General features: G+C 41.1%; 2 protein-coding genes across 3 annotated transcripts; both read left to right on the plus strand.

Moving 5' to 3' along the window:
• Positions 1-10,066: 10,066 nt before the first annotated feature.
• Positions 10,067-40,086, plus strand: dr1 (down-regulator of transcription 1). The gene is made up of 3 exons (XM_078560799.1): positions 10,067-10,592; positions 27,032-27,195; positions 38,859-40,086. The coding sequence occupies exons 1-3, from the start codon at positions 10,373-10,375 to the stop codon at positions 39,006-39,008; spliced, it is 534 nt and encodes a 177-aa protein (XP_078416925.1). The 5' UTR covers positions 10,067-10,372; the 3' UTR covers positions 39,009-40,086.
• A 42,203-nt stretch (positions 40,087-82,289) lies between these two features.
• On the plus strand, positions 82,290-242,020 carry fnbp1l (formin binding protein 1-like). Of its 2 annotated transcripts, XM_078560801.1 has the most exons (15): positions 82,290-82,451; positions 168,151-168,266; positions 186,034-186,087; positions 199,819-199,966; positions 203,638-203,700; positions 206,026-206,130; positions 207,839-207,967; positions 209,033-209,179; positions 210,202-210,402; positions 225,130-225,239; positions 230,469-230,601; positions 232,218-232,336; positions 234,386-234,540; positions 240,889-241,047; positions 241,885-242,020. In XM_078560801.1, the coding sequence occupies exons 1-15, from the start codon at positions 82,428-82,430 to the stop codon at positions 241,890-241,892; spliced, it is 1,671 nt and encodes a 556-aa protein (XP_078416927.1). In that variant the 5' UTR covers positions 82,290-82,427; the 3' UTR covers positions 241,893-242,020. The 2 variants fall into 2 exon arrangements, with proteins under 2 accessions (XP_078416927.1, XP_078416926.1); XM_078560800.1 differs by lacking the exon at positions 241,885-242,020 and having other exon boundaries at positions 240,889-241,598.
• Positions 242,021-243,793: the final 1,773 nt, after the last annotated feature.

A 243,793-nucleotide genomic window follows, 5' to 3' on the forward strand; every position in this document is an offset into this window, starting at 1 on the left:
CAAAACAGCTCACAATAGAAGTCAGTGTCAACTAATGGTCTCCTTCTCTCCATGACTCATCATCTCCTCGAACCTCTTCCCTGTCCCCACTCACTTCCAATACCAAATGTTAAAATTTCATGGATCTCCTTGGATCTAAGACTGAGACCATCTGAGCAGATACCTCTGTCTCTCCCTCCCTTTCCTCTCTCTTTTGCTTCCAACTTCCTTCCAGATCCCAACTCATCCAGCTATATTCTGCTGTCACTGCAGTTTCTTCCACATCTCTCCCACCCAGCATGTTTTCTCCGAGTGGCTCTCAAGGCCCCTGTGTTAGGGAGGTGAATATCAGCAAATGATTCATATTTTTCTTCAACAGCCTTCATTGCTCCTCTGTTGGGGTAGAAAAATTCACAAGAAAAGTTGGGGGGGGAGAATGAAATCAATCAGTCGACACAAAATCTTGCTCTGATTTATCCCTGCAATCGAAATTTTCATCTTTTTCTCTTTATCTTTCCAATCTCTTCAACCTCTGTTGACTGGTTGGTGAGTGTAGATCAGACTGGTGCCAATAGCATGGGGCTTGATCCCTATGCCAGCTGGGGTGGATTTGGAACCTGCCTCCTTGCCTTACCTGTGGTGGAGATCGTGGCGCTGTGGGTCGGACCTGTCTTTGGGTCGGGAATTCAAGAAGGAGAGTACTTGCATTGGAGTCGGTTCAGAGAAGGTTCACTTGATTCCTGGGACGGAGGAGTTGTCTAATGAGGGCAGGTTTTTTTTTCATTCCTTCCCTGGATGCGGGTGTCGCTGGCTAGGCCAGCATTTATTGCCCATCCCTAATTGCCCTTGAGAAGGTGCAAGTGAGCCACCTTCTTGAACTGCTTAAGTCCATGTGGTGTAGGTACACCCACACTGATGTTAGAGAGGGAGTTCCAGGATTTTGACCCAGTGACAGTGAAGGAACGGCAATATAGCTCCAAGCCAGGATGGTGAGTGGCTTGGAGGGGAACTTGCAGGTGGTGGTTCCCACATATCTGCTGTCCTTGTTCTAGGTGGTAGAGGTCACGGGTTTGGAAAGTGCTGTCAAAGGAGGCTTGGTAAGTTGCTGCAGTGCAGTTTGTAGGTGCTACACACTGCTGCCACTGACTTTTGGTGGTGGAGGGAATGGAGTTGAAGGTGGTGGGTGAGTTGCCAATCAAGTGGGCTGTTTTGTCCTGGACGGTGTTAAACTTGTTGAGTGTTGTTGGAGCTGCACTCATCCAGGCAAGTGGAGAGTGTTCCATCACACTCCTGACTTGTGCCTTGTAAAAGGTGGACAGGATTTGGGGAGTCAGGAGATGAGTTACTCTCTGCAGAATTCCCAGCCTCTAACCTGCTCTTGTAGCCACAGTATTTATAATGGCTGGTCCAGTTCAGTTTCTGGTCAATGCTAACCCCCCAGGGTGTTGATTGTGGGGGATTCAGTGATGGTAATGCCATTGAATGTCAAGCGGAGATGGTTGGATTCTCTCTTGTTGGAGATAGTCATTGCCGGGCACTTGTGTGGCACGAATGTTACTTGCCACTTATCAGTTCAGGCCTGAATGTTGTCCAGGTCTTGTTGCATATAGGTAAGGACTGCTTCGTTATCTGAGGAGTCACGAATGGTGCTGAATGTTGTGCAATCAGCGGCGAACATCCCCACTCCTGACCTTATGATGGAGGGAAGCTCATTGATGAAGCAGCTGAAGATGGTTGGGCCGAGGACAGTACCAGAGGAACTCCGGTTGGGCTGGCCTATACCCATTGGCATATTAGTAATTAGGAAAGCTAATAGAATGTTATCATTCATTGCGAGGGGGGTTGAATACAAAAGTAGGAAGGTTATGCTTCAGTTATACTGGGCATTGGTCAGACCACATCTGGAGTACTGTATACAATATTGGTCTCCTTATTTAAGGAAGGATGTAAATGCGTTGGAAGCAGTTCAGAAAAGGCTTACTAGATTAATACCAGGAATGAGAGGGTTGTCTTATGAGGAAAGGTTGGACAGGCTAGGCTTGTATCTGCTGGAGTTTAGAGGAGGTGACTTGACTGAAACATATAAGACCCTGAGTGGTCTTCACAGGCTGGATGGGGACAAGGTGTTTCCTCTTGCAGGAGGATCTAGAACTAGGGGTCACCGTTTGAAAATAAGGGGTCGCTCATTTAAGTCAGAGATGAGGAGAATTTTTTTCTCTCAGAGGGTCATGAATCTTTGGAACTCCCTTCCTCAAAAGGCAGTGGAAGCAGAGTCTTTGAATATTTTTTAAGGCAGAGGTAAATAGATTCTTGATAAGCAAGGGGGTGAAAGGTTATTGGGGTTAATGGGAATGTGAAGGTGAGGTTACAATCAGATCAGCCATGATCTTGTTGAATGGCTGTGCAGGATCGAGGGGCCGAGTGGCCTACTCCTGCTCCTAATTTGTGTGTTCAGTGGAATGAGAGGTGATTTTATTGAAAAATATAAGATTTTGAGGGAGCTTGACAGGGTTGACGTTGAGAGGATGTTTTCCTGCCTGGGGGATTCTAGAATTAGGGAGCATAGTTACAGAATAAGGGTTCACTCATTTAAGTAGAGATGAGGAGGAACTTCTTCTCTCAGAGGGTTGGAAATCTTTGGAATTCTCCACCCCAGAGAGCTGTGGTGTCATTGAATACATTCAAGGCTGAGATAGACGGATTTTTGAACTATAAAATAGGAAAGTCAAGAGTTGTGGTGAACAGACAGGAAAATAGGGTTGAGGCCAAGGTCAGATCAGTCATGATCTTATTGAATGGCGAAGCAGGCCCAAGGAGCCAAATTACCGACTTCTGCTCCTACTTCTTATGTTCTTATATGAGCTTTTACACCACGTCTGTGGTCACTTAAACATCTGCGCAGTTGAATAACATGAAAGGGATAACAGTGCAAATGGACAAATTCTCCTCCACAAAGAACAAACCTACCTGTATAAACACACACCAGCTGTTCCATATTATATGAATTCATCTGTCACTCAAGCGAGATAGTATTAACATATGCTTCAGTTACTGTTACCATGACAATACTCTTCCAAACAAACTGTTAACCGCTGTTGAACATTCATATCACATGGTAAATAAAATACTGTAAATGCCGTACAGTGTGCTGTAGGGCTTCATACTGGGTTTCTCTGCTTTCCATTAACCACATACCAGACCTTACCAACATCTTATACCAGAAATTGGCTTTCACTGCAGGGAAAATTATTTTAATAAAGTAAGATCCAGTATCTTAAATGCCACTCACAGTTTATCCTTGTCACATTGAGGGAACTGGAAAATATTGCAGACTTTAAGAAATGCTGCATTTGAACAGCAAAAGCAATTTATTTACTTACAGTGCTGCCCATGCTAAAAAAGGAAGATTTCAGAGCAGTTTAGATGGGAGGGAGTGGCATGCAACGATCAGGAAGCAAAGGAGCTTAATGGGGAAATCAAAGACATATTGACGAGGTATGATTTTGGGTTGTTTTCGAAGGAAAGAAGAGAAATAGCAATCAGCAAGAAAGCAGAAGCATTGTGACACAAAGATCACCTTACACTGATAACACTGAAGGGATATAGAACAAACTATGCTGTTATGATTGTTTTTGACTTATGACTTTTTATGACTTTTATGACTGTTATGTTTTTGTTTTGGATTTCCAGCATCCGCAGTAGTTTTTTGTTTTTATCATGCTGTTATGATCCTTGGCCAGACCTGGGTTCGTGGGGGAGATCTGGTTAGGGACCAATAACGTTTTATTTAAAGTAGATAAAGTTCAAGGTTCAAGGTGCTTACTAACTGAAGAAAGCCACAAGATTTCATGGGTTTTGAACAAACAAAAATAAACTTTACTATACACGTTCTGAAAGATAAAACAGTTTACTATAACTATCTTATACTCTAACATTCAGGGTAAGATGTGGTACATGTGAATTAACAGGCAAACTGTGTTCAAACACTCTACACGACAGAATAATTACCAAATGCGTCCAAGCCCAATTCCATGCATTTCCTCAACAAGCCACCCAGATGTTTGTCACATTGTGAACCAACCAACCTCACTGAAATTTCATGTGGAATCATCCAGGAAGGGCGAGGTGGTTGGAGACAGAAAGGGGGTGGAGATGGGCAGTCAGCAATTGCAAGGGTGTCTGATTGAGGGTGTAGGGGTCAATGATATCTTGGGGGCTGGATTTTGGGAGGGGATGTGTTGTCTGACCATGGGCAGAATCGTCCCAGATATGCACTAAGCACAGTAGCGGGCGGGTAAAATGACGGCTTCTCATGCTGTATCGTCCCAAACCCGCCGCATTAATTATGCATTCCCAGGAAACACGCCGTTTCCATGGCGGGCGGGCTCTCATTCACCCGCCGCGCCATCACCTCGTAGCTTCGTCACGCCGGGTGCCATATTTAAGGTGCAACCGTGCGCAGACCTCTAAGTGCTTCCAGCCCACGGCTGCTGCATGGATGACATGACCTCGAAAGACAAAAAGACTGCAGCCTCCAGGTTTAATAACACATCACTCGAGCGCCTTTTGGGGATGCAGTGGAGGCTCGCCGTGATGTCCTCTACCCCTGCTCTGGCTGCAGAATGAGCAGCAGTATCACCAATCCAGCATGGGAGGCGTTGGCAGCGGTGGTCAGCGCCAATGCTCTGCAAAAGAGGACAGCCACCCAGTACTGCTACAGGATGAATGGTCTCATCTGTTCCACCGGGGTAACTCACTCTTCCCATCACTCTTAACTCACACACTCACAAACCCAACACACATCCACAGGGACCTCACTAACTGCCAGCTCAAGGGACATCACCATCCACTCTCTCACACACACCGGTCATTCAGAAAATCATCTCTTTTTTCAGAAATACTCAGTGCTGTTCACTGACCCTTGAACAGAACTGGTTGACCATCAAAACACTTCAAAAGGGTCCCACCCTTGTTCCTAAGCAGGAACAAATATAACAAGCATTGGAACATCCTGTACTTTAAATGCTTTTTTAAACCATTCATGGGATTTGGGCATCACTGGCTGGGCCAGCATTTATTGCCCATCCCTAATTGTCCTTGAGAAGGTGGTGATGAGCTACCTTCTTGAACCGCAGCAGTCCATGCGGTGCAGGTACACCCACAGTGCTGTTGGAGAAGGAGTTCCAGGATTTTGACCCAGCGACAGTGAAAGAACGGCAATATATTTCCAAGTCAGGATGGTGAGTGGCTTGGAGGGGAAATTCCAGGTGGTGGTGTTCCTATGTATCTGCTGCCCATGTCCTTCCAGATGGTAGCAGTCATGGGTTTGGAAGGTGCTGCCTAAGGAGCCTTGGTGTGTTTCTGCACTGCATCTTGTAGATGTCATTGTGCATCGGTGGTGGAGGGAGTGAATGTTTGTGGATGAGGTGCCAATCAAGCGGGCCGCTTTGTCCTGGATGGTGTCAAGCTTCTTGAGTGTTGTTGGAGCTGCACTCATCCAGGCAAGTGGGGAGTATTCCATCACACTCCTGACTAGTAAATAGTGGACAGGGAGGAGGTGAGTTACTCACCACAGGATTCCTAGCCTCTGACATGCTCTTGTAGCCATAGTGTTTATATGGCTGGTCCAGTTCAGTTTCTGGTCAAAGGTAACCCCCAGGATGTTGATAGTGGAAAATTCAGCGATAGTTATGCCATTGAAAGTCAAGGGTGATGGTTAGATTCTCTCTTGTTGGAGATGGTCATTGCCTGGCACTTGTGTGGTGTGAATGTTACTTGCCATTTGTCAGCCCAAGCCCGGATATTGTCCAGGTCTTGCTGCATTTGGACATGGACTGCTTCAATATTTGAGGAGTCACGAATGGTGCTGAACATTGTGCAATCATTAGCGAACTTCCCCACTTCTGACCTTATGATGGAAGGAAGGTCATTGATGAAGTAACTGAAGATGGTTGGGCCTAGGATCCTACCCTGAGGAACTCCTGCAGTGATGTCCTGGAACTGAGATGATTGACCTCCGGCAACCACAACCATCTCCCTTTGTGCTAGGTATGACTCCAACCAGTGCAGACTTTTCCCCCTGATTTCCATTGACTCCAATTTTGCTAGGGCTCCTTGATGCCACACTCGGTCAAAGGCTGCCTTGATGTCAAGGTCAGTTACAATCTCTACAGACTGCTAACTTACATAGCTCACAGAATGAATGGATTTCATAACAATGCAAATTCACTACAACATCATGGGTTCCAGGTTACTGTATTACCCAACTGCCTGTTTGATATTAAGTGCTGAATGAGTAGGAACTTCCTATAGCTCAAGTTCTGTAAACTGCAACTTGATTCCTCTCTCATCACTGCTTGCTTGCTGCTAGCTTGGACACAACCAGCCACCCTGCCTGCTCCCTTAGGCTGAGCCTCTGTGACACATCACCTCAGCTTTCTCAGTTGAACTAGCTACCCCATGTCCAGTCTGTCACCAGGACCATGATCTTCCACTTCCAGAACATTATTGGTGTATTACCTCACCGTATCTGCCACTGAGACCTTCATCCGTGGTTTCGTTGTTCTGGGATCTATTTTTCTGCTTGTAAGGTCTCCAGCCTCTCTCTTCACAAACTTCAGCTAATATAGAACTCTATAACATCCAAATCTTTCCTACACAACATTTTTGCATTCTCATCATTCCTGTCCTAACCCTGACTCACTGGCTTCCTGTGTGGCAGTGAATTGACTTCAAGCTCTTTGTGCTCATTTTCAAATCCCTCGACTGTTTGCTCCATACTATCTGAGGAGCCTTCTCCAATCCTATGTCCCAATCCATATTCTCTGGATTGAATGGAGATGCCTGTTTGTTCTGTAGCCTGCTCATTCATTGTAAAAGGATCCTTTAGCCACTTAGCTCCTGCACAGCCTCTGAAGATGTATCAAACATAATTGTACCTCATCTTCTTGGCTTTAAAGACACCCCATAAAAACCTACCAGCTTATCCATGCTTTTGATCTCCCTCTAAATGTCCTTTGCTTCTAGCTGCATATACCTCCCCATCTCTCTTTCTAAAGTGCTCTGAAGTGTTCTATTTTGGCGCTGCAGCGCTGTAAGAATGTAAATTGTTGTGGCTGTTTGGAACACAGTATTACTTAAAGGCTGCAACATATTCCAGTTCCGTCAAGTGTGACAAGATTAAAGTCAGTGAGTGGCATTGCGGATGCCTTATGAAATAATGTTCCTCGTGGGGTAAATCTATTTTGATGGAACAATATAGGACAAACAACAAAGGGAATAAGTAAACTCGGTGCAATATTTGTTTAAAAATGGTAACTGCATGTCCCCTCGTGAAACTGGTAAATGAAATATTTAAATATGTGGGAAGTCATTCCACAAATGCACTTTGTGGAATTACAATGGACTTTCAGTGCCACACACTGGTGACTGTGAATACAACATCTGACAACTGATATGTGCTTCTAACATGATGCATACACAAAAAGCAAGAATAAAAACTGGAAATCTGAAACGAGGTTGTGAATTCTCACCAAATTGGGCAGCATCGATGACCAGCTAATGTCTCAGATGTTATTCCTTCATCAGAAGTTTTCACTGCTGGCCATGATTTTAAAAAACACAGGATATTGGAAATTGGGAGTGAAAACACACACACGTGGAAAGAAATAAAATAAAATATTTAAATTGTAAACAAAGATGACTAGTTGGCTTCAAATAATTGGAGATATAATACAAGGACAACTTGGATTTGTTTGGCACCTTTAATGTCGGTTAGCTCAGTCAGCTAGATGGCTACTGTATGGCATAGAATGATGCCAATGGTATGGGTTCAATCCCTTTGCCTTGCCCCCATGCTTGATGTGGAGTGGTGCCCTCAAGCTGTATGACCATTTGTCTCTTTCTATCATGATAGATGCCAATGGCCCCTTGTGGACTATGGCTATAATTTTAATGTTGTAAAACATCCTAAGGCATGAGCCAAGAAAATTGAGAGGAATCAAAGAAATTAAAGACTTTTATGAGACATAGAGAACATGTGAGGCAGGTAGAAATGGAAGCACAGACATTTAGCATATCTGTACTGGCTTCAGTGGCTTATGAGCCTTGGGAAAAGATAAAAAAAAGCAAGTCAACACCAAGGGTGCCAATCTCCCCATCAATGGAGGATCTCCAAGCCAGCACACTCACCCCTCTACTTGTCAGAGGAGAAATTAGGAGCTTTCATTAAGATTTTAAATTACTAACGTCAATATGAAGCTCAGAGGACTGCAAGCTGCCTCATAGAAATATAAGGTGTTCCTCAAACTTGCATTGACTGTCACTGGAACAAGGTAGCAGACTAAAGATAGAGGAAACAGTGTAGGATCAGGACAAGGGATTGAAGCAGAAAATGAAAGCAGGAGTTCAGGGTCACACCCGCAGTCAGAACAGTCACCCAATCTTCCTTTGTTGGTCCAGTATACTGGAGACTGTACAGCACAATTAGTCAGAAGAACTATACTCCTCTTCAAGGAATGCCTACCTTGAAGAAGTATTGCTCTTCTCTCCGACAGGATTTCTGTATCTATATTTCACCTCTTTTCTATTTTTACTTAGTTCTGTTGAAGAGTCATACAGACTCGAAACGTTAACTGTGTTCCTCTCCGCAGATGCTGCCAGACCTGCTGAGTTTTTCCAGGTATTTTTATTTTTGTTTTATACATATGCACAGTTGCCTTTTGGCCGGAAACTGTGCTTCTACATTTTCTACTTTGTGTTTTAGTGTTCTATTAGCAACTGAGCCTTGATGTGACAACATTATTTTTCAAGTATGGGAAACTTTTTAGCTTGTCTAGTTAATACATTTTGTGCAAGCACAGCTTTGAGACCCATTCTTTGCTAAATTAATATTCTGTTCCAACCCAACAGTAACATGTGCATATGGCTCCAGTTCAATTGAATAATATTTACTGCCAATAAATTCCAAAAAATTATTAATTTTATGATTATGCTAACATCTAATGTTTTATATTCAGAGAGATGTAATTTTGCACTTTACTGAGAAGCAGTCCATGAGTTTTTGCAATGGTGACAGCATCTATCTCAATTCAGTCAGTGCATATGAATTCAGAAATTTTGAAACATCAGAAGTCTGGTTATCTGGCATGTTTAACCCACATGTCCTGTGGTACAGTGCCCAGCTTTGAACTCGGAACAAAGTTTGAGAATGGAGTGTTTCTGCAGAACACAGGAAAAATGTTTTAAACTTAACACAGCAATGTGATAATGGCCAAATATTGTGTCTTGATGATAAACACTGGACATGAAGGACACAAGGGAACATTCCCCTGCTCTGCTTCTGAATAGTTGGGCAGACGGAACCTCGGTTTAGCATTTAATCTGTAAAAAAACGGCACCTGCGGGAGTGCGGCACTCTCTCTCTCAGTGATGCACCGAATTGCCTGGGTTTGGTGGACTCTGAGCTGGGGGCCAGAACTCACAATCTTCGAACTCGGAGGCAAAAAGTGACACCTGAAAGGATGAAGCGGCTTTTATCCTGATCGGCGCGGTGGGCGATCCTTGTGGGGAGAGGAAGGTGGAAGTTTGGGAGGAACGATTCTGGCTGCTGCCGCTGGGGGGAAACATTGAGGCCGGGGGGTGGGGGGGGAAGAGGGGTTAGGGCCGGGGGGTGGGGGGGAGGAGGGTTAGGGCGGGGGGGGAGGAGGGTTAGGGGTGGGAGGGGCGGGGGTTAGGGGGGAGGGGTTAGGGGAGAGGAGGGGTTAGGGCCGGGGGAGGGGAGGGGAGGGGGAGGGGAGGGGTGGGGTTAGGGCCGGGGAGGGGAGGGGTTAGGGCCGTGGGAGGGGAGGGGAGGGGAGGGGAGGAGTTATGGGGAGGGGAGGAGTTAGGGGTGGGGAGGTGTTGGGGGAGGGGCGGGGTTAGGGCCCGGGAAGGGAGGGGAGGAGTTAGGGGGAGGGGAGGAGTTAGGGGAGGGGAGGTGTTGGGGGAGGGGCGGGGTTAGGGCCGTGTGGGGGCGGGGGTTAGGGCCGTGTGGGGGCGGGGAAGGAGGCGGGGAAACCGGAAGTGCGGTTCTATTAGGCTTCGCGGAGAGTTTCCGGTGGCTGATTGAAGATGGCGCCGCGGCCGGGAGAGGAGGAATGAGCGTGAGAGACACAAGGAGCTGCAATCGGTGACCAGAGCTGCCCGCCAGTGACTTGGATAGTCGGCGATTTAACGAGAGTCCCCCCAGGGCCGTGTTTGGTGGCAGAGGAGGAAAGAGAAAGGCCCCGAGGAGAAAGAGGGTTTAAACCATAAACTGTGGGCGGGCGGGAGGGGGAGGGGGGGTTGGGGGGGGTGGTCGTGGGGTTGGATTTTAATCCAAGGAAGGCATTTTTATTTAATATATACTCGAGTCATGGCTTCGGCGTCCGGCAACGACGACGATCTGACAATCCCCCGAGCGGCCATCAATAAGATGATCAAAGAGACGCTGCCTAACGTGCGGGTGGCCAACGAAGCCCGGGAGCTGGTGGTGAGCTGCTGCACCGAGTTCATTCACCTCATCTCCTCCGAGGCCAACGAGATCTGCAACAAGTCGGAGAAGAAGACCATCTCCCCGGAGCACGTTATCCAAGGTGAGGGCAAGGGCAGGGCTGAGGCTTGAGGGCCCGGCTTGGGTGGTCCTGGCGCCCCGAGGGCAAAAGTGGCGACAAGAGTCGGAAGGAAGTTCCTGCTGGACTGACTCGTGTGTCACGCAAAGGTTTCATTATGTTTTTGTTTTGTTTCGTTTTGGTGTCTCGGGTTGGGAACCGCCGCGTAAATCCACTTTCCAAATGGGGAGGGAAGTTACTTAATAAGCTAATTTCTCCACACCAGCCCATGAGTAAGCAACGTGCTAGAAATTGATACTGAAAGCAGTTTCCAGATCTTCCCACTCAGTTCGTGAATTGGACAACTTCAATAACTTTGTCACTAGCTGAACGGACGTTTCCAAGAAGGGCCTTTTTGTGATTGTGATGAACCTCATCCAAACAGTTTAATAATGACAAGACTTTGTTGCTTGTGAAAACAGGTTTAAAGCCCATGTATGGATATCAATGGTGAAGGAAAACTGAGCCATATCCACCCGAAAATGTTGAACTTGACTAGTTCAACTTAATTTGCTTGCACGTAAATTGCTTCATACTGGATTCAAGTGCTACTGAAAGTGCGAATATTAAAGCAAAAGGCATTCAATCTGATTTGCTTTTCATTTTTTAAAACTTGTGGCCACTCTAGTTCAAATATAGATTTGCTATTAGTAAATATTCTCTGCCATGTACCAAGAAATGTAAAGGTCTTAATAGCCCCATGCTCATTAACAGCACTAATGGGCAATTCTTTGTATGTGCTAGGCACATTGTGTTGCAGTAGAAGGGTTTGTAGAAATCTCAAGTTTATTTGGACAGATAGTATGAACTTGCCTTTTTGCGAAACTACTTCTGTGGCTCATTAGTATTCATGTGAATTATATTTTTGTATTAAAAGAAATATTGGTGTGAATGCCAATATTTCAAATTGGCCAGGTGCAGGAGAAGTTAGTTTGAAATGTTTACATACATTATATCGAAACTCAATTCATGGGATTAAAGTCAAACCAGAATTTGCCAGGTTATATTTTTCAACCTATGTGTATGACTTAACTAATAAACTGAAAGCTGCAGGAAAGTTTGTGTACATTTTGAGTCATCTTAAAATAGGATCTGCTGGCCTGAGTGGGATAATTACACAGTTAAGTGTTGTTTAACATGACTAATTAGCGGATAAATTAATTTTGTATGCAATGAAACATTCAAATCAGATATCTCCCTCATAAGCTGGTCTATTTCTTTCTGCACACCAACCATCAGTGTGGTGCATTTTCTGCCCTTTGGTTACCTTTAGCTTACTTGATGTGGTAGCTGACCAGGTACCATTGCCTCTACTGGACTACTTGTAAATTAAAGGAGTTTGTGAAAACCCCTGTTTATTGCAGTGGCAGGTGGACCCTATTTGAATCCTTTTTTAAAACAATTTTGGCTCGACTCGAAGGAAATTGCCCTGGGATTTCAACCCATCTTTAGGTGATTTGTACAAAATGAAAGAAATGAGAGTAAAAGAGAAGCCTAGCTAAACCAAGGAAGTTAGTTTATCACTCCAGTTAAAGGCAATTTTTGCTTTAAGCTATGCTTTCCTTGCATCTTCCAATTTTATTACTTGCCTTTTATACATTTCGACATAAGCAAGATGTGAGCTGTGCAGCTGGACAGGTGCCAGCAGTGTTGCTTAGTGACAGGAGGCATGAATTAGTTGTCAGCCATTTTCTCCCTTCACTGCTGCATTTAATAATCTGCCTCAGGCAATACTTACACATTGGTCAAGATTTTGATATGTACTTGAATGCTAGTTCATTGTTCTAGAACTGCCAGGCTCTTATCTGGCTACATAATGGAATATATTCATTTTTTGTTAAACCCCCCCCCCCCCCCCACAATGCGTCAGTCAGTAAATGTCGAAACATCTTTTTTAGCTCTAAAAAACCCCACTGATGATTGCTTCCTGCTGTCTTTAGTGCACCTTGTAAGCATTTAATCATAGAAGCCAGTTTAAGGTTCCCAGTGTGCATATGAGCACAGCGGAAGAGCAGATTACGTGTTTTTCACAGACTCTTTCTTTTTCAGCTGCTTTTAAGCTGAAAGTTGTTGAATATACCAAAGACCGTGGAAATCGTCCTGTAGAAAGACACGGTGTGAGCAAATGCAGCGTTCGTTTGCGATGAAAAGAGAAAGTTTGGGTAGGTTTTTAAGAAAAACTGCCAAATCATTTGGTTCTAGAAGGCAAGGTTTTAAAAATAATCAAATGTTTGACTGGGCGACTGAGGGCTTTGAATTTTTTTAAATCGCCATTGATTCATTGAGGGGAGATGTGGCATAGTGGTACTGTCACTGGACTAGTAATCCTGAGGCCCAGGTTCATGCTCTGGGGACGACATGGGCTCAAATCCCATCATGGCAGCTGGTGAAATTTAAATTGAATTAATTTTTTTTAAAAATCTGGATTTGAAAGCTTGTCTCAGTAATGGTGACCTTGAAACTATCATCAATTGTTGTAAAAACCCACCTGATTCACTAACACCTTCACTAATGCCTTAGGGAAGGAAATCTGCCATCCTTACCTAGCCTGATCCACATGTGACTCCAGTCACACAGCAATGTAGTTGACTCTTGCCTGCCTTCTGAAATGGCCCAACAAGCCATTCCGTTCAAGGGCTGTTGGGGATCGGCAACGTGCTGGCCCTGCCAGGAACACCTACACCCCATGAAACATATAAATTTTTTAAAAATCTTGAAATCGGAAATCATACCTTAGTAATAGCATTGATACCAAGATTAAATTCATTATTTCCTGAGTAGAAAATGAAAAATAAATATAATTTTCTAATCTTACTGCTGCACAGGAACAATGTTTGGCTTCAAAACAACAGCCTGTTACGCAGCAGTCTGAAGTCAACATTAATCTTCATTTGACTAAAATACCACTTATTGCTAAGCACTGTTCACATTGCTTATAAGTGTGAAATCCACATTTTAGTTAATTTGAAAAAATATGTTCAAGGCAGCTCAGCTGCATATACAGTGGCATATTCAACATCCAGTTTTGTAATGTGCATAGAGCATTACAAACCTCTGGACTTGCTTGTATAATTTTTAAATACTTGTCAGCAGTGAGCTTTTGGTAACAGGACAATGGTAAATGGCCATGGAGTAGAAATATGGTTGCCAGATCTGTGTAAGTAATCTTAGTAGTCCTAGACATTAACAACATGAATTGCTAAATTTGGCCTCGTCAGTCGTAGCTAAAACTTTGGCAAATGAATTGTTGAGACTGTGCACTGAGACTTGTTGGGGAGATAGAATACATTAATTCGGGCCTCGTTTATTTAATGCCCCAGGACCAGTGGAAACCATGCTCCATAAATAATATTTCAGCAGATAATTGTGGTAAATTTCCTCATCTATCTGCATTATTGAAGTTGAAAAATTAAAATGCAGGATCTTCCCAAGATTGTAGATGAAGCATTGATCATTTCATACTGAATCTCACATGCCTTTGTTCAATGGGTCTCTTCTCCAAGTGTGCAGCATTCAGATTCCTTGTGGGTGCATTTCAATTTGGTTAAGGTAGATTTTTGTTACCTGTATTATCTGACATTGCACTACTAATTGTAGGAGATGGTGATCCCCATTTTTTTGCAAATGGCGGGAATGGAACTGTCCACAAGAGAGAATAAGTCTGTTGTTAGTGTAGTTATTAGGTCTATTTCTACCTTAGTAACATTGCCCGAGGCCCCTGTCTCAGCTTGTCTGCTGAAACCCTCATTCAAACCTTTGTTACCCCTAAACTTGACTATTTGCACTCTTGACTAATCTCCCACATTTTACCCTCCATAAGCTTGGGGTCACCCAAAACACTGCTGCCCATGTCTTAGCTGAATGGAACTTGGTGAGAGTTATCAACATCTGTGTGGCTGACCTACATTGGATCCTGGTCAAGCATCGTCTTAATTTTACAATTCCCACCCTTGTTTTCAGTTCCCTCCGTTGCCTCATCCTTCCCTATCTCTGTAATCTTCTCCAGCCTCTCAATCCTCTGAGATATCTGCATGTCTAATTCAGGACTCTTGAGCATCCCTGATTTTAGTGACCCCACCATTGGTGGCCTCACCTATTTACCTAGGCCGGAAGTTCTGGAGCTCTCTCCCTACACTTCTCTGCCTCTGTGCCTTGCTTTGCTCCTTTAAGACACACTTAGAAATAATGGAGGTCCAGGTACACAGATCATTAAAATATCATGAACAGGTATAGATAATCAAAAAGGTTAATGGAATGCTGGCCTTTTTTAACTAGAGGAATAGAATACAAGGGGATGGAAATCATGCTTCAGCTATGCAAAATTCTGGTTAGACCATGCCAGAAGTACTGGAGTACATGATTTTATATAGGAAGGGGATTTGGACTAGTGCTGATATTGATTATTGGAGCCATAAGAAGTACAGAGAGCAGTTAGGATCTAGGGTTTCTAGCTAGAGAGTTAAAGCACTCAGTTTGTCCAGAGCATTGATCCCGTCACTGCTGGAGTATTGTCACAATATTGCAGGGTACACATACGGACATTGCATTCCATCTAGAGCAGGAGTTTTATTCTCAAAGTTTGATTGTTTATCAATTATTTCTCTTTCTGTCATGAGTGTCTTTATATATTTTTTGATTTTTTTTATTGTCATGTACAATTTGTTAGTCTCCCTGGCAATTATTGAGGCAAAGTAACAATTCTATATTTCTGCCATTTCGCTGTCACTGCCTTGTGCATCCCTTAGTAGCCATATTCCTATCCTGATTTTTCTTCTGTTATTCATGTGTACGTGGAATACTATTTCTTTCTATGTTTGTTGATGGCTTAATTTTGTATTCTAACTTTGCTTTCATTTGACTTTTTTCCTAACCCTTTTAAGTATATGTGCTTAGTATAGATATTTAGTTTGGTTTCAGTTTTATCTTTATCTCCAATCATCCGTAATGTTGCATTATTGGCTAGTTTCTTCTTGTTTTAACAAGGAATATATTTTTCCTGAACTATATTTGACAGCTATTTTAAATATTGCCCACTGCTGTTTTGGGTATTGTTTCTTTGGACATTGTAGGCCACCATGGGTGGCTGCTGGGAGCCTAAGCTCTGAGATTCCTTCCCTAAACCTCTCTAGCTGTCTTCTTTTAAGATACTTCTTAAAACTACCTCTTTGACCAAACTTTTGGTCAGCTGCCTCATCTCATGATATGTGGCTGAATATCAATGTTTGTTTGATAACAGTCTTGTGAAGCAACTTTGGTGGTTTTACTGCAACAACAATTTGTTTTTATACAGCACCTTTAATATAATAAAGGTCCCTAAGGCGCTTCACTAGAACGTTATAAAACATGGTGTGACACTGAGCCACATAAGAGATATTAGGTCAGGTGATTAAAAGCTTGGCGAAAGGAAAGTTTAAAGGAACGCCTTAAAGGAGGAAAGTGAGCTAGAGAGGTGTAGGGCAGGTATTTGAGCTTGGGTCTAGACAACTGAAGGCACAGCCACTGATAGGAGAGCAATTAAAGTCAGGGATGTTGAAGAGCCCAGAATTAGATGAGCGCAGGAATGAGTTGTAGAGCTGGAGGAGAGTATGGAGATAGGGAGGGACAAGGACATGGAGGGATTTGAAAGGTTGAGAATTTTAAAAATCAAAACGTTGCTTGTACCCGAGCCAGTATAGGTCAGTGAGCACAGAGGTGATAGGGGATTGGGACTTGCTGAGAGTTAAGACATGGGCAACAGAGTTTTGGATGACCTTAAATTTATGGAGGATGGAATGAGGCAGGAATGCAGTGGGTTAGTGAAGTCTAGAGGTAACAAAGGCGTGAATATGTTAAACATGTTTTTTAAATGCAGCTTGCTATATTTTCTGGGCACTTAGGCTGGCCAGATGGGCAGCAGTGACATTTTCTGACCTTGTACTTTCCTGTTTTTATGTGCATTAGGTGTCTGAAGTTTTTCTTATATAGTTGGAGATTTTCAAAACTAGGATCCATAGTTATGGATGTGGTCAAGAAGTAAGCAATCTTGTTTCTTAAAAATCATTGTTTGGGATTGTGAAATATTAACAGAAACCTATTTTCATGACTAATAGCTTAGTGTTAAACCCACATGGGACTTATGTTCTATATATCACGGGGTAGCTAGTCATCTCAACTCAAGTGATTGCATCAACTTTTTTAATGAGTTTCTATCATTAGGAGAGCCTGTTTTTGAAAGTGGGTGTTGTGCTTCCATTCATACACCCACATGCACAAACCCTCAGAAATTCATGATTTGTTTGGAAGTTTATTAATTACTATAGCCCCATCTTCTCATGACTTGAGAATGGCAAAGGAGTATAGAGTAATTGCCTCCACATCCAACTACTGTTGAAGTGAAGAGTTTGGCTGAAGTTGAGTTTAGACTTACCACCAGTTTGTTTGGCTATCCCGCATTTGGATTTTGCAATTCTTGTTATTTATGGGTGTTGCAAAATACTACAGTGGAATGATGATTTAACTGCAGTCGCTAAACAAGTTAGGACATGGTGTAGACCTTCGTGTCACCTATTTTTCAAGTTTTGTGTAGCTTTTCATTTATGGCACCATTTGTGAAGTCTAGCAAAGCATTGTCAGCTGCAGATATCACTACAAAATGTTATACGGCACAATAAAATCTCCCAAGAGTACTTTATATAATGAATTTAAACGGCAGAATGAGTTACAGTGAGCTTTCTTTCCAGCATTTGCTTGAGTTGCAATGCTGAAAAGGGGAAGTCTGGAAAAATTTAAAAATGCTTTTAAGGCAGTTATGTTAGAGATATGGAATCATTCGAAAATACTTCTAGGAATATCCTTGCCTAAATTAAGTTAGGAATAATAAATGCATGTAGATTTACGTTTGTCCTGACTTTTTGACAAACAGTTGTGTGGCTATTTTGATCTGGTTTTAGTTTTTGCGAACAGAATTAATGTTCTATGACGCTAACATTTAAAGCTGCAGTGAATGCTTTAGTGTTTCCTATCCTTGCTATCCCCCCTTTCTGTCTCTATTTCACTGGAAAGCCATTTAAATTCATTATGTAAAGTAGTCTTGGGAGATTTTGTTGTGTCGTATAACATTTTGTAGTGATATCTGCAGCTGAAACGAACATAATTAACTGGTTGCAATTCTGGCACTTTTATTACTCAGTAGTTAGAGCTGACTTCAGTTAGCTGACTTAAGACAGGTGTTTGCAGATTATAGATATTGATAATTAAATTTAAGTATAAACATGAATGAAACACAAGTAGAATTGGTTGTTTTAATCAAGTAAATTCTTGTCTATTTTTAAATGTACTTTACTCAGAATACTTAGAACCAATAATTTTTAGCAGGTGGTTTACTGTGTCCCACTTAGATATATATTTCTATGGCATGCATAGCCATCGTTTAAACTTGTCGGCAGCACTCATTTTATTAGCTATTTAACAAATCGTGGCTGAAACGTTTGTTAAATTAAAGATATTAAGTGTAATATTTTTATATCTGCATATATGGTTAGGGGCTAAACTACATTTGCAGCCTTAATTTTAAATTATTATTGATCTTTATTGGATCGGTCATCACTTGATTTATTTTTTGCGCTGTTTATACATTTAGTAAACTTCCTCATTTTAAACATTACTTCTGCAGTTACTTTTGCTTTGTTGAATTGCAGAAGTGATATTTATGCATGCTGTATTAGCACTGGGCAAAGTAGGTACAGCATGAAGTGCACAAAGCAGTAATTATAAAAGGCTTTGTTTTGTTTCAGGCTGAATTTTGTTTTTCTAAAGCTACAATAACCTGCTGTTAATAAACTAGTCCTCATTATATTCTTTATAATCTTTAGCTGAATAATGATTCTGTGATTCTATGAATAATGCTGACACAAATATGTATAACTGATTTGCACTTGGCCTGATGTTTTCTTAACACAAACCATGTGTTGCTATTTTGACCTGATTTTAGTTTTAGTGGGCAGAATTAATGCTCTTTGATCCTAACATTGAATATGCAATTCATACTTCAGTATTTCCTGTATTTATATTGTCTTCACTGAAACCCATTTAAATTTTTGATATTAATTTTCCTAAAGTAAAATCTTGCTGTTCTCATATTGATGTGTCATAACATTCTGTAGTCAAATTTGCAGCCAAATTTAACATTGGCCCAGAATTATCCGGGTTTATGAAAGCAAACTCTGTGTTCGCTTTCATTACCCTTCTAAATTTGGAGCTCAAGGGTTTAGTGTAAGTGCAGATTAACATGGGAATTCTGAAATTGCGGTCTGCCATTCACTGCTCCACTACAGTCTGCACTATGGACTCCACCCATTGCTGGCAAACAATGAAATCAATTGATTTAGTGAGAACTTCCCCCTTTCTGCTTTCAGATCATAAAATGTTAAGCCTTGTTTAATGAATTGTACTGGGTTTTTAATGGTGATCTCCGTTAAACAACTGAACAGTCCTTGAAAAATATGTGGCACGTTGTTAAATGTCTCAGCCTTAATTGCACTCATTTTTCAAATTTTTTAAATAAGATGTTGATTTTTAAAGTCTTTCATCTATCAGCTTCTACAATCGCCTCAGTCTTTTTATTTTGCTTTGTGTAAAAATTTTTAAAGTGATTTGATTATTTTGCTTGTAATTTCTTGCTTTGTTGTCCATCAGAGTTGTTTGTGATTGGCTACTAGGACAATTTGATGACATCACTGCAATTTTGACATTGGGAGTCCCCATTAAACGTGCTACACTCAGTTGCACACTGAGTGAAAGTTCTTTCCACAGACATCGCCAGATCTCCCAGTGAGGTTTTCTGTGATGTCAGCAGTGAGCGGCCTTGCTTCACCACTGACTGCAAACTCTGGGTCATTATAATCAACTATTTGTAATTCCAGCACTTGTATTGCACAGAAGTTAGAAAGCTAGCAGCTGGACAGCTTCAAACAAAATGTCTGGAAATTATGGATTGATTTTCCTTTGTGCTATCACAATCTAGTTACTTAATATAAGCCAAGGAGGAATGCGGTTCTCTCCCAATCATTCTGTGCCCAGTGAATCAGTCGATACAATCCTGGTCCTGGCCTTCAAATCTCTCTATGGCTCCAATCTATCCATTTGAGTGACCTTCTCTGGCTACTCACTTTTGCATGCCTAGCACCTTCTACCTCGCGATTGCTGCTTATTCTGTGCTCCAGTTCTACCATCAGCCTTGGTTCAGTGATAGTATTCTTGCCTTTGTGTCAGACAGTCATAAGTTCAAATCCTATTCCAGGAATGTAAGTGCGTAACCTAAGGCAGACATTTCAGTACAGTACTAATCTGGTCAGGTGGTAGACTCATTATTGGAGTATGTCCAAGCTGTAAGTCAGTTCATCGTCTTTTGTGGGTCATGTCATGAGTGAAGGATCTGATGTGAGATTGGCATGGATGTCCACCGAACTGGCACATCGCATTGTCATTGGTACTTGTGGGAACTTCTGCAGCTGCGTTGCCTCTGGGCATGTTGGATGTTGTATGTTTGGTATAGATGGCCCTCAAAGCATGCTGAACCAAATTTCAGTTCTCAGGGCTGGTCAACTGCAGTGTTTTCCCAAAACAGGTGGTCTGTAATTCAGAAGTTTGTAAGGTTATTTTTTTTAGGATTTCCTTATCATTTGTACTAATCACCTTTTATGTTGCTTGCCTTAAGACAGTTCCCCATAAAAGAACTGCTTGGGGATTCTGCAGTCCTACATGTGAGAGACATGGCCTGCCAATGGTGGAGCAGTTAAAATTAGGGGTGTGCAAGAGGCTAGAATTGGCAGAATGCTGAGATCAGGGCACATTATAGGGCTAGAGGTGATATGGAGGGCAAAGGCCATGGAGGGATTTGAAAACAAGGATGAGAATTTTAAAACTGATGTTGCCTAGACCAGGAGCCATTGGATGCCATCAAACATAAGGGTGATGAGTGAACAGCACTTGGTATGAATTAGAAAATGGGCAACAAGAGCTTTTGATGTTCAACTTGATGGAGTGTGGAAGATGGAAGTTTAACAATATAAACATTGGAATAGTCAAGTTTAGAGGTAACAAAGGCATGGATGAGGGTTTCAGCAGCACAAGGGCTTTGGTTAACAGCCACAGAGAGCGATTAGGGAGAGGGTTGGAGTCAGTGGCTAATAATCGGAGCTTGCAGCGGAGACCAAAGAAAATGGTGTAGATTTTACAGTTGCTGCTTATCCCAAAAACCTGCCCACAAAGATTTAGCAGGCTGTAGGGCATTGATTTCCTCTGTACCAATGTGACTTTGAATTTGGTGTTATCTGTGGCACCTAGCTGTTAGTAAATGTGTTAAAATAGTTTGCACTAATATTTGTGTAAACATTATAACAAATGAATGCTAACATTTTCCTGCAATGCAAATGGATGCTGTTTTGATGCTGACGTTCTCAACTACCTTTGTTGTTCAAAATTGTGACCCAACCTGTCTAATACTCCTCCCTCTGATCAGAAACATATTCAAGTTCTGTTCTTATATTGTCATAAATGCCCAAAATAGCATTTTCATTCTGAAATAGTATGTTTGTGAGCTGTTGGAAGTTGACACTGTCGCCATATCTTATTGAATCCTTTTTCAACTAAAACAAATCAAACATTTTTAAATTCCTGGGCTTGTATTGTTAACCCCTTTGGGTGTTCACAGAATCTTTACAGTGCAGAAGGAGGTCATTCGGCCCATCAAGTCTGCACTGGCTCTCTGAAAGAGCATTCCACCTAGTCCCACTCCCCTGCCTTATCTCCGTAACCTTGTGCATTACTTCTTTTCAGGTAGCAATCCAATTCCCTTTTGAATACCTGGATTGAACCTATCTTCACCACCCTTTCAGGAAGTTTGTTCCAGACTCCAACCACCCTCAGTGTGAAGAAATTTTTCCTTCCATCACATTTACTCCTTTTGCTAATTATTTTGAATCTGTGCCCTCTAGCTCGTGATGTTCTGTTGAGTGGGAACAGTTTCTCACTATTTACCCTGTCCATATCCCTCAGGATCTTGAATACCTCTATCAAGTCTCTTTTCAGCCTTCTTTTCCCCAAGGAAAAGAGTCCCAACCCCTCCAAGCTACCCTCAGAGCTACAGTTGTTTATCCCTGGAATCATTTTTGTGAATCTCCTCTGTACTCTCTCCAATGCCTTCACATCCTTCCTCAAGTATGGCGCCCAGAACTGTATGCAGTACACCAGATAAGGCTTAACTTATGCCTTTATACAAATTCAACATGACCTCCTTGCTCTTGTACTCCATGCCCTTATTAATAAAGCCTAAGATTCTATATGCTTTATTAACTGTTCTCTCAACATGCCCTGCCATCTTCAATGACCTGTGTACATGTACACTGAGGCCTCTGTTCCTGCACCTCCTTTAGAATCTCTCCCTTTATTTTATACTGCCTCACCATATTCTTCCTGGCAAAATGGATCGCCTCACCCTTCTCTGCATTGAACTTCATCTGCCGCTTGTCTGCCCAATCCATCAACATGTCTATGTCCTTTTGAAGTTCAAGACTATCCCAATTTTCAATCTTCATATCATCTGCAAATTTGAAGTCATGCCCTGCACACCACAGTCTAGGTCATTAATATAAAGCAGGAAGAACAAGGGTTCCAACATTGGCCCCTGGGGAACTCCAATCTGAAAAACAACCATTTATCACTGCTTTCTGTTCCCTGTCACTCAGCCAATTTTTTATCCAAGTGCCTACTTTCCCTTTTGTTCCATGACATAGAATTTTGCTCTCAAGTCTGTTGCAAGGCATTGTATCAAATGCCTTTTGAAGATCCATATACACTACATCAACAGTGTTTCCCTTACCAACCTTCTCTGTTACCTCCTCAAAAATCTCCAGCTAGTTAAACATGATTTTACCTTAATGAATCCATGCTAGCTTTCCTTAATTATCCTGCACTTGTCTGAGTGACTATCAATTTTATCCCGAACTATAGTTTCCAGAATAAATGCTAAATACTGTGGATGCTGGAAATCCGAAACAAAAACAAAATGCTGGCAAAACTCAGCAGGTCTAACAGCATCTGTGGAGAGAGGGGCAAAAAAAGAGTTAACATTTCGAGTCCGTATGACGGTTCTGAAGAAGAGTCATATGGACTCGAAATGTTAACTGTTATTTTTTTTCTCTCCACAGATGCTGTTAGACCTGCTGAGTTTGTCCAACGTTTTCTGTTTTTGTATAGTTTCCAGAAGTTTCCCTGCCACTGAGGTCAAACTGACTGGTCTGTAGTTGCACCCTTTTTTACTTTCCTGCTTATTCTGACTTGCTATTGCATACTCTAATTCTTCCAAACTCTACAAGTATTCTATCTACCTTGATGCCACTCTCTGATATATCCTCGTTATCAGTTGATAGTACTTTACTTCCCACTGCCAGTTTTTCTCCTCCCCTCAGGTTCCCATCCCCCTGCCAATCTAGTTTAAACCCTCTGCAACAGCACTAGCAAACTTCCCCACGAGGACATTAGTCCCAGTTCTGTTAAGGTGTAACCCATCCTTCTTGTACAGGTCCCACCTGCCCAGAACCGGTCTCAATGCCTCAGAAATCTAAAGCCCTCACTCCTCCTCCAATTCTCCAGCCACGTGTTGAACTGCTCAATCTTCTTATTCTTATGTTCACTAGCATGTGGCACTGGGAGTAATCCTGAGAATACTGCTCTTGAGGTCCTGCTTTTTAATTCTCTTCCTAACTGCATCAAATATACTTTCAGAACCTCATCCCTTTTCCTTCCTATGTCATTGGTCCCAATGCAGACCATGACCTCTGGCTGCTCACCCTCATCCAAAAGAATGTCCTGCAGCAGCTCTGTGACATCCTTGAAGCTCGCACCAGGTAGGCAACATCCCATCCTGGAGTCATGTCTACGGCCACAAACGCCTGTCTGCTCCCCTAACTATGGAATCCTTTACTATTGTAGCACTTCCACTCTTTCTCCTCCCCTCCTGTACAGCTGAGGCACCTGTGGTGCCATGAACTTGGCTCTTGCTACAGTCCTCTGAAGAACAATCTCGCTCTCCAGTATCCAAAATGGAAAAATGGTTAGAGAGCTACCTTCCTGTTTCTCTTAGATACCCTGGCAGTCACCCATTCCCTCCCTGCCTGTGCACTATTTACCTGCGGTGTGACCACCTCTCTAAATGTGCTATCCGCATAATCCTCAGCCTTGTGGATGCACCACGGTGACTCCGGCTACCGCTCAAGCTCCACAACTCGGAGCTCAAGTTTCTGCAGCAGATAACGCTTCCTGCAGGTGTAGTCATCAAAGGCACTTTGTGCTTGCACGACTTCCCATATCCCACAGGATGCACGCTCCACATAGCCGAGCTGCACTGACATTCCTTAAACTTTATAAAAAGCGCTTACTACAGTATTTATTAACTAACTTATTTTAAATACTTTCTTAATTAATTTAGAATAATTGCTATCTATACTACAATTTACTGTGCTTATTAAATGCTATTACCATCTACAAATACAGCTAATAGTTATCCATTTCTTAATTACACATGTATGTGTTTTAGAACTTGCGCTGTTTTCACACTCCCAACTGCTTCTCCACTCGCTCTGTTTTCAATCTCCTGACTGCCTTTCCTCTCATGCTACTTCAGTCTCCCGACCATCTCTCCCCTCGTGCAGTTCTCACACTTCCGACTGACTCTCCTCTCGTGCTGTTTCCTGACTGTGTTGAAATCATAGCCAATTTATTTTGAGGACAAGACTTTTTTTCCTCACTCCTATACCATAGACATCCCTACCAAATCTTAGCCCTTCAGGCACTGGTGCAGCTATCTTGTTGAGTATAATCATGCTACTGGGACAGGGAGTAATATAACCAAGAGCAGAGAATTTTAAATTTGACACTTGACAAAACATGAAAGTTGGCCCGGTTTTGCCTGATGCACCATATCTGCCTTTAAACTTCTGAGCCAGAATTGGCTGGAAAGCCAAACTTTAGGGCTGGTTTTTAAAGCAATTAAGGCCAATTTCTCACTTGCAGAAGTGACATCCAAGAAACAGGTAAGTGAAGTGTTTAAATAGAATTTTTTAGAAATTTTGTAATAGTAATTTTAATATTTTTAATGGGAAGAAGAGTAGATGATGTATGTATAAGACGATTTTCTATTTTTGTGTTTGAAGAGTGTTGGATTGCTAAAGTATAAAATTTACTGCCTGGTAAATCAGGCACTTGTTAGTATTTGTTTCAATCCTACTGTATGTGAGCTGAAAAGAGTTAAAATGGTTGCCACTAAGTGACTGGAGTTAAAGGTAGCAGCCAGAATTTGAAATAATGGTTTTGGGGAGGTGTGTCATTTTATCAATGTTTCCCGGAATTACAATTTTCTATCTTGGTCCGATCATTTCCACCACAGCACGCCCATAACTACCCTGTTTAAGTTTACTCCTGAACTGTGAAATTCTCGATTTAAATGATGTGAACATTTTTTATAACCAAAAGTTGTGAAATCCTCATGAAAATATCTGTTCCAGTGATTTTTATATACAAATTTCCTCATCTCAAGGCACTTTCTTGTGTTCAGGAATGGTAACCATTCAATCGTCATCTTCTTTCTTCTCTTCTAGAGCCTAAAGACGCATGAGGCAGATGAAGCACATGCAATGTCTGTTTCCATAGCTAGTTTTTCCTGGAACAGGTCGCTAGCCTGTCACCAGAGGCTGTAGCTTGAGGGGCACCACTCCACACCAAACATGGCTAATCAGGAGACTCTCCCACTTGCAGTCTGCCATATGTGTATTGGAAGGATTTGCATGTTATGAATGCACCTTCTGTGACCATCAAGTCCTGGGGTAGGACTCGAATCTGGAGCTTCTACCTTAGAGGCAGGGATGCTACCCACCGTGCCACAAGGCCTCCAACCACTCAGTACCTCATGCGTATATATGTTCTTCATGTGTGACTCCAGTCAGTGAGATGACAGGACGTCACACTTGAGCTCAGCCCTGCCCTAGACTGGCGCATGTATTTTCCATTAGGAGTCAGTGGAGAACAATTAGAAGCAGGAACCCATTACTGATCTTATTTGCTCTTTGCCCATCTCACTAATACCTATTCTAGTGTCCCAAATTCTGCCCAAATTGAGATCAGCTAACACAGCACAGATCAGGATTCAAACCAGGTCTTTATGGCTTGGTATTGTCTCAAAGGTCATAAAGTTCAAATCCTTGTTTCCATTAGTTTGTATATATCTCAAGTTGCTGATACTAATAGACTTTGAATAAATCCTAGGTCAGAATACTCAATGAGACATTAATACTCAATCCACTCAAAACTTCTGGGCTCACAAAATTCAAACAGATCAGAAAGATTAACACCAGTGGGACTGAGCTGACTGGGCTTCAGGGACTGGACTGCTGGGGCTGAAGCTGTATATGACCCATGAACAGCAACTTGGACATCCATGTACTAGACTATCAACTAAGTGTTGAGAGCAAGCTTTCACCAAAATTAGGTCCAACACCCTAAATACTACTTTCAGGTGAAACCGTGATTTACTACTTTCAATTTAGTATTTGCTGCTCACGATGCCGACTCCTCTACATTGGGAAGGTCAAACACAGATTGGATTACCTCTTTGTGGAACACCCCCGTTCAGTGCTCCAGCATAACTCCAAGCTTCAAGTTGCCTGTCATTTTAATTATCGGCCCTACTCTAACTCCACTGTCCTCTGCCTCCTACACTGTTCCAATGGAACTCACTGTATGTTCAAGGGAATCTTTTGATTAGGTACCTTACAGTCTACCAGACATAACATTGAGTTCAAGAATTTACCCCAACCACTGTACCCATTTCTTTAGATAGCAGCTGTTAGTAATAATTCTGTTGTTCCCCCTATACCTCCTCTAGACCCATCTTTTGTTTTTTTTAAATAAGGCTTTATTAACCAGGTCTGGCACTATCAGTGGAGAGAAGAACAGAGTTAATGTTTCACGTTGGTGAACTTCTGTCAGTTCACATCAATATTTCATAATTTAGGTTTGGGAATAACCTGAGCATTGTCAGACACCAAGAAAGCTATGAATGGAGGCAAAATTATCAAACTAGCATTTCCATATGAAATCTAAATTGTCAAACTAAAATTTGCAAATGTTAAGTACTAAGAAGCTGTTCAAGACAAGATAAAGACCATCAAACAATTGCCTGAAAAATGAGAATGCTGTAAATACAGGGTGGCCAACATACATAAGAAAGGAGCCAATTATGTGGGGTGTAGATCCTTCGTTAGTTTCAGTATATGTCCTGGTATTTCAGATTTCCATTCATTGACAGTTTTTTTCACTTTAATTGCAGCGAAAATATTTTGTATACTATGTGTAAGCATTAATATGCTAATCATTTTCTTTTTTATTTTTAGCCCTAGAGAGTCTTGGGTTTTGCTCTTACATTAGTGAAGTAAAGGAAGTCTTGCAAGAGTGCAAAACAGTAGCACTAAAGAGGAGAAAAGCAAGCTCACGTCTAGAAAACCTTGGCATACCAGAAGAAGAACTACTGCGCCAACAACAGGAGCTATTTGCAAAAGTAAGTAGCGGATTTGGGTGTAAGTCTCACGTGGCCATTTAAATAGCGGCTATCATTTATAAAAACTTTATTTCTAAAATGTAGCAACAATGAGTAGGTTCTGCAGTTTCCATCGTTGTATATTGTTGAGTTTACCTTTTGTGACGATAAATTTATAACAGAAGATCTACCATGAAGCATTATTCCTGTATTTGTATTTTATATACACTGTGTCTTGAGCCTCTGTTTTCAACTGTTGAGGGAGGTGTTCAGTGAAGTTCTTCTAGGGTAATTGCTTAGACTTCTGCTGCTTCTAATTTACACAAGTGAACAGGGTGTTGTAACCAGTTGAATGCTTGTCCAGTTTCCAGAATACTAAAGTAGGCAGAGTAGTTGGGATAAAAAGTGAAGTCAATGACTTGTATGGGGATTCAGATCAATTGCGCTATGTGACAGAAAAGTTAAATTTGACATTACTATGAAGTGTTACATATTGGGTGAAAAATGAGTGTGTCTTAAAGTCAGTTTTGCTTGAAGAAAAGTTGAATTATCCAGTTATTCAAATTATGTAAATAGAATGACCTTTCTGCATGATTTCAATTTGAATTAACTTCAAAGGAATAGATTGTAGATGTAGAATAAATTAAATAGAATTAGTACATGGAGATTCTTGGGACTTTGGGGCTAAAGTAGATTTATCTCCTTCATTCAGAAGCAAAATACTGCAGATGCTGGAAATTTGAAATAAAAACAAAATATTTCTGGAAATCCTCTGCAGATGTGGCAGCATCTGTGGCAAAAGAAATGGTTAACATTTCATGTCAGTGACCTGTCTAGATATTGTGATTGAGTGGCTAATTTTAAAAACATAAAGCAACAGTTTAAGCTCTGATTTTATAATGCAGTTGCCAGACTTCTCTGGAATACTTTAGGTTTTGTCTACACTACAGAAATAAAGTATATGTTCTTAAGAGAAAAGTAACAAAATAATTCCAAGTGTAAAGGTGATCATCTGTGATAGTAAATTAGAAAAGCTCTTCAACCTAGAGAGGAGGAGGAAATAACCTTGTGGGATGTGTAAAATGTTACCTGTTAAAGATAAATTAAACCCAGAATGTATCATTCGAATAGGACCGTAAGGCATCACTTTAAATTCATGAAAAGTAAATTTAGAAACAATATTAGAATTTATTTTACTCGAGAAGCAATAAATGTTTGAAATAAAATACATTAATGGAGTTTGCAAAGCACTTAGATGCTAGGCTAGGAGTGGTAGGGTTCTACTGGAACAAGCTTGATGGGTTGAAGTACCTTATTCTTCTACTTTACTGATTCTGTATTGTCATTTGTATGGCTGGGAGGATTGAACTTAGATTGCACCACCCCACCACTCCCCCACAGTGGGAAAACATCTTTTATATTTTGTGCCTTTCTCTGACAACATGGTGAGATTGGGAGAGAGCACTGTGGGGGTTACTTGTGTCACATACCTATCCATAATGCAGTGATTTTGTTATGATCAGTTCCATTTTTACACAGTTTGCATCCTAATACATTTAGTTGTAAACATTTCCATTCTGATATGTATGGCTATTGACGTGTATAGCTGTTTGTTTCATGGCACCTGTGTGAGATAGAGCTTCTTTTACTTAGATGTAGAATAACCAGGGAAAGCTGCTTTGTTTATCTTGGTCATACTACAGAATAAATGAGTATTGCTGGAGTTGTTCCAGCAATTCACGTATATTCAGGGCTCCAAATGTAATTCTTTCTTCTAACTGTCATAGAAATGAATCACCAGTACGTCTATTAATATTGTAGCTGTCAAAAGAGCAATTTCTACCTCACCCGAAATGTTATGAAAGCATTGAGACTGCTTGACTAGGATTCCAGTTCCAAGTTTTGCAGGCTGCTTCCCGGTGACGGTGACTGCAGAGGACACTCTTCCCAGACTGCTTCACAGTGACTGCAGAGGACACTCTCTTCCCAGACTGCTTCACAGCGACGGTGACTGTAGTTGACATACTTCCCAGACTGTTTCACGGTGATGGTGACTGTAGAGGATACTCTTCCCAGACTCAAGTGTTGTTGCAACTGTACAAGGCATTGGTGAGACCGCACCTGGAGTACTGTGCACAGTTTTGGTCCCCTTACTTGAGGAAAGATGTAGTTGCATTGGAGGTGGTTCAGAGGAGGTTCACTAGATTGATTCCAGAGATGCGGGGCTTGTCTTATTGGAGGGATTGAGCAGTTTAGGCCTATACTCGCTAGCGTTTAGAAGGATGAGAGGAGATCTAATTGAGGTAAAAAAGATGCTAAAGGGGATAAACAAAGTAGACATGGAGCAGATGTTTCACCTTGTGGGGCATTTGAGAACAAGAGGCCATAGTTTTAGGCTAAGGGGTGGTAGATTTAAATCAGAGACGAGGAGGAATATCTTTTCTCAAAGGATCGTGAATCTGTGGAATTTACTACCTCATAGTGCAGTGGATGCCGGGATGCAGAATAAATTTGAGGAGATAGACAGATTTTAAATTAGTAACGGGCTGAAAGGGTATGGGGAGAGGGCGGGAAATTGGAGTAGAGGCCAAAATGAGATCAGCCATGATCGTATTGAATGGCGGGGCAGGCTCAAGGGGCTGAATTGCCTGCTCCTGCTCCAAGCTCTTATGTTCTTAAATGTTATGAGGGTATCTGCCTCTACCACCCTTTCAGGCAGTGAGTTCCAGATTCCAACCACCCTCTGGGTGAAAAAATTCTTCCTCACATCCCCTCTAAACCTTCTTCCCCTCACCTTAAATCTATGCCCCCTGGTTATTGATCCCTCCACCAAGGGGAAAAGTTCCTTCCTGTCTACCCTATCTATGCCCCTCATAATTTTATACATCTCAATCATGTCCCCCCTCAATCTCCTCTGCTCCAGGGAAAATAACCCCAGTCTTTTCAATCTCTCCTCGTAACTAAAACTCTCCAGCCCGGGCAACATCCTCATAAATCTCCTCTGCACTCTCTCGTGCAATCACATCCTTCCTCTAATGCGGATTCCAGAACTGCATGCAATACCATAGCTGTGGCCTAACCAGTGTTTTATACAGTTCCAGCATAACCTCCCTGTTCTTGTATTCTATGCCTCGGCTAATAAAGGCAAGTATCCTGAATGCCTTCTTAACCACCTTATCTACCTGTCCCGCTACCTTAAGGGACCGGTGGACATGCACACCAAGGTCCCTTTGATCCTCGGTACTTCCCAGAGTCCTACCATTCATCGTGTATTCCCGTGCCTTGTTTGTCCTGCCCAAGTGCATCACCTTACACTTATCTGGATTAAATTCCATTTGCCACTGATCAGCCCATCTGACCAGCCATCTATATCCTCCTGTAATCTAAGGCTATCCTCCTCACTATTTACCACCCCACCAATTTTCTTGTCATCTGCGAACTTACTGATCAACCCTCCTACATTCAAGTCTAAATTGTTTATATATACCACAAACAACAAGGGAGGCAACACCGATTCCTGTGGATCCCCACTGGACACAGACATCCAGTCACAAAAACACCCCTCCACCATCACCCTCTGTTTCCTGTCACTCACCCAATTCTGGATCCAGTTTGCCAAATTGCCTTGGATCCCATGGGCTCTTACCTTCGTTATTACTCTCCCATGTGGGAGCTTATCAAAAGCCTTGCTGAAGTCCAAGCAGACCACGTCAAATGCATTGCCCTCATCTACACACCTGGTCACCTCTTCAAAAAATTTAATCAAATTGGTCAGACATGACCTCCCCTTAGTAAAACCATGCTGACTGTCCTTGATTAATCCCTGCCTCTCCAAGTGTAGATTAATTCTCTCCCTCAGAATTGCTTCCAATAGTTTCCCCACCACTGAGGTTAGATTGACTGCCCTAGTTTATCCTTTCCTTCCTTGAATAACGGTACCACATTGGCTGTCCTGCAGCCCTCTGGCACCTCTTCTGTGGCCAGAGAGGCATTGAAAGTTATTGCTAGTGCCCCTGCTATCCCCTCCCTTGCCTCACTCAACAGCCTGGGATACATTTCATCTGGGCCTGGAGATTTATCTACTTTTAAGCCTGCCAGACCACATAGAACCACCTCCTTTTCTATGCTAATTTCTTTAATTATATCACAGTCCTTCTGCCTGATTTCCATACCCACGTCGCCCCTCTCACTTGTGAACACCGACACAAAATATTCATTTAGAACCCTACCTGCGTCTTAATTACCACTATGGTCCTTAATGGGCCCTACTCTTTCCCTAGCTTTCCTCTTACTCTTAATGTACTTGTAAAATAACTTTGGATTTTCCTTTATTTTACCTGCCAATGCTTTTGCATGCCCCCTTTTTGCTCTCCTAATTTTCTTTTTAAGTTTCCCCCCTACACAGTCTGTACTCCTCTAGGGCTTCCGCTGTTTTTAGCCCTTGGTATCTGCCATAAGCCTGCCTTTTTCTCTTTATCCAATCCTGTATATCCCTCGACACCCAGGGTTCCCTGGATTTATTGGTCCCACCCTTTGTCTTTACTGGAATATGCTGGCCCTGTACTCTCCCTATTTCCTTCTTGAATGAGTCCCACTGCTCTGACGCAGATTTACCTAAAAGTAGCTGCTCCCAGTCCACTCTGGCCAAATCATATCTGATCTTATTAAAATCGGCCTTCTTTCAATTTAGAGCTCTGATTTCTGGCCCATCCTTGTCCTTTTCCATAACGACCTTGAATCTAAAGGAGTTATGATCACTATCTGCAAAATACTCCCCCACTGATACCTCCACCACTTGTCCGGCTTCATTCCTTAAAATTAAGTCCAGGACCGTCTTCTCTCTTGTCGGACCTTCTATGTACTGGCTTAGAAAGCTCTCCTGGATGCATTTTAAGAATTCTGCTCCCTCTAAACCTATCACAGTATGACTAACCCAGTTAATGTCGGGGAAGTTGAAATCCCCCACTATTACTACCCTATTAGCGGATTTTAGTAAAATAAAGCAGGATCTGGCCAAGGTAGACTGGGAACAGCTCCTTGTGGGGAAATCTACAGAGGAGCAGTGGGGGGTGTTCAAAAAGGAAATGGGGAGGGTACAGGCTCAACATGTTCCCTCTAGGGTGATAGGAAGGAGTAACAAGCCCAGAGAACCATGGATGACCAGGGATATTCAGGATACGATGAGAAAGAAAAGAGTGGCTTTTAGCAGGTACAAGGGGAGCAAATCAGCGGAGGCATTAGTGGAGTACAGAAAGTGCAGGGTGGAGCTTAAGAAAGCAATTTGGAGAGCAAAGAGGGAATATGAGAAAGCCCTAGCTTTTGGAAATTCCAAGATATTTTATAAGTATATCAGTGGGAAAAGAATAACCAGGGAAAGAGTAAGGCCCATTAGGGACCAAGGGGGCAATCTATGGGTGGAGCCAGAGGACATCAGTAGAGTGTTGAACGAATACTTCTCATCTGTCTTCACCCAAGGGAATGAGGATGAAGGTATCGAACTCGGGGAGAGAGACTGCGAGGTTCTTGAGCAAATTGATATAGGGAGTGACAAGGGGGAGTTGGCAGGCTTAAAAGTGGACAAATCTCCAGGTCTGGATGATTTGTGTCCCAGACTGCTGAGGGAAGCAAGGGAGGAGATCGCAGGGGCTCTGACCCAAATTTTTAATTCCTCTCTGGCCACGGGGGGGGGTGCCAGAGGACTGGAGAACAGCTAATGTGGTTCCGCTATTTAAGAAGGGTCGTAGAGATAAGCCAGGGAACTACAGGCCAGTGAGTCTCACGTCAGTGGTAGGGAAACTATTGGAGAAAATTCTGAAGGAGAGAATCTATCTCCACTTGGAGAGACAAGGTTTGATCAGGGATAGTCAGCATGGCTTTGTCAGAGGGAGGTCATGCCTAACAAATTTGATTGAATTTTTTGAGGAGGTGACCAGGTGTGTAGATGAGGGTAGTGCAGTTGATGTAGTTTATATAGATTTTAGCAAAGCCTTTGACAAGGCCCCACATGGGAGACTTATAAAGAAGGCAAATGCACATGGGATACAGGGCAATTTGACAAGGTGGATTCAAAATTGGCTTAGTGGCTTAGTTGTAGGATACAGAGGGTGATGACAGAAGGGTGCTTTAGTGTCTGGAAGCCAGTGTCCAGTGGCGTACCATAGGGATCTGCGCTGGGTCCCCTATTTTTCGACATTTATATAAACAACATAGATGACTATGTGGGGGGTAGGATTAGAAAGTTTGCGGATGACACAAGGATTGGCTGGGTGGTTAACTGTGAGGTTGAGTGTCTTGGGCTACAAGAAAATATAGACGGGATGGTCAAATGGGCAGATTAGTGGCAGATGGAATTTAACCCTGAAAAGTGAGAGGTGATATACTTTGGAAGGTGTAATTTGACAAGGAAGTATTCAATGAACGGCATGACACTAGGAAGTTCTGAGGAACAAACGGACCTTGGCGTGTGTCCATAGATTTCTGAAGGCGGAGGGGCAAGTTAGTGGGGTGGTGAAAAGGGCATATGGGACACTTGACTTTATCAATCGAGGCATAGATTACAAAAGTAGGGAGGTCATGTTGGCGTTGTATAGAACCTTGGTGAGGCCATAGCTGGAGTACTGTGTGCAGTTCTGGTCGCCACATTATAGGAAGGATGTGATTGCACTGGAGGGGGTGCAGAGGAGATTCACCAGGATGTTGCCTGGGATGAAACATTTAAGTTATGAAGAGAGGTTGGATAGACTTGGGTTGTTTTTGTTGGAGCAGAGAAGACTGAAGGGCGACCTGATCGAGGTGTACAAGATTGAGGGGCATGGATAGGGAGCAGCTGTTCCCCTTAGTTGAAGGGTCAGTCACGAGGGGACAAAAGTTCAAGGTGAGGGGCAGGAGGTTTCGGGGGGATGAGGGTGGTGATGGTCTGGAATGCACTGCCTGGGAGGGTGGTGGAGGTGGGTTGCCTCACATCCTTTTTAAAAAGTACCTGGATGAGCACGTCATAACATTCAAGGCTATGGGCCAAGTGCTGGTAAATGGATTAGGTAGATAGGTCAGGTGTTTCTCACGTGTCGGTGCAGACTTGATAGGCTGAAGGGCCTCTTTTGCACTGTGATTCTATTATCTTTACACTTCTCTGAAACTTGCCTACATATCTGCTCTTCTATTTGTCTCTGACTGTTTGGGGGCCTATAGTACACTCCCAGCAATGTGATTGCTCCTTTTTTGTTTTTAAGTTCTACCCATATGGCTTCATTTGAGGAGCCTTCTAAGATATCATCCCTCCTTACTGCTGTAATTGATTTCTTAATCAATATTGTAATACCCCACTCCTATTTTACCTCCTTCCCTGTCTCGCCTGAAGTCCCTATATCCTGGAATATTAAGCTGCCAATCCTGCCCCCCTCTCAACCATGTCTCTGTGACTGCAGTGACATCATACTTCCATGTGTTAATTTGTGCCCTCAACTCATCTGCCTTATTCGTCAGACTCCTTGCATTAAAATAAATACCATCCAACAGTGCCAAACTCCCTTGTGCCTTAACTGGCCTATAATTTCCATGCCTTCCAGACTCACTTGCTCTCTCGTCTAATTTTAGCTGTGCATCTCCCCCTGCTGAACCTCTTCTCAGGATCCCATCCCCCTGCCAAGTTAGTTTAAACCCTCCCCAACAGCACTAGCAAGCCTCTGCAAAGATGTTGATCCCATTCCGGTTCAGATGCAACTCGTCCACCTTGTACAGGTCCCACCGCCCCCAGAAACGGTCCCAATGTCGCAGAAATCTAAAGCCCTTCCTCCTGCACCACCTCTCCAGCCATGCATTCATCTGGACTAACCTCTATTTGTATACTCGACGCGTGGCACCAGAAGTAATCCAGAGATTACTACCTTTGAGGTCCTGTTTTTTATCTCTTTCCTAACTCCCTAAATTCTGCTTGCAGGACCTCATCCCTCTTTCTACCTATGCCGTTGGTACCAATATGTACCACGATCTCTGTCTGTTTGCCCCTCCCCCTTTAGAATGCCCTACAGCCATTGCATAGAAACTAGGAGCAGGAGTAGGCGATTCGGCCCTTCAAGCCTGCTCTGCCATTCATTACGATCATGGCTGATCATCCAAGTCAATAGCCTGCTTTCTCCCCATATCCTTTGATCCCTTTCGCCCTAAGAACTATATCTAGCTCCTTCTTGAAAACATACAATGTTTTGGCCTCAACTACTTTCTGTGGTAACGAATTCCACAGGCTTACCACTCTCTGGATGTAGAAGTTTCTCCTCATCTCAGTCCGAAATGATCTACCCCGTATCTTCAGACTGTGACCCCTGGTTCTGGACTCCCCCACCATCGGGAACATCCTTCCTGCATCTACCCTGTCTTGCCCTGTTAGAATTTTATAGGTTTTTATGAGATCCCACCTCATTCTTCTGAACTTCAGCGAATATAATCCGAACCGACTCGATCTCTCCTCATGTGTCAGTCCTGCCATCCCAAGAATCAGTCAGGTAGACCTTCGCTGCACTCCCTTTATAGCAAGTACATCCTTCCTCATTTAAGGAGGCCAAAACTGCACACAATATTCCAGCTGTGGTCTCACCAAGGCCCTGTACAATTGCAACAAGACATCCCTGTTCCTGTACTCTAATCCTCTGGCTATGAAGGCCAACATACCATTTGCCGCCTTTACCGCCTGCTGCACCTGCATGTTTACCTTCAGTGACTGGTGTACGAGGACACCCAGGTCTCGTTGCACCTTCCCCTCTCAATTTATAGTCATTCAGATAATCTCCCTTCCTGTTTTTGCCACCTAAGTGGATAACCTCACATTTATCCACATTATACTGCATCTGCTATGCATTTGCCCACTCACTCAGCTTGTCCAAATCACACTGAAGCATCTCTGCATCCTCCTCACAGCTCACTCTCCCACCCAGCTTTGTGTAATCTGCAAATTTGGAGATATTACATTTAGTTCCCTCATCTAAATCATTAATATATATTGTGAATAACTGGGGTCCCAGCATTCAGTGACATCCTTGACCCTGGCACCAGGGAGGCAACGGACCATCCTGGAGTCAAGTCTATGGCCGCAGAAACGCCTGTCTGTTCCCCTTACCATCGAGTCTCCTACCACTATTGCTCTCCCTCTCTTTTCCCCCCCCACCCCCTGCCCTGTGCAGCTGGCACACTCAGTGCCATGAGCATGGCTGCACTCCCCAGAGGAACTGTCACTTTCACCGTTTTCCAACACAGAGAAACGGTTCTCGAGCGAGATGCACTCTGGGGATTTCCTGACTGCCTGCCTGACACTTTTCTTCTGACTGGTCACCCATTCCCTCTCTGTCTGCACTTCCGTAAGCTGTGGGGTGACCACGTCTTAAAAACGTGCTATACATTAAACTTTCTGCCTCGCGGATGCACCTCAGTGCCTCCAGCTGCTGCTCAAGCTCCGAAACTCAGAGCTTGAGTAGCTGCAGCTGGTCGGTCAGAGCACAAGGAGCTTCTAGGACTTCCCACATTTTGCAGGTGGTACATAACACGGGACTGAGCAGCCCTGCCATGCCTCTAGTTGAAAAAAAACCCTTATTTTAAGTTAAATACAGTTTAAAAAAAAAAGTTAAATTATTTACGTACTTTAAATAAAAACTAGAACCCTTACCTTTCCTTAACTTAATCTTTTTTTAACCTGGAGAAAAAAAAACTGGAGAAAAACACTTACCCACTACTCACCAATCAGCTCTCATCTTTGTGCTGACATCACTTTTTGAAGCTTCCCTGCACTTGCGCTGGTTCTGATCTCTCCGCCACTCTCTCGTGCTGTCTTGTGATGTCACTCTTGTTATTTTCAACAAGAACTGACTGCAGGACCCTCTCCCCAGACTGCTTCACTGCGATGCTGACTGCAGGACAGTCCTGGTTTCAACTCAGCAAGTAGGATCTTTAGGACTGGTCACAGTCATTGCCCCATGGTCAGCTGAAATACTTGAATCTCTAGGACCTGGGTGGCTTAGAATCTTGTTCAGAAGTTGTTGGCAAGAATGAGGATACAACACCTTCTGAGATTCCTCAAAATGCTTTCCTTACAAATCTAATTTGATTTTTATGACACTATTACTTTCTTTTGGATGTGTCCTTTTATGTCATCCCACCGCCAGGATGCTAAAATGAGGTTGACCTAGGGGTGGTAGATCAAGTGTTTTTGGATAAGTGTTTAACATATAATTGTTCAAGTACTTGTACTTATGGTAATTAGATCTTGTGTCATTGTGAAAATCCTTAATACTGAGATTTGCAGCTTGTACTATCCTATGCAGTTTTGTCCACCTGTATTGGTCCTTTTTGATCAGGCCAGAATGATTAACAATTTCCTGCTTGAATTTTTCCAACCTTGCTATACTTCCCTTACCACTGAAATCCTTGTGTATAAGCCTATTAACTAAATGCTTCCCTTGTTTTCCAGTTATATCCTACATAAGCTGCGACTTGTCTCAAATTCTGCTGCCATTGTCTGATTCTGTTATGCTCTCATCATCTCTGTCTTTGCCAGTCTCCATTGCATCCCTAGTGTATCAAACTCAAAATCTTTGTCCTTGTCTCCCATCTATCCGTGGCCTTTCCTCTCCCTGTCAATGTAACCTCCCTCTTCTTAAGAAGAGTCATAAGGACTCGAAACGTTAACTGTGTTCCTCTCCGCAGATGCTGCCAGACCTGCTGAGTTTGTCCAGGTATTTTTATTTTTGTTCTCCCTCTGTTCTTGTTGCTACAATAGTGTGTCTTTCAATCTTTTGATTCGGACCACATTTGCATAACTACCCAACCCCCACCGTAACGACACATCTATTCCACTAAAAGTTGCAGAATCATGCGCTCTGGAGCATACCCCTTAACCTCTACATCTTGCTAGCTCAGAACTTAAATTCTTTGACCAGTCACCTTTTCGGACTGCTTTCCAGCATTATTTAATATCCTATCTTCACCTGTGAAGTGCTTTGCTAAGTTAACGTTGCAAATTCTGTTATATTCCATATTTGCCCAGGGCAAGAAGAAGAATGGTTTAAATAAAATGTTCCTAATCCATTAGGGTTACTTAAAGAGCTACCTGGGATTCTTATCCTACAAAACTGTTCTATCTACTTGAACAGCTATGTTAAATATTCTCCCTCACTCATTTTCCTGCAACCCCTCACCCCTTCAAATCTAAGTGGCCAACTCTGAAAGCATCAGCACTCCTCAAAAAGAACATTAGTTCTCTGGAGAAAGAGAGAATTCAGACTTTTAAGTGTCTGGGTCTAAGTGACCTAGACGGTATGAAAAGCAGGGCAGCTTTCTGGAAGTATAAAGCTGCAGTGTCAAATTTAGAGTCTGCAAACACTGCAATTTAAAGGAACCATTTCTTCAGATCGGTCTGCATTTGTGTTCAGTTTATTTGCAGATATTTGTGTACATTATTGCTTTGTTTACAAGCATGTTTTGTGATAAAACTGGTCTCCCCCTGCCTTGGTTTAAGATGTTCTCTTGCCACCCCAACAAGCCCTTGCTCACTTCATGCCACCATGTCCTGTAATTTGATCAGCTGCATCATTGAAAGTACGTTATGTTGTGCTTCTGTCATTCTCCCCTCCAAAAACATTTAGCAGGCCACCAGACCATGTTTCTGTGAAAAGAATTAACAGATTACCTTATTTTTACAGGCCAGACAACAGCAGGCAGAATTAGCCCAGCAGGAATGGTTACAGATGCAGCAAGCAGCCCAGCAAGCACAGTTAGCAGCGTCAGCCACAAGTAATCCAGTCAACAAAGCAGGATCATCGCAAGACGAAGATGAAGAGGATGACGTGTAAACTTCACCAGCGTATTAGTTGTACACAGATATCCTTTTACCACACATTAACAATGACTTGGCCTGGCTGCAATTTCCAGCTTCATTCACAACCTTGCAGGCTGGCTACTGGTGTCAAGAGGGTCATTGGTCAAGTCTCCGTTGTCATGAGTTTTCATGTGTACCAACAAATCACTTTTATTACACATAGAAGTGTACAGGATTGGAAGTTTTCAGAATAATATTTAATAGTTACACAACAGGTGATCGGAATCGGGGGCAACAAATCAGTGCAGTACTTTAAAGCTCCAGCACCTGTTTCTTGTATCTTTCTGAAATTCAGTATTGTTACTGCTCATGAATCTGAGGAGTAATGCTTCAGTTTGTGTAATCGGTTGCTTCCCTACTGTTTATTACTGAAAGCAAATTCATTAAGTGGCTTATTTAAGTTTGCAATTGAAATGTCTTTTAATGTAAGACTTGTAACCAGTGGTAAAACTGACTTTAACAAATCACATTTAACTGCCCGTAGTTCATTTTTTTAAAAAAAGATGTCTGGCTGGGTTCACAGAATTTTAAAGAGTAACCTTATTAACTTTGATAAAACCATTAGCAGATCTATAGGCTATTTAGTCTTAATTTTATGTGGCACATGTCCTTGCTTCATGGTTAGTTTTAACTCCTGGATGTAAAGTAAACTCTGTTTCCCAATGTCAGTATTAAAAACAAAACACACTTATGTCAGCAGTCATAGTACTGTACCAAAGAGTGAAGTCAACAGTGGGAAGATTGACACGCGAGATGGGGTACTTAGAGTCTATATTAACTGCTACTTAAATGTTTTAACTGTTTTTGGACTGTAATGTTTCATGTTCTTTCAGAAATACACATAATTGTTAACTATTTTGGGATTGATGAAAAATTTCACCTTAATCTATCTGTGGGAGATTTCCAATGCAGAGTGTATGTTTTTTTAAAAATTGCATTGCAAAGTTGTGCTAGTTAATACGTAACTCTTCCCTGGTGCTTATTGTTCTTACATTTTTCATGTGCTGTTTCTCTTAGCAATAAAAAGGTGTTTTTATTAAAAATGTTCAAAATGAACTTTTTATTTTGTTGTCCATCTCAAAACTACATTGCTGCTAAGCATAAGTTGACAATCAACCACTGCAACAAAAGTCTGATTTCCTTTTCGAAATGTTGACAAAAATTCTTTTTTTTTTTTACATTTTCCCTCAATTTTAACTGCTACACAATGTGTCATTGCCTATTTGAAATAGCATGCAAATGATTAGCTGCAAGACATTGAGATTGTGGACCAGGGTGGCATGACTCAATATTTACTTGTTTCTAGAAGTTGACTGGAGAAACAATAGGGTGCTATCAAACAGCAATTATGCTGCTAGAATGTCAGTTTCATTGAATTATACTTTGTTATGCAAGAAGTGCCATCATGTTACCGTAAGTCATACCGTTTTAAGTTTCATCAGATCCAAGACAGAATCTCGGCACTGTTGATTTGTTAAATAACTTTGGATGTTTATTAATATTTGGCCATTCTTTTTGCTTGACTCCTACCTGTATTAGAGATTTAAATTGTAATACTCTTGCCTGGAGAATATCCTTGGTATGAAAGTGTAATTGGAAACTTAAATCACCCAGTAGCTTTACATTGTCCTTTTTGATATTTTATGTATTTACAACTGAACTAAAAGTAATAGCATAAATACTGGTTTAATTGCCTTCAACAAAAGATGTCCCCTAACACACAATTCATTCTTCCAATTTGAATGATTGCATGAAGATAGATGGCCATTGGTTTACTGTGAAGTTTTAAATATTTTTTAAAAATAAAGGAATTTTTACCATTTTTGTAAGAGGATGAGATTTTTCTTAGCACTCTGAAGCTGCAGTTTTGTATAAAGTCATAACACACCTACTTTGGCTGTAATTGATTTTATTATTTGGCCACTGTACTGTCTACTCCTAGTAAACAGGGCCATTATGTAATATGCAATAAAGAGCGGGTAATGGTTTCCATGTGAAGCATGTAAAGTGGAAACCCAAACAGTTTGAAACCTGTATTCTAAAATAGGTTGCTAACATTAATTTTTGAACTGGCTATATTTTTCCTAGTCTGTGAATAGATGATGTAATCAATTCTCCACATGATCTTAATGTTCTTGAGATGTGCACTGAACCACCTGATTTCATGTACTTCATTAATTTAACTAATTTTGAAAGAGACTCCATTTTTGTGGAACATGTCCATTTGCCATTTTGGGATTTGCTCCTTTTCCCTATCTGATATTTTGGACCTAGGAATTATCAAATTCCCGGAGCCTTAAGGATGCATCCTTTTGTCGTTTCTTTGGGAGCACCCAAAAAGGCTGAGAAACACCTGAGAATAATTCTCATGTCATCTTGTGACCAAAACAGGCATTTCCCTAATATGGTGTTACCTTGGAACAAGTCCAATTGCAATGATATTGTAGAATTCTAGTGCCCTCTTCCCAAATCACAATGGTACTTACACCATTTGTAGCTCTCCTGTTGCATGTTTTGAGGCTATTTAATTTAGTCAAGACGTAGAACCATCCGTGTCTGCAGTGGTTTTACATGCTGATCCATGAGACAGTCACAAGTTATGGTAGTATTATGATGTGTAAATTATCATGGAATGCATCAAAAATGGAGTCTTGTAGGTTGTTCATAATTGCAGCAGCCATGAAAAGGAATATTGTTCATTGAATTGTTCAAATCAGACAGCTTTTCCTTTTCTCCAAAAAGCACCAATACTAAGGATCCGTTTTGCAACTAGACTTTATTATAAACCAGTCTTCCTGAAATTTGAAATAGCAATAACATAAAGTCAGGCAGTGTTAGCAGTCTTAAGAATTTACATAACCTATGTCCAATTCTATACTGGCAGCAGACCTATGCTGTGTATGGATTATACATCTTCACATGACGTCAAAAGGAAACTCAACACTTGAAGAAAAGAAATTAAACAAAATGGGGCAGGAAATAAATATGATTACAACAGATAACTTAAAATGTGGAGCCCCCATTGGCACAGGCATGATGGGCCAAATTATGCTTTGTGTTGAAATTTGTGTGATATTCTAAACTGCTTAAAGGCTTGCAAAGTGGATTACGAAGATTATGGACTCGAATGAGAGGCTTCATTGCTGAAGGTGATTAAAAATTGCCTAGCAACTTGTTTCTTGGCTTGTGGCTGAATGAAAAGCCATTTTATTGACGCCCAGCTCCAAATAAATTTCCTTTTTTAAGTGTAGGTTTCACATCCTCAGTACATCCCTAGATGTATCACAGCCAATAAATTACTTTTGAAGTGCAGTCACTGTTGTAAGATAGGCAGATGTGGTAACCAATTTTCAAATAGAAATGTTAAAGAAACACTATGCAGGGACATCTGTAACCAGATAATCCATGTTTCATGGTGGTGATTGAGGGAACAATATTGATATAACACCTGGAAAACTACCCCACCCCTCTTTGCGTGGTGCCACGTGTTAGGAAATAGTTTAAGTAAGTTATATGTGTATTTGGGTGTGTTAAGAATAATGATTTGTACTTCTGTATTTGTCTGTTAGGAAAAGAAGTTGAGTTTTAGTTTCACTTCAAAAGGTACCTGCATTTCTAATGAGTTTTATGACTCTTGAAGAGAAGTTGAAGCAAACACAAGAGTGGGAAAAAGTGTGCTGTTGCCTAAAACGGGCCCAGAGAGGAAGGCCCCATCCACCAACACACAGACAGGAAAAAATAGAAGTAATTTATGTTCAGTTGAAAGCAGCTGCCAGAGAGACCTGGGCAGCAGAGGGAAAGATAGCAAGTCCCAAACTGAAGTTGAAGCCAGGATTCCAGAGAGACTGGATATTGGGAGAGCGAACTACAGTGAGTAGATTTACCAAAAGGCATGAAAGACCCCAAGGCCAAGGCGTTTGACAGAAAGGAGAGGCCCCAAGAAGACCTTCAAGTCAAAGGATGAACAGAAAGGGAAAAGTTCTTGTTCAGTGCAAGTAACAGCAAAGACCAGAGCATAACGCTTCAAGCGTAAAGAAACGAAAGATGTGGGAAGCATATTTAAAATGATCTAGGCATGTGAGAAGCCAGAAAGTCCAAGAAGACAGCTAAAGATCTTTAACTCTGTTATGGGCATGTGAAGCAGTACTGTTGACAGCTGAGTCAGTGAGAGTGTGCATGGAAGAAAGCTTGAGTGCATGTGGTGATCCCGGGGAGAGGAACATTGGAAGGAGAGTTCAAAACCCTGGAGGTGGACCCTTGTGGAAGGTGTCTGAGAGAAAGGGTCAGTTTGGGAGAAGATTCCAAAGCGAGTTTGTGGAGATTGGAAACCCTTGTGTGAAAGACGGAGTTCAGTGAGACTGGTTGGCTCATGGACTGACAAGTGTCTGGATGGAGTGGAGAGATCCATAGCATCTGGTTAAGGTGGCATCTGTCATTTGGTTTCATAGTTTGGTGTGTCTGACCACAAGTCACCTATTGGTTTACATGGACTGGGTACGTACTGTGAACATTAGAGTATAAGATAGCTTTTGTAACTTGTGTTATCCTTACAAATCTGTATATATGTGAAAGTATAGTTGTGGGTGAAGGAGTACTGTCATATCACAGTGCAGAAGAGGCCCTTTGGCCCATCGAGTCTGCACTGACATGTGAGAAACACCTGACCTATCTACCTAATCCTATTTACCAGCACTTGGCCCATAGCCTTGAATGTTATGTCGTGCCAAGTGCTCATCCAGGTACTTTTTAAAGGACGTGAGGCAACCCGCCTCCACCACCCTCCCAGGCAGTGCATTCCAGACCATCACTACCCTCTGGGTAAAAAGATTTTTCCTCACATCCTCCCCTAACCCTAACCCTAACCTCCTGCCCTTCACCTTGAACTTATGTCCCCTCGTGACTGACCCTTCAACTAAGGGGAACAGCTGCTCCCTATCCACGCCCCTCAATCTTGTACACCTCGATCAGGTCACCCTTCAGTCTTCTCTGCTCCAACGAAAACAACCCAAGTCTATCCAACCTCTCTTCATAACTTAAATGTTTCATCCCGGGCAACATCCTGATGAATCTCCTCTGCACCCCCTCCAGTGCAATCACATCCTTCCTATAATGTGGCGACCAGAACTGCACACACTACTCCAGCTGTGTCCTCACCAAGGTTCTATACAACTCCAACATGACCTCCCTACTTTTGTAATCTATGCCTCGATTGATAAAGTCAAGTGTCCCATATGTCTTTTTCACCACCCCGCTAACATGCCCCTCTGCCTTCAGAGATCTATGGACACACACACCAAGGTCCCTTTGTTCCTCAGAACTTCCTAGTGCAATGCCGTTCATTGAATAATTGTCAAATTACTCCTTCCAAAGTGTATCACCTCATACTTTTCAGGGTTAAATTCCATCTGCCCATTTGACCATCCGTCTATATCTTCCTGTAGCCCAAGACACTCAACCTGTTAACCGCCCGGCCAATCTTTGTGTCATCCGCAAACTTACTAATCCTACCCTCCACATAGTCATCTATGTCGTTTGTATAAATGACAAATAATAGGGGACCCAGCACAGATCCCTGTGATACGCCACTGGACACTGGCTTCCAGTCACTAAAGCATCCTTCTGTCATCACCCTCTGCCTCCTACAACTAAGCTAATTTTGAATCCACCTTATCAAATTACCCTGTATCCCGTGTGCATTTGCCTTCTTTATAAGTCTCCCATGTGGAACCTTGTCAAAGGCTTTGCTGAAATCCATATAAACTACATTAACTGCACTACCCTCATCTGCACACTTGGCCACCTCCTCAAAAAATTCAATCAAATTTGTTAGGCATAACCTCCCTCTGACAAAGCCATGCTGACTATCCCTGAACAAACCTTGCCTCTCCAAGTGGAGATAGATACTCTCCTGCAGAACTTTCTCCAATAGCTTCCCTACCACTGACGTGAGGCTCACTGGCGTGTAGTTCCCTGGCTTATCTCTACAACCCTTCTTAAATAGTGGAACCACATTAGCTGTTCTCCAGTCCTCTGGCACCTCCCCCATCACCAGAGAGGAATTAAAAATTCAGGTCAGAACCCCTGCGATCTCCTCCCTTGCCTCCCTCAGCAGTCTTGAACACAAATCATCCGGATCTGGAGATTCGTCCACTTTTAAGCCTGCCAACACCTCCAATACCTTGTCACTCCCTATATCAATTCGCACTGTCTCTCCCCAAGTTCGATACCTTCATCCTCATTCTCTTGGATGAAGACGGACGTGAAGTATTCATTCAACGCTCTAGCAATGTCCTCTGGCTCCTCCCATAGATTACCCCCTTGGTCCCTTTGGTTCATCTTTTCTTGTTAAACGTTTTATTCTTTGTTAAAAGTTCATCAGCTGACTCCTGTGACTCTGTTCAGTAGCCACTCTCCACATATCTATACAAAAAATAAAAGTTAGGATCTATCGAGCCAGGTTCCACCCTGGGATCACAGTTGTCCAGTAGTAACATCAGCTGGGATCATAACAAAGTTGGGGCTCTTGTAGGATTTGAAATACAGACAGCGGATGATTGGTGTTGGAATAATAATTGGTCCAGGGATGTCGTTTATAAGGTGGGATCTCTTGAATTGGTGTCATGTGTGAATCCATTTTAACAAGTACTGCACTTAGGAATTGGAGTTGCTGTGAGGTATATTACACAGGTTGGAATTCAAAATGGCTTTGGAGGTTACTAAGACTGTTTTACAGATGACTGTAAATCATAACTGGTTTACAGAAATTAACCAAGAGTAAGATAATGGGATTTGTGGATAAACTGGAGTTAGGATTACCCAAAGGCGTGAGGAAAGCAGACCTAGTTGGGATAATGGCACAGCATTTGAAACTGGGGGGGGAGAAACAGAGAGACCACATTCTCCAGGGGGTGCATTAGGTGAATTGGCTAAGATTCAGGTGCAGATGAAAAAACCTTGAATTGGAGGCAAAGGAAAAAGAAAAGGAAAGAGAGAATTTAGGAAGGTGGAACTGGAATTTCAGGCAAGGGAAAAGGTTAAAGAAAGACGCAAAGGGCAGAGACAGAATGAGAAAAGGAATACCAGCTTAAAAGGCTGGATCTTAAAAAAGAGGCCTCAGATGCTGAGGAAGTTTCTGCTGGTGAAGCAACCACCTTGAACCCAAAACCCAGTGGGGAGATGTTTAAGTTTGTGCAAGCTCTATCAAAATGTGAGGAAAGGGATGTAAATGCATTCTTTATTTCGTTTGAAAAGGTGGCTAAGCAAATGAAGTGGTCAAACGAAACCTGGTCATTGCTCCTACAGAGTAGGTTGGTGGGTAGAGTTCAAGAGGTTTATGCGTCACTTTCAGAAGAGGTATCAGTGGATTATGATGCAGTAAAAAAGGTTATTAGTGCATGTAAGTTAGTCCCTGAGGCATTCCGGCAGAAATTTCAGAATATAAGGGAACAGCCTGGGTAGACTCATATTGAGTTTGAGGGTAAAGCAAAATAATTTTGACCATTGGATACGGGCATTAAAGGTAGAGACGACATTTGAAGCTCTTAGAGAAGTCGTTCTCTTGGAAGAATTTAAAGATCCACTTCCTCCAGTAGTTAGAACTCATGTTGAAGACCAGAGGGTTAAAACAACTAGATAGGCAGTGGAGATGGCAGATGATTATAAATTGGTCCATAATTCTAACCCCTTTTTCCATCATCCTCATTAACTTGAGAAGGGCAGATGATGGGAAGGTGAAAGGAAGGTAAGTAGCCAGAGAAGAGAAGTTGGGAGTTCCTAGGTGATTTCTCCTCAGACCAGAAAGGAAAGTGCTGAGGGTGGAAGTGAGATTGGAAGCCTAAATGTTTCCATTGTAACAAGGTGGGACATCTTCGGGCAGATTGCTGGAGATTAAATGGTAGACCTATTACAGTAATAGGAACGCCTGAGGAATCCTTAGGAAAGATTGCATCAGAAAAGGAAATGGTTGTTAAAATGGTAGCAGTGGTACAGGTGAAACGTGTTCCTTCACAACCAACAGGAAAGGGGGATATGGTTCAGGATAGTCCAGAGAATTCGTCTTTGATTTCTGGTGAAGGAAGTCAGGCTATTAGAAGTTCTGGATGTTTTGTCTCAAAGGGAGAAGTGTTCCCTTACCCCTCCAATAAAATAATTAAACAAATTAAAATTTTGAGAGATACTGGGGCAGATCAATCACTGATGGCGGTTGATACAATTTGTATTTTGGATAGTTTTATGAAGGGAAAAGTATTAATAAGAGGTATTAATGGAATTTATGAACCTGTCTCTGTGTGATGTCAACTTACAAAGTCACTTTGTAAATGGTATTGTTATGGTGGGAATTATTCCTAAATCACATTAAAGGGGTGGATTTTATTCTGGGTAATGATTTAGCTAGCGGAGACAGTAATGGGGCAATGACTGCATTGCAGCAGGCAGTTAATCATGCTGATCTTAGCCAACCTCAGGAAACTATTGTGACCAAAAATGAAATACTTATTGCTGATAACAAGCAATCGAAGGAAAACCTGATTAAAGTAGAAAACCAACCAGAGGAGTTTGCTAATGAAAAAAGAGAATTGGTGAGAACAATTTGAGAATCAGTCACAGAAAGTAGAACACTTGACTGAGGACTTAAAATGTCTAAATATTAAACTTGTAGAAGCAAATTTAACAAAGGTCAATCTTCGGTTAAAATTTGATAAACTTCAAGCCTCAGTAGTCTCTAAGAAATATCGTGGAAAATACCTTGAACAGGAAAGGGAATTGTTGGTAAATCCGAATAATTGGTTGAATGCAGAATTCAAAACCAAGACAATTGAACTGTTAGAACTTGATTGGGAAAAGAGCAATGAGATTCTCGAACTTCAATGCAAACTGGAGAAAATGAAGGGGAAAATGTGTGGTGTGGAATGTCACAGTTCCAAAGTTGTTACTGTGAGTAAAAAATTCTTGCCGCATTGTGGTCCAGTTGAGCAAAGAACTGATCCAAGTAACATTACTAATATATCAACCTCTGTAATGGACAATATGAAAACAACTAAAGTGCCTGCAGAATCAGAAATCAAGAATTGTGAACGAAAAGGATTGAAATCGCAAAAATGACCATTCCAGGTCAATGACCAGAGACACTGCTTTACAAGTGCTTGCTGGTGCTAATACACAAGATACAGCAGTGGGAATCCAGGCAAGTGGACAGTTTGCAAAAGACCATTCAAAACCTGCAAAAGAGTTGAAGGGTTAGAGTGAACTATGAAACTCCACAGGGAGAAAATAATTGACACTGTTCAAAAAGAAGTAGAAAAGACCTGTTCAAAATGGGATTTGGAGAAACAACAAAATCATAAAAAGTTTAAAGATCAAACCAAGTAGGAGTATGAAACTGTTTTGTGTGAACATAAAAAGCATTTCAACAACATCCTTGAAACGGTGCAAAGAGATTTTGATCAGAGAAGAAATTAGATGGTAATGCACAAAATGCCACTTTGACTTTGCTAAATTGAAATGAGAATTTACCACAGTTGAGTTTGGAAAATGGGCTTGAAGTGTGAATTACCCCTACAGCTAATATAAAGGATGATTGGGCTGTGGACTTAAATGAAACATTCTTTGCTGAGTTAAAGACTGGGAATAAGAGGAAAAAGGAACAGAAGGGTTGTGTTATGATAAAGCTATGATGTACAAATTATATTAATCTTATTACATTGATTGACTTTGTTTTGCTTAAATCTTTGTAATTGTATGATATAATGTGTAATTGTGAAACAAGATAGAAAATTTATTTGCATAGATTGTAATAAGCAATTGTTAGAGGGTTATGATAAGTTTGTGTGAGGCGGATGTAAGACCATTGTACTTTCACTGTTGTGACGTTTCATTTCTTTCAAAGGGAAAGGTGTTAGGAAATAGAGATAGTTTAAGTAATTTTAATGTGTATTTGGGTGTGTTAAGAGTAAGGTATATCTTTCTTGTTTAAGTTTGACTTGTAGTTTTGTATTTGACTGTCGAAAAAAGTAGAGTTTTAGTTTCACTTTAAAAGGTACCTGCATTTCTAATGAGTTTTATTACTTTCAAAGAGTAGTTAAAGCAAACACAAGTGGGAAAAACTGTGCTGTTGCCTAGCAACAGGGGTGCAGAGAGGGAGCCCCCTCCCCACCCCCCACACATGCACACGCATGCACAGTAAAACATAGAAAGAGCAGTTTGAGTTCAGTTGAAAGCAGCTGCCAGAGAGACCTGGACAGCAGAGGGAAAAATAGCAAGCCCCAAACTGAAGTTGAAGCCAGGATTCCAGACAGACTGGATATTGGGAAATGGAACTGCAGAGAGTAAATTTCCTAAAAGAACCAAGGCCAGGGAGTGAGACAGGAAAGAGGGGTCCCAAGAAGACTTTCTAGTCAAAGGAAGAACAGGAAGGGAAATGGTCCTGTTCTGTGCAAGTGACAGTAAGGAGCAGAGCGTAAACCTTCAAGCTTAAAGAGATGAAAGCTGCAGAAAGCAGATTTAAAACGATATAGGTGTGTGAGAAGCCAGAAGGTCCAAGGAGACAGCTAAAGGTCTTTAACTCCTTGCTATGGATATGTGAAGCAGTGGTGTACTTTTGACAGCTGAATCAGTGAGAGAGAACGTGGAAGAAAGCTTGAATGCACGTGGTGATCCAGGGGAGAGGAACATCGGAAGGAGAGTTCAAAATCCTGGAGGTCGTCCCTTGTGGAAGGCATCTGAGAGAAAGCGTTGGTTTGGGAGAAGATTCCAAAACAAGTTCTTGGGAAGTGGAGATTGGAAACCCTTGTGCATAAGACGGAATTCGGTGAGACTGGTCGGCTCACCGTGTGACAAGCGTCTGAGGGGAGTTGAGGGGAGACCCATAGCATTTGGTTGAGGTGGCGTCTGTCACTTGGTTTCAGAGTGTGGTGTGTCTGACCACAGGTCGCCTATTGTTTTACATGGGATGGGTACTTACTGGTGAACATTAGAGTATAAGATAGCTTTTGTAGCTGGTGTTATCCTTACAAATATGTATATATCTGTGAAAGTATAGTTGTGGGTGAAGGAGTATTGTAATATAGTTCATCTTTTCTTGTTTAATAAATGTTTTCTTCTTTTGTTAAAACGTTCATCAGCTGACTCCTGTGACTCTGTTCAGTAGCCACTCTCCACGTATCGAAACAAAAAATAAAAGTTCGGATCTATCGAGCTGGGTTCTACCCTGGGATCAGGCTTGTCTAGTAGTAACATCAGCTGAATGAATCATAAGGGATATTTGGAGTCCAATGGAGTTGAAAGACAGAGCTTTGGTTTAACACCTCATCTGAAAGTCAACACTGGCAAAAATGCAGCACTCCCTCTGAACTGCACTGAAGTGTCAGTCTGGGTTACGTGCCTAACTCGAGTGGGACTTTAACCCATGACCTTCTGACCAAGTGTTGAGCATGCTACTACTGAGCCATGGCTGAAATCTTAACCTTCAAAAGACTCACATGTGGAACATTACAAATTGCTTTGTGTGAATTCAAGTTAATTTTGACTAGGTGGCCCTCAATTTTTAGTTTGGTCATTTCCAACAAGAAGAGAGGTATGATTACTGCTTCCAATCCCTATTTGCTTCTGTGGTCTTTGGCAAAGCATTGATAACAGTAAAACGTTCTGAAGCTTTATTTCCCCACTTCAGTTATTACTAAACTGATCTATGATGTTTAGGTTCAAATCTCATTATAATATTTACTCACATGCAGTTCCAGTATTTATGGATCATCCTGCTGTTTAATACCAAGTTTCTAGTGTTGTTACTAAGCAACTTTTTTTTGGTAAATAATTACCAGACATGAGCACAAACATGAACTTTGTATATATCTTTCCATTATTTGGATATTTGCTTGAGGCTATGGTATACTACAATGTTGTAATAGAATCATAGAATTGTTATAGGATAGAAGGTGGCCACTTAGCTTGTCAAGCCTGTGCCGGCTCTCTGCAAGAGCAATTTAATGAGTCCCACTCCACCACCCTTCATAGTCCTGCAAAATTGTTCCCTTCAAGGGCTTATCCAACTCCCTTTGAAAGCCATCTGCCTTCACTACCCTTTCAGGCAGTGCATTCCAGATCCTAACCACTCGCTGCATAAAAAGTTCTTCCTCATGATGCCTTTGTTTTTTCTGTCAAGCGCTGTAAATCTGTGCCCCCTGGTTCTCAGCCTTTTGCTAATGGGAGCAGTTTCTCCCTATCTACTCTATCCAGACCCCTCGTGATTTTGAACACTTCGATCAATTTTACCCTCAACCTTCTCTATTCGAACAACCCCAGCTTAGAATCATAGAAAAGTTACAGTCCAGGAAGAGGCCATTCAGCCCATTGTCTCTGCACCAGCCAAAAAAAAGAGAAAAAAAATAAACTAGCCTCTCATTTTTAATCCACTTTCCAGCCCCCGGTCCATAGCCTTGCAGGTTACAGCACTTCAGATGCAGATCCAGGTACCTTTGAAATGAGTTGAGGGTTTCAGTCTCAACCACCAACTTAGACAGTGAATTCCAGATGCCCATCACACTCTGGGTGAAAAAGTTTTTCTTCATATCCCCTCAAATCCTTCTACCAATCACCTTAAATCTATGTCTCCTGGTAATTGGCTGCTCAGCTAAAGGAAACAGGTCTTTCCTGTCTACCCTATCTAGGCTGCTCATAATTTTGTACACCTCAATTAGATCACTCCTCAGCCTCCTCAGTTCTAAGGAAAACAACCCCAGCCTATCCAATCTTTCCTCGTATCTGAAATTTTCCCGCCCTGGCATCATTCTTGTAAATCTCCTCTGTACTGTCTCCAGGGCAATTATGTCCATCCTGTCACGTGGTGACCAGAACTGTACACAAAATTCCAGCTGTGGCCTAACCAGTGTTTTATACAGTTCCATCACTACATCCCAGCTTTTGTATTCAATACCTAGTCCAATAAAGGAAAGCATTCAATATGCTTTCTTTACCACCTTATCCACCTGTCCTGCCACCTGCAGGGGCCTGTGGATATGCACTCCAACGTCTCTTACTTCCTCAATCCCTCTAAATATCCTCCTACTTATTGAGTATTTCTTTGCTTTGTTTGCCCTCCGCAAATGCATTATCTCTCACTTTTCCGGATTGAATTCCAATCTATCCACGTAACTGGAGAGACACCCCTGGAACTATTTTCGTACACTCTCTCAAGCCTTCACATCGTTTCTAAAGCGTGGTGCCCAGAATTGGACAGTTGAGGCCAAGTAGTGGTTTATATAGTTTCATCATAGCTTCTTTGCATTTGTACTAAATATCTCTATTTATAAAGCCCAGGATCCTATATGGCTTTTTAACCACTTTCTCAACTTGCCTTGCCTCCTTCAACAATGTGTATAATACACATACTGTTCCTGCACCCACTTTAGAATTGCAACCTTTACTTTATATTGCCTCTCCTCATTCTTCCTATTAAACTTCTTTGCACCAAATTTCACCTGCCACATGGCCACTCATTGCACCAGCCTGACTCTATCCTCTTGAAGTCTATCATTGCCCTTTTCACTGTTGGCTTCTGATATTGTATTTTTAATTCTCTCCTTCAAAATTTGTTAAAAACTATTTAAAGTTACAATCCATTCCACTTTATGGTGTGTAGAAACTGCTTTTGTGTGAAATGGATATTAATGTTTATTTATAATTATAATCCAGGAGTTTGATTTACATGATGGATTACTCAAGATATTGGCTCAATATTTATTTATCAGATATTAAGTTTGATTAGTTTTGTTTTAAGTTTTCAACACCTATTTGTTAGACCTACTTAGTCTAAGGATCTTGGTTTGTGGCATGTTGGCTTTCTAAGGGACTGATGAAGGGGAGGCGATGGCGTAATGGTATTGTTGCTCGACTAGTAATCCAGAGACCCGGATTTGAATCCCACCATGGTGGAATTTGATTAAAAAGTCTGACCATGAAACGATTGTTGTAAAAACTCATCTGGTTCATTAATGCCCTTTAGGGAAGGAAATCTGCTGTCCTTACCTGGTCTGGCCTACATGTGACTCCAGACCCACAGCAATGTGGTTGACTCTTAAATGCCCTCTGAACAAGGACAATTAGGGATGGGAAATACGTGCTGGCCTAGCCAGCAACACCCACATCCCACAAATGAATTAAAAAAAGAGTTACTGATTGTTGAAATTCATTTGCATTGGTTGACAGAATGTAATTTGGAACATCATTAATATTACGATGAGGAAATTAGTTCTCTACACTCTTGACATGCTCTGTTGTGGACAGATGCAGCTATTTCTACAAGTGTGTAGGCGATCAGTTTTCAAGATTTTGCTAACTTTCCAAAAACCTTTGGAAGCAAAATTTGGATTCGTAGAGCCGCTGGAGATGGTACTACAGAAGCTAAAATCTCCTGAGTATGCGTGCTGTGCCACTAGCCACTTCCAGCGTGGCTCACGTGGCCCAACATATTGAGAAGGGCACTCACATGGACGTTCCCTGTGAGGGCTGGAAGCAGCTGAACTGGTGCTATCATGAAGTCACATGGCCCAATCGGTTGATGTGGCACTCATTTCCCAAACTTGGACCAAGCAGATCCATTCTACAAACTCGACTGTCACTCACCAAAGGTCAAGTGCTCAGCTGCAAGAGGAGCCCAGGGCCCCTCATTCTAGTTCTCCACCTTGCTCCCACTCTGACCTCTCTATCCTCAGCCTCCTGCAGTGTTTCAACGAAGCTCCAAGTAAGCTCAAGACACATCTCCTTGTCTTTCAATTAGGCATTTTACAGCCTTCTGGACTCAACAGTGGGTCCAACAATTACAGACCGTGACCTCAGCTCTGGTTTTGTTCCTTTTCTCTTTGCTTATTTTGGTTTCTCTCTTTCGTTTAATTTTTTGGCATTGTGATGACAGTTGTTAATCATTCTGCCATTCACAGCACCTCGAGACACATCTTTTGTTTCTTTATTTGCCCCATTACCACTCGCTTTGGCCTTACATCATCATCGCTTTTACCATTTAATTTCTCCTGCTTTCCACCCTATCATAGACCTTCCTTCTTGATCTTTACCCATTCTCCCCATCACTTCTTGTGACCCAGACGAGCCCATGTGCAGGAAGTGTCACCGGCTCCATAAGCTTGAGCTCCGTGTTTCAGAGCTTGAGCAGCGGCTGGAGTCACTGAGGTGCATCCGTGAGGCAGAGAACTACGTGGATAGCACATTTAGAGAGGTGGTCACACCACAAGTTAGGGGCAAGCAGGCAGATAGGGAATGGGTGACAGCCAGGCAGTCCAAGAGAAACAGGCTGGTAGTGCAGGAGTCCCCAGAGGTCCCACTCACTAACTGGTTTTCCATTCTGGATATCGGTGAGGGCGATAGATCCTTGGAGGAGTGAAGCAAGACCCAAGCCCGTGGCACCATGGGTGGCCCAGATGTACTAGGGAGAGGAAGAAGAGTGGAAGGGCAGTACTGATCGGGGATTCTTTAGTTAGGGGAGCAGACAGGCATTTCTGCGGCTGTCAACGTGACTCCAGGATGATTTATTGCCTCCCTGGTGCTAGGGTCAAGGCTGTCACAGAACGGCTGCAGGATATTCTTGAGGGGGAGGGCATACAGCCAGAGGTCGTGATCCACATTGGTACTAACAACATAGGTAGGAAGGGGGATGTGGTCCTGGAATCGGAATTTAGGGAGTTAGGTAGAAAATTGGCAAACAGGACCCCTAAAGTAGTAATCTCCAGATTACTGCCAGTGTCATGTGCAAGTGAGTACAGAAATAGGAAGGTAAGACAGATGCACATGTGGCTGGAAAGATGGTGCAGGAGGGAGGGCTTTAGCTTCCTGGGATACTGGGACTGGCTCTGGGGGAGATGGCACCTGTACAAGCCAGACAGGTTGCATCTGAACAGAGCCAGGACTGAGTTCCTTGCGGGTTGTTTTGCTAGTGCTATTGGGGAGGGTTTAAAGTAACTCAGCAGGGGTGTGGAAACCTGAAGAGAATTTTGGAAAGTAATACTAGGGTACACAGGATGCTGGGAGAGAAGCAGGTAGCACTAAAGTAGAGAATAGTAAGTTAATAGATGGAGTCGGAGCAAGTAATGAAGTCTAAATCAGGGTTACACTGCATGTATGTGAATGCATGGAGTATAGTTAATGACATTGGGGAGTGACAGGCACAGACTGCCTTGTGGAATTATGATGTTGTTGAGATAACTGGCTTAAGGAAGGTCAGATCTGTTCAATATTCCTGGTTACAAGGTGTTCAGAAAAGATAGGAAACGGAAAAAAGGAGGGGTGACGTTTTTGATTAAGGAGAGTATTGCGGTACTGGAGAAAGAGGATGTGTCAGAGGATTCAAGGACAGAATCAATTTGGCTAGAGCTAAGGAATAAGAAGGTTGCAATTACATTGCTCGGTGTGATATATAGACCACCAGCTAGTGGGAAGGGTATAGAGGAACAAATCTGCAAGGAAATTACAGAGAGGTGTAAACATCATTGAGTAGTTATAATGGGAGACTTTAATTGCCCGTATACAGACTGGGATAGTGGTAGTGTAAGGGGCAGTGAGGGACAAGCATTTAGGAGAATTTCCTACAGCAGTATGTGTCCAGTCCAACAAGAAAGGAGGCACTGCTAGACCTGGTTCTTGGGAATGAGGTGGGCCAAGTATATCAATGAAAGTGGGAAAACATTTAGGGGACAGTGATCATTGTATCATAAGGTTTAGGATGACGGTGGAAAATGATATTGGTCAATCCAGAGTAAGAATAATCCATTGGCAGAGAACGGACTTCAATGGGGCAAGAACAGAGCTGAGCTAGATAGACTGGAACCAAAGGTTAGTGGGAAAAACAGTAGCTGAACAATGGGCTACTTTCAAAGTGGAGATGGTTTGGGAACTATCAAGGTATGTTCCCTCAAAAGGGACGGGGAGAACAAACAAATCCAGAGCTCCCTGGATGACAAAGGAGATACAAATTAAGTTCAAGAAGAAAAAGTGTGCTTGCGACAGGTGTCAGGTAGCAAATACAATTGAGAACCAAGCTGAATACAGAAGGTTCAAAAGCGGTGTGAAAAAGCAAATACAAGAAACAAAGAGGAATTATGAAAAAAGACTGGTAGCTAACATAAAAGCAAGTCCCAAAGTATTCTATAAGCACGTCAATATTAAAAGGGTGGTAAAAGGAGGAGTAGGGCCGGTTAGGGACCAAAAAGGGGATTTACACATAGAGGCAAGAGGCATGGCTGAGGTGTTAAATGAATACTTTGCATCTGTCTTTACCGAGGAGGCAGATGCTGCCCAGGCCATGGTGTCAGAGGAGGAAACTCATGTGGGGTCTGGACAGAGTAGGTCGGGAGAAACTGTTCTCACTCGTAAATGGATCAAGAACCAGAGGACACAGTTTTAAAGTATTTTGCAAAAGAAACAAATGTGAGGTGAGAAAAATCTTTTTCACAAAGCAAGTAGTTAGGGTTTGAAATGCACTGCATGGATGTATGGTGGAGGCAGGTTCAATTGAGGCATTCAAGAGGGCATTGGTGATTATTTAAATAGAAACAATGTGCAGGGTTATGAGGAAATGGCAGGAGATTGGCACTAAGTTAAAATGCTCAGAGCACTGGTGCAGACACGATGGGCCGAATGGCCTCCTTCTACACAATAACAATTCTGTGATTCCCTTGCTTAAAATCTATTACATCTCTAACTTTCCCAGTTTTGATGGAAGGTCATCAAAGTGAAACGTGAATTCTGTTTTGCTCCCAATAAAAGTTGCCTGACCTGCTGAATATTTCCAGCACTTCTCGCTTTTATTTCTGATTTCCAGCATTATCAGTATTTTGTTTTTGTATTAGTGTTTAATTTACTGCTATTACTCTTCAGGAATTCCCACCTAGAGGAGGTTCTGTTCTTCTCTCCAATGGGATTTCTGTTTGTTTCTTCTACCTTATTAATTTTCATTGTTTTCTATTTCTCGTGTTTGATCAGGTATCCACCAAAACTTGGTTTTGCAGCCACAAAGTATCCCTCAGCAACTCAAGACCCTCCAGCTCAGACTTATTCCAACTGAAATTCTACCCTTTATGCTTCAGATCCACCCATGATTACAGTTGTCTCCACAATATTCAGTGTTCCTCAAACCAGTGTTCTTGCCACATCCTGAGATCTACACCCAATTCCACGTGTCGCCACATGCACACTCTCACCCTCTCTCCTGAGCAGCATTGGCTGACTCAAAGCTGTCTTGGTCTGCAGGTTCATTTTATCCTTTGCCTCATTTGGCACTTTAAAAAAAAAACATTTTTCCTCACAGGTGTGAAGGATCAAACTTCAACAACTTATGGGCACCAATCCCCTTCAGATCCTTCTTCGCCTTCACTTTCCTCTGACCTCATCTCTTCTTCCAATTTTACCCTTTGCTGTATATTCACAATACCCTCTGATCATCCCCTCACTGATCTGGAATGATCTGTCCTTAGCAAAGGCCTCAATTTCAACTCCTTATGCACCCACCTCAATGAATTTTGAGCTCAGCATGTTGAGCTCTTCTTCTGTTGACTTCGCCTCCTCACCTGTTTCTGCTCCCCACTCATCAGACCCTTTTACTTGTCTCCAGTGTTTTCCCTCTAGTTGGACCTCTCCTTCTGGCCTCTTCCTCTCCCTCTTAATCTTTTCATTGAGAACTGCCGATTTGATACCAGTCATTTCAATTTCTCTGCTCCCCTCACTAACTCTAACCTTCCTCCCTCTAAACTTGCTGAACTTGGATCTCTCAAGTCCAACCCTAACATTATTATCAAACCTGTTAACAAAGGTGATGCTGTTGTTGTCTGCTGTACTGACCTCCTCTACCTTGCAGAGGCCACTTCCTCCTACCTCTCACTAGGTCATGACCCTACTACTGGACATCAAGCCAGTACTTTCCAGGATTGACACAGGCCTCATCTTCTCTAGGGATCTTCTCTCCATGGCCTCTAAACTCATAGTCCCCCAGCCCCAAACATGTCACTTCTACCTCCTTCCCAAGATTCCCAAACAGAGCTGCCTTGGTAGACCCATCATTTCAGCCTCTTCCTGCCCCACAGAATATGATTTCTTCCTATCATGGCTCTATTCTCCTCCACTTGTCTAGTCTCTTTCCACCTACATCTGTGAGTCTTCTGATACTCTACATCACTTCAACAGTTTCCAGTTTCCTGACCCTAAACATCTTCACCATGGAGGCCTAATCTCTCTACACCTCCAACCCTACCTCTATGGTCTGTGAGTATCTGCTTCTTCCTTGAGTGGAGGCCCATACAATCCTTATCCACCACCACCCTCCTCCATTTGGCTGAACTTGTCCTCACATTGAACAATTCTCCCTTAACTCCATTCACTTCCTCCAAATAAAAGGTGTTGCTAAGGGAACCCACATGGGTCCTAGCTATGCCTAGCTTTTTTGTGGGATATGTGTAACATTCTTTGTTCCAGTCCTACTCAGGTCCCCTCCCTCGCCCCTTTTTCTGGTACATTGATGACTGTATTGATGCTGTTTCCTGCTCTTGCCCTGAAGTGGAAAATTTCATCAACTTTGTTTCCAATTTCCACCCTTCTCTCACCTTCACCTCGTCCATCTCCAACTCTTCTCTTACTTTCTTCAGCTTCCCTGTCTAGAGAAGGCTATCAACCAATATTCACTATAAGCCCATGGACTCTCAGTTATATTGATGACACTTCCTCATGCCCTGCTTCCTGAAAGGATTCCATTCCATTCTTCCAGTTTCTCTGTCGCAACTGTTCAGAGGATGCAACCTTCCATCCTAGCACTTCTGATATGTCTACCCTTTTCCTCAACCAAGGATTCCCTTCCACCAAGATTGACTTGGCCCACGACTGTGCCCATTCCATTTCACACATCTGCTCTCACCACCCTCCCAGAACTGCAATAAAGTTCCCCTTTTCACCCACCAGCCTCTCTACTCAATGGATCATCCTCCACATTTCTACCACCACCACCAAGCACATCTTCCCTTCCTCTCCCCTTTCAGCATTTCAAAGGGACCATTTCCTCTGCGACAATCTGGTCCACTCCTCAGTCAACACTCCCCACTACAAACAAATCCTCCCTTTCCTACAGCACCTTTCCCTGCAGCCGCAGGCAATGCAATAACTGCGCTTTTGCCCCATCCCTCCTCACCGTCCAAGGCCCCAAACACTCCTTTCATGTGAAACTGGTTTACTTGTACTTATTTCAATTTAGTATGCTGCTCATGATACAGTCTGTTCTACATTGGGGAGACCAAAGCAAAATGGGCTCCATTCAGTCTGCAAGTGTAACCACACAGATCCATTCAAAGAATTTGATTGTTGCTCACCAAAAATGAAGTGTTCAGTGGTGTGAGGGGCCCAGCACCTGTCATCTTAATTTTCCACTTTGCCCCTACTCTGATCTCTCTGCTCTCGGCCTCCTGCAGTGTTCCAATTTTGCTCAACATAAACTTGAGAAACAGCCCCTCATCTTTCAATTAGATACTTTATAGCCTTTCAGACTCAACATTAAGGTCAACAATTTCCAATCATAGCCTCTGTTTCCATTTTGCTTTCTTTTTATTTGATTGTTTTGATTTTACTCTCTTAACTTTCTTTTTCTTTTTGCTTTTGAATGGCAGCAATTCATGATTCTGCCATTCACTCCTCCTCTAGCACATCTTTTGTTTCATGTCCAGTTACCCCTCCCTTTGGCCTTACGCTGTCACCCCATTTGTTATTTAACCTCTCCTGCCTTCCACCCTATCGCAGGTCTTCCCTTATGGTTTTTTTTTGTCCACTCTCCCCGCTTTCACTTGCTTAATACCTATTACATCTCTAACTTTGCCCAGTTCCTGTATGTGCTCCATCGAGGTCCTCATCTGAGACCCCTGTAGCAGAACTTGTCTGTGATCTTGCACTCCGGTGAGCTGGCAAACCATCCTTTACGCCTCACTTGGCTGCAGCTCACTTGAACCTGATGACTCACAACATGCTGATCCCAACTCTGTGCAAGCCATAAGGGTGTCTGCAATGCCAGTACTTGAGCTGGTGGCTATAAATGTTAAATGGAGTGATGGGGCCTCTAAATCAGTGCTGTGCTGTTGCCCTCACTCCTCCTGGAGCTGCTGCGGCTGGCATATGGCAGTTCTTGGATGTCGGAACTCAGGAATAGGAACTCAGAAGAGGAAGGTTGGAGTGCGGAAGGGGGTTGGGATGGGAAGCGAGAGGTTTATGGTCACACATTCGGCAGCTTGCTCATCATGGCAGATAGCTGGATGATGGTGCGCTGGGAGTTGATAAGAGACATACTGACATCCTCAACATTCAGTCAGAAGCAGCCCCATGGTACGGGGAACCAGTTCCTCCATTTGACTTGGGAGGAGTGTCCTCATTCTTCACCGGTTATGTCCTGCTTCCTTTTATTCTCTGTCATCTTGTCCTGAAAGAAAGAAAGAAGAAGGTCAGTGATTGTGTAGCATTGTGTTTGAGTGATGTGCCTGCAATAGCTGAATAGCTGAAGGAATGTGGAGGCAGTGAGGGGTGTGTATGAGACTGGGAGCATTGGTAGGTGTATGAGGGTAAGGTGGACTATCTGGATATTAAGGCCTGTGTCCTGAGTGTCAGGGAGTGTTAATGGGTGATTGATGGGGGTGTGGTGCATCGAGCAGCATGACAGCTTGATTGAACGATGGGTAGGAGATGTCATTTGAAGATGTATTCACTGATATTCACCACATTACGCTTCTTGTGGCACTGCTGACAGATCCTGGGGACAGACACTGAGAATTGACTCTAGCCTCCTCCTTCTTATTTATTCTGAAGGTGGTCCTTGAGGGCCTTTTTCCCTCTATAGAATCATGGCATCTCTCCCACTGCCCACCTTCACCACTAAAGTCTCCAGCATCACATCTATGACCATGGAACACTCCCTCTGCCAGGTGTTCTACTTCCCTTGTTTACAATTACGGCAATAGTATTCAGTGGCCCCTGTAATTCAATTCAGCTTTCCTTTTGAGAGGGACCGACTGCCTTTAAGAACAGAAGGCTGGCTGTTCCATATGCTATAAGTCCATGCTGCGCGGTTCCCCGCAGAGGCAACCAGTAGCATAGAAGATGCTTGGCCCTATGTTACAATCAGATAAATGAGGTGGCAGTATCAATATTTGCACGTTGCCTGGCTCCACCTCAGCACAGACAGATGGATCGTGAATCACAACCCCCGCGTCCCAAAAATGACATGGACCAATCTCTAGCCCTTTATGCTTTATATTTATATTTTAAAGAGACAAATGCCTGGATTTTCTGTTTTAAGTTATTGAACAAAAACATAGTGCAAATCTGGGACAATTCCACCCTAAGCGCAGCAGCGGGCGAGTAAAACAGGCGGGCTCTCAGTCGCCCGCCATGCCATCACCTCGCCGCTTCATCACGCCAGGCGCCACATTTAAAATGCAGCCACGTGCACACCTCTCAGTGCTTCCAGCCCAGGACTGCCACACGGAAGACAAGATTGCCCCAAAAGGCAAGAAGACTGCCTCCCCCCAGCTTCAGTGACGTGCCCCTCAAGTGCCTTTTGAACGCCGTGGAGGCTTGCCGTGACGACCTCTACCCCTCTCCCCAACTCTGGCCGCAGGAAAGCTTCAGTGTAGAATTAACCTTTTGGTGAACAGTTGTGTTTATCGTCCAATGAACCAAATTCCTAATTAAGCCTCATTCAGTGACAAATAATTAGTTACAGTATTTAATGGTGTCAATCCTTTAACTGAGCTCAATGCTTTTATCTCACTTATTAGATTGCTGCAGTCATTGTTTTTGATTCTTAAAAGTACTGCCCCCTCCTTTTCAAAAGCAGTGTCACCATTTCCCCTTTTTACAAAAAACCCACATTCAATCCTTTTCTTCTTGCAAAAACTCATCTCTTTTCTGAAATCCCTTTCCTTTCTGTAGTTCTTAAATCTGTTATTGTATCCAAATTGCATACATCTAACTCTGTTTCCAATCAGTTTTCCAACCCTAAGCAACCTTAGCCAATGTCAAAAAACATTGGGTTCCAAAGAAGAGTCCTATTGGACTAGAAACGTTAACTCTGTTTCTCTCACCACAGATACTGCCAGACCTGCTGAGCTTTTTCAGCACTTTCTGTTTTTACTTCAGATCTCCAGTATTCGCAGTGTTTTGCTTTTATCAAAACAAGCATTCTTTTCAACTGACCAAGGTGTATTGTGGCTCCTCAATTTCTGTAACCTTTGGCATGGTTGTCCACAGTATCTTCCTCCAACGTGTCTCCTTCATTGTCCAGTTTACTAGAATACCTTTGCTTGGCTATACTCTTAACTATCTAATTATAGGCAGGGCATCATCAGCAGCAGTGGCTTCTATTCCAGATCCCACATTGTTACTCCTGGAATCACCCTTTAGAACCAGCCATAACCCCCTCCATTTTTTCTATGCTACCCCTAGGCACCATCACCTGTATACATATGGTTAGCTTCCTGGTGTACACTGATAACAGTGTCCTACCTCTCCTTGACCCTTTTCTTTCCTCTATGCTGCATGATATCAAACTTGAATGAGTCACAATTTGTTCTAGATAATTATAAGCCATTATCTTCAGCCTCTACCACAAATTTTCTGCCCTTGCCAATGATTCCATCCCCCACCATGGTCAATGTCAGATTGAATCAAACTGTTCGCAATCTTGCTAGCTCAAGCTGAGCTTTTGTTCTCCATCTTCTCTTCGTCACAGACTGCCTATTTCCAGCCCTGTAATATTGTCTGCCTCTATGGCTACCTTGATCTCTCCTCCCAATGAAGCACTTATCCATGTTTTTTTTTCACCTTCACACTTGTCTATCCTAATACTCTCCTTTTCACCTTCAAACTCATCTACCCTAATACTCTCCTGCTGGCTTCCTTCACCCCACCTCTGTCAACTTAAGTTCATACAATTATAAATTGCTGCACTGGGAGCTATACAGCTAGTCCCATTCCCTGGCCTTTTCCCTGTAGCGCTGCAAATATTTTCTCTTCAGATAATTATCCAATTCCCTTTTGAAAACCATGATTCAATCTGCCTCCAGCACACTCTCAGGTAGTGCATTCCAGATCGTAACCACTTGCTGGGTAAAAGTTTTTCTGCATTTCATCTCTGGTTCTTTTGCCAAACACTTTTAAGTCGGTGTCATCTGCTTCTTGACCCTTCCACCAACGGAAACACTTTCTATCTCCTCTGTCTAGATCCATCATGATTTTGTATAGCTCTATCAAATCTCTTCTAAACCTTCTCTTCTCTGACAAGAATAACCCCTGTTTCTCCAATCCATCCACGTAACTGAAGTTCCTCATCCGTGAAACTCTGCACTCTCTTCAATGCCTTCACATCCTTCCGAAAGTGAGGTACCCAGAACTGGATGCAATTCTCTAGTTAAGGCCAAATGAGTGTTTTATAAAGGTTCACCATATCTTAACCATTCCTGTCCTCACTGACCTGCATTGGCTCCTAGTCCTTCACTATTAAAAACCTTATCCTTACATACAGATCGTTTTGAGGCTTTGTCTGTCCCAATCTCTGTCACCTCCTCAAGCCCTACAACTCTCCAGGGATCCTTGTTTTCCCCTAGTTCTGGACTCTTGTGCATCCCGCATTTCCTTTGCACTGCCATTGCTGTCACGTTTTTAGGGCTGTAGGAGGTAATAGAGATAGGGAGAGGTGAAGCCATGAGGGAAGTTCAAGGCAAGGATGAAAATTGTAAATTTGAGGCTTTGCCAGAACAGGAGCCAATGTGGGCAGTGAGCTGGAATTGATGTGGGGTAGGAAATGGGCAGCAGAATTTTGAATGAGCTGAAGTTCCCGGGGCTGGATGAAAGGAGGCCAGCAGGATTGCATTAAAATAGATGAATCTGAGTTAGGATATGGGCAACAAAATTTTGGATGAGGCCAAGTTTACACAGGTAGGGAGATGGGAGGCTTGTCGGGAAGCTAGTGGATTATTTGACTCTGAAGGTGAACAAGAGCATGGGTAAAGGTTTCAGCAACATATGAACTGAGGCAGGAGTGAAAATGGCAACGTTACAGAGGTGGAAGTAGGGGGTCTTTGTGATGGAGCAGATGTGGGGTCAGAAACTCAGCTTGAGGTCAGGAAGGATACCGAGGTTTCGAACAGTCTGGTTCAGCCCAAAACAGTGGCCGGAAATGGGAATGGGATTGGTGGTGAGGGAACAATGTGTTTATGGTGTTGGAGGAGGATTGTGTAGTCAACTGTGCCAGTGCCTGCAGGAAGGTCGACAGGACAAACAGAAATGGTGCACCATAATCACAAAGGATGACATTTGCGACTTTTATTAGAGCCCTTTCAGTGCTGTAATTGGGTGGAAACCTAACTGGAAAGATTCAGACATGGACCTGTAGGAAAGGTGAGCACTAATTTGGGAAGAGATAACATGTTCAAGGGCTTTGGGGAGAGAAAAGGGAACTTGGAGATGGGGCTGTAGTCGCAAAGGCAGTTTAAGGGGATAAAAGAAGATTTAAACGGAAGGGGGGGGGACAGTAACCTGAAGAGCAGTAAGTTTACACTTACAGCTAGCATGGGGGCAAGGAAAGGATATTTTGGTGGTCAACAAATCCGTGGGTATATGGACAACGTGAGTTGGGGCGAAGGCATGAAAGGAGATAGGAGAATTCGCCAGGCATTGTTCGAAAAAAAAAAGGATGATTCATTATTCACTATGTGATGTGAGTAAAACGTTAATTACTGAACAAAACCTTTTGTTCAGTGACTTTGCTAACTGACTCTTCGGCTCTGCATAGGTTTACCCGCTGCTGGCCCCCTCCCTCCGCCGCCTCTCACTCACCCCCTCTCCAGAGACCTCGCCGCCCCTCTCCTGCACTCGGTGCTCCAGTCTCCAGCTATTGCGAGCAGTGGTCAATCAGGCTTGTGGAAACGGCATAGAAAGATCTTTTTATCTCTTTCCCCACTCATGAGTAGCGTTCCTTAGTGCCACAACACATTATTGTGTCACTTCATTTTTTTTCTCTGTTTTAAAATAATTGATTCTTTTCCGAATACTGGTTTAAGTATAATACATTTTTTATCAATATACAGGGAAATCCTATACTTGCTGTTATGCACAAATATTCAATGTGTTCCATATTCACAACTGTTTATTGTCTGTCTATTAATGCTGTCTTTGTTAATGAATTTCTAAAATTCAGTTAATCTTTTATTCACTGTTAATGCATTGGTTAAGGCCCCTTTTGTTATTTAATTTAAAATACTCGTTGTTATTGCTTCTTTTTGTGGCTGAGTTCCAAAACTCAACAGTTAATCTTTTAGTCACTGTAAATATTTTTTTTGTTACTGAGTCCCTTATGTTCACTGTTAATCTCTGATGCTCTATGTAAATCCTTTATCAAAACCCTTAGTTTAAAAGCCCTTCAACCAATGAACTATTACTGGGAGGCTCCTGAATTTTAGTTTTAATGCTGAAAATGTCTCATGCTTTTTGCACGAAACGTCAACCAGGGGTGGGATGAGGTTTCATGAAGGTTTTATTAATTAAAATTCATAAACATGTCCCAGCTCATGTGACACTGTCACATGATGGGACATGACTGAATAATTCTATTGTTTTTTTCAAACTTTAAATCTGAACTTAACCTCCCTGAGGCAGTTCTGTGCCTCAGGGAGATTTCTGCGTTATTGCATGTGCATGCGTGAAAGAGCGCAGGCCCCAATTCTCCCTCCTCCACCCGCCCGCACAGGTAGCCTTAATTGGCCCGTCCACGTAAAATGGCAGTGCATAGCTGATTGCGGGCGGCAATCGGCTCCGTGCCCACCCACGCCCATTCCCAACCGGCCCACCCAACAGGCAGAAGATTCTGCCCATAGATTTTAAAAGTCCCAGGCAAAGTAACAAGATACCCTGAACAGCCGAATTCAAAGTGAGTTTTTTAACTTCAGTTCTTGCAGCCAACCATTTGAGGCTTAGAGGCTAGAGGCTTTTCACACTTGTTAGATCTTAGAATGCCTTCCCTAACACACAGCCTTCTCTCCTTTATACATATTTTCCCCTTTGAATGCAAATTCCCATTGTTTCACTATGTCTTTGGACTTTACCTCTCTAATAATAAAATCGATCATAGTACCAATTTTACCAGTAATCTTTGGGAAAAATAAACACATTGGGGAGAATTTTCACGTTGGCGTGCGGGGGTGGGCCCCACATGCCGATGCAAAAAATTATGCGCGGTGACAGCAGGTGTGCGTCCTGACGTCTACGCACATCATTCCGATCTTTCGTTTGGCGGGTGCGTGCCAGAGGCAGCTGCGTGCCCACCAAACTGTCAAAGGCCTGTTAAGGCCATTAATAAACCAATTTAGGTAACTGACAGGGCTACCCATACAACCTTAAGGTTGGCAGGCAAACGAAGAGCCCAAGCGGCCTTCGTGTTTTTCAGGAAACCTCATCCACGGGCGGATGACACTGTTTGAATAATTTTAATCTTGCTTTTTTACAAACTTTCAATTTGAACTTTATCTCCCTGATGCAGCTCCGTGCCTCAGGGAGGTTTCTGCGCTCTTTCATGCGCATATGCGAAAGATCACAGGCCCCGACTCACCCTTCTCCCCCACCGCCTGCACAGGTAGCGCTGAGTGCTACCGGGCAGGCATCAGGCTGGGCGGGCCTTAATTGGCCCACCCATGTAAAATGGCGGTGTGGAGCCAATCGTGGGTGGCGATCGGCTCCGCACCCAGCCACGCCCACTCCCGACTGGCCCACCCGACAGACAGAAGATTCTGCCAATTGTTTCTTAACTTCTCCTGGCTAGGTAAAACATTTCACCCCCTCTTTTGAATTCAAGCAAGTCTAGTTTATTTAAAAACGCAAATGTTCCATTTACACCTCACATTCTGAAACTTTCCCCATGTTTACCGATTTAACATTTCAAACCTGGCTTATCTTCTGATACATCACATGATACTTCAGACCAGCTGCCTTTAATTCAATTAAGTCACACACACAGACCCCACTATTACTCTATTTTACAATAAATTCCAATAACAAATACAATATTACAAACTCACCTGATGTCTCAGGAAGCTCATCCACTGAGTAGCTGAGTCACATGAAGCAGGAAAGTCATGAGATTTGATTCACTGGCCTGTGCTGAGTTAACAAATTCTTCACCCCAGAATTATGAGAAAGAAAATTAGCTAGAGTCCCTACTTCTGATTGCTATCTAATGACCCCCGAAGAACGCATATCAGGACTTTGGGTGGGAATAGGATTGGTCAAAAAGCCTGCTGATGTTGACTATCAATGCTCATTTGTGAATCATGGACATTTGGTTAAATCCTGAAGAGTGACTAACATGTGGATACATGGTAATATTTTGACTTCAGGAGGAAAATGGAGAGTGGAGACAATTGGTGAGAGAAGAAAATAGTCTGTTGATCATCCTCATTATCTTTCCAATTTATAATATAATTTGTAACTTCTTGCTTGTTCTTAAGTCTATTCACTTTGGCCACATGTTTCTTCTTCTGAAGTTATCAGAAAGTCAACATTTCTTTAATCCATATTAGCTTGGATCAACTCCTTGTGCTTGAAGGAATCTTGAATGGCACAGTGGATTAGTGCAGTCGTTTCACCTTTTGGACCTTGGTTCAATTCTAGTGCTACTTCTACTGGTAGTGGTAGGAGTCCAATGTAAAATGAGTTTGAGCCAGTTCCTACTGTGCACCACGTAAAACAAAACCGCTTATTTTTCAGTACCATTTGGCACACAGAATTGGAAAGACACCACACTGGTGCATTAGGTATACTTTCAGGCCTAAGAACATAAGAAATAAGAGCAGGAGTAGGCCAGATGGTTCCTCAAGCTTGCTCCACCATTCAGTAAGATCACAGCTGGACTTTTACTTCAAATGCACTTTCCTGACCTAATCCAATATCCTTTGACTCCCTTAGTGCTCAAAAATCTATCAGTCTCTGTCCTGAATATACTGAACGACTGGACAACTATAGAGCTTCAAGACAAAGAATTCCAAAGATCCACAATTCTCTATGTAAAAACATTTCTCCTCGTCTCGGTCCAACCCCTTACCCTGGGACTATGACCCCCTGGTTATAGACACTTCAGCCAGGGGGAGCAATCTCTCAGCATCTATCCCGTCAAGCCCTCTACATTTCAATGAAATCACCTCTCATCCTTCTTAGCTCCAGAGAATGTAGCTCCATTCTGCTCAATCTCTCTTCATAGGTTAGGCCAGTAATTGAGAGAACCTTGGTTGCATCCACTAACACCCATCCCCACTGCAACACTGCGTAGGGAGCGCAAAACTGTTCACGGTGCTCCAGGAGTGGTCTCAACAAAGTCCTATATAATTACAGAAAGGCTTTCTTAATTTATACTGTAGCCCCTTTGTAAATAAAGGCTAAATTCCATTTATATTCCCAATTGCCTGCTGTACCTGCATGTCAACTTTCTGCGATTTGTGTACAAGGACACACAGAATCCTCTGAATTCTAACATTTACTAATCTCATTATTTAAAAATAAATCCATTCTTCCCACCAAATAATTTCATCGCATCCTATATCTATTCGTAATCTTTTCATCCTCTTCATGGTTTACTTTCCCACTTAGCTTTGTATCATCAGCTAACTTGGATATGTTACACTCCGTCCCTTCATCTAAGTTACTGATAATAGGCTGTAAATAGCCAGGGTCCAAGTACTGATCCTTGTGGCACACCACTAATTACATCCTGACATTCCTACTCACTGCTTTCCGTCCATTACCTAGCCCTCCATCCTTGCTAATACATTAACCCCAATTACAAGAGTCTCAATCATCTGTAACATCTTCTGTGACACCTTATTGAATGCCTTCTGACAATCCAAAGATACTATATGCATTGGTTCCCCTTGTCTACCCTGTTAGTTATACCCTCAGAAAAAATCTCTAATGGATTTGTCAAAAAGGATTTCTCTTTCACAAACCATGTCAACTCTGTCTAATCCAATTGTGATTTTCCAAATGCCTTTTTAGCAAACCCATAATGATAGATTCTAGCATTTTCCCTACTACTGATGTCAGGCCTATAATTTCTGTTTCTCATTCTGGTTTCTTTCTTGAATAGTGAGGTTACATTTGTTACCTTCCAATCCATTCGCATTGTCTAATTCTCAGAAATTCTGGAAGATCCAACCAATGCATCCCCTATCTCGGCATTTTAAAATCCAAGGCTGTAGGCCATTGGGTCCAGGGAATTTGTTTGGCTTTTGGCCCCATTCATTTCTCCAATATGCTTTCTTTAATTACTTTAAGTTCTTCAATTTCATTAGACAAACATTTTTTTTGTGTCTTCTACAATGAAAACAGACACAAAACATTTGTTCAACATTCCTGGCATTTCCTCATTCCTCATTAAAATTTCTGCTGTCTCTGCTTCTAAGGGACTTATGTTTACTTTTCCTCATCTCTTCCTTTTAACAAACTTGTAAATGCGCTTAAAACCTGTTCTTATATTTCTTGCTAATTTAGCTGTTTTCTCTTTCTTATACTTCCTTGCTCCCAAACCTTGGGTTTACTACCCTTTTCGGCAACAGTTTAAGCCTCTTCTTTTAATCTAATACTATTGTTAATTTATAATAAAAACAGAAAATGCTGGAAGAACTCAGCAGGTCTGGCAGCATCAGTGGAGAGAGAAACGGAGTTAATGTTAAGTAACGAAAAGTACTACTTTTCCAGTGGAGTTTTTATCCCTCAAGGTGATGCCCATTTGCTGAGAATTATGAATTATTTCTGTAAATATTTGCTATTGCCTACTGTCATATTTTTAAATCTAATTTCTCAATCTACCACAGCTAATTTGTTCCTCATTCCTCAATAATTGGCTTTGCTAAAATTTAAGACCCTAGCTTTGGGCTGAACCGCACCACTCTCAACCTTAGTATGAAAACTTGAGGTGAAGTGTACGGTTGGGACAGAGCAGAAAGACCATCATGTACCTATCATGTAATTGATAGGAAAAGAAAAGATTCTGTCACGGGATTCAAGATTTCTTTATTCAGTTTTTTTTTAGGTATTCTTGGATATATTTTACCTAGACCTGTGATCTCATGGGCAGAATTTTGCCCTTGTTGGGCGGGCTCGGTGGGGCTGGTCGGGAAGCCGGGGCCGGACCGCGATTTCACCCTGGTGGGCCAATTAAGGCCCACCAAGCTTGAAACATGTGCTGCAGTGTTCAGCGCTGCCTGTGCCGGGGTGGAGGTGGGGGGGGATTGCCGGGTGAGCGGGGAACTTTGCACATGTGTGCGTGTACGCGCTAGAAAAGCTCCCTGGGGCACGGAGCTGCCTCAGGGCGATGAAGAGTTCTGAAAAACAAGAAGAAAGAATTTTTAAATGTTAAAAAACCTGTCCCCTCGTGTGACTCTGTCACATAAGCAGGGACATGTTATGAATTAAATGTAAAATGTTTTATTTTACTTTTATTTGCTTTTGGAAACCTCAACCCGCCCGTGGATGAGGTTTTCTAAAATGTGCAAAGGCCGCTTGGCCTTTTTGCCTGCCCTGCCAACCGTAAGGTTGGACAGGCAGTGAAAAATTTAAGTTGATTAATACTTTAATGGCCTTAATAGGCCTTCTAATTGTCAGCGGGCGAGTTGCGGATTCCCGCGTGCACCCGATGACCGAACTATTGCGCGACTGCGTGTTGATGTCGGGATGCTCGCCCGATGTCATCGTGTGTCATTTCACACTGGAGTGGGTCGGGCACGCACCCGCCCGCCGTGGCGAAAATTCTGCTCCATGAATATTTAAAAACACCACCTGTTTATTGACAAATTCATTGTTGGCTTTTATTTTCTCTGAGCTTTGGTTCTCTCCACTATTCAGTCTTAATGGTGCCAGAAATCAGTGAACTGGCTGTTTGCAGCAAATGGCAACTGTCCACTTCAACAATTATCTATTCACTTTGTACATGAAATAGCAAAAATGGAGAGGCGCTCGGAACCTCAGATTAGAGAATTGTTCCTGGACATTCATACCCGCTAAAATCTATACTTGTTGTTGAAGATGGAGGACATTGCACAGGCTGGTTCAATTTTGAAACTGCTGTTGAATAAACTCAAATTTCAAAGCACTTGCGCCTCTCTAAAGCAATAATCTGTTGAAGGGTCATGAGGACTCGAAACGTCAAGTCCTTTCGTCTCCACCGATGCTGCCAGACCTGCTGAGTTTTTCCAGGTAATTCTGTTTTTGTTTTGGATTTCCAGCATCCGCAGTAGTTTTTTGTTTTAATCAGTATAAAAGTCACAGTTTTGTTATGCTCTAGAATACGTTAGACAATAATGTGCTTCTACTTTCCACTAGGTGGCCACCATGTTTTCTTATTGAAGATGTACTCCTTGTATAATGTATGAACAGAGCTTGTAACTAAATTGTTTCTGGTGTGAAACAGTGAAGGAATTAAGGGTAATTCATGCACTTTCACATTCGATATTTGATGCAGAAAATTCCAGTCTCTGTAGAAATAATATATCTGCAAAATATCAGTGCAAATGCAAATCACCTGCCAGAAAAAATCTTTCGTTTTAGTGTTCATGCAGCATTCAAAGTATAATTTATGTGTGAATGCCACAATCTCTGTCAAGTCTTGTTTATGTAAGCAGGAAAAAGTCAACATTACAAAAACGCTGCACTAAGCGAGCTTTTTTCTGACCTTCTCTACTGAAAGTGTTAATTCATCCTGGAGTATATTTCTAACAGCACTGGCCAGCTGCAAGTAACTCCCAAGTGGCTATCCTTGTGGAAGTCTGAACAGTCAGCGTCAAGAAACTATTCAACTGAAATGGGTCATCATGGCCAAGCTCAATCTGTTCAGGAGTAACTGGGTGGCAATCAATTGTGGGAACATAATTTTCTTTTTCTCTCTCTCCAAGTCCTAGCCTTGGGTATTGAGTCCAGTTGTAGAATCTGTGTCACTTCAACTCACCTTCTGTTTCCACTCTGACCCCCCTATCTTTGGTCTTCTATCCTGTTTCAATTAGGCTCCATACAGACGACAGGCTTATATCTAATTTGTCTCCTGTACGTCCTCTCTTCTACCACCCTCTGGTTTGAACTTTGACTTTAGGAACTTCAAGCCTTTGTTATCTCTTCTTACCTCTGTTACCTTTCAATCCACTCAGCTTCATTCTGGAGGGTGTATTTTGTGCATCTTTTCTGCGTCGTTTCACAATCTTACTTAGATATTTTAACAGCCTTTTAGTGGCATTTCACTGCTTCACTAGGGTGATTTTTGTATGTCGATTGTCTCCAGTCCCCATCATAAACTCCATTCCCTAGCTACTGACTCCATTCTCCCTGGTAATTGTCTGAGACTGAACCAGACTGTTCACAACTTTGGTGTCCTATTAGACCCTGAGGTGAGCTTGCAACCTCATATCCATTCCCATCACCAAGACCGCAGATTTCTACTTCCCTAATGTTACCTGACTTGAGTCTGTCTCAGCTCATCTGCTGCTGAAACCATCAGCTATGCCTTTGTTCCTTCTAGACTTGACTATTTCAACAGCCTCCTTGCCGGTCTCCCACCTTCCGCCCTACAAAAACTTGAGCTGATCCAAAATTTGCGCCAGGTTCCGTTAATCTATCATTCCTATGCTCACTGACCTTCAGTAGTTTCTAGTTCAGCGACGCTATTGATTTAAGATTCTCACCCTTGTTTTCAAATACTTCTATTGCCTTTCCCCTCCCGATCTCTAAGCTCCTTAACCCTACAACCCTCCGAGATCCCTGTGCTCCTTCAAATCTGGTCTCTTACACATCCCAGATTTTAATTGCTCCACCATTGTTGTGCCTTCAGTTGCCTAGGCCCTAAGATATGAAACTCCCTCCTGAAATTCTGCATCTCTCTACCTCATTTTCCTCCTTTAGACACTCCATAAAACCTACCTTTCTGACCAAGCGTTTGGTCAACTCTTCTAATATCTCCTTGTGTAGCACAGTGTCAAATTTTATTTGATAACACTCCTTTGAAGTGCTTTGGGACTTTGTACTATGTTAAAGGTGCTATATAAATGCAAGTTGTGATTGTTACCATCTGCCTGTTTTCAGCTTTTGCTGCTTTTCAAAAGAAAAGCTGTGGCAGCCAACAGCATCTTCAGGTTCCAGTTTAGATGTAGGGGTAAAACCTGAAATAATAATCTGACCTCCCTTTTAAGATGCTGACAGATTTGCTGTATGCTTTTAGCATATTAAAAAAAATGTAGATATCCAATATTTGCAGTTTCTCTTCACCATCCTCGCCCTTGTCCACTTTGAATTTAGTTACCTAAATCCAGCCTAGGGCCCACCTGGTTGATCCGTCTTAGTATCACACCAAATACTGAATTTACCTATATAGCCAACTTGGAAGCAAAAAGGTTAATGTCAATTTCAATTGAGAAAACTTTAATTTTAAATGGTCATGTTTCATTAGAAGTATCATTAATATGCTAATTCCACCATCTCATAATACAGTTAAATAACTGAGTGTTTCCAGAGTGTAATCTTGTGATATAAGGTCATAAGAAATAGGAGCAGGAGTAGGCCACTCAATAAGATCATGGCTGATCTGATTGAGGCCTTCACTCCACTCTGCAGTCCGCACCTCCATCAGCCTCATTTCCCTTGTCGATCAGAAATCTGTTTAAAAGCAAAATACTGTGGATGCTGGAAATCTAAAACAAAAACAGAAAATGCTGGAAAAACTCAGCAGGTCTGACAGCATCTGTGGAGAGAAAAACAGAGTTAACGTTTCGAGTCTGTATGACCTGAAGAAGGGTCATACAGACTCTCTGCCCTATATGGTTGTAGCAAGATTTCCCTACTTTTATGTTTCATCCCCCTTGCAATAAAGGCCAACATGCCATTTGCCTTCCTAATTACTTGCTCTACCTGAACGCTAACATTTTGTGATTCCAGATCTCTCTGTATTGCAGCATTCTTTTTTTTTATTCGTTCAGGGGATGTGGGCATCACTGGCTGGGCCAGCATTTATTGCCCAAAACCTAACTGCCCTTGAGAACTGAGTAGCTTGCTAGGCCATTTCAGAGGGCAGTTAACAGTCAACCACATTGCTGTGGCTCTGTAGTCACATGTAGGCCAGACCATGTAAGGACAGCAGATTTCCTTCCCTAAAGGACATTGGTGAGCCAGATGGGTTTTTATGACAACCAACAACAGTTTCATGGGCCAGGATCTTTAGGTTGGCGAGCAGGGGGGCAGGGCCCGCTCACTGACACGTAAAATGACGCGGGATGACGTCGGGTTGAACTCCTGACATCACCCCGCGTCATTTCAATTTTCAAGTGGGGGGTGGGGGGGGTGCGCAACCAAATCAGCTGTGCGCCCACCAACCTATCAACGGCCTATTGAGGCCACTTAAAAAGTAATTGAAATAATTAATGGACCTGCCCATCCAACTTTAAGGTTGGCGGGCAGACCAGTAGCCCTGGTGGGCTTCAGAGAAAGCATGAAACCTTATCCACGGGTGGGATGAGGTTTCGTGAGGGATTTTAAAAATTTAATAAAGGTTTGATTACAAATGATGGACATGTCCCAACACATGTGACACTGTCACAGGAGGGGACATGTCAGGGAAATATTATTTCTCTACATTTGCCATTTTTAAATTTGGCGCCGATCTCCCTGAGGCAGTGCTTATCCTCAGGGAGATGAGTGCACTCTCGGCTGAGGGAATCCTCCCCTCCCCGCCCGCACAGGGAGCGTTTCATGACGGATGTCACGCTGGACAGGCCTTAATTGGCCCGCCCACGTAAAATGGAGGTGCGGCCCCGCACCTGAACTCCACCCCCCCTGACAGGGGGAAAATTCTCCCCATGGTCATCATCAGACTTTTAACTCCAGACTTTTTATTGAATTCAAATTTCACCATCTGCCACGGTGGAATTTGAACCCAGATCCCCAGATAATTACCTTGGGTCTCTGGAGTACTAGTCCAGTGACAATACCACTATGCCCACCAGCTCCACCCGCATTCTGCAGTCTCTCTCCATTTAAATAATAGTCTGCTTTTCTATTCATGTGACACTTCACATATGACTAAATACTAAAACAAAACTATGCCTGAGTGTACAAAATATTTGATTTATCCTTTTAGGAGATTGCAAACCTGCAGAGTACTAAGAGTTATTGGGAAATTTTATGGCTTAAATTACAATGCCTCTGACCTGGCAGGTATATCGTTGAGAATTACGTAATTGTATTGAATTGAATTGAAGCCAATTGGATTTTTTAATTTATTTGTTCATGGAATGTGATTGTTGCTGGCTAAGTCAGCATTTATTGCCCATCCCTAATTGCCCTTGAGAAGGTGGTGGTGAGCTGCCTTCTTGAACCGTTGCAGTCCATGTATTTAAGGAGGACCCACAGTGGTGTTAGGAGGGGAGTTCCAGGATTTTGACACAGTGACTGTGAAGGAATGGCAATATAGTTCCAAGTCAGGAAGGTGTGTGACTGGAGGGGAACTTGCAGGTGGTGGTGTTCCCATGCATCTGCTGCCCTTGTCCTTCTAGGCGCTAGAGGCCTTGGTTTTGAAAGGTGCTTTCGAAGGAGCCTTGGTGAGTTGCTACAGTGCATCTTATAGATGGTACACACTGCTGCAACTGTGCATCGATGGTGGAGGGAGTGAATGTTTATTGTGGTGGGTGGGGTGTCAATCAAGTGGGATGCTTTGTCCTGGATGGTGTCAAGCTTCTTGAACAGGCTTGTCCAACCTTTTTGTGTGGAGAGCCACATTTCAATTTTTTTCTCACTAAAGGGGGCAATGAGCAAATTTCGGAAAGATAAGGTTTGGTACAACATTAAATATGAGTTACAAAAAAAAAGCTGAGGTATGAAAAGAAACAATTTGCTGAGCAAATAAAAGTCAAAGCAATAAATGGATATTTTTAAAAAATAAGTAATAAATAAAGATGACCATTAGAGTGTGAGAGGGTAAGTGTTTGTGTCCAGCTCACTCCTAGCCTCAGGGTGCTCACTAACTCACCCTCACCCATTGTGTGAGTGGGTGTGCATGTATGTGTGAGGCTGAGGTTGAATGAGAACCCTGAGACTGGGAGTGAGCCAGGCTCTCACACACTCACTCTCCTTTCTCTCACACATACTCAGCTCTCTCTCTCTCTCTTTCTCTCACACAAACACACTCTCCTCTTTTTCTCTCACACACACTGACTCTCTTCCTTTTCTCTCTCTCACACACACTCACTCTCCTCTGAGGGTCTCAGAGAGAGTCAGAAAGCTGCAAACTACAGTCCAGTTAGCATGACATCTATCATAGGGAAAATGTTAGAAGCTATTATTAAAGATATTATAGCAAAGCACTTGGAAAAATTCAGGCAGAGTCAACATGGTGTTGTGAAAGGGAAATCATGTTTAACCAATTTATTGGAGTTCTTTGAAGAAGTAACATGCTGTGGATAAAAGTGGATGTACTGTACTTGGATTTCCAGAAGGCATTTGATAAGGTGCCACATCAAAGGTTATTGTGAAAAATAAATGTTCATGGTGTAGGGGGTAACACATTGGCATGGATAGAAGATTGGCTAGCTAACAGGAAACAGAGGGTAGGCATAAATGGGTCTTTCTCTGGTTGGCAAGATGTAAGGAGCTGGTGCCTCAACCTTTGACAATTTATATAAATGACATGAATAAAGGGACTGAAGGTATGGTTGCTAAATTTGCTGATGACACAAAGATGGGTAGGAAAGTATGTTGTGAAGACAATATAAATAGGCTACAAAGGGATATAGATAGGTTAAGTGAATGGGAAAAGATCTGGCAAATGGATTATAATGTGGGAAAGTACAAAATTGTGCATTCTGGCAGGAAAAATAAAAAAGGAAGCATTTATCTAAATTGTGAGAGAGCTCTGAGATGCAGAGGGATCTAGGTGTCCTAGTGCATGAATTGCAAATGGTCAGTATTTATGTACAGCAAGTAATTAGGAAATCTAATAGAATGCTATTGTTTATTGCAAGGAGTATTGAATGCAAAAGTAGGGAGGTTATGCTTCAGTTATACAGGCATTGGTGAGACCACATCTGGAGAACTGTATACAGTATTGGTCTCTTTATTTAAGGAAGAATGAAAATGCATTGGAAGCAGTTCAGAGAAGGTTTACTAGACTAATATATGGAATGGGAGAGTTATCTCATGAGGAAAGGTTGGACAGGTTAAGCTTGTATCCACTGGAGTTTAGAAGAATCAGAGGTGACTTGATTGAAACATATAAGATCCTGAGCGGTCTTGACAGGGTGGATGTGGAGATGATGTTTCCTCTTGTGGGAGAACCTAGAACTAGGGGCCACTGTTTAGAACTAAAGGGTTGCCCATTTAAGACAGAGATGAGGAGAATTTTTTTCTCAGAGTGTCGTGAGACTTTGGAACTCTCTTCGTTAAAAGATGGTGGAAGCAGAGTCTTTGAATATTTTTAAGGCAGAGGTAAACATGCTCTTGATAAGCAAGGGGGTGAAAGGTTATCAGGGGTAGGTGGGAATGTGGAGTTGAGGTTACAATCAGATCAGGCATGATCTTATTGAATGGTGGAGTAGACTCGAAGGGCCGAGTGGCCTATTCCTGCTCCTAATTCAAAAGTTCTTATGTATTACTCTCTCACACATACAGACACAAACACACACATGCTCTGTCTCTCACACACACACTCACTCACTCGCCCACACACACACACACACACACACCTTCACTGACTCCGACAGCCCCTGTTTTGCTCTCTCTCCCCACCCCTCACTTCTCTATCCTCTGGGCCCCGCTCCAGTTCTGGGCCTGACTCTAGAACTAGGTCCTGGACCTGCTCCCTGGCTGGATACTGTGGCATGGCGGGCCTGGTTCTAGCCTGTGGGCCACCTGTTGGACAAGTTCTTAAGTGTTGTTGGAGGTGCACTCATATAGACAAGAGGAGACAATGGTGTAGTGATAATGTCACTGGACTAGTAATCCAGAGACCCAGGCTAATGCTCTGGGGACATAAATTCAAATCCCACCATGGCAGCTGAATGTCAGGAGGAGATGGTCAGATTCTCTCTTGTTGGAGATGATCATTGCCTGGCACTTGTGTGGTGCGAATATTACTCGCCACTTATCAGCCCAAGCCTGGATATTGTCCAGGTCTTGCTGCATATGGACACAGACTGCTTCAGTATCTGAAGAGTTGTGAATGGTGCTGGAACATTGTGCAATCATCTGCAAACATCCCCACCTCTGACCTTATGCTGGGGGGAGGGTCATTGATGAAGCAGCTGAAGATGGTTGGGTCGAGGACACTATCCTGAGGAACTCCTGCAGCGATATCCTGGGGCTGAGATGATTGACCTGCAACAACCACAACCATCTTCCTTTGTGCTGGGTATGATTCCAAACAGTGGAGAGTTTTCCCCCGATTCCCATTGACTTTAGTTTTGCTAGGGCTCCTTGATGCTACATTCGGTCAAATGTTGCCTTGATGTCAAAGACAGTCACTCTCACCTCACCTCTTGAATTCAATTCTTTTACCCATGTTTGAACCAATGCTATAATGAGGTCAGGAGCTGAGTGGCCCTGGTGGAACCCAAACTGAGCATCCACGAGCAGGTTATTACTGAGTGAGTGCTGCTTGATAGCACTGTCAACGATCCCTTCCGTCACTTTGCTGATGATTGAGAGTAGACTGATGAGATGGTAATTGGCGAGGTTGGATTTGTCCTGCTTTTTTTGTGGACAGGACATACCTGGGCAATTTGCCACATTGCCGGGTAGATGTCAGCGTTGCAGCTGTACTGGAACAGCTTGGCTAGGGGCTTGGCTAGTTCTGGAGCACATGTGTTCAGTACTATTGCTGGAATATTATCAGGGCCCATAGCCTTTGCAGTATCCAGTACCTTCGGCCATTTCTTGATATCACGTGGAGTGAATCAAATTGGCTGAAGACTTGGCATTTGTGAAGCTGGGGACAGATGCAGATGGGAATGATTATTTTCATGCAGGGTTCCTGTTAGCTACTCTGCAATGCTATTACCCATTTGAACACAGAAAAGGCTGGAGGACACTTTGAGATGAATCTTTTGCTCAAAGTTGTGGAGGAACCTAAGATCAAAACCAGTGCATCCCTTCCATCACATCCCTGTTCACAAGCCTACCCAGTTGAAAACCTGGCGGTAGACTGCTTGTCATTTGAGTATTGTCCAAGCTGCAAGTGACTTCATTGTCCTCTGTGGGCCCTCTCATGAATGAACAGTCTGATACAAAAGCAGCATAGATGACCACAGAACTGGGAGCTCATGTTGTTGTTGTTGGTGCTTGGGGGAATTTCTGCAGCTGTGCCACCTCTGCCCTTTCTCTGGGCATGGGTGAGCAGGTTGAGTTGAAAACCTAATGCCTAACCATAGGAGCATATGAGTCTTTCAGTTGTCTTCTGTGTATTTGGGCTATGGGGAAGAACATTGAACTATTCAGAAAATGCTGCTGAAGGAGCATATGATCAGCCTATCTGGGGTTCCTGCTAACTGAGATTCCTACATGAATAATAATGACTTGAATGAGGAATCAACCATATAAGATAGTGAAATGATAATCACATGAATAAAATAAAAAAGTGTAGAATAATGTGAATGTAAAACCTGGCAATATTATACTTCAGTAGTGTTTGTGAACAGCAATCAAAACATATATTGCAGAAGAAAAATTGCAAATAGTTCTGAATCTGGGACTTATGTTTTAAGCAGAACAAAAATAAAATACTGAGGATGCTGGACATCTGAAATAAGAACAAAAATGCTGGAAAAACTTAACAGCGTAGGTGGAGAGAAACAGTTAACGTTTCAGACCTGAATTGTTAACTCTGTTTGTCTCCATAGATGCTGGCTGACCTGCTGAATTTTTCCAGCATTTTTAATGATTTTAATCCAAAATTTGATTGTTATGTTCAATGTTGCAGCAGATATCTTTTTATCGTTGTAAATGAATCAAATTCAAAAACAGCTTTCAAAGTTTCATTTTCGAAGAATAGATGTACACGTTTCTCACCTTTCCTGTTTTCAGAAGTTGGGTATATTCTAAGTATATGCTTAGTCATCTTATTGTTTGTTAGGCTTATAAAACAAGATATAAACACAGAGTAGACATTTAAAAATATATTAAAAAGGGCCTGACAGATCCATAGTATACTTTCAACATTTTCTGTTTTTATTCTAAACAATGAATACTGCCATACCCATACAGGAAACGCTTGTAGCTGGTCAGTCACTAGTCTCATGTTGTTAGTAAAACTGGTCATTTGCAGCCAATTCCTGTAAGACAAGCTGAAAATGATGAAGCCTTCTAATAAAGTAATCTTATTCATTTGAAATGTTAAGAACAATGTTTTACCCTTTGCTGAATCTAGAAAATTTAGGTTTCCTCTATAATCTTCCAAATAGGATTACAATATTATATCAAGATCAGATTTTCATTTTGTAAAATACTGGTGTTGCTGAATGGGATAGTCGGAGATTTTTAAAAAAACAATTTCTACTTTTCTGACATATTTTCAAGTTATCTATGATGTTCCCCCATCATGGCTTGGTAGTGATTGGAAAATTGAAGAATTGGGATATTATTGTAAATGAGACATCTTGTTACCCTTGGAAATCATGATCAACCTGGTTTGGAAGTTATGAACATCTCACCATGTGTCAGCTCACTGCCCTGTTCATTCACTGTTCGGTTTTAAGTCGAGGGCGCTGGCTATTCTGTCGTCATTAAAATGTATGTAACTTTTAGGAAAGTCTTCCGACTAGGCACTTTACAGCCTTCTGGACTGAATATTGAGTTCAACAATTTTAGATCTTGAACTCTCTCCTCCATCCCCACCCCCTTTCCATTTCTTCCCCCTCCTTTTTGTTTTTTCCAATAATTTATATAGATTTTTCTTTTCCCACCTATTTCCATTATTTTTAAATGTATTTCCACCCATTGTTTATCTATACCTTTTATGCCCTTTTAGTATTATTTCACCCCACCCCCACTAGAGCTATCTGTACCTTGCTCTCTACTCTTAATTAGCACATTCCTTTAGATAATATCACCACCTTCAACACCTCTTTGTTCCTTTGTCTGTGACATCTTTTGGTTATCTCCTCCTATCACTAGCTGCTTGTCCCAACAACCCCCCCTCCCCCCCCTTAAACCAGCTTATATTTTACCCCTTTCCTATTTTTACTTAGTTCTGTTGAAGGGTCATGAGGACTGGAAAAGTCAACTGTGCTCTTCTTGGCTGATGCTGCCAGACCTGCTGAGTTTTTCCAGGTATTTCTGTTTCAGGAAAGTCTGTCTAATTGATGAAGAAATGGAGTGGAAAAATATTTGAATAAACTGTATAAATATTCATGGCATCGATTTCTGTGTGTATTTGAGTTGTATTGCATATAATCCCCAAGTGGGAATCGTACGGTATGGGAATGGTTTAACCTCTGCAATTGTCCCCTTTTTGTGTGGAGCAACTGCTATACATAATCATACATACGGCGCCAGGTTTTCCCTACTAACCTGTATTTATCTTTGTCTCATTCCACCCCCTTTGGTCTTGCACCATCAAGTCTTTAGTCATTTAATCTCTCCTATCTCGCACCCTATCACATTACCTTCCCTTATGTTCTTCTATTACCTCTCAAACGTTTCGCAGTTCTGTGGAAAGGCATTTCCCCTTTTGTTTCGCCACAGATGCTGTTTGACCTGCTGAGTATTTCCAGCATTTTCTGTTTGTATTTATCCTTCTCCAACTTGATTTAAAAGAATATCCTGTCCGGAAAAGTGACACGGCTTTTGCAAAGTATTTTATTGCATTATGCTGTGGTTTACTTTACAACATGGTATCTGGCATCAGACTCTGCGTCTGAACAAAGGCTCATTTTAACCCCTTACTCTCGGGCTGCTACAAAGGTGTATGTTTTATTTTTACATTCCATATAGCTAGGAAAATGCAAAGGATATATATATATTTTTTGTTGTTGCAATCACGCAGCTTTGTGCCGCCTGCCCGAATCATTGTGTGCAGAGTAAATGAAGGTAGGTAAACCCACCCTAGAGTGAGTCAGTACCTCCTCCTCCTCAATTGGATTAGGGGAATCGATCCTGGGAGAGTGCATCAACCTCCAATCTCCAGCCCAGGCGAATCCTCCACTATCCCGGCTTCCACCGCGAATGTAAATGAAGCATTCGCCCGGAGAGAAGGACAAGGAAGGAAGGAGGCGGCTTTAAAAATAACACACATACACACACAGAGTTCTTTTTTTTGTTGTTTGGAGGGCGGGGAGAAGGAATAAAGAAGTAGCCGGCAGCCATGCACTGGGGGACGGAGCTTTGGGTGAGTGAGAGTTGATTTTTTTTATTTTTCTCTCAGCTGACGGTTTGTGAGGCCGAGCGGGCTCGGTGTGGCCGGTTGGCAGGGCGATGGTCACCAGTTCCTCCCCCCCCACCACCCCCAACCACCTCTCTCTCCCCTCCCCCCTCTCCCCCCAACCCCCAACCACCTCTCTCCCCCCCTCCCCCCCAAAACCACCTCTCTCCCCCCCTCCCCCCCAAAACCACCTCTCTCCCCCCCTCCCCCCCAAAACCACCTCTCTCCCCCCCCTCTCTTCCCCCTCTCCCCCCCCCAAAACCACCCCTCTCCCCCCCCAAAACCACCTCTCTCCCCCCTCCAAAACCACCTCTCTCCCCCCCCCAAAACCACCTCTCTCCCCCCCCAAAACCACCTCTCTCCCCCCCCAAAACCACCTCTCTCCCCCCCCCCCAAAACCACCTCTCTCCCCCCCCCCAAAACCACCTCTCTCCCCCCCCTCTCTTCCCCCTCTCCCCCCCCAAAACCACCCCTCTCCCCCCCCAAAACCACCCCTCTCCCCCCAAAACCACCTCCCCCCCCCAAAACCACCTCTCTCCCCCCCCCCAAAACCACCTCTCTCCCCCCCCAAAAACCACCTCTCTCCCCCCCCCAAAACCACCTCTCCCCCCCCCCAAAACCACCTCTCTCCCCCCCTCAAAACCACCTCTCCCCCCCCCCCAAAACCACCTCTCTCCCCCCCCCAAAACCACCTCTCTCCCCCCCCCAAAACCACCTCTCTCCCCCCCCCCAAAACCAACCACCTCTCTCCTCTTCCCCCCCCCCCCTCAACCACCTGTCTCCTCCCTCCCACCCCCCCCAACTCTCTTCTCCCCCCCCCCCCCAAAAACCACTTCTCTCCCCTCTCTCCCCCCCCCCCCCCCCTCACACCTTCCCCTTCGCTTCAGGTCCGCCGCGTCGACGCCAAACGGCGGCTGGCAGCCCCCCCGGGGTGGTGGGGGGGAGACGGTAACGAGTTGAAGCCGAATTCTTTCTCTCTCTCTCTCTCTCTCTCTGTGCCCCCGGCTCGGTTCTGTTGGTTTTTTCAAACTGCTCCCGTTGGCAGGCGGCAGGAAGGGAAAGGGAAAGGTGTGTGAGTGAGAGAGAGAGAGAATTGGGAAACTGGCTGTGTGCGCGATTCAAATTTTTTTGGGTTATTTTTCTTTAAAGAAAATACAGCGCCTCTAAAACGTCGCTCACACCTGCGAGAAAAGTTGGGGCCGTTTTTCTCCCCCCCACCCCTGCCACAGGGAGGATTTTCTTTTTATGACTGCTTGTTTGTTTTGTTATTTGTGGTGGTTTTAAGGTGAGGCCAGTCTCTCCGGTCCCCTTTCATTGTGTTGGTGTTTGTTACAGGGAAGGACAAGCCCTTCTTTAGTACTGGAACAATGCAATCGGTGGCTGGGAGGTGGGAGCAGGGGAGAGAGAGACGGGCACACTGAGAATATTTCTCTCTCTCTCTCCCTTTTTCTTTGTTCATCTAATGTATTTGCGGGTTGACAGACAGGGATATCCAGACCAGACGATTGAGGATTTCTGTGTCTCTTTCTCCCCTCCCCCCCCCTCAGGGGAGTGTACGTGTTTGAGGGAAGACTTCATAACGTTAGCATAAAGTGTATATTCAGGGACCTTTACGTTATTGCTGCCCGACACGTTTTTTTAAACTGGATCCCCCTTGAGCTAAATTTGATTTGCTGCTCCCCAAACGGTCACTTGTTCGATCGTGCCCTGTAGGTGTTGTCATGTTTGTTTGTCCTGTGTAAACGAGAATGGGAGGACGACAGTCAATCACACAGTATTTTTATTTATCGCAGTTTTTTTCTCCTTTCTGAGCCGATTAACCAATGTAGTGTCTTAATTTTGCTGAAAACTTCAATTGTAGCTCTCAGCTCAGTTATTATGACCGATTGTAGATCTTTCCTTGGCTACTATGTCGGAATGGCATAAAAAAGCATAACATTCTGGAAAAACTCAGCAGGCCTGGCAGCATCTGTGGAGAGAGAAACAGAGTTAACTTTTCGAGTCCGTATGACTCTTCAGCTCAGACCTGCTGAGTTCCGGCATTTTTTTAAATTTCAGATTTCCAGCAAACGCAGTGTTTTGCTTTTATGTAGGAACGGTAGCCGTTTAACCACTTTGCATAAGTTCTAATACAGCAAGTCACCAGCTCTTTCTGATGTATGCTCAAAATATTTTGTTACCCTTGATTTGTAATCATTTTGTAATCTTCATTGTCTACTTTGTAGAGTGGATGTTGACATGTCCACTGATTTTAAAATGAGCCTGTCCCTCCACATTGTCAGGATATTTTACGCTTTGGAAGAGAATAAAACTTTCAGGATGTTGGGGCCAGATGTTATGATAAAATAAAAGTTTTTGAGGCATTGTGTGTCAGAATGGGGAAGAGGAATGAGTAAGAGAACTAAGAAACTTCAGCTAAAGAAGTGAAAATTTTGTTTGTTTTTCTAACATGTAGTACATTAATGTAGTACATTAAACCACTACACCAGAGAGAACATAAGTACTAAAGGAAATATGGTTGAACTTAGCTAAATTGACCCCCGGAAAGCAGACCCATAAATTAAAACAAACAATCCATGTCGATGTTGAAGATAAAAATAGAGCATAGACTGAATCGCTCAACCAGAGGACTTTAGAAAAGTTTTGAATAATTAAAAATACAGCATCAAGATATCTAGTCAAATCCTTTTTTCAGACAAACTTGAGAGTGTATGAGCAGAATTTCAATCCTACATATAAATATGAAATGGTGAATATTTTTAATTTTGCTAGTTTATATTCCAGAGTAAAACTACCTGCACTTAATGTCTTCTCAATACTCACCTTCAATTTTGATTCATTCAGATTACCTAATGGAAAAGACAAATTCCCTGCAAGATTATCATTAATCAATATTTATTAAGGAGGAAAATTAAATTCAAATCCAGAAATAAATGTGATGATTTAATTGAACTTTGTAGAAAATTGTGATTTAATCTGTGCAGTGGATGCTGCAATTTGAATGTACATCATTTTCATATCAACTTGATTCATTGATAGCTATTAGTCTGTTACAGAACTGCTACCACACTGGCATCTACCTGACAAGTGGAAAGTTGTCCAGGTATGACGTCCACAAAAAGCAGGTCAAATCCAATCTGGACAATTACTGCCCTATCATTCTGCTCTCAATCATCAGCAAAGTGATTGAAGGTGTCGTTGCCAGTGCTATTAGGTGGCACTTATCAGTGCTCAATTCGGATTCTGCCAGGACCACCCTATCCCAGACCTCCCTGTAGTCTTGGGCCAAACATGGACAAAACAGCTGAATTCTAGAGATGAACTCGCTACCAAAGAGCACTGTAGCTGTACCTACGTCACCTGGACTGCAGCGGTTCAAGAAGTTGGGTCACCACCAGCCTCTCGGGGGCGATTAGGGATGGGCAGTACTTGTTGGCCTCACCAGTGATGCCCACATTAAATAAATGAATTTAAAAAACTATAAATTATAGCAAATGCAATGGCTCAGCGGGTAAGATCAGTTCACATTTTGGCAAAACAGTCAACAGACCCAGTCAGACCATAACCTATGCTGTTAGCTGAGCTCACCTGGGTCAGTTGTGCAGGTATTCACAGTAGCAATGGGGAAAAATCAAATGGGGTGAGGGGTGCGGTGGTGCGGTTTCAGATTGTCATACGATGAATCTTGTTGGAAACAGCTGGTGTGTTTTAGATGAGGAAAGGGTCCAGCTTAGCTGTGAGGCCTCCTGTGTTTGGGTAGTTTGTTGCTCCTTGCTATCAGAAATTGCACAGCAAAAAGAACTTTTCAGTGCAAGAATGTTGGTGAGGCTTGTGGAATTGAAGCCCATGGGAAATGCTAGAGAGCAGGGGGAGGTGAGAACAGCTACATGAGCCTAAATACTTGCCACTAAATTAATAGCAAGATCTTTATGGAGAATATATGTGGGAGAAAAGCTTGAATTCCCAAATACATGGACCATGATTAATAAAGATGTGGGCAAACTACGTTGGGTTTTGAGTTGAACATTTACAGTTTCACGAATGAGGGAAAATGTTAACTTTTTACATTTTTTGGGGGGGGCTTCGTACTTACAGAATGTTCCATCCATCAAGTCCATGCCGGTATTTTTTCAACATGTCATCTTGTGATTGAGGGATGGCTGATTACTATAATAGCTTTTTTTATTCAACCAGTCGCTTGGTAGAAATTGAGTATTGCAGATAAGTGAAACATGTTACTGAAGCTTTTCATCTTGCACTCATCAGGGCAAATGCAGAATGCCAAACTTCAAATGATCAGAGCAGTTTATACTTGCAGGAAAAAAGGGTGCTGATTGGATGACAAGTTGACCCTGGCCAAGGCTATTGTTTTCTCCATAGAGAAAACAATAGCGAGCTATAGGCTCCCTTATCTCCTGGGAAATTCAAAATAGACACCAGACTTGAACATAGAAAATAGGAGCAGGAGTAGGTCATTTGGCTCTTCAGTCCCTGTAATGAATGTGTGTTGCTTCTAGCAAGTATAAATGAGCCATGTTACAAACTTGGATGATTATCTTAAATTAGTTTTGACAGTGTGTGAATAGTTTTGCTAACAACCAATTTATGATAGTCAGTCAACCTCTTAACATGGCTCATTTACGCTTGCTAGAAGTGACATATAATCATGCAAGGGGATCTGTGTTCTCCAAACAAAAGGACTATATTATGGCAGCGCCTTGGCCAATCATGGTCAACTTGTCAATTAATCAGCCCCCATTTTTCCTGTAGTAAATTTGATTGTTTGAAATTTGGCATTCTTGGTTTTTTATTCATTCATAGGAATTGCCCATGAGAAGGTGGTAGGTGCTTTTGTGAATCACTGCAGTCCATATGGTGTAGGTACAACCACAGTGCTGTTTATGAGGGAGTTCCAGGATTTTGACCCAGTGAAGGAATCCCTCTGGTATGATGTGCCTTGGGGAACTTGCAGGTGGTCCTATTCCTGTGCACATGCTACCCCTGTCCTAGGTAGTAGAGGTTATAGGTTGGGAAGGTGCAGACGACTAAAACCTTGGTGAGTTACTGAAGCTCTGGGACATCTGTTCAGAGCTGAAGAGGAGCTTGCATTGGGAGAGGGGAGGATCCAGTTGTTGTCCATTTGAGGTACCAACAACATAGGCAGGGACATGGAAAGAGGTTCTGCTTAGTCAGTATAGGGAGCTAGGTACCAAATTAAGAAGTTGGACCTCAAAGCTAATAATCTCTGGATTATTACCTGAGTCATGTGCAAACTGGCATAAGGTAAATAAGATTAGAGAGATGAATGCGTGGCTCAAAGACTGGTGGGGGAAGTCGGTTCCAGTTCGTGGGGCACTGGCACTAGTACTGGGGAAGGTGGAGTGGTGTACCTTTGGGACAGTCTATACCTGAACCATGCTGGGACGCGTGTTCTTGCAAATCGCACAACTAGGGAAAAGTGAATAATCTCTCACTTCCCTACATTACACTCCATCTACCACCTTGTTGCTCACTCACTTAACCTGTCTATATCTCTTTATAGTCTCTGTCCTTCTCACAGCTTACACCCCCACCTAACTTGTATTGTCAGCTGGGTGGTGGATTGAATATCTATCATATATTAAACTACAGGATTTGTTGAGTACAAATTGCTATAAGCAATGCAGAAATGTTAGCTGCTGAAGTTTTCAACGTTATAGGAATAATTTTGAAATCCCAGCAGGGGCATGCTCCCATAGGCAGAGTGGGTTTTGATGTATTTGGGTTACAGTGTTATAGACACATTTCTTGCGAACAAGGGTTGCATAGTTATTACCCCTGTTGACTCATTACTTGAAAGCATTTTAGGTTTGAAGAAACTGCTGTTATCCTGTGTTTCTGTTCTCTTCAGTTTTATTTATAAATATCGCAATTCTCAACCATGTGATTTTGGTAAACAAAGTTGATGCACTTTTTGAGCAACTTGCCACATTCACAGATTACTGATGGAAAGAGCTATCCTGAGAACCTGTCATCAGAACTAGTCGAGGGAAACTTAAAGCATATGGAAGAGTTTTTCTAAAACAGCTAATACTGGCGATACACTGATATTGACACTTTTGTTTTAATTATTCATGCAAATACTATCCATTGTGTTGCATTTTTCTCACAATACACTTTGCAATCCAACATTTTATTTCCCTTACTCAATCTAATTTTTTTTTAAAAAACCTGTTCGTTCTCTACATTTTCTAGTTCATAACTTTAGTGATTTAAGTGTACAAATTGTATACAACCATTTTGAAAGAACATGTGATTGGGAAAGATATAATAATAATATCAGCATAAGCTAGTTTGTTTCCAGAACTGTTGGAATCTTTGGTGTTTTCCCCTGCTTAACCTGAGGTTTTGGGGATCGCTAAGGTAAGTTGTATTTGCTTACCACTTCCCCAGGTGAGAGGATGGAACTTGGTGCTGACTGGGGATTGAACCTGGGACTTTCTCTGGTCTGTATTGCTTAGTTGCTCCCTGTTAGATTTACTGAACCATTGACAAGAGTTCAGTTTGTTGTAATTTGATGTTTAAATTCATTTAGAAAATAACTATCCACCATTTGAAATAGAGTTGAAGCTATGAAATGTTTCAGATACCGCAAGTACCTGAGCCGTGCTGGTGCTGACTAATCTGAGGTTACAACATCTGTGACCAGTGGGCCATTACCTTTGTAGGGTGCTATTATTTATATTGCAGCTAATGTTTAAAATGGAATTTGACATTTTGTTCCTTTTTCCAGAGATGTTAGAAATGGTTACTCAAATGCAGTTGCGTTTAAAATAAATTAAGCTGACAACGTTCAAGTTTTTAGTTAGCATTCCAAAAAAAAAGCAATGTGACTAGCATTTTCAAGTCTCCTACTGCTGAAAGATGTATAATTGTGACTTTTATGTTCAACAAAAATATACTTCTTTGACAAAAGCCATATTCAAAATCTAATCTCCATCATATCTTTTTAGATGTACAAGTGGTGATTTGTATTGTTTTAGAGTCATACTGGACCATAAAGATATGAGTGTTCCTGACTTGATTCCCAAGCTTTCTGCATTAGCTGATCTCCATTGGGACAGCTGTAAATTACTCCGGTTGGCTCCAATCCCATGGCCTGGGCATGGGGAAAAATTAGCTCGGCTTTCTGTTCTTTATCACTAGCTCATGACCACTAATGGAAAGTGCACATGTGTGGGTTTTGCTTTCAATTTATAATACAAGTATCCTGCCAGCACTTGGTGTTCAGTATTGTACATGAGAAATGGTCTCTTGGGTGAGGAATAGAAGTTCATCCTGGTAAGAGGCATTACGTTCAGGAGAGGGAGGAGACCATTATGAAGAGGCAATGTGCAAATATGTTGCCTTGACAATTATACATTTTTAAAACTGGTATGTACCAATAGTGGCTTTTCAATTGCAGTGCTTTTATTGTTTGGTGAATATGAGCTTGGCTTAATTGGCAGCATCCTTGTCTCTCTGGCTGTGGGTTCTGCGATTGCAGGATTTGTACCTGTGAAACCAGGCTGATGTTTTATAACAGTACTGAGCACGTGCTGCATTATCGGTGAGTTCTTTTTGAGGCATTTAAGGAAAGGCCCTGTCTGTCTGTTTCTGACATTAAGTTTTAAAGGTCCATTGGCAGCATTCAAAAAAGAGCTGGGAGTTCACCTTGTATCCTGAACAGCATGTCTCCCTCAACCAATAATAGACTTAATTGGTAATTTATCTAATTACTGTATGTATGTAAATTGCTGTGTTTACCTAAGTAATACAGATTCCTTTTCATTATAGTACTTTGGAACATTGGAGAGGCATGACAAGGTGTTATTTATGCAAGTTTTTTTTAGGCTGTGCTCATTTTACTAATACTTTCAAACTTTATATTAACATTTAAACATCACAATGATGTCCAATTTTCTAGCGTTTACTCATGTTGCTCTTGGATGTGCAAAGATTAGAATCTGAGTTCAGATTGTTTTAGAAATTACAGTTTCTGAAGTCAATCTGGTAATGGTAGATGTCTGGAGGTTCTCACCAATGGAGCTTTGCTGTGGCAGAGAACATGGAGTTGGACCAATTCTTCCTGTCTCAGCTTTGCAGGTCCAGACAAGTTACACTCAGATGAGGTTTCTCTGGCTACAGGTTTATGACCACATACAAGGTAGAGTGTGTCAGTTAGGGTAGCCTTTCTGCTCAACTTATTCCCCAACAAGAGTGAATTCACAAAGCAACCAGTTCAAAACTTAAAGCTTGTTTCTGCCATGTGATTTCCAGTAAATCACTTGCCTGTGTCTTTACTGTTCTCCCCCCGCCATCAATTAAAGTGTCAAAACAGTCCTCCCTCAAGTGCCATGTTGGTCAGGTGACTACTTGGAAAAGGCATGCTTGTTGACAGTTCCACGGTGAATCTATGACCCTTTTTTTAAAAAGAACACCAGGCCAGCATCCAAATGTCTAGATCATATAATGTCTTTCCATATTTTAAAAGAAAAACCCAATTCGTGAAGATATGGTTTTCCCAACATCACTATAAACCGGGTCCTCGGTGATTTTTTCTTTTCCACTGCATGTCCAAATCTCTCAACAACTGCTAGTTTGGCACTGTTTTTAAATCTTATTCAGGGAGGTAACAGGATTGCTTTTGTGTGAAATTAAATATCTTGCACTAAGTAAATGTATCTCCTAGTTTGATTTTCAATGACAGATGGGTAAGCACTTTTTACTAAAGGGTTCCCACAGGATTTTTTTTTAAGTGCGAGATGGCCACCTAGCATTGTGCACATGGTACACCCAAACCACTTTTCAGTGGAAGCAGGGTTGGCTGCCATTGCCTGATTTGTCAAGGCATTGCCCTGGGGAGTAAACCAGAGAAACAGGTGCAATGTGTGTACATGTTCTTTCTGCCTGCAAAAAACAGGGTATTGTGTATTAATATATATAGCTTCACGCAAGCGTAAGTGTGCTACCCTATGAGCCCAACTGATGACCTTAATTGGTTGTCAGCGTAATTCTTTGCACTTTCAGGATTATTTAGCAAATCTTGTCCGATCATGGAATCACATCTAATGTTGGATGCTTTTTTTTGAGTTTTGTTGGGCTGGCAGTATCTTGCCAGTTGCAAACAGCCAAAGGGACATGCTGTTTGATACGATCTGCCAGTCTTTGGATGTATGGCCTACATGCCTAGCATCACTCTGGCACTGAAATTCATATATCACAGTACTCATTTGTGTGATAGGCAGATGTCTTTTTGGCTTGACGGCAGCATCCTTTTTGGGGTGAACAACATTCATGCTGCTACTGCATGGTAGCAGTGTGAAACGGCTAGCTTTACTTGTTGCTCAAATTTTCTCTCTTCTCGAAGTATAAATTGGTGTTCCCTTTAGATTTGATATTCTTGCGAATGTCTTAGTGCAGACCAAAAAGCTTTGATGTGTCTTTTTCAGTGATACTCAAGTTCTGTATTACCAAACAACTAAAAGTACCTTTGTTTTAACTAAAACAAACTATAGACTTTAATGTAGTTTGTCTCTAATGCATGCTAAGTAATTGCAGGAAAGGCATGTTAAGTCTTGATGTATGGTTTTCCTCCATTTAGTTTGTAGAAATGCTGAAACTGTATAGTAATAGAACTTTAGAATCTCCTTGAGGAGTTATAAATTCAATAACAACCTGCATGTATGTCAGCAATCTGTTAGTTTAAATAAGTGGAAGCTACACTATCTGGACCTTAAGGGTAGAGCAACACCAGTATACCAGGAATGAGTAATTGAAGATTAATTGTATCAGTTCAGTTGTGGCTACCATTTGCCATCCAGCCACAGTCTTTATGCTATTTTAAGGATATTTCAAGTTGGTTTCCTGCATAGTAAAGTTTTGTTTTCACATCCAACAGTTTGATGTAGTGGCTCTTACATTTCCTTTTTCTGAAGCTTTTAAATCCTTTAGAAAAGGAAGGGAAGGTAAATATCCAAAATTGGCTTTAAAACCTCCACTGTGTTGAATGCAAGAAAAAGAGAGTTTGTATTCAGCATGATTGTTGACCAATCTTTCAGAAGTACTCATTACTGCATTGGTGCAACATTTCCATTTCTGGGATTGCCCGATGTGACCTCTGTAAATGTGCTGAATTTGACAATAGCCTTGTGTTATGGATGTGCCCACTGGGAATTAAATTGAGACTGCCATATGCTGGATTCAAAACAAAGCTGGAAGAGATGAAGGGATGGTGTTCCAGTTTACTGTACCATTGGCCCCTCAATGAAATTTTGATTCCTAAATTGAGTTTAAGTATTTAATAGTTGTAACAGATGATTTTACTGAAAGCTTTTAGAAGAAATACAAGTACATCTTTTGGAGATTACTTATTTGTTTTCCTGCTCTTAGCTGCAGTAAAACATTTTTAAAATAATGGCGCTCTTTTCCTCCAAACCCACCCCCCCACCCCCACCATGCAAGCAACTAAAAAAATATTAGTGTTGCAAAGTGCAACCAGAGAAATTGAAGTGCAAAACTTAGTCATGACCGATATTGAAACTCATCTTCATTTCAGTGAGTTTGCTAGTTGTGATTGGGTTGCTAGAGGGTGTATTCCAGATGCAATCTGAAAAAAAAACTGCATATGTATAGTTATATATTAGGTCCCAAGGACATGTCAGTGTTTCACTCCATGAATTTCTTTTTTTGGATAACCACTGTTATTTCTGGAAATGTGACACATTTACACAAGGCCACACAACTAACAAATTAGTTGGATTACCAGTCGATCTCCTTTTGTTAGCGTTGCTTGAGAAAGGAATATAGGCCAGGATCCTTGGAGAGCTTCCATGCCTTTCTTTGTAAAGCAACTTCGGATCCTTTATCCAGCTGAACAAGCAGAAGAAATGACACCAGCCAATATTATGTTGTTTGAACCCATAACCTTGTGATTCAGAGGTGAAAGTACTGCAGAGCCAAACTGACTAAAGAAATTACTTGCATGTCTCCAACCTGACTGCTTACTTCTGTGACATTGCCTATCTCTGACCATACCTGAGGCCAACTGCTGAAATCCTCATCAGGCATTTGTCACTCCTAGCCTCAACTATTCTATATCTTCTGTTGGTCTGCTGTCCTTCTCACTTTGTAAATTTCAGGTCATCCAAAAGTCTGCTGCCTGTATTCTCTCCTGAATCAAGTCCCACTTGACTGGCATCTCTATCCTGGCTGACTTGCATCAACTCCTGGATCCACAGTGCCTCAGATTTAATTTTGGATCTTTGCATTTAAATTCTTTCATGGATTCACCCCTTCCCATGCCTGTAATATCTGCCCCCATTACGGTCCCACCTTGACTCTGAACTCTGTTCTTCTAACCCTGACCTTCTGACCTCTTGTGTACCCTCTTCCTTTTACCCCAATATTGATAGATGTGCCATGCACTACCTAGCCGCTGTGCTCTGAAATTCCCTTTCCAAAGCTGTCTTAGCTGACCTCAGCCAAGGTAGCATAGGGATGTCACAGTTGGCTCTGTTGATCTTAGGTTAAGCTGGGGCTTCCATTCCTGATCACTGTATTTGCATCAGATGGTTGAGCACCAAAGCTTGTGCATAGGTACAAAAAGTTAATAAAAGCTCATGGAATGCTGTCTATTATCTCAATGAAATTGGAATACAAATAAAGAAATAATGCTTTCAATTGTACAGAAGCTTCATCGCATCCCAACTGAAGTACTATCTTCAGCATTGAGCAGGCAGGATATAATCAGGCCTTGGGAGGAGATAGTGTAGATTTACTTGAATACCGAGGGCTAAGTGTGTTCAATTGTGGAGATAGGCTGTATAAACTGGCAATTTAGAAATCTGAGAGGTAATATAACCAAGGTCTTTAAAACGATAGAGATTCAATAGATAGAGAAAATTTCTTGTACTGGGAATACCTGCAAAAAGGAGAGAAATGTTAAAACTGGAACTAGACCATTTTAGGAGTGGAATCAGGAAGTTCATACAAAGGAAATCTAATTTTTTCTGACAAAGTTATGAATGCTGTTAAATCAAATCAAACTCCACCTCTACATACATACTGCGATGTACCAAATCCAAATAAAGTTATTCATTTCACCAAAATAAAACTTTGAGTAGATGCACAAATTGCCAGGTCAAGTTACAGGGAGTTCAGTTCCTCCTTTGGCCTGAGAGGTTCAGATATGTTCATAAACAACTTGCCAAATTAATTCCAAAATATAATTGTCTGATTCAAACTGGATGTCCTCACACTTCCCATAATGAATTTCATTTGCCACAGTTTTGTGCACCTGTCTATGTTCTCTTCCTGCTCTCATCTACATAACTTACTGTACCCTCCAATTTATTATTTTTGCGAATTTGGATTAAGCAACTCCCTATTCCTTTTACATTTATAAAGCATCAATATATATGATGAAAAGCTATGGACAACAGTACAGACCCCTGGGGTAAACCACGTCATATCCCATCAATCTCTTTATCCCTACTCTGTCTCCTACCTCCCAACTGTTAAACTCCTGACGGCCAGTTAGTGAAGGAGGAGATCAGAAGTCAGTCTTTACTCAGTTTGGATTTATTCAGTGGAAGTGGAACATACAAGTGCATAGCTCCTAACCCTACTTACCACCCCAGTGTCAATAAGTTTCTCCATATATGTGCTCAAATAATGCCCTCCACCTGTTTATCCATATTTATACAATTAGCATTAACTAATTATCAACCCATTTCAGAAGGTTATCTTCAGTTCTGTGGCCTTATATATTTGCTGTGCACCGTCATCAGAATCGAGGATGATGTCCATCAGGCTTGGTGAGCCGCTGCCTGTGCGTGGAATCTTGGCTCGGGGCCTCCAGGTATCACAGCCCTGCCCCTGTCGCCAATCCTCCATTGCCACGGGGCTTTATGCCTGACGGAGGCTTGCACGTGGCATAGTTTAGAGTGGGTACTCGGGCGCAGCTGGGTTCCCCACGATCTTAGGGGTTGGTGGCTGGGTTCAGTGGCATGGCGGACCATGACGACTGAGGCCACTTCCCTGTTGCAGCCTTCTTCCGCCTTCACAGCTGTTGGGGCTGCAACCCTGCTGTGCTGTTGAGAACTCCTTGGATCATTCTTTGTCTGGACACCCCCACCCCACCTGACCATACCGCCATGGGAGACCCTACTAGGAGCATGAGCTCCAGACAGCATCACTCCTGGGTTCATTAGGACACGCAAGTCTCTCCACCACGGCACACTGCACATACAGCTAAAATAACTATGCAAATTGTTCTACTGGATGGAAAAAGTGTAATTTTGCTCATCGGTGTGTTAGATGATAGTGAGTTCCTAAATTGTTCTTTTAAAAGCACTTGAGAGAATATATTCAATTGAGAAAAACAATTTGGACGTATATTCTAGTTCTCCTGATGACAGCATGCATCCAATCTATTGTGTATTCCTAAGACACAGATGGGAAGGCCTCGGGTTTGATCTTTAGTGTATGCTGGTTCTGCCAATCTCATTGATTAGGTATGTAGGGGCATTACATTTATTCTCAAAGTCCCTGGGGCAGAGGAAGGAGGGGAAATAATCACCTAAGGTAAAAGCAAAATACTGTGGATGCTGGAAATCTAGAACAAAAACAAAAATACCTGGAAAAACTCAGCAGGTCTGACAGCATCTGCGGAGAGGGATACAGTTGACGTTTTGAGTCCGTTTAACCCTTCATCGGAATGAAGACATATAGAAATGAGATGAAACGGCAAAACGGAAATCCTGTCGGAGAGAAGATCAGTACTTCTTCAAGGTAGGCATCCCTTGAAGAGAAGTGGAAGTCAATTAAACACTAGGATAAAAGCAAAATACTGCGGATGCTGGAAATCTAGAAAAACAAAACCTTGAAGAAGTACTGCTCTTCTCTCCGCCTGTCTGTTTTGCCCTGTTTCATCTCATTTCTATATGTCTTAGTTCTGATGAAGGGTCATACGGACTCGAAACGTCAACTGTATCCCTCTCCACAGATGCTGTCAGACCTGAGTTTTTCCAGGTATTTTTGTTTTTAATTACCTAAGGTACCTGATCTTAATCACCGTCCTGTGTGAGCATCAGATGGGGTTGGAACTGGGAATGTCCGTAATGGCCCCCAAAATTGCATAGCTGGTTCGCACTTCTTGTTGAACTTGAGGAACTGTACATAAGTAAATTACTGCCTTTAGGAGAGAAAATACATATATGTAACTCCTAATTATTTTGTATGGTCATTTGAGGTGGTGCTTGCCACCCACAAATTCAGCTGAGCATGAGTGAGTGGCTGAATAACTCCTTGTTAGATTGGTCTTTAACTAAATTGCATTCTGCGATTATGTTAGCCTGTGTATGTTAGATCTATTTTTAAACCGATGCTACCTTTTTTTAAATTTGATGACAAACGACAGCACTTAACCAAATTTAAACTGAAGTGAACATCAAGCCCAATAAGTTTACGCATTTCAAATATTTTTTGCAGAAGTAAGAGACTGTTTTTATTTGTTCCTGAATCATTTTATTGTTCCACCCATCCCTACCCCTCAAATGAGCTAGTGAGTAAATGAACGACACGTGATGTTAGGTCTGTGCTGAGTTAGCTGCTTTTACCCAAAGTGTGTATGGGAAATACAGTAACTAACAGACTGCAGGCTAGGCAGGGAGAAAAACCAGTGTGATTGTGGCTTCTGATTGTGCTGATATTCAGCGATAGACATACCCACTACCCCTGTCATCTAAATACCATTCTTTGTGTTTGAACCAAAGTAGTGAGTAGTTATTTAATCACAAATGGCATCACAGCTCAAGCTGTTTCTACTCACCTTGGAGAACAGAAACCTTGGCTGGAGTTTTCTCTTTAACCGAAGTCAAGGGATGCTGAGCCCTGTTGTAGCACTTATACTTGGCCGAGCGTTGCTAACTTAGCAGGTCAGCAATAGAACCTGGGGATCTTCTTCACCAGTGCGACTATGCATACACCAGCTGGTGAATTTATTTCTTGAGTGATTGGTGTAAATCTGTTCTGTAGAGAGGTTCCGAAATACCGCTACTAATTTTTGTAGACCTGCCACATAACTTGACTAAATCTATGCAAAATCATTACAAGCCATAAAAAGGAACTCCTAAAGAATAAAGGCTAATTGCTACATGTGGCATAAGTAAGAGATAATTGGCTTCAATCAGTGTTTCGACCGGAAATAGGAATACACTTTCTTTAAAATGTTACTTATATTTTTAGGTTCAGTGGTGGTAAAGATATAGGTATTGAATGGTAAAATAATGCCAGAAGACTGATTTTGATTGTGGACGCTACAGAAATTTTAGTGTGTGCTTACAGAGCAGTGATTTATTAGATTAACTGTTCCACTGCAGCTCAGTATTTAAAGATGAGACAAAATGAAAATCACGTTCCAGCCCATGATTCTAATTATTTAGGAAACTCGCAGAAGAAGTATATGAAGTACAATGAACACAATATGACATTAGAATTTTTCCACAAAGAATGCAGGAAACTTTGCTTACCATGGATTTTATAAGTGTGCACTGTACCTTTGCTTCAAAGCAAAACATTTGGTGTTGATTGTGGGATCCAGCAGATCTTGTGCACATAGAAGAAGAAAACAAAACATACCTTGCCAGAAATATAAGCTATTCTTTAATTTTCAAGTGCTTGGCTCATGCTTGTATTTCCTCTTTTCAGCACAGCCATTGTACATAATGTAGGAAATTGCTGGATTAAACTGGTTATTACATTTTATCTGTCAACAACACCGCTCATTTTTCAACAATTAGGTGCTGTCTAGGTTATTTTCCCCAGTGACTAACAAGACAACTTGTTAATTTCAATGAGGTTAACAGTGATCACTGATCTTTCTATTAGAGGATTCTGTGTTACATGCCTTGAAATAGCCAGCATGGATTGATGTTGTATTATATTTCTTGAAATAAGTTCAGTTTTAATAAGTACATTAAAACACTAATCATATCTCTAACTGTACAAAAATGTTACAAAACTAAGGGTTGCACTCATCAATGTTTTCTGACAGAACAACCATGTAGTTAGCTTTGCCTTCTGTATTTTCACAGCAATCCAATGTGCAAATCATCAAAATCAATTTGGTTTTATTGTTCTCATTTCAAATACAAATAATTGTTATGAGTTTATATTTAATTGTATTCCTCAAGTTTTTCCAATTCATAAAATCATCATGATAAAATAAACACCTATACCTGGGTGTTTTATTGTTAATACAGTATAACTTCTCGTTTTACCTGGCACTTACTAATTCACTTAACCTTCTATTCTACTCTTATTTTGTTCTGCACCATGGACCTTGACACTTGGATAAACAGAGGGAAAATACATTGTTATGGGGAGAGAGTAGGGCAGTGAGTTTAAGGCCAGAGTTGGATTGCTCTAGCGAAGTTTCAGTGCAAACATGATGTGATAAATGATCTCCCGTGCTCTAAACTTCTATGGTTCTAAACAGAAGGAAATTTGTGTAGTGAATGCTACATTTGTTTTTAATTGAGTTATTTGAGTTGACCAGATCAGTTCTGCCTGCAATTCCTGTGTCATATGCCTTGGTGTTTTGATTTTGTCCAATCTTTAGTGTGTAGGTCAAGGGCAGTACTTTTTTATTTTGAAAATGTTATTACTCAAGAATTGTTTTGAAAAAAACTACTCGCTGAGATTTACTTAAATTTTAAAATGACCTATTTCATGTACTTTAACCTGCATGGTAAATCCAGCTGTAATTTTCCATGATGGTTATGAATATTTGTGGTATTTCTAATATTGCAACATACTTTGCAGATACTTAGAGAGACACGTTAGTGCCTGATGATGTCATATATTGGGTATTTGAGGCATGTTTGCTACTGCAAAAATATCTCCTTTCAAAAATTGGTGTACTGGCAGTTATGTAGAGGAAGCTATAAGTAGGTAAATGATTTTGCCTTGGGTCGACTGCTACCTGTGCTAGAATGCTATTGTGTATCATTATTTTTGATAAAGATTAAGTCTCTCTTCCTTTCTTTCATTTTGGCATTGCCCCTGACTCTAATTTTCTGTTTCCTCTCTTTTTTGTGTATCTCAGTTTGGGGAGATGGAAATGGCTACTCTGGGCAAGATCTAAAATTTGAAGTTTGGCATTGTACAGGACTAACAAAACTAACAACAGCCCACTGTTGAGGTAGGAGTGGCTGAAGGGAGCAGGATTAGAAATGGAGGACTCCCATACTTTGGGAAAACGTGGGTAGGTGGGGTGAACCTGGGAGAGAGCAGTAAAGCCCTGGGTCTTTGAGAGGACATGGTAGAGATCAGGAAGCCCTGTTTAGGAGCCTTGGAGAAAGAAGGTAGCCATTGTTCTATTGAAACGCTACTGAATCTTGTGGCTTTCTGCTAAGTTTAGCAATAATCAGTCGGAAGAGGATACTGGCAATCAGAGATCAGGTTTAGTGATCATGTGATTTCCATTGTCCAAATGGATCTTTGACTGAGGAAGGACGGAAAATGTGTAAATATATGGAGAGTACATGCACAGATGAAGGTGTATGTTTATATTAAAACATAAATACATTCATAAAATTGTGTGTATATTTTTGGATACCAGAATCTTTTGTAATCCATAGAACCGATTTGCATGTGCCAATATGTCATGTACTCACATATGGATTTACATTAGCCATTACCTAATCACTTATGCATAACACCAGCTTTCCAGAGTATTATGTAATTACATAATGGAGAGGATTATGTTTTGATAGTGGTCTGTAACAATCCATTGATCCTTTCAAATAAACCCTGTGCACTTCTATTAGGTTATGCCCATAATAAGTTGTATTTCAATGTTCTTTCTCTCCATCCCTCTCGTGGAAGTGCTCATTGCTGGGGTATGGCTCCAACAGCCTTCAGTATCTTACGGATGTGATCATTCCTTCTGTGAAAACTTCAATTGAGGGTATTTGTAAGGGATTTGAATCTGGACAGGCAGTACAGCCAAGATGGATTTTAACTCACCTGATATCCACGTGGATTAATTTTGCAGTCAGATTCATTGGGTAGAAATCAGCAGTGAGAGGCCTACAGAACTGAATGTTTTCTGTTTCTTAACTCAGTGTGGATTCAGGTTCAAGCCTGGGACCTTTTTTGGCCTGTATTACTCAATCCCACACAGCAGCCTGATTAACAAGTCATAAGAGTAGCCCTTGATTCTTTTTTTTATATTCCTTCATGGGATGTGGGCACTGCTGGCTAGGCCAGCATTCGTTGCCCATTCCTAATTGCCCATGAGAAGTTGGTGGTGGGGAATGGAATCAGTGGCAAGGGAATGGAGTTTAAGGTGAGGATGGACGACGCACTTGAGGCTTTGTTTTTCCCAGTATTTAATTCGAGGAAATTCTGGCTGATCCACTGCTGAAAGTTGGACAAGTTGAGTGATTTGTAAAAAAAGGCAGTTAGTGGAGGGGTGGTGAGAGAGAGCTGGGTGTTATCAATGTACATTTAGAAACTGATGTTTACAGAAAATGTTGCCAAAGGCGGCATGTCAATGAGAAATAGGAGGGACCAAGGATAGGTTCCAGAGTTCATCGTGCTGAGGTGGAAAGAGAAACCATTACAGGAGATTCTCTGGCTGCAGCCAGATTATTCTGATTCTACTCTGACCTGGCAACAGAGGAGACGTGTTGGAGGAGGATGGTGCGATCAACGGTATCAAAGGTTATCGTCTGGATGAAGAGGGATCGTGCACCACTGTCACAAGATGTCATCTGTGACTTTTGAGGGCTATTTCAGTGCTGATTGGGAGGTGGCAACAAGTTTGAAGAGATGGTGTTTGGAGATGGGGTAGCTGTTTGTAAAGGCAGAGGGATATGGATGAAGTTTTTGAAGGGTGGGGTGAAGGCGACAGATTTGAAAGTTAGATGGATATTGTCTGAGGAACATTAGCCCCTCGAGCTTATTCCACTGGTATTTAATGAGATCATATCTCATTTGTGACCTAACTCTAGACATGTGTCTTTGCTGCATATCCAAAAATCTATCAATCACAGATGTAAAATTAACAATTGATCTAGCAACAATTGCTACTTGCAGCTAAGAGTTCTAAACTTCTACCACCTTCTTGCGTGTAGAAGCGTTTCTTAATTACATTCCTGAAAGATTTGGCTCTAATTCTTAAATTATGCTCCCTAGCTGCAGATTCCCCAATTAGTGGAAATAGGGCAGATAGTTTCTCTCTATCTGTTCCCTTTTAATATCCTGAAACTTTGACCAAAGCACCCTGAACCACCTAGATTTCAGGGAATACAATGCTAGTTTGTGTAATCTCATAATTTAACCCTGAGAGTTGGTATTCTGGCAAAACTACGCTGCATTCCCTCCAGCTCCAGTGTAACCTTGCTCAGGCGTGGTGCCCAGCACTGCTCACAGTAGGCCAGGTATGATCTATCAGAGCTTTGTATAGCTTAAGTATGACCTCTACCCTCTTGTATTCTAATCTTCTAAATATAAAGAGCAGCATTCCATTAGCTGCTTTCATTTTTATTTGGTATCTATCTGTTCATAACATTTTAATGTTCTATGTACCTGGACCCCAACTGGTCTACTGCTTCTAACTTTCACTTTTTAGAAAGTATCCTGTTCTATCCTTTAGGTCTCAAGTAGGATGACCTCACATTTGACTACATTGAAATCCATTTGCCACAGTTTTGCTCATTCATTTAATTTAATCAATATTTCTTTATTTTGTTTCCATCTGTGCTGCTTATAATGGTGCCTATCTTTGTGTCATCATCAAATTTGGATATACAGGTTTGTATGCTATCATCTAAGTGCATAACAAATATGGTGAATAGTTGAGGCCCCAACACAGATTCTTGCAGGACGCATCCTGTCAATTACAGTACCTTCCTATTATCCCTATTCTTACCCTGCCACTCAGTTTATTTCCTAATCAGGCTCATCATTTGCCTTCAATTCTATGGACTTCAGTTTTAGCAAATGGCCACATGTGAGGAACTTTTATCAAATGTCTCCTGGAAGTTCACATAAATAACATCCACATACCTTCTCTTGTCCACTACTTCAGTTACCTCTTGATAGGTCAGACATGACCTATCCTTACAAATCCATGTTAGCACTCTCTGGGGTGTGGGACTAGCTAAATTGATCTTGCAGAACTTGTGCTCAATTGGCCAAATGGCGGCCTCCTGTACTGTGACCATTTTATGATTCTATGAACGGTTACTGTGTCACTGCCATGCCTGTAGAAAACTAAATGTGATAAACGTGGCCCATTGCAAACTAACATGGCCCTTGATTCATAGGTAGATTTGGTTCCTCACATTTAACAACTATTAATGATTTTAACACCTATTAGAGTTTTTTTAAGAATCATTCTTTTGAGGGTGCCAATTTGGGTACTAATTATGCAGAAGAACTGAAGTATACACCAACCTTTTTATAAGTTAGGGAATTGGTGTTTTAATTTTCATGACTGATGCTCTTAGATTGAAGCCAAGCACTTTTGAGATTTCATAGTTAATGAAAGTATAATGTTTCTCTGAAAGTCAATATTGCATTAGGCCTTTTAACCCCAGAATAATTAACACATAGTGTGTTTTCACATTGAAATATCTCATAACATCTTATTAAGTGAATTACCCTTTGAAGTGTGGTGACTGTAGTTTAGGCAAACAGTTGACCATAATCTCCCTGCATATGATATAGCCTACTGTTGAGCTAGTCATTCAATGTGTAAGTAAATCCTACTGTATCAACCTATAATAGTCTAACGGTCAGGACTTCTAACTGGAGCTTGTGACCCTGAGAGAACCCCAGGGGTCTTCAAGGCCATCATTATCTGTTGATGCCATGAGCAGTGTCTGGAGAATTTTATATTCTAGATTTTGTGTTGTGAAATCTGTTCATAGTTTTTCCTGGCACATACTTTGCTACTGTTTACTGATTAAAGGAGATTTTCTGCATTGTTACTTTAGGTAACTGAAGCTGTCTTTCATGGGTTCAGGAGGGAACATTGTAGGAGTGTATCATTATATGCAGGTTTTTCACTCGGGCAAGTTTCAACTGGTCTAAAGGACCATTATCTTTGCGAGAGAGTTTTATTCTCTGTATAACTGTGATGTGATGACGCACACCCCACTTTGAAACATGTCATTACTTTGTGGAAATGGTGCCATCCTGTTTTACTATTTTTTTCCAGTTGGGAGGGAAAAAAAAACCAACAACACTCATTTTTAAACGAAACACATGTTGAATCTATTCCTGACCAATGCGAAGAAAGTTTGAAGCTGAGTTCAGCCACCACACTAATCACCAGACCGAGTGATTAGGAAGGAATAAATAATTTCACCATTGATTGGTTTGGAAACAAAAGGGGTGGTAATTGGACTCCAACCTTTTGCCTTGGGGAGGAAAAAACAAACAAACACTTGATTATTATTTGTCAGCCCCTTCTTGCAGTGGGTTTTGTGGAAAGTGTGGCTCAGTTGAGGACATGATTGAGGTCGGCTCTGAGGCCGACATGATCAAGTAGCTTAATGATGCTCAACCCAGGCTCATATATGGAGAATGGGCACTTAGGAGAGGTGCCATGGATTGTCCAGCAAAGTGTCAAACCCTTTAAAGAAATGAGTGCAAAATTGGTCAAAAAATGGTGAGGAAAACAAATTACAATTTTAGATGTGATCATGAAATGCCACAAATCTCCATCCCATGGAAATTAGATTTAGGTCACTTGCTTATGTAGCTATCCATTAATTTGTTTTGAATGTGATTTCTGAAGTTATATAAAAAACTACTTTATAAAATGAGCCCATTTTACTTAGTGATTTGGTTTACCTATCTATCCTGACTGCTTTGAGGGTGGCAGTGAGCTCCATTGTTCAAAGTTCCTTTGATAACAGGAAGTCTGTGTGACATGAATATAAATTTCAGTATGTAGGTCGTTTGCATAAGAACTGTTGGTACACTGGGAAACAACCATAAAAATGTTTGTGTAATTGAGTCAGGCTTTATGCTAACTAAGCTCTTCATTAGTAAAGTGAAGTATTCTTTAACTTTCAATGGAAAAATTCCTATCATTTTATTAGAAATTAATTGTGGCTCATTTATTGTTTCCCACATGTTTTTGTGTAAAATGTTACATAACACCTCTGGAGAAGTTTTTATCTTGATTGATATGATTCAGAGGCCTACTATTTGTGACATTCTACTGAATTTTTGGTCACCTGTTCTCTAATGTGACTGTCAAATCTTATTTCCTGGCACGCTTGTGAAGCACCTTGGGACCTTTAATTACATTGAAGACACTTATATAAATTAAAGTTGCTAATTAATACCCTTCTTGACATAAGATCAGTATGAAAATAGGAGTAGAAAATACTCAAATATTTTAACAAATGAGCTCCTTTGTCTGCACAAGTGGTGAATCTAGTGTCAAGAGGTGAATTGAAATTGCCCTGTGTTCACTTGCACCCATAACTTTTTACTTGCCAATAGGTAGATTTAATGTGTATGTGAAAGGGCAAAATGGATGACTCAGGCTGCACAGTCAGATGTTGTGTATTTGATGCAGCATGTATCTCATGCCTTAGTACACCCAGAAACTGGAATGCCTTTGTTCTTGGAATAATAAACTGCTTTCACAAATGAGATGTTACCTAATTTCCCTCATGCTTGCTAGTCAGGTAAACATCACACCAGTACAGTATTAACTTAGTTCTTTTCACATTGTTGAATTAGATAGCTGTTCAAAGCTGTCTCTTCTGTTGACATGATCACTGTATTTTGTGCCAATGTTTAAAAATACTCCAGGCATTAAAATGCTGGTCCCGAAGAAGTCATATTTGACTCGAAATGTTAACTCTTCCTCCGTGGATACTGCCAAATCTGCTGAGTTTTTCCAGCTATTTTTGTTTTTATATTAAAATCCTGATATTGCCTGAGAGTCAGGAGCCAGAATGGCTCTTTGCTAATATACCTACGTGAACATAAAAATACATTTTGGTAGATAATTCAAAAATTGAGTTACAGCTGCTCTTGCATCAAATCAATTCTTAACTGTAGCCAATGGTGATAGCTCAGTGGCCACTTGCAATGGCTATACAACAGTACAGTAAGAAGGAATTCTAGACTTGCAATTCTGTTTTGTATTATAGCTTTGCATATGAAATACCAAGTGTTTTCTTTCATAAACCATGATAAATAGCATGGAGATGGCTTGTCAAAGCTGAGAAATTAGGGAACAACAAAAGGAATTTCATTTTGTTTTTAAAAAGGTGGCTCAGCAATTAATTCTTTTGGAAAATAAATTATTCTCCCCTCCTGCACTGAAGCCGATGTATCATTTGAATCTGTGGATGCTGGCAGAAGTCCAGCTGTTTAAAGAAAGTCTTCCTTAGTCTAAATGTTGGATGTTGGCATTCAATTTGACAGTGTTGGTGGAGCTGTGAAAATCATAGAATCTGACCCCACCCTTTCAAGGTGGCCTTCGGGATTGATAAATTAGAGAGAATGCTCTTTTATAAAGAATGTCCTCTGTTATGACTGTAGATGTAACGGCTTGGGATTGAAGAAGACCAAATTTTATTTGCATCCATTGTGAAGATGCTCAGACACAAAATCTAGTCCGTGTTCCTCAGCTGTGATGAATGAGCTGTCTAATGGTCTGGTGAATTAGTTTTGTCTGCCACAGAATGAGGTCAAAATTCATGAACTTGAATGCTAGTTGAAAAGATAAATCTTGACTTTCACAGAGCAGCTTTTTAAAGCATAGTTATTCAAATTATGCATGTAAAATTTGTGTACACAGCCCACAGCTGGACTGAATGAAAGAGAAAGGGAAGAGAATCCTCATCAATAACCAACTATGTGTACTTTGTTGGAAATTGCTTAGTAATGCTCACTTGAAAATGTGTATTCCTATTGAGAAATTTATGATATTCTTTGGTATATACTCAAAAGCCAATGATGTTTAGATCTAACATTCAGTATTGGAAATCTTACAGTTAAACCTCATGGTGAAAATAATCCTTGTGGCACACCTAAATGCTGTTGATAATTATAGCAGTGTCTGGGAGCTAGACAGAAACTGCATTGCAACAAGGATGGACATGTTATAACTGAGGCGTGGCATTTAAAGTGTCTTCTGGATTGTGAAATGAAGATATTATTTGCAGTGTTAATTGGCTGTTTTTAAATAGTAAAACAAAACACAAGAAGCAATAGCAGGGTAGTGCATTGGACTCCAACTTTAATGTTGCAAAATAGAGAGGGAACATGTGCAGATTTACTCCATCCAGATCCCTGGATGAAGATGTCAAACAGATGTGGTGATATACTTCCTTACAGGACTGTGGAGAATTGGGGGCCAAGTATGTGCCTCCTAGCAGGTGCCTAAAAAGTGACCCAGATGACCAAATTTTAAGGGATGTAAAAGCCATTTCCTCTCCTCCCTGCTGTAAGTTAAGACTCAAACTGCATTATGTTTTCACAAATTATTTTTCTCGCCCATTTCCCACAATTGAGTGTGCTTGCTAGAGGTTATTGGACAGTCAGAAGTAGAAACTTAGCCTGATTACTTTTTAACCTTTGTTTACTAACCCTACCATAGAATGCAATTAATTGACCTGTCAAGAGAGCCAATAATTTTTCTTTGAATAATATGTTGATGACTATCTTTGGTCTCTTTTCTTTCTCAATATCCACAACTTCCTGCATACCCCAACACCCTCTTAAGTTCCAAGTTCATTTCTGCTGGCATTCCACCTACCTATGCTGTGGATATTGCTTGCTGCTGCTTTTAATACTTTTGCCTCCTTCATGTCTCTCACTGTCTTCTACTCCTCTGGTACAATTCCTATCTCTACATTCTGAAATAGAGTAACAAGCTTGAGCACATGCACATTACTGGTCTGGTTGTTCACTGCCAGATCTGGCTGGACCACATGGTGCAATAATTTTCCTCCCCCTCCACAGCTAAACTCTTCTCCTCTTATTCTAGATTATTGTGGAGGTTAAAAGCAACACTGGACTACTATTCCTTGTTGATACTTACCATCTTTTCTCCCCCCACCAACTCCCCCATCCTTACTTTCAATTTAAATTGCAAGTAGCCCATGATTTTCATTTTGAAGATTGACCATTTGCTCAGCTGAATCATTCACCACCCCTTTCTCCCTAGCCTCTTTTATACCCAGTCCTAAATGTTAATCACTCACCCTTGCTTTTCCACACCTTCCTTTGATCAAGCTCATCATCATGAGACTCATTTCCTGAACCTTCAACTCCTCCTCAACCTAGTTCCTGACCCAGGCAACTACCTTTCCTTGATCATTATTGGCTTCTTTTTATCTGTTCATTTTTAAAGATGCCTGTCATTACTTGCCTCAAAACACCCTTGACCCTGCATTATCTCCAATTTCCACCTCCAAAATCACTTTTCCTCTTTAACATTCTTGAACATGTTGTTTAAACCCTGTTCTGTGTTTGCACTGCTCTGCTCAAGGTCCTTCAATCCAGTATTTATCCTGTTCACAGCACTTGGATAAAAATAATCAACACTATCTTTGTGGTCGTATCATGGTATCTTAACCCTGTTTGTGTTTCTCTTGACTGCAATTGACTGTTCCATCCTTTGTGTATTGTGGTCCAGCTTTATGACACCGACCTTATTTGCTTCCATTGCTACTTGTCACAATGCAGTTGGAGATTTCTGCTGTCACTGAAAACCTGTTCCACAGCTTAGTAATCTTCAGTTTCAACTATTCCAATATTTTCCTCATTAGCCTCACATAAAACTACAATGAAGCCAAATTCTGCTGCCCGTTTATCCTATTCTACAATAAACCTTGTTCCCCCGGCCTCTTAAACTTCCATTGCTATGCCTCCATGAATGCAATTCAAAACCTTCTTTCTGCCCTCCAAGTTACCTCTTGCAACTTTCTCTAATCTTGTGTGCCAGCTTTACCTCTGACTCCCTTAACATCTCTCCACCCCATCTTTGGCTACAGAGTCCTCAGCTATCTTGGCCTCACACCGGCATATTCTCTAAAACTGCTGCACCTTTTCACCCTCTCCCCCTCCTTCAGTATCTTTCTGATCATATCTTTGTTCTACTTATTGCTGACCAGTTTTCAGCTCTGCTTTGAAAGTATTCGGGATATTTTGCTGTGTTAAAAGTAACAAATGGTTTTTGTAAGATATACATGTGCAAAGAAGTGGAATTGTTTCCCCTCTTGAGTACTTGGTGTCTGCATCAAGCACCTTCAGGCTAGAGCTAGCAGGTAGAGTATAATTCCTGGAACATTAACCTGAGCTGCAGAAGACATTACTTTAGCAACATGTTTGCATTCCCCATGCCATCCACTCTTGTGGCATCTTTTGAATAAAATCCTGAATTAGTAGTAGTTTTGTCTTAAGGATGCAAACTCATTAATAATTGGTGAGGGGGTGCTGGAAATTTTGTTCAGTAAAATCCTTGCAGATAATGACTCGGAGATTTTTGTCCTATCAGTACTGATTTTTTCCACATTTGTTCAACATCATGCAGAAGTAGAACTTTCCTCATAACATAAGGAGAAAGCATAATTGATTTGCATTTGGTGTTTTCTCCATCCCATGTGAAGAGGTCTGATAACAGCTTGAGACCTTTTCTCCTTATTTACACATAGGAAATTATTCCTACTCCGGTTGTGATTTCATTTTCAAAGTTGTAGTGTAAAAATAACATTTTATATTTCACCAAAATTTCAGATTAGTGTAGTTACTGTAACCTTCATGCCAAGTCTATATCTACTACTCGTTAAAGTTCTGTTAAAGCTTTGCAAAATGTCTTGGTAAATTTAGGCATTAGTCTAGATCTATCCAGAATGTTGCAGATTCTTTCCAATTGTTGACACACATGATTTCCACCACCAAAGAGATGTGGCTGCAGACGGACGTAGCTTTGTGTATAACACATATAAGGAACAGGAGTAGACCATTCGGCCCCTTGAGCCTGCTTCGCCATTCAATAAGATCATTGCTGATTGTCTTGTGTTTTGATTTCTACATTCCCATCTATCCCCGATAACCTTTGATTCCCTTGCCTAACAAAAATCTACCTACCTCTGCCTTTAAAAAAAAGTTCAATGATCCCGCCTCCACCACCTTCTGAGGCACAGATTTCTCCTCATCTCTGTCCCAAAAGGGCAACCCCTAATTTTAAAACAGTGCCCCCAAGTTCTGAACTCACCCACAAAAGGAAACATCCTTTCGATGGTCAGCTTGTCAAGGCTGTTCAGGATCTTGTATATTTCAATCAAACCACCCCTCGCTCTACTAAACTCCAGTGGAAACAAGCCCAGTCTGTTCAACCTTTCCTCATAAGACAACCCACTCATTCCAGATATCAATCTAGTAAATCCCCTATGAACCACCTCCAATGCATTTACATCCATTCCTTAAATAAGGAGACCAAAACTGCGCACACTACTCGAGGTACGGCCTCACCAATACCCTATATAACTGAAGCATAACATCCTTCCTTTCAAGTTCAATCCCCCTCGTAATAAAGGATGGCATTCCATTAACCTTCTTAATTACTTGCTGTACCTGCATACTAACTTTTTTGTGACTCATGTACTAGAACGCTTAGATCCCTCTGCATCTCAGAATTATGCAGCCGTTCTCCATTTAAGTAATACTCTGCATTTTTGTTTTTCCTGCCAAAGTGAACAACTTCACATTTTCACACATTTCCTCCAAGGAGAGGTGATGGCTTAGTGGTATTGTTGTTGGACTTGTAACACAGAGACACAGGGTAATGCTCTGAGGACCTGGGTTCACATCCTGCAACGGCAGATGGTGGAATTTAACTTCAGATTTTTATTGAAGTCAAAAGTCTAATGGTGACTATGAAACCATTGTCGATCGTTGTAAAAACCCATCTGGTTCACTAATGTCCTTTAGGGAAGGAAACCTGCTGTCCTTACCTGGTCTGGCCTACATGTGACTCCAGACCTACTGCAATGTAGTTGGCTCCTAAATGTCCTCTGAACAAGGGCAATTAAGGTAGGCAATAAAGGCTAGCCCAGTCAGCGACGTCCACATCCCATGAATGTGGGCCATCAATTCATTTACTTTGTTATGAAAGCTACGTGCATTCAGATAGAGAGCCTTCAGTTTTGTCTTTGTGTTACCTTTGTAACATCTAGTCTTGACTGATGTATTCTTAGGTCTTTTTCTCTGTCCCTTCCTGCCATTCTCTGACCCTCATTTCTCATTACTAGTTTGCTCTCCTGTCTTGACTCTGCACCTTCAATTGCTACTTCTACCCAAGCTTGATCCCTCACCCCTCTTGTTTAGTTTAAAGCCCCCTCTACTTCCCTAGTTATGTGATTTGTGAAGACGCTAGCCCAGCATGGTTCAGGTGTAAACCATCCCAACAGTACAGCCCCCACTTTCCCCGGCACTGATGCCAGTGCCCCACAAACTGGAACCCACTTCTCCCACACCAGTCTTTGAGCCATGCATTATTCTCAGTAATCTTATTTGCTCTGTGCCAATTTGCATGTAGCTCTGGTAATAATCCAGAGATTATTACCTTTGAGGTTCTTAATTTAGTACCTAGCTCTTTATACTGACTTTGCAGAACCTCTTTCCTAGTTCTACCTATGTCATTGGTAGCTACATGGACAACGACAGCTGGATCCTTCCCCCTCCCACTGCAAGTTCCCCTCCAGCCCTGAGCAGATGCACTGAGCCCTGGCACCGGGCAGGCAATATAGCCGTCTGGACTCTCGTACTTTGCTGCAGAGAATAGTGTCAATTCCACTCCCTATACTATCCCTTACTACCACCTACATTCCTTTTTGCTCCCCTCGCTTGAACGGCTTCCTGTACCACAGTGCAGTGGCCAGTCAGCTCATCCACCTTGCACACCTCACTTTCATCCACATAGGTTGTGAGCACCTCCAACCTGTTTGACAATTGCAAAGTCTGAGGCTCTTCCACTACTGTGCTCAGCCCCATTACCTGCCTCACTGACAGCGACATCCTTCTGCCCTTCACTGTTGACCAAAACCGATGACTCTCTAAGAGGTGTGACTGTCAAATGAACACCATGTATTCTGCATAGGTGTAAAACTAAGATTAGGGAATATCTAAAATGGCTGCAAGACTCCCATGTGTTTGTCTTCCAGAAGGTGTCATTTTCCCTTGATTTTATAGCAATATTAATATAAGTAAACTAGAAATTCTTAATTTGGAATATGTGAACAACTTCCTAGAAAGTGTAATACGAAGATGCTGGAAATCTGAACTAGAAACAGAAAATACTAGAAGCACTCAACAGGGGATCAGGCAGCACCGATGGTTCCACAGACGCTGCCTGCTGAGCATTTCCAACAGCTTCTGTTTATGTTCTTCTTTGAAGCACTGATAGAGGCTATTTAACCCCTATTACTTTGTCAATTCTCATTGCTCTTTTTTAAAAATCTTTAATTTATATTTTGCTCCTGGCCAGTAGAAACATTTTGCTTTAGTGAAAAGACTCCCAGTTTTTCTAGTTTATTGCCTCTCATTGTTGATGCATAAAATGATATAGACTTGCCTATAGAGGGCATAATATCAAAATGTGCAAACAAGACAAAATGTGCGAGCATATTGAGATTGAAAAATAGAACTGTTGATAAATTGGGCAGATGAGTGTTCATGAAATTTTTAAGTTACAAAAGCAACATGATCCTCAAATTGGGCATAGAAATACACAAGTTACAATATGGGCACAAGCAAATAGTTCTAACCACATGTACACTCTGTTTCACCCATCCATTTATCTACATATCTAATCTTGAATGATGTACGTTTTACATACCCTGGAGGTGAACTTCACAGCCTTGCAACTCTATCTGAAGAAAGTTCTCCAGCCTCTTCTAATTCTCTAGCATTAGATCTATGGGTTGCCTGTTCTTGCCCCCTCAACTATTGAAAACTGTAACTGAGAACTATCCCTCCCATCCTTTTTATAACCCAATAGAAAGTTTTTAAATTGCCTGTAATTTGTGGCTTTCTAATGGGGAAAGAAACCTATTCTTAAAATCTTTTTAACCATAATTGCATTGTGCCCTCTCCAAAGCCTCAGTAGCCTTATGTAGAGTCCAGTACTCCACATATTACTCTAACTGAACATCCCTGAAGGGCACTGGTATTTACATCCCTCGATCTGGAAACCATCCATCAAGCACAACTGAGTTATGTCCTTTAGCCAACTTATTATGCTGCCGCATTCATTTTAATACTGCATGCCTTAATTTTATCAACAAGCCTCCTACATCTTTGTGAAAATTTACAACATTTGAAAAACCCATTTCCTTTATTAATGTACTCCCATTATTTCCCCAAAGTTAGTTCTGACTTCCCTTCTATAAGCTCATGTTGGTTGTTCTTAATTAACCCAAATCAAAGCCGTTTTCAAATTAACTGTTCAGGTGGATCATTCAACCTGTAAATAGCTTGATGCAGTCTACATCTGCTTGCAATTCACCACAGTGTGTGTATTTGAAAGGCTAATGTTTAAGCACCTGACTTAAGTGAGAGTAAAGCAGGAAACAGAGGTGTCAGCTGTGGCTCAGTCCATAGCACCCTCGCCTTTGAATCAGAAGGTTGTGGGTTCATGTCCCACTCCCGGAAACCAAGAACTGTGATTGTACTCAAAAGAGTTGCAATCTGTGACTGTTGATAACTCGAAAGAATTTTTTAAAGCAGGAAACATTAGGAGCCGGGTTGGTCTTTGAAACTAAGCACTGTTGGTGAAGAGATTCAGTTCAGAACTGAGTATAGTGTTAAATAATTAAATCTTTTTTTGACTGTTGTATAAAATTATTTTAGCTACATGTGTTCCACTTGTTTTATTTCTGACTAGACATTTGAGCCCATCTTGTGTAGCGTGTGTATAGCAGTCTGGAAAAAAATAAGAGCAGTAGGCAGCCATTTGGCAAAGTTGTTTGAGAGAGAATGTTTAAGGCACCAGGACCACATCCTGCTCTATTTAAATAGTGGCTGGGATCTTCTTGACAAACTGAACAAGCAGCAGGATTTTTGCTAAACATCTCGGCTGAAAGTCAGCACCTCCACCAATACCACACTTCCTCAATGGTGAAATGCCAGGATAGATTTTGGTTAAGTGCTGAAGTGGGGCTGGAATCTGTGATGCTTTGATGCACGAGATCAGAGTTCTACAACCGAACCAAACTATTTCTTGGCTGGACAAACCTTTTGGAAATTTGAGCAATTTGGTACTGAGCCCCTATCTTATTCTCCTTTTGTTGTTTTTAACCCTTTCATAATTTTTTTCTAGCATGCTCAGTAATCCTTAGCGCTACTGTGCCTACTGCTCAGGGCAAGAGACTGAGATTCAATGTGACCTTGTATATTTGGATAAGGAAGAACACAAAACAAACATGGCAAAGCTGCGAAGGGGACAGGGTCACTGTTGCTTTCTGCTATATGATTGGAAATTTCTGATTGTACTTAGAGCTGACTAACATTTCAGATATGGAAATTATACCTAGGTTAGTTAATCTAACTTGGTGTATTTTTTAAAATTAAATTCCAGAAAATTTGTCCACATTGCATCTTTTGGATCTGATATGTGATTTTAAAAACTCATTAAGCCTGTGTTATTAAGTTCTGTTTGCACCAATGCATCAATATGTTTTGTACTGTGGATTCCTGTACAGTGAAGCCCATTTAATGAGGTTTTTGTTCAATGTATGCTTTTTCAGAATCCAGATTCTTTTGTCATTAGCTCAATGTTAAGTATTTTGGTTAACTGGACACTGGTTTGAAGTACATCCTGTTTAAGGGCACAGACATCCACTTCATAATTGTCCCATGCAGGCAACTGTTTTGCACCTTTTAGCATAAAAACAAATTGATTGCTGCAGACATACCTTCTTGTTTGGTTAATACACTGAAGCGTACAATAAGATTTATCAGTTGCTGCGCTTCAAGACAATTGCTGGAGGAATGGGCACTCATTCTAATGTATTGAAAGCCTGCTTTAAATGCAGACCATGTAAAACTCGAGTGTGCAAATCAACAAAAAGATTAATGACTCTTTAAACTCTTTGTTAAAATTATTCTTCAAACTGTGTAACTTTATATTTGAGATGCATTTCCTTGTACATGTTTAATGGCTCAAGTTGTTCAAGTAAATGATCTATTCTACATGATTAATACTGCTTTTCTTTCATTTTCTGCAGAATCTGATGTTTTAATCATGCCTTCTGTATCCAGATCACAAGACATGCTCTGGACACTATCATATTTACTCATTTGTACTTGAACATTTCCTAATAAAACACCACATTATCCTATGCCACAATGCATGTGCCTCATCAGTAAATGTAGAATGAAGGAACATTAATTTTACATTCAAAACTGAGAGCAAAAAACCTCAAGTAATTTGCTCAGACTGAGGCACGCTGCCTTAGAGTAATTTTCATAAGAACAAAAGGTCGAAGTGGGTAATAACCCTTGTGTCTGTCAAGCCAGCTGAAAATCTGAGTGTCTAATATGGGTGCTGCAATTTTCCTTGAAATTTATTGAAGTAAATTCACTTACTGAATACTCAGACTGATGGGTACTTCTGAGATATTGATTACATGTCATAGAATAATAGAATACCATATCACAACTGCCATGAAGAGCAACTTGCTCTTCTGTCTGTTGCCTTGTAATGTTATGCTAAGCTTGGTATCCCTCTGCAGCAAGTCATGTTTCTATTGTGTGAACGTATCTGAACAATCCAGTTTCAGATTTTAGTTCTAGGGGATATGTGCCAATTTTCACAACAGCTATATTTGTCATGGCATGCTAAGACTATATGTAATATGAACTTATTGGATTCCTCCCCCTGCCCCACCCCTAAATAAAATTAATGATTTTTTTTTGTTCTGTGATTACTGGCACAGTCACACCCATGATTCTGTAGAGCACATGGTGTTCATTAGGAAATGCTCAACTAAAAACGCCTAAGCATAATACTGCAATGGGCAAATAGACTGACAAAATGCATATAATAAACAACACCTTGTCATTTGCAAATCAAGGGATTTAGGACAGGTCGTTATGGGGAAGAATTGCTAATAAATACCCATTTTCTTTAATGTCTGCATGTTAAGTCATTTCCTTTATGACTTATAAAATGATGCCTTGCCTATACCTGACTGTTGAGAAGCAGTTTATCTGTATTCTTTCAAGTCTTTCTTAGAAAAGCACTGTGGATTATTTATTTACTTTAAAATTTCTATGCGACAATCTCTGACAGTTCTTTCATGGTAAAAGAATCTCAGGAGCCATTGAACTTCTTTGCTTATTGTCAGTGCCCTTTATTAAGAATACAGAAGAGTGCTTATTTTCTTCGATAATGATACAAGCCCAATTTGTGTTTGTCTACTGGATATATTTCAAATATGTGAGAACAGCTTTGATATTGTGGAGTTTGCATAGTAACTTTTTGTTGCTATTGAATTTTGTGGGTGTTAAAAATGGTGGCCGATTTCTATTGGACTTAACAGTAATGAAAGTAGAACACTATTCAATTTTGATTAAATCTTTTGGAGCCAGCCCTGGGCATAGCAGTGTTTCTCCTAGTGTGTGTGTTATGGTTACTGAACAAAACAGGAGGTCGTTTACATGACTTCAAAGTATTTGGTTAAGATGCAAGAGTTTTCATTTAAAAAAAAAGAACTTTTATCTAGCCTTGACATTTTCTATTGATTCCATCTTGATCAGAAGTTGTTGAGCATTTGATTTAGTGACACACTCGGTAAATGTGAGAGGCTGCAGAACATGAGGTATAAGTGAGTAATACTAATTCAAGTACTAGGTACAGTTTTAGTCCCCTTGCTTAAGGAAAATTATCATTGCTTTCGATGGAGTACACTAGAACAAAGGTTTACTAGACTGATCTCTGATATGAAGGGATTGTCCTATGAGGAGTGAGTGAGTAAATTAGGCCCATGTTCCCTGGAGTTTAGAAGAATGAGAAATGATCTCATTGAAACTTATAAAATTCTGAATGGGCTTGACAAGGTAGATATTGGGAGGATTTTTCCCCCTGGATGGAGAATTTAGAATGAGAGGTCTAAGTCTCAGAATAAGAGGTTGGCTATTTAGGACCAAGTTGAGAAATTTCTTCACTGAGGGTTCCAGATGCTCAATTTACGAAATATATACATGCCAGAGGTGGTAGATTTTTGGGTATGAAGAAAATCGAGGGGATTATGGGGATAGTGCGGGTAGGTTCTTAAGGTGGAAGAACACCATGATCTTATTGGATGTTGGAGCAGACTTGAAGGTCTGTATGGCCACCTCCTGCTCTTATGACCTAAGATAGCAAAGGCTCAAGAATAATCTCCTCTCGTTTTAATCAAAGCTATGTAAATCTGTATGGTGACTACCTTCTATGCAATAAGATCAACTTCTAAACAACTGTTAGACCTAGGGTTATGCTTTATGGTATGCAATACATCACTTGGGTTCAACAGTTTTTTTTCCTAGTTACAATCTTATTTAAAAAAACCAAGAACAATACTAAATTAAGTGGCTCCTGTTGAAAGCCCTTGAAAGAAAGAAGTGGAAGCTGCACATATATTCTACTAATGGCCTTCTTTTGATTGGTGAAGTTTGGATTGTGAACACCTAAGTCCTCACCTGCCCAGCGGGGTTAATTAGAAAAAATGGAGTTGTTCCTAGCTTAAACCTGTATGAGTTTTAGACTCTGCTTCTAGTCCAGTATCCCTGGTTCACCATTGACCATAAATTTTAATTGGATGAGCCACATCAACCCCGTCTTTACAAAAAGATGGCAGAAGTTGAATAATGTGTGATGAATGATTCACCATCTGATCCTCACAGTTTGTTATTATTTAGGTTAACTCAGGAATATGATGGAGTACTCGCCACTTATCTGGAAAGATGCAGCAGAAGCAACTAAAACCCAATACTTTCCAAGGGAGAGCAATCTACTTGTCAGTGCCCTGGATGTTTCGCTCACTATCCACCTTTGCCATCATTGGTGTACTATATAGAGGATGCACTGCAGCAGCTCATCAGTCTTGCTTCATGAACACCTTCTTGCCTCTCAACATCTACAACTGAGAAGATGGGGCCAGCAGTGTTGTGGAAACAACATTTAACCAACTTCCACTCCAAGTTGTACTCTACCCTGTCATGAATATCTATTGTCATTCCTTCATGATTGCTGGGTTGATATTTGGAATTCCCTAACACCAGTATTAATGCACCATCAACAGACTACAGTGCATTGGAGTGGTTTACTTGAAATGCAAACACAAGATCTGTTTGGAACTGTTTACAATATTGCTATCTTAGAAGAATGTAGGACCTGCTGGAGAAAAAAAAATCCATTGAGTTTGCCATCTACCATTGTAGTTGGCTTGATCCAATGTTAACAGAATTGTTCCTAATCATTGTGATACATTTTTCACAGTCAGTCTAGAAAAAACCCAACTGAGAATCAAGGAAAACCCCAATGGTGGAGGGAGTAGGAACACTTGGCCCAACACTTATCTGTGCTCCGCTTACATTTGTACTGTATCCCAAAATATTTTCTGAAAGAAATTTATCTAATTTGCTTTTGAATGACTTAGTAGCAGAGGAAATTTTCTTTGCACCTCTTTATTATAGTTTGTTAGAAAATCCTAGAAATACTCAGCAGGTCTGGCAGAAATGTGGAAAGAGAAACAGAGTTAATGACTGGAATTTTACGGTCGCCCCCAGTGGCGGGATTTTCCGGTCCTGCTGAAGTCAATGGACTGTTGAATGGCTTGCTGCATTTTATGGGCTGTAAAATTCCACCCAATGTTTCAGACTGATGATCTTCCTTCAGTCATTCTCAATATTAGGCTTCAGCGGGGTGTGGCACTATTCCAGGCTGATGTGAAATTGCATTTTAAAATTCTAGAATAGACTTATTGGGTATATGGTATAGGATCTTTTTAATAATGGGGAAAAAGTGGATGCTCCTGCTGCATTTAAAAAAAAATAGAAGAGGAGCTCTGTGCATGCATTATGATGGGTCCTATGATCTACTCCTACCTCTTGTGTTCTTGCTCTTGATTTATTACTTAAGGTCAGGACTGATGGCTGCACATTTTATTATTCAAGTGCTGACCTGAGTGCAGAATCTATGGTATAACTTGTATCAAAATTCCTTTATATTGTACATGCTTATGTTAAATTTAGTTTATTGGGATGGAAATTTAAACCTAGAATTAAGTTTCACATTTAGTGAAATTTCAGTAATTGCCGTAGTACTTGCAATATCATATTGCCCTAGATATCAGTAACAAAATATGGCATGTTGCCAGAGCTTTGTCACCACAACTGTTTGTGTGCTTTCTTGTTCTGATCTGCTTTGCTCAGAATAGAGAAATTGTATTGTGAACAATTTAAAAAAAAAAAAAAATTTGCGCAAGTATATTCAAAATACAGTGTCTAGTTCATATATTTGAGAGCATTTTGGAAGAATAGAAGAATAGCCATTATTCCATGTTGTGGTGACAAAGAATGCTCTTGCGTATGGTATAATTCTGTATAAGGAATTATTTACTCTAAAAAGATGGGAAGAATTTCAACCTTATTCTTGAACAGAATTCTCATTTTTAATATACATTACCTAATGGTGTAGAAAATGTTTCATGAAAGAATTTTTGAAATGCCAAATATAAAAGATAATGGCATTCACATTTTTTTGTTTAGTTGATGGATTATTCTTAGGATATATTTATTTTCACTAAATTTGTTTTACAAAACAACAGCAGATTCTTGTATTGGGCTTTTGCAAGTATGAGGCAATGTTTTATCTGTATACATTGCATTGGATAAAAGTAATACAATGAATGGAACAGTAACACAATAATAGGTGCTTGTTTTCCAACCAAGGCTGTGGGTGTAACTTCCACCTGGAGCACAAATCTAATTGGGTGGCATTTTAAATTGGGGTGAGACTGGCAGCTCTCCTTGCTTTGAGCCATCAGAACCTAATTTACAGTAAAAATTTCTTTGTACCAATAATTGAAAAAATCATTTCTACACCAATGAGAGAACTTCATGTACTCTGAGTCAAATCGTTTACCTTTCTCCCTCGAAATAAAACTTGAATAATAAAAATAAAATTGCATGGCAAAGTTATTTTGGTATGATGTAATTGTCATGAATTCCTGTTTCCCATCAGTATGACCCTGTGTTCTGATGGTAAACCTAAAGTGCGTGACAAGATTTGATTACCAATGTTAAACATATGCATGATAAAAGCTCTTCTGAAGAAGAGTCATCTGGACTCAACGTTAACTCTGTCTTTCTCTCTACAGATGCTGTCAGACCTGCTGAGTTTTTCCAGCAGTTTTTGTTAAACATATGCATATGCTTTAAAATGTACTTTCACTCCAGCCTGGTGCAATAAATTGCATCTGCCACATTGATGTTGCATTCTGTTTTTGTGAACAGACAGTGCCTATGTAATGTAGATAAATTGAACTTTTAAATTATAAATATATTTATATAGCACTGATTAAGAACCTTAATACTTGTTACAAAGCATTTTGTAGGTAAAGTGATAAAACAGGATGTGAATCATGAGTGGTTTATGATCATCGTGAATTCCTAAATGTGATTAATGGTGTTAAATGCCCTTTATTCTTTTTTTATTTGTTCATGGGATGTTGGCATCGCTGGCTAGGCCAGCATTTATTGCCCATCCTTAATTGCCCTTGAGAAAGTGGTGGCGTGATGCTTTCTTGAACTGCTGCAGTCCATGTGGTGTAGGTACACACACAGTGCTGTTAGGGAGGGAGTTCCAGGATTTTGACCCAGTGATAGTGAAGGAACAGTGATATATTTCCAAGCCAGGATGATGTGTGGCTTGGAGGGAAACATGCAGATGGCGCTGTTCCCATGCATCACCTGTTCTTGTTCTTCCAAGCGGTAGAGGTCTTGGGTTTGGAAGGTTTTGTTGAAGGAGCCTTGGTGAGTTGCTGCAGTGCATTTTGTAGATGGTACACACTGTCACTGTGCATTGGTGGTGGAGAGAGTGAAAGTTGAAGGTGGTGAATGGGGTGCTAGCCAAGCAGGCTGCTTTGTCCTGGATGATGTCCAGCTTCATGAGTGCTGTTGGAGCTGCACTCATTCAGGCAATTGGAGAGTATTCCATCACACTCTGACTTGTGCCTTTGTAGATGGCAGACAGGCTTTGGTGAATCTGGAGGTGAGTTACTTGCTGCACAATTCCCAGCATCTGACCTGCTCTTGTAGCCACGGTATTTATATGGCTGATCCAGTTCAGTTTCTGGTCAGTGGTAACTCCCAGGATGTTGATAGTGAGGTTTCAATGATTGTAATGTCATTGAACAACAAGGGGCGATGGTTTGATTCTCTCTCATTGGAGATGGTCATCGCCTGACACTTATGTGGTGTGAATGTAACTTGCCACTTATCAACCCTAGGCTGAATTTTTTCTAGGTCTTTCTGCACGTGGACATGGACTGCTTCAGTATCTGAAGAGTTGCGAATGGTGCTAAGCACTGTGCAATCATTCGTGAACATCCCGCTTCTGACCTTAGGATGGAGGGAAAGTCATTGGTGAAGCAGCTGAACGTGTTTGGGCTAAGGACACTACCCTGAGGAACTCATGCAGTGATGTCCCGAGACTGAGATCATTGACCTCCATCAACCACAACCGTCTTCCGTTGTGCTGGGCATGACTCCAACCTGTGGAGAGCTTTCCTCTTGATTCCCATTGACTCCAGTTTTGCAAGTGCTCCTTGATGCCACACCCAGTCAAATACTGCCTTGATGTCGAGGGCGGGCAGTCTCACCTCACCTCTGGAGTTCAGCTCTTTGACCATGTTTGTACCAAGGCTGTAATGAGGTCATGAGTTAAGTGGCGCTGGCGGAACACAAACTGAGCATCGGTGAGCAGGTTATTGCCGAGTAAGTGCAGCTTGATAGCAATGTTGACGACACTTTCCATCATTTTGCTGAGGATCGAGAATAGACTAATGGGGTGGGTAATTGGCAGGGTGGAATCAGTGCTTTCTTTTCTAGGCAGGGCATGCTTGGACAATTTTCCACCTTGTCAGGTAAATGCCAGTGTTGTAGCGGTACTAGAACAGCCTGGCTACGGGTGCAGCTAGTTCTGAAGCACAAGTCTTCAATACTATTGCTGGAATGTTGTCAGGCCCTGTAGACTTTGCAGTATCCAGTGCCTTCAACTGTTTTCTGATACCATGTGGAGTAAGTCTCATTGGCTGAAGACTGGCATCTGTGATGCTGGGGACCCCGGGAGGATGCCGAGATGGATCATCCACTCGGCACTTCTAGCTGAAGGTGGCTGCAAAAGCTTCAGCCTTATCTTTTGCACGGATGTGCTGGGCTCCCCCATCATTGAGAGTGGGGATATTCGTGGAGCCTCCTCCAATGAGTTGTTTAATTGTCCACCACCATTCACGACTGTGGCAGGACTGCAGAGCTCCGATCTGATCTGTCGGTTGTGGGGTTGATTAGCTTTGCCTATATCGCATGCGGCTTCTACTGTTTGGCGTGCAAGTAGTCCTACTTTGTGGCTTCACCAGGTTGACACCTCATTTTTTGGTATGCCTGGTGCTGTTCCTGGCATGCCCTCCTGCAGTCTTCATTGAACCAGGGTTGAACTCCTGGCTTGACGGTGATGGTAGAGTGTGGGATTTGCTGGGCTATGAGGTTACAGATTGAGGTAGAATACAATTCTGCTGTTGCTGATGGACTATAGTGCCTCATAGGGGCCCAGTCTTGAGTTGCTAAATCTGTTTGAAACCTATCCCGTTTAGCACGGTGGTAGTGCCACACAACACGATGGAGGGTATCCTCAATATGGAGATGGATCTTCGTCTGCACAAGGACTCTGTGTTGGCTACTCCTAGCAATACTGTCATGGACAGATGCATCTGTGACAGGTAGATTGGTAAGGATGAGGTCAAGTAGTTTTTTCCCTCTTTTTGGTTCCCCCACCACCTGCCGAAGACCTAGTCTAGTAGCTATGTCCTTTTAGGCTGCAGCCAGCTTGGTCAGTAGTGGTGCTACTGAACCACTTTTGGTAATGGCATTGAAGTTCCCCCTACCCCCACCATCCCAGAGTACATTCTGTGCCCTTGCCACTCTTGGTGCTTCCTCCAAGTGGTGTTCAACATGGAGTATTGATGACATGGAGAGCTGAGAGGGCACATTAGGTGGTAACCGGCAGAAGGTTTCCTTGCCCATGTTTGACCTGATGCCTAGGTCAGTGCTGGTGGTCTGTCTGGTTTCATTAGTTTTGGACTTGGTAGCAGTTTGGTACAGCTGAGTGGCTTGCTGGGCCATTTCAGAGGGCATTTAAGATGCACCCATATTGCTGTGTCGCCTAGAGTCACATGTAGGCCAGACCAAGTAAGGAAGGCAGATTTCTTCCCTAAAGGACATTAGTGAACCTGATGGGGTTTTACGACAATTGACAGTTTCATGGTTGACATTCGACTAGCCTTTAATTCTGCATCTATTAATTGAATTTAAATTCCGCCAGTGGTGGGATTTGAACCTATGACCCCAGAGCATTAGCCTGAGCCCCTGGATTACTAGTCCAGTGGCATTACCAGCATGCCACTACCTCCCCAAATTATTTGTAATGTTCTATGACAGTGGGTATCATCAGAATTTAGGGTGCTTCACACATTAGACTGTGCTTATAACATGTCACAGACATTTCATGACAATTTCTGTGATCCCAATAACTAGCCTAGTCAAAAGTTGTGAAAAATTTGTCCTTGCTATAGTTTTCCAGTGAATTCTTCTGCTATGTCACCTGATGCAGAAAACTAATTAGAGCTGGACATTCACAGAATTCTGTTCACATGCAATCTAACACTTTTGTTCTTATGGCAACTTATTATTCATAGTGAATTTCTAATGATTTGTTGTCCTTCCAGTACAGCAGGATAGTGTTTAATTTTGTGCATACTGATATTATATTGGGCCAATGTTTTTCAAATTAAAATTAGAAATAGTTCACATCACCTTTATTGCCAAGACTTTGCTTTTGCTTTGATTTAGAATGCCCTTGTTGACTTTGAATTTGCATGGTGGGGTTTTTAAACTTTGGCACTGCAGAATTGAGATTAACAACAATTGATTTTAATTTCCTGGACCTCAATAATATTTACAGATTCTATTATTAAAATAAACTTGTTTGTGATGTGATGCACTAGTGAGCAAGATATTTGACATGATGTAAATATCTTCAGTTAGTTATACAAAATGTTTAATTGTACAGATTTAAACAGATTAAATAGTGTGCCCAGTGAGCCTGGCATGTGCAAGATTATGCTTCTGCAAAAGGCTGTCTCTATGAGCCAGTACAAGAATCTCTCTGTATTCCCTGCCTAGACTTGTGCATGAAGAATGGGCAGTTGGATAAGATAGCAGGAATGTGAGTACCTGTAGAACTAGTCCAAAATAAATTGCTCCCAGAGTGGATACGATGAGCTGGGAGAAATCCTTTATTGTAATGACAATGTTTTGAAATATGCAGCACTTATTTTTTTGGTCGGTAAGAGTATAATTAAAGCAAAATTACAAAGCTGTCTGCCAATATGTTTCTAAGATTTCTAGTTAGTTGTCTTTGTAGATGTTGAATACTTCGAAGTCCAAAACTATGTAATTCAATTTGTCAGCATAACAGCGGAAATACGTTGCCTCAGCTTATAGCTCAGACTAGTGCATGCTTCAGACGAGTAGCATAATGCAGATAGTATTTACTTTCCTTTCTGTGTGTATAGATCAGAACCTTTGTGGATATAGATATGGAAATAGATTAGTTACAGTCCTGAAGCTGCCATTCTTATAAAGATTTTTCATCATACTCATTCTTCAATACTCAGGAAGGCTATAAGTATTAACTGCCTCTTCTGGAGTGTAAGTACAAACAGTTGGTTAAAGGAAGAGTATTTCCCTATCATTAAGAATCTAAAATTCGTGTTTAAATCTCTCCATGGCCTTGGCTCTCACCTAACTCCATAACCTCCTACAATCACTTCCCCCTCAATCATTGTTCCTGTGACTCCTGTCTCTGCATAAATCCTTTGTTCCATCAGTGACTTGTGTTTTCAGCTGCTTAAACCCCATACTTCAGAATTCTGTTTCAAAATCTGTGCACCTTTCCATCTCCTGCACCCCCCCCTCTCTTCCCCCTGCCTTAAAGTACACAGAAGCAACTTTTCAAGTGTGACATGATGGAAACCAAGCAGCATCAGGTCAGTTGATCATCCTTTTCTTGGAGTTCAATAGAAGTGGAATATTGGGATCTATTTTGGGGTGGGGGTGGCTTGGGCGATCCGATCCTGCTAGTTTTTAATCACTGTCAAAGTTGGAAGTTAACCCCCAACGAAGGGCAGGCAATAAATGATGCTGTATCAGAATCATCCATGCGCTGAGAACAAAAACAAAGTTGACATATTCATGGAGTAGCAGAGTAATAGCTGTGATTACAGTGATACGGTGCTACTTTGTCCACTGCCTTTGGTGAAATTGCTTTACTTGGAGGAAAAGCTGAAGGAAGATATCACCTGAGTATTTTCATTCCTTCCAGGCCGCCCCCTCCATACGTACATTTAGCACCAACAGAATTTCTGTTTTTGTATACATATATAGAATTGGGTAACATTGGAAGCTACCAAGAACATATTGGATGTGTGCCATATGTAAGATTTATGAATTAAAAACAAAATTTTTGAGGAATGCAGCCATTCAGTCACTAGGCTATCTCCAAATATTGTTTTTGCATTTTTATTTTTTAAAGATCTGATTAATTTCTTGTGTGATGCAGGATACGCATATGCCTTTTTCAGAAATAAAGTTTACAATCTGTTTACCCCAGTACTCAAATCATGAATCATTCCAGCCATAGCAATTTCATCATGATGTCAGCAAATTGATCCCAGGCCTCAGTAAATGAATACCAGGCTTGCACTGCTTCCCAACACTTTCGACCTATGCAGATCCAATTCCCCAGTAAATAGTAAGATGGGACAAGTATATTGTTTGACCTGGCAAATTGCTTTAAGGGTCTGCTTTGCCTCCCATGTCTGAATGTGTGCATCTTGTTCAAACTTTGTCCACGTATGCATAAATAAAACTAGCTAGCCTCCCTCCCTCCATAACTAAATGTAACCCCACCACACTGCAGCGGTTCAAGTTGGCAGCCCACCACTACCATCTCAAGGGTATTTAGGGATGGGCAATGTGCTATCCTTGCCAGTGTTGCCCACATCCCATGAATAAAAAAAGTCAGTCCAGTCCAAACTGAACAAACTGAGGGCACTTCACATGGTACTATGGTAACTCTGTACTCATTTTTGTTTCTGGTTTGGGGGAGTAAGGGGTGAAGAGCTAAAACAAATTAATCATATGAATAAATACCGTCATGTGTTGTATAACTGGAGTTCCCAGTTTACATCAAGCCTGAGGTACAAGCTGTTAAGCTATTCAGTGTTGTTTGTACATACTGCAATTTCCTGATACCATTGATAAATTTGTTTCCCATTCCACCTTCTGTGATTTTTCTGCTCTCTGTTGTGTTAAGTTGAGACAAGGGATGTCCCTGGAGCTCTTTTGGCTGAGGTCATGTCTTCACTTATTTATGAGTAGCAAGATAATAAATTCAAAATTAAACTGCTTTAGAACATCTTGTTTGGCACAATGTGTTTTGCCTTTCATAGTACAATATTTCTACAGAATCACCAAAGTGAACTACTGTAAGGAAAATATAACGCAAATAAATTAATTTGTTTTTCTAAGGTGGGTGAGGAGGAAGTAAGAACATAAGAAATAGGAACAGGAGTAGACCATTCGGCCCCTTGAGCCTGCTCCACCATTCAATAAGATCATGGATAAGATCTTGTGATTTCCACATTCTAACCCTGATAACTTTGGATTCTTGTTAGGCAAGGGAATCAATCTACATCTGCCTTAAAAATATTCAATAACCCCCCCACCCCCTTCTGAGGCAGAGAATTCCAAAGCCGCACAACCCTCAGAAACAGTTCTCCTCATCTCTGTCCTAAAAAGGGTGACCCCTAATTTTAAAACAGTGCTCCCTAGTTCTGGAGTCACCCACAAGAGGAAACATTCTTTCGATGTCCACCTTGTCAAGGCTGTCCAGAATCTTGTGTACTTCAATCAAGTCACCCCTCACTCTTCTAAACTCCAGTAGAAACAAGCCCAGTCTGTCCAACCTTTCCTCCATGAGACAACCCACTCATTCCAGGTATCAATCTAGTAAACCTCCTTTGAATCGCCTCCAATGCATTTACATCCTTTCTTTAAATAAGGAGACCAATGCATTTACATCCTTCCTTAAATAAGGAGACCAATGCATTTACATCCTTCCTTAAATAAAGAGACCAAAACAGTACACAGTATTTGAGGTGCAATCTCACCAATGCCCTGTATAACTAAAGCATAACATCCTTACTTTTATGTTCAACCCCTCTCGTAATAAAGGATAGCATCCCATTAGCCTTCCTTACTTGCTGTGCCTGCATACTTACTATTTGTGACTCGTACTAGAACACCCAAACCCCTCAGCACCTCAGAAAATTATGCAGCTGTTTTCCATTTAAGTAATACTCTTTGTTCTTCCTGCCAAAGTGAACAACTTCACATTTTCCTGATTTGTTTTAAAAGTATATCTAAGTATTAAGTAATCCTGATATTTGTTTTTCTTTGAAACCTGTTTTTAAAAGCTGGCTGTGCTTTACTAGCAAAATAAGATTGCATCCTGAATAATTAGTTACAGAAACTCATAGCCAATGGCTGTAGAAATAATTTATTACTGGAAATATATGTTTCATTAAACTTCATAAGCTACAAACTCAAGTGCAATACAAGGTACCGTAGATCGCGGTGTATAAGACAACCCCATTTTTTTTCAGCGCCAAAAGGCAAATTCAGGTCTATACCTGGCGAAAAGTTGCCTCCAGCCCACTTTTTCAGCTAAAAAGAGTAGAAATGTGTGTGCTGCTCTGCTTGATGTTTTGTGTGATTTCGTCATTAAATTGTGGGATCCTATTAATTCACAAACTCATCAGATCATTTAAAAAAAATGCAAAATATCCAATTCAGTGGATGGAGAGGAAGATATTTTGTTGTGGAGGGATGATTATGAAACCAAAAATGCCTCATCTGAGAGTAGGATCCTCTCAATGATGCCATAGCCCAAGAGTCTCGGGATGAATTCGATGAACTCTTTGCATCAGATGCTGAAGATGATGAATTTGACTGTTTTCAAGAGTTGTGGTTGAAACTATTTCATTAAATAGAATGTGAGTCGTTGATTTAATTTGAATCATTTTATTTTTCACATTTCAAAATGCTGACCAACACTGGTGGTTTACGTTTTATACTTGACATATAAGTTGATCCACGTTTTTGGAAGGATTTTTTTGAAGCTTCAAAGATTTATATGCCCCAATCTATGGTAAATGTCACTCTCAGTTGTGCTGTAAGACAGTATATTAAACAAATTAATTGCAAGGAGCTTTTTAAATGGCTGTAGATCTTGGGGAATAAATTGTGATTATGAAGCTTTGAATGTAAAATTGTAAACAGTTCAAAATAAAAATGACACAACCCTTTTTGTAACTTTATTTCTGTCTTTCCTGAGTAGAAATGTTGCCTGATTATTGCTCTTATCTATGCCTACATTAGAGAGTTAACATCTAGATGAAATTGAACCAATTCTCAGAAGTGTAAGTGGTTAACCTTTTGAGGTAGGAATATTAAATTCAATTATCCATCAAGTGCATTGCCCTAAGACTAGGATGATGCTTCCAGACAGAAGCATGAGCTCATACTCCTCAAATTGAAAGCCTCCATTAATCAGAAAATAGCACCTCCCTGCGATGGTTTTAAATGGTATCAATCCTGCAGTCATTGACCACAGTCAACATTTTAACAAAATTAGCTTCATGTTTAACATCTGTTGTAGTATGTGATATTTACATTCCTAAGGATCTCATTATCCTTGATAAGCTTACATTTTAACTCGATCAGCAGAATATTTTAAGTGAGTAACATAACATTGTATGTTAGACAATTAAAGTGAGAGTAAAACGGCCCTAGAAAGCTTGGTGATATTAACAAATAAATATTACTTTCAGCAGAGAAAAAGTAGCCATGCTAGGAAATGACAGTGAACTGTATGTTGTAACCATTTACCATTAGTTTCTCCTTTGGAAAAAATTGTACGCCTGTGAAATGCTCTGATGGAATTCTTTCCCAAGATCAGCTGCCACAAGGCATAAGCATTTGAGGTTAGAAGATTGGGATTGGATGATGAAATTGGATTAATAATACAGATAGAGCATGTGAAGTTGATTTTCTATCTAATTACTCTAACCTGAGTAACTGCATCCACTTAATTATAAAATATATGAATTTATATATCCCTTTATTCATACTAAAACATACACGATCCTCAAACTTATTGATTTTTAAATTCAAGCATTGTACATTGGAATACAAATTAAATTGAATTTAATGGGATATGCCAATTGAAGTTCAAATAAAATTACCAGGATGCCCCTAGAATGGTGAAAGGAGCTCACCTGGTAACTCAGTATATTTTTCCAGTGTGTCACAGCCATTTCAACCAGCAAGTTTGGAATATTTACGTGTGTTCATTTTTTTCTATAAATGGTGCTTGTTCATTTTCAGCGCAGCGGAGTGCTATTTGTACTCCAGTTGGTTTGGCGTGACAAATTTTTGATATGACTCTTTTTGGTTAGGCAACTTCTGTACATTTTGCATTTTAATTAAAAACCGTGTCTCAAGTTGGATCAATGCTGTATAATGCATGTGTGTTGGATGAGTGGAAACATAATTGAGCTCAGCTGTGGTGTCCTTCAGGGTCTTTCTGCATCTATACTCACATGTGCAGAATGACCACTTCAGCAAGCTGTTAGACAGCTGCTGATGTCTGTGATATTACACTGCAGCCAGAATCAGTGCCATCATAGGGGACAAAAGGGAAGAAAATTGAAGTGAAAACTACGCCTTCACTCGCTTCCCCCTTCATACTGGCAAGCTGTGTTTAGTCAGTATTACTTCCCTTGACTATTTATTACCGTAAGTCACTAAATTTGGAAATTTAAAAAAATGATTTCCTAATGAGGAACTATATATGTTCTCAAGGAATGATTGGAAGAGGAGAAAGGGAGAGAAGTAATTCACACCCCTTCACACACCTGACTGACGTCAGCTGATATTACTGGACAAGATAGATCCCAGAATGAAACCTGGCTTGATGGACTGTGGAGGGTTGCGGCTGTGGAATGTGGGAACTTTTGCACGCCGAGGCGATCCATGACAAACACATTTACAGTAAGTGTAAGCAACTGGAGGAATTTTGGATCAGGATTATTGTTCTGGAAGCCGAACTGCTGACACTGAGTGACATAAGGGAAGGCGAGAAATACTGGACACTTTGTTTCTGAAGACGGTCATGCTTCTTAGAATAGAGTCGCCTGTTTTGGTCAGCAGTGAGGGACAGGAGGATGTGACCATGAGTGAGACAGGTAAAGGGACCGAGCAGACAGTAGTGGAGGAGCCTCAGACTTTGTAATTGTCAAACAGGTTTGGGGTGCTCACATCCTGTATGGATGAAAGTGAGGTTTGCAAGGTGGATGAGCTGGCTGACCATGGTACAGGAAGCTGTTCAAGCATGGGGGAGCAAACAGGAATGTAGTGGTAGTAGAGGACAGCATAGCGAGGGGGATTGACACTGTTCTGTGCAGCTAAGAGAGAGTGTGTCCAGAAGGCTGTGTTACCTGCCTGGTGCCAGGGTTCGGGACATCTCGGGTCTGGAGAGGAACTTGCAGCAGAGTGGGAGGATCCAATCGTCGTGGCCCATGTAGGTACCAACAACATAGGCAGGACAAGGAAAGAGGGTCTGCATAGTCAGTATGAGGAGCTAGGTACCAAATTAAGAAGCAGAGCCTCAAATGATCTCTGGATTATTATCTGAACTATGTGCAAATTGGGGTAGGGCAAATAAGATTAGAGATGAATATGTGGCTCAAGGACTGGTGTGGGAGAAGTGAATTCTGGTTCGGGGGGCACTGGCATCAGTACTGAGGAAAGAGGAGACAGTATCGTTGGGTTGGCCTACACCTGAACTGTGCTGGGACCAGTGTTCTAGTGAGCTGCAAGACTAGGGAAAAAGATGAGTGGCAAGTTAGATGATTGGTCAGAATATATATAGAATGGCAGAGAAAGGCTAAAAGGTTAATCAGGAGAAAGCAATTAGAATATGAGAGGAAGCTAGCTAGAAATGTAAAAACGGATAGCAAGAGTTTCTACGTGTATTTGAAAAAGAAGAGTAAAGTGAGTGTTGGTCCTCTAGAGAGTTTAATAGGTAATGAGGAAATGGATGAAAAATGAATAAATATTTTGCTTCCCTTTTCACCACAGAGGTTGCAAAACACATTCCAGTAATAGCTGTAAATCGGTAGGTGAAAGCTATAAATCAGGTGGTGAAAGGGAGAGAGGAACTTGATAAAATTATAATCACTAGGGAAGTGGCACTAAGCAAACTGATGGAACTGTGGACTGACAAGTCTCTGGGTCCAGATAGACTTCATCCTAGGGTCTTAAAAGAAGTGCCTGATGAGTTGGTGTTAATTTTCCAAAATGTGCTAGATTCTGGAAAGGTTCCAACAGACTGGAAAATAGCACATATAACCCCTCTATTCAAGAAGGGAGGGAGGCAGAAAGCAGGAAACTATAGGCCAGTTAGCTTGACGTCTGTTGTGGGGAAGGTGTTAGAATTAATCATTAAGGAGGCTATAGCTGGACACTTAGAAAAATGCAAGGCATTGGGAAGAGTCAACATGGTTTTATGAAAGGGAAATAATGTTTAAACAGCAGCTGGTAAAGGCTGAGTTGTTTAAATCCCAGAGGGAAACTTGAACAACTGTCATAACCTGTATTTTGAATTGGTATGTTTAAGATGCAGCTCTGAATTCGGGGATAAGACCACTGAACCTTGAAAGGTGTTTTATATAAAACTAAATTAAGCATTTATTAATTTAACAAATTAAACGCGTACACATGTCTAAAAATTATTACCATAACTTTTAAACAAATCCCCAAATTAATCACTCCTAAGTAAAGCTTCACTAAGGCAGCAGTAACCCATAGACTTTAAACAGACACCAGGCAAAGCACATTTGACTGTACAAATTCAAAATGAGATTCCTTGCAATTTGGTTTCTTTGTAGACACAGCTGTAGGCTTACAGGCTGGTTAGATCTTAAATGCCTTGGACTTACACACACAAACTCCTTTCTGTTTATACCTAGCTTCCTCTTTGAATATAAATTTTCCATTGTATTACTAGGTTTTTAATTTTACTTCTCCTAACAAAAATATCCTTTCATTCCACCAATTTTATTAGTAATATAAACACATTGCTTGGCCCAAGATTTTACCCATTCTTTTGAATGGTTTATTCAACAATGCAAATTTACACTTTACCTTCTCCTTACATTTATCTAATTAACACCTCAAAACTGCTATACATCAAAGCACCCAGACTAGCTGGCTTTAATCCAATTAAGCCACACACACACAGATACAGACCCTACTACAGTTCCAATTTAAAAACAATTTCCAACAACATTATAGACGTTAATATCATTCATGAAACCATTTATTGGAGTTCTTTGACGGAATAACATGTGCCGTGGATAAAGGGGAGCCTGTAGATATACTGTAACTGGATTTCCAGAAAGCGTTTGATAAGGTGCCACATCAAAGGTTATTGTGGAAAATAAAAACCCATGGTGTAGTGGGTAACGTAATAGTATGGATAGAAGATAAAAACAAAAAGCTAAAAGCTACTGCGGATGCTGGAAATCCAAAACAAAAACAGAATTACCTGGAAAAACTCAGCAGGTCTGGCAGCATCGGTGGAGAAGAAAACAGTTGACGTTTCGAGTCCTCATGACCCTTCGGCAGAACTGAAGTACTTCAGTTCTGCCGAAGGGTCATGAGGACTCGAAACGTCAACTGTTTTCTTCTCCACCGATGCTGCCAGACCTGCTGAGTTTTTCCAGGTAATTCTGTTTTTGTTTTGGGTAGAAGATTGGCTGGCAGAAAACGCAGATTATGCATAAATGGGTCTTTTTCTGTTTGGCAGGATGTGACAAGTGGAGTCCCACAGGGGCCTCAAATTTTTATAATTTATATCAATGATTTAGGAAGGCGCAAAGGCATGGTCACTAAATTTGCAGATGACACAAAGATAGGTCGGAAAGTATGTTGTGAGGAGGACAAAGGATGTTGCAGACAGATGTAAGATAGGCTGAGCGAGTGGGCAAAAACCTGGCAGATGGTGTATAATGTGGGAAAATGTGAAATTGTTCACTTTGGCAGGAAGAATAAAAAAGCGGAATATTAAGTGGTCCTTTTTCTTGCATGTGTAAATGCACCCAGGATTTCTGCAACGAGTGAATATTGTGGAGAGCCAGAGGTACCCTCAGCACCATGATGTATTTCTGCATCAGAAACTTGTCTGTGGGGAATTTTCAATGTGACTATTCTGTGGCGTAGTATATCACCACTAATTGCGTGCTGTCGAGATGTGGTCCATCACAGCTTTAATGTTCTGTCCTTGAGCCATAGTCATTTGTTTTTTTCTTAGTTTTGAAATTTGCTGGCCAAAAAAAGGAAACATTTAGATACTATTTGTTGCCATGTAGATGGATCCTGTTTGAAACACTTGTCTGTTGATACACACGACAGCGTCACGTCAAATTGAAATAGTCATCTGTTGCATTAGCTCATTTCTGTTTAGTGTGAAATACATTGAGCTTTACATAGAAGAATGCAAATATAGGAACAGGAGTAGGTCATTCATCTGCAAGCCTGTCCTGCAATTCAGTTAGATTGTGGCTGATCTGTACCTCAACTCCATTTACTCACCTTTGGTCCAGATCATTTTTGAAATCCTTACCTAACAAAATCTGCCTTTAAATTCCTGTTGTCTGAGCATCCACTGCCTTTTGGGAGAGAGAATTCCATATTTCTGCTACCCTTTGTGTCAAAAGGTGCTTCCTGATTTTGCTCCTAAATGAGCTTGCTCTAATTTTAACATTAATGGGGGAAATCAAGAACAAGACAATACAAAGGATATAGTTGCATCCACCCTACTGAATTTTGATGACATTTTAAATAACTTGCATCGGATCACGCCTCAATCTTCTATACCTAATGGGATATAAGCAAAGTTTATGCAGCCTGTCTTCATTATTTCTTTGTGACTCTTAACCATGCACTGCAGCCTTTGAACCCAACTTCCTTCTGCATCTGCCCTGAAAGGACAAGCCATTTACAGCTGCACTTTCAAACACTCAACTACCTAGCCTTTCGCCTGCTGTTTGTCAATGTAGCTCTGCTGCTGTCGATTTGCTCAAATTCTCATAACTGCATCTTCTGATTCCCTTGGCCCAGTAAGCTCTTTATTCCATCTCATTACAGTCGTTCCCCTCATCTTAACCTCTAACTTTTTCTCCCTTAAGTCTAAATGTACATGCACTTGGGCAACTGACTAGAACAGCAGAACTGGAGCTATTTGTCCTCGCTGTTCTCTGCTAAAAGTGCCCAAGATCACCTTGCATTACTGGGCTTCATACTAGCTGGCAATGCAATCTGCCTCTAGGTCATTCAAACTGCAAACACCTTGCACCCTTCCAAAAGCACCTTTGACCCTTCTGGTCTTGAAAGCGGTGCCTCATCTCCAACTAACACAAAAACAGAATTACCTGCAAAAACTCAGCAGGTCTGGCAGCATCGGTGGAGAAGAAAAGAGCTGACGTTTCGGGACCACATGACCCTTCAACAGAACTGAAGTATAGTTAGGAGAGAGGTGAAATATAAGCTGGTTTAAGGTGGGGGGGCGGGGGGGGAGAGAGAAGTTGAGGGTGGGGTGGTTGTGGGGACAAGCAAGCAGTGATAGGAGCAGAGAATCAAAAGATGTCACAGACAAAAGGATCAAAGAGGTGTTGAAGGTGGTGATATTATCTAAGAAAAGTGCTAATTAAGAATGGATGGCAGGATACTCAAGGTACAGCTCTAGTGGGGGTGGGGTGGAAAGACTAACAAGGTATTAGTTTTAGATTTAAAAATAATGGAAATAGGTGGGAAAAGAAGAATCTATATAAATTATTGAAAAAAAAGGGGAGGGGGAAGAAACGGGGTGGGGATGGGGGGAGGGGGAGTTTAAGATCTAAAGTTGTTGAATTCAATATTCAGGCCGGAAGGCTGTAAAGTGCCTAGTCGGAAGATGAGGTGCTGTTCCTCCAGAACACCTGCGGTCTGTCCGCAAGAAAGACCCAAACCTCCCTGTCGCTTGCCATTTGAACACTTCACCCTGTTCTCTTGCCCACATGTCTGTCCTTGGCTTTCTGCATTGTTCCAGTGAAGCCCAACGCAAACTGGAGGAACAGCACCTCATCTTCCGACTAGGCACTTTATAGCCTTCCGGGCTGAATGTTGAATTCAACAACTTTAGATCTTAAACTCTCCCCCCCCCACCCCCCACCCCCCCATCCCCACCCCGTTTCTTCCCCCTCCCCCTTTTTTTTCAATAATTTATATAGATTCTTTTCCCACCTATTTCCATTATTTTTAAATCTAAAACTAAAACTTTGTTAGTCTTTCCACCCCACCCCCACTAGAGCTGTACCTTGAGTATCCTGCCTTCCATTCTTAATTAGCACTTTTTTTTAGATAATATCACCACCTTCAACACCTCTTTGATCCTTTTGTCTGTGACATCTTTTGATTATCTTCTCCTATCACTGCTTGCTTATCCCCACAACCACCCCACCCTCAACTTCTCTCTCCCCCCACCCCCCACCTTAGACCAGCTTATATTTCACCCCTCTCCTAACTATACTTCAGTTCTGCCGAAGGGTCATGAGGACTCGAAACGTCAACTGTTTCCTTCTCCACCGATGCTGCCAGACCTGCTGAGTTTTTCCAGGTAATTCTGTGTTTGTTATGAAACAGAGTGTTTGTTTGCCATCTCTTGCTTATCCATTTGCAACCAGATCATCTCCAGTAATGTAATTTCTTTCTGCCTCTAGAGTCCCCCAGTTATCTATCCTTAGCACCTGTTACTAATCCACGTGTTACTACCACGGTGTTATCTGTAGTCACGAGGTCAGCTCCCACATTTATGCCGATCACACCTCCTACCTCAACCTATTCTACGCCTCTCTTAACCCTGCCGCTTGCCTGGGTTGTCAGACTGCTCATCTGTCATCCAGCCTTGAATGAGCCTCAATTTCCTCCGATGAAACATTGGGAAAACTAAAGCCAACTGTCCTCTCCACTTCACATCCTTTATATTCAAAATCCTATTTCTTGCATGGGCCTTGGGCATCGCTGGCTAGGCCAGCTTTTATTACCAGCTAATTGCCCTTGTTCAAAGGGCATTTTAAGAGTCAGCTACATTACTGTGGGTCTGGAGTCACATAGAGGCCAGACCAGGTAAGGATGGCAGATTTCCTTCCCTAAAGGTCACTAGTGAACCAGATGGGTTTTTATGACAATCTACAGACTTTTAATTTGAGATTTTTATTGAATTCAAATTCCACTAGCTGCTGTAGTGGAATTCGAACCCGGGTTCCCAGAGCTTTGCCCTGGGTCTCTGGATTGCAAGTCCAGCGACAATACCACTATGCCATCGCCTCCCCATATCATCCAATGTGACTGCATTTTCTGATTGATTGAAGAGCCGCACTGTTTCTTATCCTGCTCACAAATGCCGCAGATCCCCAGTTGATAGCACTGTGCTGGATCAGGTGGCCATTGACAGCGAGTTACCACTCAAAAGCCTGCAAAATTCCACCATCAGTATAGCAATTGGCAAGAACCATTCCTCTGTTGTTGACCTCAAAATCTGGACTTTTTTTTAAAACAAGAAGAGTAACAAATGAAGAGCCATTTGTCCTGTTTTTGTAATTATCCTGTGCACTACAGCGTTTAGTTCTATTTTTTACAGGCCTCGATTATCTTTCTTAGTGGATTATTTCAAACATTTATCATTGTATTTTCTATTTATGTACTTTGATTCTACTTTCTTGGCTGACCCTAAAGTAATGTGGGTTTACTGTAACTATGTACATTTAATGTGCTTGATACTTTATCAAAGCATTACTTGGTTGAATATTGAATTATTATGCATCTTCAGCGAACACACAGTTGCTAATTTGAAGTGAACTGCAATTTCTAAGACAAGCACTGTCTATTTACGGGGAGATGCATACAGTGAAATGCATATAAATAGGCTGGAGTTGAATGCATATCTTCATTTTCTGAATAGCAGATATCTCCTGCTGAGAAAGGACAATTGAAAAATGGTAGGCTGCTATTTTTGATGCTGAAATGGGAAGCTCTGAGATGCTGATGCTCGTTCTTAAAGTGCTTTATATTGGAACTCCTGCAGTTCGGGCCGCAGGACACTGAGGTGGTGTGTTGATGATTCTACATCTGGAGAAGAGCTGACTTTAGCAATGCAAAAGCAGAGATCGATGCCCAGACATAACTTTCCTGTGATGCAAATTATTGAAGCGGCAAACAAAACAGTGACTTTAAAGGCGTAGTCATTTCAAAATTTCCTATGTGGGGAAACTATTCTTTTGAATATCTTGTACCATCAGGAAGTGAACTTAATTTGAATGAGTACTTTCTATCAATAGTAATTCACTGTTCCATAAAGTGAAAAACCAGACAGTCTCTCTGGACTGCCGTCCATTATGGTAATGAAACCCTTTTGATGAACAAGGAAAAGCATTTTGAAAGGTTGCACTTGGTATACAAATACCCTTCTTAAGTGCGTTTGATCTTCACAGACTTGACAGCAATAACACATTCTCTTAAGTGATGCTTGTTACTATAGCAAATGACTTTAATTTATATCATTGAGCCAAGCCAATGTCATGTAAAATTATTGCATTTCCTCAGATACAAACCCATATGAGTTGCCAAATGTTGAAGCACAGAGTGCTTGACTTTATTTCTTTGACTATTTTCACCTCTTGGTGAAGCCACCTATCGGTACTCTTCTAATCATGCAGATAACTGCAGAACAAATGCTATGTGGAAGATAACTGATTATATTGGATTGTAAGGTATGTGCATATAATATTTCAGCACTGATATAGCTAATTTTATTTCCCTTATGAAAATTGGTGTTGTATAGTTTCTGCCATTTGGGTTTCTGTGTCTGATGCCCTTAGTGTGAAGTGGACCAGTCATTTTTTTTAAGCTTTTTCATTCCCTGATTTATCATTTTTCTGCTCCAGATAGAAATCAGGAGCAAAATATGCTGGTGTTTGTCATGCATTCTACAATTACTCAAAATGATTCATGCAACTGCCATTTTACTGATGCAGCATTGTTACCTTGTAAAAATAATTCTCCAAAATAAATGGCGTGATAAATTGTTGGCATCATTGCTGAAAACAATATTTTTACAACTGTTTTTGAAAAAATCCAAGCCTATTAATCATCAGCATTTATGAGGGTCTTACCCTGGAGCATTTTATTAGTGATGAGGTTTTCTATGTGCTTTCAAGTGCTTTTAGTGCTGGAATAATTTGAAGTTTGCAATTGTCTAAAACTGTTCCCATCAATGCTTTAGAAAATCGCAGTGATTGCTCTGTCACATGACACAATGAGATGGGGTAAGAACACGTATGATGAAAGATGTCATAGTTCTTGTACTATATATCCAATATTCTAATATTCTGTTTTTATTGCCTTTGAGAGAGAATTTGCCTTTCACAACCTGTGAACATTCCAAATGCTTCTCTGCCCATGGCGTACTTTTGAAGTGTAGTTACATAAGGAAATGTGTTGCCAATTTGTGCACAACCAGGTCCCACAGACTATCAAATCTTCTCTCAACTTTCTCTTCTCCCGGGAGAACAGTCCCAACTTCTCCAATCCATCTATATAACTGAAGTTCCTCATTCTTGTGAATCTTTTATAGAAATGTAGGACTTATTTCCCCCCCTCTTTATTTTTAGATCAAATTTCCACCTGCTTTAATGCTTTGTTGTTTCCTTTTGATTTGCCACATCTCTTCTCACATGATCACTCCTCTCCCCCCGACCCCCACCCACAACCGTCACTATTTAGTTTAAAGCCCTACGGCCCTAGGTATGTGACTCATCAGAGCACTGGTCTTAGCACGTGAAGACCATCCCAATGGTACAGCTCCCACTTTCCCCAGTACTGATGTCAGTGCCCCATGAATTGAAACCCATTTCTCCCATACCAGTTTTTGAGCCATGCATTTATATCTCTAATTTTATTTACCCTATGCCAATTTGCTCATGGCTCAGGTAATAACCTGTGGATTATTTATGATCATAATGATTTTTCTGCACCCTCTTTAATATCTCCACATCCTTCCTAAAGTATGGTGCCCAGAACTGGATGTAATATCCTAGTTGAGGTCAAGTCAGTGTTTCGTATTAGTTTAACATGACTTGCTTGCTTTTGTACCCTGTGCTGCAATTGATCAAGCCCAGGATGCATATGCTTTATTAACTGCGCTCTCAGCCAATCCTGCCACCTTCAAAGATCTATGCAGAAATGCACCCAAGCCCTTCTACTCCTGCACCCTTTTTAGAAATGTACCCTTTAATTTGTATTGTTTTTCTATTTTCCTCCTACCGAAATGAATCACTTCACACTTCTCTGCATTAAATATCATCTGCCACTTGTCCGCCCATTCCACCAACTTGCTATGTCCTCTTGAAGTTCTACACTATCTTCACAGCTCACAACATGTCCAAGTTTTGTATCATATGCAAATTTTGAAATTTGTGCCCTGTACACCAAAGTGTAGGTCATTAATGTGGATCAAGAAGAGTAGGAGTCCTAAGAACTCCACTATAATCCTTCCTCCAGCACGAAAAACATCCATTAACCACTACTCTCTCTTCTAGCACTCAGCCAATTTCGTATTCATGTTGCCACTGTTCCTTTTATTCCATGAGCTTTAACTTTTATCACAAGTGTGTTGTGCAGTGCTTGTGCAGTCTGTTGGTCAGCAGTGAGTGACAGGAGGCTGTGACTGTCACTGAGGCAGGTAATGGAACCAAGCAGACAGTAGTGGAGGAGCCTCAGACTTTGCAATTGTCAAACAGGTTTGAGGTGCTCACAACTGTGAGGATGAAAGTAAAGTCTGCAAGGTGGATGAGCTGTCTGGTCATGGCACTGTGGCACAGGAAGCCATTCAGGCATGGGGAGCAAAAAGGAATGTAGTGGTAGTAGGGGATAGTATAGTGAAGGGGATTGATACTGTTCCCTGCAGCTAAGAATGAGAGTCCAGACGGCTATGTTGCCTGCCCGGTGCCAGGGCTTGGGACACCTCACGGCTGGAAAGGAACTTGCAGGGGGAGGAGGAGGAATCAGTTGGCATGGCCCATTTAGGTACCAATGACATAGGTAGAACTAGGAAAGAGGTTCTGCAAAGTCAGTATGAGGAGCTAGGTACCAAATTAAGAACCAGAAATTCAAAAGTAATAATCTCTGGATTATTACCTGAACCATGTGCAAATTAGCATGGGGCAAGTGAAGTTAGAGAGATGAATTTGTGGCTCAAAGACTGGTGTGGGAGAAGTGGGTTCTGGTTTGTGGGGCACTGGCATCAGTACTGGGGAAAATGGGGGCTGTACCGTTGGGATGGTTTACACCTGAACCGTGCTGGGACGAGTGCCCTCGCAAATCGCATAACTAGGGAAGTAGAGAGGGCTTTAAACTAAACAAGAGGGGTGAGGGATCAAATTTGGCAGAGGTAACAATTGAAGGTACAGAGTCAAGACAGGAGAGCAAAATAGTAATATGAGAAATGAGGGTTAGAGAATGGCAGGAAGGGACAGAGAAAAAAACCTAAGAATACATCAACAGTCAAGCCTAGATGTTACAAAGGTAACAAAAAGACAAAACTGAAGGCTCTCCGTCTGAATGCACGTAGCTTTCATAACAGTAAATGAATTGATGGCCCACATTGAAGTAAATAAATATGCTTAGCAATTACATAGACGTGGATGCAGGACGACAAAGATTGGGTCCTTAATTTGAGGGGTACATGGCATTAAAGAAGAACAGGAAGCTAGGTAAAGGTGGAGGGGTAGCACTGTTAATCAAAGAGGGTATTGGTGCAATAGTTAGAGATGACCTTGGTTCAGGAGATCAGGATGTAGAATTGGTTTGGGTGGAGATGAGGAATAGTAAGGGGGAAAAGTCATTAGTGGGAGTGGTTTACAGTCCCCCTAACAGTAGCCACAGTGCAGGACGAAGTATTCAAGAGAAACTATTGCGTGCTTGTGATAAAGGGACGGAAATAATCAAGGGTGATTTTAATCTACACAAACTGGAAAAATCATATTGGCAGTAGTAGCCTGGAGGAGGAGTTCTTAGAATGCTTTTGAGAGAGTTTCTTAGAGCAGCGTGTTCCTGGAACCAACCAGAGTAATATTAGACTTGGTATTGTGTAATATGACAGGATTAATTAATGACCTCAGAGTAAAGGCACCCCTAGATAGCAGTGACCACAATATGATTGAATTTTACATCCAGTTTGAATGGGAGAAGAGTGGGTCTAAGACTAGTATCTTAAACTTAAATAAGGGTAACTATGTGGGGACAAAAGACGAGCTAGCTGAAGTGAATTGGGAAACTAGGCTAGAGGATAGATCAATAGGGAAGCAATGGCAGACATTTAGCGGGGTATTTCAGAGTATTCAGAATAAGTACATCCCTGTTATAAAGAAAAGTTCTAAGGGGAGAACCCACCATCCGCGTTTAACTAAAGTTAAGGAAAGTATCAAACTTAAGGAAAAAGCTTACAACTCCGCAAAGATGAGTGGCAGAACAGATGATTGAACAGAATATAAAGAAGGGCAGAGAATGACTAAAAGGTTAATCAGGTTAATTAGAGCTTGAGAGGAAGCTAGCTAGAAATGTAAAAACAGATAGCAAGGGAAGTGAACAAATAATTTGCTCCTGTGCTCACTATAGAGGAAACAAAAACATTTCAGCAACAGCTGCAAATTGAGAGGTGAACAGGAGAGAGGAACTTGGTGAAATTGAAATCACTAGGGAAGCAGTACTGAGCAAATTGATGGAACTGCGGGCTGGCAAGTCTCCAGGTTCCGATGGACTACATCCTAGAGTCTTAAGAGATGGCTAATGAGATAGTTGATGCGCTGGTGTTAATTTTCCAAAATTCACTAGATTCTGGAAAGGTTCCATCAGATTGGAAAGTAGCAAAAATGATCCCTCTTATCAAGAAGGGAGGGAGGTAGGAAACTATAGGCCAGATAGCTTGACGTCTGTCATGGGGAAGTTATTAGTATCAATCATTGAGGTTATAGCTAGGCACTTAGAGCTCAAGGCAATTGGGAAGCATCAACATGGTTTTGTGAAAAGAAAGCCATGTTTAACCAATTTATTGGAGTTGTTTGAAGGAGTAACATGCGTATTGGATAAAGGTGAGCCTGTAGATGGTACTGTACTTGGATTTCCAGAAGGCCTTTGATAAGGGGCCACATCAAAGGTTATTGCAGAAAATAAAAGCACATGGTGCAGGGGTAACATATTAGCATGGATAGAAGATTGGCTGGCTGGCTGGCAGAAAGTATGCATAAATGGGTCTTTTTCTGATTGGCAGGATATGAGGAGGAACCCCTGGGGTCCCACAGGAGTTTGTACTGGGGCCTCAACTTTTTAGGATTTGTATCAATGACTTAGATGAGGGGAATGAAGACTTGGTAGCTAAATTTGCAGATGACACAAAGATAGCTAGGAAAGTATGTTGTGAAGAGGACACAAGGTTGCAGATGGATATGGGTTGTGAGTGGACAAAGATCTGACAAATGGAGTTTAATGTGGGAAAATGTGAAGTTCACTTTGGCAGAAAGAACTGAAAAGCAGAGTATTACTTAAATGGAGAACAGCCACATAATTCTGAGGTGCAGGGGAATCTAGGTGTTCTAGTACATGAGTTACAAAGTTAGTATGCATGTACAGCAAGTAATTAAGGCTAATGGAATGTTATCCTTTATTTCAAGAGAGATTGAATAAAAAAGTAAGGATGTTATGTATGTTTCAGTTAAACAGGGCATTGGTGAGACAGCACCTTGAATACTGTGTGCTGTTTTGGTCTCCTTGTTTAAGGAAGGATGTAAATACATTGGAGGCAGTTCAAAGGAGGCTTACTAGTTTGATACGTGGAATGAGTGGGTTATCTTATGAGGAAAGGTTGGACAGACTGGACCTGTTTCCATGAGTTAGAAGAGTGAGGGGTGATTTGATTGAAGTATACGAGATCCTGAATGGCCTTGAAGAGGTGGACGTGGAAAGGATGTTTCCTCTTGTGGGTCAGTCCAGAACTAGGGGGCACGGTTTCAAAATTAGGGGTCGTCCTTTTAGGACAGAAATAAGGAGAAATTTTTTCCAATGGTTGTGCAACTTTGGAATCCTCTGCCTCAGAAGTTGGTGGAGGTGGGCCATTGAATATTTTTAAGGCAAAGGTAGATAGATTCTTGTTAGGCAAAGGAATCAAAGGTTTTCGGGGTTAGATGGGAATGTGGAATTCGAAACACAAGATGATCAGCCATGATCTTACTGAATGGCGGAGCAGGCTCGAGGGGCCGAATTGGCTACTCCTTCCTATTTCTTACGTTCTTTTATCAAATATGTTTTGGAAGTCCATGTACACTTCAACCCCCTCTGCCACCTCATCAAAAAAACTCTTAAATTAGTTAAATATGATTTGCCCTTAACAAATACATGCCAGTTTTCCTTAATTAACCCACATTTGTCCAAGTGACTATTAATTCTGTCCCAAATTATTGTTCTAGAAGCTTCCCTATCACCTGAGTCTAAACTGACTGGTGTGCTGTTGCTGGGCTTATCTTTAAACCATTGTTAAATGGGTGTAACATTTTACAATTCTCCAGCGCTCTAGCACTGCCCTGAGTCTAAGGAAGATTGGAAAATTATACCCGGTGCCTCTGCAATTTCCACTCTCGCTTTCCTTACTATCTTTGGATGCATCTCTTCTGGTCTTGGTACCTTATCAACTTGAAGCACAGACAGCCCTATACGATAACTCTTCCCAATCAATTTTAAACCCTTCAAATGTTTGAACTACCCTTTTTTCACCGTGACCTGTGCAGCATTTTCTTGATTGGTCATGACAGATGCAAAGTATTAATTTAATACTTCAACCATACCCCTGCCTCCAGATGTAAATCCCTTTTTGATCCATAATCGGTTTCATCCCTCCTTTTACCACTTTTTTATATATTTGTAGAAGACTTTGGTATTCCCTTTTATGTTAGCTGCCAGTCTTTTCTCATACTCTCTCTCTCAGATTCTCTTATCTGCTTTTTCACTTCCCCTCTGAACCTTATAATCAGCCTGGTTCTCAGTTATGTTATCCACCTCACATCTACCATACACACACTTTTCCTTCATCTTAATCACTATATCCTTTCTTCATCCAGGGTGCTTTGGATTTGTTTGCCCTGTCTTTCCCCTTCGTGGGAATATACCCTGAGTGTACCTGAGCTATCACTTCTCTGAAGGTAGCCCTATGTTCAGTTGCAGTCTTGCCTGCCAACCTTTTGATTCCAATTTCTGAGTCAGATTCCCCCATTTCATTATTCTTACTCTGGACTGTTCCCTGTCCTTTACCACAGTCAACCTAAATCTTATACAATGATTACTGTCCACTAAATGTTCCCCTACAGACACTTGAACCATTTGACCCACTTCATTCCCAAGAACCAGGTCTAGCAATACCTCCTTTACTGCTGTAGAAAATTCCCCTAAACATGCTCTAGGAACTTTTGCCGTCTTTCCTTTGACACTAGTACTATCCCAGTCTATATTCGGAAATTAAGGTTCCCCATTATAACTGCTCCATAAATCTTGAACCTCTGCAATTTCCTTGTAAATTTATTTTTCTACATCTTAATATTTGGTCACCTATAGACTACACCGAACAATGCAATTGCAACTTTTTGTTCCTTAGCTCTAGCCAAATAAAGTCTGTTCTTTACTGGACTAGTCTCATTTTTGATGAGCTGTACTGTAAACTAATGCAATCCCGAGGCACTTAAATGGTGCTAGATTTGTTGCTTCTTTAAATGAATTGTTGGAGGTGTCAGCTGTGGCTCAGTTCATAGCACCCTCGCCTTTGAATCAGAGGGTTGTGGGTTCGTGTCCCACTCCCGGAAACCAAGAACTGTGATTGTACTCAAAAGAGTTGCAATCTGTGACTGTTGATAACTCGAAAGAATTTAAATGAATTGTTGATTGGGTCCCATCCTAATTCCACCCCTTAGTGTTAATCAAGTGGTGTCAGCTGTGGCTCAGTTGGTAGCACTCTTGCCTTTGTGTCAAAGGTTGTGGTCCCAAATCCCACTCCAGAGGCTTGAGTGCAAAAATCAAGGCTGGCATTTCAGTGGAGTATTATGGAGGTGCTACACCATTGACTGAGACCTTGTCTGCCCCCTCAGGTGGATGGAAGAGATTTCATGGTACTATTTTGAAGAAGAGCTGGGGAGTTATCTTGTGTCCTGGTCGATACTTATCCCTCAATCATTACCACAAAAAACAATTACCTAGTTATTATCATGACATCAGTGACTACACTTCAAAAGTATTTCATTGATTGTAAGGCATTTTGGGACATCCCATGGTTGTGAAAAGTGCTTTATAAATGTAAATTTTTCTTTCTTAGCGGTAGAACCAGGCACTGTTAATTGCTGACAATGTTGTAACCATGGATTAATTGAAATAAATGCAGTATAAATAATATTTATCCAGTGCTCCTAAGGTTGAGGCTTATCTCGTGTATATCACCTTGCTAAAGCCTCTGTTGAGTAGGTAAAGTATAAACAGTAATACATTTTTAGTTACAGTAGAAGCACATTGAATTAAAGCCAACTCAATTATATTTAACAAAAAGCTAAAAGCTACTGCGGATGCGGAAATCCAAAACAAAAACAGAATTACCTGGAAAAATTCAGCAGGTCTGGCAGCATCGGTGGAGAAGGAAACAGTTGACGTTTCGAGTCCTCATGACCCTTCGGCAGAACTGAAGTATAGTTAGGAGAGAGGTGAAATATAAGCTGGTCTAAGGTGGGGGGCGGGGGGAGAGAGAAGTTGAGGGCGGGGTGGTTGTGGGGATAAGCAAGCAGTGATAGGAGCAGAGAATCAAAAGATGTCACAGACAAAAGGATCAAAGAGGTGTTGAAGGTGGTGATATTATCTAAGAAAAGTGCTAATTAAGAATGGAAGGCAGGATACTCAAGGTACAGCTCTAGTGGGGGTGGGGTGGAAAGACTAACAAAGTAGATTTAAAAATAATGGAAATAGGTGGGAAAAGAAGAATCTATATAAATTATTGAAAAAAAAAGGGGAGGGGGAAGAAACAGGGTGGGGATGGGGGGAGGGGGAGTTTAAGATCTAAAGTCGTTGAATTCAATATTCAGGCCGGAAGGCTGTAAAGTGCCTAGTCGGAAGATGAGGTGCTGTTCCTCCAGTTTGCGTTGGGCTTCACTGGAACAATGCAGCAAGCCAAGGACAGACATGTGGGCAAGAGAACAGGGTGGAGTGTTAAAATGGCAAGCGACAGGGAGGTTTGGGTCTTTCTTGCGGACAGACCGCAGGTGTTCTGCAAAGCGGTCGCCCAGTTTGCGTTTGGTCTCTCCAATGTAGAGGAGACCGCATTGGGAGCAACGAATGCAGTAGACTAAGTTAGGGGAAATGCAAGTGAAATGCTGCTTCACTTGAAAGGAGTGTTTGGGCCCTTGGATGGTGAGGAGAGAGGAAGTGAAGGGGCAGGTGTTGCATCTTCTGCGTGGGCATGGGGAGGTGCCATAGGTGGGGGTTGAGGAGTAGGGGGTGACGGAGGAGTGGACCAGGGTGTCCCGGAGGGAACGATCCCTACGGTTTGCCGCCGGGGGGGCTGAAGGGAAGATGTGTTTGGTGGTGGCATCATGCTGGAGTTGGCGGAAATGGCGGAGGATGATCCTTTGAATGCGGAGGCTGGTGGGGTGATAAGTGAGGACAAGGGGGACCCTATCATGTTTCTGGGAGGGAGGAGAAGGCGTGAGGGCAGATGCGCGGGATATGGGCCGGACACGGTTGAGGGCCCTGTCAATGACCGTGGGTGGAAAACCTCGGTTAAGGAAGAAGGAGGACATGTCAGAGGAACTGTTTTTGAAGGTAGCGTCATCAGAACAGATGCGACGGAGGCGAAAGAACTGAGAGAATGGGATGGAGTCCTTACAGGAAGCGGGGTGTGAGGAGCTGTAGTCGAGGTAGCTGTGGGAGTCGGTAGGCTTGTAATGGATATTGGTGGACAGTCTATCATCAGAAATTGAGAGAGAGGTCAAGGAAGGGAAGAGAAGTGTCAGAGAAGGACCATGTGAAAATGATGGAGGGGTGGAGATTGGAAGCAAAATTAATAAATTTTTCCAGGTCCCGACGAGAGCATGAAGCAGCACCGAAGTAATCATCGATGTACCGGAGAAAGAGTTGTGGGAGGGGGCCGTAGTAGGACTGGAACAAGGAATGTTCCACATACCCCATTAGGAGACAGGCATAGCTGGGGCCCATGTGGGTACCCATAGCGACACCTTTTATTTGGAGGAAGTGAGGAGTTAAAGGAGAAATTGTTCAGTGTGAGAACAAGTTCAGCCACCACCAAACACATCTTCCCTTCACCCCCCCCTTGGCGGCATTCCGTAGGGATCGTTCCCTCCGGGACACCCTGGTCCACTCCTCCGTCACCCCCTACTCCTCAACCCCCACCTATGGCACCTCCCCATGCCCACGCAGAAGATGCAACACCTGCCCCTTCACTTCCTCTCTCCTCACCGTCCAAGGGCCCAAACACTCCTTTCAAGTGAAGCAGCATTTCCCCTAACTTAGTCAACTGCATTCGTTGCTCCCAATGCGGTCTCCTCTACATTGGAGAGCCCAAACGCAAACTGGGCGACCGCTTTGCAGAACACCTGTGGTCTGTCCGCAAGAAAGACCCAAACCTCCCTGTCGCTTGCCATTTGAACACTCCACCCTGTTCTCTTGCCCGCATGTCTGTCCTTGGCTTGCTGCATTGTCCCAGTGAAGCCCAACGCAAACTGGAGGAACAGCACCTCATCTTCCGACTAGGCACTTTACAGCCTTCCGGGCTGAATATTGAATTCAACAACTTTAGATCTTAAACTCCCCCTCCCCCCATCCCCACCCCGTTTCTTCCCCCTCCCCTTTTTTTTCCCAATAATTTATATAGATTCTTCTTTTCCCACCTATTTCCATTATTTTTAAATCTACTTTGTTAGTCTTTCCACCCCACCCCCACTAGAGCTGTACCTTGAGTATCCTGCCATCCATTCTTAATTAGCACTTTTCTTAGATAATATCACCACCTTCAACACCTCTTTGATCCTTTTGTCTGTGACATCTTTTGATTATCTGCTCCTATCACTGCTTGCTTATCCTTACAACCACCCCGCCCTCAACTTCTCTCTCCCCCCGCCCCCCACCTTAAACCAGCTTATATTTCACCTCTCTCCTAACTATACTTCAGTTCTGCCGAAGGGTCATGAGGACTCGAAACGTCAACTGTTTTCTTCTCCACTGATGCTGCCAGACCTGCTGAGTTTTTCCAGGTAATTCAATTATATTTAAACCCATTGCAATATCATTGTTCTATCACAATAAGGAACTCTGGTGCAGAATTTATCCAGCATTTATAAAAACATTTCTGCTGAACGTACATTGCTATGGGTTGGGTATGATGGTGGTGGGTAGGCTCCTTTTCAGACTAGTTGGTTTGTTTTGCTGATATGCAGTTTTCTTCAGGCCATAAGATAAAAGCATACCCATGAGCTGTCAGTGGAATCAGTAATTTAGACTATTCAGTTAATTACAGAGCAGTTTGTGGTTGTGATTTTCTTTGTAGTCAGTCTGTGGGGATGATTTAGATGTCCTTGTGCATCATGACGAAGAGAATTGGTGAGTTGAATTTTTATATCTGAAATATTGCCTTAGTAAAATGAAGTAATAAACCACACATAGCTGTTACAGAATTGTTACATAATAATATTTTGCAACTTGTGATCAGCATAAAAACTTAAAAATACAAACACACAAACTAGGAGCAGGAGTAGGCCCCTCGAGCCTGCTGTGCCATTCAATAAGATCATGGCTGATTTGATTGTAACCTTAACTCCATATTCCTGCCTACCCCTGATAACCTTTCACCCCCTTGCTTGTCAAGAATCTAGCTACCTCTGCCTTAAAAATATTCAAAGACTCTGTCTACTTTCACCACCTTTTGAGTAAGTATTCAAAAGACTTACGACCATCAGAGAAAAAAATTCTCATCTCTGCCTTTTAAACAATGGCCCCTAGTTCTAGATTCTCCCACAAGAGGAAACATCTTTTCCACATCCAACCTGTCGCCACCCCTCAGGATCTTATATGTTTCAATCAAGTTGCCACTTACTTCTAAACTCCAGTGGGTACATGCCTATCCTCATCAGATAACTCTCTCATTCCAGATATTAGTGTAGTAAACCTTTTCTGAACTGCTTCCAACACATTTACATCCATCCTTTAATAAGGAGACCAATACTGTACACAGTACTCCAGATGTGGTCTCACTAATACCCTGTATAACTGTTGCATAACCTTCCTACTTTTGTATTCTGTTCCCCTCGTAATAAATAATGTATCATTATCATTAAATCAATCAATAAAAATGTAATTACTTAGTGGGTTTTGCATGTTTTAGCACTTTTTATCAAGCAGAATGAACACTAGCATCACCTGCAGAAACATTGATGATGGACTTGGAAAGTCTATTTCTTTCTTGTTTGCAGACAATTTTAAAAGGAACTTGCATTTGTGTACTGCCTTGTGTCTTTTGAAAAGATCCCAAAGTGCTTAACATGCATTTACATTGTGCAATCATTGTTGTTACTTGGGTCAGTGTAGTAACTATTTTGAGAAAAGCAGTATCTTGCAAGCAACAGAGACGAATGATTTGTAAATGCATTTTTTGGCTTGTTATTCAATTGGTTGAGAGAAGAATGTTGGCCAGTAAGAGGCATTAATCACTGGTTGTTCTTCACATAGTTCAATAATCTCCACCTGAAGCACTAGATCAGGTAGACAGACTCTGTTTTACATCTCATGCAAATAATGCCACATTTGACAGTCTACCATACTCTGAGTATTGCAATGGAATGTTGTTTAAATTTTAATTTCCTAGTGATAGCTGTGAATGTAGTTATACCTTTTCTCTGCAATACCATGGAACCCCTTTTCCCACTCTCCCCACCAACCGGAACCACCTCCCTAATGCTCCCACACCCATCAGTTCATCTCTTGAAAGCTCTCTCATTCTGCAACCACAAACACCTGTACAATCACACCACAAGACCATCCTGTCCACACCAACACAGCATTCTTAGATGCTGGAAGTCCCCACGCATGTCCTGCACACTGTCATCCCTTTGCCTGCTTAGACAATCCTCCCAATAGTATTAAAACCAAATTGTACATCCACCTCCCTTCCCCTTTTTGTGTTCTGCTATCTGCCTGCAATTTGGACCAAAATGTCTGCTGTCTTAGTCTGGTAGGGCACAAAGTTCACAATATGGCTAAACATTATTATTATAAAACTTATTATAAAATGCCATTGTAAAAATCGGAATAACATTCAGGTATCTCTGCTATGACATAAAACATTGAAGCCGCTCAAGCAAGTTGTTTGTAGTGGTTCTCAAACAATTAACATTGTACATGATCTGGGAACTATGGAAATATTTTTCTATATTTCAAATAGTTTATCAGCTGAATGATTAGAGTTATCATAATGGGAGCTGCTGTTTTAATTTCTCTTTAATCCACATTACTTCAACCCCCTTGACCCTATCTTACCTTTCAAATAGCCATGGGCATAATGGCCTGATACTTGCTTGGGTTGTGGGGCATGGTGGTGTGGTGGAGTCACTGTGTTTGCTGGGGGTGGACCTGGAAATGCTGGAATTCTACAGCAGGACATCTACCTTCCTTAACCGAGTTTTTCCACCCACAGTGGTTGACAGGGCCCTCAACCGTGTCTGGCCCATCTCCCGTGCATCCGCCCTCACACCTTCCTCTCCCTCCCAGAAACATGATAGGGTCCCCCTTGTCCTCACTTATCACCCTGCCAGCCTCCACATTCAAAGGATCATCCTCCGCAATTTCCGCCAACTCCAGCATGATGCCACCACCAAACACATCTTCCCTTCACCCCTCCTGGCAGCATTCCGCAGGGATTGTTCCCTCCGGGACACCCTGGTCCACTCCTCCATCACCCCCTACACCTCAACCCTCTCCCACGGCACCTTCCCATACAACCGCAGAAGGTGCAACACCTGCCCCTTTACTTCCCATCTCCTCACCGTCCAAGGGCCCAAACACTCCTTTCAAGTGAAGCAACATTTCATTTGCACTTCCCTCAATTTGGTCTACTGCATTCGTCGCTCCCAATGCGGTTTTCTCTACATTGGAGAGACCAAACGCAGACTGGGTGACCACTTTGCAGAACACCTTTGGTCTGTCTGCAAGCATGACCCAGACCTCCCTGTCGCTTGCTATTTCAACACTCCGCCCTGCTCTCATGCCCACATGTCTGTCCTTGGCCTGCTGCATTGCTCCAGTGAAGCTCAATGCAAACTGGAGGAACAGCACCTCATCTTCCGACTAGGCACTTTACAGCCTTCCAGACTGAATATTGAGTTCAACAATTTTATATCATGAACTCTCTCCTCCATCCCCACCCCCTTTTCTGATTTTCCCCCCTTTTCTTTTTCCAATAATTTATATAGATTTTCCTTTTCCCACCTATTTCCATTATTTTTAAATGTATTTCCATCCATTGTTTTACCTCTACTTTTAGCCTTTTTCGATTCCTTCACCCCACTCCAGCCCCCCACTAGGGCTATCTGTACATTGCTTGTCCTGTTTTCTACCCTTAATTAGCACATTCCTTAGATAATAACACCTCTTTGTCCTTTTGTCTATGACATCTTTTGGCTATCTCCACCTATCACTGGCCCTCCATCCAGCTCTACTTCTCCCACCCCCCCCCTTAAACCAGCTTATATTTCACCTCTCTTCTATTTTACTTAGTTCTGTTGAAGAGTCATACGGACTCGAAACGTTAACTGTGTTCCTCTCCGCAGATGCTGCCAGACCTGCTGAGTTTTTCCAGGTATTTTTATTTTTATTTTTGTTTAGGACATCTACCTTTTTTCCTTTAAACCCTGTTATCTGTCCTATAGCATTGAGCTCACTGCCAGGGTAATGGGAATGGAGACTCATTTGAATGTTATAGTTATATCTCCAGGACTGGTTATTTGGTTCCTCAAACCTGCTGCGGTTAAAATGGAAGGGAACACACTGGGGCCAGATTTCACAAGTTTATCAGTTTAATCCCACCCTAACCCATTCTTGCATGACATGTGAGAGTTAATATGACCCTTAATTATGTTTTAAAAAAGATTAAAACAAACTTGTTCATGTTGAAATGCAATATAGCAGTGGCATATCAGATTTATTAAAGTCTGTAACTTGTTTTTACAGTTCTTGGAATATGTTATTATTTGATACTAATTCTCTAAATAAATTTCTAATGCTGAATTTGAGAATATAATTGACCATGGACTATCCAAATTTTTGGAGGCTGGAATAGAAAGCTCAGAAGATAATCCAACGCACAGGTTGATCTAAGTGGACATTGAAGTGTCAGCTTATGTTAGCGGTGACAGTAAGTTAATAAAATGATAAGGTGTCATAATGTGATCTTCTCCGATGAATTATTATACAAATATTCATTGTGGTGAAATGCTGTGACAGTAATTTGTCTTTAACAATTAGCTTTATCTTGTTACCTAAAAGGTGCAGTCTGTTTATTTTGCCTATCCCATTGTCCTTATTTAATTATTTCATCAAATTTCAAAGGCATATGAACAAATACTTTGGTGATGGAGGATAACGGTTCCTGTTCAATTTGCTGGCACCAGTTAATAGTGAAACAACTTTTTTGCACCTGACTTCTCTTTAACTAAACATTTAGTATTTGTCCAATGCTGTAAATAGTGAATGGGCACTTGGAGAATAACTACATAAAAATATTTTAAATATTGTATTTAATTATATTTTAGCTGGTTTAGCTGTTTTACATTATGAAAATTGATTTTTATTTACGACCCCGGTAAGGAATCTAAAAGCAGATGAATTAATTCTGAACTGACCCATTAAAAACTTCATTCTGTAGTCAAGACTGTATTGCCAATCTTATTTCTGTCAACATTCTAAATCTGCATGGAACACTGGCAATGGTTCAGTCATAGAGGACTTTTAAAGGAAGCCTGTAAATCAGCTCAGTTGAATATGTTGAGTGAGTGGCAACAGTCCTGTTCCAGATTTTTGTAGAAACTTTGTGTTGGCAGTAGACCAAGACAGCAGAGCTGGAATCTACTGGATAGCGGTGTTATTGTTCTCCTGTTTTATAGATGGAATCTTTTATATTATTTTGTCCCTTGGCTTCTGACCAAATATATCTTAAGGGGCAGATGTTAGCTGAAAATAGTTGAAGTAATTGTGATGGATCTAATTTTATTAATGGCCTAGCTGCTGACATACTACAATTAAAAAGGGGGAGAAATCTGAGACCTTCCCTGTACCTCCTTGTGACGAGTCATGGTATGGGTATAATTGTTCTCTTTTGCCACTCTTCCCCCCCACCCCACTCCACCCCACGCGTGCACACAATTTGGGTTATTGTCTTATTCCCCTACAAAGGAAAGAAATTTTGTTGGGCATTTTTATTTACCTTAATACTTGGATATAAATTGATTTTCAGAACTTTTTTTTCTACAAGCTATACATTGAATATAATTGAAATGTATTTTTTAAGTACCATTATTTTTAAAAGCCTTATGTGGACAGGGTCTGCTGTGACTTGAATCCGAAACAAATTCTGCTCGTGTAATGGTTGCGTGCCAGACATGCTGTGGTTTGTAACAGTAGCTGGGCGTAGCATCAAACTGATCCACCGGAAATTAATCTGCTTCAAAATTTGAAGTTTGAAAGTCAGTGTATGCCTGATGTGACTTACTTGAGTGGAAGGCTGCGTCATGCACCTACTATTTTTGTTACTATACATGAGAGAGAATGTACTATCATTAGTACTACGATTCCATTTTAGAAAACATTAGTTTGTTTCCCAACACCAGCTGATGCTTCATCCTGAGCCATTTTTCTTGGCAGTTTTTGTCAGTGGTGGTTTACCTTTGTCTTCCACACTCAGGAGCAAGGTGAGGAGGCTGGTCCCAAGTCTACCTCATCTGGAAAGGGAAATGAACCTGTGCTATTATTCTGAACTACATGTTAGAAGTTTATTCTAAGTGGCGGTATATGAACATCAGGTTCAATTTAGTATTTAGTGGTAGCACTGCTTGTAGCTACTCCTACCAGGAGATCTGCTGTCATGGTATGTCACATTTTTTTGTTTTGGCGTCAACTTCCCACGCCCACTGTAGCTCGCCTGCAACCGCTCTGTGAATCTGTCATCCAACTACGCCTAGGTCGATCCTTCTTTCTGCTGTCCTCCACTTTGCCCTCTAGAAAAGATCTCTGTAATCGTTCAGCTCTGATCAAATGGCTGAAATACTGATATTGTTTTTTTTTGTATGTCACTTTATAGAGTTCTTTTTGCTCTTGCAATTTCAAGCACCTCTTCATTTGTCTTATGGTCTGTATCTGGAATTTTAAGCGCATGTCATAGCATCCACATTTCAAAGGTCTCTATTTTCTTCCACAAATCTTTACTTATTGACCAAGTTTCTGAAGTATACAGGAAAGTGGATAGAATGTAGCCATCTTTTATGATTTTTTTTTTTCTTGTAACAAGCTTTAGTTTACTTGTTGACCCATACTTCATCTTCATGAAATTATTTCTGGCTATCTCTATCCTTCTGACTTTGGCATTGCATCTAGCATCTTCTGTTACAATTTGTCCTAACTGGACAAACTTATCAATTTGTTCCAGTGTGACACCATCCACTTCAATCTTCATTATAGTTTCTTTTAATATATTCCTTCTAACACCCATTGTTTTTTAAAATCTTTTTGATGTTCCACTGGGCATTTTTGTGCTCAATTTGAGGCCTTTTAACATCTTCGGACGCCTATGTTTTTGAATGGTTCAAACCAAATCCTGAACACTCACTTGATGTAGTCTTATACTTGCTATGTAGGAAATTACTGAGTTTTTAATTGCTGAATGTGAAGCACTTAATTTGAGATTCTATATCTTATTAAGAATACAGTCGCCAGGCTGAAAGCTTAGTTAGACTGGATTTTGTAATGAATTAGGGAAAATTTAAGGGAACAGCTGTATTTATTTATTTAGCGAATGCCAATTTCCAAAGCCAAGTGATAGCCTCCTTAGTTGCTGAGTTTAAGGTGATTAGTCCGCCACTTAGTCTGTGGAGGGGGTCCTCCTCAGTAATGTGCAGCACTGTTTGTGCCTTTCCACAATTGCTTACGGAATTTGTACTGAGGCCCCAGAGGTGGAGGTTGGCTGCACAAATCCTAATTATAAAATGTAGGGTAATTTTTATTTTTGCTGCCTGGGTAGTAATCTGGTTGAACACCTTGCCCAGTTGCCTGATTTTTAATTCCACTGATTTCAGTGACTGGTCCTATAACAGGTGGATAATTTGCTTCACCAGAATACTGTCCAAAGTAGTGAAGACGAAAATCTACCCACTTGATACTACAGGTCTAATGTCCAAAATCCGGCACCCTTGGGACTCCCAGATTTTGGATTACATGCCATTAGATTGAAGGGGCGGATGTATGTTTTCTGTTGTCATGTAACTTTATCTAAAAGAATGCAGGACTGCGACATATCCATGAATTCATTAAAGTAGCAATGCTAGGGGCTTGCTGCTGCTCAGCGCATCTCACACTAGCTCCAGTGATCCTTTCACTGGGACTTAGTGAAAATAAATACAGTAAGAGATCCCAGTTTGGTTGGAAGGAAGTAATGGACCCAACTCAGTTTACAGGAGGGTTGTTTACAAACGTTACCGAAAAAGCCTGCTAATATATTGGAAATCAGTGCACAGAGCATGTATTGCAGCTCTATCGCTCTGACTCAGAGTTCCCCGGGGCTCCAGATCCTTAACAGAGAATCCCCGACCACACCACAGGCAGCTTTGTGATGGAGAATAGGGAGGGTTGCAATGGATTCTGGCCCTGTGCATGCACAGCTCTCGCTGATTTTGTCCTCTGTGATCAGTCCAAGAATGACCTCTTCATTCTTGCGCTTACTCTGTTCTGGGACAGCGCCCAGATCTCGCGAGAGGAAAATGTCTGAGTTTCAGACATTTCCGGTTTTCTGAACAGCTGGATTTTGGATGATATACGTAGATAACTGAAGAAACTGACCCAGTGATTGAGGTGTTTTTCATTACATCTCTGTGCAAAGCACAGTGAATGTTTTCCTTTTGAATAAATGCAAGTAGTTTCATTGGTGCTGTGTTTATTTTCTGTTTTGATTTCCATAGTCATAGAGGTCTACAGCGCAGAAAAAGGCTCTTCGGCCCATCGAGTCTGCACCGGTCAAACAAGTGCCTAACTACTCCAATCCCATTTTTCAGCACTAGGCCCATAGCCTTGTATGCCATGGCATCGCAAGTGCGCATCCAAATACTTCTTAAATGTTATGAGGGTTCCTGCCTCTACCATCCTTTCAGGCAGTGAGTTCCAGATTCCCACCACCCTCTGGGTGAAAAAATTCTTCCTCACATCCCCACTAAACCTCCTGTCCCTTACCTTAAATATATGCCCCCTGGCTATTGATCCCTCCACCAAGGGGAAAAGCTCCTTCCTGTCTACCCTATGTATGCCCCTCAATCATGTCCCCCTTCAATCTCCTGTGCTCCAGGGAAAATAACCCCAGTCCATCCAATCTCTCCTCATAACTAAAACTCTCCAGCCCAGGCAACATCCTGGTAAATCTCCTCTCTAGTGCAATCATATCCTTCCTATAATACGGATTCCAGAACTGCACGCAATATTCTAACTGTGGCCTAACCAGCGTTTTATACCATTCCAGCATAACCTCCCTGCTCTTATATTCTATGCCTCGGCTATTAAAGGCAAGCATCCCATATGCCTTTTTAACCACCTTATCTACCTGTCCTGCTACCTTAAGGGACCGGTGGACATGCACACCAAGGTCCGTCTGATCCTCGGTACTTCCCAGGGCCCTACCATTCATCATGTATTCCTTGTTTGTCCTGCCCAAGTGCATCACCTCACACTTATCTGGATTAAATTTGCCACTGATCTGACCAGCCCGTCTATATCCTCCTGTACACAGACATCCAGTCACAAAAACACCCCTCGACCATCACCCTCTGCTTCCTGCCACTCAGCCAATTCTGGATCCAATTTGCCAAATTGCCTTGGATCCCATGGGCTCTTACCTTCATTATCAGTCTCCCATGCGGGACCTTATCAAAAGCCTTGCTGAAGTCCAAGTAGGCTACGTCAAATGCATTGCCCTCATCTACACACCTGGTTACCTCTTCGAAAAATTCAATCAAGTTGGTCAGACGTGACCTCCCCTCAACAAAACCATGCTGACTGTCCTTGGTCCCTGCCCCTCCAAGTGTAGATTAATTCTGTCCCTCAGAATTGCTTCCAATAGTTTCCCCACCACTGAGGTTAGACTGACTGGCCTGTGGTTCCCTGGTTTATCCCTTCCTCCCTTCTTGAATAACGGCACCACATTGGCTGCCGTCCAGCCCTCTGGCACCTCTTCTGTGGCCAGAGAGGCATTGAAAATTATTGCCAGCGCCCCTGCTATCTTCTCCCTTGCCTCACTCGACAGCCTGGGATACATTTCATCTGGGCCTGGAGATTTATCTACTTTTAAGCCTGCCAGACCACTTAGGACCTCCTTCCTTTCTATGCTAACTTCTTTAATTATATCACAGTCTGTCTGCCTGATTTCCATACTCACGTTGTCCCTCTCACTTGTGAACACCGACTCATTTAGTACTCGTTTAGAACCCTACCTACATCTTCGGATTCCACACAAATTACCAGTATGGTCTTTAATGGGCCCTACTCTTTCCCTAGTTATCCTCTTACTCTTAATGTACTTTTAATGGTGGTTGTTGAAGACTTTATGCTGGTAATTTGTTGAATGGATCACTGTGCTTGGCTATGCAAATTTAAAGTTTGAAGATAGCACTGATGAAATTTCTAAAGATAACCAGTTAATTTTGCAGTCTAGTATTTTGGTCAGTGGTTAGGCATGTTTACATTGCATGTTAAAACCTGCCCATCTTGAGAGCAGTTCCATGGATTTAGCTGCTGATGACTTGCATTCCTGTTTACTTCCCAATGTAGTATGACTCAAATAATTTGTGCATTAACAGTTGAAGGAGCATTGAAACTTTGGGCTATTTGGGACCTACAGGTGTCTAAAATATGCCAAGTATTTTTTGGGTGCAAATTCAAGCCTAGGATGTTTAAAGAGCTGACTGTCTAAAATTTGTTTGAGAAATGGGGAGGCTATCTTACATTGATCACAATCAATCTGACTTGAGTCGTATGGTAAACTCGATCATTCTTCTGCAATGGATAAATGGAACTGAAAGTAGTTTCCAGACCTGCAATATATTATGCTCTATGTTGCTACTCTTCATTATATAACCAGAACAATTCTCCACGTATCGTGTAGCAAATTGTACCATTAAATAGGATCAGCTGTACTTAATGACATGAGTACATATTCAACTATTAAAATTATTGTATTTTGTTGCAGAAAATTGGATTTTTGTACACTCCACTGGTAGTTTCTAAAGAATTTCGAGATCAAGAGCACTCAGTAACTATCAGGGATGAAATGACCTGTGAAATACCTTACAATAGCACTGCAGGTTAATAAGTAATATTTGCAGTCACTGTTAACAGGCTGTCTTTGTTTTGTTTGCTGTTTTTTTGTACTGAATCACTAAGACACAGTTTCTGTAATTGCCCCCTCCCAAGTTTGTGCTTGGTCAGTATGAGGGTGGATCAGCTGAGTCATTTCCATTAATGAACTTCAGTCAGATGTTGGAGTGGAAAGTGAGGCCACCAAACAGCCGATGTGTTTGTGTACTTTATAACCACTCTGCTTGATAGAAGTTTTTTGTAATAGTTGAGTGTATATCTAAAATATTTGACACCTTAATCAGGGCTCTTAAACAATTGCTGTGTAATGTGATATTACTGATGCAACACATTTGAAAAAGTATTTTGCATGTGCCACCTGGTGCTTCTTACTGGAACTTGAAGCTGTTTGAGTATTTGGGTGCAGATGGGTATAAAACCTACACTGAAATTGGCTTTCTGTTGTTAATGCTTGCTGTTTCTTGAATGGGGTCCCTCTTGACAAGTGAGAAAGTAGTACCATCCCAGTCCCCACAACTGTACCCTTTTGGCTTAAATTTATGGTAGTGGATGCATTGGGGAATGCATTAAATATATAAAAGATATTCAATGATTGGAATTGGGAATAATTACAAAAAAGTGTTGCAGTGACCAAGCAAGAAATTTGTGTTGGTAATCAACAACATCTAGGTGCAGCGCACTGCTGCATAATGTAGAACACCTGCGAGGTGATTGTCTACCTAGTGTCTCAGTGGAATGCGTGTCCATTTGTCTCCCAGCAGAACCAACAATAGAGAATAAGAGTAGAAATTTGGCTTCAGGTGAATAACTTCGCATTTCAACTTGCAAAGGAAGCCTGTGAAATTCCACAGTGGCACCTTGAGTTGCATACATACAGTGCATTGGCTATTCTCTGAGCTCCTGTAGCTGCCCTCCACATCTCTTGTTATGCTGTTGTTTCAGTGTCCATGTGCTCTTCCATGACTTATGTACTGTAGCTGCATGGTTGTTGATGCCTTTGGCTAATTTTGTAAATCTCTGAAGCTTGAAGCTACCAGATCTTATAGAAATATGGAGCACACAATGAGGCCATTTGACCCATCCTGTCTGCACGAGTTCTTTCATAGTTATCGAGTTAGTCTCACTTCCCATGGCCCTGCATGTTTTACTTTTGAAGTAGCCATTCAGTTACCTTTTGAAAGTTTCTGTTGAATCTGCATTTTCGCCCTTTCCCCAGATCATAACCATTCTCTAATTCTTTCCCCATAGCTCTCCACTCTGCTTATTTTTATGGATTGCATTAAATCTGTGTTCTCTGGTATGACCCTCCTTGCCAGTGGAAACAGTTTCTCCCTGTGTACTGTAACTAAACTCTTCATAACCTTGCAAGTTCTATTTGGTGACCCCTTAATCTTCTCAGGAGAACAGTCCCAGTTTCTCTAATCTGTCCACATACCTAAAGTTTCTCATTGCTCATGCCATTCTAGTAAATCTCCCTGGTGGCCCCTCTTAAGGCCTTGACATCCTTCCTTTGGTGTAGTGTCCAGAATTCGACACACTGCTCCACCTGAGGCCCATAAAGGTTTAGCATTACTTCTCAGCTTTTTTGCTATGGCTGCATAAAGCCAAGAATCCAGCATACTTTTTGAAAAGCCTTATTAACTTGCCCTGCCACCTTCAGAGATTTGTTTGTGAATTGCCAGGTGCCCCTGTTCTTGCAGCATCTTTCAAAATTGTTCCATTTGGTTTCTATTGCCTCTAATTCTTCTTTCCTAAAATGCATCACTTCACACTTCTCTGCATTAAATTTCCTTTTATGGTACAGATTGCATCAGTACATTTGCTTTTCATTAAATAGAAATAAGTACCAGCCCAGAAAATTAGTTACAATTATAATTTTTCCCTAGATCTAAATTGGATTTGTTTCAAATGTTGAAAGTTGATTAACATTTGGTTGAATTTATTTGGAAAATTAAATGATCCCAAGTTTTGCATTTGCCTTGGAACCTGTGTAATAGATTAAAGCAGAAATGAACACTTGCTGTTGTGAAAAAGGAATTTCTGTAAGTGTTTTTACATATTTTACCCACCACTACATAAACATGAAAGGGAACCTGTAAAACACCTTTTAGCTAAATATGAGGAAGAGAAAAATATTTTCAGCATGTCTTGGTATTTCACTCACTTGTGTTGTAAAGTTCTTTTGTTTCATTTAGCTTGGGGAACTGAATATTAATCTCCCCTATGGCTGTTATCCATTTTTGGATAAGTGTTTTATAGCAGTGGTTTTCACCGTTCCACATTTTGCTATTCATACTATAGGGAAACAACTGTGTGAAGTAGTTCTAAATTGAATGTACTCTTAGGCGTTTTAAACCTTTATACATAACTTTCATTGGTGCTCTGCATTTTCTATTATACTTTTGAGGGTGGTAACCATGGATATTTGTTGTACTGTGGTGATGAAGCTGACAGTTATGGATGGGATTATGATGTAAAATTATATTCCAGTAACTGTCCCAGTACAACCAGCTAAATGTACTGTACGTTTATTGCTTAGTTCATTACAGCATGCCTCTAGTATGGAGATATTACTGTTTATGGAACTTAACTGGAAGAAGTTTAAGAAATTGTTACAGCTTGCCTCAAGGTTGGAGCAATACACAGTAGTGCGTCACTGGTAATAGAGAACAATTGTGTTTTATCTGGAGTGCAGAGCAAAATGCTTCAGAAAAATCTGCAAGAAAAATGTTTAGTGTATAAAGCGCCTTCCATTTATTGCATCCAAAAAGAAAAACCATTTTAATTCTGAAAGATCAAATTCTAGTTTAAAATTATAAAATGGTAGTTCAGTCACTGGTCAGTCTGTCAAGTATCTCTTCTCTCCAGCATCTTCCGGGAAAGGTGGAAAGGTTAGTTGCATGGCTTATTATTATTAATTTTTTTATTCTTTCATGGGATGTGGGCATTACCAGCAAGGCCAGCATTTGTTGCCCATCCCTAATTGCCCTTGAACTGAGTGGCTTGCTAGGCCATTTCAGAGGGCAGTTAAGAGTCAACCACATCGCTGTTGGTCTGGAGTCACATGTAGGCCAGGCCAGTTAAGGATGGCACTAAAGGACATTATAGAACCAGATGGGTTTTTACAACAATCGATAATAGTTTCATGGTCACCATTACTGAGACTAGCTTTATAATTCTAGATTTATCAATTGAATTTAAATTCCACCATCTGCCATGATCCCAGATCATTGGGCTGGGCCCCAGGATTACTAGGCTAGTGATATTACCACTGTGCTATCATCTCCCCCATTATTGGGCTTAGCAGTGTTGTCCCTAAACTAAGGTGGATTGTCTAGGCAGATGCATGAAGAGAAGTCCTGAGGATAACATGCTTGTAGAATTGCACCCCAACATGAGCCCTTGGCCTCAGGTAGGGCAATTAATCGGTGTGTGACATCATAGCGGGGTTTAGCAGAAGTTAGCTATAACAAAGACATATATTGTGACTTTGATACCGATGGCACCTAAGAACGCAGGAGGACATGAAGGGATTTGGTTGAGTCGCTAACAGGAAGTTGTAGATTTGCAATAACAGTTAAATCCAGTTTGGACTTCAGCGTGCCAAGAGTTCCAGGTGGTGGGCTATCATTTGTCAGATATAGTTTAAGACAAAAACAAACAGGGCTGAGCTTTCTCATGGATTTCTATTTTCCAAAGGCTTTTCCAATGTTACTGCTTATTGACCTCCTCAAGAATGTGATTGCCAAGAGGAGGGGCAGATGTTTGTAATTAAATGTTTGTGCCATTATATGGAATAGAGATAGACAAGAAACACAAGCGGCAGTGGTTTCACTGCTTGCAAGAAGGGAAATGACTACTTAGCACAGGATGGTGTCATCAGAGATTTCCACTACTCAGAACATCTACCAGGTCTTTGATAAACAAGTGAACAAGTTGATCCTTAGCATACTTCCTTGAAGGAACCTCTGCATAGCTGTTATAATGAAACACCACTTAGAGGATACAATACTAGGTCATTGTAAGGAAGCCACTAGTTAAACAGTACAATAGAAAAACCACAGAAGCTGGCTTTAGTTTATCTAAAAATAAGAGGCCATTTAGGACCAGGATGAGGAGGAATTTCTTCAGTCAGAGGGTGGTGAATCTTTGGAATTCTCTACCCCACAGGGCTGTGAAAGCTCAGTCATTGAACATGCCCAAGACTGAGATCAATAGATTCCTAGATGCCAATGACAACAAGGGATACGGGGATGGTGCGGGAAGATGGCATTGAGGTAGAAGATCTGCCATGATTTAGTTTAATGGCAGAGCAGGCTCAAAGGACAAATGGCCTACTCCTCCTGTGTTCCTAGTTTCTTACGGGGAGGATGTCATAAATCTATCTCGTACTCTAGAAATGTTGAAGGCCATCACTTAATTTCATGTATAGGGGCTCTGGAACATACCATTTTTGCATTTGCTTCCTGTGATTCCTTTCTGACTTAATCAATGTGGCCCCCTGCTGGCTGACCAAAGCATGGGGTAGAAATTGCTTTGGGGTTGGACTGTCCCATTCTTTCTAATTGAAGAAGATAACATGGATACAGATGGTAAAGCAAGGAGTTAAGATAAATTTACAGAATTCACACTGACATTTTTCTCAAATATAGTTTATTCATAAAATCTTGGAAAAGTACATTATATTACAGTTCAAATTTGATTTTGCATAAAGTGAAATACTTCATTTCTTTCAATACTGCATGTGGCACTCTGAGGTGCCTTAGTACACTTAAAGTTACAAGTTATATTTACAATATACATTTGATGTCAAACATTCTCTGGCCCGTACAGCCTGAGGAGTTTTTCATAGTTTCCAGCCCCAATGTGTACTATAGTGGGAGGGTATTTTACAGGATCAACATTTGCTTAGTGCTAACAATCACCTCTGAATCAGAAGTTCCCAATTTCAAACCCACACTGGAGTTTAGAGCACATGATCTGAAGTGATACTTGAGATTGTACCAAGGCAATGCTGTCCTGTTTAAAGTGCTGTTTTTTAGATGACCCATCTGCTCTCCCTATGGTGCTATTTGAAGAGCAGAGAAGTTTTCCGGTGTCCTGGCTAACATTTATCTCTCAACCACCAGCATTTTTCTTTCAAATGAACTGGTTATCTGCAGTGTTCCCTTTTAAAGTGTTGTTGCTTGTGCGATTCACTTCTTTTAGTACATAATCCATTTAAATTATTTCGTGCAGCTGCACACACCTTTGTCCCAAAACCAAGCCTGCGCGGTACCTTTCAGACTACTGTGCACTTGCGCAGCTGAACAGGAGCATTTGGCTGTTGCATTTTCCTACAATGCAATAATGATTAAACTTTAAAAATACTTCATTGACTCTGAGACATGTTGAGACATTCCAAAGACATAAAACTTGCTATATAAATCTAAAATCTTTCTTATTGATCTCAATCATAATTGTGGGATGAAAGGACTATGTATTAAACTGAAGAAGGACAGACTCAACCTAGAACTGGGAAAATATTGAGTAGTGTGGGCCGTTTCTTGCAAAATATACAACACGACTCACTCAAACTGCACAACACAACCCTGTATTAATAAATGGAAAGGGTAGGTAAATACCAATGAGAGAACACACCATCAATAGATCTCTAAATAGCTTCAATAAAGCTCTCCAGAAAAAGTGATGCATACAACAAAAATTTCCTGGAGAGGTTGGATTGATTTGTGCGTGACCCTGTCTGGATGTATGGCCTCACCCATGCTTACTTTGAACCTGAAGTATGTGAAATCCAAGTGCATGTGTGTACAAATAGGCTATCAGTGTTCCTTTTGCAAATGCCATTTTGGGTGTATACACCCATGCTGTGGTACGTGTGAAAACTTTTTCATTTTTAGACTATTTATTGTTTAAAATATTTGTCAGTTTCCTGTTTAAATGTGTAATCTGTTTGTAATTAGTTTCTCGCTTGAAAAGTGGGGTAAATGACCCTAAAAAAGTGGGGTAAATGACCCTAAATCACTGACGTTGAAGGTAACAGCTTCTCCCTGATGTGCTTTAAAAAAAAGATCCTTTATGGTGACAGTCTTCTAGTCAAAGATTCCTGATCTGCGTTTTGCCACGGAACTTTTTGTCTGAAAGTCTTCTAGAAAATACATTTTTTGATGAGCCTTTTGTTTTGTGGTTTGATGAATTAAAAGATTTTTTATTCTAGTATAACAGCAATAACTAGGCAATTTTGTAAGCTACATATTTTGAATAGTTTTTCTGAAAAGCTAAAGGAATTATTTCAATGTAAATTGTTCTCCAGCAGCGCTCTGATCATATTAGCCACTGAAGTCCAAGTACATTGCGTGGTGGTATAAAAAGGAAGTAATTAAATTCATTGCTTCCTTCACAACTGAAAACAAAATTCTTGAGACTCCGGTGTTCAAAATTAAATGGGGAAAAATGTTAATGGCCAAAGCCCTGACCCACCCCTAATTTTTCCACACAACAATTAGCACTAACTTACATTGTGCTGTTGTATGTGATTAATATAAGAGCTTGATGCTTTAAATATTCCAGCTTAAAACTTGTTCAAATGGACAATTAATAACCTTCAGCTTAAATATAGTTGCATTATTTTCTAGCAAAATGAGTTTTACATTTTGACTCACCATCTCCCTCAGAGAAAGCAGGCGGGTGGACCTGTAAAAACAGGGTGCTCTGCCAGCCCTCCGGCCCCCCAACCCAGATTTTGAGCGGTGGGGGAGGCGTCGGGTGGGATGCCCATCTGTGGCCCAATTGAGACCCTTAATTAGGCCATTAATGGCCACTTAAGAACCTCATCCTGCTGCTGCTCAGATTTAATGGGTGGTGGGCGGGGCTGGTGTCTAACGCGCAGCCTGACAGACGAAGGGAAGAGTGTGGGGGGTGTCTCCTTTCTGGATCTCTAGTGCTAAATAGAATGCATTCTACTGAAAGCTGGCTTGAGATTTTATTGTGGGAGTTATTCCTGGTGCCCTAGCTAATATTTATCCCTCAGTCAACATAATAAAAAACAGATGACTGGCCATTACCATATTGCTATTTGTGGGGGCTTGCTGTGCGCAAATTTGCTGCCATGTTTCCTGCACTACAACAAGTACTTCCTAAGTACTTCATTAACTGTAAAGTACTTTGGAACCTCTGTTAGTTATGAAAGATGCTATATAAATGCAAGTCTGTCTTTGTATTCTTAAAGTTTTTTTTTGTTTGCACATTTGAAGCTATCTTCCCTGTTAATTTTTAATTTTTCAGTAGGCAGGTAGTGGGTGACTGGTAAGAACTGTTCAAAGCCATTTTTTTTACGGCCATTTGGAAAAATTTAATTTTTGTGGTTCATATTGAAGTAATTTTATAGATTTTAGTTACATGCACATCTGTTTCTCTTATAGTAAACATAAATAGTTGCAAAGGATGTTGGAAAATTCAGTTGGCACTGACTGAAAAATGTCACAAGTGGATCTATTGCTCTGTATCTTTAACTGACCTAGCAGAATTTACCTTTTGCATACATCCCTTTCTTGCCAGCTGGAATAAAAAGGTGAAGAATAAACATTAGCTAATCCAGGCACTGTGAACAGTGTTTTGTGGTTTCTGAATTTGAAATGACTGAGTCTTCTCTGGTGCCAGTAACTAAAAGTGCAATATTCATCAAGTAATCTTGGAGAAAGATGGTGTGTGCACCTTATTGATTGGTGTGGCAGGAATGTCTAAACTTAAAATGTGCTCCTGATTACTCCATACATAGTACTACTTTGTTTTTTAAAAAAAATCTCTGCCTTACTTCTATGGCTTCAGCAGAGCTGTGAGTATGTGCTGCCTGCCCTGTCAACCTAAGGCTTTGGCTCCTTTCAGATTGGATATCCCACATTCCCCCATTTCTTTTGCTTAGTACAGGATATGATTTTATTGTGGAGGAAAGCAATGCTAAGGACATAGGCCTGTTCCTCTAAGAAATAAACATTTTTCCTTTTGAAAATTGGATGCTGAATTTGAATCAAAATAAAGTTTGTCTTGTTTTAGCTTTAGGATCGATACAATTGAAATAGCAACTTTTCCAGTGTTTGTGTTTTTTCAGTTTCTAACCCTGACTCCCATTTGCAGACTAACATAATTTTCTTGGCTAAAATCTCTGATTCAATCCCGTTGGTCAATACTGTAATGTAGGCTTGATGTTGGTACTTCTTCAGAGAAATAATGTTTACGGTGATGATAAAATATTTTTAAGTAAGTTTCCCCCCCTTTTCCAATAGAACTGCCTCAAAGGTTGTGTCAAAAAAGACCCTTTAGAGCGATACATTTATATTTGATCAACTCTTAATCGCGAGACTTATTATTTTGTGTTTTATTCAGTCCCTAATGTTTTTTAAAAAAAAGGAAAAAAAAAGTTTGATTAATAGAGCTTTTTTAATGACTTTAAAAAAAAAATTCTTGATGGTAGTTTTGTTGGAGAGCTCCCAGACTTTGTAATGGTCTCTATTGTTGAGACATTTTTCTTTTTTTTTATTCTTTGGAATGTGGCCATCGCTGTTGCCCATCCCCAATTGCCCTTGAATTGAGTGGCTTTCAGAAGGCAGTTAGGAGTCGTCTGGAGTTCCATGTAGGTCAGACCGGGTAAACACGGCAGATTTCCTTCCCTAAAGAACATTAGTGAACCAGATAGGCTTTTTACAACAATCATTTATAGTTTTATGGTCACTGTTACTGCTACTAACTTTCAATTCCAGCTGCCATGGTGGGATTTGAACCCATGCTGCCAGAGCACTTGAGACTCTGGATTACTAGTCCATTACCACTATGCCACCATCTTCCCCTTAGATTTTGCTTGCCAGAATTATCAGGAGTTACTCTTTGAGTCAAAAGTCTGTTTTACTATGTATGATATTCACTAAAAACACTATGTATTTTAAACCAGTATAGAACTGACCACTGCCCTTGGGTTCTTGTTGATTGACCTACTCCATATGTTTGCAAATTGTCAATAGTTAGCACAAACTTTAGTGCATTATAATCTATAATGATATTGTACAATTTTTCATAGAAATTTGACATCAGCAGTGCTACCTTTCTCATTCTTCTGTATTCCTCTGTTACTTAGAGCAAAAGTGGGGTTAAATTTGTTACTGCTTAGCAGAAGATAGTATATTTTAGATACCGTTTATATTGAATTTGCTAGTGACAAGTGTGAATAATGTTAAATATGCACTTGTTGCTTCTTTGAACAATATTTTTTTTTCCCGGTTGTTCAAAAAATCTGAATTTTTGTTTTGATTCACCACATGATTTTTTTTCAAAGTTCATGTTTGGTAAAGCTAAGAGCATGTATAACTGTAATTTATTCATTTAGTAACTAATACCCCTTCCTTTCTTTCAGGATCAATTTGACAATATAGAGAAACACACACAGTGGGGAATTGACTTCTTGGAAAGATATACTAAATTTGTGAAAGAGAGACTAGACATAGAACAGAGCTACGCAAAACAGTTAAGGTAAGACTGTGCGCTTTAAAACCAAACAATTTTGTCACCCTTAGAAATATTTTGGCCTATATGGCTAAAGTAGCCTTCATAGACATTTGATGCTAGTAGTTTTAGTATTTTCAAAAATCAAGTTTTGCTTTTACAATTTTTTCTTTTGATCTATGGGGACAGTTTGATGGTGTGTGCTTTCTTTGTACAATTTTGCATGAAATCTTTTCAAAAGTACATTTCATAGGCTTGGATCAGCTGTACAAATCCAAAGAAGGCAAATCCATTAGATATGATGCTTCCTTATGAAAGTGTCAGCTTTAACCAAGAAAGAAAAATGATCAGGTTTGACATTGAGGTTAGCAGATGGGAACACATGATTGTGTCTGCAGAGCTGTTTAGACCGGTAGCTGGTAAGAATGGAGGATTATTATAACTATGCAGGAATGTGAATGATGGATACAAGATTGATTTTGTTAACAGTGTACAGTTCTAAGTGCAGATGCAAAAGAGACATTTTTATTCTCCACGTGGACACTTCCTTCTTCAGCCTGCCACACTGTTCCAGTGAAGCTTAATGCAAGTTTGAGGAACAGCACCTCATCTTTTGATTAGGCACTTTTTACAGCCTTCTGGACTCGATATTAAGCTCAACAACTTCGGCCCGTAAACTCTGCCCTCCCGCCCCCTGTGGTATAAGGGTATCTGGCATAGAAACGGTTAGTGTGGGACTGGGTACGGTACCACACACAATGTGATATAAGGAGCCAGAGTTCAGAGGTTCCTCTAGGTCTGCACAGAGACATGTGTAGAAGCCAGCATGGAGTTAGCTAGTAGCTTGGACTATGCTCTGCTTATATGTACATAGTTATGTATTACCAATGCACTTATTGTTAAAGCCTACAAGATTCAGAACCTCTTCATGAGACCTACCGAACAACATACAACATCTTACAACATGATGGTAGCTATCGGAAAAACTCAGAACCTCAGAAGCTGGAGCAGAAATTCAAAGTCTAGAGGATTAAAAGAGCAGCATTCTGACCTGACTGAAAACACCAGAAGCAAAAAGATAGTGAGATCCTGAGAGAAGCTCCAAGCAGAAAATAAAACTCCACTGTGCAGCAAAGGACTTCATCAGACCTTGTGGAGGTCCAGCTTCAATACCCAGAGTCAAAGGAGCTAACAGGCATGAGCTAAAATATTAAGCTCTGAGCCAGAACTAGTTTAAAAAACGTTTTCAGTCTTCAGAAGTCAGAGCAGCCCATTTTCTAAAGCACTGCGACAAGCCTTCGTTCCAAGTTGGTGCGGTACCACGTGGCAGCCGAGCTCATTGCAAATCTGAAAAAAAAACCAGCAGTTTAAAAGCCCAGCCAAAGCCAGGAAACTACTTTTAAAGACCCAAAAACCCATCGATAGTGCAGGGAAGGCCCAGAACAGTCAATTAAGAGAATCGTTGCAAAAAATTTAAACCAAGAAGTTGGGACCGCCATCACAGTGGACCCCACCAAAACCTGACCAGCGGGGGAGGACTCGGTGGGGAGGGGGGGGAATGCATACTGCAGCGCCATCTTGGATCCCCTTGAGGCATTTAAAGCTGTAACTACAAAAAATTCTAAATGACCATGGATCAGAAATTGACTTTGCCAGACCAATTTGGACTCATCTAAGGCCCAGGCCAAGCATGAAATTGGACTTTGTAGAAGCGATTCCTTAGATGTATGGTGGCTTCAGGCCTAAACAGAAGCTCAGTGAGTCCAATAGCCGGCAATACAATAGCTAGACAAGGAATCGGTGAATTCTCAGCTAAATTCAACGAAGTTTTAAAATCATTTGACACATTTTAATTTGAGAAACAACAAAATCCTAGAGAGCGCAGTTTAATAAACTTGTCCAACAACAGCCAGGAGAATCATCAACAAGCTGTTCAAATTGGCTGAAGCCTGTGACACAGTGACCTGAAATCAGCTTTTAAGGGACAGAACTGTTGTTGGAGTGGAGGATGATGCCCTTTCAGTCATGTTTCAGGCTAAGGAATATTTGGCCCTTGAAAAGGCCAATCTGCTTAAAACACAGATCCATCTTAAGGGCATAGCAAGCCATGGTACAGAGCAACCCCACGCCCAGATAGCAAAACAGCAAAGGAGCAAAGAAATTCCAGGCTAAGGGAAGCAATATCCTAGCTGACCACTAGAGAGTGGGTGACCATGCCAGCGCTGTGGAACCAAGTGACCCCACATCATGACCAATGTCCAGCAATCTCAGCAGTGTTTTAATTGCAACTGCCTGGCACACTTTGGAAAGCTACACACAGCTAAAACAACGGACAGAGCCTTTCAAGACGATTCATGAGATTGTGGTACCATACCAGAGAGGGAGACAACTATGCTTCTTGGATGAGGTAAAAGATCCTGGATTTTCATTCTGGAATGTGGACATCTCAGCGAATGGTCACCTCACCAACTTTAAATTGGATACAGGAGCCAGTGTTGCAGTCGTCTCGGATGAGGAACTGTGGCTGAGATGCCTCTGGCTATGAACAGCAGACGTACCACACTATAGGCCCAGAAGAATCCAACTTCTGATGATAGGGATGGTTCTGGAATCATTAAGTCATGTACGTCATCTGTAACCAGTCTTTTCCTTTTCTGAGTAGAGATGCCTGTGTTGCCTTGAATCACCTTAAAATGGCAGAAGATGTCAAAACAACCTCCTGTCATCAGTCACACACAACTGCAATGTCCCAAGAGATCCAACAGCAAGATACTCAAGTGGGACTTCAGCTCTGAATTGTCTTCACTCTTCGCAGAGCCGGTTTGTCCATTTTCTTTGCGGGTGCCAGAAGTTCCTCGGTCAGACCAGCCAACAACCCAGATGTTTACCATGATTCTTTGACTGGAAGTCGACCAAGAGGAGAATCACCACCAGCAGCAGCAAGATGAGCCCCAACCTCAGGCTCCAACAGTTGCTGTCACAATACCCCGACACACCACAGCACAGACGCTGCAGCCACCAACCAGTATACCCATTTGCCAGACGATGTTGGAACAGGGAAGCTACCATCAACTGACTGCAGCACACCTCCATTTGAGGCAAGGAGACACACCAAAGAGAACAACGGCATAGAAAAAGTCAAACTACAAGGTGAACCCATTGATGTGACACAGCCACACGCCAGGGGGAAACATCTTCAACTCCCACAAGGATCACGGTAGACCTCATGCAGAAAGAAACACTGGGTTCACATCAAGGACGAGCAGAGGGTACATGATCTCTCCAAAAGGAATGAGATAAGCCAGTGACCATTGAGCAGATTAGACGGGGAGTTGACGAGGAGCAGTTCAACTCCAAGGAGCGTGAAAAGAGAACTAAACAAAGATGACCAAGTGCCAGAAAAACAACCTACATTGCAACCTCAGAATTAGCAAGGTTTGCCCAGTTCAACTGAGCCTATCACTCCTCCAAATATTATAAGGACAAGATGTAGAAGAATTGTAAAGCCTCCATCCAGACTGCTTGAATCTGTAAACAGAGACTCTAGGTGAGAGAGAAGGCTAATTATAACAATATTAGGCAGGAACTGAGGAATCTAGACTGGAGACGGATGTTTGAGGGCAAATCAACAACTGACATGTGGGGGGGGGGGCTTTCAAACGTCAATTGATAAGAATTCAGGGCTGGCATGTTCCTGCTAGGATGAAGGATAAGTATGGCAAGTTTCAGGAACCTTGGATAACGAAGGATATTGTGAGATTAGTCAAAAAGAAAAGGGAAGCATTCGTAAGGGCTAGAAGGCTGGGAACAGATGAAGCCCATGGAGAATATAAAGAAAGTAGGAAGAAGCTTAAGCAAGGAGTCAGGAGGGCTAAAAGGGGTAATAAAAAGTCACTGGCAACCAGGATTAAGGAAAATCCCAAGGCCTTTTATACATATGTAAAAAGTAAGATGGTAGCCAGGGAAAGGGTAGGCCCACTCAGGGACAGAGGTGGGAATCTGTGTATGGAGCCAGAAGAAATGGGAGAGATACTAAATGAGCACTTCTCATCAGTATTCACCAAAGAGAAGGACTTAGCGGTCGATTTGTCTAGGGAAGAGTGTGTAGATAGCCTGGATCATGTTGAGATCAAAAAAGAGGAGGTGTTAGGTGTTTTAAAGAATATTAAGGTGGATAAGTCCCCAGGGCCAGATGGGATCTACCCCAGAGTACTGAGGGAGGCAAGGGAGGAGATTGCTGGGGCCTTGACAGAAATCTTTGTATCCTTACTGGCTATGGGTGAGGTCCCAGAGGACTGGAGAAAGGCCAATATTGTTCCATTGTTTAAGAAGGGTAGCAGGGATAATCCAGGAAATTACAGGCTGGTGAGCCTTATGTCAGTGGTAGGGAAATTATTAGAGAAGATTCTTCGCGACAGGATTTACTACCATTTGGAAGCAAAAGGGCATATTAGTGAGAGGCAGCATGGTTTTGTGAAGGGGAGGTCATGTCTCACTAACTTGATCGAATTTTTCGAGGAAGTGACAAAGATGATGGATGTTATCTACATGGATTTCAGTAAGGCCTTTGGCAAGGTCCCTCACGGCAGACTGGTACAGAAAGTAAAGTCGCACTGAATCAGAGGTGAGCTGGCAAGATGGATACAGAATTGGCTTGGTCATAGAAGACAGAGGGTAGCAGTGGAAGGGTGCTTTCCTGAATGGAGAGCTGTGACGTGGAGTTCTGCAGGGATCAGTGCTGGGACCTTTGCTGTTTGTGGTATACATAAATGATTTGGAGGAAAATGTAACTGGGCTAATTAGTAAGTTTGCAGACGACACTAAGGTTGGAGGAGTTGCAGATAGTGAAGAGGATTGTCAAAGGATACAACGGGATATAGATCGGTTGGAGACTTGGGCGGAGAAATGGCAGATGGAGTTTAATCCGGACAAATGCGAGGTAATGAATTTTGGAAGGTCTAATACAGGCAGGAATTATACAGTAAATGGCAGAACCCTTAAGTGCATCGACGGGCAGAGGGATCTGGGTATACAGGTCCACAGGTCACTGAAAGTGGCAACGCAGGAGGATAAGGTAGTCAGGAAGGCATATGGCATGCTTGCCTTCATCGGCAGGGGTATTGAGTATAAAAGCTGGGAAATCATGCTGCAGCTGTATAGAACCTTGGTTAGGCCACACTTGGAATATTGCGTGCAATTCTGGCTGCCACATTACCAGAAGGATATGGAGCCATTGGAGAGGGTGCAGAGGAGGTTTACCAGGATGCTGCCTGGTCTGGAGGTTATTAGCTATGAGGAGAGGTTGGAGAAACTCGGATTGTTCTCACTAGAGTGACGGAGATGAAGGGGCGACTTGATAGAAGTTTACAAAATTATGAGTGGCATGGACAGAGTAGATAGTCAGAAGCTTTTTCCCAGGGTGGAAGAGTCAATTACAAGGGGACATAGATTTAAGGTGAGAGGAGAAAACTTTAGAGGAGATGTGCGGGGCAAGTGTTTTTACACAGAGGGTAGAGAGTGTCTGGAATTCTCTGCCAGAGGAGGTGGTGACAGCAGGTACGATAGTGGTGTTTAAGAGGCAGCTTGACAAATACATGAATAGGATGGGAATGGAGGGATACGGACCCCGGGAGTGCAAAATGTTTTAGTTTGCCGGGCAATATGATCGACGCAGGCTTGGAGGGCCGAAGGGCCTGTTCCTGTGCTGTACTTTTCTTTGTTCTTTGAGAAGGGGTAGCATAAGGATAATGTAAGTACATTGGGTAAACACAATTGTATTATAAATTCATTGAGTAAAGACTTGGGGAGAGGTGTAGTATAGGGGTATCTGGCATAGAAAGAATTAATGCGGGCCTGGGTACAGTACCGCCCACAGTGTGCTGTAAAGAGCCAAATGACCAGAGTCTAGAGGGCAGTCTAGGACAGGATAGAGACCTGTGTAGAAGGCAGAAGTCAGCATGGAGTTAACCTCTAGCTTGGACTATATGCTGTACATATATACATAGTTGTGTTATCAATAAACACTGAATATTGAACTATACAAGACTCAGAACCTCTTCACGAGACCTACTGAACATGATGCAACATCTCTCAACACCCCTTCCCCCCACCTTGTTTCTCCATGTTTTGCTTTTAGTCACAGCGGTTCACTATTCTGCCATTCACACCCACTCTAGGCAAATCTTTTTTTTCTTTACTACAATTATTACTACTCCCTTTGCCTTTTGTACAGTGAAATCTTTTATCAGTTAAGCTCTCCCTTCCCTCCACCCTGTCCCAGATCTTTGTTCTTCCCCTCCAACCCCCACCTCACCTCACTTGCTTAAAATCTATTATACTTTTATCTCCCTTTAGTTTTGAAGAATGGTCCTTGACCTGAAACATTAGCTCTATTTCTCCCTGTTACTGATGCTGCCAGACCTGAGTATTTCTGGCATTTTCTGGGTTATTTTTGCAAAGGCATTATTGTCTTTGTGGAGTTGAAAAGCTTAACGTTAAGCCTCAAGAAGGACTTTAAGGAGAACATAAGCAAGAGGCTGGAAATTCTGCAGTGAGTAACTAACCTCCTGACTCCCCAAAGCCTGTCTACCATCTACAAAGCACAAGTCAGGAGTGTGATAGAATACTCCCCATTTCCTTGAATGAGTGCAGCTCCAACAACACTCAAGAAACTCGACACTATCCAGGGTGCGGCAGCCCACTTGATTGGCATTCCCTCCATCACTGAAGCACAATGGCAGCAGTGTGTTCCACCTACGAGATGTTCTGCAGCAACTCACCAAGGCTCCTTCGACAGCACCTTCCAAACCTGTGACTGCCACCACCTGGAAGGCCAAGGGCAGCAGATACTTGGGAATGCCACCACCTGCAAGTTCCCCTCCAAGCCATACACCATCCCGACTGGGAACTACATTATCATTCCTTCGTCGTCACTGGGTCAAAATCCTGGAATTTTTGCCCGAACAGCACTGAGCACTGGGTGTCCCTTTACCTATGGACTGCAGAGGCTCAAGGCGGCTCGCTATCACCTTCTCGAGGAAAATTAGGGATGGATAACAAATGCTGGCCTAGCCAGTGATGCCGACATCCTGTGAAAGAACAATTCAAAAAAGAAATCCAGGAGAAATAGATGATGCATGCACTGAGGGGTAGGCTGGGTGTTTGGTCAGATTGGAGAGATGAAGTGTAAGGTTCTTGGCTGCCATTTTCAAACAGCGAATCTCAATGTTTCTGCACCTTGGAAGCATTTTGTCAAGATAGCAAGGTGGAATGAAGTTCTCGTCCAAGAGAAGGGAGAAGTGTTTATATGCTATTACAGAGAATCCCGGAAACCCCTCCCTCCAAATATGGGATTCATTATTTGAGGCGTAGAAATGAGTTTGGATGTTGAAAAACAGTAAGGCCCGTAACTTCCGTGCTCCCCAGCGTCAGATTTGGGGGATACGCTGGGGAATCCCTCTGGAAAGTTCCCAGGCAAAGGTTTGCATGGGGCAATTGCCCAGAAATGCTAACTTCCTTTGGACAATTGCGTTGCACTGGGAACCATCTGAAAATGTGATTTAAATCACAGACTTCGATGGTTCCGCCGGGGCTATGCCAATAGTTACCCAGAAACAGTTAGAATTAAAACCTCTTCTAGCTTCAGGGTAAATATTGTAAAGACCCAGACTGACCCACAAGACCCCCCCCCCCAAACGAACCAAGATCCAGACCCCAACCCCACGACCTCTGGAATTCCCTGACCCTCAATGCCCCCCCACTCCCCCACCCGACCGCGAACGCCCCCACCCCCCTCAGACTCTGAGTCAGACCTCCTGCCCTGACCCCCAACCCGACCTCTGGACCTCCTGACCACCATCCCCAACCCTGCAAATCTTATTCACTTACCTTAGACGCTTATCTTCTCCCTGGCCCGTCAATTTCCCTGGCCTTTTAAACTTAGCTGCTTTACGGCAGCAAGTGCTGTAAAAAAGGGTGTGTGGCCTCCTTGAATACGTTGGAGCTACACTTTGCTGGGGCCTGTGAGAATTCTTTCGATACAGGTCCCAAGTAGCTCTGGCGAACCAAAGTGGCAACGTAATTTTCAAGACCAGGTAAATAGGCATTTATTTCTTCTAATTTCTGCGGGCCAGCACTTTCCGACACTAGTCGAAAGTTATTACCCTATATCTCCCACATTGTCTTCACTGATGTTTGTTCTGTAGGATGAGATTATAGTCTTCTACAAGACTGGAGAAGAAGGGAATGTGAATTGAATACTATATAGGATGCTCCTGTCCTACCTTTCTCACATCTGAGGCTGCAAAAGTCCATTGCTTTCAGAAATGTAGTAGTAAAACTGACAGGTTTTTCTGTTTGGCTTGGAAGTTTGAGTGATCCAAAATGCATGTGGGTGAGTTAGGGTGACTAAGTTTCCAAATGAGTTGTGGGAATGTTAATAAAGAACCCGTAAAACAAAAAAGGTAATTGTAGATGAGGAAGCACATTCATTTTCTTATTTGTGCCTTTTTTTAACCGATGTTGCACTCACCCAGTTCTCAATGCTGGAGAAAGTAATACTAAAGATATATTGAAGGATTCCTGCAACAATGGAATTTGAGAGTTGAGTCTGTTGTGATGGTAAAGGGAATTATTGTTGGTTCAATGCAAGTATTAAATTTTTTTCCTTTTTTTAAACATTATTTCAAACTGGCATAGCACGTTACATTATATCCTTTCAAAATCAGGAAGTTCTACCTATAATTGAAAATCAAATTAGCATGGCTGAGGGAGTTGAAGACTTTGTTTGAGAACTCCTGGAGAGACAATACCGTTGCTCACCATTCCTTTTCTGAGTCATTACATGTTTTTGGCTATGTGAACAATCACTTCACAAGGAGTCAGCAAATCAGATGGATTCATCCGACCACAGTATAGGGTGCCAAAGTGTACTTGTTCTGTTGGGAATAACTAAATTGACTAAAAATAAACTATCAAAGTGCAATTTAGTTAGTAATTTAAACATTTCTAATTCAACAAGAGAAAAAACTAACCACATACATTTACTTAGTACCTTTATTATGCTAAAGCATCTTGAGGCACTTCACAGAGATGTATGAAAGATGGAAACCAAGCCAAAGGAGGAGCAGTTGTGGGGGGAAAACCAAAGGCTTAGATGAATTTTAAGGGGAGCCTTTAAAGGCAGAAAACTGGCAATTTAGTGAAGATTAAGCTACAGATATGCAAGCCATTCAGGTGGTCCAGATAACCTTACGATAACTGATCCTTTGAACATGAGTCATCCAAGATGCAATGGATTGAATAGCTTCTGTTGCAAGTCTGACTAATGGGTTATGATAGACCATTTATTAAACAGAGTAGGACAGTAGGCTTGGGATTTTCTAATTGATATCTTCCATTATCTCTCATTTTGTCATTCTACAGTTGTTGTGGAGTATCTGATATTATTTTACATATGTAATAATCTTCGTCAAAGAATGGTCTTCTGCACTTTTTGTCCCAACATTCCTGTCTTCTCTTGTTGAGGGAAGCTGCTTGACACTTTGGAAAGAGGAGCAATGCTTGAACTGAAACAGTAAACAGCTGCTGTTTAGAGGGACTTGAGCAGGCATAAGTATCGGGTTTACAACAAAGGGTAGAACCTCATTTGCATGAAGGGTCCTTTTTCAGAGAAAAAAATTATAGTGATTAACTTCCTTATGAGTTTTATAATAGCATTAATTTACAGGAAAGGCTATGAGCGGCAGGCAACAAAACAAAATGGAAATTATTTTATTTCTCAGAATTGAGAGAAGACATGTGCCGTACCTTGCAATATCGAGGCAATAGCTGGAGAGAGATATTCGGAAGGAATAGCATCATTAGTGCCAGAGATTTCAGAAAATGATGCTGGTGATAGAATCAGTCCATCAATAGCAACAGTTCTCATTTTAAAGAGGGCCTTTAATGTAGAAAAGTGTTCCAAAATGCTTCACAGAAGCATATGTTAGGAAAGGATACTGTGGGGAGGAAAAAGGGATTAGCAGTGGTGACCAAAAGCTTAGTCAAAGTTGGTGGACTTTAAGGAAAGCCTGAAAAGAGGAAAAGGAGATGCGTGTGGGGTTTATGGTGGGAGTTCCAGAGCTTTGAGTCTAGCTGGCTTGAAGACTTATCCACCAAAATTGGGCAAAGGAAGAGGTTGATTTACAATGACTCGGAGTCAGGCACAGAAAGTTTAGAGGTTGTAGTGTTTACTGAGATCATGGAAGGATTAAAGCACAAGGGTGAGAGTTTTAAATTTGAGGACTGGAAGTCGATGTAGGTTATTAGGATTGGGTTGATGGTGAGTGGAACTTGGTTTTGGATAGAACATAGCCGTAAGAATTTTGGATGAGCTGAAATGTTCAGAGAGTGAAGGATGGGGACCTGGCTAACAGTGTGGATTTAGAGAAGTTTGAAAGTGACAAAGGGATGGGTGAGTGTTTCAGAGGCAGATGGATTGAGGTAGTGACGGAGGCGACAGGTGTTATGGAAGCAGAAGTTGATGCTCTGCTGATATTCTTTCCATAAGGACCAACAAGTGGAGACTGCAGAGTGCTGCTGAGTTCTCAGGAAGAGTCAAAAGCGGTGGCCTCAGGTTGATTTTCTCCTGGAGATGAATTGTAGCTTTGACACTAATTATCCCTTTGTAAGAAGAAAGCACTAATTTATTATGTGAATCACAGTAGGATTTGTATAAATACTGTTATAGTAATCTTGATGCTTGATTAATGGTGCAACCCACCCCAAGCTGCAGCGCAGTAAGGATGAGAAACTTTGGCCTGGCTCATTGCTGTGGTGACACATGTTGACAGTGTAATGCATGGTCTCACAACACAGTTCCCTAATAGTCAGTTCATAATACTGTTTCATCTGTGCACTTTTTTTTAACAACCCAAACTGTAAAAGTGTTTGGGGAAGGCATTAATAAATGTCTTTATCTCTTGTTTTAAATGAAATCAATATTATAAATGTTGTTTGATAGCAAATGTTTAGAGAGTTAAACCTGTTTCCCAGCAGTTCTCAAAGATAACAGCTTGAAAAGCATAGAGAAGTGTTGTTAAGATTTCCAAGGCATCCTGTCATTAGTTCTGAAAGGTGGACAGTTGCCTAGTAACAGAATAATTGGTGCCTGTAGATACAATGCTATGCAACTAAATTGGACTTTGTTTTTGATCGTGTGAAAGAGAAACTGACTTGAACTCAAATGTGGGGGGAAAGGGTACTAGCCTGGATTTGTCATTGTCACAATGGCAAAATTCAGAGCTCACTGTAACTACTGTTTCAAACTGACAGCAACTTTTGGTGCTGCACATAGTTAAATGTGGAAATCTGGAATTTGCAGTCAGTGATGCCTTGCCTTGCTCCACCACGGTGCGCTGCTGCTGTTTTCGCACACACAATCAGCCTGACTTCAGTAGTTTGATGTGAACTTCTTACACGCTATTCTCGCCAGAAAATGTTGAGCCTTACTGAATATTGTTAATGGTTTGCTCTCTTTAATAATTGTGTGTCTCTCTCTCCCTCCTTTAAATCTGCAATCATCATCATCTCTCAAAAAAAAACAACCCTTGACCTACCCCCCCCACCCCCCCAACCCCCACCATCCTTCCAAACTACTTCCCCATCTCCAACCTCCCTTAAGTCCTTGAGCGTGTTGTCGCCTCCCAAATCCATTCCGATCTTTCCCGAGCTGCTGTGATTGACCTACTTCAATTTGCCCCTGCTGCGGTACTGAAAAACGCTATTATCAAAGTCACAAATGACTGAAGGTAAACAATCCTTCCTTATCCTTCTTCACCTGTCCACAGCCTTTGAAACAGTTGACCACTCCTCCAATGCCTCACCACTGTCGTCCAGCTGTGTGGTACAGCTCTCACCTGGTTCCATTCCTATCTATGCAATCGTAGTGGAGTATCACTTGCAGTGGCATCTCTTGTTCCTGAACAGTTAACTCTGTTGTCCCCAAGGTTCTAATTTGGCCTCTGCATATTTCTCATCCACATGCTACTATTGGCTACAACATCATCCAAAAGTAGAGTTAGTTTTCAGGTGTTGTCACAATCCCAGCTAAGGTTAACCCTGGACAAGCCTGATCCCAGGGTGGAACCCAACTTGATAAATCCTAACTTTTATTTGTTTGTTTAGATACGTGGAGAGCAGCTACTGAAAGTCACAGGAGTCAGCTGATGAACTTATAACAAAAGAATAAAACATTTTTTCAACAAGAAAAGATGAACTATATTACAATACTCCTTCACCTACAACTATACCTTTACAGATGTATACAGATTTATAAGGATAACACAAGTTACAAAAGCTATCTTATGCTCATGTTCACAGTGAATATACACAGCCCATGTAAACCAATAGTTACCCTGTGGTCAGGCACACCACACTATGAAACCAAGTGACAGATGTCACCTCAATCAGATTCTATGGATCTCTCCAACTCCCAGATGCTTGTCACACTGTGAGCCAACCGGTCTCACTGTACTCCATCTTTCACACAAGGGTTTCCACTCTAGACCTCGCCTTGGAACCTTCTCCCAAACCGATGCTTTTTCTCAGATACCTTCCACAAGGGCTCACCTCCAGGGTTTCGAACCTTTTCCAGGTTCCTGTCCGCCCTTGGACTAGAAGGTCTGCTTGGGACTTCCCCTGTTTCTGTCTTACTCCTTTGGCCTTGGGACCTTTTAGTGCTTTTGGGAAATCTGCAGCTCTCTCTCCCAGTGTCCAATCTCTCTGGGGTCTTGGCTTCAAGCTGAACTTAAAACTTGCATTTCTTTAGTTTTGCTGTGTGTGTTTGTGGGAGGGACCTGTCTCTCTGGACCCCTGTTGCTAGGCAACAGCCCAATTCTTCTCCCTTGTTTGTTTACCTTAGCTGTAACAGTTGTAAAAAAAACCTCATTAGAAATGCAGGCACCTTTTTAAAGTGAAACTAAAACTCATTTGACCTTAGCGCACACAGATGCAGAAATACAAATCAAACTTAAACTTTAAAGCTAAAACTCATTCCTAACATCTACAAATACCAATATAACTTAAACTTTCCCTATTTTCTAACAGTGTACACTGATGACACCCAACTCTACCTCACCACCACATCTCTCAACTCCTCCACTATCACTAAATTATCAGGCTGCTTATCTGATGAGCCGAAATTACTCCCTGTTAAATGTTGGGAAGACTGGAGCCATTGTTTTTGGTCCCTGTTCCAACTCCAGATTTCATCTATCGCCCTGTCAACAGTCTGAGATTAAAGTCTGTTTGTAACCTTGGTGCCATGCTTAACCCCAAGGTAAACTTCTGACCAGATATTTGTGCCATCACCAAGCTCACCTATTTCCACCTCTGACTTTGCCCCTGTCTCTGCTCATCTGCTGCTGAAACCCTTATCCATGCCTTTTTTATCTCTGCACTTGACTATTCTAATATGCTCATGGCTGGCCATCCATATTCTATTCTCTAAACTTGAGGTCATCCAAAACTCTGCAGCCTGTGTCTTAACTTGCAGCGAGTCCTGCTCGCCTGTCACCCCTGAGCTTGCTGACCTACATTGACTCCTATTAATAAAATATCTTGACCTTAAAATTATTCGTCCTAGTTTTCAAACCCCACCCCCCCACCCCTGGCCATGGTCTTGTCATTCCCTATCTCTAAAGTCCTCCGTGTGCACAAGTCTCAGATATCTGTGCTCATCTAATCTTAGACTCTTGAGCATCCCAAATTTTAATCGCTCCACCGATGGCGGCCGTGCCTTCAGTTTCCTAGACCCTAAGCTCTGAAATTCCCTCCCTGCAACCCTCTGCCCTTTTCTTCTTTAAGACGCTTCTTAAAACCCACCTACCTCTTGGTCATCTGACCTTTTGTGGTACGGTGCCATATCCTGTTTCATGATGCTCCTGTGAAACACCTTGGGATGTTAAGTGCAAATCGTTGAATGTAGTGTCTCTGAGTCTTTAACGGCATACTAAGTCATAATTATTGCTGAGCAATATCTTGGCCCTGATAAACTAATTTTATAAGTGTGGAATGTCACCCTCTCAGAATAACGTGTAAAAATGCCATGACTTCTAATTTTATTTTCCTTTGAGTTTGTTCGATATTTCAGCTTCTACCTTAATCCCATATGTATGTCCAAATCTTTACTTTACTTTCTGTAAAATGATTAAAAAATGGTCTATAATCGAAGTTGTATATTTCCTGAATTGCAAACCATGATATTTCTACAATCTGATTGGCTGGTCAATTGCTGGATGCCACACATACCCACCCTATAGATGGCACCAGATTCAAAGCCATATCAGAATAGAGGAAATCGATGCTCAGCAGCCCGCTAAATATTTGTAGGCAGCTTTTTCAAGTCAGTGGTGAGTGCTATCCCTCCTCTGCTGACCACAAAACCAGGGCGCTTAAATTTTGTGGAGAAAAGTAAAGGTGCCACATAGGAATTCCCAGAAGGGGGTACTATTTCAAACTTTCAGTTAGGCATGAAGATTAATTTCGGGTTAATTAGTGAAACAATCAATCATTTGAGGACTAACCATTTCTATAATAATTAAGCATCAAAAAATGTTAACTACAGAATGAAACCAGCATTTTGGAAAAATAACAGAGCATTAAAGCACACACTGTTAATAAATTGCAAATTGGCCAGTAAGTTCAGGGAATTAAAAGATACACCATGAGTTGCAAATCTCTAAAGTTTGCTTGTAGATTTTTGTTGCTGCGCTGTTTGCTTTACATCAACATCCTTGATCTCCCTGTTATTTCAGAATTTGGTGGATTTGCACAGTAATTGCTCATTAAATTGTCCATAGAAAGTTAAGTCTGCTAATCAAGAGTGTAAACACTGTTTTAATGTGATAATTATTGCTGCAGACAGACACATGTTGCCAAAGCTTTTAGCCTTGCACTCATCAGAATAAATGCAAGAATGCCAAATTTCAAATGATCACAACAATTTATACTACAGGAGAAAAGGGTGCTGATTGGTTGGCAAGTCAATTCTGATTGGCCGAGGTGTTCCCATGGAGAAAGCAATGGTGCAAAAGTGCCAGTGCAATGCCAGGCACGTAGGCCATACATCCCAGAAATTCGAATGAAGCAGCATGTTCCTTTGGTTGTTTGTAATGGGCAGAGTACAGACCATACTCAACCAGCCCATGCTTGCAAAACCCAAAGCAAAATGTCTGCTGTTAGATGTGATTGTGCAATTGGGCAGCACTTGCTGAAAAATCCTGGGCATGGTAATAGCTACACTAACCAGGAATTGAAAATTATCAGTCACGTTCGTAACGTGGCTCATTATTGCTTGCTAGAAACGATATACATTTATACACACGCACCTGCTGTCTGCAAACAGAAGGAATATGTCCAAACCTTGTGCCTTTTTTGAATTACACAGGAGCTTGGGGAGCCTCTAGTTTTCTGCCGCTTGCTCCATAGCAATGCCTCGGCCAATAGGTCAACTTGCCAACCAATCGGAACCCTTCCCCGTAGCATAATTTGTTGTGATTGTTTGAAATTTGGCATTATTGCATTCGTCCTGATGAGTGCAAGATGAATAGTTTCAGCAACAATGTCTCTTTTCAGCTATATTCAACTTCTATACTATCAAGAGATTGTATACAATACAGTAGTTGTTAATGCAATGCCAGTCAACCTTTCTCCGCAGAATCTCACTTCTGCAGTAGTCAGTTGTTTGAGATTTTTAAAATATCAAATTTTAAATTTGACTTTTTTTATTTTTCCTTTATCTCTCTCAATCCAATAAACCACCTCCACCATTCCTGTTTCTTTCTGCATCATTGAATCTCATTGGTGTTGGTCCCGCTTTTCATTGAGGTTGTACCTGCCTCGTCTCTGTATTGGCACAGACGTCAAGCAAACTACAAACAATTTTTTTATTTGAAGTGTGCATAATTCCCTTTACACTCTGCCAGAGCTTACTTATCAAAAGTATGATCATATAATGCATATTTGACAGCTTTATATTAGTGATAGTGGCTGAAGGTTTGCCATGTACTGGACGTGATGCACCCCAATTTTAGTGTGTTTAGAGGGAGCCTTGACCTGGTTCATATGATATCATTTTCTTTCTACGTTGGCCATACAGTTTTACTTTTTTGTTTCCTTTGTTCCAAGAGACTGACTGATGGGGTAGATTGATAACGTATCAAGCAGAGCCGTATATGGCTGGATGGGCCACAAGGCCTCTTGCTTTCCTATATATGTTTGTATGTAACTGTACAGTGTACTTCATAGTGTAAGCATTATCACATGGCTAAAAATGTCTTCAGTTATTTAAGGATGGAGATGGCACTGAGGCATGGAGACAACATCTTTAATGTATATTTATTCACATGTTTTCTTTCACTTACACGCATTTTCTCATGCTCACACGGTCTCACTCGCACACATGCACTCTTTCAGTTTACTGTAATCAAATTCACATATCTTCCCTTCAATTATGTTACAATATGGCAGGTGGTAATTGTCGGGCTGACCAAATCCCAAAGGGAAACTTGGCCAAGCTATCGTAACGATTCGCAATTTGTATTTTTTATTGCGCGAAGGTATGTGCACTGAAGTCAGAAGTAAAGATTCCACTACCACTTTTGGAAATGTTAAATATTAAATTAAAACAATTATTATCTAAAAAGAAAACTTAAACACAAGATTACAGCTACACCATTAAATTTAGACACCCTTTTTCGGGCAACAGTCCAAATAGATTCTTAATGTATAAAAGATTCAGCAATATTATCGCAAAGTACCCACTGTTGCTATAAGGGAACTCTCTCCCCTCTTACTCGACAATGGAAATCCAAGGCTTTTAACAAAACCTTGCTTTCTGGAACAAACAAGCACCTCTCTTGGGTGGCTAGAGGCTACTTTTCGCAGGTCTGTCTTTGCATAGCCCACTTTTCAAGATCTCACATGGCCACTCACCACACAGCTTTCAATCTTTGCTTTAAATATATTTTCTCCCCTCTTGATCTTTAAGTCCATTATTCTAAACTTTCTTTGGAAGTTACCTTTCCCAGAATATAAAAAATCTTTCATGTTGTCATTATGACCAGCATTTTGGAGGGAAAAAGAAACTTAATAACTTTGCCTTATTTATTTACGATTTTGTTAGTTGTAAAACTTCCTATTATGTCTCTTTTGAAATTCAAAAAGCTAACAATTCACTCCTCATTTTTCTCCTCATGCAAATTCCCATTCATGCTGTATCTACTGGGATCTCATCTTAGCCTGCCCATCTCCATTTCAAAATGCCTGCTGTTACACCTAGCCCCTTTTATGATTTAAACCTTGCAGTCTGACTCTCTTCAGTTTAATTAAATTAGACACACACATGCATGCACGCACACATACCCCACAAGTCTGCTTCAGTATCCCACAGTAATATTAGGAATAAATGGATATTCTCTTTACAATTACTATGTTGTGTTTTAAGTAGATTTCAGCTTTTTATAAAGTTGGATCTGCTACAAATATTAAGTTTTCCAGGGATCTCTGTTTGTTATTGCATATGCAATGCCCCCGATTATTAAATAGCAAATTCTTTTAAAAAAAATTGGCAAATTCTCTAACTTGGCTTGCTGTTAATATAAAACCTTTTGTTTGTAAACCATATGCAGTTACCCTAGCCATAGAACGAAATAACGAACTTGCACCTGTGTAACACAATTTTCAGATGTCACGAAGCACTGCGTAGCTAAAGAAGCATGTACTAATATTAAAACTTTATTTTTTCCATTTACAGAAATCTTGTTAAGAAATATGGTCCCAAACGTTCCAGCAAAGATGAAGAACCCAGGTAAGCACCGGACTAAGAACAAGCTTAACAATGAGTACTTCTGTAAAAAAAAATGTTGAATAGAAATATATGAAGCCCATTTAAGATTACGTCATGGTCCTTGGAATGCTCAATAAAAGCGAAACACATTTCCACAGAGCAGAGGCAGAAAATGTCTAACGCAATCATTCTGGCTTGCTCTACCTCATCTTTGGGAGCAAGTAGTTTGATTATCTCTTGATTGGGGAAATGCAGATTTGAAGAAGAAAAGCCCTGAGAAATAAGATTTTAAAAGAGAAAAATTGAGCTGTACTGATGGACATATATTTTATACAATTTTATGATTAAACCTCTTGATCTGAACCCAGTATTTGGCCCAAGCCTGTTATGTGGAATGAAACATAAGATAGTAATTAAAGGGAAGATATGTGAATTTTATTATGGTAAACTGAAAGAATGAGAGTGTGTAAGTGAAAGAATAAATTGTGAAAATATATGCATTAAAAAATGTCAGCCCAGGACATCACTGCAGGAGTTCATCAGGGTAGTGCCCTAGGCACAACCATCTTCTGTTGTTTCATCAGTGACCTTCCATCCATCATAAGGTCATTAGTGGAGATGTTCGCAGATGATTGCACAATGTTCAGCATCATTCACAACCCCTCAGATATTGAAGCAGTTCATATCCATATGCAACAAGACCTGGACTATATTCAGGCTTGGGCTGATAAGTGGCAAGTAACATTTGTGCCACACAAGTGCCAGGCAATGATCATCTCCAACAAGGGGTAATCTAATCATCTCCCCTTGAAATTCAATGGCATTACCATCGCTGAATCCCCCACTATCAACAACCTGGGAGTTACTATTGACCAGAAACTAAACTGGACCAGCCATATTAATGCTGTGGCTACAAGAGCAGGTCAGAGGCTGGGAATTCTGCAGAGAGTAACTCACTTCCTGACTCCTCAAAACCTGTCCACCATGTACAAGGCATAAGTCAGGAATACTCTCCATTTGCCTGGATGAGTGCAGCTGCAGTAAAACTCAAGAAGCTCGACACCAGCCAGGCCAAAGCAGCCTGCTTGATTGGCACCCCATCCACCACTGATGCACAGTGGCAGCAGTGTGTACCATCTATAAGATGCACTGCAGCAACTCACCAAGGCTCTTTCGATAGCACCTTCCAAACATGCGACCTCTACCACCTAGAAGAACAGATGCTTGGGAACACCACCATCTGCAAGTACCCCATCAAGTTGTACACTATCCTGACTTGGAACTATATCGCCGTTCCTTCATTGTTGCTGGGCCAAAATTCTGAAACTCCCTTCTTAACACCAAGTGAACTGCAGCGATTCAAGGCAGCAGCTTATCACCACTTTCCCGAGGGCAATTAGGGATGGGCAGTAAATGCTGGCTTAGCCAGCGCATCGCTGTGGGCATCCCACATCCCATGAGCAAATATGTTTTAAAAACTTACACATATTTAGATTTTTTAATGAAAGCAAAGCACATTTAGATTTTATAAATTGTCTTAATTTTGCTGGCAGTTTCCTTTTTAAGGGTGCTAACTCTTGCTGGGTTACAGTTCCATGAGCAGCCCTCAATACCTCATCCAAATGACACTTCTTGTGTGAATCAGCAATGTGCGTTAACCTCATCCTGTTTTCTTTCACCTGATGCCTGTGCTACGCTTTCCAGTAACTTAGCAGTCAGCATCAAGAATCCTGGCTGATGTATTCCAAGCAACCGAGAGGACACTGACGGATAGTTGCCCATCAGGTACAATCCTGGGCTAGATTCACGACCATACAAAAATAAGTAGTCTTCTGGCCTGTAACTCGGTACTTGTTGGGTAATGCTTGATTGGGAACCTTTTAAATTTACTAAATTAAAGCTATTTACTTAATCAAAATTCTAGGAAGAATTACATTTTAAAAGAGGTAGTTGCCAGTTAAAAAGGGAAAGCTTGGTGATTTGTGACTTATCTGGAAATAAACTCATATTTTTAACTGATCAATTCCACAGAGTCTCATTGCCACTGTATTTCTCCTAATTAAAATCAAACCGAGATGAATCTATGCCGATAATTGTGCTGACTTTTAAATGTTCTTTTCAAATACAGCATGATTGTGCTGTGTTTTTATACATTGGGGAAATTTGCGCTTCTCGCATTTATATGGAAAAGTAGCCACTTTAATAAGTTAGAGAGTTATGAAGGGAAATAATTTTTTTAAAATGCTATCGCAAAGCTTGATTCTTTTAAGACAGTTTTAGAGAAAATAAAATGCAGTTTTGTCCTTGTTACAATTGTTGCAAGAAGCTAAGTAAATGTAACAAAATGGCAGCACATTTGTGATGTAAATACATCCCTCATCTCCATCAACTTGAGGTTTTGTCTTTACGTGTTTTTTTTTTGCTAACTTTTCAGAAAGTTTAAAATGTGGCAAAGGTTTGGAAGTTAACAATTGCCGATGCACCACATGTAGACTTCATTTTCTTAAAAACTGAATTGATTTGCTCAATAAACATTTTTATAAGGCAATTTTGGTGCATTTTCTCACTTTCCCATTCTCATCAAACTGCAGACTCCAGTGGATCAATAAGCTGGAGATCTTCCCCAGCCTTGCAACACTGCTGCTTTGACATTGGCTGCCTTGAGGTGCATGCGACCTTCTACTTAATGGCGTTATTATACGGAAAATGACGAATGTGAACCATTGGCACTGTTAGACCTCAAAGTAGTGTGTCATTATTTGGCATGGCTTAATGTTAATTAATCTTAACTGTCATATTTGTTTTGTGCATGTCATTGTACTATTTTATTTAACTTTGAGTGGATCTTAAAGATACGCCAGAATCTTTGGTCTGAATCTTTCATTCAGGGTCGGAAGCCTTATTTCTGACCCTGAAGAAAGAAAAAAATACACACTTCCTCCAATGTTTCAGGGTAGTCTTCCAGTGGAGGATCCTGCAGAACTGACTCTGTGCAGGAATCCTCGGGGGGAGCAGCACAGAGAATCTGCGCAGAAACCATGTCCCCTTTTTATGTCATATCCAATGAGTAAAGAGTTTAAATGTCCCTTCTTTGAAAAGCCACGGAGGGAAGGTAAGTGTGTAAGGGGGTGGGATTGTTAAGGTGAGGGGCTAGGATAGGTAAGGTGAGTGAGGGGTGTTGGGTAATGTAAGTGGGTGAGGGTAAGGGTTGGTAAGTGGGTGGTGAGGTCAGGTTGGGATGGAGGGGGAGATTCAGGGCTAGTCAGGTCGGGTTGAGTTGGTTGGGCTAGTCAGGGCAGGTCAAAGGGTAGTCGGAGTTGGGTGGTGGGCCTAGTCAGGTTGGGTCGAGGTTAGTTTGGTGGTTAGGGAGGTAGTTGTAGGGTTGAGGGCTAGTCTGGTGGTGAGGGCTAGTTAGGTCGATTTGTGGATTTGGGGTGGAGTTGTGGGTGTGGAGGGGGGGGGTGCAGTCCGGTGGCCAGTGAGGTGAGTCAGAGGGTCAGGGAGGAGTTGGGCGATGGCGACTGATTGGTTCGGTGGTGGTCAGTATGAGTGATTGGGGGTTCCGTTGTATCGTTACCCAGGTGTTAGACCAGGTTTTAATCTCTAACATTTCCTGGGGAACTATTCTGGTAAGTAAATGGTAACTGTCCGAAGCTTCCAACTTACACCCTGGCTCTTTCCCCATACCCACTGCCTTGCCCCTTGGCCATTTTGGGTAGGAAATCAGCTTGAAGTGATGGAGAATTGCGTTGGTGGGGGCATCCCACTGATATCAGGTAATTGGTGGAAATGGCTGTATCTACTATTTTGACCAAGCTGGTTAACTGTCCTGCTACCTCATCATTATGTAGTTTGATAAGCACTGTGGGACATTTCACTTCACTTGGTTAAAGGTACTAGATAAATGCTACTTGTTTTTTCCTCTCTTTTTGTTTCACTGTTTAGATGATAGGTTCTTGAATGTGTGCATAACTAGGATTTCTTTCCTAGTTTGTGTTAGACATTCAAGTTGTGCATTTGGAGTTTAAGGGCTGTATTTTTAGAGTGGGAATGGAGGTGGGTGGGAGGTGAAAATACCAGAGGCAGCCAACATGCTGGTTTCCTGTCATTGTTCCTGCTGCCAGCCTGTTTTGTCAGGATGGAGGAAGGCCGAGCCTGATAACATGGCCGATCCTTTAAACCAATCAAGGGATCTCACATTTCCTGGGAAACTATTCTGGTAAGTAAATGGTAACTGTCCGAAGCCTCCAACTCAGACAGCTCAGAGTTAAAGTGCTCACAGAGAGCATATTGAGATTTGAGGAGGGCAGCAGAGAGGGATGAGGGACAGGAAGGCAAGGGAGGCCACACCCTCACTGTAGGCTGTACCGCTGAACTCTGAGCTCCCTCGTCACGATGGAGAACCAGTAACACAGGAGACAGTGGGCTGAATTTTATGGGCCACCCACGGGGGGAAAAACAGATGGGTAGACCATAAATTAGTGCCCCATACGATTGGTTCACTCGCCCTGTCCCCTCCACGATTTTACAGTTGGCTTGGTTACCAGCCCAAGGCCCAATTTGATGCCCTTGAGTTTACAATTAATGCCCAGTTCAGGGCCTCATCCTGTCACTGCTCTGAGGTAATAGTTGGTGGGGGAGGTCTGCATCCATTGTGTAACTGGCTAAGTGGAGATGGATTCACTCCCGAAATTTACAGTGCGTACGGGAAGCCCACTCTCAATGTAAAATCCAGCTCAATGATTCTCCAGGCAGATGGTCACAGATTTGTCTCACCGTGGAAGAGCTCTCATCTTGCAGTACTGCATGCCATGCTTTGCCAGAAACCATCAAAGCCTCTGTGGACGTGAACTTCTTTGCCTCTGACCCCTTCCAAGTATCAGCTGTGGATTTTGGTGACATCCCGCAAATGGCTGCTCCATTTGCCAGAGCTGGGCAGTACATTCAGTTCCAGCCATGTGGGGCCTCGCCTTCATCTCTAGATTCTCCCTGACGCAGGGCATCATTGATTGCACCAGAGGGAGATTTACTTGCACCAGAAAGTAAATCTCTCAAACAGCAGCCACAGTAATGACTGCCTTGGTGGGTTTAAATTGGGCTCGCTCTCTTTCATTCCTACCTCGTTCCCACCCCTGCACCTGCTAATTGGGTGCCCAACATGCTCTTTAGCCAGTTAACAATCCGTGCCATCAAAATCGGTGCCAATGACTGCTTCCCCTGGGATGGGATCTCAGGACCCGGAAGCAGTTCCAACGTCCATTTCTCAACTCTGTCAGATCTTACAAGTCACATTCTACAGTCATGATGGCGCTACAGATAGCATCATGGGAAAGATGCTATCAAGGGCTTTGTACTTGTTTTGCACTTTGACTCTATGCCTATATGTGTCATAAATATATATATTTTGACTTTGTTGTGTGTGAGGTTTATGTCACATATTTGCCATGTTGAAGGATCATGGCATCTGTATTGGCTTTTGATGCATCAACTAGAAGTATGACCTCTCTAATGCTAGCACTTGAGATTATGGGGGTTTTTTCTTTGCAAATTGGATGCAAATTTTGATAAAGCAGAGTATATAAATGTACATTAGATTACATTGTACTCCATCACCAATTTAGCCCAGAAGCAAATTTTGTAAGTTTAACATATCCATGGCACTGTGACTTTCATTTTCTTCTGTTGAACCTTAGGCTTTTATCTTGGCATCTTTCAGTATTCTGTGATGCTGGCTATTTGTGATGTGCATGTATATAGTTTGAACACCATGTATCATTGACTCTAGACAATCAAGGAAATAGTCAATGGTTAATTTTTTTCAGGAAGACCTCCTGTATTGATTACAAATTGTATGCACATGGATCTCAACTAAGACTGTTAAATGTGATTGGTTTACTGCCGTTCTCATCAATTGTTGGCACAGTGCCTCCCCTCATGAATGTTTTGTTTAATTCTTTGAGGTTGACGCATATGCAAACCTGATTAAAATCTATCTTATCATACATTATTACAGACTTAGACCATGGTTTTGATTCTGACCGTTTCAGCTGCACTCTCACTTTCTATATTTTCCACATTGTAAATGCTAGGTATGTTCTAGTTGTGTACACTGAGTGGTACTTCCAGACCATCTTCATTTTGAAGTCACCTAGCGTGTGACAAAAAATTATCAGTCACGTATTTGAGTATATTGAGTACAATATTGTGCATTGGTTCGTTCTCATATCTGTTACCAGGCCTTTTACTATATGAATTCTTATCAAGAATCATAATGTCATGGTTTACCATTTGAAATAGTGAAATATACTTGGACGATAGTGTTTTTTTTGTCCACACTTTGCATTAAATGAATTATATCAGTTATATGCATGATGGCTTGAATGCTTTGTTCTTGAGCTGCATTTTCTTGTACTGTTCCTGTGTCATGACATTAACTTAGTTTTCAGCTCAATACTGGAAATTGATTTTAGTTCTGAATATGATGCTCCATTTTGTCTTTGTATTTTTAGATGTTGTAACTTACAGCAATCATGGATCGATGTTTTCAGTAATGACATTTGCTACTTTATAGTTTCTTTTGATGTATCTGCACCATTGCCATCTCCTAATGGCAGATTTGCATTTAACTGCAACTTCATTCATGGTCTACCAGGAAATAACACCAACCAGAAGTACAAGAGCAAAATATTGTGAATGCTGGAAGTCTGTATCAGAAATAGAAAATGCTGAGGGTACTCAGCAGGCCTGGCAGCATCTGTGGAGAGAGAAACAGATAACATTTCAGATTGGTGTTAACTCTGTCTCTCACCACAGATGCTGCCAGACTTGCAGAGTATTTCCAGCATTTTCTGTTTTTATTTAGGAATTTCCATTGCTAATTTGCCTCTGATCATTTCTTCTTTGGACGCAAGCCATCAGTACTCCTGCATTCAGCTACTCGAAATGCTCTGCAGGCTTTCTCTGGATGCTGTTAGCTTTCATTAGACTTTTATCCTTTCATCATATCATTTTATAAAATAAATTTCCCATCAGCTTTCTTCTTTCTATAAAAAAAATAATTTTTGCATTCATCTGTCAGGTTGAATAATGCCAGAATACCTGTGCTTTATTACCCATAAGGAAACTTACTTGTTTAATTTAATCACCTTCAGATAGCCTGATGCAGTTCTATAATGTTTCAATCTCTCTCCCAACTTGCCCATTCTTCTGACATGGAATAATTAAATTTCACTAGAGGAACTACAGTAATATAGATCTTTAATTTAGCTTGACTTAACTCACTTGGGAACATTTTTATAATGTTTTCATCCGCAGTACAGGTGATTGTTCTTAATTTATTCTTGGGATGAGTGTGTCACTGGCAAGGCCAGCATTTATTTTCCCCTCTAATTGCCCTTGAGAAAATGGTAGAGAGCTGTCTTGAACTGCTGCAGTCCTTATGGTGTAGATATTCCCACGGTGCTTTTAGGCAGGAAGTTCCAGGATTTTGACCCAGTGACTGTGGGGATGGTGATACAGTTCCAAACGATTTAGTTCCAAGTCACACAAAACCAGTAAAGCTACTGGACCACAGCGAATATAGATTCTTGGAGATTTGTTGCAAATCTCCACAAAATCACACACATACTACCTTGATTATAATTGCATGAGTACATGCCAACCTACAAAACTCTAAAAAGCAACAAACAGTTTCTTTTAAAGAAATCTGACTTGGTTCTAAAAATGCTGGCAATTTAAAGAAACAACTGACAGCTGTCATTATTATCCTAATAAAGGCCTTTGACCAAGGCAACCAATTTTTTTTGTTTATTCTTCCCTGGAATGTGGGCATTGCTGGCAAGGCCAGCATTGGTTGCCTATCCCTAATTGTCCTTGAACTGAGTGGCTTGCTAGGCCATTTCGGAGGGCAGTTAAGAGTCAACCATATTGTTGTGCATTTGGAGTCACATGTAGGCCAGACCAGGTAAGGACAGCAGATTTCCTTCCCTAAAGGACATTAGTGAACAAGATGGGTTTTTACAATAATCGGATAGTTTCATGGTCACCATTACTGAGACAAGCTTTTCAATTCTAGATTTTATCATTTGGAATTTAAATTCCACTAGTGACCATGATGCAATTTGAACCCAAGCCCCCAGGGCATTAGCCTGGGCCTCTGGATTACTGGTCCAGTGACATTGCCACTATGCTACCATCTCCCCCAAATAATTGATCTTTCTTTTGAAATTGAATTTCAAGAATTCTTTCATTAAAAACTAAAAACCTTGTGGAGGTCTAATAGAAATAATTAGTTTTAATGGGTGTGCACATAAGGCTGTGGCTAGAAGATGGAAGAACCACATTGCATTTGTATAGCAACCTTCACAACCATGAGTTGTCCTTGTAGTTTTCAGCCAACTGTGATTTTGAAGTCTAGTAATTGAAATGTGGAGAAACCCAGTAGCCAATTTGCATAGAAGCAAAATCCCAGAAAAGAAATGAAATAATTGAGCTCCCCAGCGTTGGATTGGGGGGTATACCCCAAAGTTGGACTGGGGAATCCCTCTTCGAACTTCACAGGTAAGGGTTTGCATGGCAGTTGGCCAGAAGCGCAAATTTCTTCTGAACGATTGCCCTGCTCTGGGAACCATTGGAAAATCCGATTTAAATTGCAAACTTCCGATGGTCCCGACAGGGTTGCACAAACAATTACTCAGAAAAGTTAGAAGAATTAAAACCTCCCCTACTTCTGTGTAACTATTGTAAAGATCCAGACTGACCCCCCCCAGGGAACTCTTACCCACCCCTTCGACTAACCCCCCCCCGAGCCGCCACGGTATTCCCCAACCCTCATTGGATTTCCCACCCCCACCACCCGCATGGGACGAATCCTCCCTGCTGCGTGCCCGGCGCTCGCAACCCCTGACCTCTAACCCACCCCCACCCCAATCTCTGACCTCTAACCCACCCCCAGACCCACTCCCCAATCCTAGTGCTGTAAAAAAGGGGGCATGTTCTCCAATTTGAAGGAGCTGGCTTTGGACTCTGGGCCTTGGAGATGAGCTGCGCTGCCTGGATCTCGCCTGCACTGTCAGAAGGTACAGAAGAAAATCCATTAAAGTAATTGGCCACGGGTGGCAATCCGGCGCTGATTGTCACTCTGAGGAGGTTACGGCTCTTTGATTTGATTTGCCTTGATTTGATTTGTTTTAGTTATGTTGTTTGACGAATAAATATTGGCCAGGGTACCAAGAGAACTCCTCTGCTCTTCTCTAAATAGTGTCACAGGGTCTTCTGGGAGGGCAGTTGGGACCTTGGTTTATTGTATTATTCTAATGATGGTGGTGCCTATAATCCAGTGATTCCTCAGTACTGTGGTGTTAGCCTGGGATATGCACTCATGTCTCTGGAGTAGGACTTGAACCTGTGGACCTTTCGACTCAAGCTGCCCATTTTACACTGTTCAGTTTTTGACCTATAAGTGGCAGAAAATTATGAAGTAGGTTTTTGCAGTGGATTTGAAAATTTTTGTTAGGGTTTGAGTGTCCTGATGGTATAAAATGCTTCCTGTGGGGTATGAAGTCATGCTTTCCAGAAGAGTTTGAATTTTGACACCTCTTTGGTGCATCTTTCAACATTGTGAAAGGTGTGATTTGGAGGCAAAAGAAATTCTGCTTCAATAGTTTTTATTTATATATAATTGGCATCCACATTTGTGCCTATGTGAAATACTTTGGAAATTTTTCTACGTTAAAGGAACTGTATAAATGCAAGTTTTTGTACTCACATGAAAAAATAACAATGAAATATGAATATAAGAACTGAAATCTGCACAAAGCATTTATCAATACAAGGAATTGCAGAGCTTGTGTATAATGATCTCATTGCAATTCTTCGAGCCTCAAATGAGTGTTTATGAAATAGGGGGGGTGTTGATATCTGGCCCATGCTGGAGCAGACTGGTCGAGTTATTAGCAGCCTTAAACATAGCTGTCCAGATTGCTGATTGAATGTTGAATCACTTTATCCCAGAGTTTGTAGGCTCTGAGTCGTAACATTTAAGAGCCTATGTCTGCCTTTGGCTTCTTTGTCCAGACTAAACAAAGTCCTGTATCTATATCTGGTTTGTTAGTCTAGGCTAAATTGGCCTTCATATCTCTTCCACTTGGCTCCTCAGTTTAAGAATTTGGCTGGGTTCCCTCCTTTAAAAGAAAAGAATATTTGTACTGCACCATTTGTTAGTTGAATGCTTTTAGTGAGGGATACACAAGCCAGCTTCGTCTTTTTGCCAGATCATGAGTCAGTTATCAAATTAATTTGAAAGCAGCTTCATTTGGATGAGTTAGCTCTCTGCGCCACGTGATTACAATAGTCTCTGAAAGGAAGAAAAGGTTTTTTGGGTTTCTTACAGCATTGCTCCCCTGTGCTGTGTTTATTTAATAGACTGGGCCAGAAATTTGTAGAAAATTTTGCTATTCAAATGATGTATAAGTATTGCAAAGTATTATTCATTTGTAAAATTTCTAGCAGTTTGTAGAGTAATCAGATGGATGATTGATGCCACTCCGCTGTGAACATACATACAGACATATGAATTAGGAGCAGGAGTTGGCCACTCAGCCCCTCAAGCCTGCTCCGCCATTCAATAAGATCATGGCTGATCTAATTTTAACCTCAGCTTCACATTCCCACCTACCCTGATAACCTTTCACCCCCTTATCAAGAATTTATCTACTTCTGCTTTAAAGATATTCAAAGACTCTTCCTCAAAAGGTAGTTGAGGCAGAGAATTCCAAAGTTTCTCAACCCTCAGGAAAATGTTTTCCTCGTCTCTGTTGTAAATGGGTGACCCCTTATTTTTAAACAGTGGCTCCTAGTCCCACAAGAGGAAACACCCTTTCCACACCCACCCTGTCATACCCACTTTATCTTATGTTTCAATCAAGCCGCCTCTTACTCTTCTAAACTCCAGCGGATACAAGTCTAGTCTGTTCAGCCTTTCCTCATAACACAGCCTGCCCGTTCCAGTTGTTAATCTAATAAACCTTCCTGAAGTGCTTCCAATGCATTTGCATCTTTCCTTAAATAACGAGATGAATACTGTATACAGTATTCCAGATATGGTCTCACCAATGCCCTGTGTAACAGAAGCATAACCTCCCCACTCTTGTATTTAATTCCCCTTGCAATAAACAATAACACTCTATTAACTTTGCTAATTACTTGCTGCACCCACATACTAACCTTTTGCGATTCATGCACTAGGACACCCAGATCCCTCTGCATCTACGAGCTCTGCAGGTTCTCACTATTTAGATAATATGCTTTTTTATTCATCCTGTCAAAATGGGCAACCTCTCATTTTTGCACATTATACTCCATTTGCCAGATCTCTGCCCAATCACCAAACTTATCTATATCCTTTTGTAGCCTCCTTATGTCCTCTTCACAACTTACTTTCCTACCTATCTTTGTGTCATCAGCAAATTTGTCAGCTGTGACATCAGTCCTTTCACCCAAATCATTTATATAAATTGTAAAGAGTTGAGGCCCCAGCACTAACCCCAGTGGCACACCACTCATCACATCCTTCCAACCAGAAAATGACCCATTTTTGCCTACTCTGTTTCCTGTTAGCTAGCCAATCTTCACTTATTTATATTGCTTTGAACTTAATGGTAATTGCGAAATTGAAGCATAGAAATTTACAGCACAGGAAGAGGCCATTTGGCCCATCATGTCCACACCAGCCGACAAGTAGCCATCCGGCCTAACCCCACTTTACAGTTCTTGGTCTGTAACCTTGTAAGTTACGGCACTTCATGCGCATATCCAAGTACTTTTTAAGTGTTATGAGGGCTTCAGCCTTTACCACCCTTTCAAGCAGTGAGTTTCAGATCACCACCACCACCATTTTGGATGAAAACATTTCCCCTCAAATCCCTTCTAAATCTCCTACCTCTTAACCAGGGAGCGTAGATTTAGGGTATGGACCCGTCAACAAAGGGGAATAGGGACTACTTATCTGCTCTATCTAAACCACTCTCAACTTTATATACTTCAATTCTTCTGTTCTCTGTTCTAAAGAAAACAACTGTGGCTTATCCAACTAAAATTCCAGTCAACATCCTCGTAAATATCCTCTGCACTCTCTCTGTGCAATCATATCTTTCCTATAGTGGGGTGACCAAAAGTGCACACAGTACTTCAGCTTAAACCTAAATAGTGTATTACACAACTCTTATATTCTATGCCTGAACTAATAAAGGCAAGTGCTCTGTTTGCTGGAATTGTGACAATACTAAGAGTTATTCTTCCCATAGCTATTTAGGGTTGATAATTAATGTCGTGGAGGATCCTGGGAATTATGTGATTTATGTTGTTGACGTGACATTTGCTTGGAATAATGGAACCAACGTCTGGCTAGGCAGTCTTGCCATCCATACTCTTGTTGGTGTTGGAAGGCAGTAATTTTCATGCAAAAGGATAATTCAGTTAAATGCAAATTGGATAGATTTCATTCAGAAAAAAGCATTTTTGAATACAGGGAAACATGACTTGGTAAGTGTAGTATGCTTGGGCAGAAAAGGTTTTTACCCTACTGTTTTCAGAGTTCTCCTCCACTGGGATTTTGTGTGTCATTTCTGGGTCTGTTGTAACCTTATTGATAGAAGTTGATTGCTATGATTAGTCAACAGCTCCCTTATCATTGAATCATGCAACTATCAGGATGATAGAAGGCAAAACAAAAACAGAATTACCTGGAAAAACTCAGCAGGTCTGGCAGCATCGGCGGAGAAGAAATCAGTTAACGTTAACTGATTTCTTCTCCGCCGATGCTGCCAGACCTGCTGAGTTTTTCCAGGTAATTCTGTTTTTGTTTTGGATTTCCAGCATCCGCAGTAGCTTTTAGCTGATAGAAGGCAAACTAGATAGACATTAGCCCTTTGTCATGTCACAATTTCTAAGTCAGTGCAACAGTATACACACTGGGTGTTCTACCATTCTTGATCATGATGGATGAGGCCACTAGTTCTATACTTTGTGGGTCAAGAATGTTTGTACATCTTGCACCCTTACCATGCCAATTACTCATTAATGTCACAAAAACCAAACAACAATTCCCAAATCACAACTGGGTTAGTGTCTTCAAATAAAAGTAGATAAGCTGAGGTAGGGGTGGAGGCAGGATTTGTAATGCTTGTCGAAGGAGGTGGTCTTTGTGATGGAAAGGATTTGCACTTTGCTTTTCTGATAAAGTATCCCAACATTGTTTGTATTTTTAATTGCCTCTCCATAGTGTCTAGGCTTTGAAAGTGAAAAGTCTACCACTACTTCCAACTCTTGTTCCCAGTTATGCCTTAATTCTGTACTCTTCAATGTGTACTTAATATTGCTCAGATTTCACCCAACTTCATCCAGTGTATAATGTTTTACATTGAGTTAATCTAATGTCCCATTTATTAACTCAGTTACATTACTATTCTGTTATTTGAACACTGGCAGATTATTCCAACTGTTGTTGCTTTGTTGCCCAATTTTAAATGTGATTTCCCTATGGCTAATGCTTCTATTCCTGTATTAGCAATTTATGGAGACATCAGTTAATTCAATAGAATATAGCAAGACATGCACCTTATTAACTAACAAAAGACTAAATTGATTTTGACTTTTAATATTTCACACAACGAGATTAATCACTTTCTATACTCAGGAGAGCCATTTGATAATACTTCTGTATACTCTAATTCTAATTATTGCATTTTTCTGCAGATTTACCTATTGTCAGTCCTTCTTTCAAGTTCTGAATGAGCTCAATGACTATGCAGGGCAGCGTGAAGTTGTTGCTGAAGAAATTGGCCACAGAGTTTATGGAGAGCTCATGAGGTACTCTCATGAGCTGAAAATGGAAAGGAAAGCAGTGAGTATCCCCTCATTTATGTTCTTAACATGATTCAAACTAATTTCAGATTCTTCATTCTTTCTTGATCAGTCATTATGTGGAAAGAGATGCAAAACTGATTGCAATGGGCAGATAAACTAACATGAATTGTAGATGAAACCAACCTAAAGAACAGGTCATCCCAGACTGGGTATTGTGTAATGAGAAAGGAATAATTGGCAATCTAGTTGTGCAAGGCCCCTTGGGGATGAGCGATCATAATATGATAGAATTCTTCATCAAGATGGAGAGTGACGTAGTTGATTCTGAGACTAGGGTCCTGAATCTTAATAAAGGAAACTACGATGGTATGAGGCACGAGTTGGCTATGATGGATTGGGAAACGTGGATAGGCAATGGCAAACATTCAAAGAGTGCATGGGTGAATTGCAACAATTGTTTATTCCTGTCTGGTGCAAAAGTAAAACGGGAAAGGTGGCCAAACCATGGCTTACAAGGGAAATTAGATGCAAGGAAGAGGCATACAAATTGGCCAGAAAAAAACAACAAACCTGAGGATTAGGAGCAGTTTAGAATTCAGCAAAGGAGGACATGGGGATTGATTAGGAAGGGGAAAATAGAGTACGAGAGTAAGCATGCAGGGAACATAGAAACTTTTACAGTCAGTTTTTATAGGTATGTGAAGGGAAAAAGATTGGTGAAGACAAATGTAGGTCCCTTACAGTCAGAAACGGGAATTTATAATGGGGAACAAAGAAAGGGCTGACCAACTAAATACATACTTTGGTTCTGTCTTCACAAAGGAGGACACTAATAACATACCTGAAATGTTGGGGAACACAGGGTTTAGTGAGAGGGAGGAACTGAAAGAAATCAGTATTAGTAGTGAAATGGTGTGGGGGAAATTGATGGGATTGAAGGCCGATAAATCCTCAGGGCCTGATAATCTACATCCTAGAGTACTTAAGGAAGTGGCCCTAGAAATAGTAGATGCATTGGTGGTCATCTTCCGAGATTCTATAGACTCTGGAACAGTTCCTACAGATTGGAGGGAGCTAATGTAATCCCACTATTTAAAAAGGGAGGTAGAGAGAAACCAGGGAATTATAGACCAGTCAGCCTGACGTCAGTAGTGAGGAAAATTCTAGAGTCCATTATAAAAGATTTAATAGCTGAGCACGTGGAAAACAGTGGCAGAACCGGACAGAGTCAGCATGGATTTATGGAAGGGAAGTCATGCTTGACAAATCTACTGGAGTTTTTTGAGGATGTAACTAGTAGAATTGATGAGGGGGAGCCAGTGGATGTGGTTTATTTGGACTTTCAGAAAGCTTTCGACAAAGTCCCACATAAGAGATTAGCGTGTAAAATTAAATTGGGATTGGTGGTAGTGTATTGAGATGGATAGAAAACTGGTTGGCAGGCAGGAAACAAAGAGTAGGAATAAACGGGTCTTTTTCCAAATGGCAGGCAGTGACTAATGGGGTACCGCAGGGATCGGTGCTGGGACCCCAGTTATTCACAATATATATTAATGATTTCGATGAGGGAACTAAATGTAATATCTCCAAATTTGCAAATGACACAAAGCTGGGTGGGAGGGTGAGCTGTAAGGAGGATGCAGAGATGCTTCAGTGTGATTTGGACAAGCTGAGTGAGATGGCAGATGCAGTATAATGTGGATAAATGTGAGGTTATCCACTTTGGTAGCAAAAACAGGATGGCAAGTTATTATCTGAATGGCTATAAATTGAGAGAGGGGAATGTGCAACGAGACCTGGGTGTCCTCGTACACCAGTTGCTGAAGGTAAGAACGCAGGTGCAGCAGGCGGTAAAGAAGGCAAATGCTATGTTGGCCTTCATGGCGAGAGGATTCGAGTACAGGAGCAGGGATGTCTTGCTGCAATTACACAGGGCCTTGGTGAGACCACACCTGGAATATTGTGTGCAGTTTTGGTTGTCTTATCTGAGGAAGGATGTTCTTGCTATAGAGGGAGTGCAGCGAAGGTTTACCAGACTGACTCCTGGGATGGCTGGACTGACCTATGAGGAAAGATTGAGTCAGTTAGGATTATATTCGCTGGAGTTCAGAAAAATGAGGGGGGATCTCATAGAAACCTATAAAATTCTAACAGGACTAGACAGGGTAGATGCAGGAAGGGTGTTCCCGGTGGTGGCGGAGTCCAGAACCAGGGGTCACAGTCTGAGGATACTGGGTGGACCATTTAGGGCTCAAATGAGGAGAAATTTCTTCCCCTAGAGAGTGGTGAACCTGTGGAATTCGCTACCACAGAAAGTAGTTGAGGCCAAAACATTGAATGTTTTGAAGAAGGAGTTAGATATAGCTCTTGGGGTGAAAGGGATCAAAGGATATAGGGAGAAAGCGGGAGCAGGCTATTGAGTTGGATGATCAGCCATGATCATGCTGAATGGCGGAGCAGGCTCGAAGGGCCGAATTGCCTACTCCTGCTCCTAATTTCTATGCTTCTAAAGATGTATAAGTTGTCATGGATGAGGGAGGTATGCATCCAAATTCATCTGTCTTGAAAGATCCTAATATCTCCATTTGACCACCAAGTTATTTCTGAAATGCATTGAAGATATTTGTATCCAGTGCTCTATCTGGATCGTTCTTAATATTAACCTTATATTTGTCTTATTTCTAGTTTGAATCTGTGTTCTCTTGTCAATATAGGCAACTGCTCCTGTTAAATGTGGATGGCGCAAGTGTTGCGGACTGTATTTTGAAGATGAACACTATTGTATTCAGCTCCTGACACACAATTAGTTCCCTCACCATCAATTCCATTCCCTTCCTTGGCCAGAGCCCCAGCCCGAATAAGAATTTTTTCAACCTTGGGTACCTCGCTGACCCTGAGCTGAGCTTCTAACCCAATATCCCCTCCATCATAGACTGCCCCCACTCCAGCCTCCATAACATGGCCATCTCCAGCTCTGACTCAGATCAGCTGCTACTGAAATATCTGCACGTTGTTTAAAACTGACCTGATAATGTTCAGTGCCTGTCTGGCTGCTGTCTGACACCTGATCAATATGCAAAGCAGTTAACACAAGATCAAGAGTTGGAGTTGTCAATACTATTACACTTTATTCTATTGAGATTTTTTTGTTTTAATTTAGTGGGCCTACTATATTAGGAGCAATCCTTTGACTTTGTGCTCAGACAGCAAGCAAGTGCTGGCTCTGATTGATGTCCAGCAGGGTAGCTATTCTGATGGGTGTGGGAGACTTCTGTTTCCATTGTAAAGGGTGGGTGGGACTGTTTAGCCTTGGTTACAGCCCATCTGGAGAAGGTACTCAAGGTAAAATCATAAGAAAGGCAACAGGAAACCACCTCAGATACTCTTCCTTGATAAATAGTTCAAGAATCTCAAGTAGTTCAAGAAACTTCAGTTAGAATCTGCCTTAAAGGGAAGAAATGATGGACAGACTATAATAGAAAATATCAAATCTCAATACTGCTCTTTCATTGGTGAATAATCCAAGGATAATGTGCATGGAATAGAATTAAAAATTAAATGAACAAATTTGTAAACTGATTGAAATTATAGACTGAAGCCCAATTTAATCACATATAGAAGTGGGAAATGAGTTGCAACACAGGCATTGGTGTTAAGTAATTGTCTGATGTCATGATTAAACAGTTAGAGCTTGCTTTTTTTTTGCAGCACCTTCAAGAAGGACGTAAAGCCCAGCAGTATCTTGATACATGCTGGAAGCAGATGGATAATGTAAGTTTCATTTTTTTCTTTCTTCGAAACTGAATTTTGGAGAGAGCAAAGGCGCAGCTGCCATTGGTGCAGCAATTGAAATTAGGAGCTCTTAGAGGCCAGAATTAAAGGAGGGCCGATATCTTGGAGGGTTGTAGGGCTGAAGGTGATCACGGAGATATGGAGGAGTGAGGCCACGGAGGGTCCTGAAAACAAGGATGAGAATTTTATCCTTGGTAAGGGATAAGATATAGGATTTAAAGATTATCTCTAAGTTGATCAGAACATTAAGACTTGGCACAATTTCATTGAACTTAGGTGAGAGCTAGTTATATGGGGTTGGATTCGGGGCAAAGAGTTTTTTTTGCAGGAGATAAATAAGATGGTTCTAATCTCCAATTTTCTCATGGAGTAAGTTATGGCTAATTCATGACTCATTATGACACAGCCGATGGTAAAAGCTGAGTTGTTCAAATCCTAGAGGAAAACTTGAAACAACTGGCATAACCCAATTTTGCTATTTGTATGTTTTTGAGATGCAGGCTTTGAATTCAGTAACAATAAGACCACCCCCAAGTCGCGAGGTTTTTTATAAAACTAAATTAAACGTTTATTAATACAAAGATTATAAGCATGTATGCCTACAAAATTACTACTGTAATAACTTCAAAAATCCACTAATTAATCTGCCTCTCAGACCCCTGGTAAGGCAACAGTAAAAAACACAGATTTAAACAGACCCCTGGCAAAGCAAGCCCTTGGACAGTCGCATTCAAAATGAGTTTCTTTCAGCTCTGGGTCCTTGCAGATAGACTTGAGGCTTACAGGCTGGAGGCTTTAGATCTTAGAATCCCTCATTTTTTTTTCCCAACAGCCTTCTCTTCCTCTTTGAATGCAAATTCTCATTGTCACTAACTTTAAATCTTCTAACAATAAAACCCTTTCATAATACCCACTTTACCAGTAAGCTTTAAACAAAATAAAAACATTGTTTCTGAGCTTCACCTGGTTAGATGTAATATTTCTCTCACTCTTTTGAATGGTCTATTTAAAAATGCAAATTACCCCCTTTACACCTCACCTTCTATTTCCCTATGTTTATCTAATTACCATTTCAAACCTACTTCTCTTCTATACATCAAACCTTCTAGACCAGCTGGCTTTAATCCAATTAAGACACGCACACATACACACACACACACAGACACCTCTGGACTCTTTTAAAATAATTTCCAATAACATTATAGTAATTATTATATATTCTTGACAATGTTGGACAAGCAGTTTGGCAATGCAGATATCATTATACAGTAGTAGCTAGTGGTGATAAAAGACCTGGGCATTATTGGAATACATAGGGAAAATAACTGGTTGCCTATGGCTACTTTTGCTGAGGAGAAACATGCAAACGAGGAAAAGGAAGAGACAGAATGATTCTTGGGTAATTTTACAGGGGGTGGTTACGGAAGGCATTAATGGATATGTGCTGCCATATTGGAGCAATTGGGATTGCATCCATGCAAATGTGTTCTTGCGGGGATAGACCATGGGGAGAGGCTTGGGGGAAGCTGGAGTGACTGAATACATTGAATTCCATGGTGGTGTCAGGAAACAAAAGTGCTTATCATTATATTAGTACCTTACATTTCTAGTTTTATAGAGAAAGGAAATTTACACAATGTAGATGCAAGCGCATTAAATTTTTCAGATGACTACGTTGTTCAAATTAAAACAGCCACCAGGGCAAAGTTTGTTTTTAGATGAACCCTTAAACTATGCCCCCACTTTGTCATTATTAGGCTTTTCTTACATAGAGTACAATGAAAGAAGAGCAATCCTTGCATAGATTATTGTAACTGACATGTTGTGAAATGATTGCTAATGCAAGCTCTTCAAGATGCAGAGAATACAGAATATCTATTGCTTAAAACTGAACTTGTGCTTTAGTATTTTTCTTCTAAATATAATGACTAGTGGCAGCTTAACCTGTGTATAGAAAAGCTATTCATCTTACTCGATGTGCTGTTGTAGATATAAACCTAAAAGGAAGGCTCTGTAGTGCCAAGTTAATGCTGTATTATTCAAATATAAAATTTAAATGATGTCCATGCTTAGCCTTTTTAAAATAAGTCAAAAACTAATAATCCAAAGTGGATCATAACCATGTATAATTGAAATGATTTAACAATTTTTAATTGTTTTTTGAAAACTTGCAACATTTTTGAGTGAGTTTTTACATAGTTCTGGGTAAGCATTGATCTAATGGTTTTTCCAATAGATTCCATCTCTTGACCTGAAGTTTTGAATTGGAAGTGGTCATTAAATTTTGGTCATCTTTTCTTTCAGAGTAAAAAGAAGTTTGAGAGAGAATGCAAGGAGACTGAAAAGGCACAAATGTGTTACGAGAAACTAGATTCTGACCATAATGCAACAAAAGCAGATGTTGAGAAGGTTGGAAATTTGTTGTATTCTGCATATGTAGATTATTTTAAAGCCATTTCAAAGCTGGATTTTCCTCTGTGCGTACAGATTTGCCTGTTGTATTTATCAAATAATAGGATTACTTCAATGAAGAATGATGTGGGGTGGTGATTGATGCTTAGTGAATTTATAAGAAGTAAGGTTAAAAGTGTGCATTTAGTTCGCCACAGCACAGTATTAAGAATGTTTCTTGCTCTGCTGAAGTTTTATGCAGAGGCAGGTTAATTGATCCTCTTAGAGTTGTAGCACAAACATGTTGGAAACTTTGTCACTTCCTTTTGCAGCAGTATACCACATGCAATTGACATAATCATACTGTGTAAAACTATGTTTAGCACAAATAAGCACATAATTGTCTTTGAAATTCTGTTCTAAACCTACAATTTTGTACATTAGTCATTTTGATTTTGAGAAAGGAAAGTACAAAGGGAAAACTTTTTTCAATACTTTTTCTTTTTATAATGGAAGGTAAAAGCCTAATGTATATTTTTTTGAGTAGTTTTGTGTTGACACAAAGTCCCTAGATATAGTATCTCCTGTTTTGTCAGCATCAACCACAGAAAGCTTGGAGGAATGGGTCCATTGCAAACAGATTTCCTCATCTGTGGAGTACCTGCCCATGGTTCAACTTGCATGCTGGTGTGAAGCCATACTTCTGCAATGGAGCTGAGCCAAATAATGCTGCATGAGAAATATAAGACAGTCTCTGTAAAGAAAAAACTGTCTCTGTACACAAATGATGAGATTTTACCACACATGCAATTAATGACACCTATCTTTTTCATTCATAAAAATTCTAAGCCCTTCCTTCCATGCATCTTCCTGTGCACCCCAATCCCAAACCTTGACCCGAAGCTTGAAAGCTGAGAAGCTTGCAGTCTCAGCAAAGTAGCAGTTCTTATTAGATACAATTTTTGGCTCAGATGGGTCTTTATGGACTGCTTTTGGCCTGTGGGCCGCCTCTTGGATATCCCAACTTATATACCATTATATCAAAGTTGGGACTTGGTAATTGGTGCCTTTGTATACAAAACTGTTACAGGTATCATTTTATGGGCTGCCAAGAAGTACTCTGCTTAGCTCAGTTTTTCTGAAGACTGCTGATGAACATTGTCAATTGGAAAAATGCTATACCACTGCCCACTTAATCATTTAGCATAACAACAAGATAGAAATGTGAAATGCCACACTCCATTCTTTGCAAAATCAAATCACATTGATTTCCTTAGTTAACATTTGATAGTGGATTAAGTATATTTTATTTTAATTTTTTTATCCTTTTTTAAAAAAAATGCAGCCTAATTTAAGCATTCTGAGAGGCTGTGTTATGGTTCACCTAGTACCTTCATGCAATTGCAGTCTTGGATTCAAATATCCACCATCAGATGCTTGCATTTGCCAGCAGCATGTTTGAGCGTATTAATTTGTATCTGACATCAAACTGGGAGGTTTGCTGAAGTGAAACCTGCCATGCGGATAGAAGGTGAAACCACCTCCAATTGACTGCTTCTGACAAGGTGATTGTAGAAAAGCCCTCAAGTTTCTCCGTCTTTGTCCAACTTAAAGTGAATGTGAAGATTATTGACTTTGAAGAGGGAAAAGTATGAACTTTGAGACGTTCAGATAAAACAAAACGAGTAAGCAGTTTGGCTAGCAGTTTTGTCTATTGAATCCCCAGGCGAAACAACAGTTAAACCTTCGAACCCATATGGCCGATGATTGTAAAAATGAATATGCCGCTCAACTGCAGAACTTCAACAATGAACAGCAGAAGCATTTTCAATTCATCATGCCTCAGATTTTTAAGGTAATTTTGTTGATTTGCATTCTTTCCTGGATTGTTGTGCAGGGCCATCTTTGCAAATTGTAGGTGTGTACCTCCCTCTGCCGACTGTGTTGTGATTTGAACACACTAAAAGTAGTAGAAAATTTGCAGGTTGATAAAATTACTAATAGGTTAAAGTAGATATTCAGTTTTTAGTGGAGACTTAAGAAGTCGTCACCAAAATTAAAGTTATTTTGAAAGAGCATATAAGTAAAGATAGTGCATTCGGTACAATGCTGCATTAGTGTCACCTTGGAAAAGAGAAAGCTGAATCCCAGACTTAGCTAATAGTCCTACTCAGGCTTGTCTTGGAGGCAGTGTTGTTCAAACATCCAATTGTCACTGATGTCAACTTTCCTTAGCTAAAGTAAACTGGTATTATGCATGGATAAAAGTTTTGAGCGTGACTGGCCTTCCTGTGTGTGAATGCAGATGGTTGAGGGGTCTAGAAGAAGGGATCATTGAATGTACAATTCAAGATTAAACATAGGAGATTTAAGACTGAGAGAAGGAGAATCCACAAGAACTGTCGTTGTCACTCCTACCAATACTGTCATGGACAGATACATCTGTGCACGCAAATTGGTGAGGATGAGCTAAAGTAGGTTTTTTTCCTCATGTTGGTGTTCTCAACATTTGCTGCAAGTCCATTCTGGCAGCTCTGTCCTTGGGACCCAGCCAGGATTACTCAATGGCAGTGCAACTGAGCCAAACTCTGTGATGGACATTGAAGCCTCCGCCCCCCCACCCTCAGCCAAATTACATTCAATGTTCTACATAGAATCCTAAGCAGCCTTCCCAATTTCTTCTTTTACTTCTGAGCTTGATTTTCACTCTTTTATCCTCAATGTCTAAGCTTTTTGAATTGTCCCCATTCACATGGTGAGTATTATAGAAGTGCAAGTTGTCATTGCTGACATTTTTTCCAAGAATTGTGAGACTTTACCCTTTGAGTTATTACTCTTTTAAACTACTTCTCAAATAAGTGATTTGTATAATAGTGTGAAGTGTTTACAATATATCCTAAATGAGACCTTAATTTTATAGAATCTACAAGACATGGATGAGCGAAGAATTGTAAAGTTAAGCGAGTGTTACAGAGGATTTGCAGAAGCTGAGCGTAGAGTTGCACCAATTATCAATAAATGTTTAGAGGGAATGATCAGCGCTGCAAAATCTGTGGATGATCGTAAAGTAAGTATTGTTGAGAGCTATAGTGAAAATGTATGCAAATTAATTAAAACCTGCGCCATTATTTCAATGTCAGCTAATTACACTGTTTCGAGAAGCCTGACCTGGTCTGGTGCACCCTACAGGTTGCAGGGCATTTTTAAAACTATTCACCAGCACAGTGAGGCTGGTGTGTTGGGGGTGGGGTGGTGTAATGAAAAGAAAACCCAGCAGAAAATATAAATTACATGATATAAAATTGCTTTTAAAATGTTTCACATGTCAGTACTGTTATTTATAACTCCCTTTAAAAATTGCATATTGGGTAGGTGTTTCCTGCTGTGGACAGCAAGGTTATAGAACTTGACTGTTGTATTAGTTTTATCTACCTGTGCTGTCTCAATCAGATATATGGCTAATGTTTTTTCCATTTAGCATTAAGTGAGCAAAAATAAAAGGGGATCCTAATCTTAGACATTGAAGTGGCCTATAATTTATGGGATATAATAAAATTTAGAAAATGAGGCTTTAATAAAATATCTATAGCTTTGTTCTGTCATGTATAATTTTAAAAATCTGCCCAACTGTAATTTGTACTGAGTCTGGATTTTATGTCCGTCAGCTTAGAGGTCTTCTGTTGTTTTTTTTAAAAAGTGCTGAACATGTGGCATTTTCCCTAAGGTTTTGGTGGTAGCTCCACTGTTGGGTCAGTTGATAAAAGCAATGTGTTGCAAGCCAGAATGTTCTAATTTCAATACCAGGTCAGCTATAAGGGTGCCTCAAAGTCCCCAAAGGTTTCTCCATCTAATCATTAATGTCAGAGCATAATATGTAGGCATTGTATGAAGACAGTCAAGATTGGGACTGGCTCTAATGGGCCCATGATAGAAAAGGCTGCTCATACTGTCAAGAATGAGCACGAGTGTAGCGCCTATGGAATTGTCTCCCAGCAGGGTGCAATGCCTTCAGGAATGAAGAAAGTTGATAAAGGAAGCAAAGAAATGTGCAATTAGAAATGCACTTAATTTGAACCTTTTTCTTCATAGGACTCTCTGATAGTGGTGGAATCCTTTAAATCGGGTTTTGAACCTCCTGGAGACTTTCCGTTTGAAGATTTCAGCCAGAATATTTATAGGACAGTGTCAGATGGCAGTCTGAGTGCGCAAAGACAAGAGACGAGGGGGGATCAGAAATACACAACAGGAAAAAGTAAAGGAAAATTGTGGCCTTTCGGCAAGAAAAGCAAGGTAAAGTTGTGTTTCTTGTTTTTTTTTTTGGAACAAGCACTTTGTAAGAAAAAGTTGTTCCCTAGATACTGACTTCATCCCTCTCCCTGGCAACTGTCTGAAGCTGAACTAGACTGTTTGCAACCTTAGTGTCATATGAAATGAGCTTCCGAACCTATATGCACACCATTACTAAGACCGCCTACTTCCACCTACCTCTTCCACATTGCCTGACTGCTCTTGCATCAACTCATCTGCTTAAAGCCTCATTCATGCCTAAGTTACCACAAGACTTGACTGGTCAGCCTCCCACATTCTATCCTCTGTAAACATGAGGTCATCCAGAACTCTGCTGCCCTTGGTCCTTACTCACACCAAGTCCTGTTCACCTGTACCCTTGTCCTTGCTGAACTACACTGGCCTCTGGTTAAGCAGTGCCTCAATTTTAAAATTCCCATCCTTGTTTTCAAATTGCTCCATGACCTTGTTAATCTCCTTCGGCTGCAAAACCTATGTTTATCGAATTCTGGCCTCTTGAGCATCGATGATTTTAATCGCTCCACCATTAGTGGACTGTGACTTCAGCTGCTTAAGCCCTAAGTTTTGAATTCCCTCCCAAACTCCTCTGCCTCTCCTCCTTTAAGGCTATCTTTAAAACTTGTTTCTCTGAGCAAGCTTTTGGTCAATTGCCCTAATATAGCCTTAAGCAGCTTGGTGTCAAATTTTGCTTTATGATGCTACTGTGAAGTATCTTGGGAGGTTTCAATTATGTTTAAGATGCTGTATAAATCAACTTTTTCTTGTTTGTCTAATTGTAGCATTGTAATCTATCTGAAGCCAAAATAAATGTCATTACTTTATTTACCACACAATTAAGGAAGTTGGGGCGCAGATGGAGATTTAGGTAGCACAAATTTGTCAGTTTCATATCAATGGTGGGGAAGTTAACGGAATCCATCAATAGAGATAGGGTGACTGAGCTCTTGGGCAAACATCAGCTGGTGCGAGAGAATTGGCATGAACTTGTGAAGGATGAGTCATGTCTCGCTAATCTAGTTGAATTTTTTGAGGCAGTTAGCATGGTGGATAGGGGAGTGCCTATGGATGATGTCTTTATGGACTTCCAGAAAACACACATTTAAGGTTCCACATGAGATTATTAACAAAAATGAGAACACATAGAATTTTATTGAATTCATTTTCCAGCTGTGGCATCACTGTCCAGCTGAGCATTTTTTGCCTGTCCTTAGTTGTCCTGAAGATGTGGTGGGCCACATCCTTGAACCACTGCATGTGATGTGATACGCTTGAGCATCTTGCTAAGGCACTTCAGAGGACAGTTAAAAGTCAACCATGTTGGCTTGGGACTATGGACCATACCAAATATGGACATGAATGAATCAGTTGGTTTTTATGACAACTTGGCAGCTTCTTGGTCACTTTTACTGATACCAGCATTTATTTCCAGAATATTCAAGTTGTCATGGTAGGATTTGTGCACACATTATTTGGATGAGTAATACAGGCCTCTGAATTACTAGACCAGTAACATAACCACTATGCTACTGTACCAGCAACCACCTATATTAATGATTTGGATCAATGAATGCAGATTACATTAAATTAAAAGGCAAAGGGAAGCTACAAAGACTCATAGACAGACTAACAGAGTGGGTAAAACCATGGCTGGTGGAGTTTAATGTGGGGAAGTATGAGGCTATCTACCATAGTCTGAATCTGAGAAAGATAAATCATAGTAAGTTGTTAAGAGATGAGGAGCTGTGGAGAAGCAAAGTTATCCATGTGCATAAATCACCAAAAGTTAGTGTACTGGTACAAAACAGAATCAAAATGGAGTACTGGTCTTTATTTCAAGAAGGCATCAATTGTACAGAACCTTTGTTAGTACTTAGCTGGTTGAATACCACACCTCAAGAAAGATATGTTGTCTTGAAGGGTGTACAATGGCGATTCAGTAGAATGATGCCAGGGCTTAAAGGGTTAAGTTGAGGACAGGCTGAAGAAACTTGGTTTATATTCCCTTCAGTTTAGAAGGTTGAGGAATAAGTGAAGTAATAACAATAGTGAATGTTGAGAAATGGCTTTCTCTGGTAAAGGGCTCCAAAACACTAAAGCTTAGGCCATTTAGGAGCAAAATCAGGAAACGCTTTTTCCGCATAGCATAGTAGAAACCTGGAGCACTGTTCCCTCAAAAGACTGGATACTGAATCAATTTATATTCTCAAGACCAAAATAGTAGGTTTTTGTTTGATAAGCTTATCAAAGGAGATGGCGGATGAATGGAGTTGAGGCCAGATCAGCCATAATCTGACTGAATGGCAGAACAGGCTTGAAGGGGCTCTTGTGTTACTATGTTCTTTGTAGTTTCCTAAAGTAAAATCATTCAATAAATTATGTGATATTTTTTCATTAAAAATAATAAAAGTAATTCTGATCAATAATTACTAATTTTGTATACATTTAAGTTGTACATATTCCTGCTATAGATAATTCAGTTAGCACTCTGAATAACTTTCTTGTTAAAAGTAATGATAATTTCACACTTAATGTCAATTGACTTAATCTGTATTTTACTAAAAAGTTTATTTTCTTTTCCACAGTAGATAATAATTTTGAGTTTTAACCTGCTTGTAGTTCTTGCAACATGTATTTTGATCCATGTATTGATGTACATGATATAGCATAATACTACACAATTAACATATTTCAGGTGATTGCTACATGTAAATATGATAAGGCATGTGTAGAAAATAGTTATTTTACCCCTTTTAGATTCAGAAGCATATCACACTTCTATGGTCTGTTAATATCTCCTTTCATTTGATTAAAATGTGGTGGTTGATAAAATTCAGAGAGGGAGAATCCTGTTATATTTTTGCATTCTATTTTTACTCTCCACCCCACTTCAGTGGACCATTGATAAATCATACAGTTAAGATGGGCACATGTAGCTTATCCTTTCATAGAAATCTTTGATCCTCTGGCGCATGTTATTGCACATAATTTAGGCATTTTGCTTGGAGGTCAATACAATTAATGTGAACACCTAGAACACTCATTTTGGCTCTTGTACCGTTTGCCTTCATTTTTTAAGTATGTAGTTCATTATTTTGTTTTTGTTTTTATGTTAGCTGCCATTTCCTCACTTCTCCCCCACCAGTTCTTGCTCATCCTCTGTTCCTTATGGACCCCAGTCTCCTAGTTTTTCCAGAGAACCACTGTCTTACTGTATGAATGAACTAAAGACAGTGAAACCCAGAATTCCTTCTTTCAAGGATTTCAAAAGGGGGGTAAGTTGGTTTATATTGAACAAAGTTTGTAGCTGTTTGGAATGCAGCATGCAGCTTATGGAAATCTTGCACAGATTTCTACAAGGGCTTCCATGGTTAGTTCAACAGGTAAATTAAAATAGTATGGCCTCAAATCATTAGCAGTAGCTGCTCTGCCATTTTTAGATGTTACTAGTCCAAAAACACATCCTTGGAACTATATTAGGGTTATGACTGTTTAGCCTCAAATTGCAGTTGCTTCAGTTTGCATGATTTTTTTTTCTATAATGGGCATTTGCAGTGAAATGCTAGAGCAACTGTTCATATTTCACTGCTAACCATAAAAGCCCTATTTTATTTTGACTCGGTTTCAAATGTAAAGGCAAATTGAGTATGGGTGTGGTTCTACTATGGTTTTGTTTATGCATCTTTGTATTTTAGGAAATAATGAAGTTGCATGATTTGTGCAGAGGGCATTTACCACTAGAATGGTTCACAATATTCTTGAGTACAAAACACAGATGGAGAATAAAACAAATAACTCAAGGACATTGCACTATTTCATTTGCTGTTAATTTAGACACAATATGCCTTACCCCATGCCTCTCAATGAGTGCTAGGAATGACAGCAGAGTTTTGACTATCATATTTCCCTGTTCTGCTGCAAAACTTGGCCCCAAACTTAGCAAAATTCATAATAGCCAATATCTTGCTGTGGTCTTCATCTAATGGGTTACAGGAGCTCAAAAAGAGTGACAGATAAGTGTTTCTTTTTCTCTTTGTGTCTGTATGTATTTCCATCTCTGTAGCAGTCTAGAAGGATGTGTGTGTCTGCTCATCTCAGGTAAGGAATTATTTGTTATCAGGGATGGTAATATTGTTTTTACATTACACTGTATTACAGCACAGAAACAGGCCATTCAGATCAACAGGTCCATGCCAGTTCCAATTATGTTTTCCTGGTTGGCATTAAAACTGTGAAAAATGAGTCAAAGTGACCTCCTCTGTATTTTAGTGATTTTTATTATGATAGTTACTGTCCGATAGGTCCCTTCACTGAAGGTATATTAAAATAGACAGAAGAACTGTTTTACTTGCTCTTTGTGACTATATGGTAAGAGGCTGTGTATCGAAAGCTTGCATGTGGTTTTGAAATGTGTAGTGCTGAATTTTGTGGCATTTGAAGTTGCAGCATCCCTTTCCAAATAATCCAATATGGACAATATTTCTAGCCTCTGAGAAATAACATGTAAGTGTGAGAACCTGTATTTCAGTTGAAGTGCATCTTTTTCTTCGGCTGGTCAGTGCTAATTTAGTAAATGTAGGTAATAAACGAAAGAACTTGCATTTATATAGCTTTTCATGACCTCAGATGTCCCTAAGAGTTTGGCAGCTAATGAGGTACTGTTGAACTGTTGTTGCTGATGTAGGAATCATTAATTTCTGCACAGCAATCTCCCACAAACAGCACTGTGATGATGACCAGATTATTTTTTTGGTGGTGTTGGCTGAAGGATAAATATTGGACAGAACTGATAATGGAAATAAATGCAGCATTCACATTCACTAAATGCTGACTTTCACTTTGACAGTAGCTCATTAAATTGATACTTTTGCAGAACAAGCTATATTCAGATTATCCAATTGATTAACATCCTAATCCAACAGTGGCTGGTGTAGAGTTTCCACTCTGGGCACCACCAGCAATCTGAGCGCAAATTGCACTGATTGCCTGAAGTATGTTCAAATTTCTGCTCAAACAAATTACATAATCTCGAACTTAATGTTCCATGAAGGTTTTCCGGTGCAATTGGGAAATGTAATAAAATTTCTTTCTTCTGCTTGCCTTAAAAATATTCATTGATGTATTTAAGAGTGGTAACCTGGTGCAGTTTTACAAATAAAGCTGATAATGGGTTTATCAAAAATAAGTTGTTTTTAAAGCATCTAGTTCTCTACCTGTGTATAATCTGATTTGACGTAATTGAAAATTACTTTCAGACATTTAAGTGGATATTTCAAAATACTCAGAATAAGTATACTCCTGCAATAAAGAAAAATTCTAAGGGAAAGAACCCACCATCTGTGGTTAACTAACATTAAGGAAAGCATCGAATTTAAGGGAAAAGCAGATAACTGCGCAAAGATGAGTAGCAGGTCAGGTGATTGGTCAGAATATAAAGAAGGCAGAGAATGACTAAAAGGTTAACCGGGAGAAAGAAGTTAGAGCATGAGAGGAAGCTAGCTAGAAATGTGAAAACAGATTGCAAGAGTTTCCTTTAAAAAGGAAAAGTGTAAGGGAAGTGAATGCTGGTCCTCTAGAGGGAGAGAATGGGGAGTTAATAGCAGATAATAAGGAAATGGCAGATGAAATGAACAAATATTTTGCTTCTGTTTTCACTATAGAGGATAGAAAAAAAACATTCCAGTTACCGCTGTAAATCAGGAGGTGAAAGGGAGAGATAACCCCCTCTATTCAAGAAGGGAGGGAGGCAGAAAACAGGAAATTCTAGGCCAGTTAGCTTGATGTCTGTCATGCAATAGGTGCTAGAATCACTCATTAAGGAGTTATAGCTGGGCACTTAGAGAAACTCAAGGTAATCAGGAAGAGTTAACATGGTTATGTGAAAGGAAAATAATGTTTAAACAATTTATTGGAGTTCTTTGAAGAAGTAACATGCACTGTGGATAAAGGGGAGCCTGTAGACATACTGTACTTGGATTTCCAGAAGGCATTTGATAAGGTGCCACATTAGAGGTTATTGTGGAAAATAAAAGCTAGGGTGTAAGGGGTAACACATTAGCCTGGATAGAAGATTGACTGGCTGGCAGAAAATAGAGATTATGCATAAATGGGTTTTTTTCTGACTGACGGGATGTAACAAGTGGAGTTCTACAGGGGTCCTTGAGGCCTCAACTTTTTACAATTTATATCAATGGCTTAGATGGAGCAAAGGCATGATAGCTAAATTTGAAGATGGCACAAAGATAGGTAGGAAAGTATGTTGTGAAGAGGACATAAAGTTGCAGTCAGATATGGATGAGTGAGTGGGCAAAAATCTAGCAGATGGAGTATAATGTGGCGAAATGTGAAGTTCACTTTGGCAGGAAGAATAAAAAAAGCAGAGTATTACTTAAATGTAGAATTAAGATGTGCAGAGGGATCTACATGTTCTAGTGTATGAGTCACAAAGTTAGTATGTGGGTACAACAAGTAATTAAGAAGGCTAATAGAATTTTTCTTTATTCGTTCATGGGATGTGGGCATCATTGGATAGACCAGCATTTATTGCCCATCCCTAATTGCCCTGAGAAGGTGCTGGTAAGCTGCCGCCTTGACCCAATGCAGTCCATGTAGTGTAGGTACATCCACAGTGCTGTTAGGGAGGGAGTTCCAGTATTTTGACCCAGAGACAGTGAAGGAACGGTGATATATTTTTAAGTCAGGATGGTAAGTGGCTTGAAGGGGAACTTGCAGGTAGTGTTTCCATGTGTCTGTTGCCCTTGTCTTTCTAGATGGCTGTGGTCATGGATTTGGAAGGTGCTGTCTAAGCAGCCTGGGTGAGTTCCTGAAATGCATCTTGTAGATGATGCACACTACTGCCACTGTGTGTCGGTGGTGGAGGGAGTGAATGTTTGTGGGTGAGGTGCCAATCAAGCGTGCTGTTTTGACCTGGATGGTGACAAGCTTCTTGAGTGTTGTTTGAGCTGCATTCATCCAAGCACACTCCTGAATTGTGCCTTGTAGATGGTGGACAGGCTTTGGGGAGTCAGGAGGTGAGTTACTCCTCACAGGATTCCTAGCTTCTGGCCTGCCCTTGTAACCACAGTATTTATATGGCTAGTCCAGTTCAGTTTTGGGTCAATGGTAACCAGGATGTTGATAGTGGGGGATTCAGTGATGGTAATGCCATTGAATATCAAGGGGGTGATGGTTAGATTTTCTCTTGTTGGAGATGGTCATTGCCTGGCACTTGTGTGGCGTGAATGTTACTTGCCACTTGTCAGCCCAAGCCTGGATATTGACTGGACTGTTTCAGTATCTGAGTAGTCATGAATGGTGCTGAACATAGTGCAATCATCAGTGAACATCCTCACTTCTGACCTTAGGATGGAAGGAAGGTCGTTGATGAAGCAGCTGAAAGTGGTTGGGCCTAGGACACTACCCTGAGGAACTCCTACTGTGATGCCCTGGAACTGAGATGATTGTCCTCTAACAACCACAACCACCTTCCTTTGTGCTAGGTATGATTCCTACCAGCGGAGAGTTTTCCACTTGATTCCCATTGACCCCAGTTTTGCTAGGGCTCCTTGATGCCACACTTGGTCAAATGCTGCCTTGATGTCAAGGACAGTTACTCTCTCCTCACCTCTGGAATTCAGCTCTTTTGTCCATGTTTGAACCAAGGCTATAATGAGGTCAGGAGCTAAGTGGTCCTGGTGGAACCCAAACTGAGCATCAGTGAGCTATCCTTTATTTTGCGAGGAATTGGACATAAAAGTAAGGATGCCAAGCTTCAGTTATAAAGGGCATTCGTGAGACTACACCTCGAATACTGTGTGCACTTTTAGCCTCCTTATTTAAGGAAGGATATAAGTGTATTGGAGGTGGTTTAGAGGAGGTTTACTAGATTGACACTTGGAAAGAACAGGTTATCTTATAAGGATAGGTTAGATAGACTGGGCTTGTTTCCACTGGAATTTAGAAGATTGAGGGGTGACTTGATTGTAGTATAAAAGATCCTGAAGGGTATTGACAAGGTGGATGTGGAAAGGATGTTTCTTCTTGTGGGTGAGTCCAGAACTGTTTTAGAACTAGCTACTGTTTTAAAATTAGGGGTCGCCTTTTTAGGACACAGATTAGGAGAATTGTTTTTTTGTCAGAGGGTCGTGCGACTTTGGTGCACCCTGCCTCAGAAGGCGGTGGAGGTGGGGTCATTAAATATTTTTAAGGCAGAGGTAGATCGATCCCCTTGCCGAACAAGAATCTAAGATTATTGAGGGTAGTGGGAACGTGGAATTCAAAACACAAACAAATCAACCATGATCTTATTGAATGGCGGGGTAGGCTCAAGGGGCCAAGTGGCCTACTTCTCTTATTTAGTATGTTCGTATATGCTCGAACAATTTACTAGTTTGGTGTGGACACTACTCACTTTCTAAGTAAATTAAATGTTTTAATGTTTAAACTCATTCTGTCTTTCTTCCTCCACTGTCCTTACTATCTGACATTCCTGCTCCTGCTTATCTTCCTCCCTACGATGGTATTGTTTTAATATATTAATTTGACACAGCCGATTTCTTTTTCCTGTGATCTTGGTTGTCTGTCAAATAATTTACTTTACCAACCCTGTTAATTACCTTGTACAAACCACTGAGCTGTGCTTTCAGGATTCCCTGTAAAGGCAGTAACATAAGCACTTCACCCCCTGGTTGAAATGCCCAAGTCGCAGCTTACTTATCTGCCCTTTCCTTTCATCTTTGTTTATGAAACTTCAAGACGTTCTTGAGCCACCTTGCAGGCTCCATTGAGCCGTTCCTGGAATACGGACACACAATCTAACAGAGGGTTTGTTCCTCTGTTCTAAAAACGTTTCCTTGATTAATTTCAGCAGACCTCTTATCTCATGTCCATAATTTAATGCAAAAGGATGAAAAACAGTGGATTCATTCAGTGAATCTCGGGTAGCAAATAAAAGAAAATCCAACCCTTTGTCCCAATCATGGGGATATTCATGACAATTTGCTGTAGTCATTGTTTTGAAAGTTTGATGGTACCTCTCTAAAGCTCCCCGTGTCTGTGGATGATATGCTGTGGACTTTAACTGTTTTTTTCCCAAACCCACTCATTGGCCAGAATTTTTCCGTCAGCGAGTTGGGGCCGGGGCCCGCTCGCTGACGCGGGATGATGTCGGGAGGAACCCCCGACGTCATCCCGCCCCATTTAAATATTCAGGAAGGTGGGCGGACAGTGAAATCAGCTGTCGCCTGCTGACTTGTCAATGGCCAATTGAGGCCATTGACAGCGTAGATAACCCAATTAAAGGCCCTGCCGTCCAACCTTAAGGTTGGCGGGCAGGCCAGGAGCCCCAGCAGGCTTCTGAAAAAACATGAAACCTCATCCACCGGCAGGATGCGGTTTCATGTCTGTATTTAAAAAGTTCAATAAAGTTTCTGTGCTTTTTATTAACATGTCCCATCTCGTGTGACATTGTCACATGAGGGGGACATGTTAATAATTTTTTTATTTTTCTACTTTTGATGTTTATAAAGCTTTCACCGATCTCCCTGAGACAGCACTTAGTCTCAGGGAGATGTGCACGCATGCGCGAAAGAGCACACTTTGACAGTTGGGAAATCCCTCCCCCCCGCACAGGAAGTGCAGAGCACTTCCCGTCGGGCAGCCTGCTGGGCGGGCCTTAATTGGCCCGGCCACTCAAAATGGCGTCGGGGCCTGTTTCGGTGACGGCGATCGGCTGCCCGCCCGCCGCCGAGCCGGTGGGGCCCACCTGCCCATCAAAGGCAAAATTCTGCCCATTATGTTTTAAAAAATTTTAGACATAAAATTGACCTGACTTGACTGGATCTCCATCGCCAATTCATATTGAGTAAAAATTGGTTAACTTCTCTATCACTACCTTAGCTCTAGTTGTTCTCAAAGGGTTGGCCTCTGGAAATCGAGTTATCATATCCATAATAGCAAGGATATCCTGGTGTCCCGCTTTGGTTTTCGGTAAAGGTCCCACATAGCCTACTAACACCCTACTAAATGGTTCCCCAAAAACTGGCATGGGAATTAAGGGTGCCAGTTTGATTGTAGGTTGTGGTTTTCCCACCATCTGGCACATCTGGCAAGTCATACAAAACTGCACCATGTCCTTGCAAAACCTGGCCAGTAAAAATGTCGGTTTATCCACGCTTGAGTTTTCCGCATCCCTACATGCCCTGCCATAGGAATTTCATGTGCTATCCGTAATATCTTTACGATATTTAGATGGTACCACCATCTGATGAACAGCCACTCTTTGTCTGCAGACCTGTGAGGAAGTCTCCACTTCCTGATCAGAATTCCCTTTTTAGCATAACATTCTGGAACTCCCTCAGCTTCATTTTCGGCTGATTGTGCTACCTTACTTAACTCTGGATCGGCTTGTTGAGCCTCGATGAGAGAAGATTTACTAAACCTTTCTTTTGGATTATCCAAGTCTCTAAGGAAAGTTTTGGCTGACCAGATATCTGTCTGTGGTATTACTTTGACCTCCGATGATGGCATTTGCTTAGCCATTGCTCGGGACACCATACATGAAGAAAATAATTCCTGGAACTTTTTCCTGTAACTGCTCCATCTCTTTAGCCTCACTTGAGCTTTCTGTAATTAAGGGTGAAGCTACTACCTTTGCTCTTGCTAAATCATTTAATTTCCCAGGAGAACTCCGTCTACAGCTAACTTCTGGACAACCTTTACGTCACTGTCCCACTCTCTCCAAATGTACCTGGTGCAAAGGTATTGGTGTAAACTCCCCGCTAATACCATTTATTAAAACTTTGGCTTTTAATGTGAGCTCTGGTGGAAAAGTTATGCCTTTCTCCAGCAAAGTGTTTGGATGGCTCCCGTATCTCTCAATATAGGTTTAGCTGTCTCATTTGAGGGGTAAGGGGTTACTTTTTCTCTGGACAAAAATTCGTTATAACCCTCATGTATTTTATTCACCCCCTCTGAACTCCATGGTGTTCACAGTCGGTCTCACAGCTGAAGTTAACGCTATGACTTGATCTGTTGCATTTTCAGTAGGACTCTTTTCCCTGACTTGCCCTTATGCGCCCCAGTAAGTCCCATGGATTTTCTGTGCAACTTCCAGCAGTCTGCTTGTTACAATGGAAACACTTAGGCCTTCAAATATGTCGTCCACCCTCAGCAACTTCCTTTCTTGTCTGAGGAGAAATTCCCGGGGCATTCTCTACTGTCTCTTCTCTGACTACTTGCCTTCCTTTCATCCTCCCACCTTCTCTCCTTCTTGGGTTTATGGGTTTGGATTTATGAACCAGCTCATAATCATCAGATGTCTCCACTGTCTGTCTAGCCCTTGCAAGCCTCTGGCCTTTGACATGGTTCTAACCTACTGGAAGAAGTGAGTTTTTAAATTCTTCCAGAAGAATTATTTCCCTAAGAGCTTCATACATGGCCAGATCCAATGGTTAAAATTACTTTGCTTTACCCCCTCAAATTTAATATAGGACTGCCCAGGCTGTTTCTTTGTTTTGAAATTTCTACCTGTACACCTCAGGGACCCATTCACATGCACTAAGTATAGCCTTTTTTTTACTACATCATAATCCATAGAAACTTCTCCTGAAAGTGATGCATAAACCTCATGAGCTCTGTCCATCAACCTACTTTGCAGGAGCAGTATCCAGTTTTCTTTTGGCCACTTCTTTTGCTTAGCTACTTTTTCAAATGAAATGAAGAATGCCTTTACATCCCTTTCCTCGGTGTCTAAAATAGAAACTCGCCTCAGAAATGTGGTTTCCAGAAAATCATCAGGGCAGCCTCAGAAAGCAGTAGTTTTTTTCTCCAGCAATTAAAGTTCAAGTAAACAAATAGGTCTTATCTCCTCATGTGCCTTGCAGGTCATGCAAGGTAGATGAAATCATGTGACTTCTTGGAAAAGGCAGTTTGCTCACAGTCCACAGTAAACTTGTAAAAAAAAAACAACTCAGCTCCCAAGAAAGTACCCAAATAATTTAATGTCCTTCCAGTTTTTTTAAAAAGCATATTGTTCTTGGAGATATGTATTCATATCGGGAGGTATTAGTGCTCTTATTGTAGATGGTAATTGATTTAGCAAAACTGTTAACGGTTCTCTCTCTCAGGTTGTGTTCCCCTCTCCTCCTAATCTGCTGTCATCACCCCTCTCCTTAAGAAAAGAAACCCTTGACTCCTCCATTCTTGTAAACTACCAGCCCCATCTTCAACATCCTTTTGCTCTCCAAACGTGTTGTCGCATCCCAAATTCGTCCCCATCTTTCCTGAACACCATGGCAAAAGAAGCAAAAGCAATAGGGGAAAATCTTTCTCATGCCGTGAGAGGTTAAGGTCAAGAATGCACTGTCTACGAGTGTGATGGAACCTTCAAAATGAAATTCGACTTATCTAAAAGGAAGAATTTGCAGGGTTACAGGGAGAAGGCAGGAGAATACCACTAAGTGAATTGCTCCTTCAGAGAGCAATGGACTGAATGGCCACCTTCTGCACTGTAACAATTCTGTGATAAATATAATTTTCTGTTGTTGAAGCAGCTGAAGATGGCTGGGCCTAGAACACTACTGTGCTAATGTCCTGTGGTTGAGATGGCCTTCAACAAATACAACCATCTTCTTTTTGTGCATGGTATAACTCTAGCCACTGGAGAGTTTTCCCTATGATTTCCAACTGGATATTATTCATGTGTGAGACTTGATACCAAATAGCAGCTACAGAACCCTGCCATCCAGTATCCATATATATACACTTCTAATGGTTTTGATAGCTATGATTAAGGCAGGAACCTTGACTTGTTTACTGCTCCCTAATCCAAGGAAGAGAGGCTGTGATCAGCTAACAAGCCACATAACAAAATTTGATTAATTATATTTTAATTTTGCAGAGAAACTGGAGTGTTAAAGTTACATAAGGGATGCAGCAGCTTGAATGCATTTGGTGCTGTTGATACATCTGTGCAGTATTATGGTTGTTGTAAATGTAGAACATTTGTAATGATTCCTTTCTCTTTTCATATGAACTATGAAGCTTTCAATAAAGCTGGTAAGCGTCACTTTTAACCAAAGGTGTCTCTCTAACATCTGTTCTTTTTGTGCAAGTGTTTATGGTTGAAGTGTCTTTTAACCTACCTTAGGCTGATCTATTTTTCTAACCTATTTTAAGAAGCTTATACCTGAAAATCTCAGGCTCATTTGTTAATTCTACATCAATTGCTGGAAATCTATTGTTTGAATTGTCTTGCTTTCCTTCCCTTAGAGACTTGATGGTGTAAATTTTCAGCAATCTGTAGTGGCTGTTTTATGGCTGGGCAGCAAGTTGAAATTTACCCCAAAGTGTTCCTGATCTCAACCCCATCCTAAGCATGGTAAAAGATCTGATGCATTATGTTGGCATTGAGCTATTTCTGTGTGTGTGTTTAAAAACAATCTTTTAAAATGTATTTTAATTCTTTGCCTTCACCCTCACCCCTACCCCATCGCCCTGAATCCCTAATGGCAGTGAATCTGAGTTTTGGTATTTTCTTAGACCCCTTCATTGCCATACCATGGTAAGCTGATAAAAATTTAACTAGTGCACAATGGATGCTGTTATTCGTGTCTGCCCCCTCTTTCCCCTTTCTTTCAAGAATTCTGCACGTGAGATGGTGTCTAGCATCCTGACTAAGAACCGTAGAAAATCTCTATGAAAATAAACCAATGCGGATGATAGCTGTAGGAGTCAAATCTGTGTCATTCTGACTAGGAGTCAAGTCTGTTGTCCAGATGCATATGCAGTAGTAGCCTGGGAGCATCTGCACAGTTCCAAAAATATTCTGTTTCACTCTTCCAATTAAAAATCTGTGCGTGTATTTTAGATTATTAGCAAAAAATATTTTTGCCCTTCCTTGCCCTACCTCTCAGAACTGAGACTTAAGCAGTCAGACTTTTACTGTCTTCAGTTTATCTCTTGCCTTTTCTACCTTCTTCCTAACTTGTACTACATCAATATCCTTGGCAGCTTTTGCGCACGCTTGAAAGATGTATCAGTAATCTGCGTGTATTGACATACTACTACACCACATACAGCATATGCTTTTGCTTTTCTCTAACATTCTATATACTCCTACACAACAGTTTATTGATGGGATACAATGCAACACTGCTACGACAAATGAATGGATATGAGGACATGATACACCTATGACTTAAGGCAAAGCCAAGTACTTATTTTTAAAAAGTGGCCCTAGTGGTGAGACCTGTAAGGATCAAGAATCATGTCCATAAAACAGCAGTGATTGCATTGATCCATTTTGAAGATGTACAAGTGTCCTAATAAATGTTACCTTGGAACTAGATGCTTGGTGTGTATTATATTTTTTAAGTAGGGCATGTGATTTGTTGTGGCAAGTGATCTATTATTGATGGGTCTGCTCAAAAATGCACGTTTTCATTGTCTCCAGAGCTTTTGGGCAAAGTCGTGGTGCTCTAGGAGCAAATCTCACTATAAGAAGCTAAGGGTGGAAATTTTGCAGGTTATGTCATGGCTTATTGGGCTGCACCAAATCACTTGACCTAAGAATCATATCAATCTCTCACTGTAAAGTTGGTTTAAGCTTTGCATTGGATGTCACTGCTTCTGTATTTATACAATGCAATTCGACACCAAGGTATGGAATTAGTGTTAAGCACACAGTAACTATTGGTTCCATCTTTGTTTTAGGGAACTGCATCAGAAGACTTTAGTCATCTGCCACCAGAACAGAGGCGCAAGAAACTGCAACAGAAGATTGATGAACTTAACAAGGAATTGCAGAAAGAAATGGATCAAAGGTCTGATGTTCACGATATTGTACTTGTCTGGGAAGTATTAAAGTAATGAAAATTGTAAATCCCTTGTAATGTTCTGAATAATAAATCTGAGTCTACCCACGAGCACCATATCCAGACAAATCACATGAGAGTTAATGCAGCATGAATGAGATTAGCTGTTAGTTTAAATATCTTATTTTGAGCTGTAATAATTAAAACCAGAATATGAAGCTGTACTCTATAGATAACTGATTTTAACTTGAATGTAAACCTAACAGTGTTGAAGTAACTTCGCATGGGGCGGCATCTTACCTATGTCGGGCGGGCTGGGTGGGGGTGGGCGTGGAGCTGATCGCCGCCCGCAATTGGTTGCGCGATGCCATTTTATATGGGGGGGGGGGGGGGGGGGGGGTGGGCAGTAGCGCTACCTGTGCGGGGGGAGGAGGGAGAGTCAGGACCTGCGCATTTTTCGTGCATGTACGCGAAAGAGCTGCCTTGGAGAGTAAGGTGATTTTAAAAAAAATTTTTAAATGTTGTTATAAATAAAGTAAAAAAAATTATTTAAACATGTCCCCTCATGAGCTGGGACATGTTTGTTAGTGTAGCAAAATTTATGAAATTATTTTATAAAACCTTCAGGAAGCCTCGCCCCGCCCGTGGATGAGGTTTTCTGAAAAACATGAAGACTGCTTGGGCTCTTCGCCTGCTCGCCAACCTTATGGTTGGACGAGCAGTGTTGTTAATAAGGTTAATTACTTTTTCAATGGCCTTAATAGGCCGTTGACAGTTCAGCAGGTGCGCAGCTGCATCCAGCGCGCGCCTGCCGAACGAAAGATCGAAATGTCACGTGATGTGGGGACGCACGCCCGATGTCGTCTCACGTCATTTTACGCATAGGCATGTCATACCCGCTCCCGCATGCCAACGGCAATATTCTTGCATGGTTCCATTATATTATTTGGCAGGAAGAATAGAAAAGCAGTGTATACTATTTTGAGCGAGATTGCAGAACTTTGTGGTACAGAGGGATCTGGTAGTCCTGGTACATGAATCACAAAAATTTAGTATGCAAGCACAGCAAGTGTTTAGGAAGGCAAATGAAATGTTAGCCTTTATTGCAAGGGGAATGGAATATAAGAGTAGGAAAGTTTGCTGCAGTTGTACAGTACATTGGTGAGACCACATCTAGAATATTGTGTACAGTTTTACTGTCCTTATTTGAAGCAGTACAGAGAAGGGTCACTTAACTTGTTCCTGGGATGAAGGGCTTATCCTATGAAGAAATATTGAACAGATGGGGTCTGGACTCATTGGAGTTTAGAAGAATGAAAGGTGATCTTATTCCGGGAGGGTGTTTCTACTTGCGGGGAGTCTAGAACTAGAGAACACAGTTTAAGAATAAGAGGTCTCCCTTTTAAGATGGAGATGAGGAGAATTTTTTTCTGAGGGTCGTGAGTATGAGGAATTCTCTTCCACAAAGAGCAGTGGAGGCTGGGTCATTGAATTTACTCCAGGCAGAGTTAGATTTTTGGTAGACAAGGGAGTTGAGGGTTATAGGGGGCAGACAAGAAAGTGGAATTGAGACTGCAACCAGATCAGCCATGATCTTATTGAAGCACAGCAGGCTTGAAAGGCTGAATGACTTAGTCCTGTTCCTATTGGCACTGACATTTCATGATAAATTGAAGTGGCAGGAACATCAATGTTATTGTTCTTTAAGAACCTATGACATAAAAAATTGATAAGATTTTAGGATTTGATTGCTAATAAAAGTGAATTATCTTTATTTTGTAATTTGAGTGCACATTTAACATATAAGTTTCAATGATGGCTAGTAAGTAAAATGTAGAACTAGAGTATTGCAGAAAAAGAGACATGCTGTCGAAATTTTTTGCCTTACACTTATCAGGACAAGAAAAAAGGCAAGTCAACTCTGCTTGAGGTGTTGCCATGGGAAATGCACCAGGGAACAGTTGTCCTAGATCCTATTGACCCCAATGTCACACATTTGCTCCCAATGTTTGCTGGGTTAGGTGATGTCCACAAGAGCAACAATTAACATCCTAAGTTTGGACTCGATGCTCTGAACTAGAGACAAAAAGTGGCCAAGATTTCTGCTTCTGATTGATGTTTAGTGATCCCTGTTAGAAAGTTGGTGAATGCCATTCGAAGATTGGATTAAATCTAGTGGTGATGACTCATGTGGTTATTCACACATGAAAAGTGACCACCCAAATAAGGTATCAATGGACTGCTGTTGCACGTGGAACTGTAGCCTAGTTAAAGTCCTACGGCCAAGAGAGAAAATTAGCAGGAAATGTTTAGAATTTACTAATAGGCTGTTTAGAATCAACTACCTCAAGATTTCAGTGTGTTGAGTCATAATTGCAAAGACAATCCATACCTGGTAAAGGAGTTAGCTTGATTGACCATATTGCCTTATTCCATGCATTATACAATTGTTCTCTATATTGAAAATTAACTCAAGAAATTACATAAAATATTGGTACAGCATCAACCTTCGTAGTTGAACCACATAATAGAGGGTACCGCAAAATTACGTGTCACCTTGCAGTTGGCAGGCATTCTTGAACAAACTGAAATATAAGTTGAGATACCAATTTGACAGAGCTTGTTTGACTTTTACTTGTAGCTCTTAGGAAGTAGGTTGTATTTGAGTCACCTGTGTGTGAGTAGAGGAAAAATGTCCAAAAGGTAGATTATTCACCAGAGGAATAGTAGCTCAACTGATCTTGATACATGGATTATTACCACCTTGTAAGTGACATAGGAAGGAATAAAATCAGATCTTTGCAGAAAAGCCAAGTAGTTCAGATTTATTTCTGTGCTCGGCACTAGACAGACTGAGAAGAGGAAGATTTGGATGATCAACATGGGGAATGCAATGCTAGCATGAGAGGTTTACATTCTTGGGGCACTAGAGCAAGTTCAGAAACAAGTAGTATTTAATCCCTTTTGCACAGTCTACCAGGGGAGAAGAGACTAAAAAAGTTTAAGGTAGGTTAAAAATAATAGAAGGCAATCAGAATATCAAAAAAATCAATGAGAAAAACAGCAAAAAGAATAAGAACTGAAAATTAGACAGAAAGAGACAACAAAAACTGAATGAGCTTCAGGAAAGAAAGGAGCATTCTGCCAAATACCTTAATTTTTAATGAATTGAAAATTCAGTTTGTTTTTTTTATAATTTGGGAGTTTTGTCTATTCTTTTTCCTTTCCTTCTTTCCTCCTTTCCGTCTTTGTTTTTTGGAAGTAGTCGCAATGATATTCTATAAATTCTTGCCTATATCCCTAAAATGTCTACAGATCTCGCTTTCAGTTACATCTGTCCACTGGTGACCTTTAATGCATACTAAGATTTGTACCATTTCCTTTCCTAGTTCAGATGTATCCACATGAATTCTGTCTTACCATAAACCCCATAGATCACAATGTCATGATCATTTAAGCTTCAGCCTCAACACTTTTTTTTTAAAACTTCCTATCTCATCTGTAAAAACTAGAACTGGAATATTAAATTTCTCAGTCTTCTCCAAACATAAGCCATGTTTCCTTTACAGCTATTGTATTATTGTCTTGCATAGTTATTATTCCTTACGATCCTTCCTGTACGTATTACCAATCCTCATTCAAATTTTTTGGAATGTTGACTCGTTCTTTTTGCTGGTTTTCTCATTGAATTTTTTGATATTCTGTTTGCCTTCTATTATTTTTTAACCTACCACAAACTTTTTTCTTGTCTCTTCTCCCCTGATGGGCTGTGCCAAAGGGATTAAATACTACTTGCTCCAGAACTTGCTCTAGTGCCCCAAGAATGTGAACCTTTTCCTCTCCTACAAGTGTAGCATTCACATGTTGATCATCCAAACATTCCTCTTCTCAGTCTGTCTAGTGTCGAGCACAGAAGGCAATCCAAAGATTACCAGATTTTGCAATCTTGTTTCTCAGTATGGTGCCTAAGTCCTTAAACTTCCTTAATCATAACATGTACTTCAACTTGTGCAGTTGATTCTAATAAGCATACTGGAATTTCAAAACTAGTGTAGCGAGGTTTCATTATTTTTTTTTAAAAAAAACTAGGTTGCCCAAACTGAATTTTTTGAGGCGGTAACAAGGATTGTCAATGGGGGTAATGTATTTAATATATTTTGTGGGTTTTACCCAGGCTTTTGATAAGGCCTCACATAGCAGTCTGGTCATGAAAGTAAGAACTCTTGGGATTCAAGGCATATTGGATCCAAAATTGGCCCAGAGGCTGGAAACAAAGGGTAATAGTTGATGGGTGTTTTTGTGACTCAAAAGAACCCCAGTGGGGTTCTGCAGGGCTCAGTACTAGGTCCAACAGCATCTGTAGAGAGTAAAAAAAAAGAGTTAACGTTTCGAGTCCTATGACTTCTTCAGAGCTTTGAAAAAGAGTCATAAGGACTTGAAACATTAACTCTTTTTTTTCTCTCCATAGATGCTGTTAGACTTGCTGAGTTTTCCAGCATTTTCTGTTTTTGTTTCAGATTTCCAGCATCTGCAGTACTTTGCTTTTATCAGTACTAGGTCCCTTGCTTTTTGTAGTATGTCAATGATTTATACTTAAATGTAGGGGGTATGATTAAGTAGTTGCAGATGATACAAAAAATGGCCATGTGATCGATAATGAAGAAGAAAGATGTAGATACAGGAAGTTATTAATGGATTTGTCACGTGAGCAGGACAGTGGAAAATGGAATTCTATTTGGTGAAGTAAGAGGTAATATATTTGGAGAAGGCTAACAATAAATGGTAGGATATGGAGGGCTGTAGAGGAACAAAGGGACCTTGGAATGCATATCCCCAGAACCCTGAAGGTGGCTGGACAGGTAGATAAGGTGGTCAAGAAGGCATGCGGATACTTGCCTTTATGAGCCCAGGTATTGAATATAAGAACTGCATATTTTTTGAATTAGCCTAGGTAAATACTGTGCAACAGTTTAAAATTACACTGACTGAATTAAGGAGGCATAATTGATAATGGGGCTTCTTTAACAATTTAAGATACTGCATTAATTTATATAGATTGTATATAAAGTCATGTAGACTTTTTCAGCCTACTCAGACTTTTATAATCCGGCAACATTAATAAAAAGGATTTAAAAGTGTAACGGTTAAATAAAAATGACAGTTGCAGACCTAGTGACATTTAGTGCACTTTGTATGAAATAACAAGGTAACTCAGGATGCTATTTTTATTTTTCCCAGAGATGCCTTAAACAAAATGAAAGATGTTTATGAACGAAATCCTCAGATGGGTGATTCTGGTAGTTTGCACCCAAAGATATCAGAGACCATGTGCAACATTGACAAACTACGTCATGAGATTCAAAAGCATGAGGTAACTTAGAAAACAACATATTTATTCTATAAAAGATATCGGTGTTGTACATTGTTCTCATGCTTGTAAGCATTTTATATGCCGGGAGTGGTCTGACTCATCTAATTTCGTTTTATATTTGAGTACTAACCTGCCAATTCAGCTTAAAGATATTATGTTATAGACATGAGATATTATATAATATGCGATATTATATAATATGCAATATTGCTGAGCCAGATAGATGTAAAATCCCAGACTTTCTTGGCTTGGAAACCTTATAGTATGGTCACTGAGGTCACCCTATGTAACAACATTTAATTTCAATATCAAACCAGTTTAAGGCCCCACAGACACAAGTGATGAGCAAAATACTGGTTATGGGCAGGGTGAGTGAAATTACATAAAATTGATGCAGGTCACAGGGCAGTTGTGGAAAATGACCAGAAATTATAGGCATTTGTGGAAAAACTTCTACTATAGTTCTGAGCCAATTGGTCAATTTCTTCCCGCACTGATATTTCACTTACAATCAAGAATATGTTTAAAGTGTTGCTATTCTGCTTTCTGTAGAGCGGTGAAGAAGCTGGCTACTGCTGTAACAGCTGGTTTTACTGTAGGGAGTTGGGCGCTCAGCTATAAACAACGGTTTAGAATTAGACTGAATTAAGAGTCCGTGAGTGGCGTAAAACTAAGCGTGTGCTAAGAGATTGCATGGCTTAATGTATGGGTGGAGTTGAGGGGATCACTGGGGGTGGCTAAGGTGGGATCATGGTGTGTATAAGTTGTTCCATGGCAGTATAGGACAGGCTTGATAAACTGATGGGTTTTTTTCCCCCCCATGTTAAAGTCTATGGAACTAACTGATTTCTGTAGTAATGAAATCAGAAACTGCTGGAAATACTCAGCATGTCTGGTAGCATCTGTGGAGAGAAGAACAGAGTTAACGTTTCAGGTCTGTGAGCTTTCATCAGGCATACTGCGTATTTTCAACAGTTTCTGTTTTTATTTCAAATTTCCAACATACACAATATTTTGCTTCTGTTTTGGATTCCTGCAGCAGTTGATATGCCCTCCACTCTGCATACAGGCTGTTTAGTTTAAGCTCAAGACTCTGATTTTAAACGGTGCTGGTGAATGATTGTAAAGCTGCTGATTATTGTTGCAGCCAAAAGCTTGCTTTACTATTGGGTGGGACAGAATAATACAGAACATGGGCACGTTAAAACCACGTTCTTGATTAAAGTTAAAGTGCCAATGAATTATGAAACTGACCTGGGAACCTGTACTGCAGACTGAAAGTACTGGGATTTACCTTGGCATCTTTCTTCACAATAATTTAGCTGTCCTGGATTCAGACCATCTAGCTCACTTGCAGTGGAACTTTGAATACCTTTTTGGTGGAGAAGGATGGGGACAAATAATTGAGATTCCACCCTAGAAGGGGTTTTGAGATGACGCAGGCTAAAGTATTCATTTATTTAACTGAAACTGTGCACTGTTGTGTTGTTTGTGTTATAAAGAACTGGTTAATTTTATTATGACCTATATGGGCAGTGTTATAGTATGCTCTTGTGAACAGACATCATTATTAGTTGATTTGATTATAAAGCTGATAATACATCAATCTCTCTAAGACATGGCTCTTTGAGGTTGAAAACAGAACATGTGGAAGAGGAGATAGGCGATTAAGTGGCGGTGCTATGTTCGAACGACCTGCCGAAATTAACCATCATGGAACACCTGGAAGAGAAAGGTATGCATTTAGCCTCTGTAGTTAATGAAGTTGGAGCATCATTCACAGTTTAATGAACTTTAACTGGTTTCAGTCAAATGGTTTCTAAAATAAATTAGTACTGAATTTAATTTAGAGTTAATATTCATGTGCTTTAGTGACATAGAATTCTTTAGTAGTGCATGCTGAATAGATTACTTTTCTTTTTTTACAATTTTCTGCAAACTAGTCATCTAGTCAGTTGCAAAGACAAGTATTTGAACAAGAAATTGTACAGTAAAGCTATAAGTTGACTTCAGTTACAAGCTTTTGGTAAGTGTTCATATCAACAGAAGCTGGATAATCAAAACTGCATCATAGAATTGCATAGCATTGAAGAACATTAGATTTAAAACCTGTAGAACAATAGTTAATATCAGGTTGATTTTCTGCAACTTTCAGGAAGTTATATTATATCTGCCATTTCTAACATGGAGCATCTGTTGTGGCATAAATACAGGGTACATTATATTCCATTGATAGAGGGAGAAATAAAACCTGTTATCTTGCTGCAGTTTGCACAATATAAATTAGATTTTGGGAGCCTGTTCTCATGTCAACTGTGAAACCCATTTCTGATATAAGCATACTGCTCCAAAAAGGATGAGAATTGTTGCTATGGGTTGTAAATATTATACAAAGAGTAACATTTTGGAGAGCATATTAAAAGGCATAAAACAGTGATAATTAGCTGCCAAACATTTTTTTCTTGTGGTTGGATATCATCTAACTCTCGATGTGTTGCGGTTTTGGTAACACTCCCAACCTGCATGTTGTCCCTTATTTTAAGTGACATCAGCACTGGGTAATGTCTAAATGTTTCAAATTATATCGACTGCATGGCACCTAAGACCTATAACAATATATTATTATCGACATCCTGGGGGTTACTATTAACTAGAAACTGAACTGGACTAACGATATAAATACTGTGGTTACAAGTGCAGTTCAGAGACTAGGAATCCTGCGACGAGTAACTTGCCTCCTGTCTCCCCAAAGCCTGTCCATCATCTATGAGGCACAGGTCAGGAGTGTGAAGGAATACTCCCCGGTTGCCTGGATGAGTGCAGTTGCAACAACACTCAAGCAGCTTGACACTATCCAGGACAAAGCACCCGGCTTGATTGTCACCACATCCACAAACATTCACTCCCTCCACCACTGACGCACATTAACAGCAGTGTGTACCATCTAAAAGATGCACTGCAGGAATTCACCAAGGCTTCTTCGACAGCACCTTCCAAACCCACAACCACTATCATCTAGAAGAACAAGGGCAGCAGATAGATAGGAACACCACCACCTGGAAGTTCCCCTCCAAGTCACTCACCATCCTGACTTGGAAGTTCCTTCACTGTTGCTGAGTCAAAATCCTGGAACTCCCTTCCTAACAGCACTGCGGGTGTACCTACACCACATGACTGCAGCGGTTCAAGAAGGCAGCTCACCACCACCCTCCCAAGGGCAACTAGAGATGGGCATTAAATGCCGGCCCAGCCAGTGAAGTCCACATCCCGTGAATGAATAAAAATATTGAGCTCAAAGCACATTCTGAGCAGGAAAATCCCAGGTTTGATCCCTGATAGTTGCATTACTTCAAGTTGAATTCTTGCCAGTGCTAATGTTGAGCTCTTGTATGAAGGATAGACAGTTGAGCAAGGTACCAGCAGATGACTGGCACAAATACCCCAGTGCCAATTGCTGAGCTTTTCAGGGTGGTGGGTGAGGACAATTGTGGAATTTATTTAAAAATCAGTGTGATGTTACTGGCGACAATCCAAACAGCTATATAAGGTATATCCCCTCAGCTTCCCTTCACAAAAAGCTTAGATAAATAAAAGGGGTTCAAAGAATAATTTGCTACTGGTGACAATTCCAGGGGCATTTATTTAAAGGTACATCTCCTTGCATGAATAGCTTATTTGCCTAATGGCTAAATTTAAACTGCATTTAAGTCTAGACAGCTACAGACATTAGTATTTCAGGAAAGTTTCTTTTTTAATAACTCTTGACTGACTTCACCACTATCAGTCCTGAAGGGAGCTATATGGATGATCCAAATCAAGAGCAGAGAACGAACCCGAGATACCCAGAACCACATCGTTCAGCTGAGTTTGATGATGAATTTGAAGATGATGAGCCTCTACCTGCTGTTGGCCACTGCAAAGCTCTATACCCATTTGATGGTAAGATCTTCAGTTTAGTCTTTTTTTTTCTAGGTTTATTTTTAAAACCAAAGGCTTTCGATTAAAAGATGACATTTATTTGATCAATTTTATTTCTGTAAATTTTCAACACCAGTCCAAGACTAAAGGCATTTCAAGAGCATTTCTGAATTACTTTATAAGAATTTCTACTTTATTTAAAGGTAAAATATATTTTACAAATTAGCCATTACCTGTTGCATGAAGTACCAATTTAAGGAAAAGCTTGGGTAAATTCTAATTGCATCTAGATTTAATAAATTACCTTGTTCTCCCTCATGGGTTCTTTTTGATGACAAAACGTTTGGGACCCCAAAATATTCCATGAACTGACCCAGGATCTGAGTATGTGGGAGTGGGAAAAGAGGAGTTAAAGTCTAAATGTTAATGGGTAAGGTGGAATGTAATGTGGTATCCAATTTAATGATCTGTAAAATGACCATGCTATTGAGCAGTCTGCAAGATTGGAAAAATCCAGTACAATGTTGCTGCATTTCGGTAGGAATAAGGAGGCCGTCTACTCCGTTGGAAAATAAGATTCTGGCTGGGATTTTCTAGCCCCGTCGTAGGTGGGACCTGCTGCGGGCGAAGCGATGCCCAACCAGAAGTCCATTGACTTGCGGTGGGACCGGAAGATCGTGGCGGCAGGCGGATGCAGAAAATCCCACCATCTGGATGGGGTAGAGCAGCAAAATGACCTGGGGGTACAAATTCACAAATTATAAGAAAAAAGAGCAATTCACACTAACAAAGCCATTAAGAAACAAAGCACTTGGCTTTATTTCTAGAGAAATAGAATTATATAGAAACTTGGTTAGACCATGCTTAGTATTGTGCACAGTTTTGACCTCCATATTACATAAAGGATATAGAGGCACTGTAGAAGTTCTAAAAGAAATATTTACAAGGTTGATGTCGGAATTGATGCGTTAGAATGACCAAGAAAGACTGAACAGGCTAGGCCTCTTCTCTCTCGAAAAGCAAAAGCGAGTGACCTGATGGAGGTTTTTAAAATTTGCCAGTGCTTCCAAAACTTGGATCTGTGGTAGACAGTGAGCATGAGACCAATCAACTGCAACAGGACAGAACTGGCAGACCAGTGGCAGATGGACTTTAATACAGAAAAGTGTGAGGTGATGTACTTTGTCAGAAGGAATAGGGAGAGGTAATATAGACTAAATTGCACAGTTCTAAAAAAATGTGCAGGGGCAGAGGGACCTGGGAGTGCCTGTGCAAAGATCTTTTTGGTTGACAAAGATCAGGACAAATCTAATTACTGCCCAATCGGCCTCCTATCAATCATGAGTAAAGTACTTTCAAACAGCACTTACACAGCAATAACCTACTCATTGATACTCAGTTTGGGTTCTGCAAGACCACTCAGCTCCTGACCTCAGTACAGCCAAATCAAGGTCAAAACAGTTGAATTTAAGGGGAAGTGAGAGGGACTGCCCTTGACTGAGCATGGCATTAAGGAGACCTGGAAAAATTGAAGTCAGTGGGAATCTGGGGGTGGGGGGGGTCTCCATTGGTTGGAGCATGCCTAGCACAAAGGAAGATGTTTGTGGTTGTTGGAGGAATATCATCTTGGTCCCAGGAGTTCCTCAGGGTAGTGTCCTAAGCCCAACCATCTTCAGCTGTTTCATCAAAACCTTCCCTCCATCATCAGGTCAGAAGTGGGATGTTTGCTGCTGATTGCACATCATTGCACAACGTTTAATACCATTTGCAACTCCTCAAATACTGAAGCAGTCCATGCCAATATGCAGCAAGACCTCAGCAACATTCAGGCTTGGGCTGATAAGTGACAAGTAACATTCGCACCACACAAGTGTCAGGCAATGACCATTTCCAACACAGTCTAACCAGCTCCCCATGACAATTAAGGGCATTACCATCGCTGAATCCCTCATTATCTGCGACCTGGGGTTTACCAATGACCGGGAACTGAAGTCACCAGCCATATAAATACTGTGGCTACAAGAGCAGGTCTGAAGCTGGGAATTCTGAGGTGAGTAACTCGCCTGCTGAATCCCCAAAATCCTGACCACCATCCAAAGCCACAAGGCTCCACTTGCCTGAATGAGTACAGCTCCAAAAACACTCAAAAAGCTTGACATCATCCAGGACAAAGCAGCCCATGTGATTGGTACCCTATCGACCAACTTAGACATTCACTCCCTCCACCACCGATGCACAGTGGCAGCATTGTGTACCATCTACAAGGTGCAATGCAGCAACTCACCAAGGCTCCTTTGGCACCTTCCAAATGTGTGATCTCTCCCACCTAGAAGGACAAGGACGGCAGATGCATAGGAACACTGTCACCTGCAAGTCCCCCTCCAAGCCAGACACCACCTTGACTTGGAAACATATCAACTGCTAGCAGTGAACTTGAATTTTGCTGAAAAGAGAGACTTGTTGTCATAGCTTTTCATCTTGTACTCATCAAGGCAAATGCAAGAATGCCAAATTTTAAACGAACTCAATAACTTATAATATGGGAGAAAAGAGAACTGATTGGTTGGCAAGTTGTATCTGGCTGAGGCATTCGCCATGGCAATGCCTTGACCAATCGGAGTCGACTTGCCAAGCAATCAGCACCCTTTTCTCCTGTAGTATAAATTGTGATCATTTGAAATTTGGCATTCTTGCAATTGTCCTGATGAGTGCAGGTCGAAAAGCCTTTGTAACGTCTCTCTTTTCAGCAGCATTCAATTATATTGCCATTCCTTCATGGGATCAAAATCCTGGAACTCCCTTCCTAACAGCACTGAGTGTACTTGCACCAGCTAGACTGCAGTGGTTCAAGGCAGCAGCTCACTACCACCTTTTCATGGGCAATTTGGGATAGACAACAAATGCTGCCCTTATCAGTGATGCTCACATCCCATGAAAGAATAAAAACCTCTATCAGAATTCTATAAAGTTACAGTTGCACAAATTTCAAAAGCTGTCATACTCATGGAAAATGTATTATCCCAATCCCAATGATTTTCATTCGCCATTTGTGGCTGGTCTTGTACAAATATATGTTTGACTTCAAAGGATTGAAGGATACTGCTGAATGATTGTTATGAGATTAACACCACTGAAAAGCTCACAATAAGCTTGAAGTGCTAGAAGAAGTATCAGAAAACAGGTCCTGAGATGTGCAGACATCCTGAACGTGACATAACACAGTGCAAAGCTTTGACAGAAAGTAGTAATTTTAGCACAATAATACATCTCATGAGAGAGAATAGCAGGATTCAGAGCCATACAGTATCACTAGGTTACTAGTGCAGGTAAAATCCTGCAGTATTAGGGAACCATTTCAAGAAGTGCATAATGTGCATGCTGATGTACCTGATTTTGGGTACAAAATTGATGGGTAGTTTTGTAATTTGTAGAGGCATATTTCAAAATAGGTTTTGACTGATTCACTACCCGAAATTATTTCTTAATAATATTGCAAAATTGTACTAATCATTTCATGATACTGCAAGGTTCTGAATCCTCCTTTTTTTTAACCATTGTGTTATGTGTTACTTTGCTGAAATGACTACTTACTGACTTAATGCATCTTTATCAACAAAGCTGTTGGAAGAACTACATATACATTTTAAAGACACAGCTTATGTAGATCCATCTCGCGCTAAACTGGCGTTTTCATTTGATGTGGGAAGTTGAGAAAATAAATGGTTGAACAAAAGGTTTACTGCTGGACATTATGGGGCCAATTTTAACTCTCTACATGGGTGGGTTGTGAATGAGTTAAAACCTTACCTTTTAACATAGGTTCAGGAGCTGGTACATTTTTGAGTTTCATGTTTTGGTTTTAAAATGGTTGTAGGATTGTTCTCAGAAAATAATTTATGTCGTCAATATTACGTAAGAGGCAATGATTAGAACAAATATATAAAATTGTCAGCCATGGCTCAGGCAGAAGGTTGTGGGTTCAAGTCCCATTTCATGACTTGAGCACAAAAATCAAGGCTGATACTCCAGTGCAGCACTTCCAGATGAGATGATAAATCAAGGCTTCTCATAGCATTATTTTGAAGAGCAGGGAGTTAACCCCTGTGCCCTGGCCAATATTTATCCTTCAATCAACATCACAAGAAACAAATTATCCAGTCATTGCTGTTTGTGGGAGCATGCTGTGTGCAAATTCACTGCCACCTTTCCTATATTACAACAATGATTGCACTTCAATTAATTGGCTGTAAAGTGCTTTGGGATGTCAGGTGGTTATGGAGAGTGCTATACAAATGCATCTTTCTTTTTACAGAGAATTTACAACACTCAAACTGGTCATTTGGCCCAAAAGGTCTATGCTGGTGTTTATGCTCCACACAAGCCTCCACCCATCCTGCTTCATCTCACCCTATCAACATGTCTGTATTTTTTTCCCCCTCCTGTGCTCATTACTCTTCCTTTTAAATGCATCTATGCTATTTGTCTCAATGACCCCTATGTTGTAGCAGGCTCCACCTTCTAACCATGTTCTGGGTGAAAAAGCTTTGGTTTAAGTTCATTATTGGATTTATTGATTGTCTTGTATTTACAGCTGGTAATTTTTGACCCCTATTACTAGTTTAAACAACTTCTCTACATCTGCCCTATCATCAATACCCTTCATAGAGTCATTACAGCACAGAAGGAGGCCGTTTGGCCCCATTGAGTCTGTGCCAGTTCTCTGGAGGGCAGTCCAAAAAATCACATTATCCCTGTTCTGCTCCCATAGCCCTGCAAGTTATTTCTCTCAAATTCCCATCCAATTTCATTTTGAAATCATTCATCATGTCTGCTTCCAACATCCTCATAAGTGGCATGTTCATTACCATTCGCTACATAAAAAGTTCTTCCTCACATCTTGTCCAAAACCTTAAATCTGTGTCCTCCTGTCCTTGTACTATCAGCTATTGGCTACCTTATCTAAATCTGTCATAATCCTGTACACCTCTAACAAATCTCTCCTTGACCTCCTTTGCTTCAAGGAGAACAATCTCAGTTTCTTTAGCTAAAGTTTATCATCCATGGACCCATTCTGGTAAATCTCTTATGCACTCTCTCAAGGACCCTCGCATCGTAAAGTTTGGTGACCAGAACTGGACACAATACTCTTGTGACCTAATCAAGCTATATAATGGTTCAGTTATTTTTGTTTGGCATTGGACCCTTCCTCATTACTTTTTTCTTAAGAAAAAAAGGGCAACTGCATGAACCTGTAGTTTTTTTTACATGTGTACAAGAACTTCATCAGCTGACTGACGGTGTCCAATGTTTTTCCATAAACAGCCACAAATTAACAAGGAGGCTTCAAGGGGATTTGAATAGGCTATGTGAATGGGCAAGAGTGTGGCAGATGGGATATAATGTGAATAAATGTGAAGTTATCCACTTGGAAAAAAACAGAAAGGCAGAGTATTTCTTAACTGGTGAGAGGCTGGGAAGTGTTGATGTCCAAAGGAAGCTGGGTGCCCTTGTTCATGAGTCACTAAAAGGTGACATGCAGATGCAGCAAGCAATTAGGAAAGCAAATGGTATGTTGCCCTTCATCACAATGGGATTTGAGTACATGAATGAAGATGTCTTGCTGCAATTGTATAGGGCCTTAGTGAGACCGCACCTGGAGTATTGTGTACAGTTTTGGTCTCCTTATCTAAGGAAGGATATCCTTGCCATAGAGGGAGTGCAACGGAGGTTCATCAGACTAATCCATGAGATGGCAGGATTGTCTTATGAGGAGCAATTGAGGAAACTGAGTCTGCATTTTCTAGAGTTTCAAAGGATTAGAGGTGATCTCATTGTAGCATAAAGTTCTTACAGGGTGTGAAAGAGTAGATGTGGATAGGATGTTTCCCCTGCCTGGTGCGTGTAGAACCAGGGAACAGTCTCAGAATAAGGGCAGGCCATTTAAGACTGAGATGAGGAGGAAATTCTTCACCCAGAGAGTGGTGAATCATTGGAATTCTCTATCCCAGAGGGCTGTGGAAGCTCAATCACTGAGTGTGTTCAAGACAGAAATAGATAGAATTCTAGATACTAATGTCATCTAGGGATATGGTGACAGTGTGAAAAATGGTATCGAGGTAGATGATCAGCTGTGATCTGTTTGAAGGGCAGAGCAGGCTCAATGGGCCGAATGACCTACTCCTCTTCTTGCTCTTATGTTCCTAACAATGACATACTGAAGTAAAGGGAAAATTTGGAGAGCTGTGTAGAAAGCGTGTGGGGTGTGTAACTAATTGGATAACTTTTTCAAAGAGCCAGTACAACAGACCAAATGGCCTCCATTTGTGTCAGGCAGATTTGGACTTGTCTAATTGTTTTCCCCTCTTGCAGGGCAAAATGAAGGGACGTTAGCAATGCGAGAAGGAGAGGTATTGTATGTTATTGAAGAAGATAAAGGAGATGGCTGGACAAGAACACGCAAACAGAATGGACAAGAAGGCTATGTGCCAACATCATATGTAGATATTACTCTAGAGAAAAACAGTAAAGGTGCAGTGACCTATATATAAATATAAGATGCTGAAATCCAGTTATACTCATGTGGGAAATGTATTAATTTAAACAACTAAAAGAATAGTGGAGAAACATTAAGAGTATGAATTCTTATATTTTCTGTGTTCCTACTGCATAATTCTTTGTTCACCATGTGAGCTGAATTTATCAATTGAGATTTTATTCTTAAAAGTTATCCTTTGTGCAGGAATGCAGACCCTGGATTATTCCATGTCATAGTATTTGGAAACAGTTTAACTCTAGTATTGTTACATGAAAGCATTAATCCTTCCTATTATTCCTGATGCCTTAACTTTTGTATATATGTATATAGGTGAAGGTTCTTGGTGTTTTATATTTTTTAATCCATCATTGAAACCAAGGTTTTCAGACTTTTTATTGAAATATAAATTTTTAGTTTAGAAGTAGTAATCTAGATTTAAAAACTAACAGTCCTTTTCTTTATTTATAACATTTAAGCAAAAACTTGATTCACAATAAATAACTTTTGTGTACTGGTGGGAGGGTGCATTAAAGTGTTCATTACATTCATGTTTCATTTTTAAAAATAGAACATAATCTGCATTTTGCCCTTGAAATGTTCTGTTATTACTTAAGGATTATTTTTGCCAATTATCAAGATGAAAATCTGACTTCAACTAATTTAACTTAACCTCTTTCAAAACCTGGATGCAGATGTGGTGCTTTAGGGTTGCATAGTTAACGAGTTCTATCTAAAACTTATAAAGTTTCTCCTGTTACCTTTATTTCTTTTGTTTGTTCCAGCTGAATTTAGTAATGGTGCTTTCTTTCTTTTCCCCTCCCGGACTGCAGGTTCCTGAATTGGTGTGTGGGTTCTTGAAACATTGGGCGAGGCATTGAAGGAGGTTGCATGCAGCTGTTTTCTGGGTGGGGAGAGGGCATGGCTGAAAGATTGAGGCTGGTAGATGAGGAGGGAGGAGGAAACTGCATGTTTCATATTGGTTAATTTTGCTACTAACACAGTTAACACCATTCTAACTACAGTTCACATGGTATCTGGTGAATCAACAGTACAGTATTTCATAGGTCATAATCAATGCCAAAGGTTTATCTGACCCAGGTAAAGTACATTCAAAATGACTTTGCCATCAGATAGTATTTTAAAAATATAGTGCTGTCTGCCTGTGCCATCCTACATGCTCGCCCTAACATGCTGTTGCATGCTTTCGTAAATCACACTAAATATTCACTTCAGAAATGTCTAGACTGTACTGTGGTTGGCCTGTTTTGTTGTGCAATCCCCACGTTATCTAGCATAATCCCTTCTCGATGTTTCACTTTTGTAGTTCCATTCCATTTTTCATTTGTGCTGCTACCCAGTACTGCATGGTAATAGTGTTGTGTTGATTTACCAGTGTTGAGGAGCTCTGACAAGCCAGTAGATGCAACCCTTCATTTTTGTCTGTGTATAGTTTATGAATTCTCCTCCCTCCTTGCTTTTGGCCTGCATATTTTGTGTGTATTGGATTGATCAATGAAGACTGAGTCAATGGAAACACACCTGAAAAACAGCATGGCTTCAGGAAAACAAGCATGGCTCACTGTGAAGAGACACAATTGGGCTCAAACTTTGAGAGATGTGCATCGTGAGCTCTGTGAAGATACACCAACCATTTACTTTATCACTATCTTACTATACAGCTGCTGCCTTAAATCAACTGTTTTAACAGAAGAGTGCCTAAATCTGCTGACTGCCATTGTTTCCAGTAGTCTTTCTCAAGGCTCACATTTGTTGCAGGCTCATGGCAGCTCATCAGTTTTGATTGACTTGTGTATTCTCTTGGTACTCCAGCTGCTGATGTAGTCATACCTAGTATATAAAAAAAAACACGGTACCAGAGGAATTTTGCAACTAAGATCTCTGTCAACATTTATATTGTTTTTAATACTAAAGATTTGTATTAGTTAACAAGATTTATTTGAAATGAATGTTTTTCAATTAGTATTTTGTAATTTTTTTCATTCTGGTTGAGTCTTAAGAATAACCAATTCGTATGAAGCTCTAGTTTATTCGGGATAGCTGTGCAGGTCCTCTCATCTGGTGTGGTCACACATGTCAATGTGTGGATATGTTGACTCTTGTGGATATTGTATGTAACCTAAACCATGTGCACTTTTATCTAGTTGAGCAGTAATGCAAGTGCAGACTTTTTTTTCTTCCAGAATACTTAACAAAGTTTGCATTACATGCAGCTTTCTCATGTTGCAGTCCATGTTCAACCTGTGATCTTAACTGCAGTTATACAACCTTCAATCAATTTCAAACCCACCAGAAAAATTCTTCAAATTCAAATGTTTTTGATTATTGGGTCACTTGGAATGAGTTTTATCAAGTGGCAGGAAAAAAAGGCGAGCCTTCTCAGCAGTACCTTTTGAAATGATCTAAAATATTTTATGACTTGAAGTCCAATTTTATCTATGCTGTAGAGAGGACCATTTGTGTTAGTTTGAAAATCTGAATTTTCGGTAAAATGGAGCAAAAATGGGGTGGACTGTGCAGATATGATTTGATGCTTTGACCCAAATCTGTTTACTACTACTTGTATCTGGTTGACTTTCCTGTATAGAAATTACAAATGTGAAACTATCTTCTGTCTATATCCATTGTATTAATTTCTGGATATATTTAAATTTACTTCCTGGTATAACATTTCAGTGTTTCCAGACCAAATTGCACACGCCAACCACACAAAGCATTACA

The sequence above is a fragment of the Cetorhinus maximus genome, chromosome 17, assembly GCF_964194155.1.
Source record: "Cetorhinus maximus chromosome 17, sCetMax3.hap1.1, whole genome shotgun sequence".
NCBI classification, from domain to species: domain Eukaryota; kingdom Metazoa; phylum Chordata; class Chondrichthyes; order Lamniformes; family Cetorhinidae; genus Cetorhinus; species Cetorhinus maximus.

What these genes read in the sequence shown, in the direction of transcription:
- dr1 (XM_078560799.1), top strand. Translation starts at nt 10,373, where the DNA reads ATGGCTTCGGCGTCCGGCAACGACGACGATCTGACAATCCCCCGAGCG. An exon ending in CCCGGAGCACGTTATCCAAG is followed by an intron (nt 10,593 to 27,031) that starts GTGAGGGCAAGG and finishes TTTTATTTTTAG; the next exon opens with CCCTAGAGAGTCTTGGGTTT. An exon ending in AACAGGAGCTATTTGCAAAA is followed by an intron (nt 27,196 to 38,858) that starts GTAAGTAGCGGA and finishes TTATTTTTACAG; the next exon opens with GCCAGACAACAGCAGGCAGA.
- fnbp1l (XM_078560800.1), top strand. Translation starts at nt 82,428, where the DNA reads ATGCACTGGGGGACGGAGCTTTGG. An exon ending in TGAAAATGGAAAGGAAAGCA is followed by an intron (nt 199,967 to 203,637) that starts GTGAGTATCCCC and finishes TTTTTTTTGCAG; the next exon opens with CACCTTCAAGAAGGACGTAA. An exon ending in GGAACACCTGGAAGAGAAAG is followed by an intron (nt 232,337 to 234,385) that starts GTATGCATTTAG and finishes CACCACTATCAG; the next exon opens with TCCTGAAGGGAGCTATATGG.